Consider the following 288,358-nt stretch of genomic DNA (forward strand, 5'->3'; position numbering starts at 1 on the left):
ACCTTAAGTGTTTAAATACAGCTGTTTTACAGTAGCAGTAGCAAGATAAAAATTATATATCTACTTTATAGTAAAATAATATTATAATGTAGATTGTGTTTTTCTTTACTGATGTTCAGCACACATAATGATCAGTTGATCAGTTTTCTAAGTGTAGCCAAGCAAACAGATGGACAGACGCACAAACCAAGGTGTAACAATACATACTTTTGAATTGTCTAAAGAAAACAGAAATCTTCAGACAATACCCTCTGTTGTATACAAAGTAACTCTTACATGTCTTTCCATGGAGGGAAAAGTGATGAGTAAAATTTTAAAATGGCCACTACAACCATTTAAAGTAAATATAAAGATCGTTACGGAGCATTAGTTAGATTCTTTTAAAGGGATGTTCTGCCCTCGTTGCACATTTTCTGGCTGTACTTTTCAAGAACTCATTCTGACGACTTGTTAAACTGTTGTTAGCATCAAAATATCTCTCTTGTGGTCAGTTTGGACAGGCGTAATTGGTGGGAATACTCCCAGCCAATATAAATTTAACCATTTAAATACAGTTTATCAGGAAATCAAGAACTGAAGGTTCACTTGATCATAGATATTATGCAGTGTATTGGGTAAATACACAAGTGTATGCTGTTCACAAAAATTTCTGCTGAGGTTACAATTTTATTACTTCCTTAGGCTTATTTCTGTAGATTTATAATTTACACAGATGTTACCTTCTGTCTGGCTAATAACAATACAAACCTGTTATGATGTAACCAGGGCTGCACAAATGTTTTTAAACCGATCCAGCTAACTCTATATAGAATTAACGCAAATGAAATATCATTTGTTTATCCACGTCCGTGGTTTATCTAAATAGCAAACTGAGGGGTACAACTTCCATCAGAACATATGCAGTATCAATACAAATAAAGAATAAGGAAAATACGTTATGAAAAAACATACCTGCAGCCGACAAAATCACAAAAGACAGGAGTGCAGACAAAGGTCTGAAAAAGAAATTAAACAGATATTTCAGATCAACAAAATCACCATATCAATCATCATTTCATGTCCTTGATTATTTTGTCTGATGAACAAAAAGCAAATACATTCACATGAAATTTCCTCCAAATAATCTTTTGGATTATTTTCTTCTAGTAAGTAATGTCAAAAGAAAAACAGTTCTAAAAACACAACTGGTAGAAAACAATCTCCATTCCAGATCAATAAATTGGTACCTACAGATCATTCCCAAGTAAACCCACCCACTAAAGCTTGTGAATTTCCAAGTTTCTGAAAAATAACTAACTTATGTGACAGAAATACCATTTACCACACTTGTTGTAACCTCTATATATTGGACATATATTTATTAAGAAATAAATCCAAATGGAAATGGGACCAATTTTGGCCTAACAGATTTCAGAAAAAAATTAATTTATTGAAATTGAAAATATGATATTAACCAAGGCATTTGCTTCTGTAGCTAAATAACAAGAAACTTTGACCAATAAAACCCAATTCAGTAATAATTTTGAATGTCAAAAGAGCTGGATTCATTTATCAGTGAACAGGCAATCAAAGACCATACCACATAGTAAAATAATACCATTGACTGGGATACTTCCAAAGATCATAAACACCGTCTGAAAGTGCTGAGGCAAGACGGTTTGATCTGCTTCATTTTAACTCGAAGCAAATTATCAGAATGGTTGACAAATCAATTAACATGTTATATCCTCGTTTACATGCATTTTGTCATCGACTCATTTGCCTGATGAAAGCGACAGGTTGTAACCATCGAAACGTCACACAATCTAAATTTGAGTCATCTCATTCTGGTATCGTCAGGACACATGTACGTAAACGTCCTTCGTGTGATGTTTTATTTTGTTTAGGAAATGACACTTCACACTTCAACCTGACTGCGAGATGAGATTGGCTTTCAAGAGATGCGTGGGCCTATTGAATTCACCTGTAAACCTTATAGAGTTAATGTCAAACCTACCTGCTCATGATCGGTTACGATCGTTGGACACTGCCCAATACAAGTAAACATACATTTAGATGATTTATCATCATTATCACAGCCCCCTGAAGAGTTCCAACGTTGCGTGCTTTCCTTTATTTGGGTGAGTCGCCGTACGAAGAGTACGCTAAATGGAATCATTTTGTTCCCTGATCATTACCACATCTAAACATTCATCAATATACACTGTGATGCGTTCTTACTACAAATGCTTTACGTTATATTTTCCTCAGGAGAAAAAGCAACATTTACATTTCGATAATGCACTACCATAAAGTGTTACTAAAAACATAATCATGCGATTTCGGCTAGACATGAATGGTAATCACCGAAGTTGAATCATCTCCGGGTAAAGATTATCCACATCAATAAAGTACACGCCGTCCAAAGTGTAGATCGCTTCGTATAACAGACATTTATATAGTGTACAACAATAGAAAACAAGTTAATAAAGTCAGATGATACTTTGTTGCGCCCGTGTCCAGTTTAAATAGCTTTCCATTATATACACTCGTTCAATTAAATGCTTTTCATATGAGATTTTATTAAACGACTGCTAGGAGATTTTAATTTAATTTTTTTATATTCCATCACATAACTCTGCGTAAAACGACGGATTTTAAAGTAAAACTGTCAACGTTGGGACAAAATCAAACAATGACTGTCATTTTGTTGCACAATTTCAACTCATGACGTAACAGCTTTGTCTATGTTAGAATTCTGCAGCATATTATGAAAAACGCTTCAGAAAACACTTTAGTGCGAAGGGTTATGACCACAAGTCTGGTTTTCATTGCGGTCACATATAGTGTCTAGAGTGCAAAACATTTTTGATATCTTAATCACCGTATCTTCCATATAATAACTGCGGATGGTTTTATCTGGAAATCTGGAGATAATTCTAATCATGGAACATGGAATAAAGATGATCTTTTTCTTTCTTTTTTTATTTTCAGTTAGTTAATTTATCTTGCACAAATTTATAGAATGTTGAAAATGCAATGTACTTCCATGACATCTCATAAAATGAGTTGAAATACGAAAGAGATCATATCAGGAGAGTCAAAAAAGGAAAGTAACCAGCAAAATTGACAGTTTCTGAAATCTTTGACAAAACTAGGATTGATATCATATCCCACCAAATTACAAGTTACAGTGTTGTCTTGTGACTCAAACTTCACTTTAGTAATATTAGTAGCTCTCACCTTTTCTACAAGGATTATAAATTATTTGAATGTTTTTTAAAAATAGTCAACACTACCTTTTGTTTGTTTTATGTACATCAGAGAATAAAATTTGTAATATCAAACAGATTTGATGTACATGTGCAATGTGTGTGAATATTGTAAAACTCTACAGTGAAAGGGCTTTACATAAATTGGGAATTTTGCCAAATTCATGTGTGTTTATTTGATACAAACAGAAATATATTGAAGTCAAACCCAACAAATAGATTCTCGTTTTGTTTGTAGTTGTTTATCATTGTTGATAATCAGTGTTTACATCATATGTAAAAGAAATTGAGTATTGTTATTTTTGGCAAAGAAAATATTACATGAAAGCAAATAAAATAAATATTTTCTATCCTTGCTGACTATAAAATAACCAGTATCTGTCTATAGCTGTAATATAGCGATGTAATCTAATTTCTTAAAAACTCTTTCATGAAATTTTCACTCGTATTTCGGTCAGCATTCGAAAATCAAGACAGAAATACTTTTGCATATGTAAATCATAATAGATTTTAAAATCAAAGCCTCCAATATGCGAAAAACTAAACTCTAACAGGACGTTTTAATATAGAGTCGTCAGCACAAAAACCCACCCATAACAGAAATCTTAGTTGGTTGTTGGTTGGTATGAGAGTATTCGATGAAAGGAATAGAGATAAATATTTTCTGCCCCTGGTGAGTGTCGAATCCCTTTTAATTGTATTATATAACCTAAAATGGAGGATAATAGTGATGAAGAGCACGGATTACAGGCGGTTTTCGGTAACGAGGAGGCAAGCATTCGATCTTTTTATTCATTGAAGTTAAAAATCTCTAGAAGATGTCATCAGAATTTGTATCGAATATCAGTTTGAATGAAATATTGTTGTAGTGGTCTATCCCCCCCTCCCTCTCCGAGATACAACTCAAGGGAAGTAATCCGATTTCTGTACACACATTCCCCTTATGCACTCTTAGAATGTACTCTCTTTTCATCTCGATGTCCGGGTTCAACAAAAAAGGAACTTCTGTCGTACAAGAAAAAATCGTATATATTACAAAAGCAGTTGTGTAGATAACGTGTGTGACATCACTTCATAATCCTTTCATGATGCCACATATATACATATATGGTTACATGCACAAGTAAAATAAATTATGACGTGGGTGTATTCACCAAATACTTTATACTCCAGGATCTAATGCTAAAGATGGCATTTCTGTCTTATTTACTGTCACCCCCTCTCTCCTCTGAATCGTTATTGACGTTGAGAATCGGACTAAAGAAAGATCTCCGACAAACTAGATGTCATTTTAACATTTGAAAAATGCTGATTTTTTAAATTTTCGATCTTAATCACAAACACGTGACTCTTAAATGAGTCATATCCCACTTGGTTAAGAGCATGAATGTACTGCTAGTAAGATGGAAGAAAAAGACAGCAGACCAGTAAACAACCCTTTTTTAACATCATTTATTTTTCCACAGTTGCGAAACGAGTATTTTTTCTAAATTATATTAATATGCCAGGTGTCTTACTGTGGGAGGAAACAAGAGTACCCAGCGAAACCAACGTGTGTGTGTGTGTGTCTCTCTCTCTCTCTCTCTCTCTCTCTCTCTCTCTCTCTCTCTCTCTCTCTCTCTCTCTCTCTCTCTCTCTCTCTCTCTCTCTCTCTCTCTCTCTCTCTCTCTCTCTCTCTCTCTCTCTCTCTCTCTCTCTCTCCCTCTCTCTCTCTCTCACACACACACATAGATAAGAAAATTGTCAGTGATTAGTTAATCATCACATAATGCCGTGAAACATATCGTGACGTTCCTAAAGAGAAAAGAAAACTCATTTCGTTTTTACTGTTTCGTTCAAGGGTGTGTCACAATTGCATGTATCCCCTCCAGTTTCCAAAAATAAATTTCCGTTTTCCTCACACCCTGCGTTGATGTTCAGCACCGTTGTTGGGTCAGCAGTAAAACGAACGTTGTCACAACCTTTCCACTGATCATCTGCTAAGTATTTAAAGTCACTGAAACATGCCTTCCGTTTCTCATGAAAACTTTTCCCATCGCGCCGGAAGTCTTCAACGAATGCGACGCAATCGCAAATCAATTTTCCTTGTGTCAAAGTCTTAAGAGTGGCAATGTGGAACCACTCATTCTTCCTCTGGTCAAAGTAATGACCAGAGTACGCCGTCCATGTTCCGTCCGTCTCCGAATCCACTCTGAAGATTGTCTTTTCATTCAAGGCCCAGTCGTATGGTAATAAGCACCTCAGTCCTGTTCCTTCCCCTCCAAACCTCTGAATGTCTACACCTTGACCTTGGTAAGTCGCCTTTGCCTGTCGGTCAATCTCTGGATCGTCGTCGGTTTTATTGTCCCAGACGGAAAATATCACTACCTTTTTCCCGTCGTAGAGCTCTTGAATTCCCATGTATCCACACCGGAAGTTGATAGCGCAGAAGTATGTACCGGTTTGAGAAAGACTGACGCTTACTGTGTTCTGAGCGGAAGTGGCGTGATCAGGCACTCTGTATCTCAGGTGGACAGATCGAGCGGCATTCGGTTCCACACATCGGTCAGCCATCGTGCAAGCTGCAAACATATAATCTGGATTACAAAATTTGAAAAAAAAGCTGTATAGCATATGTATCTGTTTTGCATTTCCTCTGTAAATACTTTCAGTTACCACTGAGAATCTTAAAATGACGTTCATTTTGTTGTTGTGGTATCAGAAAGACTGAAACAATAGCCTGTTCCATGATGGAAGTTTTCAGGCTGATTAACTGAATGTTTCCATTATTTTACTATCTGTAAACTTTTGGAGACGACTAAAAAAACTGTATATATAAGGATTAACTTTTTAAATGTTGTTAACGTTATCTGGCGGGACATAACTACAATTGTCCCGGAGTAAATTGAGTAGTTTGCCAGCTATGTAAAATTTTACTGAGTTCAAATTGTAGTTATCGACCGATAAACCGAACAAAAGAGAAGATTAAGAAATGAATAGATGTATATATAGTATTGATAAAACGTTCTTTTTATATGACGTCATCGGAACAATGACGTCCGTCGGTGAGACGATGCCTGGACACAGAGGGAGTTGAAGATACGACAAACCTTTCAACTAATCAACAAAACTCTCTTTGTCAGGTGTTTAGGCGCTAGAGATAGAAAGAAGTCACTGGATCGCTGACGTGAAGGATATTTTGCCTCCAAGAAGTTCAATGTCGACTTGAGAAAACGACGGTCGTGTACATAGTCCGTCGGGGACATTGTTGTGTAAATCGATGATCAATGTACGGGATCTCAATGCATTTATCTATTGTTTTGGGACAATTAAGTAAGCTTTATGAAACACCCAATTTGTTCTGTACTAACTATAATAACTAATACCACATAATAATTTGTAAATACGAAAATATGTTAAATATTATATTAAATATAACAAAATTGGGGCAAACATCCAATTATTTTGTAAACGTTGCTGATTTTAATAGCCCTTTTAGAGACATCTTTTGTTCATTCATTAAATCTTCCTGTAATAGATTTATAGTGGTTGCTATTTTTCTATTTTACCTATTATCTGTAAGGCTACCTTACTAAACATTGCCTAGTGTCTGCTAGTGTTACTTTGCACCGTTTTTCACAGGATGTACCGAACTTTTAAGGGTATTTATTTCAGTATGCACCTAATAGAAATACACGCAGTTAATGTGTTTAGCATAACCCAAAACACCGGTACAAATGAACAAGCATGTCAATGATCAGATGTACGACAATGCGTCTAGCAAAGAGAATGCGAGTTATTCTGTTCATATCGTCATGTAACCATAGCATGCTGTGTCCACCACCAGAAATGGAGTCTTACCGGGTTGAGTTCCGTGTCAATAGTAAACAGGTGTCGAGGGAGAAAATGCCCTTATATACATAAGTACACGTCACTTCATGGAAAGTAAACAAACAATACTTGTTTATCTTAGTATCAATGACGGGCGTAAATAATGTAACAAAAGTTCTAATATAAATATAAGATAGCACAGTATTTATGATGGACTTTTAATCAATCGCCTGGAAGTGCCACGTAATGATATTAACGTCACCTGAATCGTAATAATTAACAAAATGTAAGGAATTCCAAGTTAAATTAGATGCTTTTGCTTGTTTGGTGAATTAATTGAGTCATGAACAGAAAGTGGCATTGATTCTGCCCTACTGAACAACATGCGGGAGGTCTATCGTATATTGTCCAGGACAACTGTGATTACGTGTCTTGCTAGGGACTCAACCACGACAGCAGATGTCTGATCTCCGCCTCAAAATTCAGTAGCACAAACCACCACGAGTTAGGGATCGAACCACACACCTGAAGTCCTCAGTAAGCTGCCAAGTTTTGGTTAACAGTGTCTCGTAAGCCGAATACGGCTTGGTATCATAATGTTTGGCGATATCTTAATGTTTTACACTAAAATAAAATATCATTGTATTGTATTGTGTTGTGTTGTGTTGTGTGTGTTGTGTGTGTTGTGTTGTCTTGTGTGTGTTGTGTTGTCTTGTGTTGTGTTGTGTTGTATGTTGTGTTGTATTGTATCGTGTCGTATTATGTTGTGTGTGTTGTGTTGTGTTGTGTTGTATCGTGTCGTGTCGTATCGCATTGTGTCGTGTTGTGATGTTGTGTTGTATCGTGTCGTATTGTATTGTATTGTATTGTATTGTATGGTGTTGTGTTGTGCTGTGTTGTGTTGTGTTGTGTTGTGTGTTGTGGCCAGAGTTGTGAATATGGTATTATGCTAGTCAATAGTAAATAGTAAATAGTAAATTTTTCTAGTGTCTTTTTGTTGTCCGTTTCATCAAAGTGACTACGTGGTCTTGAAGGAATATTTTGATATGCTGTATCAAAATACGCCGTCCCCTTCCCGTTTGGATAACAAAATTTTGGCCATATACAAAAACGGCGATACAGGTCCTACGTGTATGTCTTTTAATGTGAATTTGACTATGTACATATATTTCATGTCCCCCTGTATATCGGAGGTTCGCTATATATATTTATGGTTAAATGTTGTCGTTACAATTACAGCTGAGATCGTAGACAATAAATGAGATCAAGCTCATTAGCATGACAAAAGCTTATTTAATCCTGAACAAAACATGTGGAACGTTTTGAACATATTTAAAAAGAATATTTTGTCATTTATAAACGTATTATTACTTTATTTCTCAAAATGTTCATTTCATCTTCCATCTTCGTCGCTTACAACTTACTGGTCCGTGTATATACTTGTATATGTGTTATGGGTCAATGATATATAATATAATATTTAACATGTAGTTCACAATATTGTGTCATTGATGAATATGGTGTTTGGTATATGTTAAATCTAGTGGTCTGGAAGGCCAACAGGATAAAGGAATTTGAATTTAACGTAGCTAGTGAATGTATATGACAACATCTTATTTTTTTCAATTTTCAGCTGTTTTCCGAGTTATCTCCCCTTCTACACTGGATCGCGTGCTTTAATGTGGCACAGTCGGTTGTTGTGGATATTTTTTTTAATCTTAAAGGCCAGATAGTACATTTACATGTCGTTGTCAAGACGAAATGCCAATTCACTTTCAAATAAAAATGCATCTAATTTATACCAACCAAAAATAAAAGGATTGTTTAAATTAGAACATTTTGAGTATTTCATTTTATTCTTCTGCATAAACATTCTATCTGCTATCAGATTACACCACGAGTTATTCCCCCTCCGCTGTCGTTGATTTTTTTTTTCAACATTCCCCTTCAAAATTGAAATGTTTACTTTTAAGAATGTTAAATTATATGGAAGTACTTAGTACCAGGGCATATTAGCACGATTCCAAACAGATTTTTTTTAAAAAATGTGAACATAAAGACTATTTTCAAAAATAATTTCGACATATGGAAAGCGGGTTTCAATATAAGACATTTGTTCATTTGAAATTCTTATCGTGAATTTGATATTGATCAATTTGAATATTTTAATATACATGTATCTTAAAACACTGTTGATAGGGATAACTGATAGACAACAGCTTTATAAGGTTGTTTTTTGTAAATTATTACTCGATCGGATTTACAACTTCTTCCTGAATAATAACTGGATTTCTGATCGTTGACATTTCTCGCCTAGTATAAATACTCGCCGAAGGTCGCAATAAATACATTTTGTAAGTAACTCCATGGCGTTTCGGCATGAAAATGTCTTGAGAAAAACAGCAAGTTATGTGCAAAATAACAAACATTTGTCAAGAATTGGTACTTGGCAAGAAAAGGTTGTCGACAAGTACGTGATTCATTTTACATTATGCATATTATTTTTCAAACTGTCTGTGACATTAGAGGTGTAAAAAATAGTTTTAAATGACATATTTCTGTATGTGACACTGTCAGTTAAACGTGTATGGATCCCAGGAGGAGCTCTTCGTCAGATCTTACAGGAAAATCAAATAATTATGAAAGGAATTGAATCATGAAAATATGAAAAAAAATTACCTAGTTTTGTAAACAGCAAAAATGTGGGCCACTAAATTTGAAGAAAATATTTCCAGATTATTTTCATAATTCGATATCTTTATGATAATAACCTTTCTAAAAATCATTTTAGTATCTGTGCATTCGGCAAAGGCTCATTCAGAATATAATAAAGTAAAAAAAAAAAAGAAAACAAAAAAAAACAAAAAAAACAAAAAAACAAAAAAAAAAATCGAAAAGATATAAATTTGAAGATCCATAATTACCAATAGTAGAACAGTAAGCCGGTGAGTAAAACTCTATTTTTTTTCTTTATTGATCTGAAGCAATACAGCTTATGGATTCTAATACATAGATATACAACATGTATCGTATACAATAGAGAGAGAGAGAGAGAGAGAGACAGACAGACAGACAGACAGACAGACAGACAGACAGACAGACAGACAGACATTGTTTCTATAATCATTGTTACATACAAAAACTTAGTGATTTTATTACAATAGACTAGATCACGGTTTGAGAGCATGATACAAATACTTTCCCAAGTTACATAAGTCTTTTACATTAGGAGTTTTAAGTAAATCTACTAATTTGAAAACGGAGACATTACTCCTATAGTATGATTTAATATATTTACGACGCAAATTGTTATAAACAGGGCATTTAAGTACAAAATGGAATTCATCCTCAATGTCGGAATTACAAAGTTTGCAAGTGCGCTGTTCCACAGGAATATTTGTATACCTTCCTGTTTCTACATTTAAACAATGAGCAGACAAACGTATTTTGGTGATAAGTTTCTTATACTTAATAGGAATAGGCTTACACAGGTACAGTTGTAGTGAGACTTTGTCAACCAAATGTTTATACAATACATATTTGGAGGACGAATTTAAACGACTCATCATATCCTGTTGGAGTTGATCAGACATTCTTTGTTTAGTAACAGCTAAAAAAGATCTTCTATTTGTTAGTTTCATTTTCCATTTTATCTTTTTGAAATATTCTTGCCTGGATAAGCCGCTAGACAGCTGGAGGCGGTTCTGCTTACACGCACGATTACTCAATTATATCACCCGTTCTATATATTGAGGTCAGACAATGACGATGCGATAATATACATGTAAATGATTTTTTGATATCCTTCGATTTTCTGTTATTACAAAATAATTTTCTGATATTAGATAATAAGTCACCAGTCTCGAAGTTATACCATTTATTCGATATATATATATATATATAAATATTTTGATAACAAAAATGTTCTGATATCAAATAATCAATATTCTGATATAAACAATTTTAATCGTTCCTTTTTAATCAAGAAATCATGTCAATTTTCTGATGTAAAAGACATGAAAAAATCAAGAGATACAGGCCATAGTTGTCACTCTAACATGCAATTATCTTGTGAAATTTCCTACTTCGGATTTCAGGAAAACGTGTTTAATTTCTGATATCAGAAAAGGATCAGTTTTACTTTGTTGCAGTATCAATTTTTTTTATATGTATAAAACATCTGATATATAAGAAAATGAGACACATTTTCTGATACATATAGAAATTGATCTTTCGATATCAATAATTCTATTTTTCTGATATCAGAAAATGTCTATATCATATTTAGGTATCTGAATAGTGAATAATATGTAAAACGGCACCTTATACATCTCGGATGTTCAGTCTGCATGCCGGCCTTCGATACTACCACAAAATTAATGTTTCGGATTCATCGATTGTTCACGTTTAATCTTAATTAGAATTCGCAGGAAAATGTCATTTTCATTATTGTTTTTCGGATATTTTTTCAGAAAGTCGTTGAAATGTTGTTAAGAACGTTTGACATTTTAAGCACAAAAGGTGGTGGGGAGGGGTAAAGAGACACTGACCTTGATAAGCCTGCCAAGCGTATGACTCGCTTGATTGACAAATTTACCTGATGTGTTCGAACTCCTACCCTTTGTTTAGTATCATAACTGATATTAGTTATGACATATCTCGTTTGTAAATGCAATTAACGTGTTACAGGGCTGTCATTTACTGTTTACACCAAACAGGTACATAACTCGCATCTAGATAAGCACTCTAGAGAATTAATGACCCTGCATGTTGATTTTATCATGACTTACCTAGGCTCGTTACAATTTCCTAGCGATTAATGTGCTCGTTACGTACTTAAGACGGTTATCATGACAATATATATTTCTGAAATCCACGATTAAGTACTTAGTGGAAATATCTACCGGACAACGGCTAAACGCTTTGTGACAACGGACACCTGTTGGTGGACTTTGTTCGATTACTAACCTATTAGTGTCACGTGCCGATTGACCAGAAGACTCACAAACAATCACGGTCATTGCCACACAGAGATAATAAACAAACAAGTTATCTATTATATAAAATCCAGACAAAGCTTATGTAGGCTATACCCTATTTTCAGATACTCTGATGCGTCTGTGACCCTAGTTTCACAAAAATAAAACCATCACATAGGTAGTAGGTGCAGGGACATATGATACAGATATTATAAGTCCCTGGTAGTAGTGACCGATATCGGGGATTGTAACACTATGATACGTCCCTACTGACATTAAAGTCTTATAGAGAGAAAATCCTAGGTTACAATTATGTTAGCTAATGCAACTGAAAAAAAAAAAAAAACAAGAAAAAAAAATACTAGCGAAAGAAAAAAATTAAATATTTGCCAAAATAACTAGATAAAGCTACAAAACTTCCTTTTGAACACCTATGTCCACTGTCTCAGCAAAGTATTCTCCCTCCACTCTCACCGTGTTGTAATTAGTAATGAATCAATAGTAATATGTCAACATTGTGTGATGACAAGCTGGGGTATTGACACAGAAGTCACCACACGATCATGTATGTAGTTAAACCTGTTATCGATATATTTCTGAAAATTAAAAATTCGCATATGACTTGTACAAGCGAATGGTGTTAAATTCAAGTGAGGCTGCTCCACGACAGCTGTGCTGGTGACGTATCTTAAATAACCAGTAAACATCCGGAACCAGTAAAAAATATCTTTTAAATCCCCTCTGATCATACAGAGTCAATGGCCTTAGTTTACTCTGTGTCATAAGGTGTCCTGACTCGAGGAGGAACATAACAGTGTAGCTATTTGTCGTCATTTTATGAGTTTTAAAAGGACAGACATATTGGATTGTAGGTGTAGATTATACTCGTTAAATGATAATATGCGAGTTAGGTGTTTAATTTGGTTACGGTAACTTTGAGAAGTTTAATTAATTTCGACAAAAATTAAAGTACATCTGTAGGACCAAAAGTAGAGAGCCTTGTCTAACCCCAGTAAGAATCGTCAGAAAGTTTTGACAGAAAATAATTATGTTTTGAGGCAGATCTCCAACGTTTGTCGAGTTTCAGCAAGCAGATATCTAGTTTTATTTCCGATCTTTGTTGAGATTTTCGGCAAATTTCCAATTTTATTTCATATTCTTTCCTAGTTTATCTAAGCTTACTTATCTCCTATTTCTTCAATTTTTATTTGATACAAATTCTTCAGACAAAAGCCTATTTCTGTTTGTATTACAACAAGAGGAAGTGGTTTTCATATCATTCGCTACAATTTGAGTTAAAATTTAGTGCATCTAAACCACCTTACCAGGCTTCGACAACAATCTCAAAAAAGAGAAATCATTAGACACATTTACATCTTTAAAGCAGATAATACATAAGTACACACGAGTGCTTTCTGGTAAAACAAGAGAAAGTGTGTTTAAGTGAAGCCTGAGTGGTGTAAAACTTCAAGTAATATAATAGGCTTGGCATTTGCTTTTTCAAGATCTATTGCTCTTTAAAGTGCGGAAAATAGGAGACATACCATTGCGACAATGTGATCTTACTCCACTTTCATTCTCAATTTAATTTCCAGTTATTGAAAATACCATAACTAGCTTTATGGAAATGTACGCAGATTTTCTGACTATTTTATGGATTAGCTAATCCATCTTTTAAGTACATTTATGTCATAAACACGTAAACATGTATCTGAATTGAAATAGAAGCAGTCATACATCACCAGTAGGAGTGTCTTGTACCAGACACGATTAAAAAAAAAAGTGTTTTGTGTATTTATATTTGGTATATACATAATACCATTTAAAAATTACCCCGTTCTGTTTAATTTGTACACATCCCTGACGTCAATAAATTAATTTCTATTGTAAAATATCGTCACAACATAATCCGGAGTTGGCGACAGCAGTTATCTCGGTCAGACGATCACGTGATTTAACAGACGATTTAGACTGCACTAATATGTAATATGTATAAACTTGAAGAACACGTAGTTAAATCATTAGTGGTTTTATTTCTGAATCTTCGTGATGTTTAACGACAATAACTTCACCGGACAGTGTATTTTTTTCTATTAAACTTTTTTTCTCTCTAAATATATATATATACAGTAATGCATATATATATATATATATATGCATTACTATATATATATATATCATGAAATCGATGATAAAAAGACCTCGACAATATGTATTTATCAAACGTCACGCTCTTGTTACTAACAGGTGTTCGATGAGCAGATTTTGCTGCAACTCGTCAAAATATCTAGTCTCTGCCCTAACATCTGTAATACCCCGACCTTTCTCGAGCACCTCTACCTTAACACTACTTCAACAACCCTGACCATTGCCTCTATAACACCCTGACCATTACCTCTATAACACCCTGACCACTACCTCTATAACACACTGACCATTACCTCTATAACACCCTGACCACTATCTCTATAACATCCTGACCATTACCTCTATAACACCCTGACTACTACCTCAATAATACCTTGACCATTACCTCTATAACACCCTGACCACTACCTCAATAACACCTTGACCATTACCTCTATAACACCCTGACCACTACCTCAATAACACCTTGACCATTACCTCTATAACACACTGACCATCACCTCTAACATCGTGACCATAACCTCTATAACACACTGACCCTTTCCTCTATAACACACTGTCCACTACCTCTATAGCACACTGACCATTACCTCTATAACACCCTGACCACTACCTCTATAACACCCTGACCATTACCTCTATAACACCCTGACCACTATCTCTATAACATCCTGACCCTTTCCTCTATAACACACTGTCCACTACCTCTATAACACCCTAACCATAGCCTCTTTAACACCATGACCACTACCTCAATAACACCTTGACCATCACCTCTATAACACCCTGACCAATACCCCTATAAAACACTGACCATTACCTCTATTACACCCTGACCATTACCTCTATAACACCCTGACCATTACCCCTATAAAACACTGACCATTACCTCTATAACACCCTGACCATTACCTCTATAACACCCTGACCATTACCTCTATAACACCCTGACCATTACCTCTATAACACCCTGACTACTACCTCAATAACACCTTGACCATTACCTCTATTACACCCTGACCACTATCTCTATAACACCCTGACTACTACCTCAATAACACCTTGACCATTACCTCTATAACACCCTGACTACTACCTCAATAACACCTTGACCATTACCTCTATAACACCCTGACCACTACCTCAATAACACCTTGACCATTACCTCTATAACACCCTGACTACTACCTCAATAACACCTTGACCATTACCTCTATAACACCCTGACCACTATCTCTATAACACCCTGACTACTACCTCAATAACACCTTGACCATTACCTCTATAACACCCTGACCACTACCTCAATAAAACACTGACCATCACCTCTATAACACCCTGACCATTACATCTATAACACCCTGACCATTACATCTATAACACCCTGACCATTACTCTATTACACACTGACCATTACCTCTATAACACATTGACACTTAACTCTATAACACACTGTTCATTACCTCTATAACACATTGACCATTACCGCTATAACACACTGACCATTTCCTCTATAACACACTGACCATTAGCTCTATAACACACTGACCATTACCTCTATAACATACTGACCATTACCTCTATAACATACTGACCATTACCTCTATAACATATTGACCATTAGCTCTATAACACACTGACCATTACCTTTATAACACACTGACCATTACCTCTATAACACACTGACCATTACCCCTATAAAACACTGACCATTACCTCTATAACACCCTGACCATTACCTCTATAACACCCTGACCATTACCTCTATAAAATACTGACCATTACCTCTATAACACCCTGACCATCACCTCTATAACACCCTGACCATTACATCTATAACACCCTGACCATTACATCTATAACACCCTGACCATTACTCTATTACACACTGACCATTACCTCTATAACACATTGACACTTAACTCTATAACACACTGTTCATTACCTCTATAACACATTGACCATTACCTCTATAACACACTGACCCTTTCCTCTATAACACACTGACCACTACCTCTATAACACACTGACCCTTTCCTCTATAACACACTGACCATTACCTCTATAACACCCTGACCACTACCTCTATAACACACTGACCACTACCTCTATAACACACTGACCATTACCTCTATAACACACTGACCATTACCTCTATAACACACTGACCCTTTCCTCTATAACACACTGACCATTACCTCTATAACACACTGACCACTACCTCTATAACACACTGACCACTACCTCTATAACACACTGACCACTACCTCTATAACACACTGACCATTACCTCTATAACACACTGACCATTACCTCTATAACACACTGACCACTACCTCTATAACACACTGACCACTACCTCTATAACACACTGACCACTACCTCTATAACACACTGACCATTACCTCTATAACACACTGTTCATTACCTCTATAACATATTGACCATTAGCTCTATAACACACTGTTCATTACCTCTATAACACACTGACCATTACCTTTATAACACACTGACCATTACCTCTATAACACACTGACCATTACCTCTATAACACACTGACCATTACCTCTATAACACACTGACCATTACCTCTATAACACACTGACCATTACCTTTATAACACACTGACCATTACCTCTATAACACACTGACCATTACCTCTATAACACACTGTTCATTACCTCTAAAACAACAATTACCTCTATAACACACTGACCCTTTCCTCTATAACACACTGACCCTTTCCTCTATAACACACTGACCATTACCTCTATAACACCCTGACCACTACCTCTATAACACACTGACCACTACCTCTAAAACAACAATTACCTCTATAACACACTGACCCTTTCCTCTATAACACACTGACCACTACCTCTATAACACCCTGACCATTACCTCTATAACACACTGACCACTACCTCTATAACACACTGACCATTACCTCTATAACACACTGTATAACACACTGACCATTACCTCTATAACACACTGACCATTACCTTTATAACACACTGACCATTACCTCTATAACACACTGACCATTACCTCTATAACACATTGACCATTACCTCTATAACACACTGACCATTACCTCTATAACACACTGACCCTTTCCTCTATAACACACTGACCATTACCTCTATAACACACTGACCACTACCTCTATAACACACTGACCATTACCTCTATAACACACTGACCCTTTCCTCTATAACACACTGACCATTACCTCTATAACACACTGACCACTACCTCTATAACACACTGACCATTACCTCTATAACACACTGACCATTACCTTTATAACATACTGACCATTACCTCTATAACACACTGACCATTACCTCTATAACACCCTGACCATTACCTCTATAACACACTGACCATTACATCTATAACACCCTGACCATTAGCTCTATTACACACTGACCACTACCTCTATAACACCCTGACCATTACCTCTATAACACCCTGACCTCTATAACACCCTGACCTTTATAACACCCTGACCTCTATAACACCCTGACCATTACCACTATAACAAACCATGCCACTATATGTCAGCACCAGTTCTACAGATAATATCTGTCAATATATGTCAGCACCAGTTCTACAGAGACATCTTTCAATATATATCAGCACCAGTTCTACACAGAATATCTATCAATATATGTCTGCACCAGTTCTACAGAGAATATCTGTCAATATATGTGAACACCAGTTCTACAGAGAATATCTGTCAATGTATGTCAGCACCAGTTCTACAGAGAATATCTGTCAATGTATGTCAGTACCAGTTCTACAGAGAATATCTGTCAATATATGTCTGCACCAGTTCTACAGAGAACATCTATAAATATTTGTTAGCACCAGTTCTACAGAAAGATCTGTCAATGTATATCAGCACCAGTTCTATAGAAACATCTATCAATATATGTCAGCACCAGTTCTACAGAGACATCTGTCAATATATATCAGCACCAATTCTACAGAAAGATCTTTCAATATATGTCAGCACCAGTTCTATAGAAACATCTATAAATATTTGTCAGCACCAGTTCTACAGAGAATGTCTATCAATATATGTGAACACCAGTTCTACACAGGATATCTGTCAATTTATGTCAGAACCAGTTCTACAGAGAACATCTATAAATATTTGTTAGCACCAGTTCTACAGAAACATCTGTCAATATATGTCAGCACCAGTTCTAAAGAGAATATCTATCAATATATGTCTGCACCAGTTCTACAGACAACATCTATAAATATTTGTTAGCACCAGTTCTACAGAGAATATCTGTCAATATATGTTAGCTTCAGTTCTACAGAGACATCTGTCAATATATATCAGCACCAATTCTACAGAAAGATCTGTCAATGTATATCAGCACCAGTTCTACAGAAAGATCTTTCAATATATGTCAGCACCAGTTCTACAGAAACATCTGTCAATATATGTCAGAACCAGTTCTACAGAAACATCTGTCAATATATGTCAGCACCAGTTCTATAGAAACATCTGTCAATATATGTCAGCACCAGTTCTACAGAAACATCTGTCAATATATGTCAGCACCAGTTCTACAGAGGATATCTGTCAATATATATCAGCACCAGTTCTACAGAGGATATCTATCAATATATGTCTGCACCAGTTCTACAGAGGATATCTGTCAATTTATGTCAGAACCAGTTCTACAGAAACATCTGTCAATATGTGTCAGCACCAGTTCTACAGAAACATCTGTCAATATATATCAGCACCAGTTCTACAGAGGATATCTATCATTATATGTCTGCACCAGTTCTACAGAGGATATCTGTCAATTTATGTCAGAACCAGTTCTACAGAGAATATCTATCAATATATGTCAGCACCAGTTCTACAGAGACATCTGTCAATATATGTGAACACCAGTTCTGTCCATATATTACAGTACCCCGACTTTGTCAATGATCGTCCTTCGTTTCTAGACTGTTGTCCTATTTGTATCATTACTACATTTTGTAGTTCTACATTGAATCTTGCCACATTGATCGACTCAAGTGTCTATATATGTGTATCCACACCATTCTATACGCTGCGTTAATTTTTTTTGTTAATATCAGACAATTAGGTGTGTCATTACCATTATCAGAATGTCCAGCTGACGATTCAATGTTCTATATCATCAGAAATTTTCAATGGGTTTCTTATTAGGTATTATGATGTTTCAGCAAGTAATATCTAGGAGAACAATGGGTCGCGCATTTATGTAATTATCGTAACTGCCATGTGTTGCGAACACCGATACAATGCATTTTAATTCTCCCGGATGAACAGCCTTTTCAAATCATTTTTTTATTGGGACATTATCATCTTTTGACGTTTGAGGACAGAGAGGGATTTCTAAAACGGCTGATTAGGTCTGAGAATTAACATAATCTGCATGACGTAACGTCTGGTGCTATCATGCATTTCTAATTAAAGATTTTGTCTGGTTATCCATTAATGTTTTTCTACCTGATAAAAACCCTCGTTCAAGTTTGGTATCAAATATATAACAATAATATAATTGATCTGAGACAAGGTCACCAGCGAATATAAAATTTAAAAACTGCGTTATGAAATACCACGTGATGTTGATGCGATAGAAGTACGGGCCCTGATTTGGTCAGGCATGAAATAACGCTAATATCTCTTATGGAGCCGAACCCGGCCAAAACGGACTGACACTCCTGCAGGGTATGGGGCAGGTTATTTTCATCCCGTGTAAAAAGACGAAGAGTTGATCATTCCACGCAATGGCTCTCGTAATAGTCTTACTCGTTCCTGAATAGATTATTTGGTTTCACAGGAACGTTTAATATTGTTTGTGTCTATATCAGAAGACTGCTGCTTGACAATCACCGAACAAATGAAACAAAAAAGCATCTCAAAGATTTAAAACGGTTCGGGAATACAGAATTTAGCCCTAGTCAGGAGATGAATATGTGCTATTCCAAAATATACAATAAATGGCGCAGACTCCATGCCTATAAGTGTTGAAATAAAACAGAAATAAAGATTTATAATGTTTAGTTTAAAATGTTTCATTTCATAACCATGTGTTCATGAGGAATTTCATCCTAGTCTATGATATTGTCAGTAAACAATAATGAAAAATAAACCCGTTTACCTTATTTGATATGAATCGTCATTTTCCGGTCTTGTTTGCGTTGGAAGAAAATTTCGGAGTTGAAATAAAATTCATTGAAAACTGATTAAGAAGTACACTTAGCACCATATCGAACATTGATCATATTAGATAAAACAACATGTCGTTTGAGACGAACAAACAATGGTTGGATGATAAAGTTATATGGATGGATAAGCGTATCCAGCTTCGTCGAAATTAGCAATGCCACATCAAAAATCAGATTGCTGGATTTGTCGTCTCGACAGTAGCGAGGATGGTTTTGAGGCAGTGTCTTCTTGTGGAAACTGTTGGCTACCTCACCGAACAACACCGTGAGAGGAGGCCCGTCTTCTATCATACACAACAATTTAGGGTAACGTGTGTTGCTCAAGACCACAACCACGACTGCACAGACAGGTCCGTTTCTCAACTTTCTGAGAAGCAAACCGTCATGGTAGGGTTGAGAAATAAACGTTGACGACAAAACAATCAGGTAAAATTGAAATGCATGACGAAAGCAATAAAACGACAATAAGTAATTTGCATCGATAAACACAGTGACTATAAATCTGTCGAAACACTCCGTCATAAGATTTTAAAGTTGTTTCCGTCAAACTTGGACAACATCCTTTTACGGAAATCGTGATATTGGGATAAAATTCTCTCTTAAAATTCCTGATGTTAAATAATAGAATAATATATTTTTTTTCGAACAAAATTATAGTTTTGTTTTTCAAACATTATCGTATATACTGTGTTTAACTTACGGAGGTAATAAAACATACTGGATAAAATTTCATTTCTTTCGATTGTAAATTCTTGTCGGTCCTCAGTTGATAGAAAACACACCCGTTGACCTGTCGGGTGTTGAAGGTATGTCGAAAAGGAGGACGGTATGGTTGTGATAGGCTTGTCTTCCAAGTGCATGGAGTGTCAGATACTCACTTATATTACATTTCGTTCAGATCCGTGTCGCTCACGTTGAAACAAACACGGAAATAGACCCCAAGTGACAACCCCCTGCTTGTGAAAGTCTACTGGCAACAGCGTCCGCAACGGTTGACATGCCCCCAAATCACATTTAATAACAAGTTGAAATTTACATTAAATCGAAATGTTATATGTATATGTAGCTGCATGACACCGATTTATGGAATTTATCAAATCATTTTTTAAAAACTAATTGTAGATTTTTTATTTCTAAATATTTCACGATTCGTCAGTCATAGGCATTAAAGATACTCAGTAAACAACTTCTTCAATTTTATAAGCAATTTCTACAAACAAAATCGCAGGTCGTTACCGAATGGCACCTATACTATTCGATTACTGCTTATTATCGCCTTCTTTCACCATATACCCAGTTCACACCATGGATGATGAAAGTGTTCTTTAGCGCCTTGTTTTGAATACGATTATGTTTTTGTTTGATATCAGCGACATGTTGTAACACATATGTAAACGTGGCCAGAGAGTGATAAAGAATATGAATCTGAATAATTAACCAACAAATATATATATTTCCTCGTGTTTTGTTTGCTGGCGATCCCCTGTCGTACCATCACTTTGAGACATCTATAAAGACCGCTCCCTCTAAACCTTGCTTGGATGATGGCGGGCGCCATGACATCAAAAGTAACGTTGAAACAAGTTCGGTTTTGTTACAATTACTAGTGTTAAAATACGTTTGTGAAGGCATGGACTTATATCAAATACACATCTTAGTCTGATTCTCCGTAAATACTAAAAAAATAAATGTTGAAATTCAGAGAAAAAGAGAAAGTTGTAGAGACTAAAACCAAGTGTAATGTGCTTGTTTGTTACCCCTCACCTACAAGTCATGCGGTATTTGTGCAGATTCAAAAGTGTAAAAACCGTAAAAAAATAAAATTTAATCCTACCTACCGACCCAAAATTACCTGAACAGCAACAGGTAGAACGTACATGTCTTTTTTACTACAAATAATAAGAAAAACAACGCGTGCATTATTTTAGTTCAATAAACGAAAATTTTCTCGGAATATATTATACCCAATTCTATTATAATTGTGTGATGTGGAATCAAGTGCCCCTCCTCCTCTGACAGCCCCGGTTCATTTTCGAAACAGGAAAACAAATGAAATAAACATTTAATGTAAATCTGTTAAAATTACAATCGATATTGGTATATATAAGTCTTCCCAGTATTCGTTATTTCAATCTCTGAAATAATTTCGTCATATTACTTAACCAGTACATGCGCTATTGTCATTAAAATATCTTTACCTTTTCCATCTTATTCATATTCTACATCGCGTACGTGATATATTTATACTGCTACAATTAAATAAACCACTTTGATAATAGTTAATTATTTAATTACCAATTAAATGCAGCAAGTGTCCGTTTGTATAAATTCCTTCGTGTTCTGGTTTATATTTAATACACTTTTGTGTATCTCTGTATCAAAAAGTTCAAATATTGGGAAAGAAGAAAATGATAAGAAAACGAAACAGCGGGACTGTTTCGCAGTTATCACGTTGTAAGCTTGGGCAAGCACCAGTTTTTTTGACACACAGCCGGGGAATAGTGTGCAGCTGCGCAGACGGTTTACTGCGCAATTGGCCACAAAATGATGGCGGGTGCGAGATGCCCGTGTCTGGTCCACTGCAGAGCCCCCAAAACGGATTTATGATCACAAAAAGAGGACCAGGAGCTCCATGCATTATCAGTGGGGTGAAGGAGCACCTCAGAACTCCTCGAAATGCTGTTTTGTTTTGGACTTTTTGGTAAGACACTATTTTTGTGCTAGACATCCTATCTTTATTGGTTCTATTTTGCAAACTTCCGGTCTGTGTTGTGTACTTCCTGTGAATGAGTAAAAGTGTGTTAACTAGGTAATAAACTTTAAATACTATTTCATTTTGTTTCGCAGCTCTACTGTTATACAACACAGTCGTGGCAAATGGTGAGTACAAGCGTTTTATTTATCCCACCGCCCTGTTCACACGCGTGTTTAATGTGCAAGTTGAATGAGTAAAAACATCGTCTGCTTCAAGAAGAGGTCAAACGAGTAGGACCGACTTGCACAGTACACTGCCGTCTCGCCGGCCTCGTATTATTATACTCATCTACAAGTTTACGTAATAGTGGAAGGACAGGTTCATTTCTTGGCACCCATTCGGTTGTCGGCCTCTACGGAATTGTCTACACTGAAATAGTAAAATTTGTGAAAAGCAATTTACGTCAGCAGTGCTGAGAGAATTACAGTGTAGCTTTTGGTGCAGACGGTTACAGTGTGTAGACTACTGCTACAGCCCGCATGTTAGACCATCATGTGTAGTCAGAAAATTTGCTTATTTTCTAGCCAGAGAAACTTACGTCATATGCCAAATATCAGCTAAACACTCATTACACAACAGGTCTTTTTGATGACGTTTTTATACTCTCTTTAAAATTCTTACAAACCACGTTAATAATGCTTTTTAAAAAGGGGAAAAATGAGGCCGACGTCCAACCTGTTGTGTATTGTGACTGCAGACTGTATTCAATAGATATGTCTGGGTAAACATTGTGGTTACAAATATACTTTTATGTAGAGCAGGGTCATAGTAAGGCTGGGTTTACTCACTTGAACAATCATGACCAAGCTACTCAACTGAAAAGTAATTGATGAAAAACTGTAGTCTTTCATGCATAAACAGTGTGTGTAGCATATGATAATGCCTTTGGCCAGCTGTCTAGTGGTCAGACTTCTGTCATGGCCTGTCTGAGGTTAAGATCCAGCAGTACCTATACTTGATAAACAAGTGAAGTCTGTTTCATTTTAAAGTCTGGTTGATGCCAAGTTTGTCTAAATGAGATAAATGTCTGGTTTTGGCTAGTTTATGTAATTTGAGAGGTTACAAGATTTTGCTTTTTACGAAGCTCTGCACAAAAGGATGTTGATTTTGCATGCATAGATATATAATGTGTTTGATTTTAAATTTAGGTCATTATTAAGCTAGCCTCATTAACCATTGGACCAAGAAAGATGATATCTATTATTTTGTGTAAAAAAAGGAAAGAAAACAACAAACGAAAAAATTGTATCTACAGCTTTTTAATGTGTAAACATTAAGGAGGCTTTGGTTTCATGTTTTTATTTTAGTCTTTTAATCTCTGCAAGTTTGGTGTATATTATTTAGAGTCTTGCTTAGGCCATCAGATTCTGCTACACCCTTCTATATAATTAAACATTGTAAAGAGAAAGTGCTTATTTCACAGCAGCAGTGTGCATTACGAAACAATTCGTGAAGCCCAATTTGACCACCATTTCACATTCTGTAGCCAAGCTAATACATGTACCTGGTCTATGATTTTGATGGACATAATTCCAAATCTGTGCTTATTTAATTGATTAACTCTCAACATGATTGATGTTCAACATATGATTGTGCTGTCTTTAATGTCTTGCAAACAACACAGAAACAGTCTTGAGGTAATGACCACCATTTATTATAATTGTTGAGTCTGAAAATTCAAGATGACTGCCATGTCTGCCATCTTGAAAAACATATTACCAACTTCTTTTGATATTCTACATTGATATAGCCCAAATCTGTTGAGAATGTTCAGGAACTGATCTCATCAGGAACTGATCTTGGCTCTATATTTTTGGCTGGGCTGGATTGAAGTATTTTCGAGGGATGATTGCACAATCAGCTATTTCTACCAATTAAATGTATTTCAACTTGTTGTTGTTGAATTCACTTGACACTTGCCAGGAGTGGTCCTGAAATAATGATGAGAAAATGATCTTTTTGTGGATAGGCTTGATGTGTTTATGATGTCTAACAATTTCATTTAAGCTAACTTTTTGAGGAATGACAACCAAACCCTAGTGATTCTAAACAAATGTTTTTGTTTTTTTAAAAGTGTGCATGTATCCAAATTCTGAGATGACTTTTACAACTGTCATCTTGAAAAACACTCGCAAGAAAAGTTCTATATTTAAATTAGCTGTAACTTTTCTGTAAATCCAGGGATTATACTGAAACTGTGTGTTAGATGATATTATAGTTAGGTATCTATGGCAAAATATATTACAGAAACTTGTAAGTTGAAGATTTTGAAGACAGTCTTCAGAGCGTGATATCTATAGCAGAGACATATAATTATAGAAATCTGTTAGTTGAAGATATTGAAAATGGCCATCACAGTTTGATATTGATACGACATAAATGTCAACTCTGCCAGTCTATGACTACTAAATCTTCTGATTTTAAACCAGTGTCTGTGGCAATGTCTATCATAGATAACTGATATGGCCTATTTGCTTCTTGTATTTAAATCTTTTTGGGGATTAGTGATTGGAGATTGATTTAATCTATGATTATTTATCAATTAAAATCAGACAGGCTTTTTGATGTGGTTACTCTATTACAGAATCAGCTGACTGTGTGCTCAATATTCATAGAGACTGACTGCATTCTCTGTGGCAATAATGTTTTCTTTCTTGTAACTTTAATGTAAATTATCTTACTTACCTAGAATTAACATAAGGATGAATATTTTTTGCAAATGGCATCTTAATTATGAATTTTATTTTGCTGAAACACATGACAATATTAACGTGCTGATGATCGATAATGAAAAATTACAATTGATCAACTGATGAGGTTAAATGAATAGATAATCAATTATACATGTATATGATCATCTTTCTATCACTATGGGGGATTGGAAAAAAATTATCTGAAACAATGAAATGCTACATAATATTCAGATTGGTAGGCAATATTATAATGGGGAGGGGATGCATGCACTGATGTTTGTCGACAATTCCTAGGAAAAGGCAACGCCTTGTAGATGAAAAACCTTATTCCGACCAATCAAGCAATACTTAAGTGTACATATGCAAATTGAGGTTTTATCAGAATAGTGAAAAACTGCAAAAAAGGGATCATATGCATTTAATTTTAGAAGATATATGTATATATTTATTCATTTTAACAGACAAAGAATTTTTATTTACAAAGGAAAAGAAAGTTGATAAGACATTTTAATTTTGCATTTTGATTTGAGTTGTAGTCTGCATGCAATGGTCAAGAATTCACTTAAACATTTAGTATGGAATATCTTGCTTTGGTTGGCTGAAAAAATAATACCTTTAAAACATTCCATATTTTCAAACTTTATAAGTTTATATTTAGTTTCTGATTAACATTTCTTTTGCTGTTGTAACACGCAATGTTACCTATGTAAATGTAGAAACTTGTCCAAAAAATATAGTTTTATATGCAATAAGTATTTAATTTTGTCTTGATGTTTATGGTCGGTGTGTAGTAATTTTCAATCCATTTATTTATGGTTTTCTTATACAGTCAAATCAGTCATATGTGACTTTTGAAGTGAGCAATAGATAACGTCACACAGACAGGTGGTCTCTTGATACACGTTCAGTGAAATCATCAACAAAAAAGCATGCAGATTTAATTCATATATTATGGTTAAGATATTAAGATATAGTCAATCCAGAAATATAGCTTATTATATTATTTTCTCTGGTCAGAATTGATTTTGTAAGTTATATCCTCTGTGTATTGTCTCTGGTGGTTGTTTTATACCAAAAACTTCAAAGTCTGTGCCGATTCAGAAGTAGGACTCACAATATGACCCAAACGATATTAAAATGGATAGAAAAAAGTAAGAGTTCACTGGCTACTGATTTTTTATTGTCGGTCATAATTTTATGAATATTCCAATATTCCAATATATATATGTAAAAGCTTTGGTTTACTAGATGAGAGCTTTCTCCTTTCTAGCATTGATGTGTTTTAATAACCATACAACATCAGTTTTTTGCCATAAATGCATTTTGACATCTCGTGTGTTCCGTGTCCTGCTTGCAATAGCGTGATGCAGAAAACAGGTCGATATGAGAATTATTTTATTTATTTACAAATAGGCAAAACATCTTGAGTAGCACAACTTACAGGACATGTGATTGCCATGTGATCATCTTAGCATTTCATGCTGCAATTAGTTTTTCAGTGTTTTGGACACAGAAATGATGGTCACCAGTCGCTTCAGACAGGTACATGTAGGTGCTTAATTCAGGTCATTTGTATAGTAAATTACTTGGAATGTAAAAATTACTATTGCATATGACAGGAAATAGCTTAATTCAGCTGGTTGTTGAGGCAGGTTTGACTGTATATGATGAAAGTCTCACTGTATTTAGACATAGATGTAGATTTTCCTACATATCAAAAGACTGAAACATTCCAGTCAAACAGCAAATGCAATAGTAAAATACACAACACTTCATATGCTGACCTCTGCAGCAATGATTGAACTTGGCTTGAAGTCACAATTTTTCATTTTAATTTAAGTGATGATTTTAATGAACCAATTTGAAGAAATTGACTAATGGATTGACAAAAAGGGCATGATTGATAATTATCTCCCTAAACCATCAATCAGTGATCACTCATATTGATTTATAAATTAAAATTTACCGAACAGATACATATTTTTCTGATCTGCCATGATTATAACTTTGGCTTGGAACATTTAGAAATAGAACAGTTTGGAGTTACAATTGTACTTCCCTTACCAGAGACAAATGATTTGCTGATTTAAGAGATCATGATGGCATTCAGTAAACAAAAATGGGATGTAATTGAATAAAATATAGTACTGTTTGTCCAATTTTTGGGAATATTTTAAAAAGGATTTGAAAATGGGAGTAAATGTCCTAGCTGTGATTATATTGATATGGTGGTGATACAGACATTTGAACATTGATGTCATGTTGATGATGATATTGGTGTAATGACACTGACGACATGTCATTGTAATGATAATCATGTATGGTAGTGATGATGCCCAGGATGAAGAAATGATGTTTTTGATGGTAAGATGATGTTGATAGTGAAAAATGGTGATGTGTTGATATATCAAGTTAACAACTGATAGAAAACCTGGAAAGCAACCTCTAGACTTTCATTCTGTAGAAAGATATACCAATCTACCTACCGACCAGATAATTTAGCATGGTGATATTTTGTCTGGTTTGTGGGAAGTAACCTCTAGACTTTCATTCTGTACAGTGGTATACCAATCTACCTACCTACCAGATAATTTAGCATGGTGATAGTTTGTCTGGTTTGTGGGAAGTAACCTCTAGACTTTCATTCTGTACAGTGGTATACCAATCTACCTACCGACCAGATAATTTAGCATGGTGATATTTTGTCTGGTTTGTGGGAAGTAACCTCTAGACTTTCATTCTGTACAGTGGTATACCAATCTACCTACCTACCAGATAATTTAGCATGGTGATAGTTTGTCTGGTTTGTGGGAAGTAACCTCTAGACTTTCATTCTGTACAGTGGTATACCAATCTACCTACCTACCAGATAATTTAGCATGGTGATAGTTTGTCTGGTGTGTGGGAAGTATCCTCTAGACTTTCATTCTGTACAGTGGTATACCAATCTACCTACCTACCAAGTAATTTAGCATGGTGATAGTTTGTTTGGTTTGTGGGAAGTAACCTCTAGACTTTCATTTTGTACAGTGGTATACCAATCTACCTACCTACCAGATAATTTAGCATGGTGATAGTTTGTCTGGTTTGTGGGAAGTATCCTCTAGACTTTCATTCTGTACAGTGGTATACCAATCTACCTACCTACCAAGTAATTTAGCATGGTGATAGTTTGTCTGGTTTGTGGGAAGTAACCTCTAGACTGCCATTCTTTACAGAGGTCTAGATCGAATGTCTCATCTCAGGATTCAATTTAGGACTCACAAATAATAGAGATTAAGAGTTAATTCAACTTGGTAACCAGAGGAACATCCTAGGGAACTGCTAAGTAAGTTCTAAGGGATCCAAATTGGATTAGGTTTGGTGTAGTCGGGATACGGTAAGTAAACAATCACATTTAGGCTCCCACTGGAGGATGATAGCATTGCTTCTTTAGTCAATGTAGGAGGAGAGATAAAGGTATACAGGATTTAGACGGCCTTGATGCTAACTTGTTTAGCTGCACCATTCCTGATGGACACACTTTACAATATGTTTTACATTGTTGGACTTGTTTTTTTATTGGTTTTTTTTTTCAGACTCTGACTCACTGATAGTCATAGTTTCAATAAATGCATGATTGGACAGAATAGATTTTAAATCTCAGACTCCCTTTGAGCTTGAGCTGGTTATCTTATTACTGTACAACATGAAATGTTCAATGGATGGAAAAGTTTTCATGGCTATAGACAAACTGCAAAAAAAAAAAAAAAAAAATACAAGAAATAAAACTTTGAATGAATGAAGATTTTTTCAATTATGTTATATCCACAAAAAGTTTTTACCCACAAAAGGACACTGTCAGCTGAAATCATGGAAGAAGGTAGCGATAAACATATGTTATACAGGATGAAAAATGATCTGTCATAAACAAGACTCACATTTACGATAACAAGATTGAAATTTATTGAATATCTTTTTGTAATATAATACATTCATTCTGACCATATTGTCGGTATTATAGCATTACCTTTGTGTGGAAGAATCATTAGACTACGTTAGTTCTGTGAGGTGGGGTTGTCAGACAATGTCATTTTTGTGATGTGAGATTGTCAGACAATATTAGTTCTGTGTGAAGTGATTATCAGACAATATTAATTCTGTGGGAAGTGATTGTCAAACAATAGTAGTTTTGTGAGGTGAGATTGTCGGACAATATTAGTTTTGTGAGAAGTGATTGTCAGACAATATTAGTTCTGTGAGGTGAGATTGTCAGACAATATTAGTTCTGTGAGAAGTGATTGTCAGACAATATTAGTTCTGTGAGAAGTGATTGTCAGACAATATTAGTTCTGTGAGGTGTGATTGTCAGACGATATTAGTTCTGTGAGATGTGATTGTCAGACAATATTAGTTCTGTGAGAAGTGATTGTCAGACGATATTAGTTCTGTGAGAAGTGATTGTCAGACAATATTAGTTCTGTGAGGTGAGATTGTCAGACAATATTAGTTTTGTGAGAAGTGATTGTCAGACAATATTAGTTCTGTGAAATGAGATTGTCAGACAATATTAGTTCTGTGAAATGAGATTGTCAGACGATATTAGTTCTGTGAGAAGTGATTATCAGACAATATTAGTTTTGTGAAATGAGATTGTCAGACAATATTAGTTCTGTGAAATGAGATTGTCAGACAATATTAGTTTTGAGAGGTGAAATTGTCAGACAATATTAGTTTTGAGAGGTGAAATTTTCAGACAATATTAGTTTTGTGAGAAGTGATTGTCAGACAATATTAGTTCTGTGAGAAGTGATTGTCAGACAATATTAGTTCTGTGAGAAGTGATTGTCAGACAATATTAGTTTTGTGAGAAGTGATTGTCAGACAATATTAGTTCTGTGAGAAGTGATTGTCAGACAATATTAGTTCTGTGAGAAGTGATTGTCAGACAATATTAGTTTTGTGAGAAGTGATTGTCAGACAATATTAGTTCTATGAGAAGTGATTGTTAGACAATATTAGTTCTGAGAGAAGTGATTGTCAGACAATATTAGTTCTGTGAGAAGTGATTGTCAGACAATATTAGTTCTGAGAGAAGTGATTGTCAGACGATATTAGTTCTGTGAGAAGTGATTGTCAGACAATATTAGTTCTGTGAGAAGTGATTGTCAGACAATATTAGTTCTGTGAAATGAGATTGTCAGACGATATTAGTTTTGTGAGGTGAGATTGTCAGACAATATTAGTTCTGAGAGAAGTGATTGTCAGACAATATTAGTTCTGTGAGAAGTGATTGTCAGACAATATTAGTTCTGTGAGAAGTGATTGTCAGACGATATTAGTTCTGTGAGAAGTGATTGTCAGACAATATTAGTTCTGTGAGAAGTGATTATCAGACAATATTAGTTCTGTGAAATGAGATTTTCAGACGATATTAGTTCTGTGAGAAGTGATTGTCAGACGATGTTAGTTCTATGAGAAGTGATTGTTAGACAATATTAGTTCTGTGAGAAGTGATTGTCAGACAATATTAGTTCTGTGAGAAGTGATTGTCAGACAATATTAGTTCTGAGAGAAGTGATTGTCAGACAATTTAAGTTCTATACAAGGAAATTGTAAGACAATACTGGTTTTATGTGGGGAGCTTTTTAGACAAATTATATGAGGTGAAATTGTTAGACGATATTAGTTCCTGAAAAGGAGGATTGGTGACAGTGTATGGTCTGAAAGGCGTGATTGCTAAGTAGACATTAGTTACATGTCTGAGAGGCAGATTTGTCTTTATTTAGTAGACAATTTGCTGTGAGAGCTGGGGCACAAACTGGGGTTGTTTACTGTATATATTGCTATGAATGAAATATTGTGGTCTTTGTACAATTTGAAAAGTGAAATAAAACGAAACATTGGTAACTAGTTATTTATTTGATGCAGTCAGATATTTTGAATGAGAGTTAATTGGCAAGGATAAATGATAATGTATTGAATTGACCTTTGTGACCAACAACTAACATGGTTGAATTTATGGTTAATCAATATGCAGTGTCTGGAGTCTCCATGTCTATTTTTAGAATCTTATTTAACCAAGTGCATTGCTGCTTCTCGATGTTGGAAATTGGTTGCTTAAGACTTGAGAATATCTACATGCATTTCTGTTTGTTTTTTTGTAAAACATGCCCAAGGTTTTATTAATTCAATTCAAGACCATATCCTTGTTCTACCCATTATTGAAGAATAGTGTAACTTGTTGCCATCTCTCTACAAAACACAAGAAGGCTTAATTTATAAGAGTGGAGATAAAATGACTTTGTGATAGTATAAGTGTAACCAAATTGATTTATATCAAATTCTGAAAAAATCGGCAAATAAAGTCAAATATGGTATAAAATAATACTGGGAAACCTTTACAAGAAGTTTCATTGGTCCATGAGTTCAAACTAAAACTTTGCTATAACCCTATTATAACACATCACTATAGCTTTAACATCTCTTAAGCTACTGGCCAAAAGAAGATTTAAGTTTGATGTGCTTTCATGTTTTTATCACATAACATTACAGACTAGTATTGGATGGCTAACTTCTGACCTTTATCCTGTAATGTATAATGTGTGGTGACCTACTGACCTTTATCCTATAATGATGTGTATTGTGTGGTGACCTGACATTTATTCTGTAATTATGTGTATTGTATGCTGTCCTACTGACCTATATTCTGTAATGGTGTGTATTGTGTGCTGTCCTACTGACCTATATTCTCTAATGATGTGTATTGTGTGCTGTCTTACTGACCTGTATTCTGTAATGATGTATTGTGTGCTGTCCTACTGACATTTATTTTGTAGTGATGTATATTGTGCGGTGACCTACTGACATTTTTCCTATAATGATGTTATGTGTGATGACCTACTGAATTTTATTCTGTAATGTGTATTGTGTGGTGACCTACTGACATTTATTCTGTAGTGATGTGTATTGTGTGCTGTCCTACTGACCTATATTCTGTAATGTGTATTGTGTGGTGACCTACGGACATTTATTCTGTAGTGATGTGTATTGTGTGCTGTCCTACTGAAATTTATTGTATAATGATGTGTGTTGTGTGCTGTCCTACTGACATTTATTCTGTAATGATGTGTGCTGTGCGCTGTCCTACTGACATTTATCCTGTAATGTTTATTGTGTGCTGTCCTACTGACCTATATTCTGTAATGTGTATTGTGTGGTGACCTACAGACATTTATTCTATAATGATGTGTATTGTGTGCTGTCCTACTGACATTTATTCTAAAATGACATGTATTGTGTGCTGTCCTACTGACATTTATTCTATAATGACATGTATTGTGTGCTGTCCTACTGACATTTATTCTGTAATGATGTGTATTGTGGTGACCTACTGTAAATTTTGTGATGACATTTGATCCTATAATGATGTGTATTGTGCGATGACCTGGTGACATTTCTTTTAAGTGTATTTGTGTGATGACCTACTTTCGACCTTTTTGGCATGATAATTGTTTAATTATTCTGTGACATATCGGAATAAGAAATTTACATAATATAACTCACAAATGTGAGTTGAAGTGAAAAAAATTAAAATATTGTCATGGTAGTATTTTATCAAATGTACTGAATGTAGTTGAACAATGATTTTGCCGATAGTGACCTTTGTCAATATGTTTCATGTAGTAAACCATTTTTTTCTTTATCATATGATATGAAATTTTCTTCCGAACTTTGTCATATTTAGATGTATTTGTCTCTTGGAGCCTTTAGAGTATTTTACTCTAATCAAACTGATGATGAGATTTAAGTATAAAATCCCACCATTCGGATTTTTTTTTTATTAAATCTGTTTGGCTAAAAGTGAATTACAGATGTCTGAGAATTATGCACTTTACATCGAAAATATGGAATAATTACAAAGGCCTGTTTGTCTTTATCCCAGCACCCTGTCATAGTAATGTCATTGTGAAACAAAGAAAAATGCCCATGTCACTTTTCTGTGAACATTTGATTTAGAAAGAAAAGATATTTTCTTTAGAATATTGGACAAAACTGAGATTGGCCTATGAAAGTACCAGTTTCTGCTGAATGTGCATTGTGTATTAGAATTTTCTGTAAAATAGGATTGTGTGTCATGAATTTGTTGAAAAGTTATGGTAAAAGAATTGATTCTTTAGGCTATCACATTATGAAATATGACCAGCTCTGCTGACATGTGGCATTTTCCTAGTTCAACAGTAACTTGAGGAGATGAAAATGTGCCATTTTTCTTGTTACACACATGCACACTTTGACACTCTGCAGTTTTCACTCTCAGAGTCTGGCATCCCCAGCGATGGCATGACAACATGCAAGTTTTCCTAATGCAGACATTTTGCTTTAGACACACTGAATATAAATACATATGAATTCTCGAAGTGATATAATGATTTTGGCATATATTTCAACTTCACTATATGATTTGATGTATTTTGGTTCAGTCTCTAGCAAGACAGCATGAACAGGGGTAATTTTGACAAACTGCATACATTCAAACTAAATATTAGGTATTCTTATATTTCATATGCCAGGAATTTTTTTAAGCATTGAATTCTTTTATTACTTCTCACTCTTTTGACTTGAAATCTTCCTCTTCTTGAGTATTGATGGCAATTGAAAAAAAATAAATGAAAGATTGTTCTTCTTGGTCTCCCAGTTGTCCATTTATCTCTATTTTAAGAAGTGAAAATTTTAATATTACGAAAAGTTATGCTTCATCTTATATACAGTATTTTGACTGTTCTTTATGATAGTGTGAAGAATTCATGTTGTAGTGTATCTTTTATTCTGATGTCTATGATGGTTTGTATAATGGTATAGCATTGTTGAAGTGACTTGTTCAGATTGGACATATCAGCTTCCTTTTGTCTTCTGTGTTTTATCCATCAAATTGATCAAATATTGGAAAGGAAGAGTTGCCATATTGAGGTTAGGTCTTGATCCTTACTCGTGAGTTATGTCTGTTTGTTCATTTTTTATGCTAACATTCATGTCATGAAACCTTGCTGTTTCACCTACATTCACGAAGTTTGCTTTCTCTTTATATGTTTTATTGTGGTATTAAATTCATATTTTGCCCTTGTTGCATTGATTTGAGGTTGAATTAAGATTTTGTAGATATGTTCATGTTTTCAATGTGGTTATTGTGACCCATGATTTAAAAAAATATGGTCCTTTGTGAATTTTGATGAAAAGATTGTTGTCAGATGTGAAATCGCACTATGTCCTTGGTCCATGGACCCTTGGTCACCTGTCTGTAAACAATCCTTGTAATTGTGAAGTATTGGATGGATCCTTCTCAAATTTCTCATATGTAGCTATAGGCTCCCCTTGGGCCCTAATTGGAGCTAAGCAAATATGGCCACCATGTGGCCATCTTGTATGTCAAGAATGAAAGTTTGTTATCACTATTTCTTGAAGAGGACTGAATGGATCTTTTTCAAATAACATAAATAAGTTTCATGTTGTCACTGGTTGTGCCCTTTTGATGTTTGGAATGATCAGTGATGTAAAATGTCTGACAGGGGGCCATCTTGAATTTTTACAATGGAAAATCATTATTTCTGTAAATACTGCTCAGATGGCTGACCATTTTGGATTTGAGAATTAAAGTTTATTATTGCTATTGCTAAGAGGTATTTATATGCTTTAAATCCATGTCATCATGAGTGAAAACAGAGAAGATTAAAATAATGAAAAAGGGAAAGGATCAAACTTTTAAAGAACAAATAAAGATAAAACAATGGTGGAATCCTGAAAGATGCCTCCGGGTCTCTTGTTTCATTTTTTCTCATTTTTTACCAGGCCTGTATTCCAATAAGCCTTGATACTATAATTTTGATTTGTTGTAGTTAGTTTTGCCATGCTGACAGAACAGGGACTATCATTACTGTGGCAAAACCTATATCACAAAGACTGGTTACCAACTAACCATGTTAGTTTTACTTGAAGTAGACCAGAAATTAACATAAAGGACTACTGGAGTATAAAAGTATACATATCAGATTTGATCCCTAGTGTCTTTTGCTATGATAATTGCTTCGAAAAATTTACTGTATCTGTTCTATAATAAGTGCTCAGTTCCAACACTGTTCTTACTAAAACAAAAGGATGGGCTTATCACAGGTTAATAAAATAACATCAGTTCACGATTTTGCTGAATATAAGCATTTAAATTTGCACGAGTGGGCTATAACCATGCTTGAGCTTATTGTGTGAAAAATATGGTAACATATTACATTGATCCAATCTTTGAAATGGGTTGTCACTTCATTTTTTAAAATTTTTCCAATGGAAAAGAAGAACATTAGGAGCCCAGAAATATTCTCTTGAGGACCACTTATTAGTTTGTCACTGCCTATTATGCACTGTTGTATGGCAAGTTCATCTTTGTACATGATATGGTTTTCAACCCTGCTACATATTTTATCAGAACAAGGAAAGGTTAATAATGTTTTGGGTGGACCTTATCGGCATCTGATTAAAAATACAGCATGTTCTCTATATCCTCATCAATTATTGCTGATCCGTCTGCCAGATTGAGATGCATAGAGCAGCAGTGTTTGTAAAGGGCCCTGGTCTGATCCCTGCCTTTGTTGTTCGAGGGCGAACTAGTACACTTTCGCTTTTATTCCTACAGAATATATTATATACAGCATTACACTTGAGCATCAGAGAAACACTTTAAACACAGAAAAGAAATTATACAAACACAGAGAATTAATTGATAACTCATAAAGAAATACTATAGGTTGCTTGATAATGTTTTCTCATTAAGGGTTTAATAACACACCAAGCAACAACAATCAGTTGGCAGATCTATTGGTGAAACCAAAGGAAACTCAAGTATAAGTGGTAAAGTTTGCTGATGTTCTGGTGAAACCAAGGTAAAATTTTCTGTTGTACTGAATGGTAAAGTTTGCTGATGTTCTGGTGAAACCAAGGTAAAGTTTGCTTAAGTACTGAGTGGTAAAAGTTGCTGATGTTCTGGTGAAACCAAAGTAAAATTTTCTGTTGTACTGAATGGTAAAATTTGCTGATGTTCTGGTGAAACCAAGGTAAAATTTTCTGTTGCACTGAGTGGTAAAATTTGCTGATGTTCTGGTGAAACCAAGATAAATTTTGCTGAAGTACTGAGAGGTAAAATTTACTGATGTTCTGGTGAAATCATGGTAAATTTTTCTGTCATACTGTGTAGTAAAATTTATTGATATTCTGGTGAAACCATAACAATTTCTGTTGAAGTGCGGAGTGGACAAATTTGTTGATATTCTGGTGAAAAAAGGTAAAGACTGATGAGGTTCTGGTAAAGCCAAGATAAATTTGGCAGATGTTTTAGTGAGACTAAATTCTATTTATGTACTTTTGCAATTCCACTTTTAAGTGTTTTTGTGTCTTAATGATGTGAAAGATGTTATAACTTCAATGACATAATAAATATTGCTGTATTCTGATCTTAATGTGTTATAACTGGTTGCAGAAGTAGCTGGCCAAATGTTTTTGTAATGTACAATTGATAATTCAGCCATAAAAATGTTAATCTAAATGAAATATTGGAATAAGTAAGACATATTAGAATGCTTTATCATCAAAAGAATGTTCACACATGTTTGTGATGATTTAAAATTCAAATTTGTTAAAAAAAATTGTAAATGGCATGGTGATCCGGTGGCAACCACTGAATGTTAATAACCTGAATAACATCACATGATCACTGCAAAATTGTCAGTGGGTGCAAGGATGGGGAGTGTTTATCATTCACGTTACTCATTTTGCTGCCAAAAATATTAATGAATGGCACAACAATGGCAGAGCAGAAACATTTTTTTTCAATGAGTAACTGCAAACGGATAAATAAGACACAATTTGTAGACATTTAATGAAGATGGTACTACTAATTTTTTTTAGAGTACCTTACATTTGTTTTTGTATTTTATAATTCCTTGAAATTTGATTGTGGGTTTAAGTAAATTAATCACTATTAATTTAATTGAAATTGAGATTTTTAAATGGTATATATGTGTAAAGTGAATCACCTGAAAATGGAGCCTAAAAAATTGGACCAGATTTGCTATATGGACTTCATCAGTCAGTTTGAAAAGAATGAATAAATTTAATTTTAAATTCACTTAAAATCAAAATTCTATAGAAAGAGGAAGATCATATAAAGGCAATCTGAAAAAATCATAGTAAAAATGGGGCTAGTAAAAATTTGGTCTGGACTAGTGACATAAAAAATGTCAACTAGACCTTAGATTCAAAGACCCTAGCTGTTGATAGGATGTTAAACAATGTTGTTATATAAGTATTTCTGTACATTCAAAGAAAAAAAGCATTATATCCCAGTTTAAATTAAGTGGATTTTACATGTATCCACAATCTCTCTATAGCTACAGTCATACCACTTTATGCTGCTGTGTAGATTATAAAAGAAGAAATGATATGAATATTTCACATTTGCTTGTGTCTAAGTGGTATCATACTTCTCATAAAATAAACATAATATAAGTCTAAAGGTTCAAGATCAGGAAATAAATATTATATATACCTTAAGGTTTGATGATGAGTTGGTTATAAAATACATGCAGTCTTCTAATAAGGATGGTTGTCAAAGGAGATGATTTTTTTAACAACTCAGGATTTCAAAAAAAAAGCCAGCGCAATTATGTCTGATCAGGTGGTATGCCAGCTCTCTCTAGATTTCAAACTGTTACCTACCTGACAAGTTTACTGCTAATGAGCTGTCAATGACTTGATGTCATCTGGCTGTGTGACACCTAGCTACATTAGCACAGGTAGACAGACAGATATGCATCATTGTTAATGGCTTATCATGACGTACATTTTGATTTTTTTTTGTTTTTTGGATGAAATTTCAACTTCATTGTTTTTCATTTTGGTAATGAGAAACAAAATTATGATAATATCAAGCATGTCTTTTCATTGTATGAGGTGTTTGTTAAGAGTGATTTGAAATGCTATCCACCTCCCTGCCAAAACAACATAGGGAATAAATGCTTAAGAATCATGGTATCCATTTATTATCTTTTACTAACAGAAACCTGTTTGTCCAGACTACTTCCCCTGATGTGCCGTAAATATTTATATGAAGTGTGAAACTTTGTTGCTACCAGGTATATAGATGATGCTTTGCTTTGGGATGATACTATAGTTTTTTCTTCCATTGTTCTTTTGTTGAGTTATAAATGCGGTTTTTCCTGAAAAAGATTCAATTCTCCAGAAGCCTGCTTTTTATGAAGCAATCAAACTGTAAAAACTTTGGTGTAGTCATTGCATTTGAAAGCCTAATCAATGAAAATATTGCATGTGTTCAATAATTTTGTATTAGCACTGATTCAGTTTTCAGTGGTCAAGATACAACTTTTAATTTCTAATTATTTCTATTTTGATATATTTGTCATGAAAAACTAACCCTTTAATACGCGGTATGATGGTGTATGTTCTGTGTATAAATATGTGAAATGATTCTTTCCTCTTCCGATGAGTCGCCAATGGGATATAGGGATCTACCCATACATATATCTTTAAGACAGATTACATGCATCTTTTGTAGGATGCAGTGCATACATCAGACTTCAGACTCAAATTCAAAAATCTTTCTTTAGACTTCTTGGTATAAACATCAGACATAAGTCTTGAGTATGAATATCCTTTTGAGTACATACACACATTACATCAGATTGAGGACTTGAGTATAAAGGATTTCTTCAGACTTGCATCAGACTATGATCTTATGCATGAATTTGACTTGAGGTCAGAATGTATGTGCCTGATCTAAGGATTGATAGTGGGCATTTCTATGTCAATTTTTTATCTGTCCCATGGATTGGGTACATGTGCCTGTCTTATATTATATCTGTCTGATGGACTGTGTACACATGCCTGTCTTATGTTATATCTGTCTTATTGACTGGGTTCATGTGCCTGTCTTATGTTTGACTGTCTTATGGACTGGGTACATGTACCTGTCTTATGTTACTTCTGTCTTATGGACAGGGTACATGTGCTTTTCTTATGTTATATCTGTCCCATGGATTGGGTACATGTGCCTGTCTTATATTATATCTGTCTGATGGACAGGATACACATGCCTGTCTTACGTTATATCTGTCTTATTGACTGGGTACATGTGCTTTTCTTATGTTATATCTGTCCCATGGATTGGGTACATGTGCCTGTCTTATATTATATCTGTCTGATTGACAGGATACACATGCCTGTCTTATGTTATATCTGTCTGATGGACTGGGTTCATGTGCCTGTTTTATGTTACATCTGTCTGTTGGATTAGGTATATGGGCCTGTCTTATGTTACATCAGTCTTATGGACTAAGTACATGTGTCTGTCTTATGGTACATCTGTCTGATGGACTGGGTTCAGGTTCCTGTCTTATGGGATGGGTACATGTGCCTGTCTTATGTTACATCTGTTTGATGGACAGGGTACATATGCCTGTCTTATGTTACATCTGTCTGATGGACAGGGTACATGTGCCTGTCTTATGTTATATCTGTTTGATGGACAGGGTACATGTGCCTGTCTTATGTTACATCTGTCTGATTAACAGGATACATGTGCCTGTCTTATGTTACATCTGTCTGATGGACTGGGTACATGTGCCTGTCTTATGTTATATCTGTCTGATGGACTGGGTTCAAGTGCCTGTCTTATGTTACATCTGTCTGTTGGATTAGGTACATGTGTCTGCCTTATGGTACATCTGTCTGATGGACTGGGTTCAGGTTCCTGTCTTATGGGCTAGGTACATGTGCCTGTCTTATGTTAAATCTGTCTTATGGACTGGGTACATATGCATGTCTTATATTATATCTGTCTTATGGACAGGGTACATGTGCCTGTCTTATGTTATATCTGTCTGATGGACAGGGTACATGTGCCTGTCTTATATTACACCTGTCTTATGGACTGGGTACATGTGCTTGTCTTATGAAACATCTGTCTTATGGACTGGGTACATGTGCCTGTCTTATGAAACATCTGTTTGATGGACTCTAGGGTGTATACATCCATTAAGCAGTAGTTGTGTATCATTGTGTTTTGATTTTCTGTAGCTGTGTCCATTGAATACTGAGTTACTAGGTCACTGTCAATCCTGTAATTGTAAACTGCATCTGCAGAAGCTTGAGATTAAAAGTTCATGTTTTATGGGCATTGGCGAGATCTCTCTAGCAGTATAATCAGTGCTATGTAGGCCAGCTCCTGTAGAACTAGGTTTTCCTTAAGTTATTGACATCGCTCAAACTGAAGATATGTCAGCCAGCTAGCCTGCATAGAGTGCAGTCTATTTTAAAATTAAGGTTTAACTTGAATCCAGGACAGAGCGCCAAAGTTTTTTTTATCTAATTTGAGGGCCTCATTAGTAGTGATTGTGCCTCTATAGATATGGAGTAACACAACAGTTTGTTCCTCAGCCTGATTTAATTGGATGTGAAACTGTAGTGAGGGTAACAATATATACAGCAATCCAATGCTTGCTAATGTATGTAAGAAAAAATATTTCGAGGTTGATATATATTTTATTGCAAATGCAGCTGTGAAGGACTTTGTTTACTTGATTCCAGGACCCAAATCATTAACAGGAAAAGAATCTATTTTAATTTGCTGAAAAACAAGACTTATTTTTTCCTTTTCTTTTTTTTGGGGGGATTGGGAATGGGGGGATTGTGTGTTATTTCAAACTGTTAGATTCTAGAGCCCCTACTTTGCTTTGGAGAATCATTGATAATGATCAGACCTTGTCTAATCTACATCTAAGTATTGTCTAATCTGCATCTAAGTATTGTCTAATCTGCATCTAAGTATTGTCTGCATCTAAGTATTGTCTAATCTGAAATAACCAGATAATTTCTTGCAGCCTGTGTAATCCTCATCTTCTTCGGCATGTCAAAATAGATTTCTAGTTCTAGTACTCCTTATAGCTTTCCACTCTTGGTATTGTTTTCAGCTCTTTTTAAGATGAAAGTGACCTCATTTTGGAAAAGTCACAAGCAGCTAAACACTAAAATTCATTTGAAAAGTGGTAATAGTGTAAAAAGTCTGCATCTAGAGTATGGATGCTTCTGTTGGCTTGCTCTAATATCAAGATTTAAGTTGGAAACAAAGATGTGGGGAATAAAGGAGATGTTGAGAGAAGACTACGGTATTTAAAACAGAAAAAAATGAGGGAAAAAAATTTAGAAATCCAACATGAGTATTTTTATATCAGGTGACCTCTACATTATGACCTTGATAATCTTGATATCCTTATTATAGGTTCAAAATGTCATTTGTCCATATGAATTATTAGTTTATATTTGACCTGTTGGATGCCATTGGATAAATGCAATATTTTTGATGATACTGTAATTGATGGTTTTTTGGATTACATTTTAGCATGCTTTGGAAAACATACGAATAAAAGCCAAATTTGTATCATTAAAGATATTATTGGCCGTCTAACTGTCATGTAAGTCATGACATTGGCATCTTTTTAAAGGCATTTGTGTAAATTGTTTTCATAAAAACAAACTTTACTGATGTTAAACATTTACTGATATGTAGGATGACTTTATACTGCAAATAAAGAAGAAACAGCTTAGGAAACTTTTGCATGCAGAGTTCTACATATATTGAATTCAGAATGAAAATGGTTTCAGTGTTCTGCCAGATTTGTTAGTGGATGGGTATAGGGGAGATAACTTCATTAGGCAGTAGGCAAAGAGGCCATTTGACACTAGACTGAGTGATAGATTTTGAACTCTGCTGTGTACTCCGCCGTATTTGGTGTATTAGCTTTGAACCTGGATGGATTTCTATCAGAACAATATTGTAATAGAACCAGTTCTTCAAATGATTCGATATTCTTCAGTTCTAGACTATGTAGCACTTCATGAAATAGGTTAAATTTCCTGCTGTATTGTTGAGTTATGTGGATGGATAAGGTCACTGAAAGTAATTTGTTATTCAAGATTAAAATTCATAATATTGGCAATCTGATAAATTAATGTCAACCCCATTTTATGGGGAAATTAGCCCATGCTTTAGATAATTAGGCCAAGTGACATGTATTGCCGATAACATTGTTCTGTAATAAGCTCATTAAATGACTCTAGTCAGAGACTATATATCGCAAATGAGCTTTTTCTGTGGATTTACAATTTAGCACTTTAGGATTTGGCAGCAGGACAGAAATTAGCATCTTCATATATAGTATGTTGAAAAACAAATCCAAAATATATTCTGAACATTCATAAAGATGTATGTAACACAGATGTATAAGCCATCACTCCAATATATCTGTTGAGTCATTGTCTAGGTCTGTTATCTTGGTATCTGCTGATGTTGAAATTGCCATATGACAGACTAAATGTACTATCTTATATTGACAAGACAGTGATTAACTTCTATAATCCAAGCTTTACCTAGCAAGTAATTACCTGCTTATAATATTCTTAAGTCTGGAAGCCAGGGAAGATTTTGTTTTAATTTGATAGTAAGACAGAAATTGTCTAATGCTTCCTATTGTTTGCTTTCAAGATATTGTGCAGATGCTTTACAATGTTACAAATTGTACTTGTTCATTAGCTTTTGTCTTTTTTCAGTTGGATTGGAATTTAAACTTCTTTGTGCTTTGTCTAATATTCCTATTTCTATTAGGACTAGGGTGGCTGAGAGTTTGAGGCATTTAACCATATTTAAAACTAGCCGACCATTTCTGGGTTTTTCTCTGAGAACTTCAAATGACATAAAGCAGCAATAAGCTAAAACTTATTTCTGTTAGTGCCTACAGTGTAAAGCTATGTGTCTGGTACATAGCATTGTATATAGTGGTGTGTTTGGTACATAACATTGTGTATAGCTATGTATCTGGTACATAACATTGTATATAGCTATGTGTCTGGTACATAGCATTGTGTATAGCTATGTGTCTGGTACATAGCATTATGTATAGCTATATGTCTGGTACATAACATTGTGTATAGCTATGTGTCTGGTACATAACATTGTGTATAGCTATGTGTCTGGTACATAACATTGTGTATAGCTATGTGTCTGGTACATAGCATTGTATAAAGCTGTGTGTTTGGTACATAACATTATGTATAGCTATGTGTCTGGTACATAACAATATGTATAGCTATGTGTCTGGTACATAACATTGTATATAGCTGTGTTTCTGGTACATAACATTATGTATAGCTATGTGTCTGGTACATAACATAGTGTATAGCTATGTGTCTGGTACATATCATTGTATATAGCTGTGTGTCTGGTACTTAACATTATGTATAGCTATGTGTCTGGTACATAACATTATGTATAGCTATGTGTCTGGTACATAACATTGTGTATAGCTATGTGTCTGGTACATAACATTATGTATAGCTAAGTGTCTGGTATATAACATTGTCAAAGATTCATTGTATATTGCAATAAAGATGTTATTTACACAAGTTATTACCATAACCTTTTCTGCTACAAATGTTTATCTGAGTTCCTAAATGACTTACACATGCTAAGCAAGAAGTTAGTAGCACTATATGTATATATATGAATAGCTCAATAAGTGTCTGCAGGTGTTTGAATGAAAGTCATTGCATAAATGCGAATTTTCAAATTTCTGTACAAATTGACTATATCATCTTTTCTTTTATTTCTGAGCACCCTGTCCCTCCTCTGTTCATGTGTCAGCCATCTTGGATTATAATGCCGTAAGGAACTATTGTCTGTGTAGTAGATTAGTCTAGGCAATGTCACTAAATAATGACAAAGAGACAGAAATAGATCAAATTTTCTGTACAATTTGTATGATATATTTCTATTTTAAAGATATTTACAACAATGGTTTTGTCAATGTCACTAGATATATCACTCGTTGGGCATGTGTAGCACTAACTCAAAATTAACCTAAAATAGCCAAACATTGTTCTCACAAATGACAGTTTCATCTTTTTGGGCCACTCACTAATCACAATATTAAGTCACCTGAGTCCTATTTGTCTGGTCCAAATCCTGCCTCATCATCAGACTTGTCATTGCGGAATAAGATGCCAAGGGTTCATTCTGCATCTAGCTCCTCTTGAAGTTCAAGCTAAATATCCCAGACGTCCATTCCAGCATCTTCTCAAAGATGGTGGGGCACCAAGTCATCCTCACATTTTCACATCAAGTTCAATAATCCACAGGATAGGAATGCTTCAATTAGAGTAGATGGGTCCATGCTGTTCCATTCCTCACTGACCCTGCAGATGACATGTTTACAGGAAGGTCGTACCAAGTTTCCCTTCTTGTTCTTCTCTGCAGTGTAGAACCAAGTTGACCACTGTTGTCTAATCCAATGTTTTAACACCTTGTTGACATGGGTATCCATTGTTTGGATTAGTCTGTGTAACCTGGTATAAACAAAATTATGAAAAATACTATTTGATAAACTGACCCAGACCATGTATAATAAAACCTACAGTTTATATGTTTTTTTCTGTCTTACTCTCTACAATTGTTATAAAACACATTTAAAAAAAAAACTTCAATGATTTAAAATAATTATCTATAGAGCTAAATTTATGATACATGTTTGTTAACCAAGTACATACGTTAAGACTTATATAAGTTGGCAGGTAATTGCCAAGGGCTGTTTTACACAAGGTGACTGTGCAACCTGTCTTGGCTCCTCCGTTGTTGGTATGTGGTCTTTTCACCTACCATGGTGTTGGCCGAGTTGTTGTGGGGCATTGAGTCAAATGTAACCATCATCTGGTTAATGTTGGCAATGTTTAATTAGGTGTAATCATATCGTTGTAGGCAGAAATCTCCTTGTAGTCTATGGGATGTTTCTGGCAGTCATAGTAATGTTGTGTTATTTTAGCAAGGCAATCATTACCTGTGATTGCTTAACTCTTTTTGTACTGATATTGTTACTCTTTGACCAAATCCTCCATTTCATAACAGGACACTGCTTAAATCAGAAAAAAAGTCAAACATTCCGAGGTTTCAAAATTCAGTAGCGCTGATATGTAATTTTCTGACCGAATCCTCCATTTCATAGCAGCAATTGGCAGGGCACTTCTTAAATCTGAAAAGAAGACCCAACACACCGAGGTTTCAAAATGACCTAGTGCTGATATTGTTACTCTCTGACCGAATGATAGTTTCAGAAGTCACACTACAAACTTGAATATATCGTTATTTTTGTGAGAACCTTTACTACCTTTGTTGTCAGTTTCATTTGCTGTTTCTTTCTGAAATATTATTGGTTTTTTGGCAGCTACAGAAGACTTATTAATAAACTGGTTGAATTTAGTTTGTGCCATTTCCATTCAAAGTAAACCTGATCTTTCCATTGTCAATCAGTGTTCTCAAACTTTTTTCACACTTACTGTTTTATAGGGCAAATTTATGTAGAATATTTATAATGACCCTGTATGTGTAGGTACACGTGTGTGAATTTTGTATTTTTATTTATTATATTGATGCTAAATTACTGCTTCACTATTTTCTATGTGTCCGAAGTGCAAGTGTTGTTGTGAACGGAATTCTTTTGACGTCAAAATCCCCTTGTCTGGACAAGTGCTTTTCTCTACCCCTGATATGATACGTTATTTTTTGCAATATGTTTCAAGACATTGTGAGTGTGGAAAGAGGTAATGATCATTGGTTGTAATCACAATGGACACCTGTGAACACTTAATGACCAGTTCCCTACTGATTATACATGGTAATAAACGGATATACTGCTATGTTATCATTACGTCGTTTTTGGTTTTTGGTTACTTGGAAACATTGACTGACAAGATTGATTAAAAAAACATGTAACATAAGCAGAAATTTAGTTATCATTTATTCATTCTCACTTATTTTTTGTGGTGGTAGTCTTCATTTGTAAAAATAGAAAGAAAAATGGCAGATACATATTCTATTTACAGATAAAGAAAGTAGTGGGCAGGGGGCTTAATCCTGACAAATTGACAAAAGTGGTTGAAGGGGTATTTGTGTAAAATATGTTACATTCATGTTTAAATTGTGATCTCAGGGAAGTAAAACAGTTTAACTTGAATTTAAAAGAATGAAAAGAAAGACAGTTTAACAGCTGATCCGTGTTTGTACAGACGACTGTCACTCTGTTTGGTATATATATTTGTTTAAAAAGGAGCATATCGTTTTAGTGTAACTGGGTGTATTTTCAAAAAGGAAGAACATATCAAATGTTTCTGCAATGCTAGATCTTATAGACCTGTGTAGAAAACTTCCTGTGTCTGAACATGCATCATCAGACAGGGAAATATTATTAATGGAAGAAGCTAATTATAGATCTACGGTATGATGAAGTTGTTGTGTATATCAAATGTCTTGGGTATAATACCATAGACAAGGCTAATGCAGACTTCTATTAATATATGCCTATAATGTTCTCAGCCAACATACACCAACAAACACCAGCAATTTCTGTGAATATTTTGACAAATTAATTCCACCTATCTGTGGTTACTCATTTTTGGGGAATGGAGATCTAAGGGCTGGGTCTGTTGTATGTTTGAGTCTATCACTCAGAGGGAATGTGTGATGTCTACTGCTTCTACCTCATCATTATTGTCTGTTGGTATAATTACACTTTTGTAATTGTTCCAATAAAGTACTGAAAGTCACTCCAGTTTCATTGCCTCCTCAGGAATTCACAAGAAAAATCACATAAAAATGATTTATTTGTGTATAAATAATTTCACCCATCCAATTGTTTAGATAATGACAACAATAATACTAAAACTAATTTTCACAAAATTGAAGTCATTTGCTGTATGAAATTTTGTCCTAGGTACTGTTTGTATTTGTCATGCTGCATTGAACAAATTGAGATACATATATTAAGTGGACATACTGCGACAAATGGTACAGTAGACATAGCAGTATTAGTCTGGTCATATGCTTCATTGTTCTAATAACAGATGTCTTATTATAGTCTCCACTGATCAAATTCAGGACATGCTACGGTGGGCAATGGACCAATTCAGGACATGCTACCTTGAACAATTGACAGATTCAGGACATGCTACAGCGGTCATTAGACAAATTCAGGGCATGCTACATTGGACAATGGACAAATTCAGGACATGCTACAGCGGTCATTAGACAAATTCAGGACATGCTACAGTGGGCAATTTACAAATTAAGGACATGCTACAGCGTTCATTAGACAAATTCAGGACATGCTACAGCGTTCATTAGACAAATTCAGGACATGCTACAGTGGGCAATGGACAAATTCAGGACATGCTATAGCATTCATTAGACAAATTCATGACTTGCTATTTTGAACAATTGACAGATTCAAGACATGCTACAGCTGTCATTAGACAAATTCAGGACATGCTACATTGGACAATGGACAGATTCAAGACATGCTACATTGGACAATGGACAGATTCAAGACATGCTACATTGGACAATGGACAAATTCAGGACATGCTACAGCATTCATTAGACAAATTCATGACATGCTACTTTGAACAATTGATAGATTCAAGACATGCTACAGCTGTCATTAGACAAATTCAGGACATGCTACATTGGACAATGGACAGATTCAAGACATGCTACAGTGAACATTGCACAAAGTCAGGACATGCTTCAATGATCAATGAACAAATTCAGTACAACTGTGATAATTGGAATTCTACTTAAAAATAAATCTGTCATGCTATATATATATATAGCAGTGAACTAATAAGAGAATAGAGAACACTTTAGTGTGGATAGTGAAGAAAATCAGAATATCCTTCAGGTGCTAATTTCACACCAAATGCTATAGAGTAGTCAAATTTAGAGCCTGCTGCAGTAGACATTATTTGTTGTGCTGCACTGCAGAACTGTCACCTATACCATAGACATTTATATGTATGCAACTTAAGATGCATCTCAATGCAAAGAGTTGCATTGCTCCTGAAGGTTACGTTCAGTCCCCTAAGTAGAGTTCGCTGAAAAAAAGGAAATGTCGACAAGGTCCCTAGGATTGATGAGCAGGCTTGCATCGTCTGGTATTTTTCATGTTTTTTTCTCCTCTTGTCTTGCTGATTTGATTTCTACTGGTATTCTAAAAAAAAGAAAGCTTGCTGTAAAATCAATGTATATTTCTTATTTAGAGAATTTGAATTTAGATTGTGATGTCTGTATGTCATCTCGTATGTACAGTTACTGGAGAATGTCCACGTGTAGTTGAAGAACATGGCTAACTTTGCAAAAACATAATAATGTTGGTTCAAGTTTTCAAGCTTGATAATGCCACAATGTACTTGCAAACTTCTCTTTGAAACGATCAGAATATTTTTGAAGATCAGTGATTAAAAAGAAAGTTATTTGCTTCTTATAGTTACTAACATTATACATCCAAATAGACATTATGTTTCAAATGATGACAAAATTTCTTTTGGTGTGATTTCTGATTATTTTCTGAATTGAAAACATTTGAATAATATTTACACATGACTTTGTTAATAAGATAATCAGGAATCCAGTGGGCAATATTGTAAGACTTTCCAGCACATATATAAAACTGATTTGAGTTTAGAGTTACTCATTTGCACATTCAACTTTCATTATGAATGCGAGGTAAAAGTAAGATGGGTCATAGAATATAGGTAACATCAGGTGAAAACAAAAAGATGTCATTTGTTTCTCTTTGAACCAGAATGATGAAACCTGCATCAGATTTCTTTTTTGCTTAGCAAAGGGTTCACATGACAAGCAGGTCCTCTCTAGATGTGTTCACATACATAACTTTTTGTGTTACTTTGGATTTGGAAATTCTGATAATGACTTGGTCAGATTACAATAACGTATACTAAACTAATCTTATCAGTGTCATAGAAATTTGATATTCAAGTTCACAATTCATCTTAGTGCACACTTCATTTCAGATTCAATTTTTACAAAACTTCATATAAAGCTGGTAATTGCCATTGACTTTTTCACTGCAATTAGGTCACCATGATCTTCTGCTGAGTGAAATAAATTAAACTAGAATCAGATGAGATATTGCATATTGAAATGTGAAGGTTGCAGGATTTTAGGTCTTCAAGTTTTCCATCTCTTAAGCGGTAAATGAAATAAAGTTGACTTTCTCCAAATGAATGATGTCTGGGACATGGAATGTTTGACCAGTTTAGGCAGCCTTTGATTTGCAGAAATAGACAAAGATGACTGGTTCAGAACCAAACATAATTGATCAGGTTTTATTTTATATGTAACATTATCCATGTCTTACATTTACTTTAAGCATTTATACTACAGATGTCAAATTGAATGCAGAAATAATTTTTTTAGAGTATATACATTTTGATAAAGTGAAATACATGTATACCATATATGATTTCACCCAAAAAGAAATTTGTGCCTTGTCCACCCATGTCGGTACAAACACCTATAATTTCTTATTCATTTCTGATGCAAAATTGATTTGGTATTCAGAATTGGGAAAATTTTTGAGATTAAGAATGAGTGACAGAGTGGGTGTATGAACAGTTACTTCCTGTTATTTTACTGAATGATTGCACCATATTTCCTAGCAGATATTAAAAAAAAAAAGATAAGTTGCAGCTCCTTTCATACAACAGATTTCAGCAAATAAGTGTCAACATACCAGTATTATAAGTGTAGCAGCGGAAAATGTGTCTGAAATCAGAAAAATAAAATCTTCCAATGTTTTTCAACTTACAATTATATCTTCACAATCTTGATGTACATAGTCTTATCGAAACTGAGAGAAACATTTGATTGAAAATTCTTTGCTACTAAGGGATCATCAGTTTTAATATTCCTTAATAGAAACTTTTACAGCTAAAATGCAGTACATATGATGAAAATATAAAGTTGAGATTGTTGAACATCACCAACCACTAGGGTTTGATACTTGCTCCATTAGTACTTCTAAAATGTCCTCCCATTCAAAAAAGTTCTTAAGTACAATAACTACCATTCATGATGATATATACAAATTCTATTTATTAAAAATTGATAATAGATTTAAAGATATAAGATTTCTAGCATCTACGGGTGACCTATTGTGATCCCCTTTTGTCTGGTGTCATGTGTCGTTTGTCGTAAACATTTTTGACTACTTCTGGAACACTCCTGAACTGATTTCAATGAAATTTGACAAAAGCCTTCCATGGCTAAAGGTGCACCAAATTCTAAAATTATATAGTCCCCAACCTCCAGGGGCCTGAGGGATGGGGCCAAAGTAGTGAAATTGATTGAACTTCAAAAATCCCAGGAATGGTAGAATCAGGTACTATTCATGGATGTAAAGGCCTTCAGATGCTTTACCAAAAAATTTCATGACCCCACATTTCCCATTTCCCCCTGGGGAGTGGGTAAAGTTTACTATAGTTTATGTTTGAAAATTGCATTTTTGGACATTATTCATTCATTTTTTAGTGGGAATTTTGACAGTTTGATGAAATACATATATGGACCTTTACTGACCCCCAGGGGCTGATGAGTGGAGCCAAGAATGGGTCATATTGACTGAAATTTCAAAGATGTTCTACTGTATTTGGATGGAAGTTTTTTTTATATAGGAAAATTCAAATCTTGAGTGTAATGTTTTTTAAATTCAAACTTGGTTAGAAGCCCTAGCATGGAACAGCAGTTAATGTATACACAATTTACATTTGCATAATGTGTACAATACAGTTATATTACTTTTTAAAAAAAATCATTTTTATGACATGTTACGAGAAGCATTGTGACTCAGGTGACGGTTTAGGCCCTTGGGCCTCTTGTTGTTAGAGAAACAACATTGGAATTACCTCCCTTAATTGTAGTTACAAATTACGAGCTACATATTTTTCATTTGAATTGAATACTAACCAAGTTCATAATTTAGAGTTCAAAATTTTATTCTGAGTTATAAAAAGTTATGATTTAGTATAAAAAGATGTTGAAGTGTGATTTTTCCTGCTCATGCAGGTATATACATATATAGGTGTAGCACAGTGAAATAATTGAGTAATTTGAAACTAGAATATGTTTTGCTGAATTGCTGTTATTTGAAACCCTTGGAGCATTAAGTTAGATAGACTGTGTCTGCCTTCCCTATTCTTAACAAAATCAGCAGCCAAGGTAAATACATAGTGTATTATGAAGTGAATGGCAAAAGCAGTATTAAGTCTAGAGAATGATGTGTTTTGATATCTGTAATACTGTCTGAAGAAATGTACTGTAACAAATGTTTTGTTTTTTGCTGGAATTTAGAAAATGTACAAATTTCTAATTGAGATCAAGGGAAAAAGGAGTTTTCTACCTGTAAAGTTGACTGTATTATATTAGATGGTTGATGAAATTTAAATGCTGGGTACATTAGCCAGTAGGGAATACGTATAGTTAGATTCTCTCATTTACTTACATGCAAACACTTTTTAAGACCCTTGAGACCTCTTGGAGCTTTATTACTATCAGAACATCAGAAATAACTTTCCAAATAAATGTAACTTCTTTAGTTCAAGTGAAAAATACCAAACATTTTGCTGTGTGTTGTTCTGTTAGGTACTGTTTAAACCAATAATCAAAGCAGTGTATACTCTGCTTATTGAATTTTTCTAGTTATCAGCTTAACTATTTATGAAGAGTTCTTTTAATTGAAGTCATAAACTGCAGGTCCACTTAAACAAATTTGAATTAATGCTGGAATTTTATTACAGGACAGAAATACAAATATTGAAAAGATGTACGAGTATATCAGACACCATGAGATCACCTTGATAGACATTTTATGGATATTGTTTTGTTGGTTATACTGATGTTTTTTGACTGTTTGGATGTTGTATTTATCTTGTTTGCTGTTGATAATATTCTGTTTTGAAAATTATTTTCTGCTCATGTCGACTATGTGATGCTGTATTAAATTGGTGTTTTTGACAAGTAAATAGGTTTAATTTATGTTACCTTATGAAATACCTGAACCAATGGTTATATACATACCATGAAAATGTCACCACTGAATCATAAATCACAACTAGTAAACTGACACACTGTGCTCCAGTTTACTACCAATTGGTGTAGTTATCCAACCATTTCAAAGTCAAATAGTTTTGCATCGGGTGATTGGTTGACTGGTGTTTCATGTTTCTTTATATAATTTTTAGCTCTAAGGATAGTCAGTTGTCTGTTGTCTGTCAGCTTTGTCTCCAAATGAATGACTGAGGGAATTTCAACCAAATTTGGTCAGGTTCATCCTTAGGGGAAGTGGAACATATTTTGTTTTAAATTGGGCATCTTGGAACCTCCCCCTCCCCATCCTCCCACCAAAAGAGGAAGGCAGTCATGATACAAGAGTTTACACTGTGTTCTTGCTCTATCAAAGAGGTTAAATGACAGCTTTGATTCAGAAATATTTGAAATAGCCAATCTATAGACATTCATACCATTGTTGAGGTGTAATATCCAGGTGAATGATACAGGCCCTATAAACCTCTTGTTTTGACATAGTTGCAAAACCAACCCTATAACCATATAAACTCTTTCTAGGCATCAAAAGACAAAGACAGTAATGATATATGAATACACCCATTTGTCTTGCTCCATCAGAGAGGTTAAGTGACTGAACTTTAATTTGGAAATATTAGAAATACCCAACCTATCAGCATGTATACAAATGCTGGGCTTTAAGATCAAGGTGAGCAATGCAGGCCCTTTGAGCCACTTGTTATATGAAAAGGAAGGATATTGTTTCAATTTTATTGTATATTAAATTTAAATTTCCAAGAAGTAAATATTATTACTGAAGTTGATGTAGATTCCTTCCCCAACCCTGATTTAAAAATATTTTGCATTATGGTAATATTTCAGAGTTGAGTAACCTTACATATTTTTGTTTTTGTGACAAGCTTACTTTTTCCTACACAAGTTGGAAGAATTTACTAATGAAGAAATTTAAATACACTTAGAAACGAAAACCAGTAATAGAATTGGTAACCTTTTGTATGGACAGCATTACTTAGTTAAAAGACAATCAGTATGACATAGTCGATCATCTAATCATGACGGAAAACTCAAATGATTTCCTAATTAGAAGGTCCATTATTATCAGTGGACAGACACTGGACATCTAAGATTTATCCCTGGGTTCCATATAAGGGGAGGAAGGTAATGATGTTGACACCTTAGAGTAATCCTTAGGTTGGTCTTTTGATTAGTGTGGACTAAGTCCGTGATTCTGATACAGAATTATAGCGGTTTAATGTGTCAAGGTCATGTAAATGACACCCAGGAGATATTATCTACTTCTCTTACAGTTTGACCTATATTCCTTTTTTTGTCCCAATATGGCTATTATTCACCTTGAAGTTCAGAAAGCATTGATGAGTTTTTACATTAGCACGTTATACATGAGAAATTAAAGGAATTAGGTTAGTTAATTAGTACCTAACATACACTAATGAACTTGTGTTGTAAAACTTCTGCTCCTTGCTTGGAAAGATACTTTTTTTGTATGATCAATTAAATAATCTATCATTAAGGTTACTGGATGCCAGTGGGGGCGATTTCAGTTTGTAATCGTTCCACCATTACACTGTTTTCAGTCTTCTATTATGTCTTATATAATGAATAGAATCTTTAAATTCCTTGAAGATGAGATGAAGGGATCTTAATTTGATGGGAAAGATGATTAAGTTGGCTAACAGAGACTTGCCGCATGTATGCAACTGAATAATTTCCTGAGGGTTGAGATCCCCAATTTCAAAAACAAGGTGGCAAAGATTATTTGTCTCTTATTCTGCTCAACTTACTTTATTAAACCATAAATGAAAGGTAACAATATTTTATGTTGTGATTGAGTGATCAATTCTTTTATCAGTCCTTATCAATAATGTTTGAAGAAGGGGCCACCATTGCTCATTTAATTGGCCACTGTAACCTCAGGTGAAGGTTTGAGGTGTGTGGTTCCACACTTATACGCGTGGCAGTTTGTGTTTCACAGGAAGCTCTGAAACACACCTGTCTGTGTTGTCATGGTTGTATCCTCAAGGAAGACACTTTACCCTAATTACTATGGATTACATGCAGAAGACCTACCCTATGTTGTTCAGTAAGGTAGCCATGATAATAACCCGGTTTTCTGCGGGTAATGAACCCAGCAGACAAATATTGTATATAAAAAGTAATTGATCAATATTAATAAAACTGGTGTCATGGTCAATTGTTAAACTTTACATTTAGTTTGTTTTATTCGACATTAAAGGTCGAAACACCATTGATAACATGTATGACTACTATTTGCATGAAATATTGCATGAAAATTGTCAAAGAGAGGATATTTCGAAAGAGATGCTGTTCCAATCATTGTTTTAGACTTGGCCCAGCTCCTGTAAGTTTGATGGCTGATTTTAATTTTCCTTCACATGTTGTCAAAGAGCATTCAAAACATATTCATTTGGTGACTTTGCTTCACAATCAAACACCTGCATGTTAATCTGCTTCAGGTGTGTGTTTGTGCCTGATTCTTCTAGAAAATTTGGCCAATGCCTTGTCTTCTTGGGAATGGTAAGAACAAGTGATCTTAAATTTAGTCCCAATATCAAATGGGAATTAAACTGCCATATACCACCCCAAACAATTACATCTCCGCAGCCAAAATAGCAGTTTTGAAAACACTCCCCTCATTTCCTTCACTCTCTGTGCCTGTGTTGTAGACAAAATTTTGACTTGTGTGAAAACAGAATATTTTGCCATTGTTATTTTGGTGATGCAGCGCTTTCAGTTGGTAGGTTTTCAACCTGTTACATCCTATTTGGGCAGGTACATGATGCTCCAACAATGCACTTGTCATGTCTTTTGCGGTCTTGAATTGATTGCACAAGTTTGTGAACCGTACATGACTATTGGTTATATCCCGAGAGGTCAGTCGCTTTAGGGATGATTGCATGTTGAATTAGTTTAAACGCCAAATCTCAAGAAACTCAGGAACTAGTGTCTGATCTTTCCTGAAGTTCAAGCAAAGATACAAGTTACAGAAAACCTCTTGGAGCTCTTCTATTAATAGACATTTATGTTTAATTGATTTTCTTATACTGAGAATTTTTTTTTTTTTTTTCACTAATTTACAGGTTTTTGGGAAAACAGACCATGCTAGCATAACTTTCTTAGTTGTACAAATGTGCAGTTTTCCCAATTAATCTTTTGCATTGTTGACGTACATAACATAAGGAGCCCCCCCCCCCCCCCCCCCCCCCCCCACCTTCACCTCCTTCTCAACCCTAGGATAGGAAAAGGAAATCTCACATTTGTAAAAGCATAAAGCTGTCTGAATTAAGAAGGTTATTTGTCCTTTCCAGCATTTGTGGCTTGTTTACCTAATTGTTAGAAATATAATTAATTTAGAATGTCTTTTCAATTTAAAAAGATGTGACAAAATGACTTTGCCAGTGATTCTACTGATTGGACACATAGATGTTTAGATGTAGGATATTTTCCTGAGGTTGACATGAGGTCTGACTGACTGAGACATTGAATGGTATTCAATCTGTCTAAAAAATAACTTGCAGATATTGATTTAGGTTCAGAATGGTTGATGTGACATCTGATTGGCAAGAAACCTGTGGTGAATTCAAATGTGGCCTTTGATATCTTTATCCATATATGTTTTGTGAGTGATACATGAGTGTACTAACAAAATCTGATTGGCTGGTCCACATTTGTATGTAAAGTTTTATGGGGCTGATTCAATCATTATTTGTTTGAAGAATAACTGATGCAAACAAGCATTTCCCAGGGGTTACATTGCATTGTAGCTTGTTGGACTGGACTTACAGTCGACAGACTTGGTTTTAAATTTTCAAATAATTGCATCATGTTGACAGAGTCCCTTTGGCCTAGTTTTTTTATTACTTTTTTTTTTTGTTCTCTCTTGCTTTGATTTGTTTAGATGATGCATGAGTTGGTGATGAGGCTGCTGTAGTGATGACCTAAGGGTCTGATGATTATCATCCTGCAGAGTCTTACAATAAGTAGACATGCCACTAGTCTTCCACTGTGTGACGTAGGTATTCCTCCAGCCTGTTGGTATTGTGATCAAGCTTCCAGACACATTGCACCGGGGTATTGACTCAGTAGATCTGGAGAAAATGCGTCGGGAAATTAAATGAGAAAAGGAAAATACATGTTGTCCATGCAAGTGGTGAAGTTGTGTCGTTTTGAGATGTCTAGACGTAGCGTGCGTTTACCGGTCGTCTGGTCAGGCAGCAGTGCTAGCAGAGACACTGTGCAATCAATGCGACGCGCCGGCCGATCCATCAATAATTCCATGTATATATATCTGCTCCTATCTAGATGTATAGGTCTAGTAGTCTGGTGCTGGTGTCTCACGCGTGCTGGCTACTTCATCATCAACTTCGAGGTGAAACACCACCTATGTATACACTCAAGTTAATTTGAATATTCATTTTGATGTAAATGAGAATTGCTGATGAATAATTAGAATGTTTTGCAGATGTTTTTGATTGTAGAACAATGAAAATATCAAGCTTGTACAGCTGACTGATGATGGAGACTGTGAATGTCGCCACTCAAGTCAATCCATAGCTGGTCGCATTGATCTGTCTTAGCCAAACTTTTGGTGTACAAGGCATTCTGCAAGGAACAATTTGTCTTACATTGAAAGTTGTAGTGTTTTTTAAGCACTTTAATACATCAACATTTCAAGATATGGTTAAGGTAAAAAACTAGGAAATAACTCAGCATATCTTACTAATTTACAGCAACTTTTCTTGCCTCTGTGTTGCTTATACATGTAATTTTTTTTTTAGGAAAAAAAATTGGAAAATGGTAATTGGTGCAAATGCTATTTAGGATGGTGTCTTTCTAACGGAATAAGTCATTTGTCATTGGAGTAATAAAAAAAATTTAAAACAAATTCTAAGAAACATTAAATAGGAAAGAGCAACAAGGAAATAAGAATTTAAAGAATTTAGTGTAATGTGAATGGGACTTGATGTCAGATTCTGTGCTGAACTTTTCTTCAACCAAATTACAAGTTTTCAAGCCAAGTTTAGAGAAGCACTGTTGAGATCAAGATCTGTGTACTTCTTAAAATATAAGATGTTATATTAGGTAAAAATACTCCCTTACCTGTAGATCCAAAGTTTCTTGAGTTCTATTCTTCCTTTGTTATTTCAAGTATCTTCTTGAAATTCAGGACTAAGAACTTGTAGATATTAAGTAAACATTTAAGAAAAATAACGATCTGTTGTATTAAAGCTGGGCATCGTAATTAAGACTGAAGATTAGATGTTTCAGAAGTATATGTAGTTGTTTAAGGAAATTAATGCTATATGTTGTTTCTGTTTATGCATTAGCAGATTTATGGTAGTCACGTAGTGTTGATAAAGTTATGAAACACACTGGAGGATTTCGCTGTGAAAGTCGAACACTATTGTAATGTCATGATATTTCTTAATTATGTTGCTTCTCTCATGTAACTGAATTGGCATTACATGTTCTTTTTATGTGAGATATTTATTCGTTTAGATTTGCCTGTCATAAATATTTTGCATGTCTTGCGATTTGGCACTTAAGGTTTTCCAGACTATTAAATTGAAGATAAAATTCATCATTATACTGAAACAATCATATTAATGGCGATATATTTCAATACATGTTAGTTGTATCAGAACCTGAAATATCACAATAACCATGGGACATGAAATATCACAATACCTGTTGGAACCGGAAATATCACAATAACCATGGGACATGAAATATCACAATACCTGTGGGAACCTGAAATATCACAATAACCATGGGACATGAAATATCACAATACCTGTTGGAACCTGAAATATCACAATAACCATGGGACATGAAATGTCACAATAGCTGTTGAAACCTGAAATATCACAATAGCTGTTGGAACCGGAAATATCACAATAAATATGGGACATGAAATATCACAATACCTGTGGGAACCTGAAATATCACAATAACCATGGGACATGAAATATCAGAATACCTGTTGGAACCGGAAATATCACAATAACCATGGGACATGAAATATTAGAATACCTGTAGGGACCTGAAATATCACAATAACCATGGGACGTGAAATATCACAATAACCATGGGACATGAAATATTACAGTAACCATGGGACATGAAATATCAGAAAACCTGTGGGAACCTGAAATATCACAATAACCATGGGACATGAAATATCAGAATACCTGTTGGAACCGGAAATATCACAATAGCTGTTGGAACCGGAAATATCACAATAACCATGGGACATGAAATATTACAGTAACCATGGAACATGAAATATCACAATAACCATGGGACATGAAATGTGACAATAACCATGGGACATGAAATAACAGAATACCTGTGGGAACCTGAAATATCACAATAACCATGGGACATGAAATATCAAAATACCTGTTGGAACTTTCTGTTATGACTCATCGACCTCAAGGCATGAAACAATAATTCTTTCCCTCATTTACCTGTGATTTACCTGTTTTTATCGCTGAAATAAAGTGATAATAAGTGTTGCATAAATAATATATGACATGATGTGTCCATGATCAGATTTTGGATAAAATAGAATATGTAGGTAAAAAGTGGTGTTTCATTAAAATGTGATATTAACAGGAAAGTGACTTTAACCAATGTGACATTAAGCGTTTCCTACTCTAGCTCAATACCCGAACTGGTTTTGATTTCGTAACATGAAATACTGCAACACCTGCACATATCAAAAGCTTTAATGCAAAAACTGACAACTTGCCTCCACTGTTTTTTGTTGTTATTCAAGTTAATTGGTCCTAACTGCTGTATTGAGTTATTTTTTTATAAAAGTTATACAGGAAGAGATCAGACATCTTAAAATCTTTTGTGATGATCTGAAAAGCAATAGAAAAGTAACACAACACACGGGACAAGATTCATCTTCTCTGGCAATGAATTGGTCTGGAGCTTTTGATAAAAAGGGGCAATTAAATACTTGGTTGAAGGAGCAGATCCAGTTAGGATCTGTTTATTACGGAAAAACATTTAAATTGTAATCTGGAGTCACGTGTACAGATTGTCATAGTTCAACATTAAAGAGCTTATTGACATCTTGTGATTTACAGATTTTTTTTCGTTTTTTTGTTCTAAATATGCTCTATATTTTTTTCCCTGTCTTGTTGATAGTTGAAAAGGAAATTTTCATTTCAGTGATGAAGGATTCAAACTCATTCCATGTGACATTTTAAGCAGTATATATGTAATTTTTGGAAATCTAGATTGTACTTGGACTCAAGGAAGCTTTGGAGACCTTTAAACTGGACGAAGTAAGAGAAAAAATTTTATGATTTATACCATCAAAATTTTTTAGCTAGGAATCATTCAAAAATTGTGGTGTTTGTGTACATGAGTTGTTATTTTTGGTATTTGATATGTTTTGTTTACCTCTTTATTTGTACAAACAAGGGTTGGAAGTTAAGCCTCGTGGGAAACGCCAGGACCTTAAAAGATGTGAGCTATGCAAAACACATTCAAAGCAGTGCAGTTTATGAAAAGTATGGAGAAATATGGCAGAAAATTTTTTTCTTTACCTACTGACTCATCTAACTTCATGAATATATGCACATCTAAACAGCTGTAATCCAGGAGAACTTTGTCACCAGCATGTATTTTGATGCCATCTTCCTCACATGTATCTGATGATGTTCTCTCATCTTATATAGGATGTCATGTAGCTCTTTGATTTGCTTCACCCATATGTATCAAGTAACTTATACATAGAGTACTACTGTTTATTTCTGTCTGAGATGAACAGTGAGGTTCTCAGAAACAGGAATGTAGCTTCAATGCCATGTATTGAGTGACAAAGTCATACTCATGGATGTGTGAAGCTCAAATATAGATCTCAGTAGATGCAATTACTTCACACCAACTGAAAATATGAATAAACACTAGAAAATTTAAAAACATTCCTGTCTTTATATTTTTGTATCGACCCTCCCGCCCAGCCATATTATGGAGGAGACATGGTGTTACTTTTGAGTTTTTCAAATATTCCTGTCTGAGGTAGTCTTTTCATCTCTCCCATCCCATATTATGGATGGAACATACATACATAATGGCTCTTTTGACTTTCGTACTTATGCTGTATAATGTTACTTTTGACTTGTGTTACTTATATTCTGTAGCGTTACTTAGGACTTGCGTTACTTATGCTCTGTAGTGTTACTTATAACTTGCGTTATGTATCGTGTATAATGTTACTTATGACTTGCGTTACGTATGCTGTATAGTGTTACTTATGACTTGCGTTACGTATGCTGTATAATGTTACTTATGACTTGTGTTACTTATGCTGTATAATGTTACTTATGACTTGCGTTACTTATGCTGTATAATGTTACTTATGACTTGCGTTATGTATGCTGTATAGTGTTACTTATGACTTGCGTTACATATGCTGTATAATGCTACTTATGACTTGCGTTACTTATGCTCTGTAGTGTTACTTATGACATGTGTTACTTATGCTCTGTAGTGTAACTTATGACTTGTTACGCATGCTGTATAGTGTTACTTATGACATGCGTTACATATGCTGTATAGTGTTACTTATGACTTGCGTTATGTATGCTGTATAGTGTTACTTATGACTTGCGTTACGTATGCTGTATAATGCTACTTATGACTTGCGTTACTTATGCTCTGTAGTGTTGCTTATGACATGTGTTACTTATGCTCTGTAGTGTTACTTATGACTTGCGTTATGTATGCTGTATAGTGTTACTTATGACTTGCCTTACGTATGCTGTATAATGTTACTTATGACTTGCGTTACTTATGCTGTATAGTGTTACTTATGACTTGTGTTACTTATGCTGTATAGTGTTATGGTTTACATTTCTTATGCTACTGAATGTTATGACATAGATTACTTTTGCTGTGTAGTGTTAGATATCACTTATGACTAAAGTGACTTATGATATTCATTTTTACTTATAACTTGTGTTCCTTGATCATGTAATGTTGTATCTCATACCCAAATGTTGTCATCCGATTTGTAAAGTTTTCTTCATCACAGCAAAATTACATGAAATGTGTCAATAAAACATAATTTCCTGGTTCTCAATTCTTTGAAAATTGAAACTTTCAAATTAAAATGTTTTTCTGAACATGGGCAATTTCAAAGAAATTAGATCTACAAGTGTACAAAAAGTCTGTTGAAAGTTTTATGTAATTGTGTTGAGATGAGTTTCTGCCAGTGTCTTGAAATATGTCTGGAAATATAAGACTGTCTGATGTTCTTTTTACAGTTTGTTCGTCTGTAACAGACCACAGGTACCAATTCTTGTTAATTTGTTTTTGTAGCAGGCTTGAGAGTTTTATATAGGATTGTTTTCTTGGAGTCTCCATGAAAATCATAGGTCAATATGTGATGGTTCATCTTTAAATACTAACATCAAGTATTAAAATAATATGTTTCTGTTTGTGAAGGGAGAATGATCGAATACTATGGATGTGTTAAATACCAAAATATGACATTATGTACAAGCAATGAGTTTTTTACAAGCTCTACTTACTATCAGATGAGACACAGGTTTATCATTTTCTGCTGATTTATGTTATATAAAGGATCAGCATTGTGCAGTGTAGATTTCATTGTTAATTTGATCTGCTGGTATTTCATGACATTGAGATATCAGGTGAAGAAATGACAAAGGTCCTAGACGTTTCAAACAGATATTTTAGTATTGCATTGGTGAAAATTGAGCAATTTAACATTTCAGAATTAAAATAAAATGATATGTAGCTGGATGCCTGAGGGAGACTCTCAAAATGAGAAGGTACAAAAGAAGAGAAGTGACATTGGTTCCAAGTGTGTAATTGCAATCAATCCAGTAGACAAATGTTGGTTTCGTCAAGAAATGTCTTAACAGTTGACACAAGAAAATCCTAGGTGTTGTAGGGATCCCAACACTTATAGTTTCCTCTTTATAATGAAGAAAAGTTCAACAGCCCATTCTTGTACTTGTTTTGTACTTAAAAGATGTATATTATTGGAATATTTCAATTTAAGAAATGTAGCATGATTTTGGCATGGATGACAGCTGGGAGTATGTATGTGTTACTAAGGGAGGGGTACATCGGCTCTATAGTGAAGGGTCATGATCATGTCAAATTAGTAGTACTAGGGTAAAAATCCAAGCAGAGGAAATAGGAATTAGCATTGACTAGAAGCAATCATGTTTACATCTCCATTTTGCATTGAGGAATGTAAAAAATCTGGAGAGCGTTCAAATATTTGAGTTGTGGGTTGGCTGATGGAGAGGAGATGTAACAATGTTTGGGCTAGTTACTGTACCTGGTGTGCAGTTGAATGTCTATACAGTGGGCAAAAAATCTGTACTGGTTTGTCTTGCTATGTTTAATATTGTATCTTGAATTATCACATCCACTTTATGCTCATAACTGTTGTTCTGTGAGCTAGTATGATATAAAAATCCACTCTTGTGCCTGAATATGTCCTGCTTGATTCAGGGTAATACTAATTCAAATGAAGGCTTAATGCTATGTGTCCCACTTTATGATTGTATGGGGTGGTTAATGTATTAAATCCTGTTATATCAGGTTTTTAGGTACAAGGATCGGATTATAATTGCTATTTTGATTCATCCAAATGTTGGCGCTCATATATATGTTATCAGGTAACTTTAGCTATATCAAACTTCTTCAGTTTTGCTTGTTAGATAGTTTCAAAACTTACTAGAAATGATTCTGAAAGGACACAGATCAAGCTTTATGTTATTTTGATTCTTTTATACATGCAAAACTGTTGACATCATAAATTTAGTGTACTGTTTTATCATGGCCCATCAACGCTTCAAGTAATTATGAGCCACACATACTGTGGAGATGAAACATCTTTAAGTTGTAAAGTATGAGCCACAGAATAATGTATTTGTGACCTACTTGCCGTCATGTTATTAATGCCCACATAAATTGGTCAATGTATGCAAGCCGTAATGCATAGTTACATCGAGATATCTGCACATTGGATGTGATATTTACCTCTGTGCTGCCAAAAGGTGCTCACTACACATAAAAATATTTCTACGCATTTGTAAAATGTATCGTGTGTTAAACTGGTCATCAGCATGATTTGCATATATCTGTTTACTATTTTCACCGAATTATTTTACCTTTTTAATCCTATTAGATATTCTATATGTCCTGACTATGATGAGTTTGATTCATTTAAAAAAGACACAGTTCACTCTGTTTCATTTTGCTAATACTGTTCTGAATTCTGCATCCTAGAAAAAGTTTTGGGAAAAAAGCTGACAAAAAATGAAAATTATTTCAAAATATGTACATATATTTGCCATTGTATTAAAGTGTTTGCTGCAGTAACTTTCACAAAAAATTCCTACTGGAAATTCCCAGGCTTAAACTTTTTCATTGTAAAGCATGCATTGAAGAATATAAGGAAAAGGATAGTTAGCTAATTACATATTGATCACTATATTCATTTTTTGTTTAAAATGCATCATTTGAGTTGAGCATTTGATTTTTCTAATTTTGAAGGTGTGACTAGATACATTTTTGAATGAACAAAAGGAGTTTTGCTTATAACATATTTATATGTAAAATTTGCAGAAAATTACTGAAATTCCATATTAAAATAAAAAAAAAATGGCTATCTGGAGGTTCCAAAGTTGTGTTTCTTCTTCCAAAATGATATTTAAGACATATTGGTTTGCTGCAGATTGTAGGTATAAATCCAGTAAAAACATTATATTGTCCCATGTCTGCCATGTTCATCAATATCATATACATGATAGGAATCGATAGAACTTTGGAAGGCCCTACATATATATCTAAAACAGCTACTGACCTATTAACATAGATCTACAAGTATATAGACATATTGTTATCACCTCATCTTCAAAATATCATGCAATTCTAACAATATCAATACTGGTTTGATAAGAACCTTATTATATGACAATTTTATATCATACTCGGCTATCAGTCATTTTCCCATATCTTAGTCCTTCGACCCATATATCAGGCCGAGGGTTTGTGGCCCTGGGCTGACACAGGGCGTGATATGAAAATGATAATATGATGACAAGAAATATCATATATCATGAAATTCACTGTGTCAGTAATAATTTAGAAAAAAATCAGCAGTTTTACCATCTTTTTTGGGTACAGTCCATTCAACTGCATCTGTATTATGAAATCTAAACTTTGTGAAAATATGTTGATAGGGATGTCATTTCAATTAGAAATAAACTCAGTTGATAAGTAAGGTGTCATGCATTGATTAAATATCAAACACCATGATTCATAAACAATTCTTATTGCCATTTCACATTTCAAACTTCTGCGATAGAGAGATGTTGATGTATAGTTATATATAGATTGACAGTACCTTGACCGCATGGACTGTAGATCAGCAGTCTCTAGACCACAAAGATCAGCAGTCCCTAGACCACAACATAAGCAGTCCCTACACCACAAAGATAAGCAGTCCCTAGACCACAAAGATAAGCAGTCTCTAGATCAAAAAGATAAGCAGTCCCTACACCACAAAGATCAGCAGTCCCTAGACCACAACATAAGCAGTCCCTACACCACAAAGATCAGCAGTCCCTAGACCACAAGATCCCTACACCACAACATAAGCAGTCCCTAGACCCAAAGATCAGCAGTCCCTAGACCACAAAGATCAGCTGTCTTTACACCACAAAGATCAGCTGTCCCTAGACCACAAAGATCAGCAGTCCCTACTCCACAAAGATCAGCTGTCCCTACACCAAAAAGATTAGCTGTCCCTACACCACAACATAAGCAGTCCTTAGACCACAAAGATCAGCTGTCCCTATACCACAACATAGCAGTCCCTACACCACAAAGATCAGCTGTCCCTACACCACAACATAAGCAGTCCCTAGACCACAAAGATCAGCTGTCCCTACACCACAACATAAGCAGTCCCTACACCACAAAGATCAGCTGTCCCTACACCACAAAGATCAGCTATCCCTACACCACAACATAAGCAGTCCCTAGACCACAAAGATCAGCTGTCCCTACACCACATCATAAGCAGTCCCTACACCACAAAGATCAGCAGTCCCTAGACCACGAAGATCAGCAGTCTCTAGACCACAAAGATCAGTCCCAAGACCACAAAGATCAGCAGTCCCTAGACCACGAAGATCAGCAGTCTCTAGACCACAAAGATCAGTCTCTAGACCACAAAGATCAGTCCCTAGACCACAAAGATCAGCAGTCCCTAGACCACGAAGATCAGCAGTCTCTAGACCACAAAGATCAGTCCCTAGACCACGAAGATCAGCAGTCTCTAGACCACAAAGATCAGTCCCTAGACCACAAAGATCAGCAGTCCCTAGACCTCAAAGATCAGCAGTCCCTACAACACAAAGATCAGCTGTCCCTAGACCACGAAGATCAGCTGTCCCTAGACTACATAGATCAGCTATCCCTACACCACAAAAATTAGCAGTCTCTAGACCACAAAGATCAGCTATCCCTACACCACAAAGATTAGCAGTCTCTAGACCACAAAGATCAGTCCCTAGACCACAAAGATCAGCAGTCCCTAGACCACGAAGATCAGCAGTCTCTAGACCACAAAGATCAGTCCCTAGACCACAAAGATCAGCAGTCCCTAGACCTCAAAGATCAGCAGTCCCTACAACACAAAGATCAGCTGTCCCTAGACCACGAAGATCAGCTGAACTACATAGATCAGCTATCCCTACACCACAAAAATTAGCATCCCTAGAACACAGCTATCCCTACACCACAAAGATTAGCAGTCTCTAGACCACAAAGATCAGCTGTCCCTACACCACAAAGATTAGCTGTCCCTACACCACAAAGATTAGCAGTCTCTAGACCACAGAGATTTTAGATCAGTGGCCCCTAGACCACAGAATTTACAGATCAGTGACCCATAGAACCCATAGACTTTACATCAATGATCCCTAGAACACAGACCACAGGGACTGTATGTCTGGTCCTTAGAACACAAGACATTGCAGATCAGTGGTCCCTAGACCACAGAGACTACAGATTAGTGATCCTTAGAACACAAAGATTGCAGATCAGTGGCCCCTAGACCACAGAGACTACAGATCAGTGGCTTCTAGACCACAGAGACTACAGATCACTGGTCTCTAGACCACAAAGACTACAGATCACTGGTCTCTAGACCACAGAGACTGTAGGTCAGTGGTTTCTAGACCACAGAGACTACATGTCAGTGGCCTCTAAACCTTAATACTTTGTCTGCATTGGTCCATAGTCTAATTTCTAGCCTGTTAGGTCACAAATTGGAGAGCTGTCACTTTCAGGGAGGAAATTATTTGAACAGGTCAAGAATATCTGTCAGTCATTGAGTAGTGAAATATGTCAAAACGTCGGGTCAGCTGTGCATATATACAGAGAAATGTACATTATTGACATCCCCAGCATGACAACGACAGACTTTATTTATACTGTACTGAGAATGCTTTAAATACTTCGATTTATAACCAGACATAAATTATGTAATTTTAAGCTGTTAAAAAAAATCAATTTCAATATCTGCAGTGTCACGCTTGCAAGTTGGTATGTGTCCCCCGATTGCTTCATTGTGTACAAGCCCTGGCGGCTGTCTGTGCGCGTGCATTAGTCTGCAGACAGGTTGCCAAATTTAACCATAGCAAACAAACTGTTGCATGATTTATGTGAATAACGAATGTGATATATGGCAAGTAATCACTGTTAAACATACATTGTGTGAAAGTATATGTTGTATAATACCTGCAGGTACGTAGGCTAGCTAGGATGATTTGATCAACACTCAGACGGCTTGGGTACATAGAGGTCATCTATAAAAAACTGAAGGGGAATTATTGTAGCTCTATTGGTATAACATACACTTCACATTCTATACTACTTTCTGGGTTTGAAATCTTTCCCTGACATGAAACAGGTCAGAGGGTATTAAAACTATTTCCAACCCCCATCTTTTGTCAGATGGCATTGGGCTGTAAATTTATACCAGTCTAGGAACACTGCATTATACATACACATTGACATTCTTATAAATGTTTGCAGATTGATTTTGTTTTCTCACAGACTTGTTTTCAGAGGAGTTTTTATGGGGTCGTTGGCCTCTGTTGTTCTAAACTCCTTGCACATTATGAGAACTGGAATCAATAACATATTGTTTATCTACCTGCTAAATTGTTCAATAGTCAATTGAACACAGATTCCTGTACATTTATCTTGTCAAAGTTCAGCTACAACACCATCATAAATTTTTTGTCTCATCTCTGATCAAGTGACAAAGTGCCTTTGAGCTTAATGGTGCAATATCCTTAATTTATTTATTCAATTGACTTTTGTTTTCAATTGACTTTTGTTTTTTTGTTTCAATTCTCTGTAGATGAATTTATAAGTAAGAAAGAATCTGTCAACATGCCGTTGTTTCAACTTTTTTTAAACAATTAAACAAAGCTTTAACGATAGGCATTTTACGTCATATCCTTTTATGTATTTGACCTATATGGTCACTATGACCTATTTCCTTTTATGTTATTTGACCTATATGGTCACTATGACCTATTTGCAGGATTTCATTAAATACAGGAAGTAGATTCAACACCTGGCGATGGAAGTTGGAAACCAATCATTGATTTGTATAAAACAATCATCAATTAGTAATCAATCATATATCATACACTTAAGAGGAAAAAGGTTCTCAGATGTTTCACAGCATTCTACCATTGTTGGCTGCTATATATAACTATACTGAGTTACCTTTCTTTATGCATGTATCGAAATCATTTCAGGATCACTTTTTTACGTTCTGAGTAACAGACAGCGGCATTCCTGTTTCGCTTTGTCAAAACGACATCTTCGTTCGGAATATTACATTAAAAAATAATACATAGTTGCAGTCTCATGTTACTTATGAGGGGTGTACTCTACTGAATTTTTGATAAAAAAAAACATTTTTCTGTTGAAATCAGTCATACCCATTTGTGATTGATCAATTGCTTGAAAACAAAAAAAAAACTGTTTCTATAGAAATAACCAACAAATTCATTGACATGACTTTCATGAGGGAATTTAGTCAAATTTCATAATAAGATGTCTGTGTGATGTGTGTGAATAATGGAAATGTTATTGTTTCATGGTATGGAGGTCAAGGTCATCATCATTATTTATAGGAAATCATCAATCATGCATAGGAGTGGTAGCATTCATGTCATACCAACATTTCTGTTGGTCCAAAATCTACAGGTCTAATCCTTTGTAGTTAGCTCCTTTCACAAATATTCTTTTGGTTTGTATTCTTTTTATATCATTTGTAAGCGATTTAACTCATTGGTTATGGACTTAAACGTTTCACAATTTATTTTTTCTAAATCAGAAAATTTGGTGAAGAGTTTTCCTCTATTATGTTAATCATAAATTGAAGCAGCTGTATGCTGAGGGTTTTAAATTTGTCTATAAATAGAATTCATATTATAACTGGAATACTGTGTCATATCAGTCAGGTGATAGATTTAAAATCTTCTGAAGAAATTTTTTAGTGTGAATTTTGGTACATAAGACACATTTACATAATTACTGCTATCAAAGTAGCTTAAAAAAAAGGAGTTTGAAAGAAAACATTTTTTTTATCGAAAAGGTAAAGGAAATAGTTTCGATGATGGATGATTTTCATTGTATGTAGGGGCAGTTTAAAAAAAATATATAAATAAAAAATATGGTCACTTCCTTTTTGCTCTTTCGTTTGAGTGAAGGTAAGTGTCTTAGTGACATTGTCAAGTATAACACACAGGAATATATTATTTAAGTCTTTTTAACTGAATTCATAAGGAAAAAAAAAACCCAAAAACTTCTGCTTCCTTGATACTACCACCAACAATCTTGGCTTAAATATATTAAGTTACATAATAGGGTTTGGTGGTCTTCACAAGACTAGTTTATTAGAATAAATAAGGATGTGACATTTTGATGGTAGTGACTTTGTAGCCAGCTGAACCAAGTGGTGTTCATCATTTGTTGGAATACTAGGATCGTTTATCATGGTCTATCAAGGTCGTGTGGTGCATTGTTCATGTTTCTGCTGCTGTTTTAATGATGCAATCAGGGAATTTATCTTCAGTTTAATGTGGTCGTGTAGTAACTGATACTTTACACCTTTTTCCAGCCTTTTTATTAGCAAACTGAGAATGCATAACATAATGTGCAAGTGATGTAGGAGGACGATTTTAAGACCTTTTTGCTCTGAAAGTTGTCTCCCTTACCTTATGGCTCTAGTTCCTCTACACCAGATTTGCCGTCTTCAGTTTGATTTAAATCATTTGTTACCATCATCTTTTCTGTCTTTTTGGGGAAAAAAAGAAGTTTATATTTAACTCATACCATTGCTGATTCTCTATACTTAATCATTCCTTCTTGTGAGAAAATTTACCTCCCTTGTTTTCTATCATCATCAATAACAATGTCTGTCGGGCTTGATAATAAAATTTCACTTCATTTACTTTTGTGATGTTTTGAGTAACCTGAAACAAGACATATATTTCATCATCTCTTTCCATTAAGAGTAGAGGTGAGTTTAACCACTTGTTAATTTACTTTGTCATTCCAGAGTTGTATGTGCAGAGAATAAATTAAGAATGTTTGCTATCCAGCATGCATCCAGGAGCACGTTTTATATTAACAGTTATATATGTGTTAATGGGCTGCTTATATATCATGTGTAGACTTAAAAAAATAGTCACGGCCCAAATGTACACTACTTACCTGAATGGATAGAAGTCTGCAATTCATACATCGATACCTCAGGCTATATAAAAAAGAATAGGGATCTGTCTGTGGTCTTGGATTCTCTGTTTTCATTTATTTTATAATTCATCAACATTTTTTCATACTGGCATTTGTGAGTTGACTTTACATATTCTGTGTAACATTAAAATCTGCCAGGAGTGAAAAGAATAAAATGCTAATGCATACAAAATGCTGAATTTTTATATGTACTTAATGTAATGCTATATGGGGTTTGAAATGAAATCCGATTTATGTTTGGGTATATAAGATCTTATTGCCAGTTATATAGTGTTTCAAGTCATGAACAACTTCGTTCATCTAATGACCTGCATTTAAATATTTTGATACAGAAATTCAAATTTGTTTTAAAAATTTTAAGCTTTTCAGAATTTCAAATTATAAAAAAAACTAAGAAACAGATTAACATTTACGTTGATTTGACATTTTTATAAGTTACCTCACTTCAAATTTTCGAAGGCAAGCAATTATCAGAAAGAAAACAGTTGTTTAATGTCATATTGTGGTTCATATCACATTTTCATTTAGCAAATGAGAAATGATATTAAGTAGAACAGTATACTACTTGCAGACAGTTTGCTGATGTCTGTACACTTGTGCTTCAGACTACCTTTGGTTATATAATTCACAATTAAATCTATATGTGAATTCAGCATATTAAGTCTGGCTTGCTGGTGGCTTAATTGTAGAAGTGTTCCTGTAGGAGTTGTTGATCAACGAGTTAATGCATTACAATGAACAAGTGGCACATTCTACTTCTTTCTTTAACTGGAAGGACTGATTTTCAGCTTGTAAATTTTACCTTCATTCCTAATTTCAGAATTATTGATACTTCAACCAAAGTTATATGACTTTGATTTTTTCACATGTATGCCATCTTGGTATTTGACAGTAATAATTTGTTATCACTGGTTCTGAAGAAGAGTTAGATGGTTCAATCACAAATCTTATAAGTAGGGTTGTCTTAGTGCCTAGGTATACATAATTTTGGGATTAATTAGGAAATCAATGACTGACAGGTGGCTAACTAGGGTTTTGACGGTCTTTGTTTGTCATTGCTATTTCTGTAAAAGTACATTATGGAAAATTTCATATGTAGATTCTTAGTTGTTCTTGTTGTATACACTGTAAACATACCTTCTCTTGTTGTTGATTTGTTTTCACAAATTTCACAATCGATACAAAATTTTGCAAACATATTGTTGAGGATAATGTGTTCCCTGGAGTGTTTGACTGTGTTTGGTACATGAAATAGATCTGGAGAATTGGTGTGTTTGAATTCTGTAGTTAAGTGACCTTTATACAAATTGAAGCCATACAAACTTTTACATAATTGTGATCAACCTTCACATAGCTCTCAAAATGAAAACACAAGTTGAAATTATTAAGACTTTTTTATTAGCTTACCAGAAGGAATGACCTTGGCCCATTTTAAAGGTCACAGTAGTCAATTATATTACAATCTTTAAATAACTGCTTTTCAATAACCAAAAGGGTCCATGTGCTTATTTTGGGGAGCAACCAGTCAGAGTTCAAATGATTTACCATGACTCACTGTCAAGATCAAAGGTGTCAAATATGTTCTTTCGAACAATTTCTTAAAAAGCCTAGGGTATCGGTATTGGTTTTGTAGTATGCTGGGATGAAGGGCTACCAAAATTGTTCAAATAAATGAACTTGATCTACTTTCGAGGTCACAGGGGTCAAACGTGCTAAATGTTAAACATCTTCTCAACAAGGAAAAGGTCAAACTCACCCAGCTTTCTTTTAAGCTACTAGACAGGTGAAATAGTCAGGCCCATTTGGCCTCTTGTTTGTTTTGCCATCTTGAATTTTTGACAAACCAAAGTATGTTAACAATATTTTAGGAGAGATGTGGTTGAAACCCTTTCTCCCAAATTATGCTCTTTTGATTTTGAGACTAATCAGAAAAAACAAAATTGACTACAGGTGATCATCTTTGTTGTATCTATGGTATAATAATGATAAGACAAATTTATAACCAGAACTATGCACTGAAAAAAAATGTACCAATAATGAAATATCAGATATAATACAATGCATTTTATGACAATAAGGATAAGTTATTCTTGGTGCTAACTGCGCTATGATATTTATGGTGTCTGAGATGTTGGAAAGATAGTAATCACATCAGACTCCTTCAAAAAACCCTTAAAAGTATGTTGTCTGTGTTTCTGTTGATTTGACTGACCTTTCTATGGTAGAATATATGGTCATGGGATTTTTGCTATATGTATTCTGTCTGTGGGTATTCCTTTCCTTAAAAGCCATTGTCCAATAGCAAGCCTACAAAATCAAATGATATTATAATTTGTAAGATTGTCTGGTTACATAATTTGTTAGTTCAATCAGTATGACATGTCTAGCTATCTTCTGTCTGGTCAAATTTGCGTTTTAAATACACATAGATGGTCTTGTCATATGTTAAACTAAATTCTGATGAAATTTGATACTCTCAAATTGGTCTGATTTGTTTGCAAGGAAAGAGATGTATTATAAGAAGTAAATGCCTGGTTGCATGATTTGTTAGTTCACTAAGTATGATATGTTGTGTCTGTCAGTTTTGTGGTCAAATTGATTTTTCATGTTTACATAATTTACTGCTCCAGACACAGTGTTGAACAGTGACTGTCTAAACAAGAGTATAAATATGAAATTAAATGTATATAAAACTGATGTGGCAAGTGTCTGGTAGTGTATATATGCCATCGTTTCACTAAGTGGTGTTTGTGCAGTCTGTGTAAACTGTTATTTTTGTGCACACATAGTGCTAGTGTTGTTGATGCACACGTGGGCTGCTGCACAGATGCATGTATATGGCGGGTGTGGAGCGATGCAGCAGTCTGCTGTTTGTGCGATGATGCACAGCATTAAGACACACTGTTGGGGCAGCAAACACTGGTTACAGTTCTATATACGTAATTCTGATACAAATGGTACACAAACTGAATGTCATCTTTTTTCTCCACCTTCAGAATGTCTGCACTTAATATTACACCTAGTTGAAAGCTTAACATCATATTAATAAATTAGAAAATTGTATGGTGTTCTCATTTTCATATGATGTGTTCTTTGTGCTAACACTTTCATCATTTACTTGGCTATATCTGAACTATGAAGATAAAATGCAATGAGTATGACCTCAGGTGAAAGAATTGTGTATAGTTATATGATAATGATAAAAGTTTTAACAATTTAAATGACTAAGGCTTTGTACCTGTAAACATTTTTGTTGAGTCCTCTTAATCCACAAAGTAATATGTCCATGAACTGTTAAAATAAAGTCAAAGTAGATTTATTGAGTTATATCTCCACAAAGTTTAGTGAACATAGAATAGTTTATTTTTTAAAAAACCACAAAATCTAAGGAAAATATATTAAGAGGAAGAAGAAACTAAACTTCAATTTTATAGTTTATAATGTACACAAAGTTGAAATAATGTCAGTTGTCTTAGTATTGTGTGTGTCCTCCTTGAACAGCTATAACATCTCTAATTCTGTGTGACATGGAGTTCATATGGACATTGACTGTCTGTAGAGGAATGTTATTCCATTCCTAGGTGTTGGCCTATTCGTGGAAGTTATTTTATATTGTTTGCTTGATTCCGAACTCTTCAATCTAATTTTTCCTGCATGTGTTCCGATTGGGGACAAATCGGGGCTATACGAAGGCCAATCAATAGGAACCTTCAAGGCTGCAAAAAAGTCCTTACAAAATCTTCCAACGAATGGCCTAGTGTTGTCATGCTGAAAGGTCAAATAGTTCCTTTTAATGAAAGGCAAAACACAAGGCTTCAGGATCTCATCTCCATAATGTAGGGCCATCAAATTCCCATCAATGATCCTTAAGGGTGTCATCGGAAATTCCTCCCCAAACCATAACTGATCCACCCACAATTCTGGCTTCTACGGGACACTATCCTCAATATCAGTTCACAAGTTGACAGCCATCTGATTGAGATAATATGAATTGATTCATCTGCAAAGAGAATGAACCTCAGTATATACTGTATTTTCCGGGTTATAAGCTGCAGGTTTTTTTCCTCTGCTATCAGGCATGCGGCTTATACGCTTGTGTGGCTAATATGTGGACGAAAACAAATCAGCAGAATGAAATCATAAAAGAAAGCGTATGGTCTGGACATTAGTTCTGGATTGTTATGTTTTTTGGAACGGTCATTTTGTCGAAGCATATCACATGCACTATTGACCTGTGTGACATTGCACCCTGATAACTTTGGTTTCTGTAACATGTCATGCTTCCAGGAGGAATAAAAAATAGTGATTTAAACCAAGAATACCAGTACAGCAGTACGAGACGTGGGTAGCAAGTTTATGAGTACCTGTACATCACATATTTGTGACTGAGACAGATGATCTAAAACTGTATTTGCAACTGTATACAGGATGATTTTAAGATTAAAATAAAAATAACATTCTCATGGGTTTAATTAATCATATCTTTTAATATGGCTAACAATAATATCTTCTGAACTTCTGTGGTTGCTTTGGAAGCCATAGCGGAAATCAACAATAGTCTGTTGCATTGTGGGATGGATAGGTCATCGGGTCAAATTCTAGAACGGCTGCCATGCTTATTTATGATAAGAATGGCTTTCTGTAAATTACAAGAAATAATATGGGACTATAAAATTTTTTCAGCATGTATGGGTCTTCGCTTATATTTAACAGTTCAGAAACTGATGGAGATATTGTTAAGTAAAATGAAGTTGAAAATTGCTATTTTATGTTTTTGAAACATATCAATGATATATTTGTGTAGATTTCATTTTCAAACTTGTATTAAATGTTTCACTGATGATCTTGATAAATATGCTTCTGTTGTCTGTTATATCAATCAACTTTGATCAACGTAACGGTTTCCACATCATAAGAAAGGGTGCAACTTGTATTCCTGTTTGTCTTATAAGTAGATCAAACTGAAAAACTGCTAAAAACCAGCCCTCAGCTTATACTCGGATGTGGTTTATAGGCTGGACAATACAATATGATTTTATAGTAACAGAGTAGATACGTTCCATACTTAATGTTTCCTGTACACTACTTCATGTGCTGTCAGTAACCCTTGTTAAAAACCTGATGTGCATGCTGTCAGTGAACCCTGTTAAATATGCAATGAACTGAGGATGACCCCTGTTCACTCTTTGCGTAATCATGACGTGTAGAGACATCACAAAAAAGTGCTCTCGATACCGTTTTTGATGTCTTGAGACATCGCAGTAATTAGTGCCATCATTCCTTTGTGGTGTCTTATGATGTAATGAAACATGTATGTTTTACTTGCAAGTTGGGAAAAGTCATATGTAGGAATTGGCAGACGAAATGTTTACCTGACAGATAATAATATTAAACATAAAATGAAGATGATAATCTTCATGTCATTCGGGTGTATTCATTTATCAAAACTATAAAACACCTGGAAATCGGCCGGATTAAGCCATGCTGTTTACGCGTATTAAAAAATTGGCGCACATGTATTCTACTTTCGATTTCTGCGGCATTGATGATGAACAGAATCAAACAATTAAAAACTATTAAATATGTAACAGTTCATTATCTTAACAAAATGGGAATATCTATAACTTACGTATGCAACGAAAAAACGAAGTTACGAATGAGTGATAAATTACACATAAGTGACACGATGAGCCTATGTAGTCATACTTCTCGTCATTTTACTGCACTGGATCATATTGCCAAGCAAATATTCAATAAAAATGTTTCAGCTCATTTCATACCATAGATTGCAGCAAATAAATGTCAACATACTGGTATCACAAGCACCACACAGTCATAAGTAATCCTGTTATCGAAGCGAGAACTACTGCGATGTGCTCTGATATGCGTCATGCGCAAAGGACCAACATGCAAACCACTTTCGGAAGCAACTGCGAAATTTGAATTGAGTTCGAAAAAAGTTAAATACGCATTCTTCTGTCTGTAACCCCCTAACCCTGTGACTCCCTATTAAATACACAATTGTGTTATTAAACACATGACGTGCATGCTTTCATTAACTCCTGTTACAAGATGTGCTGTTAGTGACCCCTGTTTACTACATCATGTGATGTCGGTAACCCAGTTAAATATGTGATTTGCTGTCTGTGACCCCAGTTTACTACAGGATGTGTTGTCAGTGACCTAATTGCAAAGCGATGTGCTGAATGGAAATATCCAAATTGAAAGCAGTGAGAATTGAAGGTGGTACAAACAGCTTCATTCATGGAACAGGAACCTCTAAAAAACCACGAAGAAAACAATGAATGAATCCATGAATATTTCAAAGCTGAATAAAAGACCCTGTTTATACTGCCAGGGTGTTCACTCTCCCAATTACTGCTCAAAGGTTACGGATTACGACGCCAGAATTAAGATTGTGAAAGAAAAAAGATTTGTTTTAACTATTTTGGAAAACACAAAGTTAATAACTAAATATGTAATGTGCTGTCTGTGACCCCTGTTTACTATACTATGTGATGTGCTGGTTGGTTGGTTAATAGGTTATTCGTCTTCGTGACTCTTCCCGCATCCAGGCATTGTCTCAACAATGAATGTCAGTGTTCTGGCGACATGAGGGGGTGACCTGCAGCCCCCTCAGTAACATAGAAATGTCTGTAGCAGTGATCGTTTGATTATATTAGTCTTAGAAGACAGCTCCAGGGCCTAATAGTGCCTTATCCTAACTCTGTTAAATACGCCATGGGGTGTTAGTGACCTGTGTTCAATATGTTATGGGCTGTTAGTGACGTGTTCAATACGTGATGTGCTGTTAGTGACGTGTTCAATAAGTGATGTGCAGTTAGTGACCCCTGTTCAATACGTGATGTGCTGTTAATGACCAGTGTTCAATATGTGATGGGGTGTTAGTGACCCCTGTTCAATACGTGATGTGCTGTTAATGACCTGTGTTCAATATGTGATGGGCTGTTAGTGACATGTGTTCAATACATGATGTGCTGTTAGTGACCCCTGTTCAATACATGATGTGCTGTTAATGACCTGTGTTCAATATATGATGGGGTGTTAGTGACATGTGTTCAATACATGATGTGCTGTTAGTGACATGTGTTCAATACATGATGTGCTATTAGTGACATGTGTTCAATACATGATGTGCTGTTAGTGACATGTGTTCAATATGTGATGTGCTGTTAGTGACATGTGTTCAATACATGATGTGCTGTTAGTGACCCCTGTTCGATACATGATGGGCTGTTAGTGACATGTGTTCAATACATGATGTGCTGTTAGTGACCCCTGTTAGATACATGATGTGCTGTTAGTGACATGTGTTCAATACATGATGTGCTGTTAGTGACATGTGTTCAATACATAATGTGCTGTTAGTGACCCCTGTTCAATACGTGATGTGCTGTTGGTGACCTCTGTTGAATATGTGATGTGCTGTTAGTGACCTCTGTTCAATATGTGATGTGCTGTCAGTGACCCCTGTCCAATAAGTGATGTGCTGTTAGTGACCCGTGTTCAATATGTGATGTGCTGTTAGTGACCCCTGTTCAATAAGTGATGTGCTGTTGGCAACCTCTGTTTAATATGTGATGTGCTGTCAGTGACCCCTGTTTAATACACCATGGATTGTTACTGACACCTGTTGAATAGGCAGGTGGTTATCAGTGACCCGTTTACTGCACAATTTGCTGTCAATGACCCTTGTTAAATATGCAATGAACTGTTAGTATTACTATTTTATATACAATGTGATTTCTTGACAATGTCTGCTAAATACTGAAAAAGCAATCTACCAACTGAGCTTTTTTAACCCTTTTCAAATTGCCATATGTTTATAGTCCATCGTATACCCTATTTCGAATGTTAGTCCACAAACAATTCTTGTTATGCTGTTTATTGAAGTACTTGATGGTAGTGTGTTCGAACTATTAGTTGATAAGAAGAATTGATTTCTTAGATGAAAACAAAAAAAAGATTGAAAGCAAGACTTTTCACCACTTTGTAGAAGGCAGGTCTTTGATATTGTTACCTGTTTCACTGAAACATTTAAGTTGTAATTTTATCCGTATTATCAAACTTGATGGAATAAGCATGATTATATTAATTGTTGTCTTTATTTCTGATTTAGAGATAAAACCTTTTAAAGTTTAAAAAAATCTATCGTAGTTGTATTGCAGTTATTTCACTTAAGGTTTCCTTTGGTCCTGGATGTATTTTTTTTGTATTTGTACTGATCAGAAAAACAAAATTTTAATAATAAAAATTTGTTATCGCTATTTCTTTAAGTCCTACATAGATCTTTTTTTAAATTTCATATGTAGGTTGCCCTTGGCCCCTTGTACCTTTTTGATTTTGGACCTGATTTAAAACAAGATGGCTAACAGGAGGCCATCGTGGATATTGACAGTGTAAGTTTGTTATCATGGTTTCTTTGAGAAGTCCTACATAGATCTTTTTTTAAATTTCATATGTAGGTTGCCCTTGGCCCCTTGTACCTTTTTGATTTTGGACCTGATTTAAAACAAGATGGCTAACAGGAGGCCATCGTGGATATTGACAGTGGAAGTTTGTTATCACAGTTTCTTTGAGAAGCTCTAGATAAATCTTCCTCAGATTTTATATGATGTTCCTTGCCTTGATAGTAGTCTCTGTTTACTTATGATCTCCTGGTAGTGATACCTATTAACTGCATGATGTGCTTATTTAGTACTTTGGCCATTGCTTAGTACATATGTCCTGACTGTAGTTTCTCTTTTGACTTTACTCATGATGTCCTGACAGTCAGATTGAAAGCTAAAATTAACTGTGGAAATATCTCGTCATTTATATTTCTGTATTGATCTAGATCTTTAGTGAAGTATTCAGTTTTAATAGTAAAATTCTTACATACATCTGTAAGTGCACGATGGATTATATTTTGAAGTAAATCAGTCAGTGGGATAGGTTCACCAGCAGATCTGTTATTGTCTGGATAAACATTTATGTACATAGACAAAACAATGTAAACAAGTCTTCAGGTCTGTTAGTACATTGTACACTGGGAAGGGCAAGTTATGTGTAGATATGGTAGTACATTTCTGCCCTGTTATATTGCTGTTTAGTTCTTTATCTCAGGATGATAGGTGTAGGTTTTCTGTCCATACATTTCATAGACTGTCTACTTGCTGAAAATATTTGAGTATTTATTTCTTCACTTGTTTGAATATTTATCTATCATATGAATAACTGTCACCATATGAAAGTTTTTTTTATCCTTTTGAAAACAGGATTTTATTAGACTGTTACAAAATTTTCTTACAGTTTCTTGCATTGTGTCTATTCATTGGTCTATTATCTTGTTTGGACTATTTCCCCTACACTATTCACTGGAACCTCAGACTTTGTGTATGTGTTCACCTTTTTGAGATGGTGTGTCATGTATCAATAAAAGGTCACTCTGACCTACATTTGACGTTTGACCTACATCAAAGAATTTAAAAAAATATATATAATTTCACATTTGGTTAGGGACTGTAATTTGCTGAATTCTCTTGTGTTTAGAAAATCTTTTCACCACACAAACAACTTTATTCCTTTAGGGAATTAAAACAATCTTCACACATTCTTCTAAAGGAACATTGTATCCAAGATTAACTTGAGTTGCAGAGTAATACGGTCAAGGTCACCGTCTATCTTTAGAGCATCCTTGTCCATGATTTAGTCAAATTTCATGTCATCTTTTATTTCACATCAGATCAGGTTGAACCATGATGGGTTTGTATCCTTTGTGATGCCTTGTTATATTATACAGCTTTAGATGGTCATAGCCCCTAAAAAATCCTTTATATAAAACTATAAATATGATCAGTGTGATCCAAAACTAGCTTTTTTTTGCTGAAACTTTATCGCCATCAAGGTCTGCTATCCAGCTTGGGTAAAATGTCTTGCCAAAGGACAGAACCATGACAGCATTAGACAATCTGCATTCTCAGCTTCCTGAGAAATACAAACTGCCCTGCTTAGGGATCAATCTACATACTTTGGATCCACACCTTAGGTTGAAATTTTAATGTTTAATCCACTGAGCTATCGCAACCTCAAGCTCCAGTATTAGGAACAAAGCTGAATAAGTTAGTCTCTCCCTAAAACAATATTGTATATGCAGCTATAGATAAAAGAAGTCTGTATCTTAAAAAATTATCCTATATACAATAATACTTTTTTATTATATCCTCTGAGAGTTATATAGTTAATTACCTGTTTTCAGGTAAATATGATAATATATCAACCTAAGAATGGAAATAAACAATATTGTGGGAAATAGCTATTCTATAGCTATAAAATCATTCTAGCCCCTTCATATAGCTATACAGTCTGTCAGTTTAGCCTTAATATCTGTATGTATAGCTATAAAGTTTGGATAAGTCCCCATACAGTATTATACATTTAGCTATACATATAGCTATAAAGTCTGTCTAAGTCCCCATACAATATTATATATTTAGCTATACATATAGCTATAAAGTCTGCCTAAGTCCCCATACAATATTATATATTTAGCTATACATATAGCTATAAAGTCTGTCTAAGTCCCCATACAATATTATATATTTAGCTATACATATAGTCCCCATACAATATTATATATTTAGCTATACATATAGCTATAAAGTCTGTCTAAGTCCCCATACAATATTATATATTTAGCTATACATATAGCTATAAAGTCTGTCTAAGTCAGTGTTATGTATACAGTTATACATATTGCTATAGAGTCAATCTAGCCCCTATACAATAGCTGTGCATACATATATGCAGTAATATATATATATAGCCCCCTATTCAGAGGAATAGTGCTCTAAACCATACTAATATATATATAGCTATATAGAGTAGGTAAAGACAGACTACATACATATGTAAATGAATTATAGGTAAATTACCAGCATTGATGAGAATCTAGGCTAAAGTCCACTCAGCTTGGTCTCAAACAATAATCGTGTAATATGTTGACTTTGTAAACACCTTAACCACTGCTTGTAGTTAAAATTGATAAGGAAAAAATAACCTCTATGAATACATGTATGACTGGGCTGGTTTCTCTGTCATTATTTCATATTTCCTCTGTCTGGAAAGGCAGAAAAAACTTGGCCAGACAGCATGAATCATCGTCTGCTGTTCTCCCTCTACAGGAAGTGGTAGAGTCCCTGGTAGTGACCTGTCTGTGAACTCTGACCCGGGGTGTTGAGCAGAGATTGTCATATAGTGTGTGTGTGTGGCAGTGGGGAGACATGTTTAGTGTGTTAGTGGTATGAGGGAGTGCATCGGAGCCCTGGGGGATAGGCACACTTCCACACGGGACAGGGTCTACCTACTCACGGAGAACAACCCTTCTCTGACACGCCAAACACAGCCCAGACTACATACTGGTGTGTGCACAGTGCTGTGTATGTGTACCGGCTTCAATTCTCAACACATGTACATGGACTACTGCAAGCTATCATCAAGCACAAACTTTGTGTAAGTGAAGGAGCTAATCCAGAATAGTTTAATTTCTGTAGACTGACATACCCTCTGGACAGGAATGATTACAGGTTTTGTAGACTAATCCCATGAGGAGTCTCCGCCTGGCCACGGTAAAGTCCTTCACTTCTACCTCATCTACATGTATGCATATGTAAATATATGTAAATACTTCTCTGCTGTAGTACGTACTCACTGCCACCTTTTATAGTTCCAGCTACTCTGACATTAAATACAGTGCAACATGAATTTATTTCTTGCTGATGTACAATAGCTTAATAAATTTGTTCTTTATAATTGAGTGTGTATACATAGAAATGTATAAGGTATGCTATATATGATTATGTATGCATCTGCAAAAATTTATAACATTATATGATATACACACTCACATAGCTGCCATGTATAATCTGTGAAACTCAGAAACCGAGATGAGTAGCAGAAATTGATATCCATTATTTCTAACTTTATTTGGAATTTATACGGAAAAAAACTATCATTGTGCATACAAATAGATGCAGTTGGCAGTATGAAAACTGTTCTTGTTTTTTATTACGTGTTAACTCACCACTGCCTGCAACAAACTTAATTTCTCTAGTCTGTGATGTGTTTTGAAACATAGCACAGTTATTTTGGGTGTAGATGGTAGATATCAGTGATTAAATTGACATTGACAAACACTGTGACAATCCTGGACTTGTGTTTTGATCCTTGAGGTAAAACTAGTTTGTCTAAGATGGCTTACAACACTTAAAAATAACAGATTCCACAGATAACACTGAAAACATAAAAAAAAACCTTCTGGATTCTTATCGGACAGAATGTTTTGGTTCTTATCAGACAGTGATTGTGTAATGCACTGCGCACGCATGTTATATGGCTGTCGACATTCAAGGTGCAGGAGCAGTTTCTGCCTGTCATGTGATCCTAGACAGACGTGATGTGATCAGGGGTGACCCAAACGACCACTGTGACGGGGCTGACTGACCCCTACCCAAGACCCCTCCCCACTGACCTGGGCCCTGTCTATGTGGTATGTCTGGGATTACGTAATCTCACTTCATGTTTTCCTTTTGCCATAACAGGAAGTGGGGTGTCTGCGATTTTAGATACTGTTATAAGCCAGCTAAGTACAACATGTACAATCACTTGAACCTTGTACCTGCTTTTTCATCAGCAGGTTTGGTTTTCTTTTCAAGGGCAGTGTCAGTTTCCAGACCGTCAAAATTGGTCTTCATCATCAGTGTCTGAGTGCTACATCAAGGTCCACCCTTTAACCTCAATGACCCCTATTTCACTGCAAACCAGACAAAACAAGCTCTAATTTACAAGTGTTTCTCAATTTACTTCTAATTTCTCTTCTTAATATCAGGTTACTTTTCTGTCTGATCATCTTTTCTTTATTTTTTTCTTTTCCTGGAGTAATTTTGATATTGGGTAAACTACTGATTCCCATACCCAGGATATTTCTGTAAATCAGATTATCCTAATTGTTTAACACTTTGTGACAATTCAGTCACCAGTATAACACTCTCTTAAAGTTATCTTTATGACCCTTAAAAATAACAGAGAATAAAAAGTGACTTCTAAAACTGTTGTTTAAATGAATTACATGCAAAGTTTAGGTGTGTGTAGTGATGTTTCATACCTGTAACAGGTGTACAGTGATGTTACTTACCTGTAAAAGGTGTACAGTGATGTTACATACCTGTAAAAGGTGTATGTAGTGATGTTTCATACCTGTAACAGGTATACAGTGGTGTTACTTACCTGTAACATGTGTATTCAGTGATGTTACTTACCTGTAAAAGGTGTACAGTGATGTTACATACCTGTATCATGTGTATTCAGTGATGTTACTTACCTGTAAAAGGTGAACAGTAATGTTACATACCTGTAAAAGAAGTACAGTGATGTTACTTACCTGTAATAGGTGTACACTGATGTTACATACCTGTAACAAGTGTACAGTGATGTTGCTTACCTGTAACAAGTGTACAGTGATGTTGCTTACCTGCAACATGTGTGCAGTGATGTTTCTTACCTGTAAAAGGTGTACAGTGATGTTACTTACCTGTAACAAGTGTACAGTGATGTTGCTTACCTGCAACATGTGTGCAGTGATGTTTCTTACCTGTAAAAGGTGTGCAGTGATGTTACTTACCTGTAACAAGTATATACAGTGATGTTACTTACCTTTAACAAGTGTGCAGTGATGTTACTTACCTATTACAGGTGTATAAGGGGATGTTACTTACCTATAAAGTTATGCTACTTATCTGTAACCGGTGTATACAGTGATGTAGCCTGAACAGGTGTGCAGTGATATAATTTACCTATAACAGGCATGCAGTGATGTTACCTACCTATAACAGGTATGTAAGGAAAGGTTACATACTTACTTATAAAGTGATGCTACTTACCTGTAATAGGTATGCTACTGTACAGGTGTATATATGGAGTTACCTACCTGTACAGATGTACAGTGATGTTATTTATCAATACAGATGTGTAGTGTTGTAACCTACCTGCCTAGTTATCTACAGTGTTGTCATTTTCCTATACAGGTGTACACAGTGACTGTGTTGTTACCTTACTGTACAGATGTATTCTGTGATGTTATTTACCAGTAGCAGGTGTATGGATTGTTTTTAATACCAACAACAGATGTACAGAGTATTGCTACTAACCCATAACTTCAACTTGTATAGATTCAAATTAGTGATATTAGCTACCTGTAAACAGGTGTATCTATAGTGATATTACTTACCTGTAACAGGTGTATCTATAAAGATATTAATTACCTGTAAACAGATGTATCTATAGTGACATTACATACCTGTATCAGGTGTATCTATAGTGATATTACTTACCTGTAACAGGTGTATCTATAGTGATATTACTTACCTGTAACAGGTGTATCTATAGAGATATTACTTACCTGTAACAGGTGTATCAATAGTGATATTACTTACCTGTAACAAGTGTATCTATAGAGATATTAATTACCTGTAAACAGATGTATCTATAGTTATATTACTTACCTGTAGCAGGTGTATCTATTGTGATATTACTTACCTGTACCAGATGTATCTATAGTGATATTTACCTGTAACAAACGCATCTGCAGGGATGTAATTTACATAAACCAGATTGATTAGGGGATCTGTACTAATATTTTGAAAGTTTTGTTTCTTGTACTTACCAGTACTTTCTATACCATTTATTTATACAGTATCATTGCAAATGCCATTTACCTGTAATTATTTAATAAATATTCTACTTTGTAAAAGGTTTAAGATAAGTCATGTACACTTCAAAATAATAATGATTCCTATTAAAATAGTGATAAGAACACTTTAGACAGAACAATTTCCTTGGTTACATGTTCTATAAAATTTAGGATTTACGACGTCATAACTGTTACACTTTTTGAAATAATTATATATTGAACCTTGTGTCCTGATCAGCAGTATTATATCAGTGACACTTAGAGATGGATAAAGACTGGGTTGAATGTCTATGTTGAAACTGGGATTTAGTGGACCACCAGCTGTGTATGCTGTGTAAAGTCTACACCAGCCCAGACTCTAGTTATTTGTGGACAGTCTGATAGCCTCCCAGGTTAGTTGATAATGAAGTGTGTGTGCAATGTGCGTTTTAGGAGATGTAATGGCCTTGTCTGGTGGGACCTAGTGACCAGTGCTCGCCACATCTCCAGACTGTATCCGATAATGGTCAGACATGGTAATGGTCAAATGTGGCTGATCAATTGGCAGGCAGACGGCCCTTTCTGGTATCAGACATGTACATCTCTCCCTCAAAGTGACGGACTTGTCTAGCACTTGTCTCGCACTTCAGATGATGCAGTTTGTCATATCTTGTCAACTTTTTCACAGCTTATCTGAATTTGATCACAGTATTCCTTAGCAAAGAAATGTGGTTTTTATAAAAGTCTAGGAATGCAACACTTTGAGTCAGTGTTGAGGGAAAAGGTGTGATATACTGTAGAGTAAAATCATTATTCAATGGGTTTATCTCTTATTAAACTCATATTTCAGTATAAATCTAGAGGCATAAATGAAAGAATTACTAACTATCATTCTTTCAATCACTAACCTGTATCCTATCACAACATTTTCTTTTTTCTCACAGCTTCGCCCTTCATAACACTTGTAAATGAGCAATTTTGCAAAAAATCACTAAGAGTTAAAAGTCCGAGTAGAAAAACAAGATACTTGTATTGAATCTCATAGGAATGCTTTGTTGGAAAACAATTGACTTTAGCTGAGTGTATAAGTACTCTAATTCATCTGAAATGGTTTCAAGAAGGGACAACCAAAGAAAAGTATTATATAACTGCTCAAGCACTGACACCAGATTGTCCAGTGGATGGGAATTTAAATGGTGGCCAGTGTTATAACTATCCAACCTTACATGAAAGGGATCCCTCTGTGGCACACCAATCCAGAGGTTTAAGGAAAAGGATTAAGGTAAAAATACAACTTAGCTGTAGGGAGTTTTGATGGGTGTCTAAATTATATAATATTAATTGACATATAGGCCCCACCCAGTTCCTAGCCTTCTTCATTTAGACAGGGTAAGGACAACTGATATAACAGGGTGAACACCATCTACGCAGTTGACAGGATAAGCCAATATTAGGTTCAGGAACCACCTTCACAAACTACTCAACATTCGAACATCCTAACAGATGACTCCACCCAAAGAGGAGATTGCAAGTCACCCCCTCACCTTGCCAGAACACTTGATGCGAGACAACACCTAGTGATAGGAAGTGTCAAGGAGACGGAAATAAACCTGAAGCTAAGCAAGTTACACTTTAAGGCAGTGTTTTGGAAGAAGTTGTGATCCATGAATTGTTATATTGAATGGGTTGTATTTTTTCAAAAGATAAAATAAAACAATAAAACACAGATATCTTAAAAGAAGATCTATAAAGACATAAAAATACAATAATATTGCTTCAAGCTTTCAGTAAAACAGCAAACTTTGAACCAACAGGAAAATTGTCTTCACAATATTCCATTGTGTTATTCAAACATTCACAAGCTGTTTGTTGAAATATTTTTGATTCGATCTACCTGTATTAATATATAAACAATTTGCTTTACACTGAAGTGGTTATGTACAAAATTGTTCTTTTTTCCCCTTCAGCTTTTTAGAATTTGCAAAAGTATGACCTGATTATAAACTTCTTGATCAGTTTAGGATGGATACATTTTTTCAGATGAAAAATATGCAAATCCACCAGTGGTTTGGACTTTCATTGTGGCGTGCGTTGATGAAATATGTGTTTAGTAAAACCTGACCCTGAATTCCAAACTTATGTATGTTAATAGGAAAAACATTTCATTTCAAAAATAAAGTTTCAGTATACATTTCATCATTTTATTTAAGCCTATTCTTTAACCTTATTCTTCATGGTATATGAAGCTCAGTCAACTGAGACAAAAGAACATGTATTGCTTGAGTGTTATGTTTATTGTACATACATGTATTTACCTGAACCAACAAATCTTGCGTAACAAGGTTACCAAACATTACTTAAGAATGCAGGTAAAGTCTAGAGATGAATTTATAAAGAAAAATTTTTGGAGGAATGCAATTAGTGACTTTTGGAAAAATAAGATAACCGAATGTATTTGCTGTTATGGAAATGACACCCAAGACGATTGACAGGTGGCCGATGTGAAGACTCTTATATTTTAAATGTTTTCACAGTCATAATGTTTGATTTTATTTCATCCACTATAATTTGAACAGAGATAAAAACTCCTCAACCCTGTAACAGCTCTAGTTTTACACACCCATATCTCTCTTGTGGCCAAACCATTTGATTCTTTGTGATTGTATTGATACTAATTATGTTAACTCTTGTCTATGAACGTTGACCTGTCATTGGGGTGGAATCCTCAGTTTATATGCATGAACAAACCTTCTGCCTGATTATTGCTTTGATAACTTTGAAATTTATAATTCTTTATTAGAGTTGTTTTTTCATGAACAAGATGTCTGACACATTGCCCAGATTGAACATTTATTGCTGTGGAAGTACAAATCCTTGTCTATGACTTAGTTCTCATGACTGACAAGGTTTTGGAGTGGAAGCTTAAATGGCAGGTGGAAGAGCAATGATATCTTTGCAGTTTTACAAGGAAGTAACTAGTAGATTGGTCAATGCAGACTGAAGAAATCCTTTGAAGTTTTTCTGCAAAGACACCAAAGTTGTTTATATTGATTGGATGTGATGTTTCATGCTAACGAGTGTCTGGATCAGGCTTGCCCTGTCAATGGTGTGAACAGCAGGACATGTGAACAGCAGGACGGTAATAAAGTACAGAGCCAATTGTACTGAGAATAAGAACACAGAGACGATCATTGCAGATGACTTCAAAGATTGTTTGGATATGTTGTTTAAAATTGTTTGTTTCTGAAGGAAAGATTCATATAAGCAAATACATCTTTGGATGTCTTCATTATGCTTGGCGTATTTGTGCAAGATGCATATTTAGAAACATTGCTGAGTAGTTTGGTGTTGTGAAAATGTTGGGAATTGATGCATTGTTTGAATCACAAAGGGATATCATAATTTAGCTATAGTGTTGAAAATTTTGGTTTGTCTAGTATTTGTCTAAAAGGATATTTTGTAGAACTTTGCATTTGAAATGTCATGTAACAGTAGATTTTGTTGGCATGTGTCCAAAAACAGATTATCAGGGGCTGCTGTGGTGCAGGTTATTGATTATAAGGGATTATTTCATTGTTGTTTTATCCAAAATTAACAAGTTAGAATTACAACTCTTTATTGTAAGTTTGTTCTTCATTACTGCTGCACCCATAGAAACTGGAAGGCAATGTTTTATCTTTACTAGTTAGAGCTGCTGTAACTTTACCTATCGTTTAGTGTTCTAAAATATACCCTGCAACCAGAACCATATATCTCAAATTTTAACAGCATAATTCAATTATTTATGTGACGTCTTGAACAGCTTCAGCATTTTGCTATAGATTGATGCACTGTGTATCTGTATTTCTGGCAGAGCAGTGAAAGGCATCTAAGACAAAAACAGGATTTTAGGGATGGGGAAATAACTAGCATTAACTCTTTCATCTACGTTTAGGTAAACATGTTTTTCAACCTTAAGAAACTGTAATAGACCTAAGAGTTCCATTGATGCTGATCATCTTAATTACAGTGGACGAGGGAGGTAACGGAATCACAGTATTTAGGATTGGATAGAATGTGATGTCAGAACTGCACCAGTCATTCTCTGATATTGCAACTATTACTGCTGTGCAATATATATGTAATACTGTAACTTGTTTGACCTAAGGCTGAAAAGAAAACAAAACAGGTGCTTTGAAATCCACAGTTTACATAACTGTGGTGAAATTTCAATTATCTAATAATTTTCTCTTAAGTAAAGACAAAAAAATATGTTATAATAATGTTAAATTACTTTTGATATGTAATTTATAATTTTCAACTCCCCGGAAGATATTTGATTAATGCAAATGAAGTAAGTAAAATGATATCCTACATAAATAAAAATCAATGTACAAATACAAAAGATGAGACGGGAACACATCCATGTTGGAGTTGGTGTGCTTTTTTATGTCATTAGTATAATGATTAAGTTAAAAGTTATGATAACAGCTGCAGATTGATAGTATAAGTCATTAAGGTAAATTAGCCATTACAAGATCAAAATATACCATTACACCTTGATTCAGTTTGCTTCATTTTTTTTCTTTTTTTCTTTTAGATATGTCTTTATTTTTGAAAAGATCAAAATATTTCTTTATTGAAGTGAATTTCGAAACTATCGTGATGTTATAAAGTTATTTAAAGAAGGGGTAATAACTTGATTTGTTAGTTTTGGAGGCCGACTTAATAGTATGTATATATATATATATACATGTGAGTACTTTAGTTAATACCTCTTAGGAGATCTATCCAAATATAGATGACTTTTGTACCCTGAACAGCCCTGTGTCCTCACAATGCACCAGCTGATTTGTGTGCATGCTCATGTGTACACACACACATGTATACAAGTCACAAGTGACAGAGAGTCCTCACATCTTATATTGTTTGAGAGAATTTTTTTCAGGAGATAATCAGGTATCAATTAACAAAGTATTTTATTCTTATGTGACATTGATGAAAAATGAGAAAATGAATTTTTTAATACCATTTTTTAATTTAGATTATTGCTAACTGGATACATATTCTACAATTAGGCTCCTGGTATGCAAAAGTAAAGTTTTCAAAATATTACAGAGCTCATTTATTTCATTTTGTGTTGAGTTAATGATGAAGTTTTGAGAAATTTAAGGCTCTAAGACTTAAAATATTGTGAGATATTCATGTTCCTCATGGTGACAGTTTCTTATAAGATTCAGGGACAAAAGAGTCGGGGTATTATTCTACTGATTTGAGGAAGGCTTATTACATAAGAAATGGAAACATTATTGTGAGATATGTACATATTGCGCTATTTAGAGAGACTATAGTGTTTGCCGAGGATCACCTTGAATGCACTTCTGTTGCAGCATATAAGGTTTGCCTCCTCAGAATGTCGAGGCTAGACAAATATTGATCCTACATGTCACCAGACAGAGCACTGCTTGCATTTTGTATATCAAATTATCACAAAATTCCAATCAGCATTTCCTTGATAAATTATGCAAATAATTTTTTCACAATATTTTTTCATTTTGTTTTACATTTGCATTTTTATATCACATGGGACTCAGTTGAGAAAAGCTTGTTAGAGTTTAAAGGATTTTGAAAATACTATGTATTTCTGATTTAACAATGAATGAATGTTATAGCACTTAGAGAGACATGTTGAATTCTTAATTTCACATTTCCATACCAAATTGATAAAATGTCTGCTGTATATCGTCATACCGGTATTATACACTATGGTGATATCATAGCAGATCAAAGTCCATATCTAAAAGTATGATTCACATATATTTGATGCTTGCAGTGATAAAAACTACATAATATTGCAATTATCAGGTCTCAAAGTTTTAAATGTGTATGCACAGATATATAAAGTACATTGTATAATATCAGCTGATTTAGGACTAATCAGGAAAGCATTAAATCTCTGTGATGAATAAAATGAATGATTATGGTGCTTATCTTCTGTTCAGCATCATGTGTTTCACTGGGCCTGTTGTCCTGTAGTGGGAAACACTACTTATATCATTGTCTCCTAGATCTGTGACTACAGAAGTGAGGTATATGTTGGTATTTGTATGGTTCTGTCTTTTAGATATTTGCAGAGGTAAGTATATCTGGGATATTTTAGAGCTCTCTTATAATAAGGTGTTTATAAAGCTCTGTAATATACAGAAGGTATTTATACATATGCATATAGGATATTTGTTCAGTTTTATCTGCAAGCTATTTTTTTTTACAGCTTAGGATATCTTAAGATACTTTTAGAATCCTGTGTATTTCTAAGAGAATTTGTAGAGCTCTGTGTTCATAAAGGGTATTTGTAGAGCTCTGTGTTCATAAAGGGTATTTGTAGAGCTCAGATGAAGAGTTTTTGTACATGTCTTTATATTTAGGATGTTTTTACAGTTCTGTATATAGGGCATTTTTAGAGCTCTCTCTCTATATATATTCCTTATTTGCATAGTTCTATATGTAGGATTTTCATACAACACTATAGTAAGGTACAGAACTGTCTTTAAGTTTCCATAGGTAGGGAAATTCCAACCACACACCTCACATATTCACCTAACCAGCAACCTACCAACTGTGCTTTTGTCCTTTTCCGTTGTTAACTTATTAGGAATCCAAACATAACTAGATATCAATTCAGATATACACTGTTGTCTTTGCATTTTAGGTATAAAGTGAAAAAAGATCAGTTCAACTTTTTTACATTTCAATCTGAGTTGAAAATTTTAATAATATTTCTTTCATATTGAAAGATAAAAGAAATAATAACAGTCTTTGAGTAAATATATTAATCAATTTTTTTTTTCAGGTGTAAAAAATTAGCCCTTTCATTTTTGAATATTCATGATGCTTAAGTGATACATAGTTGCCAGGTGTTCTATGACGTCAATATGTACAGGAGATAAATATGCAAATAGATATTTTTAAACAATACTGTTCAGATTATTTATATACATTTACATAGGTTGTATTTATAGCTTTATAAAAGGTATGTGTGTGATTCTTTTTGATAGTTATATGCATGTGTTTGATAGAACTGACATCCATGACATTTTAAATCTATTACTGCCTGTTTTGTTCAGGTTCAGCTATTGTCATGGAGATATTTATTCTTGTAAAGTAGAGAGATATTTGACATCTAATTTATCAGAAAATCTTGATGACGAACAGCCTCCGGATTGATGTTAATAATTTAAAATATAATTACTAGACAGAGATTTCAATTTGATAAGCACTCAGTTTGTCCAGGTGGACAATAGGAGAGGAAGAGTTGGATGTAAATCCATTTATAAGCACTAGTGTATATACTAAAAGTATTGAGTGGGGAAAAAATATACAAACATTATGATTATAGGAAAAACAAAATAATTTATTTCTGGGGTTTATTTTTGTGTTGGGTGTTGTTTGAGCTATACAAGGTATATATATATGGACTGAGAGTGTCTAGACTGTAAACAGTAAGGATTAATGTCGAGACACAGAAGATACTATATTTAACCTGCACTTAAGCCCATGGCCCAATGAACTCCAAAGTTACTGTATTTATCCTTACTAAACTGAGGGCTGAATAGACACACAAAATACTATATTTATCCTACACTGAATCCTTGGCCCTCTAGACTTGGATGATACTGTTTTTTCTCTTTTACTAAGCAGAAGGCTGTATTTATCCTGCGCTGAAAGCCCATGGCCCCATAGACCCAGAAAATACCATATTTATCCTTACTAACCCAGGAGGCTCGATTTCATTTGGGGGGTAATGCTACTGCAAAATTGTAAGGTATAGCAATAATTGCTTACGTATGGTTTAGGTTACCAGAATAAATATCTTTTACATTATTACTGTGTTATGGTCCTTTGTTATATGACATATTATGCATCAGGAGATGATAATGGAATGATGTCACACACTAGATTTCCCATTGATATCACATCATGGTGACCATAGTTACAAAGTGGAGATGATCTAAAAAAAATAATAAAGATGTTTTCTGCATTATTTGAAAAAAGTAGATGATGATCTAAAAAAACAAAGATATTTCTGCATTATTTGAAAAAAAGGAAATAAAAATGGTTAGAAATAGGGAGCTGGGCTTATTACAAGACAATTATGATTTAAAAGAATTGTTGCATGGCATTGCAAGAGATCTTGATGGCCTTTTGCCAGGTTCGGATTTAGTGCTAGACAAAATAGTGTTAAATACAAATCCAAATTAAAGTGCAGGTGAATATATTTCTTCGGGTTTAGAGTTGGTAAATAGCTATAAAAAATAATAAGTTAACAGTACTATTACTGGCAAGGTCAACAGAAGGTGAGTATAACCAAGCTCTAACAAGTTAACAAAATCAGTACAGTTTGTCAGAAAGAGGTTCACACAGCACCAACCAAACCGTCTCATTGTCGGCTTTAGGACCAGATAGTCCTGTTTGGTGTAGGATTAGGGCTGTGTGAGGTACTGGACCAATCTGACAGGTATAGTGTAGAGTTATGGAACACTGGTAGTTCTGTGTGGTTTAGGATCAGAGCATTGTTTTGTATAGGACAAGACTGATTAGACATAGTGTCTGGCTTTGGAAGAGGTAGTCCCAGTCTTATCTAAGAAAGTCTCTACCAGATCTAAGACCTGATAGATTTCCTTGACTTTGAAATTTTGTCTGTTAAACCTAAGACAGATATTCAACTTGCTGTATATATTCATTATCAGTTGACATTTTTCTTACAAATGGTCAGCTGTGATATGTGGTCAGTCTAAATGGCCACAAGTATCAGTACAGCCTTGACAAGGTTGTATTTTATGGACATTATGTGGTATCTGACCTATCAAGTTACTTGACCTTCAAGCAGGCATTTGTGACCATTGCATGGCCATCCAGCCATGTCATGATGGTCCAGACACACTAGCCCTAGGGGGACTATGGTCACATGAATAATCAGGTTGACCAGTGCCTATTACACATTTAACCTAGACAAACTGACCACTGATATTTGCTTTATGTAGTTGTTGACACAGCCATCTGATAATGAAATGACTGACTTGTACTGATAGTAACTGTATGTATTCAACAGACATCTGGAAAAGAACTGTTCTCAGCTGTTGTCAAAGACAACACCATACACTGTATCTCAACTCAAATTTACAGATATGTTTGAAGTATTATCTTCATTAAAAAAATGAATGATGATATTTCAAGTCAAAGTTTCAAACAGTATGTGGAGATAATTTAGATAATGTTTATTTAATCCATTAAGGCATTTATGGAAAATAATCATCACCTTGTATACCTGAGGTTCAGTGAGGAACTTCTGGATTATCTTGTGTATTGGTAAGTAATAGCTAGCATTACATTTGTACATATATATATCATATCCAAAGTAAAACCCACATTTTAAGGTAAAGATGTATATTGTAGATTTAAGTATCTTTACCTCATTTTTTTCATGAATTTTATTACAGTCTTTTAAGTCTGAAATACTGTCGCTGTTTAAAATGTTTGTCAAAATAAAAAAAAAATCATTCTACCTGCTACGAGATTCTTGATTGACAGCTTCTCTTCAGTTTGGAATTTGAAAACAAGCTTTTATTGTTAAAGCTGGAAATGTATATTTATAATCATTCTTCACTCACTGTACACATGCTGGTAAAGATGCAAAAAAGTGTTCCCATTTATATGTATAAAGATCTATCAACATTATTTGCAACAGCACAGAACTGAAATTCAAATCAGTATAAAGTGTAGAAACTGGTAGACTTTATTTACATATTTATTAAAAAAGGGAGAGTATAAATGGAGATATATATCCACCTAGATACAGACAAAATCACTGATGCTTTAAGTCAGTTTCAGTGTTTTAATCTTTAGTCTAAGGTAAGTTTGTCGAATGTTTTAGTTTTGTGAAATGTGTTCTGGAAAATCCTGCTTTTCCTTGTGTACATTTCACTCATGTTTAAACCTTTTTGTAGGTTTTAAATTGCAATGATATATGTTATAACGCAGGTTTATAAATAATGAATTTCCCACAGGGCATAACAGACACAATGTACTTGTACCATAGAGACTAATTATTCATAAACTGTGCATAATCTAAGCAGGTGTGTAGTGACTGTAGAGTCAGTTTAACACAGGCATACTCCAATTTCAGAAAGGGATGGTAGTCATCGTTCAAATCTCAAGATATATTTTATTCATATTCTATCTAGCTGTTAAGAAAGTTAGGGAATAATGCACATGTCATCATGTCTGTCTGAAACTTCTGTAGTCACTAACATGTATAAATACCAGGTTGACTTTATCTGAAATTTGAAGACGGACACAGTGTCCACATTCATGTAAAAATCCATTGTTTTGGGATTCAAAAGTCAATTTCATTATGAATTTGTTGATTTAATAAGTATTTTTTTTATGAATTTTCGTTTTATTGTGCACATAACTCCGTATAGCTAACATCATATGTATTGAGACTATTTGTTCAAGCTCTGTGACAGACTATCACAGATTATGGTGTTGTTTCATTGCAAGATGGTAATGTACTGTAGGGTAGTCAGTTGTAGGAAATACGAATCATTATACTGCCTGTAGTATCAGATATGTTAGTAGACATTTCCATCGATAATAACTCGCATCTTATATCAACTAGGGAACTTCTTTTCATTTTGAGAGCAATCTAAGTGTTAAGAGAACATTAAGCTCTTTCAATAATTGACTATTAATTGGACAGCTTGATCTCTAAAGACGAAATAAATACAAGACAGCAAAAAAACAAACAAATGGCATTTCAGACTGTTTGATCAAATGTTTTTGTCAACATGAAATATTGAGGTAGCCAGTTAACTTTTATTTGATGTAAATCTTTATATTGAAATTGGATGCTCCTATTTCTGAATCTGACATCAAATAAGTATAGATAAATTATTTTCAAGTCTTGTCATGTTTTTATATAGACAGACAGTTATTTTGTGATAAATCACTATTAAATTTGCAGAGGAGGCACATTTTGTGTAATCTGAGTGAGCAGGAAGAAAAAATAGTGTAAATTATAAAACTTAGAATATGGTCAACTTAAGATACGTTTAGAAATGGGAGGTCTTCCAAGAGCATTGCAGACAGTAGAAAGGTAGCTTAAGTTCACTCTTAAAGAGAGCTATATATAATCAGGGTGAAAGGTTGTGGACCAAGAATATTGTTTTCTGCTATCCCTTTCTATGTATATATTGCATGCAACTTGGAACCAAGTGAACTATTGGGTTTAAAACATCAGCCAAGATAAGTAGACAGTGTGTTCTCTTGCAAATTAGGGCATCTGTCTGGGCTTTCTCTGATGAGGATATTTAAAGCTGGAATCATAGCAGAGATCAATGGGCATGTCTGTCTCCTGGATCTATAATCCAATGAATGGTCTATTGCTGACTGTTAGGTTTATGATGTCACAGACAGGCGTGGGGGAGGCACCAGTTGGGTAGAATAAGGGCTAAAACATCAAGCAGGAGGCACAAAGGGCAAGGGTATTTCTGAGAGGAAGGTAATAGAAATGAAAAAGCACAAAGAGATTGGAGTGGGGTAATATGGGAGATGTGGAGAAGAAAGAGGACAAGGAGATAGGAAAAGTGGGGTAATAGTGGAGATGTGGAGGAGAAAGAGGACAAAGTGTGGTTGGGTGGTGCAGTGGTAACGTACTTGCCTTTCAGATAGCTGTCCAGGGTTCGATTTCTGGAGCAGATGTAAATAATTTGAGGTCACCTGCCCGACCACGTGGGGTTTCCCTGGGTGCTCCAGTTTCCTTCCACTTTAAGACCTCCAGGGCACTTCCATCCTGGCCAACAAGAGTGATTGATATAAGCTGATGGCTTGTTTTGCAAATGTTTTAAATAAATAAAGTTTATATGAAAAGACGATCAAAAGATAGGAGAAGTGGGGGTGATAGTGGAAATGTGGAGGATTGAAGAAGGTGCAGGACTTGAAAAGGGATAAAAAAGGACGGGAACACAAACTGGTTGGAGAGGAAGGAAAAGAAAACATACAACGAAATGGAAAGAGATAATAGGAAAGGGAGATGATAGTAAGAGAGGATAAGAGAAGCAAAATGTCTAGCCAAACTTATACAATCAAGGTGAGATTGAAAACCAAGGGGAGGAGAGATACAGATGGAGAATGAAATATCACGAGTGATGATACTGCCTAGGTTAGAGTAGGAGTAACAACATAAAAGACCAGGTGTGTTAATTTTCTTGGGACTTCTTCTGAAATCATTATGGTGTTGGTGATGTGACCTGAAAGGATCCAGAGGGAAGACTTAAATTTAATGGCATAAAATAGGTTTTCAAGGACCATGCACAGTATTGACCCCTGGGAATTCTTCTTATAGATAAAACCACTAAAGTAATGGTCTACAGCCATCCTAATTTGGAGGTTCAGACTTTGCTGTCAACACGTATATACTTTATATAGACCCTTTAGGGTGCAGGTCTGATTTAGAAGGTGGGGTTTGAGAAGAGCCAATCCATCGTCTATTGTTAGAGGAAGGGCCAGACTCATGTCTGAAATAGCAGACTTGGTCTGGGAAGGTGTAGACTATGTATCTGTACTAGGTGTAGAAAACTTTTCATTACTAGACTAGGTTTCAGAGACTGGAGACTTAGCAGGCTTACATCAGAAAATCCTGATCTCAAGAGACTTTAAGCCATAGAAATGAACAGATCCATTTCAATATTCCAGGTCATGGTTATTCTGCCTTAGGACATTAGGAAGTGTATCAGTAACATAGAGTATTGGAGACAGGCAAATCGAGGAAATCCTCCAGGGCCCCAGACGAAAACGTATTGGTAACAGTTCATGCGCACTACTTACTGAATGTGGATTATTGTGAAGGGGGTATCAATAACGCAACTCTTCGTCAACACACAGGCAAAAATAGACCTCTGGGATTCGGCTTAGACAAAATAAATGCATATGAAATTGTATTCTAGGTCATGAATGTGAACTGCATTTCATGAAATTAGACTTGCATTTTTAATATTGTTAGTCAATCAAATTTTGTATTTGGATACATTAATAACTGTTGAGTTATTCATATATGACAGACATTGGCGTTTGCACCCCTTCTTCCCCTGGGTTTGTCATGCTACATGATACACCTATATAAATGTCCCAGTCAGCTGATCCTCTCTAACTGTGAATGAAGTTCCAAAACCTCACACACCTGATTTATGAACAATGTTAAATTCTCCATTTTGGATGCACACACTTATTTATAGGTCAAAAAAGATGGCATAAAACTTGACAGCCGTGATTCTCAAATTACAGTCATTAATAGGATAATTCTAGGTGTCGGTTTTTGTGGTTGTTGTGAAGTTTAGAGATAAAAATATTATCCAGGATTTTATGGTACACAGTCATTTACAGTTTCCAAATTTTGCATCAGATTATAAATTTGGTATTGTACAGAGGTCACAAAATAAAATCATGTGTTTTCTATCTGTACTTGTTTCCTGATTATTGCAAAGGCTGATATAGGAGTGTTGTATACTTAGTCTTATGGATAATGCCCATGATATATACAGACATATTCATTTGTTGATAATTTTATGAAAGCCAGAAGTTGGAGCTGTGGATTGCTTGCAATATTCCATGGTCTATTGTTGATGTATTATACATATTAGAATACCCTATTATCAAATCTAAAGCCCTCATCATTAAGTCTGATTTAAAAGTTGTTTATATGGACATATTGAGAAACTTTTCTTAATATGTAAAGTAAAATATTAGTTTAAGTAAAAGATGCGAAAAAATATCATTCATATTATAACTTTATTTCAGCATGACAATAATAGCAGATAATGTATATTTTCAATGGCCCCTGAACCTTTTTAGCTCTTATTTTCCTTTTCTATAATGGAGAGAGGGTGGGATGGGGTGGAGGGATGGGGTCTATTAAATGACCTTTGCATCTTCTTCACCTGCTGCAGATAAAAGGATCACTTCCCTATGATAACATTATAGCATTCATTTAGGAATAGTTGTGCTAATTGGTATTTGTACTTTGCTTTTCATGTAGTTTCTAGTCTTAGTCTCATTTGAGGAATGAAAGACATAACTGTGCTGACTGCCTATGCCAACCTCAAAAAACCCACAAAATTTTTCCTTCAGATGCTGACTTCAATCCAGTTTATGGAAGCCTGGTTTTTTATGCAGTGAACCACTGTAGATGATTCAAATTTGATATACTGTATAGCTGGTCATTTTTATGTGTCAGTATTTTCACTATTTTGATTCAAAACAAGATAATGAAATTTTTAACAAGTTAAAATTTTGTAACCTGGATATAAAAGGATACTTTATGTCAACTTAAAAAGACATCATTGATGATTGATTAAATGCCAATATGATTTGTAATATCAATGATTATTAAATGCTTTTGAAGACAAATACTATGTACTGTGTCCGTAATAATCTTTTATCACATACCAATTAATGTGATCCAAACAATTATAATTGCTGAAATATCCTTGGATAATTGGAGACAGCCGGATAGTGACAGTTCCAGTATAACAATATTTTATTTCATAGATTGATATTTACACGTGTCTCGTAATTTCATGGATCAGGTGTTTTATATGTGAAAAAGAGAAAATGCCATCCCCCGAAAAATAACTGGATATATGATGGCAGTACTGAGGAGATATATGAGTTTAATACACAGTTACACAAATATGGTTTGAGATCTTGTACCAACTTTTCTTATGAGTACCTGTCCATCATGTGTTTGTGACTGAAACAGATCGCCTAGAACCGTCATTTGCAACTGTGTACAGGATGAATTTTGTCGTACATGGGCCTTTGCTTATATTTAACAGTACAGACCCCGATGGAGATATTGTTAAGTAAACCGTACATATTGTAAGTCCCTATATCTGTGCATAGACAGTCTTTGAAGGCTCCCAAGCAAAATAAGTTCGATAATTGCTATTTACGTTTTTCAAACACAAGAACATAATAAAGGACTATCTGTGTATAATTCATTTGCAAACTTACATTAAATGTTTCACTGACGATCTTGATAAATTTCCTTCTGTTGTCTGTTATATTAATGAACTTTGGTCATTATAACTGTTACCACATCGTAAGAAAGGATGCAGCTTATATTCTGATGCGCTTTATATGTGGATCCAGCCTTGCAGCTTATAATTGGTAGTGGTTTATAGCCCGGAAAATATGGCATATATCACAAGAAAATACTGAACTTTTGTGTCGGTGTGCTTTGTGCATCACCATGAAATTGAAATTAAACTTTTCAGTATTTCCTTCAGTATTTTGTATTTTCTTTATCTGTTCAAATACAAATACAGTTCATACTAACAAAGAACATTATTTGTAATAATGCACATTTTACTTTTAAATTTCTTACATATCAACATGATCATTGTTAAAATGTGTTTATTATATAGATGCCATGCATTTCTGGTGCAAGACAAGCTGAACTACATTCCACATACGTAAACCTCCGCCCCGTGTGCAATTAGAATATAACGAATTAAAGAGCAGATGAAGTTTTAGGTGACAGTTATTTGTTGTTATATAAGATTTGTCATGTCCAAAGTGTGGATTTCTGCACGTGTAAGACAGAAGAAACTTTAAAATGCTGTAACACCTTTAGGGAAGTGACATGGAGATAAATTACCTTGGAAGATTAAGATATATAATGTTAAACCAAATTTTATTTCAAATTGAAATTTAAAAATGAATATACTCATGTTTTTATCACTTTCAAATATTTTTTTTTTCATTTTGCATCCAGAGCCAGAGTTTCCAAATCAAGTAATTGGAGTTATTTTTACCTGTGATTGATTTTGATGATTGGATTATACAGTTTTTTAACATATAAATAACTTTTATCGTCCCCCTCCCCCCATTCTCTTCCTTATACAACAGCCTACATTGGGAGATATTCTAGTTTTTTTTTCATTCTGGCAAATGACAAAATGTTTTAGACTTGAAAACAGTTTTATGGTAGAACATACCAAAATTATCTTAGTTTGATACAAAAAGGACAGGGAATAGTTTAATACAAAAAGGACCGGAACTACAGTTTTTTTCCCCCATACCTGCGAGATATCAACAGATTTTTTTTATGAATTTTGGTATTGTTGTCACACATAGAACTATGTTTCTGCTACAGTGCTATAATTAGATGAAGAAGGTGTGTCAGAGGAAGTGGTTACTAACTCGAAGGATACTTTTGTCTCGAGTTTTACTGTGGCAGGTTCCATTTACTGTAGAAGAACGGAACTGAGGGCGGGATTTGATGGAGATAGGAGATATTGGTGTAATGATATGTAGGATGACCAGGACAAACTGACGGTGCAGACAGCTTGCATCGCATTAGAAATCCCTGGTTCTGTTTACACACCAAATGGAATGAGTTGTATAATATGTTGTTTAAAACTGAGCTAACAGTTTGGATTACAAGTAGCATGTTTGTGTATGTGTGTCTGCCTGGAAGGAGCTTACTGACCTGGGGTCAGAACTGAGATCTACAGACTGTATAGTCATATTGTGCGCATGTCTCATGCGAATTGCATCACCGAGCATAAAAAAAGACAAGATTGCTGTTGGATGCTTGCAAGCTGTCCTGAGACAAATTATGCTGTAAGGTTTGGTAATTTATTCATAGATGTTGTTTACATAGGTGGTCAGTTTGATATGTCTATGATGTTCAGACTGTGTTGATTACATAACAAGAGCGTGCAAGGTTACAAAGGCAAAGGCGTGTGGAAGAAACAAAATGTAATTCTGCAATTACATAATATGTCCTATTTATAATATTTGAAGATTTGCTTCCTTCAGTACGTGCATACATGTTTGAAAATTGAAAAAAAAAACATTAAACTTTTAAATGAGAAAGAAATTGTGGCAAATTTGATTTCTTTTTGAAAGTAGAGAACACAAAGTACGAAGTGTGTTCTATCAAGTTGGTCAAACAGGCAATTTTCATGAATGTTGCAACTGCGCATTACTTTAATTCACAGGTTTGTTTTGGTGCATTCCAGGTTTAAAATTGAATGACAGCTAAAAGACTTGTTGAAATTTATGTATTCATAAGGAAACTTAGAACCTTGAAACCTTCTCTGTAAGAATACATTTTCAAAGTATGTGACCTTCCTTTAGACAATTTGAAAAATATATCATTTCACCTTTTCCTGTTAAAACATTGATGTTAAAAACTTGAGTTATGAACTTTGAACCTGAGTTATGAAAATATACCAGTGACCTTTGAACCTATTGCCATGAACTTTTTGCCTGGTGACTTTAAAAGGTTGCATCAGTGAACTTTAAACCTTGGCTGTAAAATGGCTAAACCAACCTCCTTTTAGCCTTATCTGTAAACTGTTGCTGGCACTGCTGGGTACATGGAGGGCCATGTGACAGCCCTTTAATCATGGGGCAACAACACTGGGCCAGTATGTGAGGTTTGATGGATGACTGTTGTGATACTGCTCCATGTGTTCTTCAAATTAATGTATATGTGATGTGGTTTACTTTCTAAATGAGGCAGTGAAATTACCACCTTGATTTAAACTCAGCATAATCCCGTGTATAGGCCTGTCAAAATTTGGCAGTGTGAGCTGCATTTCTCTCCATTTTGGCAGTACTACACAGAAATAGGGAAGAAATTGTTGAATTCTGTGTGATTAAAAATGCTACACTTTATTTAATTAGAAAGTTTGAAATGAAACACAGACTAGAAACACCAAGGTAAGGTTATCATATTGCAACCTTTTCTCCAAAAGTACATGCAAAAAAGTAATTTTGTACTGGTGAACACTGTGCCTAATTTATTTGATGCAATCTGTCCAGTGGGTAATATATAAGAATGTGTACAAAAAATGAAAATATACAATTACTACTCAGAGTAAACTTGAATCAAAGTCTCTCTATTTGATTTAGGTATGAAAAGTTTTCAAAAGTTTGAAATATTTGAGTGCTTATAGCATGACTAATACTGTGTTTTGTTGTGGGTCGTGGCAGAAAGTTCAAAATATATCTTTCCTGTTTTGTTTATAAACTCGTATCTCAAAGTGCAGTCATGATTATACTACCTGTGTGCATGTAGATTTATAAACTCATTTTATGATAATCATTTCACTCTTCTGTTCATATCCTGTTTGTCTGCATACATCCATCTCAGTTATTTACACAATATTTAATGGGCATTTTGTTAATTTGATAAATATGACAATGTGATTTGTGATGTGTGTAATTGATTTCTCTTCTTTTCGCTTGATGGAATATCACAAACAGTGTTTTTCAGGGCACAATGTACATGATTTTCACTACATATTTATTATAGATGAGATGGCAATTCAATTCTTTTAAGCTTGTGTTTTGCACAACATAAATTTTTCTAACAATCATTGTAAACAGGAAGTACCGATAGTGTTTTTTTCTCGCCAGTGTCAAAAACAAGCAATATGAAAATAACACTGATTTCAGAACAGGAAGTCTGCAGGTAGATATTGTAATAAGTGACTACATCAAACTTCGACTGTCATTGTTATCATTGGTATTGATTAATCAGCACACTGTAGCATTCGGAATATTGGTATTACAGATACCTTTTATAATTGTTGATAATAGGTGTTATCCAGAAATCCTTTTTCTTGAAATCATCCCTGACATCATTCTTTATTGTCAGACATCAGGACATTTTCCACTGAAATAAAGTTGGAAACCAATGGGACATTCCCTATAAATAGCATGTTGAAATTCCCACATTAATGTGACAATTAGAAAGGTATTGTCATTTGTCGTTGGACTGGTAGATTAGTCACTGAATATTTATGTCCATAGTCTTCCTGATGTTAAGAAAGCAATGTCTTGATAAGTTTGAAAATGCTTTCTGTTAGTTTCCCTATTCAAAAGCAGACAGTGATATGTCTCAGTCTTTCAATACTTTTGCAAGTTGATCTAGTCTTGTTTTCAAACCAAGAATTGTTTATAATAAAAGATGTTCTTTGCAAATCTCACCTGTTCTAAATCTTAGACTGGTGTCGGTTATATCATAAAATACAAGCCCAAGCAGTCATCACGTTACTCTAGATTCAAAGTCTGAAAGGGGTGGGCTTATTCAAAGCAATATGAAACCGCATTCGTTGTTGTTTTGACTTTAACTGCAGTAGAAGGATGGCTTACTGGTAATAAAGGCTAACATTGGGGAGATCTCAAATGCAAGTAATAATCATTGTTGATTGAGACACTAGAAATATTGCTTTAAGCATAATTTGACTTCTCACATAGATTTCGGAAAATATACACAGCCTAATTGACATTTTAAATGAGCTTTATGGAGCTTTCAGTAATTTCCCTCCTTGGAAATAATGGTAAACACTCTTGATTTTGACATGGTAATAATATATAGTGGTGTCCATAAAAATTTTAATTGCACTTGTGAAAAGGTTGAGTCATTCAATTTCTGAGTTCTGCAGTCTTCATCAGCCTTTAAATTTTTGCTTATGATTTCATAGGTTTTAGGTTTATCAGTTAAGAATTTTAGAAGTACTTACATATATCTTTGATATTGTGAAAACAGTTTTAGCTCTGAATACTGAATTTAGATTTCTTTGATATTGTGAGAACAGCTCAAGAACAGTTTTACCTTCAAATAATGTGCAGATAGCTTTGATATTGTGAGATCAGTTTTAGCTCAGAATAATGAATATAGATTTGTGTGATATTGTTAGGACAGTTTTAGCTCAGATTGATAAGTAAATATTTCTTAGATATTGTGAGGACAGTTTTAGGTCAGGGTTGCTAGGATGGAGCCAGGCAAAAATTGCAAGAAGAATCGACCTTGACCCATAATCAAGGTCTCAGGGGGCAAATTTCTTAACCAAAAGGCACAGAAGCATGCTATTTGGCTGATAGGTTCTTTGGATGAAACCTGACAAAGAGCTTGTGAAAAAAAATGACCTTTGCTAAAAGGATAAATAAAATTCTAAGATTCCTTTGATAAATTTCAAATGAATGGAAACTCAGGGGAAGATTCATAGTTTATTTTCTACTTAAATTTGATGTCCTCCATTTTGACATACCACACAAGGTACAAGGTTTTTAAACACTGGCCACCTTCCATGTCTTTTGTGGCTTCAAAGGCACTGAAAAATCTAGAGGGAAAGGAAAATGAAATGCACATACATGCACCTCATGTATGTTAAAACTAAGAACACCAAAGTTGTTATCCTGTGGATTTCTATGATGCAAAGTAGTGAAATTCTCCTACTTTTAAAACATGAAGATATTTCCTCGTAGATTAAGCTTCATCTTGCTGATCAGAATTAATTGCAAAAGTGCTTAGCTGCTGCAGTACCACCATGTGTGAAATTCAACAGTCATCTTTTGTGATATATGGGAAATGAGCTGAAAGACTTGATAATAGAAATCACATGTATTGAGGTATTTTGAAACCTGTAATTCCTGTAAACATCCTTGAGAAGAATCCTGGAATACCAGTGGTTTGGTTTGAAATATTTTAGTAAGAACCATCTGTGAAGATGGAGATGATATTGTGTTATAATTACTGGAGTGAGGGAGCTGCCAACCCTGCTTTACATTGGTGAGACAGTCGGTGCTATTGATGTTGGCTAGTTCATTTTGAAAAGTAGAGTGAAGGATTCCAGACAGACATTCTCTAGATACAGTACAAATGCCAAAAAAGCTTAGCATCAGAATGCAATTAAGTAAACCCCTAAAACCTTTCTGACATTCCTTCTCAGCAAACCTGTATATAACAGTTTATATACCTATATGTAATTGCCTGTCTATAACACACCTGTATGTAGTCTGTAACACACCTGTATGTAGTCTGTAACACACCTGTATGTAGTCTGTAACACGCCAGTATGTAGTCTGTAACACACCTGTATGTAGCCTATAACACACCTGTATGTAGTCTATAACACACCTGTATGTAAAAAGCTGTTTCTAATGACATGTTGGTAAGACATCTATATATAAAATAACTTACCCTGTTACTTGCCTACAAGACACCTGTATGTGAAATGCCTGACTCAAAATACCTGTTTTTAAGGGACCTGTACAAACAAATTCTAACTCCAGTTATCTGTCTATAAGAAACCTGACTCCTAATACATATCTGTAAAACACTTATATGGAAAGTTCACCTATTGACTGTCAATAAGACATATGTACACAAAATACCTGACTCTAATTACCTGTCCACAGCATGTACACCTGTGTATACTGACTTTACAGTCTTAACTTGCCCAACACACCTGTAGGTAACTAATACAAATCCATTTACCTGTTTATAATACATCTGTATTAATTTACCTGCCACAGATTACTCAACACCCCTGTATACCTGTTGTCTCTAATTAATTTTCTATGTGTTATATTCTCCTATTTTGGTTCCTGGTCATTACACTGAATTTCACCTATCTAATTTTAAAGTGTATATGTATGGAAATACCTTGACATTGTAGATACAGTCAGGCATGAATGAATACACCTGAACCTTGACAGTTACCTTTTTATGGTTTTCAAACACCACTCTTGTTTTATAGATAAAAACTTAGATCTGTATGCTGTTATTACAGAAATTCTTTTCAAAGTCAGTAATACCTTGTTGTGTTTAAGTAATGCATAAATCTGATCACCATGGTTGTGACTTGGGAAAGTCACTTGATAAATATGTTTGGGTGTGGAGGGACTTCCATTTAGACTTGTTCAGTGTAAGGATTGGGTGGTGTAGAAATCATGTTCAGTATTCTGTCCACAGACAGAACTTTTTTAACATTGGCAAGTATTACGTAACCACATCCACGAAATTGCATTTTTAGGGGAAAATATATTTTGAATTGAAATATTGACACAAAGCCAATTTGCATTGAAATACAGGAAATGTTATTTAGTCACCTAAGGTCCCGGATCTAATCCCAGTGTCAAATACATTGGAAATATTGACACTTTTACTATATTGTGCACATGTATGACAGGTGGGGTGTGAAAAGTATATTCTAGATACATGTAGCGTGATGTAAACAAATAATTCTTTGCTTTAGCAAGCTAATACAGCACTTTCAATATATTGCCATGTTTCTTTGTTGAAATATTTTGCAGACTCTGAATGCTAAGTTATACATGCACACTGAATTGTTGTCCTGTAATTATATATATGGGAATGGCACCAATAAAGTATTTTTTCTTTTTCCTGTGTTAAGCTAACATTCTCACCTCTACTGGTACACCTGTCCTTATCATTGGATCCAGAAACATTGACAGTGTCTTATTTCCTGATTACTGCCTGTTTGCGGTTTAATTCTGTTTAGATAATTTAATACATTTAAATGAGCTTTTCCTGGTGACTATTAAATTTCTGTCATGTGGACTGATTTATTGATTGATTGGTGAAATATACCTGCAAAAGCAGGTAAAGAGATCAAATGTGTGCTTTTTTGGACATCTATACTCCTGACATCAACACCAAGATGTGTTCCAATTACTAGAACAGCTGCAGAGAACAATAAAACTCCCTAGTCATTTAGGAAATATCCCTTTAAAATGTTGTTTTATGTTAGCCATATGTTAAAAATCAGATAGTTTTTCTCAGTCTGTCAATCAGCTAGGCCAATCATACATATCTACTCTATGTATATAAACAGCGATTTACTGTCAAGTCAGGTTGATGATTGATGTCATCAAGAGGCATGTATATCTTTCTCTGTCATTATTAATATCTCCTCTCTCATTCTTTGTTGCTTTCCTTTTATTTCTTTCTCTTTGGTATTTCATTCAAACAATACAAAACAAAATTGATACATCAGTGATATGATAAAGTTTGTTTAATGTAAACGTGATACAGTCTTTGAAGCTATAACAAATAATGATCTAATGTCTAATGGACATTATCATAGCTGGTGATGACAATGTGACATGGATATGTCTAATGGACATTATCATAGCTGGTGACGACAATTTGACATGGATGTGTCTACTAGACATTATCATAGCTGGTGACGACAATGTGACATGGATATGTCTACTAGATATTATCATAGCTGGTGACGACAATGTGACATGGATATGTCTACTAGATATTATCATAGCTGGTGACGACAATGTGACATGGATATGTCTACCAGACATTTTCATAGCTGGTGACGACTGTGTGACATGGATATGTCTAATGGACATTATCATAGCTGGTGATGACAATGTGACATGGATATGTCTAATGGACATTATCATAGCTAGTGACGACAATTTGACATGGATGTGTCTACTAGACATTATCATAGCTGGTGATGACAATGTGACATGGATATGTCTACCAAACATTATCATAACTGGTGACAACAATGTGACATGGACATGTCTACAAGACATTATCATAGCTGTTGACGACAATGTGACATGGATATGTCTACCAGACATTATCATAGCTGGTGACGACAATTTGACATGGATGTGTCTACTAGACATTATCATAGCTGGTGATGACAATGTGACATGGATATGTCTACCAAACATTATCATAACTGGTGACAACAATGTGACATGGATATGTCTACTAGATGTTATCATAGCTGGTGATGACAATGTGACATGGATATGTCTACTAGATGTTATCATAGCTGGTGACGACAATGTGACATGGATATGTCTACCAGACATTTTCATAGCTGGTGACGACAGTGTGACATGGATATGTCTACCAAACATTATCATAGCTGGTGACAACAATGTGACATGGATGTGTCTACTAGACATGGGCCTTTTGCTGGATGTTCAGTTGGGGAATTCAACTTCAGAATGTCATGGCCCATTAAGCTATTTCCTCATTCATGACTTCTTGAGACATCACAAAAATATGAATATTAAACATAGAATAATGATGATAATCTTCACATGCTTCAAATATATTAAAAATACTCCGAAATCAGCAGGTTTATATGAGGTTGTTTACACTGACGAGAATTTTGAATTCTACTTTTGACTTTATAGGCATTAATGATGAGAAAAACAGACTAAAACCTTTAAATGTATATAAATGAAAGATGTCAAAAGAAAATGGGGAATATGTAAAACTTGTGCATTAGACGAAAAATTCATGTTACGAGTGAATGATAACTTACTCAGATGACACAATGAGCACATGAACTTTTGTACAGAATTATTACACTGTATTTCCATGTAGAATTCAATTTCGTGGATAAGACCATGAAATTTGATGAAATTTTAACTGGGTACAGAAAGAGTTTTTTAGTTAAAAGTGGCTGTATTTAGTTACTTGTCTGTGGTTTACCAGGACCTGGACATTTCAAAAACTGCTAGTCACTGCAACTTCATTGGAGTTTACCTTGGTGAGGTGGTGCGAAGATAGGGGACTGTAATTCACCAAATTGTCAGTTTTGAAGAAAATTGGATATTATTCAAATAACTTATTAAATTTTTTGATTTGTAACGCAAGCTTTGGTATCTCACAAGCTGCTACCTACCTGGTTATCTCTATCAATCTATTACTAACATGATACTTGCAGTGTTAAACAGCTACTAACTTGGTTATCCGACAAAGTGAAGCCACTACTGACCTTATAATTGCCCTACCATATTCAGTCACTATTAAGCTGGTTATGGCCCTACTATCAAGAATTTATTTACCTAGTTGCCCCACTACCTAATTAAGCTTTTACTTATCTGGTTATCCCAATATCAAGTCACTTTTATTTACATTATTTTACTATAAAGCCACTGTTTACCTGGCTATCAAGCCAGTTAACATGGTTATCCCACTATCAGGCCACTGTTAACATGATTATCCCACTATTAGGCCAATGTTAACATGGTTATCCCACTATCAAGTCCTGTTTGACTATGTTATACCATTGTCAGGCCACTGCTAACATGGTTATCCCACTATCAGGCCACTGTTAACATGGTTATCCCACTATCAGGCCACTGTTTGACTATGTTATACCATTGTCAGGCCACTGCTAACATGGTTATCCCACTATCAGGCCACTGTTAACATGGTTATCCCACTATCAGGCCACTGTTTGACTATGTTATACCATTGTCAGGCCACTGCTAACATGGTTATCCCACTATCAGGCCACTGTTAACATGGTTATCCCACTATTAGGCCAATGTTAACATGGTTATCCCACTATCAGGCCACTGTTAACATGGTTATCCCACTATCAGGCCACTGTTTGACTATGTTATACCATTGTCAGGCCACTGCTAACATGGTTATCACACTATCAGGCCACTGTTTGACTATGTTATACCATTGTCAGGCCACTGTTAACATGGTTATCCCACTATCAGGCCACTGTAAACATGGTTATCCCAATATCAGGCCACTGTTAACATGGTTATCCCACTATCAGGCCACTATTAACATGGTTATCCCACTATCAGGCCACTGTTAACATGGTTATCCCACTATCAGGCCACTGTTTGACTATGTTATACCATTGTCAGGCCACTGCTAACATGGTTTAGTCCCCTTTAGCTGTATCATCTCACTGTTTATCAGATTATCCCACTGTCAGTTCATTGCTATCTTTATTATCTCACTATCAAAGGACTTGTTGTCCAACTAGACAGTGCTGATTCAGCATGTATCTAGTTAAGTGTTTAGCCATTTATTATTACTTTGGTTATGTCTGTATACTTCAGTTTTAATATAGTTGCATCAACTTATATCCAGTTAATTATTAAATTAACTATAATTAAGATTAATAAATATCAAATCGTCACATATACCAGCAGCTTACATTGAGGCTCAGTTTTAAGTCATGATATAAATTTCTAAAATAGACTTCAGAAATTGCAAAATCAATATGTTTGATGTTACAATGGCCATACTTATGACTTGTTTCTTCTTTTGCAGCAGTGTGTAGTTTCACCTATTCCAGGAAGGACCGGATACAAGCGCTGTCATTGGAGTATCAGCACAAAGGATATGCCAAGTGTATATACACCATACAAGCCCCTGTCAACACATACATAGAACTCAATTTCACCGATCTCATTGGCTTCCAGCCTCATTTTGGTCCTGCAAGCTCAACGGACCCTAATTTTCATTTACCCAATTCCCAGTCATCAGCATCAACGTTGTTGTCGTCCTCGTCACCACTGTTATCGTCTTCATCATCATTACCTGAATCTGCTAAAGCAGAACATTGCTTGCCTCCTGAGCTTGTTATAAGCCTGTCTATAGGTCATAAGAGCCATACTAAAACTTTCAGATTTTGTAAAACAAACAATTTCAAAACGCCTCGAGTCTTTCATTTCAATGCCAACTCCCTGCAGATAGTATATATATGGGAGGAGAATGCACACAGTGGATTTTCCCTGGATATAGATTTTCATCAACGCAACAGTAAGTACCTCTATGTTTATTTATTTGCTTGTGTTACAGTGAGATTAAAAAATAATGTATTTTGTACATTACTAGATTTCGTTATGTGCAGTACATGCTCTTGGCTTATTTATAGTATGGTGTAGTAAACACACATAGTTGTGTGTTGTTTAATACACACTCCCAGGCAGTGACATATACATCTTGCTCCGAGACTATGTTGTATTGTGTAGTACATGCTCCCATACTGTGATATGTGGTGAAGTGATGTTATACACAGACTGTGTTGTAAGGTACAGAGCTGTAAACTCCATGGCTGTGTTGTGTGGTGTTAATACACATGAAGACTATGAGTTTGTGTAGAATAGTACACACTCCCAGACTGTGTGTTGTAAGGTACAGTGGTGTAAACTCCACGACTGTGTTGTGTAGTGTAAATACACTCCAAGGCTGTGTGGTGTGGTGTAAGTACACTCCAAGGCTGTGTTGTGTAGTGTAAATACACTCCAAGGCTGTGTGGTGTGGTGTAAGTACACTCCACGACTGTGTTGTGTAGTGTAAATACACTCCAAGGCTGTGTGGTGTGGTGTAAATACACTCCAAGGCTGTGTTGTGTGGTGTGGTGTAAGTGCACTACAAGGCTGTGTTGTGTAGTGTAAGTACACTCCAAGGCTGTGTTGTGTAGTGTAAGTACACTCCAAGGCTGTGTTGTGTAGTGTAAGTACACTCCAAGGCTGTGTTGTGTGGTGTAAGTACACTCCACCACTGTGTTGTGTAGTGTAAGTACACTCCAAGGCTGTGTGGTGTGGTGTGGTGTAAGTACACTCCACGACTGTGTTGTGTAGTGTAAGTACACTCCAAGGCTGTGTAGTGTGGTGTAGTATATTGTCCCAGACAGTGTCTTGTGGTGTTAGATACTCTTCCAGACATTGTTAAGTGTGGTTTAATGTAGTAAACAACTCCAGACAACTTACTGTTTTGTGTAGCATAATTTGTACTTCCATACTGTGTGTTGTGTTATAGTACACACTTTTAGAGGGTATGATGTGTAGTTTAGTGCCATGCACTCTCTAGTGTGTGGCTGTGTGTTTATTGTGTGACCATTGTAGTACATACTCCCAAACTTAGTTGTAATGTGTAGTACATATTCCACAACCAGGCTGTTTTTTAGATGTTGTAGCACACACTAGACTACATGCTTTGTGGTGTAGTGTACACTCCCAGGCTGTGTGTTGTGTGTGGTAGTACACACTTGCAAGCTGTGCACAGCTAAGTCTGTGCTTTGTAGTTTAGTATACACTCCTAGGCTGTGCCCAGCCAAGACTGTGCTTAGTGGTGTAGTAGTACAGACTCCTAGTCTGTGCACAGCCAAGACTTTCAGGTTGTGTATTGTGTGGGGGTATTACACACTCAAAAACTGTGCACAGCCAAGACTTTGTGCTATATAGTGTAGTATACACTTCCAGGTTGTGTTGTGAGGGGGTATTACACACTCCCAGGCTGTGCACAGACAAGACTGTGTGCTATGTAGTGTAGTATACACTCCCAGGCTGTGTTGTGAGGGGGTATTACACACTGCCAGGCTGTGCACAGCCAAGACTTTGTGCAATATAGTGTAGTATACACTTCCAGGTTGTGTTGTGAGGGGGTATCACACACTCCCAGGCTGTGCACAGACAAGACTGTGTGCTATGTAGTGTAGTATACACTCCCAGGCTGTGTTGTGAGGGGGTATTACTCACTCCCAGGCTGTGCACAGACAAGACTGTGTGCTATGTAGTGTAGTATACACTCCCAGGCTGTGTTGTGAGGGGGTATTACACACTCCCAGGCTGTGCACAGCGAAGACTTTGTGCTATATAGTGTAGTATACACTTCCAGGTTGTGTGTTGTGTGGGGTATTACACACTCCCAGGCTGTGCACAGACAAGACTGTGTGCTATGTAGTGTAGTATACACTCCCAGGCTGTGTTGTGAGGGGGTATTACACACTGCCAGGCTGTGCACAGCCAAGACTTTGTGCAATATAGTGTAGTATACACTTCCAGGTTGTGTTGTGAGGGGGTATTACACACTCCCAGGCTGTGCACAGACAAGACTGTGTGCTATGTAGTGTAGTATACACTCCCATGCTGTGTTGTGAGGGGGTATTACTCACTCCCAGGCTGTGCACAGACAAGACTGTGTGCTATGTAGTGTAGTATACACTCCCAGGCTGTGTTGTGAGGGGGTATTACACACTCCCAGGCTGTGCACAGCCAAGACTTTGTGCTATATAGTGTAGTATACACTTCCAGGTTGTGTGTTGTGTGGGGTATTACACACTCCCAGGCTGTGCACAGACAAGACTGTGTGCTATGTAGTGTAGTATACACTCCCATGCTGTGTTGTGAGGGGGTATTACACACTCCCAGGCTGTGCACAGACAAGACTGTGTGCTATGTAGTGTAGTATACACTCCCAGGCTGTGTTGTGAGGGGGTATTACACACTCCCAGGCTGTGCACAGCCAAGACTTTGTGCTATATAGTGTAGTATACACTTCCAGGTTGTGTGTTGTGTGGGGTATTACACACTCCCAGGCTGTGCACAGACAAGACTGTGTGCTATGTAGTGTAGTATACACTCCCAGGCTGTGTTGTGAGGGGGTATTACACACTCCCGGGCTGTGCACAGACGAGACTGTGCTATGTAGTGTAGTATACACTCCCAGACTGTGGGTAGTGTGGGGGTATTACACACTCCCAGGCTGTGCACAGACAAGACTGTGCTATGTAGTGTAGTATACACTCCCAGACTGTGGGTAGTGTGGGGGTATTACACACTCTCAGGCTGTGCACAGACAAGACTGTGCTATGTAGTGTAGTATACACTCCCAGACTGTGGGTAGTGTGGGGGTATTTCACACTCAAAGGCTGTACACAACCATTCACTGTAAAGCTTTCTGTTGTATGAGGTAGTACACACTCCCAGGCTGTGAATTCTGTCTGAACCCCATTGTGACCCATAGCCTCTCTCACTGTAGACTGTACCTTGCACACGAAAGTATGCACACTGCTCTGCTTTAGCTACCAAGGATTGTCTAGACATAGTAATTCCTTTAAAAACACTACAGGATCAATGCTGCCTTTGTAGAGAGAATTCTGTGAAGTTGAACAGATACAAACTGTATTCTCCTTGAGACTTGGTGATCTTACAAATTACATAATATCAGGGACTTTTCTTCTGTGTAAATATTTTATTTCTATTCCAAAAATGTATTTGAGTTGTTATGAAATATGAAAATTTATTGGGAAATATCTCTGTGTGTTTAACAGGAAAATGAACTAAATCTAGGAGTTTTCTAACTTGAAATATTCTCTGACAACAGGACATGTCCTGGATAGATCTGCATGCAGAAGATCATATAATTTTTCATAAATATTTTAATATGCAGTAGGTCCCTTCTTTCTTTTATAGTTTTTAATCATTAATGAAGAATAAGATTTTATAAAAGATTTGCTAAGAATATATATTTTACAAATGAAGTACATGAAATTGAAATTAGATGTTTTACTAAGAGTCAGGTTACTGTTTTACCTGTATTATACAAACACAAGGGTTAGATGTTTTACACATATTACACAAACACAGGGGTTTGAAGTCTTACCTGTATTATACAAACACAAGGGTTTGATGTTTAACATGTTTTATATAAACACAACAGTTTTATATCTTACCTTTGTGATACAAACAAAAGGGTTTGATGTTTTACCTGTATAATACAAACACAAGGATTTGATGTTTTACCTGTGTGATACAAACACAAGGGATGGATGTAGTTAGTTATTTTACCTGTGTGATACAAACACAAGGATGTGATATTTTACCTGTATTACACAAACACAAGGGTGTGATATTTTACCTGTATTACACAAACACAAGGATGTGATATTTTACCTGTATTACACAAACACAAGGGTGTGATATTTTACCTGTATTACACAAACACAAGGGTGTGATATTTTACCTGTATGATACAAACACAAGGGTGTGATATTTTACCTGTATTACTAAAACACAAGGGTGTGATATTTTACCTGTATTATACAAACTGTGATATTTTACCTGTATTATACAAACACAAGGGTGTGATATTTTACCTGTATCATACAAACACAAGGGTGTGATATTTTACCTGTATTACACAAACACTAGGGTGTGATATTTTACCTATATGATACAAACACAAGGGTGTGATATTTTACCTGTATTACACAAACACAAGATGAGATATTTTACCAGTATTACACAAACACAAGGGTGTGATATTTTACCTGTATCATAAAAACACAAGGGTGTGATATTTTACCTGTATTACACAAACACCAGGGTGTGATATTTTACCTGTATTAAACAAACACAAGGGTGTGATATTTTACCTGTATGATACAAACACAAGGGTGTGATGATATACCTGTATTACACAAACACAAGGGTGTGATATTTTACCTGTATTATACAAACACAAGGGTGTGATATTTTACCTGTATCATACAAACACAAGGGTGTGATATTTTACCTGTATTACACAAACACAAGGTGAGATATTTTACCAGTATTACACAAACACAAGGTTGTGATATTTTACCTGTATCATACAAACACAAGGGTGTGATATTTTACCTGTATTACACAAATACAAGGGTGTGATATTTTACCTCTATTACACAAACATAATGGTGTGATATTTTACCTGTATTACACAAACACAAGGGTGTGATATTTTACCTGTATTACACAAATACAATGGTGTGATATTTTACCTCTATAATACAAACACAAGGGTGTGGTATTTTACCTGTATTACACAAATACAATGGTGTGATATTTTACCTCTATAATACAAACACAAGGGTGTGGTATTTTACCACTATAATACAAACACAAGGGTGTGGTATTTTACCTGTTAGATACAAACAAGGCTTTGATGTAGTTATTTTTCCTGTGTTATACTAACACAATTTTTTGATGTTTTACTGTATTATACCAATACCAGGGTTTGATTTTTTAACTGTATCCTACAGATGACAAGGTGTGACATTAAATTTCTGGATGGTATAGGTACAAATCTGGTGGCTCTGTTACGGATTTCAGCAGTGGTTCAGTCAATGAGTATGACATCTCTAGTACATGAAGGCTACAGTATTACATAAATCTGGTGGCTCTGTTACGGATTTCAGCAGTGGTTCAGTCAATGAGTATGACATCTCTAGTACATGAAGGCTACGGTATTACATGAAGCATGTCCGTATATGTTTCAGGATAATGGTGTATATCATAAATATTAAGTGAATTTTAGATTTCTTGATCTACTTCTGGATTAACCTAGAAAGAAGCTACGTTATATATCCTAATTCTCATGCATTCATTTGCACTCTTGATTCAACTTTATTTCTTTATGGTGGAGACCCTTTATGCCTATATTTGATTCTTACTGTTTATAGGGTTAAAGACTGAGTAAACATTAACAAAAAACCTCAAATTTGTTCATCACAAACAACTCAAATAAAGGGGAAAAACGGAACATTACTAATCTTGCAATGGTTGTTGTTTTCAAAAAGAAAAAAAAGGAGAAACTTGGAGGCATTGCTTTTAGGGAATAGTAAATAAAATTCATTTTACACTTTCCTAATCTTGAATAATGAAAGAAAAAAAAATTATCAAGAAATGTGCTTAGATATCATTTCATTGGGTTTTATTGACAATAGATAAGATCTCAAAATATGTAAATATAAGTCATAGACTTAGTTATTTTTCGAAATATTTTTAAATGTCTGTCGAAAGACTGGGTGTATTATGTTACTATGAACGGGCAGGCAGGCAGGCAGGCAGGCAGGCAGGCTGAAACCTGCAGTGTCCACTCCATAATTTGAGTAGTTTTCAATGAATCGACTTCAAGCTTCACAGGGAGGTTCATTACCATGATTGCTTGGACATGTTTGATCACCATAATTTTCTAATTATAATCCATAGAGATATGGCCTCTGATTTAATTACCGAAACAGTACCCGCTCGATATCGCAAGTGCAGCTGAAACTTGTTGTCTTGAAAATCATTTAAGTTGAAATAATATCCCAGTTCAATTATTTTCCTTCTTCATCTTTGTAGTTTGTAGTTCGGATGACTTGAATTTCATTGAGTCAAAATTTGATTGAATCAAAGTGATTTTTCTGTCCCTTTAATTGCAAAGCAAGAGAAAAAGTCATTCATTATCTCGAAATTAATTATTGTCAAAACATTGTCATGTCTTCTGAAGAAATTGGTAAATACATATGGAATCGAATGTCACCTGTGCGTAACACACGGCTAATTACAGCATATTGGTCTATGTTAACACAATATTTGGTCTCTGATTACCAGTTTAAGTATTCAATTAAATGTTCTTCTTAATTATTGTCACCAACCTTTGGCAGTGACTTACCTGTATGTTGAAAGAATGGAGTTTTTACACAGAACATGAAAACATTTAGCTTGGTTGCATGCATCTTAAGGAACGATAAGACGAAACCATGTAACCAGTATCAACTTTTCGACAAAATCTGATCCCCGCAATTCCGAAATTAATTTTTGTTCATGTTTACTAAAGGACTTTCAATGAGTTCTTTGCTAGATTTAGTGCATGGACAATGCCGTACTGAAAGTATCTTTAATTGATAAGAGTCTATATCTGTGCTTGATTAACAAGTGCTTGTATAATGTTTTCTATAACAGTTTCCAATGCCACCTTTTCATTGTGTTTGTTCATTCATAGTGAAGTCATACTAATATGATCTGAAGTTTCATATATTGTTCTAGTATGGTATCAAAAATAAATCTTAGTTTTTGTTTTATTGACATTCCATAAATATATGATGTATATGTGCTTTAAGAGTAAGGAAGTGCTCACATGTATGGGACGGAAAAAAGAAATTACAAATATAGTAGTTTGTTATTTGGATAAATAAACGATAAAATAAGAAAGTAGAAATCTGTTTTTTTCTGTTTATTTACTGCCATTTCAAATAACAGATTAAATTATGCTGATCGTACCATGGAGTACTATGCAATGATAGCAGTGTACTGTACTGATGTAATCAACTTCAGAAAACTGATATCGTCAACCTTATTTTGACACTTTGTTGAAGTCAAAATTTAAATGAGTCAAAATATTTTCCATGGTTTCTTTGAATTTCAAGATAACAAGTTATGACAATAGTTTTTAACAGATTAACTTCTAACTGCATAGCTCAGACAAGTTTGATCACCGTAATATTTTTGGACAGTGATTCATGGAGTTTCGGCCCCTACTTCTACGACTAAAATGGTGTCCATTCGATATCGCAAGTAGTTATCAATAGATGAACTTCAAACTTCATAGGAAGGTTCATTGCCAAGATAGCTTGGACAAGTTTGATGACTGCAATTTTGGACCAAAATTTAAAGAGTTATGGCCCTTTATTTAATTACAGAAACAGTTTCTGTTTGTTATCAAGAGAAGGTTTTAATGGATCAACTTCAAATTTCATAGGAAGGTTTATTACCATGATAGTTAAGACAAGTTCAACCACGTTATTTTTAGTCATTAAGTCACAGAGTTATGGCCCCCTTCTGAAAGTGTCCACTCAATATCACCAGTATTTTTCTATGGATCAACTTCAAACTTCATATGAAGGCTCATTGCATTTGTGGGATAGCACAACGTAACACTATGTGCGTTGTGCTCATGATGTCTGCACAACGTATATATGATGTGTACACATGAGGAAAACTGGCGAAATAATCTGATCACACACCTGTTTGCAAGTTGTGCAGTTCTATAACACAAATGTGTGATTCTGTTGTGGTCTAAAATCTCATAATGTCGAAAAGGAAACTTAATTTCCATGTCTTCAGTGTTACTCTCATTTTTCCATCATTTTGTAAACAAAAAAATATAAATCTTAAATGTTGTGTATGTTACATGGAGGAACGAAGCGTTATAATAAGGATATGGACCAGTCAAGTATATATTGGAATATAGGTAATTTTTGTTACCCCAGGCACACCACTCGCCATTTTTTGAGGTGTAAAACTGTATATTAGAAAGACGAATTATTGCAGGATGCAGTGTTATTTCGAAAACTGTTAAATTCAAAATGATCATAATAGATTCACACATTTGTGCACTAGAAGATACTGTACAGTGTGTGTGGACGATATGTTATCACGATGTGCAGATGATTTATGCAAGTTTTTGATGCATTGTGCGTTACCACAGCTGTTCGATGATAGCTCAGAAAAGTTTCATGACTGCAATTTTCTAATCAAAATTTATGGAGTTATGGCCCTTTAATCACCAATTTCTCTGAAACTTGGTGGACTTGATAATCATATGAAATTGTGGTTTTTTTTGGTGGCATTATGATTTTACAAATTTGCGAAGAGTTATTTCCCTGGGTTTTTAAATAGTTTTAATACTTGTTCAGATGTCTCCACCTTCAGTTTGAAATAAATTTCTTTGAAACTTGGTGGTCTGAAAACCAGAACTTGAGATTGTATTCTCTTGTTTAGCATCTTAATTCAACAATATTTTAAAACATTTGTTTATCTTTGTTTTTTTTTCAACATATTTATCTTGTCCACTAGACTTTTTTTTTTACAGTTTTCAGTTTGACTGAAAATTATTTAATTTATCAGTAAAACACATAGTACTGTTTACCCTCTAGACATTTTGACTCATAATAATCATTTCCATATATTTCTTTGGCATTGGAAAGGTGTATACTGTTCTGCCCTGCTGTACTTGTTCTTAGGTATTTTACTGCCTGGAATAATTGTTTGGCATGCAGGACACTATAAAAATTATATGCAGAAAGAAAGTTATGATTTGATATCTTTAGAGATTCATTTACATGATGTATCTAACTTAAATTCCTGTAACCATCTTACTATATTTACATGATGTATCTAACTGTTAAATTCCTGTAACCATCTTACTATATTGACATGATGTATCTAACTGTTAAATTCCTGTAACCATCTTATTATATTTACATGATGTATCTGTTAAATTCCTGTAACCATCTTACTATATTTACATGATGTATCTAACTGTTAAATTCCTGTAACCATCTTACTATATTTACATGATGTATCTAACTTAAATTCCTGTAACCATCTTACTATATTTACATGATGTATCTAACTGTTAAATTCCTGTAACCATCTTACTATATTTACATGATGTATCTAACTTAAATTCCTGTAACCATCTTACTATATTTACATGTTGTATCTAACTGTTAAATTCCTGTAACCATCTTACTATATTTACATGATGTATCTAACTTAAATTCCTGTAACCATCTTACTATATTTACATGATGTATCTAACTTAAATTCCTGTAACCATCTTACTATATTTACATGATGTATCTAACTTAAATTCCTGTAACCATCTTACTATATTTACATGATGTATCTAACTTAAATTCCTGTAACCATCTTACTATATTGACATGATGTATCTAACTTAAATTCCTGTAACCATCTTACTATATTTACATGATGTATCTAACAAAATTCCTGTAACCATCTTACTATATTTACATGATGTATCTAACTGTTAAATTCCTGTAACCATTTTACTATATTTACATGATGTATCTAACTTAAATTCCTGTAACCATCTTACTATATTTACATGATGTATCTAACAAAATTCCTGTAACCATCTTACTATATTTACATGATGTATCTAACTTAAATTCCTGTAACCATCTTACTATATTTACATGATGTATCTAACTGTTAAATTCCTGTAACCATCTTACTATATTTACATGATGTATCTAACTGTTAAATTCCTGTAACCATCTTACTATATTTACATGATGTATCTAACTGTTAAATTCCTGTAACCATCTTACTATATTTACATGATGTATCTAACTTAAATTCCTGTAACCATCTTATTATATTTACATGATGTATCTAACTGTTAAATTCCTGTAACCATCTTACTATATTTACATGATGTATCTAACTGTTAAATTCCTGTAACCATCTTACTATATTTACATGATGTATCTAACTGTTAAATTCTAGTATCCTTCTTGCTATATTTCGATACAATACTGAACAAATTGTACAGAAAAGCTTAATTTCTAAATAAATTATACATACACCTTAAATCTATGGAGTCTGTATTGATTGGAATATGTCTGAAAACCTCAGGCAAGTCTAAAACTAGACAAGGAGAGCTAGATTACAGTCTGCACATGCCTGCACCAGTGTATAGATACAGGCCCGACAGGCCACTGTAGCTCACAATTATGTAAGAGAAAACAAAAGGCAAAAAAGCAATGTTCAAAAGGTTAAGAAAATTAACTAGGCCAAAATGATGGATTATTTCAATGGCAGATACTACAGAATGTGCAAAAACCTTGGTCAGTATTTTGTCATTATGGTTCTGTTATTTCATCATCATACTACACCTGCCAGTATCTGCTAGTCAAGGTTAAGAGAATGTGCACACCATATGTTTTACACTGGTAGGGTCGTAAATACACTGATGTAAACCAGGTATAAAATTTATGTGTTTTCATATATAGAAGTTTTACACTGACAGTGAGATTTCCACTAGGGGACTCAAAGTACTTTAATGACTTCATGTACAGTAATGTTGCTAGTATAAATCCCTTGTTAGTTCCACACTGGGTACAGCAGGACTATAGTTTTGCGTTGTGTTCATCCTTCTTTCCTTTTGTCTTTTCTTCCTTACGTCTTGCCATTTTCCCATCCTTTCTGATGCCCTTCTGCTATCTTGTCTAAGCTCTATCTCCTAACTAACTTGTCACTGGGACTTCATAATTGGGGTATGGCTTCATTCTGGTGAGGCTGTATGTCATTATCAAAAATTGGTTGCTCTGACCTACATTTTGACCTACATCAAAGAAAAAGATTTAATGGGGTCTATCTCCTACACTATGAGTCAATAGAATATTTGGTGTGTAGGTTCATCTTGATGAGGCAGTGTGTCTGTATCAAAAGTAGGTCACTCTGACCTATGTTTTGACCTTTGACCTAAATCTCTTACACTTGTGGTTACTAAAACGTCTTACCAAGGACCTGTGTTCATTTGCAGTGCATGTTGGCATATCATTTTCAAACTCACGAAATTGTCTTTTTTTTGTATATATGCGGACCTGAGATGTGTTTAACCTGGCAATATTTGTATCATGAAAATAATTTTCCATTTTAATTGATGATTGAATTTGGTGTTTTTATTAACGAATATTTTGAGGCTGGGGAATAAAAATTGCTGTTTTTTCTGTAATGAAAATCAAGGTGAACTATCTTTGAAAGATAGTAGCTGGAAATATTGAGTGATAAAAATGTCATCACAGCTGCCAGTTTGGATAAGCTAATCAGACTGGACTCACTTTCTCAAGAATTCAGAATTTATAAAAAAAGAAGCAATGAAACAGAAAATTTTAACCTTCTGCAGGGTAATCATTTCCCCGAGATATCTGGTCAAATACGTAGCAAAATTTTATTTTAAGCACAAATTATGCATGTCATGTGACTGGTGACCCTCAGTGTATGAGTCCTATAATGTCCAATTTAGTGAATCAGTAACACATTTATCGACTAGGCCCTAATATTTTTGTTGACGCTAATTGATAGCAGTATCCAAACATATAAATTCATGGGGTCATTCAACTGTGACATTGCTTACATGAAGGCAGGCGTGAGGCACAGGTGATCAGAACACAAGTTACAACAATCTACCTATGTACCTTGCTTGCACTGCATTTTTCAGCGATAAAATGTCGATGTAATTGAAGTATTTGAAAAAGTAAGACATAAGTAAGGTTATATCAACAAGTTTGTTATTACTGGCTTTCAGTTTTCCTGAGACAAATGTTGAAAAGCTTTAATGGTAGCCATTGAATAACCTGAATAATCCTCTCATTATCAGTGCAGCAGATGGGAAGTGTGTTTATCATTCATGTTACTGATTTTGCTGCCATAACTATAAAAGCACTTTCATTTCCAAACCATTTATGCTATCAGTAGCAGAGTCGAAACCATTTCTCAAAGAAAGTCATACATGATCTTTTTAAATGAATAACTTCAAACTGATAAATAAAATTGATCACTACATCACCATTAGATAAGAGAGACAATTTCTTTACATGTAATCAGTTTATAAAAATGTTACCATTAAGTTTTCGCGCAATCAAATACTTCATAATTTTAAAAAAATGATTTTCTCTTTAATGTATTATAATTTGATCATTGGTTTAGCCCAATTTAATTGAAATTAAGATTTTCAAATTGCCTAAATATATATATATAGGGTAGAAATATTGATGAAATACAACATTTGTAGTGTTGACTGCATTTATTTATATTATATAGATAAATTTGAAATGAAGAAAAGTGAAATTCTCAAAATGTTATCTTAATTTGATTTATTTTACAACTGATTTGTATTAAATGAAATTAACTAATACAATTTTAACAGATAAAATATTTGACCTTCAAGTTTTGATATTTTGACTAAACAGATATTTAGATTTGACTCTGAATTATTCCAGAGATGATAGTGTCATTGACTCTTGAGATTTTTATCCAGCTCTTGGATCCTAGTTTGAAAATTTTTAAGTAAAAGGGGAGCTATCTATGTGAGTAGATCAGTGCATGTTAAGAGTTAAGAGTAACAAACATGATATTTACCAGAACATTTCATAATCAATCCACTCAAAGTATACACACAAACTTCGATGGTTCTTTGCAAAATACTATTGACGTATACAGTTGAATCCATTTACAACTTATTAAGGTCAAAATATAGGTTGCAGTGACATAATTCTGTTATATGTTATACACCATATTCTCAAGATGAATCCTCTTACAAATTTTGATGGCTTTTTACAACATCACATTGCATGTCACAGTACTGTCAGTATATTCAATGTTTTACATGTGTTATACAATATCATCATTGTATAAACAATGTTTTGGAATAAGACTTACAAACCTGTTTTTCTATCTTCCAAGCTAATTTTTTAACTGTTAGGGATGTAAATATGAAAAGTGTAAAGCTATACTTACCAATGTAAAGTGAATGTCCAGTGTGTTGTCAGGCTAACAAGACATGTTAGTGTTAAGTGTATGTTCAATGCTTGGTCAAGCTAACAAGACATGTTAGTGTTAAGTTCATGTTCAATGATTGGTCAAGCTAACAAGACATGTTAGTGTTAAGTATATGTTGAGTGTTTTGGTCAAGCTAACAAGACATGTTAGTGTTAAGTATATGTTGAGTGTTTTGGTCAAGCTAACAAGACACATCAATGTGAAGTGCATGTCCACTGTCCAGTGAGTGGTCACATCATTATGCTAACAGGTGTATGGTCAGTGTGTTTTGTTGACCTATGCAGACACATCAGTATAAGAGTGTGTCCTTTGTCTGCGGTCAAGACACATCAGTAAATGGAGAAAGATGTTTGTCTGAAATGACCTTTCAATTACCTGAGGGATGAAATGTAAGGAGATAACAAGGATGATTTTTGTCTGTCAAAGGGGGACAACATTGTCTGAGTTACATCCTTGGAAGGTTTGTGTGTGATGATTTGTGAGAGGCTGCTGATGTAATTAATTTATATGGAGAAACTATCAGTGTGGCGTGATGTGTCTGTCTGCAGTCGGCTGTCAATAATGTTTGCAGCTAGTGATCCATGTGATCCGATGGTCACTGATTCCTCCTTTCCAACAGTAATTGTGTAACAGTCCATCTATTTCTGTGTCAGAAGGTGTATATCAATTAGTCTGCTTAATTTGTACAAAATTACATAATAAGCCATTCATGTAGAACCAGTGATGAAAGGTTAGTTACAACACTGATAATAAAATGGAACGAATGTGACACGTTTACAGGTAATGGTGTATTTCCTGGTGGATATTTAGTAGTTAATAATCTGTTACAGGGTTCTGTTTACTGGTGAAGTTTTGGGGCTGATAATGGACCCCTTGTGTAATATTTTATTGTAATTTGCGAGATTTGCAATTTCTGCAATTCATTCCTGAAAGTTTGCATTTCTAATGGTTAAAATTGGTGGCAAAAACCTATGGCCACTTGCTAACAGAAGAGGTTTCTTTGTATTTTGAGATTCCATTTCAGGTCAGAATGACAACGGTCTGTCTTTATGTTACTGTAAAACATGCTTAATTTTGCTCAATATTATTTTAGATGCTTGTCAAAATTTCTTAACATGCCATATTTTGGTATTGCAGTGTCTATTTGTCCATTGTAAACTTTTATTTGTCTGCAGATCTTCTCACAGTTTTCAACTGATCTTTTTTAAAGGCTTAATCACCATGACTTCAAGTTGTGTTTTCCTGAATGCAAGATTGATTCAACTGTATTTGGAAGTGTTACTGCCTTTGTTTTCATAATATTAATCTTGTCTGGATATTTTCTCTTTTTCAATTCTCAATCTTTTTTTTATCAAATTTGGTAGACTTAATCATCATTTTCATTTCCTGAAGGGCAGTATGATTTGAGTATATTTGTAAGAGTTACTGCCCTTTGTTGTTTTCGTAGTTTTAATTTTCTCTTCATAATGTTAATATTGTCCAGAGATTGTCCAACTAGAGCCATCATCTTTCAGTGTTAAATAGTACTAAAATATGACAATTGCTATTGTAATGCAGTGGACATTGAAAATGAGATTGCTTATTAGGTTAAAAAGTCAATGGTCAAGAACATTTTGTTACTTTAAATAGAAATTTGGTGTTTATCTTGTACACAAATTGGAGTTTCCTTAAGCTTATTAAAGTTCAATTTCATGCAGAACTTGATTGAACTTTCTTACTGGAAGTGCTTGTTTGAGATAGCTTTTCAAGCCAGAAAGTCAATGATTAAGGTGACTTTTAAGTAGAAAATGTTTTTTTCATTTGATAGACTAAGCTCCCTAAAGCAAAACTGCATCTATGTAATTTGTGCAGACTATTTCCATATCATAAATGCCTGTTAGGGATTGTTTTTCAGGTTTGAAACTCAACATCAAGGGCACTTTCAGTGAATAAAATTGAAATTTCATTGTTTCAGATAATCTTTAACATTAGTGATACATTCTCTTTGGAATTCTTGTTCATATAAATTCAGCATTCCTAAATACAGATTTGCAGAAAAAAGTAAATTCCAGAGATTACAAAAAAGTTGAAATAAATTCATAAGCAAAGCATCAATTTCTATTAATAAAAAAAAATCCTAATGAATCAGTATTCTTTTATTCCTGAATACATTATGAACATGCAACATTTGTGTTGAATCAATTCAATATGACATTGTTTTGAGCTTGCAGGGTTTATGAGCAAGATTGAAATGTAGAAATGTCATCACCATGGTGATACTCTTAAGTTAGAGCTGATTATATACTTGGACTAGAAATATGGTAGATCATGGCAATGATGACACCTTTCTTGAAGGATTTTACTGGTTCAGATGTTAAAATTCTTTCTATTTTACAATGGCTTTGCGAAAGGAAACTGATGTATGTGTTGTGTAATACATAATTTAGTTATATTCACCAAAAACAAAATTCTGGATGTGTCTGTTGTGAAATTGAATTTTTTGATAATTATGACCGACCAAAATTTTAACATAAGTTGTAAATATCCAATAATTTATCTGACAGGTAAAAACAACAACCTGTGCATTCTGTGTATTTCTTAACTTCCGTCATTTTAAATATATTAGGAATGTGATTATACTGCAGCCTTCATGATTTACGTTCATCTCTGTAGTTCATGGAGGCGATATAGAAAACTTTTGACTATAAAGGAAAATTTTGCATTCATAACAGTAGAAAGGTCATTGTAGACATTCAGTATATTTATATAGGTTACTGGGACAGACTGGTTAAATTTCAGGTTTAGATCCAGGTTCTATTTCTTTTAAAGCAGGGGTATATATAGATGTTCTCAAAGTATTTTCTATTGTAGAGCCTCTTCATCTTTTAATAATATTTACATTGAGAATTTTGAGGGAGAGGTGGGGGGGGGGGGGGAATCTGACTCTAAATATCTTTGAGGTTGGGTATACAAATTTTGTGTACTTTAATGGTACAGATTTCTGATGTTTGATATTTATTAGTTAATTGATGTACTGATTAAATCTTGCTTCTATTGCAGATAAATGTGTTTTTTACTGTGCTGATTTGACATGTTTGACGTCGGAGAAACTCCTTTGTGACAAAGTCTTCAACTGTGCAGACCAGTCCGATGAATCCAACTGTCCAAGCCTACCCCTTCAATCTGACGGTGCTTATCAATGTAAGTCCCCACCAAACAAATCAGGTGCCTGATACTTCTTTTGCTTGACGGTACTTCTTTTAGTAAATGTGAGCACTTGAACCATCAAAAAAGAAATCTTACAGTAGTGTAAAATACAAATTTTCCTTGTCCTATAGCAAGAATTAACTCTACCTGTCTCTGTCCTGTAGTGTAAACTTCCACCCTTGTCTGTTCCATAGTGTCATTAACTTCCATTCTTGTCTGTCCGGTAGTGTAAACTTCCCCCCTTGTCTGTCCGGTAGTGTAAACTTCCACCCTTGTCTGTCCGGTAGTGTAAATTTCCACCCTTGTCTGTACTGGAGTGTAAACTTCCACCCTTGTCTGTCTGGTAGTGTAAACTTCCACCCTTGTCTGTCTGGTGGTGTAAACTTCTACCCTTGTGTGTCTGGTAGTGTAAACTTCCACCCTTGTCTGTCTGGTGGTGTAAACTTCCACCCTTGTCTGTCTGGTAGTGTAAACTTCCACCCTTGTCTGTCTGGTAGTGTAAACTTCCACCCTTGTCTGTATGGTAGTGTAAACTTCCATCCTTGTCTGTCTGGTGGTGTAAACTTCCACCCTTGTCTGTATGGTAGTGTAAACTTCCATCCTTGTCTGTCATCTAGTGTTGACTTCTACCCTTGCCTTTCCAGTAGTATAAACTTCTGTGTGCAATCGTATCTTGTGAACTCTCTCAACAGATTTTGTTCATATCTATATGGTAGTATCCTAACATAGTGTTACTCTGGGTCAGGTGCTGGTGTGCATAACATTGGGGACATTTTAGACAATTCTTATTGCTGCTATTTCTTGAGGACTTCCTGGATCTTTCCCAAATTTCATACAGATATTTCCCTTGGTGTTTAGTTGTGCCACAAATGATTTTTCAGACTGCTGATGGAACAAGCAAAATGACCGATAAATGGCCATCTTAGATTTAAACAAGGAAATATTGATATTGATATTTCTTGAAAAAATGTTGGATGGATCATTCTAAAATTTTATTGGTGGATTCCAGTTGTTCCCTAGTTGTGTCCTTGTGATTTTGGGATTGCTCAACAAAGCAAATTGGCTGAAAGATGGCCATCTTGGATTTTAACAATGAAAGTTTGTTATTGCTGTTTCTTTAGAAAATACTAGATGGTCTCTTGTTGTGCCAATCAATTTGGGGAGTGATCAAATATAAGAATAGCCGATTGGTGGCCATCTTGGATTCTACTGTTAAATATTATTTTTGCAATTCTTAAGAAGAATTGTCAAACTTCCTATAATAAGACCATATAAGAAAAAATAGAAGAGAATAGAAGGGAAACTTTTGTTTTAAAGAACAAATTAATATCAAGCAATGGTGGGCATCTAGGTCTCTATGAGTTCTCTTGCTTTAATTCTTAATGTGAAGTCAAAATAGAGAGGTGGTTTAGATATATATTGAGGTAAAGGTTACGTGAGTCAACAGTTAAGAACTTACTTAAGGTTTTCTGCTGCCACAAAAGGTTACAACAGTGATCATGATATTGGTCATCAATGACATATCATTTCTCCATATATTTAGTTCCATGGGGATAACTTGAATTTCACTTTTCTTGTTGAAACTCAAACTGAAGATTTCTTTTCTAAAAAGTATGGGATTGATTATCAGGTCTGTGAATCAGACATCACTGTTACTTCAGACATCAGTGTCTACTCAATAAGACAAGTTCTCATGAGTTGATCAAACACAAACTTCATGCAGTTCTTCTTTACTTGAATAGCTTGTGTGAGATTGCTTTTCAAGTGTTAAAGTAAAATAACAAGGTTTTTAATATTTCTTAAATGCAAAAGTGTGAATTCTTTCATTCTGCAGTGACCTTGAGAGGTATCACATCCTTCAGTTACTTCTTTGGAAACTGGATTTCCTTTATTGTGTTATCATATCTATAAGACAGCAAGTCAATACCTGGTTGTAATCCGACCCATATTTATTGCTGTTCATCAGAATTACAAGCATGTAATTTCATTGTCTTGTAATAAGTCCACAACTCTTGACTTTAAAAACAAGAATATTTATAACACGTGAATGCAATCATAATCCAAACTTGTTCAATAAAAATAGGGCAAAATATGAGCAAAAGAAAGATTTACACAGAGACGCATGAAAAAGTACAAAGAAATTTAAGACCATGTAAGCGTCTTCGGCTTCATCAACAACAGCAGTCAGGATAAAATTAAAACAAAGAAAAAGTCTTTGTATTCCTGCACAGCTGATCGTGTATAAAGTGACTTGAAGTCAATGTCTTCATCATTGTCTTTTGATAAGCTGGTCATTTAAATCATTCTGTCAAACTGTCCCTTTCTACTGCTAGACTCTGTGAACAATTCTTCAGCGACAGAAATATGAAATAATCATTTCCTAATAGTTATATCCAAGACAATATGAGAATGTTTCTTCAGACTTATCATATGTATAAACAACCGGAATGTTTGAGTTTTATAGTTGTATGGTTGAGGCCATGATGGGTGAAACTAATTCTAGAGAATCCTTGTCAGTGTTTTCAAGCACATTGATTCATTTCGTAAGAGATTTTGATCAAATATCCCACACTTTAAAAGGACCAGACAAGTTGAAGTTTCAGGGTTGTAAGGTCAGACTAATTTTTAGGCCATCATTACTGATTAAAGGAAATCTTTATCAGCTCTATAGTGACTTTATTCCTTGAAAGATTTTGATCAAGCTTTACTTTAACGAAGGACCATGATGTTGGGGACAATGCTTTAGTGGACATTGTTTGAGTTACAGGGTCATAGGGTCAAGGTGATTATTACTTTTTTAAAGAAAGTCGTTGTTGGCGGCTTCATTTCTTGAGAGATTTTGATCAAACTTCAGGCAATGCTTTCTTTTTTTCCGTCTTAAGTCAAGATGGATCTTGGAGGGGATTTGTGTCATTTGCAATGCCTTGTTACTGGAGGGTAGAGACTGATTAGGAACACTCTTTGTTAACACCAAAAACTGATATGGGTTGTATTCAGGTGTTATGAATCTGATGAAGAAAAGAGAACCATGCAGTCTTTTTTGTCAAAAATCAATCATTTGGACAAGGTGTATGGAAGGGTCTATGGGAAAAAAAAGAAAGAAAGAAATGTAAGACAGGTGAACAGGAATTTTGAAGATAAGTGTAAAATATCAATGGCTGCAGACCATCTGATGTCAAGGGGTTTTGAGCACAGATAATAAGTAACACTGGAAGAATGATAAAAAGAGGCTTGGAATATTGATAACAAGGAGCATGAAGAGTGATAGTAGAGTACCACTATATCTTAAACGTTAATTGGTCTGAACATTGTAATCTGGCCAAAAGCTTTTAAGATGTGAAGTTGTAGAAAGCAAGATTTTTTTTCCATGTCAAAGAAGTGCTCGGTCTGACAAGTGAATAATCAGCAGGATCGAGGGAAATATTTTCTAGTTGTATGCCTCGTAGACAACACAGTAACACAGGATTTCAACGTGCACTTTACCATTTAATTCTAATGTGGAACCTACATATATAGCTATTTTCTAGATATACAGAAATCATTTCTAACACAGAAAACGATATACTTTATTTACCTTTAGAAGTTATTAGATTGTTTTGTATGTTAGATGACACTCAGTGCTGCGTTAATTATGTAAGTATTTGTGTTTTATGAATGTAAGCTATACATAAACCTTGTAACTGTTATTGTGAGATTTCAATTATTTTCACTATTCCAATGTTGCATCTGAATCAATGTCATTTAGATGTCGCGAAAGGTAAGAAAAGTTGACCTTTTTCGTTATTTGACATAATACTGGATAATGATGGAAAAAGTGTTTTATTAAGTTTAAATTTGTCTTTTAGAAGAAGCAAATCATCAAGGAGTTGTCCAGTTTTAATTTCTGAAATATGACTCCATCAGTTTTCAATAAGATTCTCATACAATAAGGGTAAATTTTGAACTTAGTTCTTTCTTCATTACATCTTTCTTATACCTGTTTGACATTTCTTCATCACATCTTTATAACATCTGTTTGACATTTCTTCATCACATCTTTATAACACCTGCTAGACATTTTTTCATCACATCTTTATAACACCTGTTTGACATTTCTTCATCACATCTTTATAACACCTGCTAGACATTTTTTCATCACATCTTTATAACACCTGTTTGACATTTCTTCATCACATCTTTATAACACCTGTTTGACATTTCTTCATCACATCTTTATAACACCTGTTTGACATTTCTTCATTACATCTTTATAACACCTGTTTGACATTTCTTCATCACATCTTTATAACACCTGTTTGACATTTCTTCATTACATCTTTATAACACCTGTTTGACATTTCTTCATCACACCTTTTATTGTTTGACATTTCTTCATCACAACTTTATTACACCTGTTTGACAATAGTCTGCTTTGACTGCAGTTAACTTGGTTCATTCTCCAAGGAAGTACAAACATACCGTTAATGTCATTGCATTTTTTTGATCCCAATGCCTCACTCTCTTCCTAAATAAATATTACCATTCTCTTATGTTAAGAACCAGCAGTGCTGTGCTTTTTTTCTCCAAATTCAGATATTTCACTCTGCGAGGTTGGCAGCACTGCTAATAAAGTATATAAATATATTTACGGTGTTTAATAAAACTAGTAATAGCCACAAAAGATTTTGTTTTCAATTATCAAGATCATAGAATTATTTTTTAATCAGTTAAAATCATTTCTCTGTGATATACACCCAGAAGTTTTTAGGACCAAACTAAAATGATTGCAGTATGATATAATTCATTATAAAATTCCAAAAAAGCATGTGTGGTCATTGAACTGCCTAGAAAAGTAGAGTGGCATTTGACCTAGAAGAGTATGTTATTTTTTATCTGTCTGAACAGTTTGAATGTGCGAAGATCTTAGTTGCTGATGTGTCACTAATACGTCTTATGACAACCTGGGGAAATCAGTACAGCTCATGTGTTTTTATTGTCTAGAACATTGTAGATAAGTTATATATAAAGCAGTACTGTGATTTCTGGGGGGAATTTGTAACCACCGACAAATCTAATGCAATCAGTGACGAAATTTCATTTAACAGACGCAGAAACTATATTGTCTTGTTTTTGTCTCAGCTTCTCAAGTGAAGACGCAGCTCTAAATGAGGCAAAAGCAGACACTCTAAGGAGAGGTAGATAGAGATCCAGCGATGGTGATTAAAATTAATGGACATGAATTCACATTGTCTGGACAAGGATCCATAAACTATTATTTCTGATAGACCAATCAAATCATATCTTAGCTCATATTTCATACATGCAGTGGAAGTGAAATTGAGCATTCAGATATATAAATAAAATTGCATAAATAAATTTCATATTGTTAAATCATAAACATTTAGAACTTGTAGAGAATAAAGCTTATGTGTGTAGTCAACAAGATACAATTGTTGATGTATAGCTGGTTTTTTAGGCAGGGATGATATTTTCCCTATTTTGCAGTACTTTAGCATGATTTCAAAAATTCATTCCGGGAAATAGTGAGACACGTGTATTAGGTGTCCTTTAACATATAGGTCATGAAATTTGGATTTGTTAATATGTGATTCGATATTTTTGGAAGAAAGTTGTGAACATTTTGACCTTTGAAAATTGCTAGCTATTCGATATATCATTTAGTAATCGGCTATTCAAACAGAAGATGGTAACTGAAATTTCAGATAGAGTAACTAAATATTCATCAATGAAAAACAACACAGTATATCTAGGGATTTAGACTTTGAGTAGAATCAGGTTGCTGAACTTTTGGATAGTCTTAACAAAGTACTGGGACATTGAAAGAGAACATAAAATGTAATTTAGTGTTACAAGTGAAGGATTTAAGATGTTAAAGTTGAATTAATAGACTAATTGTCAGGCTGCTAAGTGAAGCCTTCAGGTAATCATAAACAATTAACATTGATACTAGCCTAGCTTGTTCAGACATGAATCAAGATGCTGAACTCTTTTATTGTCTTTGGTGAATTTTCAGACAATGACAGGAGACCTGAATGGACGTGCATGACTGATATACATATAGCCAACATTCTTGACAAATCAATATTCCAAGCAGCAGAACTAAATGATAGTTGGAAAAAATGTCAATCGTCATCCCAGAATTACTTCTTTGTTTATAAAGGTTATACCTGTTTTTCTTTATTTCAAATAAATAATTGTAAAACATATATATATAGTTGTATATACACATCTTCAATATGTACTTTGTTAGCTATAGAAAAAGTAGGTGGCAATTTGTGTGAAATATGAAAAATATTTAATTTATTCAATAATCTAGAGTAGCAAACAAATTTATGGCATTCTACTTTACGATGATGTGAGTATTCTCTTATCCCCTAAGTTAATTCCATTAGAGAATGGCTTAAACTCTGAAATTGATTTCCCTTTAAGACTAGCAAATAATCTGACTCAGGCTTTTCATTTTCACTACAGAGACTACATAACATTGTTTACTTACGATATCACAAAGATTTAATATATTTAATACAATTTTACTTTATGTTAGCATATTACATTACAGAACAGGCTAGTTTAAAACATGTGAAATACACAGGAAAAAATACCCAAGGTTTAAAGCATGCAAGCTTCTGTGAAAATGATCCGAACTTAAAGCAAACACACTCTACATTATTGACAAATGGGAATTTGAAACTAAAAATGTTTCTTTGGACAGTGAAACTGTAAGTTGTGCAAACAGAATTATGACATAATGTTGACAAATGGGAATATGACAAACACAAGACAAAAACAAGTCATGCAGACATGGAGAACCAAACACATTGCGAGATGTGCATCAGTAAAATCCATGGAGAAAAGTCATATGTTTTATTTCCTCAGCACAAACTCTCAGAAGTTTTAGATGATAAGGCCAGTAAAGAAATTTAATTTGCAGGAAAATAAAATTGGTCGGGATCAATGAATGTGTCATCACTTCAGCTGAGAAATCAATGATGGAGTCCTAACTGTGGTACACTCTATAATTTGAAAATCCATATAAGTATCAGGTTGTGTCTAGCCTGCAGGGTGCAGTCAATGCAGATGTACGTCATGGGCATCATGATGATGTGCAAGATGCAGGGAACAAAAATATGCAACAAAATATCCTGGAGTAAATCAAAATTCTGCAGTAAATAAAAATGTGCATCATAATATTTTGCAGTACAAAACGTTGCAGTGAACAGAAATATGCATTGTAGCAAATGTAGCAATATTGTTCAATAAACACAAATGTGCATCACGTTATTGTTCAATGAACACAAATGTGCATCACAATATTGTTCAATAAACACAGATGTGCATCACATTATTGTTCAATGAACACAAATGTGCATCACAATATTGTTCAATAAACACAGATGTGCATCACATTATTGTTCAATGAACACAAATGTGCATCACATTATTGTTCAATAAACACAGATGTGCATCACATTATTGTTCAATGAACACAAATGTGCATCACAATGTTGTTCAATGAACACAAATGTGCATCACAATATTGTTCAATGAACACAAATGTGCATCACAATATTGTTCAATGCACACAAATGTGCATCACATTATTGTTTAATGAACACAAATGTGCATCACAATGTTGTTCAATGAACACAAATGTGCATCACAATATTGTTCAATGAACACAAATGTGCATCACATTATTGTTCAATAAACACAGATGTGCATCACATTATTGTTCAATGAACACAAATGTGCATCACAATGTTGTTCAATGAACACAAATGTGCATCACAATATTGTTCAATAAACACAAATGTGCATCACATTATTGTTCAATGAACACAAATGTGCATCACATTATTGTTCAATGAACACAAATGTGCATCACATTATTGTTCAATAAACACAAATGTGCATCACATTATTGTTCAATGAACACAGATGTGCATCACAGTATTGTTCAATAAACACAAATGTGCATCACAATGTTGTTCAATAAACTCAAATGTGCATCACAATATTGTTCAATGAACACAAATGTGCATCACAATATTGTGCAGTCAACACAAATGTACATCATGCTATTGTGCAGTTAACACAGATGTGCATCACAATATTATGCTATCAACACAAATATGTATCACAATGTTGAGCAGTCACCACAAATAAGCATAAAACAAAAATGTGCAGTATGGCCTCAGAACACAAATATGCATCAAAATATTACACAGAGAACAGTAAATATCCTTGTATCCTTGGCTTGGATTCCTACTGGTATGCAAGGTGATTGGAGTACAGGGACAGACTAAGGATTACAGAGCAATCGCAACAAGGCTCGGATACATATTTCTTCTTATTTATTGGTATGTCGACTGGTTCACCTGTCATTAGGACAACAAAATTGGAAAAATCTAGACCTACCTTACTAAAACTTGGGGCACCTACTAGTTGTTGACAGAAATGTTATAAAATAAGGTCACTTGATCGGAGATTAGGCATGTGGTGATTGCTCTTTATTTCCTGTTGGATTAAATATAACTTCAGTTTCTATATACTGTAAACCAAGAAACATTTTGCCCACTGAATAAGATCTTACCTTTTTGTCCAGTGCTGAATTTGTCTAAGAAAACAATGTCGATAATTTATGTTGTATATTATTAACATTTTGCAATCTTTTTGATTTTGCCACCTTTTTTACGGGGTAAAGTAGTAAAATGTCTTAAGGTTGTAAATGTTTCCGAAGTTTTTGTGACTTATTTTTCGCTTATTTACGTATCTAGGTTAGAATGTTGGATAACGTAGCTGAGGTAGGTGTTTGTGTGGGCTCTAGAATGGTTGTTGATGATGCAGTTATTCTAATCTGAGGATGTTTGTAGCACTGCTTTCTGTTCACTGATGGCCTCTTACATTGTACGTTTTGGGAGTGGTCGTAAAAGATCTTCATCATCTTTCAAAATGGTTTACATTTCTTCTTTCAGGGATTTCTGATTTCCTGAAGTACACCAACTGCTATTAATGCAATCGTATCTAAAGGGACAATCCCCTTTACAATGACTAAAAACACATTTATCTTAATTTGGATTGATTATTCATAAAGATTTTTTTTCTGCCTTTTTTCTGTTCATTGATTAGCTGGCAAGTTCAAATGATATTCAGGAATACATTTCAAAAGCCTCACACCCATTTATTTTCATAGATGGGCTCTAATCAGCTCTATAGAACATTTGTTTAGATTCAAAAAGTTGGGAGGTCATTTCTGTTCAGTTGTTTGGCTGCTAATCAAATAGATGAAGGACCATAGTAATGAGCTGAAACAGACCTTCCTCTCTATCAATTGTAACATAGTACATTTCCTCTGTTCTTATTTGGCATCTATTTTTTGTTTGGTTATTGAGCTCTGCCATCTTTTTCTGAGCAATACTACTCTTGAGTAGCGGAACAGCTTTTGACCAGATTTCGTGTTGACAATCACTAATTGTCTGGAATAACACTGCATTTTTTTTTTTTTTTTGTCTAGGAAAAAGAATTGTCCTTGAAGTATTGGATTATTTTGTTTTATTGTATATAGCAGTGTTAAATAGTTTCTAGTGACACGTTTTATACTCTTGATACCTGACAAAACTACACTGATAGTGCTGTCTTATTCTACTGAGCATGTTTAAACAAAAATATTTATATCTCTGGAAATGTTGATTCGACATCAGTTTGATTGGAAGCAAATATGATATACTAAGGAGAATTTCGGAGTTTTTTTTTAAAAAATAAAAACAAATAGATAAAATCTTTTTTATGAGTTGTATGTTGAAGTAGTTGACTTGATATTTTGAAATGATGTTGTCCTGATATATGTGACTGACCTGGATACTAATTGAGGACACAAGTGTCCTTGGATTTATTAAGGACCTGTCAGAAGCATCAGCTTGTCCAGCATTATTATAAGGTGTGATTGGCATGCCTTTTACTGCCCACTGTCAGGGGGTTGTAATCATGTTTCAGAACCTTTCTTGTTTGGTATTTTTGTGTGTGTAAATTTTGACCCCCGGTGTCTTGTTTATCATGTAAACCTCAGTGACCGCATTGTTAAATGAATAAATTGGGTCATTATCTTGGACAGGTGTGTGGACTTTGACCTCATAAGGTTGTTCCTTGTATGTTTGGTCTTGAATTTCTTTCCCCACAATTCATTTTTAAATCCATTATTTATAACCAATGTAAGATTCTCAGAATTTTTCTTTCTTTTTCTGTCTATAGATAATTGTTGGATAATTGCACACCCTGCATGGTTACAATCTTCATTAAATTTCCTGTCAGACATGCGACTAACCCTTCAAATCCCCTGTGCTGTGTCCCTTCCCTTGCACAACATATATACACCTACTCTATCCCCTGTTTGTCCCTTGTATAACATGTGTACCCCCTCCCTATCGCCTATTTGTCCCCTGTATAACATGTGTACCCCCTCCCTATCCATTGTTTGTCCCTTGTATAACATGTGTTCCCTCTCCCTATCCCCTGTTTGTCCCTTGTATAACATGTGTACCCCCTCCCTAACCCCTGTTTGTCCCTTGTATAACATGTGTACCCCCTCCCTATCGCCTATTTGTCCCCTGTATAACATGTGTACCCCCTCCCTATCCCTTGTTTGTCCCTTGTATAACATGTGTACCCTCTCCCTATCCTTGTGTCTCCCTTGTATAACATGTGTACCCCTCCCTATCCCCTGTTTGTCCCTTGTATAACATGTGTACCCCCTCCCTATCCCTTGTTTGTCCCTTGTATAACATGTGTACCCTCTCCCTATCCCTGTGTGTCCCTTGTATAACATGTGTACCCCTCCCTATCCCCTGTTTGTCCCTTGTATAACATGTGTATCCTCTCCCTATCCCCTGTTTGTCCCTTGTATAACATGTGTATCCTCTCCCTATCCCCTGTTTGTCCCTTGTATAACATGTGTACCCCCTCCCTATCCCTTGTTTGTCCCTTGTATAACATGTGTACCCTCTCCCTATCCCTGTGTGTCCCTTGTATAACATGTGTACCCCTCCCTATCCCCTGTTTGTCCCTTGTATAACATGTGTACCCTCTCCAATACCCCTGTTTGTCCCCTGTACAACATTCTTACACCCTTCTCTATCCCCTATTTGTCCCTTGTATAACATGTGTATCCTCTCCCTATCCCCTATTTGTCCCCGGTATAACATGTGTAAACCCTCCCTGTCCCCTGTCTTGTTGTTGATCCTCCCAATCCTGTTATAGCCAGACTACAATCATTACAGGCCATTGATTTGGTGGTGCCTGTGAGGTCAGGGGAGTCAAGCCCACAGGTTCATGGTTAGGTCAGTAGCACAGAGCTGGTTTATGTAAAAAGCTGAATGTAGATGAAGGTGTGGGGATATACTGGGGCCTGTAGAGAGTAAGTAGTTGTAGATAGTAATGTGTACACAGACACTAAATACACACAGACAGTACACACACTGCTAAATATACACACACTGTTTAATCTATTTACTATCACAAGTAGTCTGTGGTTTCAGTTTGTCAGGTCACCGATAGGTAATGTTTATTGTAAGAAATGCTGGAGTCACTAAATAGGCCACACAAATTTATTGTTCCTATTTAATATTGTAGGACTATATTTAATGATTTCCAGCTCACTAGAGGTCGGCAGACAGTGTGCAAAATGCATTTTGGTAGATCATTCAAGCAGACAATGCTCTTGTAGAATGCTGTATGGATATTTCATAGTAGTTTAAGGTTCTTGGTACATGCAGTTCCAGACAAGCTATACTAATATAACACACATATGGAACTAAGATATATAACATTATTAAATGGTGTTTTGTTCAGTGGATTTCTGAAGGTATATTCCATAATAAATAGAAACTGCATATTACATTTAAAAAAGAAAATTACTGTTAAAAATTTAAGTGCTTGTGAACTAAAAAGTAAAACAGAAATTTCAAAATATGCTAATCGACAAGCGTGCTTAAAAATTGAAGTGTTGTCTATTCAGGTGTTGTTAAAGGGAAGTATCACATATCTAGAAACGTTTGGATGAGTTTAAGTTAGCTTTTGTATGAGATTGAAGAACTCGTAATGAAAACCAACAGGACTCTTCTTTGTAACTGATAATGTCTGCTGTGATATGTACCTTTATGGGGAGGAGGGGGGGGGGTGGGGGGCTGCAGACTACACAGGGTGTACAGACGACACAGAGACAATAGATGAGATGGGAACTACAGGCTACAGACAGGTTTCAGATGACAAACAAACAGACTACAGGCTACAGACGGGCTAGAGATGACAATAGAGACTACAGGCTAGAGACGGCCAACAGATGACACAGGGACTATAGACTACAGATGGGCTAGAGATGACACAGGGACTACATGCTACAGACGGGCTAGAGATGACACAGACTACAGGTGGGCTACAGATGACACAGACTACAGGCTACAGATGGGCTAGAGATGACACAGGGACTACAGGCTACAGTTGGGCTAGAGATGACACAGAGACTACAGGCTAAAGAGGGGCTACAGATGACACAGGGACTACAGGCAACAGACATGCAACAGATGGCACAGAGACAATAGACAAAACTATTGACAACACAGTGACTACAAATGATATAGGAACTCACTCATGAGATAATACTGAGCTAAGAGAAAACACAAGGACTATAGACAGCATGGGAACTTCAGATAACACCTGTGACTGCAGGTGACACCGCGACTTCAGATGAGAGAATATTATCCTAGCTACATTCACAAGACCTGTTACCTATAGCTAATAAGTACACCCTACTAGATACTCTTGAGATCTGTTACTTGTAACTAGCTAACAAGTACACCCCACTAAATACTCCCTAGACATGTTACCTCTAGCTAACAGTTAAACCCCACTAAATACTCCCTAGACTTTTTACCTCTAGCTAACAAGTACACCCCACTAAATACTCCCTAGACTTGTTACCTCTAGCTAACAAGTACACCCCACTAAATACTCCCTACACTTGTTACCTCTAGCTAACAAGTACACCCCACTAAATACTCCCTACACTTGTTACCTCTAGCTAACAAGTACACCCCACTAAATACTCCCTAGACTTGTTACCTCTAGCTAACAAGTACACCCCACTAAATACTCCCTAGACTTGTTACCTCTACCTAACAAGTACACCCCACTAAATACTCCCTAGACTTGTTACCTCTAGCTAACAAGTACACCCCACTAAATACTCCCTACACTTGTTACCTCTAGCTAACAGTTACACCCCACTAAATACTCCCTACACTTGTTACCTCTAGCTAACAAGTACACCCCACTAAATACTCCCTAGACTTGTTACCTCTAGCTAACAAGTACACCCCACTAAATACTCCTTAGACTTTTTACCTCTAGCTAACAAGTACACCCCACTAAATACTCCTTAGACTTTTTACCTCTAGCTAACAAGTACATCCCACTAAATACTCCCTAGACATGTTACCTCTAGCTAACAGTTAAACCCCACTAAATACTCCCTAGACTTTTTACCTCTAGCTAACAAGTACACCCCACTAAATACTCCCTAGACTTGTTACCTCTAGCTAACAAGTACACCCCACTAAATACTCCCTACACTTGTTACCTCTAGCTAACAAGTACACCCCACTAAATACTCCCTAGACTTGTTACCTCTAGCTAACAAGTACACCCCACTAAATACTCCCTAGACTTGTTACCTCTAGCTAACAGTTACACCCCACTAAATACTCCCTACACTTGTTACCTCTAGCTAACAAGTACACCCCACTAAATACTCCCTAGACTTGTTACCTCTAGCTAACAGTTACACCCCACTAAATACTCCCTAGACTTGTTACCTCTAGCTAACAAGTACACCCCACTAAATACTCCCTAGACTTGTTACCTCTAGCTAACAAGTACACCCCACTAAATACTCCCTAGACTTGTTACCTCTAGCTAACAGTTACACCCCACTAAATACTCCCTACACTTGTTACCTCTAGCTAACAAGTACACCCCACTAAATACTCCCTAGACTTGTTACCTCTAGCTAACAGTTACACCCCACTAAATACTCCCTAGACTTGTTACCTCTAGCTAACAAGTACACCCCACTAAATACTCCCTAGACTTGTTACCTCTAGCTAACAAGTACACCCCACTAAATACTCCCTAGACTTGTTACCTCTAGCTAACAAGTACACCCCACTAAATACTCCTTAGACTTTTTACCTCTAGCTAACAAGTACACCCCACTAAATACTCCCTAGACTTGTTACCTCTAGCTAACAAGTACATCCCACTAAATACTCCTTAGACTTGTTACCTTTAGCTAACAAGTACACCCACACTAGATACTCCCTAGACTTGTTACCTGATTTTGACACACTTCATACTTCATTGGCAGAGCCGTGTCAAAAATTATGTGTAACTAGTAAAAGATGGATAACATATATAGCTATATACCAAATAAAAATGTCTGTACTTTGACAAATCAGAGTTTAATTGTGATAAGTTTTGAGACACTTTGTCGTTAACTTTCATGTTAACAAAATGCTGTCCTATCTCTGCTTTTTTGCCTTTTTATTGGGAATGATTTTCAAAATGCTGTTACCTTCTGCCATGTTGTTATCATGTTGTTCCATAATCAAAATGGGTCATTTCAAAGATGTCTAAAACATGGACCCCAGAGTTAGAGAAGTCCCCACCTCCCTTACTAGATTTGATAAGATCATATAGGAAACAATATGACACTTATTTAAGATATATACTCTCATCGATGTAAAAATTTGTTTTTGAAATTCTATTTCCATTCTAAGTAGGTGATTGCACCATTCTTTACTTAGCACTACCCTGATCAGGATCTCAAAGACGCTTTCATTAATAGACAAAGACTAGCTAGCAGTCATTTGGCAATAACTCTGTGAAAAGTCTTGCTTTCTAGTAGCAGTTTTGTCTAGTTAAAAGAACCTATTGTTAACAATCGATAATTGAACAAACTATGGCGATATTTATCGATTTGAAATATCCTATCGACCTATTGCTATCGAGAACAAAGCTATCGCAATACATTAATAAGTCGACCTATCATTATACCACTAGTGATACCTGTAGCTAACAAGTACACCCTGTTTGAGACTCCCTAGAGGACTCACTCAGACTGGGTATGCTGTCTATCTCCCATATAAAGCAGTATACCTATTGAACCTGGATGTCTCTCAAGGCACTGAGCCTCGTCAGACTCAGGTGTGTATATATGGGTTTATACAGGTGTAATTGTTTAAACTGGGACAGCTCTGTCTGTACTACTTGGGGTTGAAATACTGATTAAAACATGATTTATCTTGTGTGATAAAGATAATGGAAACTCATCAATTGAATATTAATCTGGTATTCTTTAAGGATATGTTTTTGTCAAGTAGATTTATATAATCATAACAATAATATACATAAAAGTTGGAAGTTTTTATTATGAGTTCATTTAAGTTTTTTAATTATACAACACCAACCATATCTGTTTCTTAACCATGAGTCAAGCTTTGTAGACACAACGAAGGGTAATAGATAACATTTGTACTTAAGGAGAATAGTTTAAACAATTGTCAAGTGTTCATATAAAAAAACCTCTGTTGTATAATTAGAAGCAGAAGTCATGCTGCCTTTTGTTATGTATTATTAAAAAGACATACATATTTGCACTGGGAATATCAGGCAAAAATATCCGACAAATTAAAAAACCGTAAAGAATACCTAGTGTAGTTTATGTAGTGTAGACATAGACAGTTTAAATTGGTCAGACGTCGCCACTGAAGGTCTTCTTTCTGTTGACTATATTATTCAGATGTAATGGTATATAAGTAATTAGCATATTGCGTAACCAGTGTAGGATCAATAGAGGCGTGGAGAGACTTCTTCGCAGGATGGAATTTTGACCATTTTCTAGGTATGTCTTCATTCTGTCCTCCTCAGCGCTGGTTGCTTGCACTGAATATACCAGCTATCAAGGTCACATTTAGGTCAATTTTCAAATTTACATATGGTGCAATCCCTGTTTATTTATAGAACAGGGGCTGAATGTCGAGTTTGTTTTTTTCTGAAGTCAGTAGCTTTGTAAATCTTTTTTTTTTTAATCTTTTTTTAGTTTGTGTCCTAAGCATCAAATTTTGTTTTGAATTTTGCAATTTATATATGAACAGCGTTATGTAAGTCATTCATAATTTTGTGGTTTTCTTTCAACTATTGATTTATAAATATGGATTTCACTTGCTTATATATCATTATATAGTCAGTAGCTTTATTTCTTTGAACTTAATTTGTTAAAATCAGTACTTTATATATGTTGAGGTTTATCTATGTAAATATTTTAAAATGTGCAGACTCATTTCTAGAAATTATTCATATAGAAATGTTTAGTTTTACCTCTGTGCACCCTTGTCTGGTTTTATAACTTAACCACACAATATGTCAGTATACACATTCAGGCCCCTATACCTGTAAGGCTAAGGTCGAGCATCTAGGTCAAAGGTCATCTCAGTGAACTAGGTGGGGTATGGTATGATGTTTTCTGAGAAGTTTGGTGCATTACATGACCCTGACTGGATATCTGCATATTGACTTGCACATAAAGTCATCATTTGTTGGTTCAGAAACCAACCTTTTTGATGTCGAAGGTAGGTACAAGATTGTGAATATTCATGACCCCTTTACTTTTGATAAAATTCCATACATGTTGGATCAGTCTAGAATTAAAGAAAAACTTTTATAACAAGTTGATGGCTAAACATCAAATCTTATTTCATGATTTCAATCATTTTTAAATGAGCAGTGAGGTCTAGTAGTCGGAAGTGGATATTTTCACACATGTAGTTCTTAAGTCTTGGCTCAGGTCAATGTTGCATTGACAGAAAGTTGACAACAATTCAGTTTTATTAATATAGAAACTGAAATGTGATTTGAATTAGGTTAAGGTCAACATTTCAAGTTTGATTTTTTGGATTGTCAGAATTGTCAACCTGAATTCTATTTATCTGTGTGCTTTACATAGGTATGGGATATTTGATCAGGCTCAGCTGCAGCATTGGAGAGCAACTGTACGCCAAATTGAAAATATAGCCATCATGTCCTACTTTGATTTTTACCAATAAAACTTTTAATTTACGACATCTGTACATGAAATACAATGATTTATTTCATTTTTTATTCTGATGCGGCAAGGTGTCTGTCCTTGGTTTTAAAAAAAAGGTTAAAAGAGAATGAATCACATGAGCATTGCAGGCTCGGTGATTCACAGGATACTGGCCATCGCCAGAAGTACTATTGTCTAGACCACAAGCATGTACTCGAATAAAGAGTGCAATCTGCTGTCTGGCCAGGCGCATGTATCATGTACTTAACTCTCCTTCTATATCCTCTGCACCATCACCCATACATGATAAAACCCTCACCATAATCATGATAGGTCAGGAAGTGTTTTTATGAAAAATAATTTTCTCCGCTGTCTGTGTGAAAATTCTTACAAAATCCAAGATGGTTAGTATAAAATCTCAGATTTTGTGCTTTTATATATATGAATGTTGTGTCTGATACCATTAATGAAAGACTCCTTTTTATAAGCCCACCGTCATCAGATGGTAATGTGGGTAGAAATCACTCTTCATATGTGGTTAGTGTATGTCCATCTGTCCTTTAACATTTCTTGTTATCTCTATTTCTTGACAAGTACTGTGTGGATCTTTATCAGTTTTCTGGAGGATGTTTCTCATAGTTCCTAGTTGTGCATTGTCCAATATTGGCGCTGATCCGAAAGTTTGAAAGTCATAATTTCTTATCATTGTTTCTGAAGAAATACTAAATAGATCATTCTCAGATATATGTGGGTTTCCTTTGGTCCTTTGTTGTGTCGTTTTGATTTTGAGACTTATCATTAATAGAGACAAAATGACTGAAAGGTGGCCATCTTGGATTTCATGTTGGAAAATTTTTCATTGCTATATCTTGAGAAGTACAGGATGGCTTTTCTAAGATTTGATATGAATATTTCCCTCGGTCAATATTTGTGCCCTTTTGACTTTGAGACTGATCAGAAAAAAAAAATGCAGAAAGGATTTTCCTTTGGTAGGAAGTACTGGATGAATCTTTCTCAGTTTTCTATATGATCCCCTTGTTCCCTTGTTGTGACTTGATTTTGAGTAGGAAAGATTGTTGTTGTTAAGTCTTGAGAAACACTGGATGAATCTCTCAAAGTTCACATGATGAAGAGCAAACACAAGGAAGAGAAGATAAAAGATTCAAGTTTTATTTATTGACCAAATAAAGATCTAACTATACTGGGTTCTTATTAAAGATTGCTATTGGATCACTTGTTTCAATCAGTGCACAGAAAATGTGCCATTTGTATGCTGATGTTCAGACTGTATTCTGTTTTAAAATGAAAATGTTAGGATATTATTTGAGATTTTTAGTGTTGATCTTGTTAGTCAGGTCTTACAGCTATTACACTTAACTACCAAGACTAGTTCACATGTATCGCTTGCCTGATGCTTTCATTTCCTTGTGGTTTTATAAGACACATTAGTAGCAAGATTGTATGTCACATCTAGCTCAGGGATTCTCAATCATTTAGAGAAAAATTACCTGAAGGGAAAAAGATGACTCTCATACAGGCAGAATTGACAGATTAAATTCAAACATACAGGTGTCTTGTTCCTTGAGAACATAGCGTTTCGGTCCTTTTAATTAATCTTGTAAATAACATTCATTTATTGGGTTGCTCCCCTTGACTTCAGAGTTACTTCAAATGTTGAGTTATTTCCCTTGTCAGAGTATTATTGTTATACATTTTATTGGAGGAAGGGGACGTTAAGTATTACTTATGTTCATTTGTCATGTCTTTTTCCAAATCAACGTAATATCTTGAGAACCTCTCTACAATTCATGTTACCCATATGTATGATACAAAGAATCTCATCATCATAACAAGTCCAACACCTGATCAGATTCTGGTTAGCATAGGCTTCAGATTATAATTTAAGTATTTCACAATTCCTTTGCATCAATGCATTTTCACTTTTCTAGGTAATTTGTATAATCTGTCTGTTTAAAAGATAAAAAAAAATTAAATGAATAAATAAAAAGCAGTAACTGTAAACGTCTTGAAGATCACGCAAATAGAATGGTTGATAAATATACCCATGTGTTCTATCATATTGTTTGTGGTATAGTAAAAATATGGTCTTAATGCTTCTCAAAGTACCATAGCAATTACCTCATAATGGAATCCTTCATGTATCAATTCATTACAAACACCTTATAGTAATTGATATACATGTGAACGGGTACCATACTTCACTTTGGTCCATAAGGGTAAAATGATTGTGGCCATTGTGCTTTGTCACTATCGAATTATGATATCATGTTAGAATGTTGTTTTGTCTGAAAAAGTGTGTGGTCTGTATCTGATCATGTCATGTGGCATAAATTAAATTGTTTTTGTTTTGTCTAGACTTACAGTACAGTCAGGTTATGATGCTGATGTCAGAGAGACAGGACATACAGGTTATAAATGATGTGTGTCCTAACTGTGGAATTCTCATTATTATAACGTCCAGACATTTCATTGTAATCTTGGAATAGAATAGATAGACTGTATAATTTTCATTTATATTCACTTTGATATTCTATCTGACTTTTGCCAGTTTTTGTGTGATTTGTAAAACAATATCACAAAATATAAACTTCATTGCATAATATAGCCATGGAAATATGTTTTATTCAGAGTAAGTTGGGATCAATTTCTAAAATTTGTAATATAAAATTCTGTCAAACCATCAGAACCATCACTCTTTCTTTCATCAGAGCTTGGAAAGTTTGCCCATTTTGAAGCTGTTGCAAGAGAAACAAAAGGAAGGAAGGGCGTTTACATTAACTAACTCTATCGAACCAATTTGGTCCAATATGTCCTTTTATTCTTCTGTACTTTAGAAATTCAGTATGTGAATCAGATTAGATTTTGACCACTTAGGAAAAAATATTTTTAAAATGTTATTTAGAGAGTTTCCCATAATGTAGAAAAAGGGAGGTAAATGCAAGGATTTAATTGGTAAACATTTCCCCAAATAATGAAGAAGTGATTAAATGTGAGAGTTGAATTGCTAAGTTATTTCCCAAGACATGGTATTGGTTCATTCATTAAAAACACATTTTTTGTATTATTTATTAATTGGTGACTATAATAGAACCTTATATTTGTTGAGCCCCTAGAGAAATAGGTGGCATTGTAATAAGGTCAATTAGGTTTGGTTTCAATCTCGATCAGAATGAATTAAAAACACTGAAATTAAGAAGTCTTGCAATAGAGTGTATGTAACATGTTCCAAATCTGTTTTTATTGCCTTTAGAAAATTGCAATGAACAATTTTGTAGATGTATCGATGTGACATTATAATTGCTTGAAGTAGAAGGTCAGAGTGTTTCCAGTGAAAAAGAATCAATTGAATATTATGATGACTGCTTATTTATAAAGCTGTATAGTTTAATGGTCATGTGATATTTCAGAGAGATATGCCATCTGTTCATCAAAGATAGAGTAAATACTTAGCAAACATTAATAGATATATCTGTATATAGAATTCTATAAAGCAGAAACGTTGAGCTATCAGTCTGATATCCACTGACTTTTTTTTCAATTTTTTCTTAACAGGGATTTTCAACCTATACTCTGTCAATAGAATTTTTCATTTCTCTCAGAGTGCATTGCAGTACCCTACAAGGATGATTCTGATAGATTGATCATACTATTAGGTGTTTACAGAAACAATTTAAAAGGATTAATTGTACTCAGTTATTGTGCAGTCAGACAAGGGAAATCACTAAATGATCCTGTACAACAAACTGTTAATCAAAAACAATTTATGGTATTTTCTTGTTTTTACCAGAATACAATATCTGAGACATCCTCTACACCTTATATCCTCTTAATTTGGATCAATCCATTGGGGGTAGTGTGAAGTCAGTCTTTGTAGTAACAAGTAGAAAGTCAAGCAGTACAGGGTGAAAGGTCAAGTTGGTAGTATTACAGGTGTGTGGGAGTGATAATCCCAGACATCGACTGAGCCTGTTATGACTGACGAATCTAATTGATACACTGTATACATAAGCACGTCTAGCTGACGTAAATTGGCTGAATGAGAAAAGCTTGACAGGTCATTTGTCACAGTCTCAAATTTTAATGTTTGTCTGCTGCACATCTCTTACCTGGTTCAGTTTGTTAGTTAAACATTTATGATGATATTTTGTTAAAAAAAAAAAAAAAATCTTCCTCAGGGTGAAAAAATTCAAGGATATATATATGAATTGTAACATGACCACCTATCTTTGATAGTTTAACTTTTCGATTTTAGTCTTCAGTTCATGAGAAAACCATATTGAAACTCAAGGTTATAGGTCAGAGATCAAGGTCATTGATAGAGGTTTTTAATTTCCATTTGATACTAGGCGTGACAGTGCAACAGTTGTATAATAATGCCAACTAATTCAAATTTTCATAAAGTTTAAGGTAAAAGAAGACTTGGTCATCAGTCTAGCAACATATCTCTTATTGAATGTCACCAGCATAGTCATTTTAAGGGGAAAACAATTATTGCCACCTACTGAAAGGGATGACAGTGATCACAAAATCCTATGATGCTTTGTGGTATTGAATGAACATGCTGGAATGTTCATGGAATTATGATTCTGAACTTCTCCCTGGTTATAAGGTATAATGATGGTCCCAGGGCGATATCAAAATGGCTCTTCTGGCATTAACACAATCAATGCCATTTCACAAAAAAAAGTTGATAATGGCAATTTGATTTTGAATTTGTCTGCCCTGTAGATTTAGATACTAAGCCAGACTCTTTCAGTGTCATTATCACTCGGTGTGTTATTGTGATAGTAAGAGTCATGTTTTTACTGTAGTGATATGGAGTTAAGTATTCAACATCTTCCTGTGTAATCTCAACCTTAAAACATTTGGAACTTAATGTACCTTTTAGAATGTTAAGTGTTTTTTTTTTTTTTTCTTTATTGAGTTTTTTGGAATATGTCCTTTGTTGGTAATATGCTAAACATTCCTTGCATTGCACAAGCCCTTATTTCCATTAGGATAGGATCGATTTTTATACTAAAGTCTACAATACAATCATCAAAATATAATGTAGTTAATAATCCAATCGGTTTTCAGAAGTGATTTCTTTATAGTTGATACAGGGAGAAGCTTTATTTTTGGTTTACATCTTATTAACAGTCAGGGTCAGATGTAATTTTATCTCAATTCTTGTGTGAAGTAGACCATAATAATTTGATGCATATTTTTAGCCTGGTTTTGGAAATATTTTTACATTAGTGATTGAGTTGATGGCTGTCAGAATCTGCACAGGATCGTACTTTAAGGCCTATGTGTATGTCTGCCTTGCCAGAAACTGGCAAAAAATGCAAATTGTATGCTGCAGAATTTGTAGATAAAGGTGTCAGATGGTACATAGTGGGACTGTAATCTCGTTAAGTTGGTACAGTAACTATATGGCACGTGGGTCAGATAAATGCATGCACACACACGTGCATTCATGTACACACAGCTACATAAATGTACACATCTATACATGTACATGGCACATACATGCAGTACAATGGCTATTTAAACTGTTTAATCAAAGGGTAGGAAAAGAAATATACAACAAAAAGTCATTTTACATTTCATTTGACTTTTTATTTGACCTCTCTTGGAAGACTTAAGGTAGTGACATTGATCTAGTGAGACTAATTACAGTGAACCTGCATTGAGAGACCAATAATAGAGAACTGATGTTGGAAGACCAATGATAGTAAAAATTTTCTGACTAATAGTAGAGCACCTGTTTTGAGTGACCAAAGATAATAAACCTGTCTAGAGAGACCAATGAAAGTGAAACTGTTTTGATAGACTGGTGATAATGAACCTGTCTTGAGAGACTGATGAATTTGAATACGTCCAGAGAGGCCAACAGTAGAGAACCTGTCTAGAGAGACCAATGAAAGTGAAACTGTTTTGATAGACAGGTGATAATGAACCTATCTTGTGAGATCATTGATAGTGAACCTGTCTTTAGATACCTTTGAAATTGAATCTGTCTTGAGAGACTGACGATAGTAAACCTGTCCTGAAAGATCAGTAATTGAGATACTGTCTTGGGAGACCAACTGTAGTGAAACTGTATAGAGAGATCATTAATAATGAAACTGTCTTGAGAGACTTATGAAATTGAACATGTCCAGAGAGGCCAACAGCAGAGAACCTGTCTAGAGAGACCAATGAAAGTGAAACTGTTTTGATAGACTGGTGATAATGAACCTGTCTTGAGAGACCTATGAAATTGAATATGTCCAGAGAGGCCAACAGTAGAGTTTTGATAGACTGGTGATAATGAACCTGTCTTGAGAGACTGATGAATTTGAGTACGTCCAGAGAGGCCAACAGTAGAGAACCTGTCTAGAGAGACCAATGAAAGTGAAACTGTTTTGATAGACTGGTGATAATGAACCTGTCTTGAGAGACCTATGAAACTGAATATGTCCAGAGAGGCCAACAGTAGAGAACCTGTCTAGAGAGACCAATGAAAGTGAAACTGTTTTGATAGACAGGTGATAATGAACCTATCTTGTGAGATCATTGATAGTGAACCTGTCTTTAGATACCTTTGAAATTGAATCTGTCTTGAGAGACTGATGATAGTAAACCTGTCCTGAAAGATCAGTAATTGAGATACTGTCTTGGGAGACCAACTGTAGTGAAACTGTATAGAGAGATCATTAATAATGAAACTGTCTTGAGAGACTTAAGAGATCCTGTCTTGAGAGACCAATGATAGTGAATGGAACCTGTCACAGGAGATCAGTGAAAGTGAGCCTGTTGTAAGAGACAAATGGTAATGAATCTATCTTGAGAGACCATTAATAATGAACCAGTCGTGAGTGAAAAGACCAATAAAACAAATTTGCCTTGAAAAATCAAAAGCCAATATTATTAACCTGTCTAAGAGGATCATCAAACCAGCCTTGAGGGAACAACAGTAGGGAACCTGTCTTGAAATACTAGTTGTAGTGAACCTGTCTTGAGGAAACCATCTTGATAGATTGGGAATAACTTGAAACCTGTCTTCACCAAAACATTTTATAAATGATCAAGAGCCAGCATTGAGAACCTAAAAATCTCTTGTCTTAAGGGAGCTGGTTAATGTACTGATGAAGGACTGTCTGTCACTATCGACTCTGCAACACACTTTTCACCTCAGAGGAAAATTCATCCTTGAATTGCTCAAAGCTCTCAAACATGAACGATGACTATTTTGAAATACCAAAGCTTTTCAACACATAATTAAAACATGTAGACATTTATGGGGCATAGTTATGCATACACCTAACCAGTCTATTCTGGCTCCTGTCAGTACATTGTAATGAAATCTTATTAGAGCCTATTCATCACAAAAGTATCCTGAAAAATTGCTCTAAAATAAAGATAATTGGCAATCACTTTGTAGCATGTCTAAGTAAAAACAAAGCAAGTGATTGCTCTTAATGACTTTAATCCACACAACAAATATCTTTAGGAGATGATGATTTGAGAATTTCAGTGCCGCAGAGTGTAACATTATTTATGTTGTGATAATAAAAGTTAATGAACAAGTTTTTAGCCTACTGAATTTATTAAGATGTTTGCCAATAGCTTTGGTTATGGTGGAAAACCCTGTATTAGGTTACCTGTATATTGAGAACGAGATATGTCATAGAAACCATTAAAGTTTCCTTTGATATCCTTGGTTTCTCTTTGTAAGCACGTATATTATAGAGTTCTGACGACCATATGCATTAGGATATTGTTTTGTTTGCTGGGTTTATCACCAAGTGAACTGCCAGTGTCGTTTTGAGGCAGTATCTTTTTGTGGTAGCTGTTTGCTACCTCACATAATAACATACATGAGGCCCTTCGCATGACACCCAGAGCAATAAGAATACTGTGTCTTTCCAATAGTGTCAAGGACACAAGCATGACAGCACAGACAGATCCATTTTTCAGATTCTTGAGAAACATAGACCTCCATTGTTAGGATGCACTGAACACCATATGCATCAGGATAACCATTTTCAACAACTATGGTATAATGAAGCATTTCTTTCTTGTTCTTCCACCAACTTTGATGTATCATGGTGACGTTGTATGGTTCCTTCTAACAACCTTGGAATATTATGGTGACGTTGTATGGTTCCTTCTGACAACCTTGGAATATTATGGTGACGTTGTATGGTTCCTTCTGACAACCTTGGAATATTATGGTGACGTTGTATAGTTTCTTCTGACAACCTTGGAATATCATGGTGATGTTGTATAGTTTCTTCTGACAACCTTGGAATATCATGGTGACATTGTATAGTTTCTTCTGACAACCTTGGAATATCATGGTGACGTTGTATGGTTCCTTCTAACAACCTTGGAATATCATGGTGACGTTGTATGGTTCCTTCTAACAACCTTGGAATATCATGGTGACGTTGTATGGTTCCTTCTAACAACCTTGGAATATCATGGTGACGTTGTATGGTTCCTTCTGACAACCTTGGCATATCATGGTGACCTTGTAAAGTTCTCTAAGACAATTTTGATGTATGCTGGTAAACATGTATTCAAAAACATTGATGATGAGTGCCATGTCAGCCTTAAGAGAGAAAATAACACTTTAGATACTATTATTTAAAATGAAATCCAATTTTTAAGGATGGTTAAAGACCTAGTATAATTGCATTCATTGTTGCTGCAAGTCTTTGTAAGTGATGATGTAAGACTTCATCAGGAAAAGGAAATCCAGTTTAAGAAAGGACTGTTTTGTTGAGATATTTATAGTCTGGTATTGGTAAAAAGTTACGCCTACTTTAAGTTTAATTTACCATTTGATGCTTGCTTATTTTTGGCCTGAGGTGTTTGCTAGTATCTCTATTTACTTACTTCAACTTTGTTTACATCCTAAAACAGTATAGCTATTTTTGTCTTTGTTGTTTTGCCATCTGAATTAAAGTTAAGGTAGTCCCATTAGAGCTATTTATCACATATCGATGTTGTATTTTTCCATGTCATTATTAAGTGTGTCAAAATTACATTATTTATGTCTTTGGTGTTGATGAAATGTTAAACATTCTTTCCTTGTCATTTCAGCTGTGACCACAGTAGTTGTAATTGTGCTGTTTGTCGTGTTGATGCCGGTGCTGGCCGTGTTTATATGCGTTGTGAGCCCTTGCAGATCTACGTCTCGTATGTGGCGTCGCTGGAGGACCCGAGACCGAGGTGTGGACCATCGTCAGTTACGGCCAGACTCTCAAGGATCAGAGGTATAAAACATCTGTAACCACACTAGTGTTTGCATTGACTCATGATAATATATTCTTATGATGTGTTTTTGAACATATTAGAATTGTCCCGATAAATGTCTTCAAGTACTGGTAACGCCCCTAATTAATGAGGTCCTCACTAAATTTGCGATTCAGTGGTCATGTCTACGGTCACAAACTTATACTTCACCTCTTGTGAGAGTTGGAAGTTCAAATGTTATGGTTTAAATTTTCAAATTTTCGATGTCACCCAACAGACATTGTCTTTTACTGTCACGCCAATTCACCTACATCATGACATACAACACTCATGTATGAGTTTGCATTGTTAAAATTGTTCAAGTATAGGTTAAAGGTCACAGTCAAGGTGACTTGGTGAAAAATTGTGGTATCAGCAGAACGGTCTTGTCACAGGGAACACGCATGCCAAATATGAAAACCCTACCTCTTCTGGTGCAATAGTCATGGCTAAAGTTAAAATATTTCATATGTAGGTTAAAGATCATGGTCAAGGTCACATGTGGGAAATTTTTGATATCACTGAAATGGTCTTGTCTCAAAGTAACACACGTGCCAAATATGAAGGCCTTACCTCTTATGGTGCAATAGTTATGGGCACTGTTAAAGTTGACAACAGACAAACAGACAGCACAAGAACAATAGGCCCCATATCTTCCAATCCAGGGGCATAAAAATACTTAGGACTATAGCATTTATGAATGTTTCATTCCTATGGTTATGTATGCAGCTAAATTTTCATGAAAAATATACAATTATAGTGTCATTACTGAGGTAAAGAGTCTTTTAATGTAGTTAGTAAAAAGTATAGGTGAAGGGAACTAACACTGATGAAGCTGATTTATTTGCAAATATTGTATTACCTGGCTCTTTAATTAATAATGTATTTTACAAAGCAAATTTATGTCTCCTGTGATCGCAACCAATAAATTGTATTTCTGTCATTTCTATTTAGCTTATGTCAGAATATGGGTAAAGGGAAGTAACTCTGATGGCACTGAGATATATATACATATATAATAAATTAAACATTTTTTAAGTAAAATGATGTTTTATGTGATCGTATGATGGATTTCAAACATGTAATGGTTATTGTTTGCTTGGAGGTAGCTATTGATCTATTGTATCTTCATATCCAGCCTCATTACCATGAAGGTTGCTTGCTTTGATGGCAGCTTAGGTTGAAATGGATATGCTAAGGTAGTGTCTCTTAATTTTAACATGGTTTTAAACATATTCATGGTCAATGCATTGAATTGTAATAATAAAAGACAATAGGAAGTAAAATACAATGAATAATTTAATGACAGCTATTTTCTTTGTTTGATGGATGAGCATATGATTCAGGCCTATTAGGCCTTTTGTATCATGGTTTTATATTGCACAATGATATTGATGAATGTATTAATCACAAAAAGATAACGCATGGCGTATTTTGTCCCAGCACACTGACAATTATTTCTTTTGTATTATATAATCAGCTGATTTAACAATGTAGGTGCGCTAATTATTTGATAGATCACAAAAACACATACATGTGTGATTGTAAAATGATTGATAGCCACATAAAGCCTTTCTTTGGTGAATGTATGACAGTTATTTGCCGAACCATAAGGTTTTTACATGGAGGCTTCAGATATTAGGACACATGTACTTTTGACAAAGGCCTGCGAGAATTGGATTTCTTTGTGAGCTTCCTGACATGTCATAGAGGAAATAGATCAATTTCTCTGTCTTTTGAGGCCTCATAATCATGTCCTTCTAGCCTTTTTAAGTCCCCCACTGTTGGCAAAATAGATTAAATTCCAGACAAAATTTTCAAATTGCTGCAAGATTGTAATGCAGAGAGCCTCACTACAGTCATCAAAACAACTAGAGAATATGATGAAAACATTAAATGAACATTCCATGACCTCCTCTTTGATCTCAAACAAATGCAGTCTTCCTACACGTTGGAAAGGCATCAAGAATTCCAAATTAATTTACAGACTTAAAAAAATCATTTTTCCTTTTAAGTTTTCCTTTTTTTTTTGTTTTGTTCTCATATAATGCATAAAACAAAAATTGTTCAAATCTTTTTTGTTTACTTTGTTGTTGTTTGTTTTTGCCCCAGTTGCCTGTTACTAAACATTTTATGGAATAGTTAAGTTATGAAAAATGATTTCTATTATGTAATGCATTGGTACTTCTATATTGATGCGTTATAAGTATACTTGAATAAACTATTCCTTGAAAAACGATTTGAATAGTATGTATTTAGATGCCATATGCAATATGCTAATTTTGATTCTACTGCAACATACAAAATATGGTAAGTTCTTTTGTGGATGTTACCTAGATTTTCTTTTCAGATATTTTGTGCTTTGTATTTGTGGTTAGTGTTATGTTTACTTAACTAAAATGTTTTGATAAGGAATTCAATAAAATGATTCAACATTATACAGGTATATGGGAATACTAGAATCATTTACCTCTGTACATACATATCAACCCATGGATAATACTTTTAAAAGTAAATAGCATGAAGCATTGTATAGTGCTGAGCTTTGGAAATAGTATCCCAGAGGTTGATAACTCTGTCCTCATCACATAAAGGTGATCAGTTATTTTTTTCCTTCCCTTTTCACACTTTGTTAAAAAATTTTCCTTCTCCCTTTTATGCCCCCAAACTTTTCAGAGTTATTACCCTTTGTTGAAATTTTGTGTCCAGAGCACATCTTTAAATTGCTTGCATTTAAACTGGGATAATGAAACTTGGTGTATAGATTTATCAAAGACAATGAGCTGTGAAAGAAGTTCATTGCCCCTCAATCATGGAGTTATTTGCATAACTGCTTGAATTAAAGGAAGTGTAATGAAATGTAGAGCACATATTGATCATACTAAGAGGATATGCAGTATACCAAATTCAGGGCCTGCATCCCCCTAACTACAGAGTTAAAGCCCTTTGTTAATTCTTTTGTGCCCAGAGCAGAACTTTACTTTCATTTAAACTAAGATAATGAACATTGGTGTATATATCAGTCATACTAAGAGGATGTGTAATACATCAAATTCATGGCCTGCAACCCCTTAATTACAGAGTTATTGCTCTTTGTGAAAATTGTGTATCCAGAGCACAACTTTAAATTGCTTGTATTTAAACTAGGGTAATGGAACTAATAATACATCAGTCATACATTAACCATGTTCAATGTAGCAAAGTCAGTGTCAAATACCCCTAAGTTACAGAGTATTTGCCCGTTGTTGAAATTTTATGTTTTATGTCATTCCTAGTAACTTTGCTTCCATTTAAACTAGGATAATAAAACTTGATCAATGTGTCTGTCATATTAAGAGGATGTACATTATACCAAAGTGTCTGAATCCCCTTAATAACAGAATTTTTGCACTTTGTTAAAATTTTATGTCCAATGAAGTCATTTTTGGGGAGCATTTTATCAATTTCACTGATACTCTTGTCAATTTTAAAATATGTACCATCATTATTTTTCTGTATTGTGTGTAAAAATTGATCACATTTTCCAATAGTTATAGCCTTATGGTTATGCTCCTGAAATGCACCTCAAAGGTTAAAGAGATATGAATACTCCACTAGAGGGAATAGGATGTATATTAGAGCAGAGTCTTTCCAAATATTACATCCTTGGGTAGAATATACATTTCCCATGTATCTCACTGTCAAAATTGATGGGGCGGACAAAGAAAGGCTGAAAATTGTTTGTCAATATGTTTGATTGAAAATTTAGGAAAATGTTTTCATTTTTGAAGGTGGTACTTCCCTTTTGAATTGCTTGTTTATGTTTTATTCTAGCAAGTTTGTCTTTGCATGGTGGCTCTAATTGATCCTTTCTTGTTGTTAGGTTGTATTCATCCCGCCTACCACATCATCCCCCAGTTCTACCACCACGCCAGCCCACCTGGAGCAACAGATTGCCCTGATGAGGGAGCGCCACACACTACTACAATCAGCGCGCACAGGCATGGAGATAGGCCTGCCCACCTCGGTGCACATCTCCCAGGATGGCGAGGAGGGGTATGCAGAAAGCCAGAAACAACTGGCTCATCACTCCAAACAGGAGATCTACCAACCCTGCTTTAGACCTCCGCCTAACAAGACAGTGTACGACAAGGATAGTCCCCCGCCGTACTATGCTGTAAAGGGCCTTGGCCCATCCCCACAAACAGTGTCCCCTGGGACACTGGTGCAAGACTCAAATGGCTGCTCCATGATGGTGCAGTGCTTCAATCTGTCAAATAACAATGAACACCACAGTGATGGCTGCCTGCGTCAGCCAAATCAGTGTAGGACTAGTGTCCGTGGAAGTGTGACTCCCAATGTAGGCACTTCTCCACGTGTACATGTTACACATGATAGTGCAACAGACCTTGGACGGCATAATGCGTCTGGGCTTGACCGACCACCCGACTATAGTGCGGTGCTAGCATCTGGGACAAGTGTATGTAGTAACAATAACAAATCCCCTGCGGGCGGACATGTCTGATAGTGACCATGCTGGCGACATCTAGAGGAGAGAGGCGCGGTCAAGGTTATGGATGTAGGTCAAAGGTCATATGGAAAAAGCCAGCTGTGATACAGATTTTGGGGACGTGAATTACAACATCATCTAATTAATGCTTTTACTTTGTATTGTGAGATAAAAAAAAGTGACAAAAATACAAAAAAAAATGAATAAAACCAAAAAGTGATTGATTCCTGTGTGAGAGCTACACAATATTAAGGCCACTGATTTATATTGTAAAGAAATTGTGTTCCTCATTTTATGAGGGAAAACATTTGTGCAGACTACGTTTTAATTCCCCCACCCCCCACATTTATGGAGAATGTCTTTGTGCTCAAGGTACAACAGTTGTTATAGTAAATCATCTGATGGGTAGGCACCCTAGGTGCTGCATATTTCCATTTTCTGTTGTACAACCTGATCGTCCGGCTACACACACAGCGAGCGTCATGGTGTGACGTTTAGGTACAGTCGCGCTAGTGATCCTAAATAGGTACACCCAGTCTGTCAAACAGCCTTACTTCTATATAAACATCAGTGTATGTCTGTCTGCCTGTCCATTAGTGGAGGACCATGTCTCCCACGCTCAAGCGGCCCAGCGATAAAGGTCACTCCGGGTGGACTATGTGCTTGTATCTGGAGTATCTTGGAGTTCAGCACTCGTGTAAAGTGTATGTACTCAATCCAGAGTCTAAGCTGGCTAAATATCACCCTCATGCTTGTGTTGTTTTTAAGAAGAAGCTTTTTTTGTCCAATTTTACAGATGTGATGGTGAACTTGTTGACTTAAGTAGTGTGAAGGAAAAGATTGTTGATCACTTCAGTGCTGCTCTCACTGGTTGTGTATGCAGTATATATATAATATTATATACTATGTTTTCGATTTTGGAAAAGTTTTTTTATTCATGAAACATGAATCTCTTTTTTCTGCCTTCCTCCTCGCTGTCTGTTTATCTTTCTGTCTGTCCATCAAAATACCTTCTTCATTATTTAATAGAGATTTTACCAATGGTAACAATTCATTAATTTAGAACTTTCAGGCTTAGAAATGTCTGTAATTGTCTAATATTTATGATGATGATAATGCAATTTGTTTTGTGTTCCTGAAATTATTACTTAAATGTGAAAATATGCATTCTGGTAGTTGATGGCTTTTAATTATTGAGGCATATCAAGGTGATTTTTGCATGAAACAACCTTAAAGCATGGAGTACACTCAAATCATCTACCAGTTAAGGTGAAATTACTATGTACATTTTTATCAAACTTCTTTAATGCCTTATATAGACTTAAGTCATTGATAGGATTCTTCATATTTTTATTTGTCTGCAGTTTTGAAAAGAAATATCAAAAACTCTATGGCCCTGTCACGCATTGACAATTTGCAGAAGTTATGTGTATGATAAATGAAACATTGTTTTTGAAATGCTGGCATACACTAAACTACAGATGCCATTTCTCCTAATTTTGGGCTTATACATAACCTATTCATAACAAGTAAAACATACATATAACATATTATTTATCCAGAACAAATCAATGATTAAAGATACGTATCTATGTATTTGACATGTCCCAGATGACAACAGAACTTACTGAACATGTTTCTAGCCTACAGCAACCATTTAATAGTATATTGGCAGTGTTCAAGGGAATTGGTATATAAAATAGAGTTCACATGAGGAACCTGTCAGTAGTCCATGTTATCCAAGAAATAGAGGATCTAGCAAGAAGAGATTGAGATCATGACTTTCAGCGAAACTCTGTCGCACATTAAGCATTTGCTCCTTAGTGGTTAGAAATGGGTTTTGGGAACAATAGATGTTATCTTGACGTATTTCAACTGATGTATAACTTACAAGTAACAGTAATGTGAGCATGTGTACACTATTCATAACTTCTTTACAACTTATGCCTGCATATGTGGAAGGTATGAGCCATATGCTAGCTTACATTAACTTCACAAATTACGACCTATGTTAGTGTAAACCAGCGTGCTGTTAACTATACAAAACTTGCTCATAGCTTATCTGACATAAATTTTTCAGATGTATGCCAGCATATCAACCAAACTTTTCATACATTAATGTAAGCTGGCTAAATTGTCAATATGTGACTGGCCTGTTACCAACTGTGATGTCTTTTAAATTTGATAATTAAATGGCAAGAATAATTCTTGTTCACAGTAATATTAAAAAGAACTTTTGTTACTTAATTGGTACATTGAATTACTCATCGAATAAGTGCCAATATTGGATGATTTTTGAAAATTTTTGAAAATCACAGAAATATGATTCTATATCTACATTTTCTGCAACTATTACTATTACTGAAAATATGTCAAATTATACATCTTGTAACTTTCTAAAACAATGGAAATTAACCAATATTTCTATTTTTGCCTAAGTTTTTGTTTGCATTTCATTTACTGTAATAGCCTATGTAAGTTCAAATAGAAATATGGCAATATGTGATAAATTATCAAAACTGGCTGTTTATGAAATAATATGCATGAAAAACAACAAACATCTATGGAAAAAATAATCAAAATCACATTTACTACAATAGTTTAGAGTATGGCATGTTAGAAACTGAATTACTTAGAGGGGTAAATGGCAGGAGACTGAATTACTTAGAGGGGTAAATGTCAAAGACTGAATTACTTAGAGGGGTAAATGTCAAGAGACTGAATTACTTAGAGGGGTAAATGTCAAAGACTGAATTACTTAGAGGGGTAAATGTCAAAGACTGAATTACTTAGAGGGGTAAATGTCAAAGACTGAATTACTTAGAGGGGTAAATGTCAAAGACTGAATTACTTAGAGGGGTAAATGTCAAAGACTGAATTACTTAGAGGGGTAAATGTCAAGAGACTGAATTACTTTGAGGGGTAAATGTCAACAGACTGAATTACTTAGAGGGGTAAATGTCAAAGACTGAATTACTTAGAGGGGTAAATGTCAACAGACTGAATTACTTAGAGGGGTAAATGTCAAAGACTGAATTACTTAGAGGGGTAAGCAGATTGAGTTTGTGGACTTACGTTCTGGTGAGTATTACTGAATATATGGAACTTTATCATTGGGGCATAATCACTGTACATACTTAAAACCACAACAATTTACATTCCTGACACAGAAGTACACAGAGCTTTGAGAAATGGCTGATAGCTCTATTATAGTTCAATCTATTTCTAGTCTTGTCAAACACACTGGATAATGTTCGAAGTGAAATTTATTGGATTGATGACACTTATTTACATTTCAAAATTTTTAAATTATGAAAAATATGAAATTTAACAAATACTGGTTTATAAAATCTCCATATTGTTGAAAAGTGGATGAAGTGTGTAGTCCATGTCTATGTAAAGATAAGGTGTACTGTAAGGTGATAGAGCTTAGGTGATGTTCCTGTCGAGGAATGAAAGGTTATACATCCAGTGTAGTATAGTAGCTTTATTTGCAATTGACATTAAATCCTATACTTGGTGATGTCAGGCAGATACGGAGTATCATCTGAGAGTTTCAGATATATCAGTTATAGTATGGCATAAGTTGAAAATTAAAAACACATGCATAGCAGAAATAGAAGTTTACAGGGATAACATGAATAATTGCATGAAATGTAGAAATAAAGATTTTTTTTCTCTATAATTCCAAATGTCATTAGGCAAAATTACAAATCTCTCACTGTTATGCCTATATGAAGGAAGTTTTAATTTAAAAGCAAGCTACCAATATCATGCTATAGTTAGTGTCTGTTATCAACTTTTCCTTTTAAGGATTACTGTTCTAGAATAGCTGAAAGCGTTTTGACAGAGTTTGATACCTGGTAATTACTCTGGGGATGTTAAAATTGTTATATAAGTGATGGGCATGATCCACATGTTACCTGAAGCCGACATATTTCACTTATGAAAATCTCTATTTGGCTACATGCACACATGAAGTTACTTTGCTGGTCATTTAGAATTTGAAGATAGCTGTTTGTTCCCAATATCAGATTGACCAAGGATATTGATTTCTGTTTTAATCATAAAAAAAAATTATCAAAACTTGAAGAAAAATAACGTTATCACGGTCGTAAACATTTACTTTCAATGTTGTAGACTATTTGTATAGTCTCTCACTTCTCTGATTGGCCGATGCATTTTTGAGATTTGATTTTATTGGATCAATTTTAACAATAAATCATAGAAGTATTCCTTAGCATTATCCTTGAATTCTAATTATTCAAGGTTCATGCAGAATCTTAAGATCATGGCCACCATATCAGCAATCAGTTGAAATTCTTGCCAGGTAAATCTTGGTTGTCGTTCATGTATAATCACCCGACATCATCACACCAGGTTACAGGACAAGCTTAATGTATTCTTGTATTTTTGTTAAACATGATAAAACATTTATATTGTTGAAACTATAGAAGTTTAGAGTTTTAAAAAACATTCTACTATCAAACACTGGAAGTCTGCCTTATGGTCACCATTTTCCAAAGTCTTGGTGAATGGAGCATTTGAGTTGTGGGATTGGTCACTTACCTGTAGCAGTGGAGGGTTCCGTAGCGAATGAAGCATGAACATGTATGAAAGGGTGGATTATAGAGGGAATGAGATGAAAACAAGGCTGTGAAAAAATACACTTTTACAAGAGATGTTGTAGGGATAGATTTGCCACTGCAGTTTTGGAAAATGAAAAAATCCTCGCGCGCAAAAAAAAAAAAGGATTAAAAGCTTGATTGAATTTTCCTCCTTTTGTATTCACTAGTCCGGAAATGATGATTTTTTGTTGTAGAGCTTCCTTTGCTTAATCAGATCAAATGCAGTAATAGAGATGCTCCACTGTCCCTTATTTTAATGTAACAATTGAAATGCAAAAAAGCCAATATACCTGTGAAAAAAATGATGTTAATGATAGAGATTTCACAAAATAATTTTCTGCCATGTTACATTGCCTTTCAACCTTTGAAAAGTGTTGGATATTCCTTTTTTCCCTATGGTAATTGAATGACATGGATATTTCTGCTGGATTTCTCATTGTCTTCTTTTATAATACTACAAAAGACATTTATTAGTATTAGCAAAAATGCGTGAAATGCATGTACAATGTTGCAGTGTTGTGTATTATGGCACAAAATTATTTTATGAAAAATATCCAAACTCAAATGATGGTGTTCATGTTATTGTAAAACTAATAGTTGATTTATGGACAGCCATTCAGTATGAATTTTTACAGGTTGCTTAAATTAACTTCTTTATGTTGGAACTGTTTGTTAGAAATTGTAATTAAGTATTTGTATGAAGAAAACTGTATCTTCAGTTTAAATGAAGGAATATTTGTTTTACTGTACAATTTATAAATATATATGGAAAAGGGAGACAATTCCCATATTTTCTGATAAAAAAATACATTTAATTTATTTCTCTGTTGTAATTTCTTTTCTTTTTTTTTGACATTGAAAAAGTTTTTTTCCTTTTTTTTTTTTGTTTTTTTTTTCTTTGCATTTTCATTTCAAAGTATTCATCAAGATGTTTTAATATTAAAACATAACATGATCTTGTTGATAGTAACTGGCTGTTTTTAGCATAAAGTTGTCTGAATAGGATGGATGGTTGATAACAGTTCTCAATGCACAGCCCAGATGTGTTTTATGAGTTTGTAAAAAAGCTTGTTAAATTTGTTACAGGTATTGTTATTTCAATCTGATGCCCCTTCATGTTATAACTGTAGTGTTTTGTTTATGTCAAAGCTAGGTTTCTAAATTGACACTCTTTCATTAGATATTATCTTCATTTATGTGTGACCTCCTATTCCTCAAGTCTTTCTCTTGTTGGTACTATTAGTGAATAGATGGCAGTGTTTATTGATAAAAGGTTTCTTTATTATGCACTGGTTATAAAAGGGTGAAATGGCCAGAGGAAAGAGAGACTTTGGACAAAAAAATGTAGCTGTGTAATAAGACGATGCTGGTCAGGTTTTTATCAAGTTCCAGCCAAAATATTTCTCCAAGGTTGTAGTAGTTATACTAAAAGAAAATTCCAAGAAACTTCCAGTTTCTGAGCTAGATAGGAATATTGAGCTGAAATTTGGTATGTATTTGTGTTGTTTGCACAAAGTCTGTTATTAAGTAATTTTGGTTGTAGTCAGCCTTGGTCAACTAATGCCAGTCTGAAAAGTAGTAGATGATAATTCTCCAAAACACCTCTTTATTTTCATTGGATGATGGTGGGGCATAATAGCCGCTCTAACATGTCTTTTATATACTAGTTTATATTAACGATAAAGGAAGGTTCATCATAGTTTCAAAATAAGTGAAAACCAAGTAAAGTAGAAGCATATTTTGAAAAACAATGTTAAGAATTATTTGCCATGCATTTCATTTCTCTCAAAGTATGGGAATGTGCTGACCTCAAGCTTATGTCTTACACTTGAGTGCAGATACTCTTGTTTGCAGAACAGATGTAAGATTCTATTGATCACAAAGGGTATAATTCTAGAACTTCATCCTTGCAGTTTTACTCTAAAAGGTAATATGCAGTTAGCAGCTATTATTTCGGTAGTTCTTAATAAAGCATTGCTATTTCTGTCCTTGCTAATAGACATGAATTATTTCTCAATCAAAGTGGTCATATTTAGATTACAATCAGTATTTTTTCCCCAGAGAACAAACTTTTTTTTTTATTAACAAAAAAAGAGTATTTCTTTTTAATAATCAACATCAGTGAATAAATGAGATTAACTTTGTATCTCTGACCACATAAGGTCTCAGAAATGAAGGTAGTATCTAGTGATGAGTGTGTTGTTGATATTTTTACAAAGTAAAAATTACCAATCTCTGATTATCGATTAGCCATTGTGATTCTTCACCGATAATGAGTGACTTTTATCAAGGTCATTTGTTAGTAATGGGTCAGCAACTAAATCTGTTATGTGCCATACAATATAGTTTTGACTGGTTTGTTCTAAGATGGTGGACACATGATTACAATACTTGCTCATTTACTAAACATTGCTACTTCTCAAAAATGTCTGCCTTTGCAAAAAAGTTGTTAGAAAAAACACAAAATGCCTAGAATGCTGATGAAAAAATTCAAATTGTGTAACAATTAGATATATTGTTTCTGTCCTAACAATGTGATTTACATGAAGGCAATCTCGGCCTCTCCCATGATTTTAAAGGAAGAAATCTCTGGTCTAGAGGAGCTTGTGCATGGTTTTATTTTCACCTGTTCCATACATTTTGTCATGTTAACCTGATGGTAAATCTGAGATGAAGCCTAAATATTTTGTACATACATGTAACATGCCACCAGTCTTGTTCAGACCAGTCACATTCTGACTTTCCATCTTGCTTATGAACACTTTGGGTGCATATCATTTTTCTCACTGCATGCTTAGTGTGTGGGAGAGAGCGGTCACTGTGACTTGTTTACTACACTCGCTCGGTCAGTAGACAGATTGTGTGTGTGAGAGCAGTCAATGTGACTTGTATACTACACTCGGTCAGCCAGTGGACATCTTGTGTGTGTGGGAGAGAGTGGTCAGCGACTGGTATACTATACTTGGCCAGTCAGTAGACAGCTTGTGTGTGTGGGAGAGAGTGGTCAGTGACTGGTATTCTATACTTGGTCAGTCAGTAGACAGCTTGTGTGTGTGGAAGAGAGTGGTCAGTAACTTGTATACTAGTCACATGGTCGGTCCTTAAAAAACGTGTGAAAGAGAGGGAGAGAGCGGTCAGTGACTTGTATACTACACTTGGTCAGTCAGCAGACAGCTTGTGTGTGTGTGAGATTGGTTAGTGACTTGAAAACTACACTTGGTCAGTCAGAAGACACCTTGTGTGTGAAAGAGATAGCAGTCACTACAATTGCTCAGCTTGAAGACAGCTCTTGTGTATTACATTCAGTCTGTCACTGTCAGTCAGTGATTTGTACACTATACTGGGTCTTTCAGAAGACAGAATGCGTTTTAGGGAGAGCAGTCAATGTGACTTGTATATTACTTGCTTGCTTGGTCAGTAGGCAGACTGTGTGGGATAGAGAGAGCAGTCACTATGACTGGTGTATTATTACTCTCACTTGGTCAGTAGACAGACTGTGTTGGATAGAGAGAGCAGTCACTATGACTGGTGTATTATTACTCTCACTTGGTCAGTAGGCAGACTGTGTTGGATAGAGAGTGCAGTCACTATGACTGGTGTATTACTCTCACTTGGTCAGTAGGCAAACTATGTCTTTTGGAGAAAGAGAGAGCAGTCACTATGACTGGTGTCTGTAGACAGCTTGTGCGTAAGGGAGAGAGAGAGCGGTCAGTGACTTGTATGCTACACTTGATCGTTCAGTAGACAGGTAGTGTATGGAGGTGAGAGTGCAATTACTGACCAGTATATAACGCTGTGTCACTACAAACATAATGTATGTAGAAAAATGTCACTTTGACCTGTATTTTACACATGCTCAGAGCAGAATCTATGGGAGAGCGCAGTAACTATGACCTATATTACACAAAACTTGCTTGTTCACTTCAGACAGCTTGTTGGAAGAGTGATGGTCAGTGTGTAACACTCGCCTAGTCACTGCAGAACAGTTGTATAGAAGTCAAGGGTCACTGACCTGTACATAACACTTGCTTGGTCACAGAAGACAGCTTGTGTGTGTATGTGCTGTAAGAGGGAGAGAGAATAATTCAAATCTGATTTTAAAAAAATATTGTGTTAGTTGAGTGTTTAGTAAGTGGGATGTTGTTTGATAATTTGAACAGCCTGGGCAAGTGACATTGTGTCCAGTACTTGTAACAGCCTGGGAACAAGGGATGGTGAAAAGCTTGGATGTGAGGGAAATTGTCTAGTAGCTGAAACTGCAATTGGGTTTGAGGGAGCTGTAACATCCTGTACGTGAGGGTATCCAGCAGCTTCAACAGTCTGGGTGAGGGAATGAGTCAAGTACATTTAACAGCCTGGATATAAGGGAATCTGTTCAGTAGCTGTAACAACATTAACCTTGGTGAGGGAATGTGTCAAGTAATTGTAACAGCCAGGATGTAAGAATTATGTCCAGTGGATGTAACGGCCAGAATTTGAGGGAATGGGTTTGTGAGCTGTAAAAGTAGCTGTAACAATCTGGATGTGAGGAAATGTGTCCAGTAGATGTAACAGCTTGGGTGTGAGGGAATGTGTCCAATACCTGTAACAGCCTAGATGTGAGCCAATGTGCCCAGTAGCAACAAGAGCTGGCCCAGCTGTATGAGAATGAGTGTCATCACATGATGAATGGTCTCTCCTTGTGTATCTACATATAAACTATTTTTATTTATAATTAATGGCAAGCAGAGACAGAGCCCTCTGCTGAAGATTAAAATATAAGTAACTTATTGCAAGATGTTCATCTTTTTTACAACCCCCTCTACACCGTTTGTAAATTTTCTTCTACTCCTTCCAAATAGCTGCTTAGAATTCAACCGAAATTTTTGCAGGAGGAAATCGATGATCCAGTGTTCAGTAGATGAAATGTGTTGCTTGCTTATCCTACTCCTGCAGTAGGACTGCATGTACAAATTGTTATTAATATCACAGTGGGCAAGAATTAAGCTGATCAATTTGTTATTCAAGTAACCATCTTGGATTTGACAGTTAAAGATCAAGAATTTTCAAATTTTATAAAATAAAGAGGAAAACCAAAGGAAAGAAAAAGGCCAAATAAACATCAAACAGAGATGGCCACAAAAATCCGTCTGGAATCTTACATTTTTTTTCCAGTTATAAAATCAGAAATGACGAGGGACCAAGGGGAACCTACATGCAAATTTGGGAATGATCAATCCAGTTCTCTTGCAGTAGAAGTAACAATACTTCATGATCAGAATCCAAGATGGTTGCCTGACTGTTTTTTTTTTTTTTTTGTTTGGATCAGTCACAAAATCTAAATAGTTCATTTTTTGGATCAGTCAAAAAATCAAAAAGGTACAACTTAAGGGTAAGGGAAACCTTAATATGAAGTTTGAAAGAGAACTTTCCAAAACTTCTTAGATGACAGCTTCATTTGTCAAAATCAAAGATAGCAGCTTGTGGTTGGTACCAGTATCCATATCCAGACAAGTTGGTGCTATCTGTATCCATATCGGAATAAATGCTGCAATCTGTATCAACAGTCAAGTTGGTTCTACCTGCAACAGCAGCCAGACTAAATGATAGTACCTGTATCCCTTACCAGACTGGATGGTGCTATCTGTGTCTTTAGCAAAACTAGCTAGATGGTGCTACATGTACCCATTTCCACAGCCAGACTCGATGTTATACATGTATCCATTTCCACAGCCAGACTAGATGGCAGTACATGTATCTGTTTCCACAGCCAGACTCGATGTTATACATGTATCCATTTCCACAGCCAGACTAGATGGCAGTACATGTATCTGTTTCCACAGCCAGACTAGATGTTATACATGTATCCATTTCCACAGCCAGACTAGATGGCAGTACATGTATCTGTTTCCACAGCCAGACTAGATGTTATACATGTATCTGTTTCCACAGCCAGACTAGATGGTAGTACAAGTATCTGTTTCCACAGCCAGACTAGATGGTAGTACAAGTATCTGTTTCCACAGCCAGACTAGATGTTAGTACATGTATCTGTTTCCACAGCCAGACTAGATGGTAGTACCAGTTACCACAACCAGACTAGATGGTAGTACCCATTACCACAACCAGACTAGATGATAGTACCCGTTACCACAACCAGACTAGATGGTAGTACCCGTTACCACAACCAGACTAGATGATAGTACCCATTTCCTCAACCAGACTAGATGATAGTACCCGTTTCCACAACCAGACTAGATGGTAGTACCTGTTTCCAAGCCAGACTAGATGGTAGTACCCCTTTCCACAAGCAGACTAGATGATAGTACCCATTTCCACAACCAGACTAGATGATAGTAACCGTTACAACAACCAGACTAGATGGTAGTACCCGTTACCACAACCAGATGATATGATAGTACTATAGTTCTATAGCCTGACAATGTTATGTTACCTGTATCAATAACAATAAACTAGATGGCAGTACCTATGTCAACGGCCACACAAGATGGTGCTACCTGCATCAACAGCCACACACGGTGGTGCTACCTGTATCAACATCCAGACAAAATGGTGCTACCTGCATCAACAGCCACACAAGATGGTGCTACCTGTATCAACAGCCAGAATATATGGTGCTACCAATATCAACAGCCACACCAAATGGTGCTACCTGTATCAACAGCCAGAATATATGGTGCTACCAATATCAACAGCCACACCAAATGGTGCTACCTGTATCAACAGCCACACACGGTGGTGCTACCTGTATCAACATCATCCAGACAAAAATGGTGCTACCTGCGTCAACAGCCATACATGACGGTGCTACCTGTATTCAGTCAGACTGGATAGTTCCCTACTGTATATAATCCATGTAATGACAAAAGAACAAAGCATCATCTATAAATTCAAATTTTATTTTTTGCTATGATTGCTGAAGAGACATGTTGCAGATAATTCCTTAACTGTCCAGAAAATATGTAGTTTGTCCCAGCTTTACATAGCTAAAGGTACAGTGTATCATATTGTACACAAGTTTATGGTGGAAATCATATAACAAAGGACCAAAAAAACACTTCTTTAAAATTCTGTAACTTGAATGCGTAAACATAAAATCTAAAGAAAAAGAAGTTAAGTTCAATTGTGATGCTCAAGATTTCTCAAAATGTATTCTGTCATCAGATAGCAATGTTAAAAAATCTTGCAAATGACCTTCATAAGTAATTTCTAAAGAGAAATTACTGCATGGTAAGATGACAAGTACACATGTATGATAAAAGTCCTGATCAGCACTGTAACAGTAGCTGAATTTCATGTTCCAAATTTTTTCACTTTGAGAGTAGATGGCAGGTTGTCATTGATTGCAGCAGGTGGTCGTTCCACAGTAATGAGCCAGTCATCACTGAGGGCATCCATGTGTAAGATAAACTGAAAGAGTAGCAAAAAAAATATTTAAGTCATATGCCCATGTGATATGAAGCTTATGCCTGGTAATATGGCCGCCCACATCTAACACAGTAGAAATGCCAGCAGATGCTATATCAATGATCTATCATAATCCCTGCTTTGGGATAAAGATTATATGTTGGCCCTCCTGAGTCAATACATAATTAATATAGCTAGATTATCATATACAGGATTATTAATCAGTATCATTGAAAGTGACAATATGTCCAGTCTATTCATCCTATGGTGTCTATCTGTCCAAGACTTACCCAGTCACCTACTATTTCCTATCAAAAAGCCCATTAGCACCTACTTCCACTTAGGAAAATTACCAAGAAATGCTATTTTATTACCCCAGTAATATGACAGCTTTACAACTATCTTTCAACTCTACCATATAATAATACATGTACTACTCTAAAAACTTGAAAACAAGCTGACCTCAAAAAATAAGCCCATCCTGAAAATAAACCTATAGATTCTTTTTAAATAAACCTGAATTTGCTTAATATTAATGAAAATAAGATGTGTCTTATTCTAAAGTTTTTGGGATATCTTGTTTAACACTACAGTCAAACTTTTCCTGGGAACCACTCAAATGGACAGAAAAAAATGGCCTTTATGGTAGGTAAACTTTATTACTAACAAATTCATTACACAGGGATATATATAAGTAGCCTTTTTATACAGGTGGCTTAAACACAAGTTTGACTATTATAGCTAAAATTGATATAGGTATGCCATCATTCAACAACACACACTCACAAAATCTGTTCATAGTTCTTTTGTTTCCAATTGGCCAGTGGAGTTGCATCATGATAGATTCTGTGAAAGACCACAGAAAATTCTGTGTTTTGTGTTTATTTAAGGAATACTCTATATTTTTAGGTTAAGAGATCATTGAACTTAAAATACTAGTAAAAGTCCTACCTTGTATTTTTTACATATACTGAGTGGATGGCTGCTCTCATCAGTGTCCTCTCTATCCACTGCCTTTTTGTCACTGTCCTGTTTTCCTGACCCTTTCTTCCACATTTTGGACTCTTCAATGGGAAATGGCTGCAGTAAGAAAAGATTAGAAAAATTAAATGTATATTCTTCTAACACTTCGATTTATAACAAAGAATGTTGTGGCAATTAGGACTTTCAAGCACAAAAATGATTAAATATGGCACCATCAAATTATTTCATAAGTTCCATACCCAGTGTTATGCATTAAAAGTACCCCCTGCAATAATTATCAGGATACTTTTTATGCAGGAAGTAAATTTATGTATTACATCACTAACAGTGGACCACAATAAATAGAACAGCTTAACAAAGAGCTCTTTCATTAAATTCTGTTACGTTCTTTTCAGGAAAATAAATATGAATGTTCATGATAGAATAGAGTTATAGTCAAAGTATAAAAAAATTTCTGCCTACCTTGGTTTTGTCTAGGACATACAGTGTCTGCTCATCATGGAGGAAGATTTTGTGTGGATATTGAGATTGAAAAAATATATGATTGATTTTACTGTGTCGCTTCTTCCAATGGTAAGGAAACTTGGTGGAGTTAGTTTTGCTCCATTCAGAATATTCTCGCTCTGCTACGTCAAATTCATACACCTGTAAAAAATGTAATTGTGTAATCAGGTGATCATATTGGAATTTTTTTATCTGCACCGAATTCATGAACACTTCTGAGGGATGTCATGATGATCATTAGTATCAGTGTTTAAAGTTCAAGAACATCAGACTACAAATAAACAAGTTATCTGTGAAAATGTAATAAAATGGTAAGTTTTTATCATCTAAAGTCCAATAACTTTGTAATAATATTGGCAAATTTTATTGGTAATCGGGGCACTAAAATATTTTTTTGGGGTTACAGTTCCAAAAGAATAACAAATGACAATTACAATATCATGATGCAATTTCCATCAACATCTGGATTTGAAATTAATTACATTTCAAATACTCAGACAGTATGATTGAAATAGTTCAGGATTTCAAAACATTCATAGATGTGTACCGCTTGATTTTCCAAAATTAAAATGGGGTAGGGAAAAGTCAAGAAGTGCTGAAGTTTTAAGTATTACGTAGAATTTTATGCGGAAAATCAGAAACTCGAGTAAAATTTTAGAGTTTTGAAATGTATGTATGTAACTATTCCTTGGGTTAGCACTAAACATATTTTGAGATCATCATGAGGCTGTACAAGGTAAATATTTATTTGTAAATGTGGATGTGAGATATGTACCATTTGGTCAGCATACACAGTCAACAGCTCCTGACCAGATAAGGTGAAGGCCATGGCCGTTACTTGGCAACTGTATTGTGGCAGCTGGCACAAAACCTATAAAAACAAACCAAACCATCCACACATATAAACCATTTTCAGTTATTTTTGTGAAGTAATTTTATAAAGTAATTAAGTTTGAAATATGAATGTATAGTTAAAAATGTGCACGTAAACTGTTCCTAGGTTGCGATAAGGTAGGCAATCAGATGTTGGTTTACACATGGTCAGCAGTCTTTATTGATCTATAGCTAATGTTACTTGTAGTTAATTATCCAAATACTAGTGCACAGGTCAGCATAGATAGGGCTATGTGAATTGTGTGTGGTCGGTGTGGCGGTGCTCATCTGTGTGGTGGTGCCTTATGCAACATAATGTAACACTTGTTTGTTCCATCATATTTAAAATCTAGCTAAATATGGTCTACCCTACTGACCTTCATCTGTCACTAAGTATAAAAGAAAGCCCTACCATGGGCATAATTGTCACTCCTCATACATACTCCTGTATGTATACACTTATCAAACTACACTGATACATGGAAACGGAACAGGACTTTGATACTACAAAACTACACAGAAGCATTACCCTTCACATATCCTACAAAATTCAACATTCCATTCTGATTCTGCAGAGATATTTGTGTATTAATATTTACAATGCTGAGAATATTAGCCCTGGTAAATCTTCTTCTTCAGTCATATAAAGCTCATATGTAAACAGAAAGCCGATCTATGATATTTACATACAAACAGAAAGTTGATCTACCTTATTTCACATGTACAAATAAAAGACTGATTGTTATGATCACAATTTGACTGCCTACATGTGTAAATATATTTTTTCATTCATTGCATGCCTATTTATTAAACGGTTTTGCATAAAAGTGATCTTTTACTCATATAATCCACACCTTTACATCAGTCACATGACAATATATTTTGTTTAAATGCTAAAAATTACTTTAATGACGTGTTACTCCAGTCAAGACAGACACATAATTATTCATAAATCACTTTGTTAATACACGGAAATGTAAACTTGATGTCATAATTTTTTAACAATGTACTAACCTGTTTTTCAATGATATCATAAATTGTAACATTTCTCCCACTATCACCAACAGCAACCAGGTGATCAGCTGGACATAGACACATCATGGTGATGCTGTCAACTTGGTCTGAAACAGATTTCAATTGATCAAATGATTAAATTAAACCATACTTATCTGGTGTTGAGTCTGCCATATATATTTTTGATAAAGCACTCTGGTAAAATTGTCTAGAAACAGCATTATCTCCCTTGGTTTTGTTGGCGGGCCACCATATCTGGTACTTATAAAGCACTCTGGTATAAAAAGAGTCAGTGTTTACCTTTGGATTTGTGGAAGGTGTGATCGGTTTTGACAAGACCGTTTTCCACACAGAGTATCTGGACATTCCCACAGACTGTAGCTGTGACAATGGTACCTCCATCGGTGGACACCACCATATGATGGGCAGGAAGCGGTATTTGGGAATCATCCGATGCCCACATCTTGAGCTTCTGTATTGACACACTAGGATTAATCAGTTCTTTATTTTCCTGGGAAAAAAAGAATGAAATTTCATCTGAACATGCGTATGACCATTCCTTCATTATCTGAAAAGTTTATCATTTTCCTTTATTTTCTTATATTTCTTTTATGGTTAAATCTTTAGCAGTTTTACCAAAAGTCTGAGGTAAACACTATAAACTTTGTAAACATGTCACGTGACAGACCATACTTTTTTGCATTAATCTTATTTTCAGATCTCTATTTTTGGCAGTTTTATTCCATCTTTAAGAATAACAAAATAAAAAAAACCCAACAAAATAACAAATTTAACAGTACTTTTACTCTGCTTAAGTCTCCTATTTATCCAGTAATAAGCACTCAGGCCAATACGTTACTTTTCACATAAAGCTAGGTTTTCTCAGGACAATGAAATTGGTAGATAAATTTAAATTTAAGATAACCTACATAATCTTCAGTTTAACGCCTAATTTCTAGTTGAAAATTCAATCCCATGATTTAAAACTGCATGTACAATTCATAATCTCAGATGTTATATCAAAAAGAAATCAAGAATGTAAGCAGCACTTTTTTTTCCAAGAACTCTTTTTTACATTTTTAAATTTTATTTCATTGACTCATCTAACATAAATGTAAATAACTTGCGATAAGAGAAATAAGAAAACAGGTCCAGAGCATTCCCTAACTCCCGAACACATTTACAGCTAGGGAATAGAAAGACATCCTAATTCAGGTTTTTCACCAGCCAAGTTTGTATATGTCTGTTCTTAAAGATTGATAACTATCATATAAGTCCAGTTAATTAGAAATCCTTACTATGACCAGTCTGTAGGCTCGTATGGAATCCTGATCTGAGAAAGCTATCAAGTTGCCATGGGAACTGATAGCAAAACAGACAATAGCCTCACTAGATTTGTTCTTTAACTGAACTAGCTTCAATGGGTTGGACTGTAGCGGTAAAACTTCACCATCTATTTCTGAAAAACACAAGAAAAAATTAAGTTTTTTTTTACTTTGTCTTCTCTGTTGTTCTACAGCCATTACAACGTACAATGGAAGAAATATAGGTAGTCTATGAAGAGAGATCACCAAACACAAAACTTTCTTTAACAACATTTATAATAAATCTGCAGTAAGCTCTATATTTTCCAATGAAAGGAACCCAAAAATCCTTATGTGACGCTTGGATAAAAAAACCAACGGAAATAGCTGGATTCAAGAAGAATCATATCATACACAGATAACTTTAGCTTGTAATGCTAATACCTAGTTTCGACATAAATTCATATGGTGTTTCTGGCCAGATCTAGTTACCAGATCATATCATCAGCATACATACGTGATGTTTTGTTTGTATGTCCAAGTCTCCAAACCTCAAGATAGTCATTGTACTTAAGGACAATCATCTCTGCTTCTTTGGCCACTTGTACCATGGACTTCTGGAAAATCATATTTTTTATCATTTTACAATTTGCTTTCACTCTATTAATTTTATTTTGCAGAATGAATTAATTGAGAATACATACCTAATTATATTAATTAAATAAGATGAATATCTGCTTGGTTTATAGGCAATGTATTGGTATTAAGTTTACCCACATATCATATTCAGTAAAATCCCAACACAATGCTATATTTGTATTTCACAGCTCTTTGATAGGATCCCCTCACTCCACTCCACTTTGAATAAGAATCAATCTGTTGACTACCTGGGCTTGTAATTCAGGATAAATATGGTGACATTATAAGGACATAAAACAGTTACTTGATAACATTATTTCCTTTTCCATACTTATAAATAGGACTGAAGGTGCTTTTCAGCTACATTTTATGTGAGATAAATCAGTGAGACTGTCTGTACCACAACTCCAAGTCTCAAACTCAGAGATACAAGATGAGACACAGTACTGAACAAACCAAACATAATTATACAAATTCATACAACACATTATTCAAATTATTTCATAATTATAAATGTGATTTAAAACTAGAAACAATCTGATATTAACTTGTGAAATGTAAATTTCTACTGAAATTTACAGTAATACCTTCTAATGGTACTGTTATATATGCTATCAATAACCTTAACCAGGCTTTGATGGTCTACAAACACGGCAGAAAGCAGAGCTATAAAAACCTGTGTGTTCACTGACACGCTACAGAGACTAACAAAGGATCTCGCAGTCCAATCAGGCAGAGGCCGATCGTATTGGTATTTACAAGACAAGTTGCCACAACAAAACTGCAGAATAATGCAAGGGGCATACTGCGGGGGTACACTGCAAGGAACGCCCATTTCACTGCGGTATCATACTTCAATGTACTCACGTGTGGGATGGCATTCAGTTTGCGCCAGATTTTTTTCTTTCCGAAGTGTAATCTGTACACTATGAGGTTGGTATCCACACCTGTAAACAAACACTGAATTTATTTTCCTGTAAACAAACGCTTAAGTTATTTACATGTAAACAAACACTTAACCTATTTACATGTTAACATACTTAAAATATATATGCCTGTGGTATTTAATGTGCATCAATACATTCACCTTCAAGCTAAAACACTGCTTGGAAATTTTGCTTGAACTTGGTTGAGCAAGGAACAGGTAAACTTGGAGTCAAGCATTTGATCCTCCTGTGGAAGCACAATATATCTCCATTTTACATATGTAAACACTCAACAAGAAGAGAGCTATCCACAATTGTGGAGCATAATGTTATGATACTAAGGGGTAAATATGAACCAAATCTATCTAGCTTTGTACTGGTGAAGTGAGTTGTCAGTTTAACATTTTTATTTTGTTCTCTTTACAGAAATAGAGAACTGACATATGACATTAATCCTGAATGGGATGTGATGCTAAATGGCAGGAAACAGTGTGAAAGGTGTGACATCAAATCTAAAGAGTATAAAAAAGCAAAGAAAACAGAATCAAATCTGAACGATGCTTACCTCCTGATACAATGTGATTGTTGGCGAGGGCAAGACTACGCACATCATGGGTATGTCTGAAGTGTGCTGAGGACTTGACCCACAACTTCCAGTCACTGTCCTTCTGTGTGGTGGTGTACTCAAACTGGACAACAGTTGAGTCCACTCCGGACGATAGTACCGATGTCTCTGACTGATAACAGAAAATATTCACAGCTTAAACTATTATACATCACAACACCAGTTAAAGTAGCACTTCATAGAAAAACAAAAAAATTGGAGATAAACATAGGTACGGTATCTTAAACACAAGACTTATTAAATATATTGTCAATTCTGTTACATCAACAACTGTTGAATACCTAAATATGTTAACACTAGAGACATCATTTGCATATCATCATATTTATAACAATCAACCTGTTAAAAATGTGTAAGTAAAATGGGATACAACAGACAGATTTGTGATATTCACAGCCAGCTGACCACTAACACCCAGGAGCAATATAGTCCATCAAAGCCACCCACTGTCACATGAAATCATTCAGTTTACATTTCCAAGAAAGGATTCCTATAGACAAGATAGATTCTATTCCATCATTACTAATTTCATCTCTTTACACTACAGATTTATGCTATAGTGAGACAACGGTGCCAAAAATGCATTTTTTAAAAATAATTTCAACAGCAACAGATACTGATGGGCTTATTACCAGAAATTGTCTTATAGATTAATGAATACATAAAATCAGAATATAGGAGATACACTGATGTAGATATTGAATGTTTGCTGTCTGGAAACAGAAAAATTTCGGGATGTCCTTGATGTGCATAAACATACTACAGACAGCATATTTATAAAATATTGGGGAATGATGCATATTCTTGAAATCAGCAAATCAGCATCAATTTCAATCAATGAGACATCAAATCTATTCCTAATCAGAGGAGTAACAGTTTCATAAGGATTGTATAATCAGCAACAAAGTATTATTATTCTGATACTGAATTATATACTAATAATCGATCATTAGAAAATAATTTAAAATATATAATAAACATTAACAATTCAATTTCAACATTATATTACCATATTTATCCAGCAATGTGCCCACCCATGTATCAATATATATATAACTGCTCAGTAATATGAAAACACAGTGTTTTTATTTTGTTCTACAGTAAGACCACCCAGTAACTGAAGTAAAGTGTGGCTGACCCCCTGGGATTCTTTCAGGATAAATTCTGTATGAGATATGCATTTTTCAGGAAACTTAAAAAGGAAGCTTACGTTGTCTACACACAGACAGAACACATCAGCCTTGTGACTGAGGAAGGCCTGAAATCAAAAAAAAAAAAAAAAAACAGAAATATCACATATATTCTTACTTATTCAGTAGCAGATTTAGATAGGTAAAAAACATACATACAAGTTCTTACTTATTCAGTTGCAGAGTAATATAGGTAAAAAACATACATACATGAACATTATAGAATAACATGGAATACAGCATCATACCAACATATAGTATAAATAAATCACTTTGTCGGTAAAAAGTTAAATACTGTGTAGATAATATGATAATGATGGAAGTCTTTAACTCCTTTATCTATAAATGCCAATATAATCTTTATTTGATTTTAGTTAAGTGTAACAAAATAAAATGAATATCACATATCATTCATTTTAACAGGAACATGCCGACATAACAAGAAAATCTTTATTCATGATTTCAAAATTCATGAACCAAAGGCAAAATATAAGCAACAAACAGATCACCAGTGACCTTAGAAAAAGTACAAGGAGAATAATACCAAGAGTTCTCAAGGTAAAGAGTCTTAGATCTGCTTCACCAACGACACATTTCAAATAAATCTTCGTCAGACTAAGTAGTTAAGTTATGCCATATTCTCAAATGAGACTTCTTATCCAAATTTTTTATCACCATATTGCTGTAAATGTTTGCAGGATCTAAACTTCTTTTTTTTATTTATCAAAAATACAACATGAACCTACATAAGAAGGCAATGTGGATTACATTAAAACCACACATCCTCTACAGGCACACATGTTGTGTAACATGTATACAGGTACCTGATGATGTAAAGATTTGGTATGTTTTCTTACTTTTATCAGGGTGCCCTGTTCCCCATTCCAGAAAGAGGTTTTCCCTCGGGAATCTCCACTCACAATCGTCATATCGCTAAAATAAAATAAAGAGCAATTTTTGTAAGTTTCACGGAAATTAGAAAGATCTACAGTTATACAATCTGTTTCATACATCAAAATTTTATTCCTACATAATCCAAGAGTCAATTAATTAATATGTGTGACCGGTGATTTATTTTATAGCATTTATTTGTTACTTGTCAAACCTGTCTTAAAGGCCACCTTTATACAAAGGCCACTTGTCTATAAAGGTTACTTTTTTGGGGTTTCCTATGTAAAAATACAATTCCCGAAAACAATTCCATACCTAGTGATAGCCAGGCACCAAACAATGGTTTCTTTGTTTTTCTCCTGTCGTCCCAGAGTGAGACGCTGGTAGGCGTGGCCTGACCGCACACTCCATAACCGAATATTATCAATGCCCCCTGTTACTATGGTTTCTCCAGCAGAGTGCCAGGCTATACAAAGTATGCGACCTAAAATGAAAAAGGTAAATGAAAAAAATCAAAGTGTGAAAAAAACTGCTACATCATTTACCTTAATGTTTCAAATGTACTCATTTAAGTTTTCAACATTTTGCCTAATCTTGTTTACAATTCTGTATATACATCATGATTGAAGGTGATAAATTCTAAAACATGTTTGAAGGGCAAGCTCATCAGGAGGGAGCATGAAGCACGCAGTGTATTCTACATATCACATTGTTGTCCATAAGTCATTCGTGATGTCTTGTTCGTTTCACAGAATTCAAATAATGAAGTAGACATATTGTCATTTCAACAGAAAAACAATAAATTAGGAATGCCATTCAATCTCATAACAATCTCAAGAGGGGAATGACTGTCTTAGTATTTGCTTGATATATCCTCCTATGAGTGGACATGGTCATTTCGAGGGTCTTCTTGTAGCAGCTGGTGGTTACTTTACTGAAAACCTTGTGAGAGGCCCACCACATCCTGTACACACTAAACAGGATAAAGTGTCTTGCCCAAGGATATTAGCATCGCAGCAAAGAACAATCTTTGATCTCATAACATCTTTTTAACATACATCCTTATGTTTCTGTGTCACAATAACATAGCATACCTCTTCATGTTCCTGTGTCACAATAACGTAGCATACCTCCTGAAGTTTCTGTGTCACAATAACATAACATACATCCTTAAGTTCCTGTGTCACAATCAGGTAACATGCATCCTTATGTTTCTTTGTCACAATAAGGTAACATGATTCTATGTTTCAATAAGGTAACATACATCCTTAAGTTTCTGTGTCACAATGAGGTTACATACATCCTCATGTTTCTATGTCACAATAAGGTAACATACATCCTTAAGTTTCTGTGTCACAATGAGGTAACATACATCCTTATGTTTCTATGTCACAATAAGGTAACATATATCCTTAAGGTTCTGTATCACAAAAAAGTAACTTACACCCTTAAGTCTTCATGTCACACTCAGCTAAATTACATCCTGAAGTCTCCATATCACAATAAGGTTACATGCCTCCATAAGTGACAGAATACTTACTCTCTTGTTTATCAAAAGATCGCTTGAATTCCAGTGAGTTATTTTCTGTATCAAAGATGACCACACAACCATCTTCTGTCCCTGCCTGAAAATTAAACAACTCAAACATGAATATCTGTTATTTCAGTACAACCTTTACCAATTTGTACTTAATAAATACAACTTTGCTTTGATACATTATTTCTAATACAATGCACCAATGTTTTTTCCATATAGTCAAACTTGGAACTCTGTTATATCAAAGATACTGTTACAGCTATGAGTTTCAAATTATGAAGTACTTTTGAAACTAATCTTTTTAAGAAATCAAGCAATGGTGACTAATAGAACAGGCTGATTTAGTGTATGCTTCCAGCATTCAAATTTTGTTAACATTTCCCAATTTCTCAGACTATTTCTTTATATTTAAAAAAATCAGTATTGATGGCATAGTTTTGACTAAATAGAAGAATACAAAAAATACCACTGTATGGACGATGAATAGATAAAGAATAGTTTTTCTACCAGTTCATTATCATGAGCCAAATGGGTGTTTACAAGGGTGACCTCCCTTTCATTGTTTTGATGTTATTTCTGAATTTCCTTTGGAAATTTGAGAGTTTTGAACTCAACTAAATATATTTGTAATACTTACTGCCAGTAGTTTTCCAGTAGGATCTGAAGTAAGGCACCAGATGGGACCAGCATTAGAAGTAGCAATGGCCTGAAAAAGAAACTCTCAGGTATAGGATTGTTTTAATTCTGTTAAATCTTATTTGATAACAAGGCATCACAAAGGTCAAGGAAACAAATCCCATTGCTATTTAACCTTGATTGATGTGCAACAAAAGATGGCTAAGTGAGTGAAGTTTGATCAGAACCCCCTAGGAATGAAGACACCAGAGCACAGACTAGGATTTCCTGAAAAATTCACTGGTGATCTTTATCTTGACACTTTAATGCTAAAACTTGAACTCTTCTGGGAAAACATAGTCATTTTTAGATGTGTGCAGTTCTACTGAAACAAGGAATAAAGTGACAGAGTGGTGACAAGAATTTCTTAAAAATAGAAATGGTGACACATATCCTACAACAAAAACACTCGAATTCATCCAGAATGTTATGATCCCTACATAAATGTGTGAAGTTTGATCAAAATCCTGCAAGAAGTGATGCATCTAAAGTTCAGACACTAGGGCATTACATAAATAAAATACAGTCATAGTTCAACTTTTAATTGTTTACCATTCTTGGTAAACAAGCCAACAAAAATTTATTAATAGCTTCAGATGACAAAGTTCCAACAAATGCTAAAATACAACAACGCCCAGTGGTAAGCCTGCCTCCCTACTTTGAGTCAAAGTATGAAGTTTTTTTTATATGTTTGGTGAGTCTGAATTATTCTGACTGTCTATCATCTTTTTTGTATTGCTCTGGAGTCAATGAATATCAGAATTCCGGCCCTATAAAAAGTGAGTAAAATTAGTGACCCATGCCTTGGTCGACATTCAAATGATAATTGTGGGAAAAAAAATGTCTTTCCATAATCATTGTTTGCATGCTGACCCTGGTGTGAATCACTTTTTTAATTTCACTCACTTTTTGTTGGGCCATAGTTCTGTCTTTCATTGACTCTAGTTTGATACTTCAGTATAATTTGGACTACACCTCGGCTTACTACAGCCAGAAAAAAAGTTAGTACTACTATGTCTTGCTTTTCCCCCAGGAAATTAAACAGCCTTATAATCTGTTCCCCGCAGAAATTACTATAAAATGAACTGGTTGTATATTTTATATCTACCTTAGGTTGAAGTCTTAGTAGGTCAAACTCTGTGATGTATCCATCCAGTCCAGCTGTAAAAAGACGCTCACCCTGCCAGCAGAGTGCTTCTACAGACTTTCCTTCTACCCCTGGTATCACCTAAAACCAAAAATAAAGTATATTGCAAACACCCTGAAACATGTATATTGATAAAATATACAAGCACATGATTAGAGATCAGACATTCCACAGCTTCAATATAATGAACTAGAAAATATCTATAACAATCCAATCAGCTGTATGGTATGATACCATTATGTAAATTTGAACAAAACGTTTTAAGAGTTTCTCAAGATATGACACTGATTCAGGAGGGTATACAGTGTGACTGGGCGTATGAACATGGGTAACATATAATATATGCCTCCAACCTCTCTCTCCTAACATCTTCATTCTTTCCCACAATTATAATGACATGGAACATTAAAAGTTTAATTAAAACACTGGTAAGAAAGTATGATATCCACAAACTGTGTATTGCATAGTATATGATAAGTAATATATTGGATATTTCACACTTTTTATTATTCTACATGTGAAATGACCACTTTGTATCAGGCCATGAAATGTTTTTGTAACTTAACAAAAATTTAAAGAAGATTTGAAGTTGAATATACCCAAAAAGAAGCATATTGGAAACTTGTAAGTCTGTATGAAAATCCATTTCTTCATGAAAGCACACAATGGTACATGTGTATATATGAAGTTTTATCAACCACTTGCTAGTTTTGAAATCTCACAATTAAAGATAAAAACATTACAAACATTAGCAAAACAGATCAACAAAAATGCTTCCTTTGTAAAACATGTTGTACATGTATATATAGATTTAGCTTGCAGATAGCAATCAACTCTATGAATCATTCCCTTTACATATGAACAATATATATTGAAAAGATATTTGTCAAATTTGATGACTATCATTTCAAACGCCATCGATATACCAGGTCATCATACCTTCTCCTGAAACCAGTGATCTCTAGAACTCCACAGCTCTAGTGTACCATCAGACCTGTGCAAAGAATAATACTGATATTACATTCCTGGTACTGTGCTTTGTAATTCAGTACTTAACAATGGATTGGCCAAGCAATAGGAACTTGACAAACATTATGGAAAGCATATAGCAGATACAACTACCCACATCAAATTTGATCCTTTTTGACTATATACATACACAATTTTAATAATGATTTTTTCAAACAAGCATACAAACATTATATAATTTACTTTATAAAGATGTAAATGTAACACTTAAATCAAATGTATTACTTTTTCAATTACTTCTTTGATTAATTCTGAAATAAAGTAAATATCATGAGAACAATTGTTTTGTTCTTTTAAAGGATTGTATTCACATGCACTGACCTAGATACTGCAAGCTTCTCTGCATCCTTGTTATAGGAAATACAATGGATTGCCTTTGGTTGGTACTCAAAAAATCGGACATGATGAACTCGGAATTCCCCCATTATTCACTCATTGATGTTGACGCATGCTGTTCCTGTTATTGTATTAAACATTTAGTAAGCATATTGTTCTCATAAAGCTCCCACTCTAGGAGTGGTCAACAGCACAATGATATAATATGAAAGAGTGACAAAAACACCCTTCCCCTACAGGCCTTAAACTAGCGACTTTTCGGTCTCCAGCTGGACACGTGCACGCTACTGTTTAGCTAAAGGAAGGCTCTGTTTCTGTACATACATGTACACAATATATGCACTGTGCATTTTATGGAATGTTTTCGTTTTCTTTAAATGGAAGGAAATTTTTTATGTGATTCAACTTTCTTAATTTTTTTTCTTTTGAATGAGCAAAATGGAACTGTTATACCGATATTTCATATTTAAGACATTCGGAAACATAAAAGTATGTTAATGATTACGAACTTAGGTTTCCTTACGTGCCATATATCTGGCTACTTACATGTTAAAGGGAAATTGTTGTCAAAAATGTTATAAATCTCGAAACAGCAAAATGTTTTAAAAGCACGTTGTTTTCTTTTTCCACATGGAAGTCGCCATATTGTAGCTCCGCACATATAAAATCTAATACGTGAATCGTAACCGGGGAAGGATAAAACCGGATTTCTCACAGCCATATCTATCTAATCATAAAACTGAAACTAAATAAGTATTTTGTTTTATTCAAGTATTTGACAACGATTTAACGACTGATACAACATTTTATTAATCATTGTTTTTTCATGTTTGATTATCATAACTGGTGCATTGAAATATAATATATATGTATGTGGTAACACATAATTTGATTTTCATATATTATAAGACTTTTATTTGTAAAGTACCACCACCTCACCCGTTTGAGCAAAATTGATTTCCTTCCCCCAGGGATGTTTCTGAAAATTATTCATTTATCGAGATAAGAAGCCTACACTCTATTTAAAACCACTTTAAGCTTTCACTCAGTAAATATTTTCCTTATGCAAATATATATCCATGGCGCATTAGTTTCGGACCCCTTCATTATAAGAATATCTTTTTCGCCAAATATGCTATGTCGATGAACTGTCATAGCAAAACTCTATAAATTACTTGAGATGTGTTCACATTGTAACATTAATTTAAAAACTGACCGGTAAAAGACCGGTATTTTTCTTTTAAAAAAATATGATACGACCTCAAATTCGCTCACATGAAATGATCGACATGTGTATCGGGTATGTGACTGCACTTCCGTTACAGATGACATCATTTAATCATAGAGACATAGAGTTGACTTAGATTGACCCAGAAATATACGTTTTACACAAATTCATCATTTGAACGGGAATAATGTTTTGGTGCCAAAATGTCCCAATGATCCGCTGTTTGGTTGTAATACATGAGTCTTTATATTGTCTAATTGTAGAAAAATAGCAAATACTGATCTCAAGCAGTTCCTTAAAAGTATAGCTTAGCTAGGTACTTAAAGTACAGACGGATAGAAAAATATTACATAAATAATTTAATTGTTTTAGGTTCTATGGATGTGCCAAAGCGACAATTCATAGCTTAGATATATATAATCAGCTAATGAACTTTGGTTGAACATCATGCGTTTAAAAAATTCGTAGCTTGGCTAGATATTTACTTCAGGGAACTAGGTTTGAGCATTTTGTGTTGACACCTGTCATAGCCTGGCTAGATATTTACTTCAGGGAACTAGGTTTGAGCATTTTGTGTTGACACCTGTCATAGCCTGGCTAGATATTTACTTCAGGGAACTAGGTTTGAGCATTTTGTGTTGACACCTGTCATAGCCTGGCTAGATATTTACTTCAGGGAACTAGGTTTGAGCATTTTGTGTTGACACCTGTCATAGCCTGGCTAGATATTTACTTCAGGGAACTAGGTTTGAGCATTTTGTGTTGACACCTGTCATAGCCTGGCTAGATATTTACTTCAGGGAACTAGGTTTGAGCATTTTGTGTTGACACCTGTCATAGCTTGGCTCAGTATTTCCTCTAGGAACTTCGGTTTGAGCACAATGTGTCGATACCAGTTACAACTTATCATATTATATGTCAATCTGCTAATTAGATACAGGAAGCTACATACCTTGATCAGGGACACACACACACACATATATATATAAATATAATATATCCGTGTTTTTATACAAAAATCTTTCGTTGGATGTTTGAGATAGATGTTTTAGGGACATATTTAGTTTTGAAATAGTACGAGGAGAGTTAGGGGGTAGATAGTCAGGAGAGACTGAGCCAGCGAGCTTGAGAGTCAAGACCGAGTTTAGAATACTTAGTATATCAAATATAATATGTATCACGAGGATGTTATACACACAACGAAGAGAAAGATATGAAATCTCGACTTTTTATTTCATCTACCCAGATCCAGATAGCAGTGAGAGCTAATTATATTATCCCTCCCCCACCCCCTCCCAAGCAATGTCCGTATTTCCTGTACAAAGCTGACAATGATATTTCGTATTTTAGATAGAGTATATTTTTTGTTATTTCCCTTTTATGGTAGTGTAGACATCAGACATTAAATAATGTTATAACACAGATCACAAGACAATGGACAGATATTTGAAACAAATACTTATTTATGTGAACAATGAAGGGACTACTGTACGATCACATTACAAGATTTGATGCTTAAAGTTCGACACCGTTTGACGAATAATTAACGTACAACTGATCAAGTTTTAAACAAAAATCCCGATGCAATGGCTGAGAAAGTAACGGATCCAGTCACACAAAGTAAATGGTTACTTAAGTGAACTAATCAGTGTTTATATACAATGATGATCTTAAAATATCAATCGTTTATGTTTTTTTTCTCAAGTTTGTCACTAATTGCATACAACACTTGAACCGTAGATATGAACAGACATGTGGACGATCAGGTTTATACCGTTGACTCGGAATTAAGAGTTTTAGCGAGGCGTTTATTTCCTTTCCGAATGCGTTTCAGTAACTTTTCCCAGAACAATTTCCTTGCTGTATTGAGTCTTGTGCCATCGGTATTGTGAAGGTCCGGCCAATGTAAAGGACGTATTTTGTCCCAGTTTTCTCGAATCATCTTTGGAAACTCGCTTTGTTTTATATCATCTAACAGAATTATGATATTCATGTACTCTCTTCCTTCCCGAAATGAGTACCTACTGGCTACTTTCATAGCAAAGGTTTGCCATTCGTACTCCAGAAATTTACAGCTTACCACAAATACAGTTTGATAAGAATCGTCTATAGCACCCATAATATTATCACATATGTCAAGTCCAGTATCAAACGTTTTGTCCTCGGCACCATAACTCATATCCTGTTGTTCTAGCCAGGGAACTAACGTTTTCCGTATCCATCCACAATCATCCCTGCTGTAGGAAATAAAGATGTCATATGGAAACGTGTCGTGTTCTACAAGATTTCGACACCAAAACCTTAATTTTAAGCTGTATCTCCAGACTACTCGGAACAGAATACCTAGTATTAGGCAGATTACTGTGATAGTAATGGAAACGATCAACCAGAACTGTGACACACAATCAACTCTAAAATCGTGAAAGGTTTCTAGTAACTTGACAATCTTCATGTTGCTATCAACACATACGAGCTCGTTTTTGTCGTATATAACTTCAGTGGTGTCTAACCAAGATAGAAAAGCCAGGTTATCACAATCACACACTAAAGGATTTCCACCAAGTTTCACCGTGAATTTCTCTGACTGCGATCGATAATTATCAAGAATGTTGATTTCGGATAAGGTTAAAGATACTATTAGATTATTACTGATATCAAGCATTTCTAATACCGTCAGTTGTTGTAATATTTCAATAGGAAGGTGAACCAATGAATTGTCGACAAGGAGTAATGTTTTTAGGGAACCCGACTGGTCTGTAAATGTATTCGAGTTAAGTTGTGTTAGAGTGTTTGACGATAGATCGACATGAGAAAGTAGATTTAATCCTTTAAACAGGGTATTCGTATAAAACAGGTCGCTATTTGCTAGTTGACACTCTCTGGCTGTCAGTGTTGACAACATCAACATGTCACTGAACATTTCAGGGTATGGTGATGAACAATCTATTCCGGATATATTAAAGCCTGTAAGATGACTTAAACCGTACATCTTACGTCCACACGTGAATGAAGGAAGTTGGTAACTAATGTCCAGAACTTCGAGATTGTTTTTTTCGACGAAACTTAATCGACCGTAGTCATATGTAAATGGAAAATGTGTAAGATTCAAATGAATAAGCGTTTTGGGTAGATATACACTATGTCGAAAAAGTCCTTTACGTTTTCGTGTGAACGTTGACTTCTTGTAGGAGCAATCAATGTACTTTACTGATGGAAACAGCTTTAAGATAAAAAACACTTGTGGTGACTGAAAGGAATTTTTTGATATATCTAAATACTCAATACAGCCTCTACTTGCCCATGTCTTAAATGCCACAGTATTGATACTACCGATTGCATTGTCAGACATAAATAGTTTTTTCGTGCAAACTTTGCTGAGGAACCATACGTCTGAAGTTCCCAATTGAACGGTTCCGCCATTACGCACATAGTTGGAACTTAATCTAATCGAATCCATCTTGCTTTCCCGTAGTCCGTAAAGAAGGGACAGGACTTCAGTAATGTCTCTGTATCGGCGTGAATCCAACACTAACGACGATAAGCTTTGAAATGGATACAAGGCATCACTTTCTAACTTTCCTGTTTTAAAGAAAAGACTCAATTCCATGATGTTCATTTCTCCCAATGCTTGAAATGTCGTGTTTTTAATAGATAGTTCACCGTTTTGGTAGAAGTGCAAATTTTTCAATTTTTTGAAATTCAAAAATCCTTTCCCAAAGTGCATACCATCAAATATATCAATATAAAGAGTGTCTATATTGGAAAGAGACAAAAACGTTGCTTCTGGAAAGACTTTTCGCAAATTGAAATTGTTACTATGAATAATCAGCGTCCGCAGATTTTTCAAAGACTGGAAAGTGGTTTCCTTGAAAGAGGAGTCATCCAGCGCATTGTGTGATAGATCTAGACGCTGCAAATATCCAAGGTGATCGAAAGCGCCAGTTGTAATCACAGATAAGTTGTTATAAGATAGTGAAAGGTGCACTAAATACGGAATAGTTATAAACGCCCCTTTCTGTAAGATCATCAAACGGTTATAACTTAGATCAAGAAGGGTTGTGTTTTCGTCCATACTACGAGGAATAGCTTGCAATCGACACCCTTGACACGTGACCTGTGATGTTTCTCCTGATCTATAAACATCGCAGCAATCCTTGTCCGTTAGTCGTTCTGAAATAAAGGGGAAATAACTCAGATTAATACAAGTTGAACGTTACAGTAGTTGTGTGACCAACCATTTAGTGTTCTTACAAAGACGACTTCGATTTATTTTGTACTGACAATAATAGTTGGTAGTCTGTTTCTATGGAATCTTTAATTCAATAACCATAGCGACCTGTTTGGATATTTTCACCATATTTTCCTTCCCTGGGGGATATAATCATATAATACGTGTTTTGGATATCTTTCGAGAAGTTGGTTGGCAAAATGGTACTATTGTTTATGTAATAGTATTTATCATGTATACTGGAATTAGTTACAAAGGTCTTCTATCAATATTCAGCTTGTGACATTTTCTTGAAAAGAAAATTATTATTCTTATATTAATACCAATAACGTGATTTAGTTTCCTGTCAATATTTAGATTTTGGTGCATGTTTGTGGTATTTTTGGACATTTTTATGTGATATTTTGCTTTTGTTATTATACCTGAAAATAAGTCGAACGAACGGTTTAGAGGTATGCTCACCAGTGCCTGATAACTTGGAAAAGATTCACACATCCTATAACGTTATTTATTATATTCAAAGATTTGGCACTATTCTTCAAAAGAGAACATTATTTGATTATTTGGTATATAGATATACATCATCTTGAGATATGTTTAGATGTTGTGTATCGGTTTTAGGAGAGTGTTTGATATAAGTTGGAAAACTTTTGCCCGATCCTCATTGTATTTTATTTAATACAATCAAAACATGTTGAAATAAAACCCGAGAACAATCGTTAACATCTCATTTAACAGTCCCGATGACATTATTTCATAATGATTTGGGAGCATTATTTTTCTATATATTTTCATTTCTTTTTTGAAAAAAGGAGGAAAATGCATGTGTTGTGTTTGTTCATGTGTTGTGTCTCTACATGTGTTGTGTCTCTACATGTGTTGTGTTTGTTCATGTGTTGTGTCTGTTCATGTGTTGTGTCTCTACATGTGTTGTGTTTGTTCATGTGTTGTGTCTCTACATGTGTTGTGTTTGTTCATGTGTTGTGTCTCTACATGTGTTGTGTCTGTTCATGTGTTGTGTCTGTTCATGTGTTGTGTTTCTACATGTGTTATGTCTTTTCAAGGCTATGTCTCTACATGTGTTGTGTCTGTTCATGTGTTGTGTCTGTTCATGTGTTGTGTCTCTCCATGTGTTGTGTCTCTACATGTGTTGTGTTTGTTCATGTGTTGTGTCTGTTCATGTGTTGTGTTTGTTCATGTGTTATGTCTCTATATGTGTTGTGTCTGTTCATGTGTTGTGTCTGTTCATGTGTTGTGTCTCTACATGTGTTGTGTCTGTTCATGTGTTGTGTCTCTACATGTGTTGTGTCTGTTCATACGTTGTGTTTGTTCATGTGTTTTGTCTGTTCATGTGTTGTGTCTCTACATGTGTTATGTCTTTTCATGTGCTATGTCTCTACATGTGTTGTGTCTGTTCATGTGTTGTTTCTGTTCATGTGTTGTGTCTCTACATGTGTTGTGTCTCTCCATGTGTTGTGTCTCTACATGTGTTGTGTCTGTTCATGTGTTGTGTCTCTACATGTGTTGTGTCTGTTCATGTGTTGTGTCTCTCCATGTGTTGTGTCTGTTCATGTGTTGTGTCTCTCCATGTGTTGTGTCTGTTCATGTGTTGTGTCTCTCCATGTGTTGTGTCTGTTCATGTGTTGTGTCTCTACATGTGTTGTGTCTGTTCATGTGTTGTGTCTCTACATGTGTTGTGTCTGTTCCTGTGTTGTGTCTCTCCATGTGTTGTGTCTGTTCATGTGTTGTGTCTCTACATGTGTTGTGTCTGTTCATGTGTTGTGTCTCTACATGTGTTGTGTCTGTTCCTGTGTTGTGTCTCTCCATGTGTTGTGTCTGTTCATGTGTTGTGTCTCTACATGTGTTGTGTCTGTTCCTGTGTTGTGTCTCTCCATGTGTTGTGTCTGTTCATGTGTTGTGTCTCTACATGTGTTGTGTCTCTCCATGTGTTGTGTCTCTACATGTGTTGTGTCTGTTCCTGTGTTGTGTCTCTCCATGTGTTGTGTCTGTTCCTGTGTTGTGTCTGTACATGTGTTGTGTCTGTTCATGTGTTGTGTCTCTACATGTGTTGTGTCTCTCCATGTGTTGTGTCTCTACATGTGTTGTGTCTGTTCCTGTGTTGTGTCTCTCCATGTGTTGTGTCTGTTCCTGTGTTGTGTCTGTACATGTGTTGTGTCTGTTCATGTGTTGTGTCTCTACATGTGTTGTGTCTCTCCATGTGTTGTGTCTCTACATGTGTTGTGTCTGTTTCTGTGTTGTGTCTCTACATGTGTTGTGTCTGTTCCTGTGTTGTGTCTCTACATGTGTTGTGTCTGTTCATGTGTTGTGTCTCTACATGTGTTGTGTCTGTTCCTGTGTTGTGTCTCTACATGTGTTGTGTCTGTTCATGTGTTGTGTCTCTACATGTGTTGTGTCTGTTCCTGTGTTGTGTCTCTACATGTGTTGTGTCTGTTCATGTGTTGTGTCTCTCCATGTGTTGTGTCTGTTCATGTGTTGTGTCTCTCCATGTGTTGTGTCTCTACATGTGTTGTGTCTGTTCCTGTGTTGTGTCTCTACATGTGTTGTGTCTGTTCATGTGTTGTGTCTCTACATGTGTTGTGTCTCTCCATGTGTTGTGTCTCTACATGTGTTGTGTCTGTTCATGTGTTGTGTCTCTCCATGTGTTGTGTCTGTTCATGTGTTGTGTCTCTCCATGTGTTGTGTCTCTCCATGTGTTGTGTCTCTACATGTGTTGTGTCTGTTCATGTGTTGTGTCTCTACATGTGTTGTGTCTGTTCATGTGTTGTATCTCTACATGTGTTGTGTCTACATGTGTTGTGTCTGTTCATGTGTTGTATCTCTACATGTGTTGTGTCTCTACATGTGTTGTGTCTGTTCATGTGTTGTGTCTCTACATGTGTTGTGTCTCTCCATGTGTTGTGTCTCTACATGTGTTGTGTCTGTTCATGTGTTGTGTCTCTACATGTGTTGTGTATGTTCATGTGTTGTATCTCTACATGTGTTGTGTCTCTACATGTGTTGTGTCTCTACATGTGTTGTATCTCTACATGTGTTGTGTCTGTTCCTGTGTTGTGTCTCTACATGTGTTGTGTCTGTTCCTGTGTTGTGTCTCTACATGTGTTGTGTCTGTTCCTGTGTTGTGTCTCTCCATGTGTTGTGTCTCTCCATGTGTTGTGTCTCTCCATGTGTTGTGTCTCTACATGTGTTGTGTCTGTTCCTGTGTTGTGTCTCTCCATGTGTTGTGTCTCTCCATGTGTTGTGTCTCTACATGTGTTGTGTCTCTCCATGTGTTGTGTCTCTACATGTGTTGTGTCTCTACATGTGTTGTGTCTGTTCATGTGTTGTGTCTCTACATGTGTTGTGTCTCTCCATGTGTTGTGTCTCTACATGTGTTGTGTCTGTTCCTGTGTTGTGTCTCTACATGTGTTGTGTCTGTTCCTGTGTTGTGTCTCTACATGTGTTGTGTCTGTTCCTGTGTTGTGTCTCTACATGTGTTGTGTCTCTACATGTGTTGTGTCTGTTCCTGTGTTGTGTCTCTACATGTGTTGTGTCTGTTCCTGTGTTGTGTCTCTACATGTGTTGTGTCTGTTCCTGTGTTGTGTCTCTACATGTGTTGTGTCTGTTCCTGTGTTGTGTCTCTACATGTGTTGTGTCTGTTCCTGTGTTGTGTCTTACTCTGTAGATGTTCATGAGTTGAGAATACAAAATCAACCTAACTACCTTATTTGATGGTTCTCTTATTTTATATTTTAAAAAGGAATTTTGTCGATAGGAAATACTTAGTTTTATCCTGCAACTGGCGCTAACATTGTCGGAACTAACCCGCAAATCGACATTTTTATTGTAATTTTTAGCACTAATACAGTTTATATTTTAAGCCACTGACCATGTATCCTCTCTCTATATTGTGCTTTCCGTACTGTAGAAGACTTCAAAATACTTCGTAAATCATTGGGTATTTTAATTATAATTTGGATGAGAACAGAGACAAAAAATTGATCTCGTTGTATTTCGTCACTAGACAATATGTTCACGCATTCTGTGTGGTAAACAGACGATTAAATCCAGACAGTCTATAGTATTGTTACATAAAAAATACATATGGTTTTGGTAAAAAACGACGGGAGGTCAGGTAGCGCAGTGATTACTACGCCTTTCAGTTGAACAGGAACAGGAATGTTGAGACACCATCTCAAATCACAATTAAAATAAAAATATGTATTTACCTGAATAGGAAACACTCCACTGAAAGTAGATTACCAGAACAAGGAAGAGGTTTTCCATACCGTCGCTCGGATGGTTATCCAGGAAGTAAATAAGTGATAGAAAATCGTTATGTGACGTCATCATTATGTTGTGTTCACATGTTCTATTATAAAAAAGACGTGTTAGCTTTATGAGACTACTTTTAAGTCGCTTCCGAATGATCTGGCGAAAATGTTGGACACAAAGTCCAACATCGTTGGATATTATTCACGTTTTTTTTTACAAACAGTCACACATTTCATTACCGCTGTACGACTTTAAATACGTATGTCTGTTTAGTAACAGTCCCCACTACACCAAACTTTGTTATCTATTTGGATAACTGTAAATGGGTTTTCCCCAGTAATACATTTACACTGGATTTACTTGAATGGTTACACTTCGTTGAACACGAAAACTACTTATGACTAGTTAAAACCCTGCCTTTTGGTATGAAGCTGCAGTAGTTACTTTTATATTTACTCCAATGTATAAACAGATAGTAGAAAAGAAATTACTTGGCATTAACAATTTGAATAATTTTCTATACTGAATAGGGAATTATTTGTCAGTACGAACAACTTCGTTTCTAAATACTACTATCTTAGTACAATGTTTACTGTGATATTTTATTTTCAATAAATTTTATTAATATAAATATCAAACTGATAAGAGAGTAGCTTTATAACATCTGTTTAGTCTTATTAATCCATGCATACATACATTAGTCTTACCTATCTATCCATCCATCCTCAGAATTTATATTCAATGAATCATAGGACTAGTGTACCTTATCTCGATTTTGGCATTATGTTTCGATCAATTTCGGTTCCCCTCATTCGCCTCCTAAGTTTCAAAGTTTAGAACCTTAGCATCACTGACGAATCCTAGAAGGACGAAACAGTTGCTTGGTGCAGTTAATTAATTATCTCGTAATTCAATTAATTTATTTCCCTGTTATTTCCAATAGAACATCAATTACTTGTATGTATTTTGAACTGTGCCACTTAATTGGTTGACGTTGATAAAGAAATGATAACGACTGCTTCCGGTCATCCTATTGACACTGAATTTAAAAATAAGTTTAAAAAATAAACTTAATTGCCAAGTTCAATCAACAGAACTCCCATCTCCAAAACATCAAAAGGATATCTGTGTGCAAATTTCCGCGTAAAACCGAATACACGATCAAATTCATTGATGTCAATAGAAGTCTCGGTCACAGTTACCTGATAACACGAATACATATAGGCGATCGTTTCACTGAAACGTTAACATATACTGAGAGGAAAAAGAAACGCAATTAGCAGAAAGTTAATATTGTAAATTAAATCCTTGACGTACACCCTTGACACTTGACAAATGTGTGCATTTGAGTTAGGTCCCTATGGTACCGTATTAAAATCACTGATGCATAACTAAACTGCGCACTCCGCTTGTACAAAAGAATAAGAGACAAAAGCACGATATCTCGAACCCAGTATAAAGGATTGGTTCAAAGTCTGTGTGTGCGAATCTTTAGACATATCACTCTTGATTTCCCACATTTTAAACATAAACAGTTCACCGTAAAAAATGCCACGACTGTCCGAAGTTGACAGGGGTCGAGCCATTGCACTTCTTATGCCAGGTACCCCGCAAAATCAGGTCGCTAATCAATTTGGAGTCCATCCATCGAACATTTGCCGTCTCATCAAAAGACTACATGCCACCGGAAGGGTTGCAGATCGTCCCCGAAGCGGTCGCCCTCGTGTGACGACGCGTCGGCAGGATAGGGCAATGCGACTTTCGCACCTACGCCATCGCTTTCTGACGGCCACGGAAACAGCAAGGAACACAATTGGGCGTCATCATGTTCCAATTGATCCAAAGACAGTGCGTACTCGACTGCGTGCCTTTGGTCTAAGACCGCGGCGGCCATATGTTGGACCACAGCTTAATGCGCGGCGACGTGCCAGACGAATGCAATGGCTGAACGCACATTCCGTCAGACGCTTCCCAATGTAACGTTGGAGAAGGGTCCTGTTCTCAGATGAGTCCAGGTTTTCGCTTTACCGGGCAGACGGCCGACGTCATGTCTATAGACGTACCCACGAGCGCTATGCAGATGCTTGTGTGATAGAGAATGACCGCTTTGAAGGAGGATCGGTCATGGTATGGGGAGGGATTGCGCATGGTATCAAGAATCCTCTGGTCGTTATTCAGGGAAATCTCAAGGTCGTCCGCTATAGAGATCAAGTCCTAGCACCGCATGTTGTTCTTCTAGTACAGCAGCGTCAACTGACGTTTCAGCAGGACAACTCCCGGCCGCATGTAGCGAGGGTTTGCCGTGGGTATCTCGCAGCAAACAATGTCCCCACCCTAGACTGGCCCCCTTACAGCCCTGACCTCTCCCCAATAGAAAACCTATCGGACGTGTTGGACAGAAGGATAAGACGTAGGCCGAATCCTCCAATCAACGTCGCTCAGTTGGCGTTGACGCTGGATGAGGAATGGAATCGTATACCAATGAGGAGGGTTAATACCCCGATCAGTTCAATGCACAAAAGATTTCATGCAGTTACTGCAGCTCGCGGGGGGCACACACGATATTGATGGGTCCAGAACGCACTTTATTTTGAGTGGGGTACTCTTGAATCAACGTCAAATTCGAAAGGTTTACTGAACGTACACGAATGAAATTCTCGTAGATGACAGAGTGGTCAACTATCTTCCAGTTACACCATAATTACATTCTAAAACCCTTTTTCTATTTCCCGTCGTTGACCTAGAAATTTCTAATTGCGTTTCTTTTTCCTCTAAGTACACAATTACGTAATACGGATACACACAACAATTACTTCCTTGTTGTGAGATCGGTCGACGGTATGGAGAAACTTTTGTGGATAATCTGGTTACCTCTGATCATCAGTAATTCAGGTAAATGTTTTGGTAAAGATTCTTGTATTTTCAAATTATGTGCTGAAAAATATCATTTCGTTTTAAATACTGTTACACATTCGAATATTTTTATGACATGAAAATGCTACCAATATTACCAAAGTGCGTTTTGATTTCGTAATGGCAACTATTTCCAAACATATATTGCACACACTGGTTTATAGTGTGTGATGGTATAACAGCGTTATCACTCACAGTTGGTTTTACTGTACACTAAAACTACGGGTTTGGTTAAAAGAATACAGTGTTTGATGTATTTAAGTATTTCCATTTATTTGCCCTTTTGTGTCCCGTTTTTCAGTCAGTAAGGTCAGACCCGCCGTTTACACAAACATGAGTTTCCTTTACCCCAGGGTGCTTCAATCCAATATTAGTCTCAGATGAAGAATCCGCTGTATGTTTTTTGGTCCCCGCTCTCCATGCCTCGGCGGCTCAGCTGTACCATTTGTACAAAATTAGTTCACACAAGAATCATCTGACTAACCTTGGTGGAAATGTAATGAGGGAAAAGTTATTCTTAACTTCTGTTAAATGGGATTGTTTATAGAATGGTGGTTTTTATAAATGAAATACTTTCATTTTGGTTTTCAATCGGTGTTCCATATCAAAATGATAGATATTCCAGTCTGCGAAATAAAATGCACGTTAGCCAATTGATTGGTATATTTAAGTATGACGTATGTTTAATGGTTATAACAGTTCTTGTTATAAATCACGGAATTTTACACAAGCTGAGTGATCCTTATGGTACCTTGCATTTCTTTATAATGGTAGAATTTAATATCAAGCAAAAACCACTAAACTATTTTAAAATGTTGCTCAACTTTGTAATTAAATATGATACCCTCATAACTGTACCTCGAAAACAAAGTTGGTCATAAAAATTTGGTAAGATCAAACCGGCGATTATTGCATTCTGTGGAATTTTAAATTATAACTTGTACTCTACAGCAACTATTCTATGAAAATTTAAATGTATGATTTGTACCCTACAGCAAGTATTCTGTGGAATTTTAAATGTATAACTTTGAACTCTACAGCAACTATTCTGTAGAAATTTAAATCTATGACTTGGAACATGGACAGAGATAATCACATTTTACTTCAGAAAAGCTATGCAAAATCAGTATCTATATGTAACGAAAAACCATTCAAACCCATGAAAAAGACTTCGATGAAGAATTCACTTTCACCGTTATCATTAATACAGTGGTAGACTAAAATCCTATCTATTGATCTTACATATTTAACACAAGTGCATCTCCAAACAATCCCAGGACTCGATACAGTATAAAGTGTATAATGAATGCACCAATCATATCACAGTCTCTTATCTGAGTATTCGTTTCTGTTATTTCAGATGTACTAACTGACTGCTGCAATGTACGCAAAATAGGACATGCGTTACAACTCTCGTGTACAGTATGTCATCTACAAGACAGTCCGCAAGTTATACCACTGAATACAACATTACTTAACCTAAGGCACAACAATGTTAGCATCTTACATAAAGGATCGTTCTCCAACGTACCATTTTTAGAATGGCTTGCACTATCATTTAACAATTTGGCAGCAATACCGCCAAGAACATTTGATCACTTAGAAGCGCTGCAGTATCTCGATCTGTCAGACAATCCATTGGATATGACTTCATTCCACCCATCTACTTTTCAACCACTGAAAAATCTCCGCACTCTGATCCTTTATATAATAACGACTTTCACCTGAGGAAGATCTTCCCTGAAACTCTTTTATTGTTTACGCCAAGACTTGACACTATTTTTGGATATATTTGATGTCCTGAATGTCAGTAAAGGATTTTCTAAACCAAATTTGAAAGAATTGAATTTCAATCAGAAAGGAAGTTCATATTTAAAAAAAAAACACTACATTTCAAGGACTGGAGGGAATGAACATTTCCAAAATTAATCTTTTCATTAATCCAGACAAGATAGAAAGCAACGTTTTGTATCCATTTCAAATGCTGTCAAATTTGTATTTGAATTCACTATGTAACAAAGACATTCATACGATGTTGCCTTTGCTCTACGCATTACGGGGAAGAACGATGGAGTCAATCAGGCTTAGTTACAATTATATTCGTAGTTACAGGGAAGTTAACATGGAAAAACCCGATGTTCTGTTTCTCAGTACAATATGCGTCAGGGATCTCATTCTTTCTAACAATGCAATTGAAAGTATAAGCATATCGGCTTTGACTTCTTGGACTAGAAGAGGTTGTATAAAGTACTGAGATCTGGCAGAAAACTCTTTTCACACACCAAATATATTTTTCATTCTGAATTTATTTCCATCGAAATAACATTTTTATTGTACTTCTAGCAAATCAACTTTCTTGCGAAAACGTAGATCAACTCAGTATAGGAGATGGTATCTTCCAAAAAGTCTTCTATATCTGAATTTACCAGATTTTCCATTTACAAGCGGGTACGGTTTCATAAGCTTTCAAGAGTAAAACAACCTCGAAGTTCTGGACATTAGTTTTCAACTTCCTTCATTCACGTGTGGACGTAAGATGTACGGTTTAAGTCATCTTACAGACTTTAATATATCCGGAATAGATTGTTCATCACCACACCCTGAAATGTTCAGTGACATGTTGATGTTGTCAACACTGACAGCCAGAGAGTGTCAACTAGCTAATAGCGACCTGTTTTATACGAATACCCTGTTTAAAGGATTAAATCTACTTTCTCATGTCGATCTATCGTCAAACACTCTAACACAACTTAACTCGAATACATTTACAGACCAGTCGGGTTCCCTAAAAACATTACCCCTTGTCGACAATTCATTGGTTCACCTTCCTATTGAAATATTACAACAACTGGCGGTATTAGAAATGCTTGATATTAGTAATAATCTAATAGTATCTTTAACCTTATCCGAAATCAACATTCTTGATATTTATCGATCGCAGTCAGAGAAATTCACGGTGAAACTTGGTGGAAATCTTTTAGTGTGTGATTGTGATAACCTGGCTTTTCTATCTTGGTTAGACACCACTGAAGTTATATACGACAAAAACGAGCTCGTATGTGTTGATAGCAACATGAAGATTGTCAAGTTACTTGAAACCTTTCACGATTTTAGAGTTGATTGTGTGTCACAGTTCTGGTTGATCGTTTCCATTACTATCACGGTAATCTGCCTGATACTAGGTATTCTGTTCCGAGTAGTCTGGAGATACAGCTTAAAATTAAGGTTTTGGTGTCGAAATCCTGTAGAACACGACACGTTTCCATATGACATCTTTATTTCCTACAGCAGGGATGATTGTGGATGGATACGGAAAACGTTAGTTCCCTGGCTAGAACAACACGGTATGAGTTATGGTGCCGAGGACAAAACGTTTGATACTGGACATATGTGATAATATTATGGGTGCTATAGACGATTCTTATCAAACTGTATTTGTGGTAAGCTGCAAATTTCTGGAGTACGAATGGCAGACCTTTGCTATGAAAGTAGGCAGTAGGTACTCATTTCGGGAAGGAAGAGAGTACATGAATACCATTATTCTGTTAGTAGATATAAAACAAAGCGACTTTCCAAAGTTGATTCGAGAAAACTGGGACAAAATACGTCCTTTACATTGGCCGGACCTTCACAATACCGATGGCACAAGACTCAATACAGCAAGGAAAAAGTTACTGAAACGCATTCGGAAAGGAAATAAACGCCTCGCCAAAACTCTTAATTCCGAGTCCACGGTATAAACCCGATCGCCCACATGTCTGTCCGTATCTACAACTCAGGTGTTGTATGCAAGATGAAATTAGTGACAAACGGTTATCAAATAGGACAAATCTTAGAACAATCTTCAAATTGTTGGAATAATTTAGTAAATTGAATTTGAATCGAATACTCGTACGAGCTGTCCACAAAACGTAAATGTAACAAAATGCAATGCCCCATTTTCAATATCAGGCATCGAGTAACGCTTTCTGTACAGGAGTTACTTCCCATTGAACTCTACGGATCCAGCTAAAGCTACAGCTCATTAACGATTGTCAAATCAATTACAGAACCTTATTTACTTGTCAAGTGCTTTCCAGTGTCCAAACGAAGTCTGCGAGCATAGATACATCCATTCAGGAGGCTTGTTGTAAAGTGTATACTCCTTTCCAAGAATGGTTTGAAGCAGGATTCCGGGATAACCATCTTTCGTTTTTATAAATATATTCGTCCATATTGATAAGACAGTTTTGGGGTATTGTATGAATCTGAAAACGCCCAAATATTACTAACAAGCAAATTAGTAACGATTATTGCTATGTATAGATAGCCAATCTGGATATGATATCAACTAATACTTTTACGTAAAGAGTATGAGACGATTTGGCATAATCCACGTGCATTTCATTGCCTTTATAAACACAACGGGTAACTGTACACTTGTAAGGCGGCTTGAATATACACTGGATACTAGCAAACAATGAGCCCCACATTCATATGATATCATAAATGAGAGTGATTATTGAAATTTTACGATGTTTCTAACACAAATTACGAAAGCGTACCGAAGAAAAGGTCGCTGCCCTTTCTCTCTGATTTCGTGTGTTTTCGGGAGTATGTGATATATTCGTAAAAGCTTGTGATAGTGTTAAAATGATTCCGGCTTTAAAATGTTACCCCACTGAAGTATACTGCTGAAGTCACTCAGCAGGACCCCTTCTCTGGTCATGTAACCTGACTACGGTGAACCAGTCGTTATGGTGTCATAATGCAGAGGGTTTAACTGCAAATTTTGTTTTAAAAGACTCTGGTACGTCTCTGTCAGGGGACAGAATCCAGAGCATTCATTGCAGAGGCACATACTCGACTAAATATAAAAAAACACGTTATTTTTTCAAAGTGCATTGCGGAGTCAACATGCAGTTGAATAATGGCTCTGCTATCTAGGTCTGGATCCCCTTTTCCCATTACAGGTCACATTTAGCTCTGGTTGTTATGTTTTCTTAAAATAATGTGAAGGGATAATATTCCTTCATACATAAGTAGAAGTTATGATAAACGTGAAAATATATCTTAGATTATTTTAGAAGGACATGATTCTTATATTATTTTTAAAGTGCTTAAAATATATATACTAACACGAAAAGAAACGCCGGGTACACTAAATATACGTCAAATAATTTATTGCTTGGCCTAGAATAATGATACTCGGTCAGGTTGATGTGTTGTTCGTGGTCACTAGGTACACATGTTTAAAATCACACAATACCTGACCTCCGCGCTCCGTGCGAGGCACGTGCTAAAATACAAGAATCCCGTGCAGGGGAAGGTCATTGAGTTCGCCAATGGAAATTTTCAGTCTATTTGATACTGTTCAAGTATTCGGATTGATTTTTCAAAGTTTGATTCGAATTAAGCAATTTACATCCATGCCACGATTGACGGTAGTCCAGCGGGGACAGGCTATAGGAATGCTTTTGCAGGGTCAGGGCCAACTTCAGGTTGCCGCACATTTTGGTGTGCATATTCGGACAATTCAACGTCTTGTCCAACGTGTGCGAGTGACGGGGAGGGTCATCGACCGACCGCGAAGTGGACGTCCGCGCGTCACGACGCTACATCAGGATCGGTTTATAAGACTTTTCTTACTTACGTAATCGCCATCTCACTGCTACCGAAACTGCAAATAACACTATAGGCAGTCATAACCGCCATATTCATCCTAATATGGTTCGAAACCGATTACGCGTCAATGGCCTAAGAGCCCGACGTCCCTATGTTGGTCTGCCCCTAACTCTTGCGCGTCGCCAACGCCGATTGGCTTGGTTACAAGCACACTCGCCCAGAATTTTTCCTATGAGGCAATGGAGACGGGTATTCTTCACTGACGAATCCCGGTTCACTCTCTACCGTTCGGACGGGCGACGTCGTGTATATCGACGTCGTCGAGGGGAACGTTACACCGACGCGTGCGTCGCTGAGCGGGATAGGTTTGGCGGTGGTTCAGTATGTGTTTGGGGTGGTATCTCCTATGGGTTTAAATCACCCCTGATCGTGATTGACGGTAATTTAACCGGCGTAAGGTATAGAGCCGAAATCCTTCGCCCAGTTGCCGTGCCATGTGTGCAAGCACGGAACCGGATATTTCAGCAAGACAATTCCCGGCCCCATGTCGCTAGAGTTTGTCAGCAATTTCTTGCCAACAATAACGTAATTCCAATCGATTGGCCAGCATTCAGTCCAGATTTGTCTCCAATTGAGCATTTGTGGGACGAATTGGAAAGGAGAGTTAGGAGACGTTCAAATGCCCCCACTAATCTGGTCCAGCTCACACGTGCCTTGCATGAAGAATGGAATAACATCCCCATTGAAAGGGTTAACACCCTGATGAATTCCATGCATAGAATAATCAGGGCTGCGACACCTGCGCATGGAGGACACACAAGATACTGAAATGTCCGGCCGTGTTGCGCAATACAAGTAGGGTCATCGCTAAAAGGGGGATATTTTTGGCATAATTAGCAATGATAATCGATAGAACCTTCAACAAATGGTTCCAAACATATGAAATTGTATACAAAAATGAATGAAATAATGTAACATTAAATTATATCATTTAAAAGAATCTTTTTAGGTTACACCGCGTTTCTTTTTCGTTTTAGTATATTAAAGATAGTGGAAATCTTGAATTCTTTTGAAAGATGGAGGCTTTCTCGGATTCAGAAATACCCGCAAAATAATTTCACAAGTTTTTGACCTTCCTAGACTCAAGAAAATTTCAATTACTGATTAAAATTGTACCAACTAAACTTTAGAAAAAGTTGAAAATAATAGTAAAAAGTTACTCATCTCTAAATTCAAAATGGATACAGTCTTATTTATTCAAGGGTGGTTTAAAGACATAAAGACATATTGAATGAACATTTGACTTATGATAACGACAGTAGCCAAACTAAACTATACCTGAAGGTTTACTCTATACAAAGCAAACACTTTTAAGTTTGAAAATGCTTCCTTATTTCCTGTACTGTGTGTGATGTTGCACGTTTCATTGTTATACGATATATTAATCATGAATGCAAGTATTAGAGATGTATTTGATATATGACTGTACGTCTAGGTTTAGATAAACTGTTCTGTATAAGAATTATAGAGGCCTGTTTATCCACATTGGCTTACCTAACAGGGTCCTATATGCTACAAGCCAGGGTAGAGGACCCGCATCCGGCTACCAACCAGTCCACGACCGTTGTACCCCGTAACCTATACTGAACGTAGGGCCTTTAGGTGTCGAGTTTGTTAGTGTATTCTGTGTGTTGTTGTATTTAGGCGTACAGTTTTAGCAGCGAGTATAACTCCTGGGGTACACAAATGCCTTCGTGTACGTGTACGTTACTATTTGTCCTCGACGTACATAATTAGATATAACACCACTCGCTGGTACATGAAAAATAGCACAATATTACGTACGACAGATAGAATTCCCATGATATCTATGGAGACTGTACCAGAGAGGATTACTTGTGATCCTCCCATTCATTGGTGCATACGAACAGTGGCGTAGCCAGGATCTAAAGTAGGGGAGGGGGGGGTGAATCTGGCAACGCCGGCGAAGCCTGGCGTCGCGAGCGCCAAAGGCGCGAAGCTTTGGCGAGGGGTCTGGGGGCCCTTCCCCCGAAAATTTTGAAAATTTTGGCCCCATTTCCTACATTTTGAATTTTGAGCGTATTTTGAAGGAAAATAACGACACAATAATACTGGGATAAGTCGATATAATGTAGCTGAGTGTAGTTAGTGTGGTGTTAGTTTCGACAGAATGCAAGTATAATCGATAAAATCAGTGAAATATAGAGATGCAGAAACTGTATACCCCCTTGCCCCCCTTGCCCCCCCCCCTTGCCCCCCTTGCCTACGCCAGTGCATACGAACATCTCATGAGGTGTCATTGTCTGTGCCCCATCTCCCGCATTCACACTTGTTGATATAATCTACACATACAGTGAAGGCAGTTGTGTCCTCCGGGGGTTTCCGAAAGGAAAGCTCGTTTCCGAAACTGGACACGTGATCCCCTCCTTCGTCTTCACTCATTGGTCAGCGGATTGCGGCTGTAGACGGGCTTAAAAGATGAAAGATCGTTTTAAAATTAACACATCCCTCAAAGTATTCAAAGCATCGTGTAATTCACAACAGGTTCTGAACATATGGCAGGACACAGATGCACTGCATTGAAGTATTTTCTGAAAATGTTTAAAACACATGATTCCTCAACATTTTTAGACTTGCATACTACTAAAACATGTTCTTTTCAGATGTTTTAAAAGTCATGTACTTCTAATTTTCATAAAATATTTTAAGAAACATATTCTTCTAAAGGGTTTCAAGAAACAGCAACTTCTAAAATATCTAAGGGTTATGTACTATTAAAGCAGTTTTATAATCATATATTTATAAAATGGTTTTAAAAATATGTTCTACTAAAATAATTAAGAATGGAATATTTGAAAAATATTTTAAGAATTAACTAGTCTTAAATATAAAAAACATATTTTCTAAAATATGTGAAGAAACATGTAATTCTCAAAATGGTTTTTGTCTTATGTACTATAGTAAAGTATTATGATAATCTCAATTGTCCAAAAAATATTTAAAGAAACATGATCTTCTAAAATAATTTAAGAATCGTATACTTTCTAAAATATCACGTAATCTAAAATATTTGAAGTAACATGTTCTTCTAAAATGTTTTAAGAATCGTGTACTTTTAATTTGAACTATTGCATATTCTGAGCTATTTTAGAAACATGTTTTTCTGAAAAAAAAATGAAAAAAAAGTACGAAATTTTTATATGCTTCAAATTATGTAAAATTTCATATATTTACGAAATATTTTAGGAAGCTTTACATTCTAAAACATTTTTAAAGACACACCTCACACCGCCTTGTAAAACCTTTGATGGAAAACGTAGATCGCAAAGCAAGCATTCAACTGTAAGTTGACTCCATAACGCACTTTGAAAATAAAAAAAATTCTCAACGGAAAAGATAAAGGAAACCTTCGTGAAAAGAATGGTTTGAAAAGAAGGATGACAAGGTCACTCTTACTAACCATTCAACGGGAACAGTGAGTACATGTCATACTCCCTTACCTGTAGGTCAAACTTGAAAACAAATAGGCAGAAGTGAGGTAGAGTTCAGAAAAAACAAAAGAAGTAAAACATCTTTAAGATTGAAAGCAAACAAACGATCTTAAGCTGAGAGCGACAGACATTTCCTAACAGTTTCTGAATACAAAAGATAAGGCTATATAAAGACATTTCAGTATTTCTTGATTAAACTTCGAGAAATGTGTTTTTTTAACCTTTGCTACAATTATGGTATCTGTATTGATAAGTTTATAAAAGACCGTTTCGTAAAAAAAAAATCAATAAAAAAAATCGGTCAAGTCTTAAATGCACTGCAGAACACAGGCAAGTCAGTCGTTGTCGTTATGTTTATATCCTGTGTGTTTAAGTACAGCTTATATTTTAAGACACTGACCATGTATTCTATAGAAAGCTTTGCCGCTAACCCGACACTTTGTATACTTACTAAAGCTTACTGACGGACATGAAGATATATAATAGTTTGGTGATTGAAGTAGAACAATATCTATATTTGTGTATATTTTATAAATTATTGACTTTGAAATAAAATATGTTTCTAAAGTCTAATAAATTTTTATATCATTCCATGAAAATGACCACGACAATATTAATTACTAACGTTTATATTGACCTTAATCCCATTGTCCATCCTCTTTCCGTATTTATCTGTTGTAGCGATAGCAAATTGAATATGGTGATACTCTAAGTGATTCCTTTATATAAGGAAGGTGTGTCTATTAAGATTGTGAAAATAAAACCTATCTAGACTCGATGTTTGAATCGATATTACACATACATATGTAGTAGTAGTAGCATTTGGTACTGTTAACACGTGCGGACACACATGGATGTACGTGCACATAAACACCTACGCTTTCCTGGACAGGTGACGAACTAAGGAGATATTTCAGTAGTACATTGGCACCTGTTCGCTCTCACGGAAAAGTCTATTTCTGGAGACAGTTCGGTGCATTTGGAATGATAGCTGTACAGACCTGTTATCGCTATAGCCGGTAATGTCCCTGACCACTATGCTCAACGAATGACAAGTCCATGTTACCTAGTGCCCCACAAAGCTCTCTCGAGACCCATTACATTATACGATATACTTAAGGTAAACGAGCCCTACAGAGAACCCAATATAGCACTAAGTAATTGCCCTACCCTATCATCGCCAGACTTTTGTTGGCGATCCCAATAGCCACCAATTACACTTGCCCTATCACTGCCAGACCTATGTTGCCACCTATCACACGTACCCTATCACCGCCAGACTTATGTTGCCACCTATCACACTGACCCTATCACCGGCAGACCTATGTTGCCACCTATCACACTTACCCTATCACCGTCAGACTTATGTTGCCACCTATCACACTTACCCTATCACCGCCAGACCTATGTTGCCACCTATCACACTTACCCTATTACCGCCAGACCTATGTTGCCACCGATCACACGTACCCTATCACCGTCAGACCTATGTTGCCACCTATCACACTTACCCTATCGCCGTCAGACTTATGTTGCCACCTATCACACTTACACTATCACCGGCAGACTTATGTTGCCACCTATCACACTTACCCTATCACCGTCAGACCTATGTTGCCACCGATCACACTTACCCTATCATCGTCAGACCTATGTTGCCACCTATCACACTTACCACCAGACTTATGTTGCCACCTATCACACTTACCCTATCGCCGTCAGACTTATGTTGCCACCTATCACACTTACCCTTTCATCGCCAGACCTATGTTGACACCTATCACACTCTGCGAATATGTTGACGAAAACGTGCTTCTAGTTACATTGTTTTGTCAGTCCGTTTTCGGCCATCGTATGTACTAACTTATGTTCTGTAAGAAAGCAACAATGAAAGTACCGACATTCTAAGGGATCCGAATTCAGACGCACATTCAACAAAATTAAGGGCAAAATATGAACAAATGAAATTTAAATGGAGGCTCCTGAAAAATGCCTTAGAAACTTAGAAAAAACCCTATGGTGACAGGGACGACAGTTGATTTGAGGACTCGTCAGTGATGCTATATCATACAGCTGCTTCGTCCTTCGAGGACTCGTCAGTGATGCTATATCATACAGCTGCTTCGTCCTTCGAGGACTCGTCAGTGATGCTAAGGGATTAAATGATCATTGCTTGCCGCTCCTTATGTAAATTGGCGATGATTTATTTTACGATTCAGTATCGATCGCGAATTAAATAGCTCACGAAATCAAAATGATATGTGGTAAGTTATCCCATTAGTCAATTCATAGACTTTTTGGCGACATATGAGATTGTGATGAAAAGAAATCAGACATTTCTAACGATGTTTTAAATGACTTTTTATCAGACGAGTTTTCGCTTTTAAGACGAAGACATTCATTATAATGAATTACCTATAAAATAGCAGTTTTTAACAGGTGTAAAACCAGATCTCGCAAAATAAAAGTTTGGCGTTATCACCGAGTTGGCGCATCTGCATGTATATACACTGAAGCAGAGGACGCTTTAAAGCAAAGAACTTCGATTTTATTTAATCATGAAAATTTGTATGCATGATGTTATAGTCGACTGCCTATGCCTAACTGGTTCTGAAACTTCTATTGCAGTATTGAGTTAAATACATACATCGATATGACAGAGGACGATATAATTTCCTATAAAATGATACATTATGATAAATATGAAATTGCAATATTCTTTATAATTTTTTTAAGTTGAAATAATTTTCATAAGTCAAGTATATTTTCTGGAGTTTTAAAATCTATTGTTATCTATAACAGAAAACAATACGAATCTATTATAAACTATTTAAACACCGGAAAGATTAAAAATAAACCTGACGTAGAGATGGGATATTAATCAGCTTGCAAATGTGTTCGACTGACCTGAAACACGTAATCCATTACGGTTTATCAAATGAACAGCTGAGTGGCCTTATCAGAATTTGATTAAGGTACTAAACGGCAAACATATACAATTCAAATTTTGTATTTCTAAATGCAAATAGCATATAAGAACCAATATGCATACAGATAAATGTTTCATTCAGTGCCCATAAGATGGTGGGTAACATATTAATATAATCAACATGCCAAAGAAGATATATGATAATTGTCAGTAAGACATATACACAACTAATTAGATATTTTAGATAGACTTTCTTTCAGACGCAGTTTGTCTTAAATACTTACTAAGGCGTTAAGTTAAGTTGGTTACCAGTCATCAAAGCCTTTTACATCAAAATGGCAGCATCTGAATTCTTCTTTGCGAACAGTCACCCAGAAAAGAAACTCGTTTCAGAAAAAAAGAAAGAAAAGGTTTATTAACAAGCAGTCTGAATCATTAAAAAAAATATGAAATTTGAGTAAAATTATTAACAACGAGGTGGTTTTGACAAATAGACGAGAAATGTATATGTAGTGTAATTGATCTCTAAAAACATAATGACAATTGTTATTAGAAAAATAACGAAGTTGTAATTGATGTTGCTATATTTTTTTCATTTTCAAACTAACATAGTAAGCTTGTCACCCTTTTTGGTACCCCGATGCAATTAAAAGCCTTGTTTGCTTTAAAATTGGAGAAACCTTTTCCGTTTAGTTGTCGATCACAGCGACCTGCTTATGTGAACACGCAATAAAACTGATATTACTTTTGGCTCCACATTTTGTCGTTTGAAAAAAAAACAGCGTAACTCCCACTGACAAAACATCACGACTCTATAACCAAACCTTCGTCTTTGTAATATCGGCAACATTTCACCGAGGTTTCCTTAAGACACTCTATTTGCCTGTTTGAATAAATATTAAGAACTTAAACCAAATTAAAAGAAAAACTTTAATTGAAAGAGATGAACTTTACATTTTATCTAAAATAAAGTTTACAGGATAGTGTATGTATTCCATATTAAGCTTGCAAAGCTTTCGAGGTCAAACAGTTTACGTCACTGATCCGGTGGTGTATCTATTTGTGTCGTGTTTGACGGGTAGCGCGGTTGTTTACCCCTTTTCCAATCGTGAGGACATACCGACAATGTTGTATCTGTTCACGCCACCATAGTTAAGATTGTAGGACCGTTTGAGTACGTCACAACATGGCCTGTTATCAGAGCAAGGCCAATGATAAAAGCGTCGCTTCGTTGTTCTTGCCCTCAGCAGTCTTAGAGACTCCGATCGGTCACCATGAAAGTCCTGGTCCTCCTAGCGATTTGTTTGGTGTGCGTAAATGCCTTAGAAGGCAAGCGCCGTACTAGGGTAATTCGTCAAACAGCCTCCGGTGAGTGGACTATTCTAACACACGATTCTGCTTGATTATTTAATTGTTTCTTCATTAATGGATTCAGGGACATATATATATTACCAGCCATGCTAACTTGGACTACACTTAACCATACACAAGTGATATATTTATGGAAAGTTCAGAACTGTTTAGATACCGGAAAATACTATTGCGCTTTAAATGTTTGATATATTGATATAATGTTGCATTCAGAAAAAAAACTTTGTAGACAACGCTTTTGCGCGACTAGCTGACATATATATTTCACGACTTAAAAAAAAGAAAATACGTTGGATTTTCGGAAGTATAGTTTCCAGACAAATAATATCGCACAGAGCAAAGAAACAAATTACGCTGTAACTTCATACATTTCTTTATTTCACAAATTCCATTTCTATGAAATTATTCAGAAAAAAATTGGAGTTATTTCTATAATATACATTATTGTGAGTCAAAGGAATTGCATTGGATATGGTATTTAGCTAATTCTGCTAAAGAATCATGATTTAGTTGTTTACTGTGTTCTTGAATACTTGTGTGATCGTGTGAATGTTTCGGTGCTGTGGAAGATTTTAAGTACAATTCTAGAAAATAGATAAATTTTCCATCGATTCCTAAAGCAATTCTAATGAGAATAAATATGCTACCACGTGAATAATTATAATCGAAGATACATCTTAATGCCATCTTTTGAGTAAATCTAAATACCTTATATTGCCTTAATGTAAACCTGTAAAGTCACGGAATTTAATTTCAATCTTACCGCACTGAAATGCATATCATTAAAATGTTCGAAAGTGATTCCGGAACATAAATGACAGAAAACAATACAAAGTAATCTGTACAGGTTGAAACATATATGAGGCGACTTAAATAAATAAGATTTGAAATTGAGTCTACCGTGCACGCATAATAAATTCCCAATATACTTACATCCGGTTTATTTAAATTATTATAAATGTGAAAGTAAAGGGAAAAGAGAAAACTGAAATAAATATCACTGTTTGTTTAGTGTTAACACATTTGACTGACTTTCACTTTCCCTATGAATGTTTCTGATCATCACATTTCAACCAATACGACAATTCTTGCTATGGCCTTTCAAACCAAAATTTCGGTTTGCGAAAAACACAGATAACAATAGATAACATACATTATTCTGAAACCATTCAAGGAAAAATAAAGACAATAAATTCAATCTGATTAAATGCAGGTTCCAAATCTCGTTCCGTTATTCTGATAATCCTATGTGGAAGGTAACTGGGCGAGAATGAGGATCTGCATTTTAATGTGAAATAGAACGAGACATGCATTGCAACTTTGTCTGATACTTCGTCAATTACAGACAGTAATGATTCAGGGATCTGTTTTAATATTTCCTTTATTGATTATTACTCTAATTCTTAAATTGTTTTTGACTTGAATTGACAAATTACGACAACACATATTTTCAGCTTACTTACAGAATCAAAAACACATCATACATATGTCAAACATTTTACAAATGAGGCAGTCCTGGAATTAATGAAAATTATGCGAACATTTTGTGAAATGTCTTCACATTCTCCTTTATATGATTTTTAAAGTTCTTTTTATTGGAACTTTTCTCGTGTGTTTTTTTCCGTTGAATTAGTACATAAATTTCAGGACGGATTTTTTTCTTGAAATTTGTATATTTCGTTCCAGCTTTTATTATATCATTTCAAATTTTACACGATGTTTATGATGTTCAATCATGACAATATGAACTATCAGTTGAAAAACTGCAAGCTGCAATGACTCATTGGTTTACAATGAAACCTCACTATAAAGATAACCTTGTGGGCTGGACGAAAGCGATATCTTAATAGCAGTGTTTGTCTAAACATTGAGTATGACCAAACCGACTTTTTTCTTGGTATTCACATTAGTATGTAGGTTTTATACTATAAAACATAGTTATTATACTGAAGTATTTAGATTGGCATATATATATATATGATCCAATGCAATACGCGCCATAACACCTTGTAATTTCTGTCAGTAGATTAGCTAATGAGGTGAAATTCAGTGCAATGGTGATATTTGAGACCTTTTAAAACTGGTTTGAAATGCAAAGTGGTCTTAATGATGAGATGTTCGTCATAGGGAGATGTACAATACCAAGACAGATTTTTTTCGGGACGGAAATAAAATGACCTGAATATTGAGGTGATGTTAATTTTGAGGTGGTCTTAGGTGTGGTTGCATAAAAAACTTTACATAAAATTAAATGGAAGAATTTCTGAAGACACGTACTTTGTATCTGACAGGTTGTAACAATCTATTTGGAATATTACCTTACAGAAAAAAAAGTTGACTATTTATTGTAAACCGATAAGGATATAGCATGTCACGGAAACTAACACTGGCAGCATTCAATGTCAGGCTTTTCTAAACAGGTCAGTAGATAGCACGTGAAACGAACCGGATGTCTGACACTACCTGTCTTATCCAATCCCAACTTGCACGAACTTGTATGTGTCAGCAATTGATTTCATATATATCACGTGACCTACATGCACGTGTTTAATAAAGCATGACTTAATGAGAAATAAGATGTTGTTGAGATAAAGGACGTACTCTTTTCCTGTTCCTAGATATGAGTTTCTTGTTTGTTTTAAAGAGCATTGTTTAATGTGGTGACTGATTTGCAGTTCATGGTTCCATCTTCCAATATGAAGAGACCTATTAAGTTGAGATTTACACAGAAAAAATAACATTATATATATTTCTATGAGTCTTCGGACTCTGTTCTTATTGAAGTGTCAAATTGGACTAAATGATAATTGATAGAAAGGCATTTTGAGACGGTTTTAATAACTTATACCGAGATTCCGTCATCAAAAACAACAAAGAAAATACCGAAATATAGGATAATATTTTAGATCGAGATTCATGTAAAAGTACAAGGAGTATAAGAATAGGTGTTCCGGAAGAGTAAGCGTCTTCTGGTTTATCGATGACTCCCGTCATGTAAATCTTGGTCAATCTAAGTCAGTAATGTCAAGTTCCCAACTGATAACAAGGTTAACAACGGCAACACAAATTTCGTTAAAAAAATACCCCACAATCTTCATCTGTCTGCATTTGTGTCTCGTGCTTTTCTGTCAGCTGCCGACATCTTGCACGATAATTACGATACCGGAACAAGCACTTGAAGTTAGGGATGCAGTTTTTTTCACAATTTATCCAGAAATTAATACAATCACGATAGAGAAATTAATATAATCAGTCTTGGTTTAAAGCTGTCTCTGTTGTTTTCGTCCCAGAAAAAAAATCATGATAAGCGACTAATGACGTGTGTGACCGGTTTTGATAATCTCTTCTATAAATTCGGCATCGTATGGAAACAGAAACCAAGAAAAGATAACCAAGATTGGTCAAAGTAAGTTCCCATAGGTATGCCAAACTTGTAATGTAGGTGTGGATTGACCAATGGATGTTTTAAGCATAGCGTGTACTACAGAAATTGTTGTTGACACATTACAGTGCCTGATAAGTCAATCTTTGCCTGGTCAGTGATTTTATTAGAGAAGTGAAATTCAGTTCTTAACTATCTCGTTTGCAAGGTAGTATCAGCGGTGAGATGTAATGTTGAGGTAGTCTTTATGCGAGGTTTCACCGAAGTCTATTTTGCATATCTGTATCCTTACAGGACTGTTTGTACATTTAGTATTTGATGACTTATTCCTGTTGGAAATAACAATTTTTAAAGATATTTATTTTGAACGTTTGCCGTTAAATCTATACCTTGAATTTTCGAGAGTGGTATTTTCGGATAAGTACATAATTGCAAACAAATGTGTCGTGTTATTTTACAAAATCAGAGGTTGAGGATTGAGAAATCAGTAAACCTTCTCTGACTTCTTGTGTGAGGCGAATAATGTGGAGATCATATGGATAATTGGGAATCGCATTTCATGACATCTTTTGGAACTCTAAAAACAACAAAATCAATCTGTTGCAGCACTTTCCCCAATGGAAATACCGTACCATTCGATTTTAATGCTTAATGCTTGTCCTAAGCAGGGAAAATACTTATTTCTGCCCACTAACTCGATGACAAAGACAAAACGAAAATTCGACACCGTCTGCTTGACTTACAACTCTATATTTATCATTGTCTAGATATGGTTTATCCAATAGTCTGTTAAATGTGACTCGTTAAGAAAGTGACAATGAGCTGCCCCCATCATCCAAAGGCGTCGTCTTCATACTGTTTTAGAATGCTTTAGAACTTCAGATTTTAGAACTCCAAATAAATTATTTTCTTTTAAATGGAATAACATCTATCCAGGATCTAAAGAAAATGTGTTTAACAGACGAATCCAATGTTGAGAACCAACACACTGCCATACATTTCAAATTCGGCTTATGTTTGACAAAATGAAGCTTCAACATATCTTCCAAAGATCAACATTTACTTTTGTGTATAAATCGGCGATTTATGTGTTTGTTTATGCAATTTATGATTACATAATTAATTAATCAGACATTTGTTGTTTATTTATTTGCATCGGTAAAGCGTTTCAACCGACAGTTATGGTAAATATTTATATGTAGTATAGACGTCGGGTCATCAGAAAATTAACATTAGGATCCCGTCTGAATACTTGAAAAAAGGTTTGATACCAGACTATTCCATCCAAGTGCAAAATAACATGATGTTTTCAGGCGGAGGATGTTTATACGATGGAAAGGTCTACCAGCAGGGACAGACTTGGACTGTACCATGCAAGTACGACTGTACATGTCAGGATGGCACTGCCGGCAAGTACCAGTGCACAGAAGTGTAAGTAAACACGTTATTAAAAGTGTTTTAAGGGAAAACCATTATTTCTTAGATTTATTGCTGGTCGCAGTGTTCCCCTATGCGTCATGGTGGAAGATATATGATATATATATACATAAGAATTCAGCATTCTATCCTAATTTTCTTCAAATAAGAATAAATTGAACATTGATCTTCATAATGCTACAGATGAATGGGGCTTTCAAAATCATCTAACCGATGTTATAATCTATATCGCAGATGTCCACACTATGACAACCTGCCTCAGGGCTGTTATATGGTTCAGGAACAAAATTCTTGTTGTTCCAAACCACAGTGCAACTTCCAGACTACTGGCGATGGTGCTCATGGCCAAATGCAGACGGGTAGGTACAGGAACGAAATAGCTGTGAAACTTTATAAGGAATATGAGCTAAACTACATTAACATGTTTTGAATATTTGCTCTAATCTCTTTTTGGAGTCTTAGTATGCACTATCTAGCTGATTAATGGAAGTAACATATGTTAGTGGTAAAGAAGATGCTTGAAAGGTTTCGTCTTAAATGTTAACAAGAATCTAATTAATGTCTGCACGAGAGGTTATCATCGCAAATTTAAAACGTGGATTAAATTAGTAACAGTTAACTTTCAAGATGGCTATCATCACAAATTAATAAGCTAAAGGTGTCATATCCTCTCGATTTGAGGTTTCGAGGAATGCCATTCTTTTCCGGTTGACAGGCCCTCATATTAACCTAAACAATGTCAACAAAGGTAAATCGTAACAGGATATGAGATACATATACACGGATATAAGTATATCCCTATATCTATATGCATACAGATGATTACTTAGCTCTATGAAATACTTCCTTTTTATATGGTCTTCATGTTCTGAGTAATTACCTCGTATATCTGGCGATAAGACCAGGTACTACCTCGGGGTTCATGTTGGCTATTGTCTGTTGAAAAGCATACTGAACAGCAATGAATATTGATGGGTGTGTTGCAAGGCTTGGACGTATGATCGCTTAGATACGATACATAAAGTTTGTTGTTAAAGACATTGGTGCTCCCTTTAAATTATATAATTGAATTATCGTAATAGCCCTTGACAAATTTTGATATGACACACATCGCAAATCCGAAGTAGTACCTATTTGGAAACATCATCTGTGTTTTAAACGTGTTAAGTTATAAGGATGACTCGATCAATGAGTCATGTTTAACTCTGATTAAGAACTTACATAAAGATATGTTTTAATAACTATCACAGACATGTACGTAAACGCAGGGTAAAGGATATAATTATATTTCAATTTTATAGTCAGTACATGTTTCTCTTCTGTAGGTGATGGATCTGTTGTGGTTCAACAAGGTGGCGGTGTTGGAAATCTACAAACAGGTTAGTATTAACACTTCTCCCGAATTCCATAAATTACATTTTGTAGAGTCATGTAATTATATTTTTAATTAGTACGGAAGGTATGCGGACACTTTCTGCTTACAGAGCGTGGGGAAACTGATAATCTCGGTGGATGTCTTTTCTTGTGTTAAAAGAAATAGATCTGTTCGCTTTATTTCATCTGTTATTTTTTAACGAAAAAACAGATGTCATTGTCAGTCATAATTCACGAAAACAACACTTTTGAACTGTAAATGATGTTATTTGGTGATAAGAATGTTATTTATAATTAACAAGAAAAAACAAAATCCCAAAAATGAAGAAAAATATCACTTTATATTGTACAAATGACAAACAAGTGAATATACCACAATTGGACATAAATTAAAAATTAAATACAGTATAGTTGAAAATTATCAAACTGCATCATGCAGTAGTTTAGCCTTTCTAGGAAACGTCAATGATGTTACAAGCATAAATTGTAGAAACCTAGAAGACAATCAAATTTGGCTGAAAACGTTATATGTAAGCAGTCTGATGCATCATTATTCTTTCATTCTCTTTATATATAAAATACTTTGAGTTGACAATATAATTACGTATATTGATATTTTAAATGTGAATGTAGGAAAACTATGATTAAATGAAAATGATAATAGTTGCATCTAAATGCATAATGACGTTCCGAGATGTATTTTTCAAGTGCGATTTGGAAATAAATTAATTTTATGACAGTCTATACAGGTATGTAAATGCAAATATGTAGACACCAATCTTGTTACAAATTTGTCACTGATTTCTACAGTGTGATATGTGTCACATTTCACACTGTATATATATGGTTATGTGGAGAAATGATCAGAGAAAGAAAAATACAATAAGTTTGAACAAAAGACAGACAAGTTAATAGCACCCATAAATTCAAAAGTTAGACCTACGTACATTAGGGCCAAACAATGAGATATTACACTTTCATTATTTCAAATCATCGACTGTAGTCGCATGTCAGGATACACTGTCCAATTGTGGTGATTATGATACATCCACGTGCAGCAACCCGGAATACGCAACATGGGCCAAAGACAACTGTGCCAAAACGTGCAACCTTTGTGAGTTTTACTATGGATTAATAGTGGCAATTGCAATATTTCAATGTGTTAATACCATAAGAATGCTCTTGAAACTGCAACCAATCAATCAATCAATCAATCAATCAATCAATCAATCTTATGAACGTACAAACGCTTTATACATTGTGATATACTCTTCTGACTTATCTTTCAGGCGGAATGACAGGTAAATAACAGTTTTGAAATTCCTGACGTATCATGCTTACAAACGAATCTACAAGCAGTACAGTACTATGTATTTATAACGGCAATTGTAATACTCCAATACGTTGACACTATAAAAGTGCCCTTTGAAACTGTAACCAATATTAATCAATCAATCAATCAATCAATCAATCAATCAATCAATCAATCAATCAATCAATCAATCAATCAATCTTATGAACGTATGAACGCTTTATACATTGTGATATACTCTGACTTATCTTTCAGGCGGAATGACAGGTAAATGATCGTTTTGTAATTCCTGACGTATCTTGCTCACAAACGAATCTACAAGCAGTACAGTACAATGTGTCAATAATGGCAATTGTGATATTTCAATGTGACGACGCTATAAAAGTGCCCTTGAAACTGCAACCAATATCAATCAATCAATCAATCAATCAATCAATTAATCAATCTTATGAACGTACAAACGCTTTATACATTGTGATATACTCTCCTGACTTATCTTTCAGGCGGAAACACAGGTAAATAACAGTTTTGTAATTCCTGACGTATCATGCTCACAAACGAATCTACAAGCAGTACAGTACTATGTATTTATAACGGCAATTGTAATACTCCGATATGTTGACACTATAAAAGTGCCCTTTGAACCTGGAACCAATATCAATCAATCAATCAATCAATCAATCAATCAATCAATCAATCAATCAATCAATCAATCAATCAATCAATCAATCTTATGAACGTACAAACGCTTTATACATTGTGATATACTCTCCTGACTTATCTTTCAGGCGGAAACACAGGTAAATGTTGCTTTAGTTAACAATTATTGTCTTGTTGTTGCTTAGTTTACAGCTATTGTCTTGTTGTATCTTTCAGGCGGAAACACAGGTAAATGTTGCTTTAGTTAACAATTATTGTCTTGTTGTTGCTTAGTTTACAACTGTTGTCTTGTTGTATCTTGAGATAACAATTATTGTCTTGTTGTTGTTTTAGTTTACAACTGTTGTCTTGTTGTTATAAAAGTTAATAAGGGTAAGAATTTAAAAGTCGTTAAACCAATTTTTTAGGGGTTTCAGTTGATGTATATTTGTACTGAAGACAAACAAGTAGATAACACATTTAAATACATACTTGGATAAGAACTGCATGATACAGATTTCATACTTCTAGGACTTTACGGTGATGCTAAGAGGCTCAATATTAAAGCCTAGTAGGCGACGGAGGAAAAAGTTATCGAAAAAATAAATAAATAAATGAAATAAAATAGATAAATAAAAATAGACATAAAAATCTAAAATCTGAGTAAGTGCATAATTAAGCACTTTTTGTAAATTTCATGTATCTTTCGCTATGCAATATTGATTTTGAATAAGCAAATTCCGTTAATGACATTGTACAAGTATTAAGATAGGTGTTATTAATACTGTCATAATCTCTTTGATTTATTGATATCATTATCCGAACACCTTTTTGTGAACACCTAATACCGATGGTATCCATAATGGTATTTTAATGATTTCACCGATGAAACACCATTCAATGCAGTTTTAAATTGGGCAGTGTCTTAATAAGTATTAAAATTTACTTTCATTGCTTATCTAGGTGACGGCCAGTTCCATTTGTTCATTAACCGTAAGTATACGACTACTATTCATAATTCATTACAAATAAATATGGGGTAGCGTTGTATTTTTTTCTAATAATTACTAGATGAAAAAATGTAATTGTATGTTCTTTAACATGTTCGAAAATACATAGAAAATAACTACAAATCAAGGTAATTTATAGGTACGTTAAGTGTAAGTTATCAACACGACATCCCATTTCCGTTGATAATGAAGAAATAGAACCGAAGATTACCAAATCAACAGAGTTTTTTTATTCGTTGCTTTCGGCTTAACTTCAAATTGTCAGAAACAAAGTTTTAATTCGATCTGTTAAAGGTATTTCTAGATGTATCCTCTCTTAATTGGCTACTTTTATCAGTCAAAGAGAAACATGTCTGTGATATATTTCAGTTGTCATTGACCTCATCTCGGAACATATTTGAAGGTTATCATGTATTTATACAAATGTTTGTCATAATTACATTTAACGTAATTCTTCAAATTAATTTCATTGAGAATCCCTATTCATATATCCTGCAAGTGATCATTTAAAAACATTTCAGAAATACCTAATAATAATGGTTTGTGTGCTTATAATAAATGTAAATTTCAAACAATTTATTTTTGTATCTTATTTTAGCGGGTTCTGGAGGATCTTGTGAGTACCATATTTTTTTTACACATCATACAGGATATCTCAACTAATATTACGCTAATATAACTTAGTTCCGAATAATTGCAAAATATATTCATTCCATTCTTTAAAAAAAATATTTGAAAGCTCTAAGAGATGGAAATGAGGCAAACAATTAAACTCTTCGATTTTAAGGAATTATGACTAGATATACTAACTACGTGTTAAGCATGGTATTTTTAACGTAATTTATCAAATTAATTTCAGTGAGAATCCTTTATTTTTTTATCGATATATCCTGTAAGTGATCATTTAAAAACATATTTCAGAAATACGTTTTTAAGTGATCAAGAAAGTGCTTATAATAAATGTAAATTTCAAACAATTGATATTTGTATCTTATTTCAGCGGGTTCTGGAGGATCTTGTGAGTATCATATTCTTTCATAAAACATACATGATATCTTAACTAACATTACGCTAATATAACTTAGTTCCGAATAATTGCAAAATATATGCATTCCATTCTTTAAAATTTTTTTTAAAACTCTAAGACATGGAAATGTGGCAAACAATTTAAGTCTTCGTTTTAAGGAATTATGACTAGATATACTAACTAGGTATTAAGTATAGTATTGTGAATGGAGTTTATTTGTTTTTTTAGCGTCCTGTTCTGATAAAATAAGTAACTGTGCGGCTTATACCCAGTCTGTATGTAATGACCAGCAATACAACCAGTGGGTCCTCCAAAACTGTCCTGCTTTCTGCAACAAGTGTGGTGAGTAAATTGAAACAATACTTTATGGATGCAAATAGAGACAGGCTCTTAAAGTGTTTCTTTCTCATATTTGATTTAGAAAACGAGCCTAAGAATTTTAAACTTTCATGAAATTCTAACGAGTTAATATTAAAAAAACCAGCCAATTATGATGATCGATTCTGATTCATCTCGTTTTGAGTAGAAATTCAAGCTTTTTTTTCAAATGAGTAATTATTTTTAATCATATTTTAGAACCCGTTATCTGTCATGTCAGACAGGACGTTTATAGTCATCCTTTTTGTGATTTTATCATGAAGTCAACTTGATATAAAATATGAAATGGGTTTATTCACAACAATTAAATACTGTATTTGCTGTGTATTTACCCTTGTATCTTGGTCTATAATTACAAATAAGTGGGAAGGAAAGTCACGCAAAAGCAATTTTAATGTTAGGTAAAATGAAAGAATTATAAAATGAACATACAGCTTGTTCCCCTTTTAAGACGTATAATTGATAGTACGTGCCTTAAGTGTATATAATGAATGCCGAGTACATTTTGGTAAAATGTGCTTGTGTATCGACTCCATAGACATGTTGGGTAGTAGCATAGGAAGTATGACAGGACATGGAACTGGGAGTGGAACCGGAACCGGAACCGGAACCGGAATGTCTGGAGGAGCAATTCTTATACCCTCCATAGGCATGTGTATCTAAAATAATTATTTAGCTTTAAGTGTCGTTTTTGTTTCCAGCAACGCACGCCTAAGCTTACAACAAAACATGCGTGCTTCAAGCTTCTCACTCTCTAAGCAGTAATCTAGCATACAGATCTAAAACAATGTGTTATCTCTGATATTTAGATTGGATCACGACGCCGATGAATTTATATCAAATAGGTTCATGATGATATAAGTAATATCGTAGAAATATGCAATGTAAGCATAGCAATAAATAAGCTTACGAGATAGTTAAAAGATACTATTCAAATTTGTTTCCATTATGTCAAACAAATATATAATGATCAGTAAAAAAATCGTGAAGGTTCCAATTTTTATTACTTGTTATCATTAATGGAACGCATTTTAATGTCGGTCCTTTGAAAGTTGTATTATGTCACAAGTACCTAATAATCTACTTTGGACAAACATAGCATATTGGTATAAACATCAGCCAATGTCCCTGCTCGTATTGTTTTTCTCTATTGGATGGAGTCAGCTTTTGCTTCCATTAATTATATAAGAATTGCCTCAGCTTCGAGCATTTGAAAGTTACACAAACCAGTCTGTGTTACTTATATAATGCCTCCGACCACAGCGTATGGTGCTTGGCGATAATTTACAATCACAAACCAGGTGATGTGGTAAAGGACCATTGTTTGTAATATTTCATCGTTTTTTTATCACCGTATATTGCTTGTGTCATTGCATTATTGGTTATAACTATGCTTCGCTTTGTGTTAAAACGTGACAGAAAGCAGGAGATTATAGTTAAGGTAAAGTAGTTAAAGTTGAAAATATCATATCCGTTGTATGGTTGGTATTTCATTTTCCATGAAGCTTTTTCCCAAGTGTTTTTAGTCACTGTTTCGCCATTTAAATTTTTGTATGTATTTCTAATTGTTCAAAATTGATCATTTTGGATTACAGTCCCTATCCAATTGCGATGTACCATTTGTGTTTTGTATTTCAAATATGAGATTTTAATGAACACAGGTGGCGGATCTGGTTCAGGAACTTACAACCCCAACACCGGAACTGGTTCAGGAACTTACAACCCCAACACCGGAACTGGTTCAGGAACTTACAACCCAAACCCCGGAACTGGTACTGGAACTTACAACCCCAACACCGGAACTGGTACTGAAACTTACAACCCCAACACCGGAACTTACAACCCCAACACCGGAACTGGTACTGGAACTTACAACCCCAACACCGGAACTGGTACTGGAACTTACAACCCCAACACCGGAACTGGTTCAGGAACTTACAACCCCAACCCCGGAACTGGTACTGGAACTTACAACCCCAACACCGGAACTGGTACTGGAACTTACAACCCCAACACCGGAACTGGTACTGGAACTTACAACCCCAACACCGGAACTGGTACTGGAACTTACAACCCCAACACCGGAACTGGTACTGGAACTTACAACCCAAACACCGGAACTGGTACTGGAACTTACAACCCCAACACCGGAACTGGTACCGGAACTTACAACCCCAACACCGGAACTGGTACTGGAACTTACAACCCAAACACCGGAACTGGTACTGGAACTTACAACCCAAACACCGGAACTGGTATTTCAATTTTATTTTCCTTATCCGTTTTATCTTATTCTTATCCTACTCTAGAATTCGAGGAAATCCTTTTTTCAAAATCTATTTGAGCAGCTGGCGTTTTAATATGAGTATGACATATGCAGAACTTTAATAAAGAACAATTTATACGAAACCAAAATAATAATTTAAGACGACTAATTCCAAATGTCCTGATTGTTTGATCAGTTCTACATAGATATATGTCTGTTTTGCTAATTTTTTCTGTGTTATCAATGTCCTTGCTAAAAGCCACACATTCACACACACACATATATATATATACACCTATTTATACGTATGCTTCATTACGTTTCATTTGTGTGCGTATGATGAAATCAGCAATTCCTTTTACAATGCTTTGTAAAATTAGCAAATTTGTCGAAACTTTGGCTTGTCCGACCAATGAAAAACGCTTCAGTTCGTATTACCTCGCTCTTAAGCTTAGGTATGTTTATGCCAAAAATGTACAGTGTTAACAAGTCGCATATGATGTCATAACATACTTGGTTTGCGGACTGCAACATACAACAACTATGATCATGAGAATGTTACTGTCATGACATCGATTTCAACTAACTGTCATTACTTTTGTCAAACAACTTTTTGTCGTCTCCTCGGTGTTGTTTGGTATTGATTTGAAAAAAGGATAAAGGATGCTGGGGAACCGTGATAAACCATTTTCTATAATACAGTCTACGATGGCGAGTTTCAAAGACAGCAGTTTTTCATCGTCATGTATCAGGACAACATCTTCAACTTGGAGGCGCATACAAGATTTTCATCGATGCAGTTAACTTCACAAAGTAATGAGAAAAAATTAATTTTTCACGATGCTAGAAAACTTCCAAACGACCATTCAGTTTAGCATGGCCATCGCTGCAAATGTCGAAATTTACAACCTCAATGAGAGGATAAGGTAAAGACCCGACGACCCAATGTGGTAACCGATTTTGATCGTTCGAATGACAAATTAATGATATATAGTGTGTCGTTTCGGTGACTACACAGTCACCTTCATCAGAAAAATGATGAGAATGGACAGTGTACGAGATGGTATCTATTTTCGGCTGCACTATAATCCTGTGTACACTAAAATCGGAAATAGTGTGACGAGATGGTAAACAGATCACAGACAAAAATACACAAAACGGTAACCCTGTAGTAAAATTGACTACGCTTTGATTAACACTTCGTCATACATGAGCGATAGTCTGTGGCCCCCATCGTCCCTGTTTGGTACTGGCTCACTATGGCGTATCCAGACAGCTTTCCTAACTGGCCTTCTGAAAACGTTGTTTTTCTTGTCAACTATTTTGATTTCTTTTAACAGTATATTTTTCTGTGTGTGGACCGATCTGTAAGCGTCGAAGTCTTACCTGGAACTGATGATGTTTTAATTGCCTTCCTTGGATTTTGCCTCTTTCTGGTGTTCATTTAGTCGGACCCGAATATTCTGCCTGATTCTAGGATATATGATAAATCGCAGTCCTTGCATAAAGTCTAATTTTGTATACGCATTCTCCGATGTTCTCTTTTTTTAAAGTTTTATTCTTAGGTTGAACAAGGAAAATTCAAAGAGACATGAGAGGTTATAAGGCTGTTGCAATACCATGTAAACGGTAAATCCTCTGAATGATTTCTGATAGGCCTTGAATAGAAGGGATGGCTACTTGTTTTTTTGTTTTTGGTGGTGGGGGGTGGGGGCTTGGTGTTTCGTCTCTAAGTCATTTTCGTTTTATCCAATAAGTTACTAACTTGCTGGGTTGTGAAATCAGGATAATGATATGATTTCATGGCGTTATGGAAATTATTTTGTTTTTGGTCCGTGTGCGTCTATTTTCTACAAATCAATATTTGGATAGAAGCGTCATCTTTCTTTTCTATGAGGTTGTAAAGGGATGACAGTGCCATTTATTTCTTCCTTACGGTTGAATTTAATGTTGCTGGTGGTATCTACGGTATTGTATGTTCAGTCAACTCTTTCTGTAATTTTTTCCGGCTATTTCTAATATATCATCATCGTACCGCTTACACAGTCAGGTCTTGTGTTCTACAGGAGCTATGGCTATAGCCTCTTTCTCAAAGCGCTCCGTGAATAATTTGGTCACATTCGGGGCCAATGAGTTGCCCATGTCGGTGCTATACAGTTGCTGATACTAGGAAGATGGTATCTCGGAAGGCATAGTATGTTGTTTTAAACACAAGTTCTAGTAAATCCATGAGGTCTTGGATAAGGAGATTGGTGTTCTTTCGCCATGGCCGTCTTGTTCAAGGCGGCCCCGAAATATACTAGGCTCTTTGTCAGTGGATGTGTTGTTGAAAGGAGACACAAAATTGTGTCAAAATGAAACAGTGATCGTTTTGGATAAGTACTGTGTATATTTTCTTGTCATATCCGGATTTTACACTCTGCTTACCATGAATAATGTTAAAGATGGACTGATCTGTTGTATCACATTTATAAAATTTATTATCTAATTTCTAAGTCTGTTTTCTTTTGGTTATCATTTTCACCATTCTGTAAAACACTATCAAGAACTAATGCTGGGCGCAATGTCGACAATGGATATCAGCTCCCAGATCTAAGGCGTGTCGTCCAAGAACTGATCTGCATGCACACTTTGAATAAAACGATCGGTAGGATTATTGTTTATATTTGGATGATATCGGCACTGACGTGTACATGCTAATCTGGATAGTCTGACACGTACGTCATAACCGACGTAGATGTTGGCACTGCTCCTATCCTACCTGGCAAGTCTGCTCTTTGTCATAACTAGTATGATATGAGTGTTGACATGCCCTTATTCCCTTAGTTGTATCAGTCAACACATGTGCAAGTAAAGATTCCGATGTTGAGCGTAAAGTGTTTCGGAATTTCTGAAATTACAGCAGTGATTTTCCATCTACACGGCGAATGCCAACGATGAAGCAGAAAACGCTTACCCTTCCGAAACACGAGGTTTAATTTTTTGTGTGAGATTTCAGGAGTCTCAGTATAAATGTTGGTTGGTTTCATAAATACTTTAGCGTTGACAGGTGACTCAGCATATTTTCTGTCGATTTAGCCGCCATTGGCAAGCACTCCTAAAGATGAGTGTTTACAATTTGATTTACAAATGTCAAGAATTTGCTCTTAAAACAGAGATGAGGTAAATGTGATCAATGTTTCCTACACTTGCTGCTAAACATTTCAATTTACGTATCAGCTTACATTTTGTAATGGATGTGTTAACATACGGCATTTGATTAATTCTAATACAGTGTGACATATCGTAGTTGAAGAATTGATGCATTTTGAAATTTACGCTTTCCAATATTACAAAGTCGTCAAAGACCTTCTGATCAACTCCGTATACGGTTTGCATCATTTAGTGGAAATGAAAAGAAGGAAGCAGCACAAATTTGAATCATATGTAATAAAGCCATGTAAAATGGTATGCAGTAATTTTTCACTGTGTTAATATCAATGATAGAAACACTAAATGAGCGCATAGAAATTTATCAAGACATGTTGGTTGAGCGTTATATGTGCTTTGGACTCTCGATATCATGCTTGCTTTATTGCGTTTACACAGCATCATTGTGCGTTAGAGAAATGAAACGAATTGAATTTTCCAAGATTCTCTCTCATAATCTCCTCATAAAATATATGAAATATTAGAGGAAAATTTCGCCATTTTCGATATAGTATTTAAAATCTGTATACGACAAGGGATTCAGAAGATAAACCACGAAAAAAGAGATACAAGTCACACAAGCTTCTACACACGTGGAAATCCTAATAGCTTGAACGCATATTTCCTTACCATTCAACGCTAGCTTTTCATCGGCAGAAAATATCATACTACAAAGGCTTTAAGCTTCAGAGATTATGGCGAGATTGTCAACAACTGTCTTTGGAAGGTGACGGCTTTAATGGTGCATTCGAGCATAGAAGTTGTATACTTCATACCGGCTTACAACAGTTGGGACAGGGCAACTTGCTACCACCCTTTTACGGTCCATTCGAGGATGCCTATTGCTTTTCTATAAAATAAGAGAAAAACTATCTACGGAATATATTTTGTAACCAATGAGAATTTTATCATAAGGTTCTACTGGAACGGGTACTGGAACCTATCCAAGCGGGTCTGGAGGAACCGGAACGTACCCAAGCGGGTCAAGTGGAACTGGAACTTATCCAAGTGGGTCTGGTGGAACCGGAACTTACCCAAGCGGGTCTAGTGGAACTGGAACTTATCCAAGCGGGTCTGGTGGAACCGGAACCTACCCCGCAGGATCTAGTGGAACCGGACCTTACCCAGGTGGATCTAGTGGAACCGGAACTTACCCCGGAGGATCAAGTGGAACCGGAACCTACCCCGGAGGATCTAGTGGAACCGGAACTTATCCAAGCGGGTCCAGTGGAACTGGAACTTACTCCGGAGGATCTAGTGGAACTGGACCTTACCTAGGTGGATCTAGTGGAACCGGAACTTACCCCGGAGGATCAAGTGGAACCGGAACTTACCCAGGAGGACCAAGTGGAACCGGAACTTACACAGGAGGATCTAGTGGATCCGGATCTTACCCAGGAGGGTCTAGTGGATCCGGAACTGGAACAGGAGGTAGTATTATATCAAGTGGATCTGGTAGGTAGATCATGTTTAAAGTGTGATCTCGCTTAAAAATCGTGCAAGCCATTTTTGGAAATTGATTCATTGCAACGGACCTGCAAATATTACTTTCGGTACAAGATAACCTGTTATTATACACGCAATGCATATAAAAAATGACCTTTTGCGCTGAAAACGGCCACAGTATCAACATGAAACACTTTATGAAGATACAATATGGCGTTTTCATGTGTATACCAAGTTTATTTGCACAAACGAATTACCAAATCTGTCGGACGGTATGTCGTAACGAATCATATCTGGAAACCTGGATAAAATATATCATAGATATGAAATTTGGCGTTTCTACTATCATGATTTATCAATATGCTAAATATAGATAAAAAGAAAGATGTTTATCTGCCTTTTATCCTTCAGTGAATTTCATTAGAATGACCAAGGGGATTCATATTAACAAAATATTATAAACTTCGCTTTTTCCCCTTGATATATGTGCAATTCAGTTTTAAAATAGATGTTAGTGTCTTGCTGTCTTACATAAATTACATCGGGGGAAAATTCTGACTGTAATATATTATCGTCTTTTATCAGTCCGGTTGTACCCATATTTCTGATTCAAACATGCTTCCCACAATGTTTTAAATATCTATCTATATATAGATATAAAAAAAAATCGACACTGACTGCTAATAAAACAAATGTTATATGAATATTATTTTAGGCTCCTGTGGCGACCGAATCAACAACTGCGCTGCCTACGGCCAGAGTGTATGTTCAGACCCTACCTATCAGGGATGGGTGAAAGACAACTGCGCTCAGACATGTAACAAATGCAGTAGTAAGTAAGATAATATCTTTGAGGGGTTCTCGTGGATTTTCAAAAAACAATAAATTTTTGGGAACATGATTTTGTTATTTATGAATACTACTTAATTATCTGATTTCAGTTTCATTGATTGGTGGACTAATTTGTGGACAAATGAATTCGTGAAATCAAAGTGCTCACGAAATTTATGCTTTTTGCAGTATGAAACCAATGCGAATCTGATGTACCATTGTGGCATTCTCAACATATTTTTCCCGACATGAACTAAATTCATAATTGTTGTTCAAACATTAATGTCATAGATATAATTACCAATAGCATTTTGATTTTTTGTGATATGTGGTTAAGTAAATATTTACTATAGGATAAATATCTGTAATAACGTTTACAAAGAGTACTGTAGAAGAATGGATGTGTGTACACCTTGCCTAATTTTGTGACAGACGTATTTCATAACAATGCTTAAACTGATATCTGATTTTGGTATGTTAAAACTGTTATTTCTTTGGTTTTAGACCACAGTAATATCGATTCATCCTTTCAGTATCATTTATTATCATTATTACTTTATCATCTTGCACAATGGCACATAGTTAGTATTACAGGCCTATGCTGAGTTGGGGTGTGTATGTTGACTTACAGGTAGATATGATTTCAAATAGAACCCGTTAAAGAATAGATGTAGGATGTTATATACTATTTGTAGCACCGATAAAAAAATGCTTATATCAAAAGGAATTCTCATAGTCACTTATATCTCTACATGAACTCATTGCTTCACAAAGAGTACCCTTCGGACTTGTCTTGTGTTCCTCAAACTTTTTAGCGCGTATGTCCTAGTTTAATCTTCTTCTAGTTTAAGATTCTATTTATTTTTGTAAGTGTGTATCTTTTGTATAATTCTGTACGTATACACTTCGATTTTCCGAGCGTGGTAATAAGATTGTTGTCCAACGAAAACTGTTTCTCACAATATTGATAATTCTTTTTGATACTTCTCTGTATGCTCTTTCGTGAAGGATATATTTCTACCGTTAGATGATTTTCGTCACATGTCGTTTGTCTTAAAGTTTGTTTTCGTAACGCAAGGTGAAAATATATACTCTGAATCAATTTTCTTTTTCTTTTTTTTTTTTTGTAACTTTTCGAACAAATGATTTCTTAGATAGGTTAAGTCGAGATGTGAAAACTGTCAAAAGTTAACAGTATAAAACTAGTTTATGAACTATTTAAAGCATTTAAAAAAGTAGGTCCTAGATGAAGAGGAAGTTGTTCGGATATTTACATTTCGTTGTGTTTCAAAGGTGGTACCATGACAATGGGAACTAACACCGGAAGTGGATACTACGGACCAGGAGGCACTGGCATGGGCAGCTCGTCAACAGGAACCGGCTCATCTGGTGTGGTAACCGGACACTCGAACGGTTAGTGCTATTCGCATTTCTTTCTGCACACGACACAAAAACATATTTTTTCTGCATCAAATCAAAATTAAGATCTTAGTATACTTTTTAATATCTTTAAGAATGCTTAACTGTGAGAAAACTTAATTATGTGGATTTTAAAACAATTACAATTTTACGGACACCTTTTTAAGACTGCTTTTAGTAGTAATACATTTGAATAGAAATATATTGATAAAATTAATTGACGTTAATTACTTCGTCAACGCTTTGAAGCTGTATTAGACATTCATTTGAATGTGAACATAATGAAATTCATGTTGGGATATGTAGCCGTACAGTTAACTGTGTACCACATTTTAATGACATACTTCGGGACTTATCAGTCTGCTATCACCAAAAGTGATAATGAATGGTACGTTGTCTTCAGGCTGTGCCTACAAAGGCCAGGTGTATCAGCAAAATCAATCATGGAAGGATGGATGTGACTACAGGTGCACGTGCACAGATGGAACTCAGGGAAGATATACTTGCAAACAGCTGTAAGTACATTGTATATTTGCATTGGTTTGGTTAAAGACGGCATTGCTTCGAACAGTCATCAGACACCTGCTTTCTGTTTCACATGTAATTCTTTTAATAATTTGACAATTCAGTTATTAGACATTTAACAAATATTTTGCTCTTCATAACACTCGTACTTGATGATTAATGCCTACTTGTCATTATAAGATGTTAAGTTTCTGTTGCCTGAGAGTTTTTGCCAAATAAATTGAAATTCCTTGCAATGTTTGACACTGAAAATGCTTTATCAGAAGTTTTATTTAGTTTCAAAACTAGAATAAGGTATTAAAGACATGTCATATTTTTGCCACTGAAGAGCAGGAACTCAATTTGTAATATACCCATTTCAGTTAATAAATCATAGTTGCATATTCGCAATACATCCTTATGGCGAAAATTAGACCCATTGATAAGTAAATTTATGCATACTTAGGTTCAAAAGGATATTTCTCATTGGGTTGCTACATTGCCAATAAACGCATTGCTTGATGCTTAACAAACGCTTTGCTTTATTTCATTAACGTTTAGTAGTCTTGTACTGTTTTAAGAAGCTTGTCAGTTTTACAGGGCAATATTTGACACAATATTGTATTGATAGTCTTGCTGTGATTTCTAAGTAAAAATCATTGCTGACTGATCAGTCATGAGTCAATAAGCCGAGTACAACTTCGTTCATATACCATCCTTGCTAGCATTTCATAAACATAACGGGTCATGCATTTGTGCATTGCTTATTTCTTTAATTGCGAAACACACTGAAAGTTCCTCCCGCCTTTGTGATGGTAACAACCCTTTGTCGCTAAGCAAAGCTTTGATTTTCTTTAAGATGTGTGCAATGGGATCATCTCCCGAACGTTTGCCAGATGATGCCCCCACCCGCGGGAAAGTGTTGCAGGACTCCTAATTGTCCCAGCTACGTCCAACTGCATTACCCAGATAACTACGTCCCTGAATAAATGAAACATGGTGACGCTGAAGTCGGTGTTCTTTTGTGCATGCTTTCTGCCTTATTTCGGAAAGTTTGGTTTATAACACGTATCGTGTTGAACGAATCTCAATCAATAGACACGTGTACTATAAATAGACTTTGATATGATAAAATATACCATTCCATGGACGAAAAATCAAGCCGATGCTTACAGTGTTACAAATTGGTTTGCACAACGCATGTTTTGATCAACATATTAATTAAAACTTAAAAAGTTCAACAAAAATAAACTGTTACGTTTTATGACTTTATGTGTCAAATTTGTTTTTGGAAGTATGTAGTTCTCCCTTCGTAAAACACGAAATCATTAGCATCGATTTAATATCAAGGTGAAAGCTAGTACATATCAATATAAGTAAGTCAACACTTGCAGATATTTAAGTTTACAACATGTATACTTCGTTCTGGTTTCTTCTATATATATTATTCAGGTTCCTTTTCATGTAAGTGAATTTATTAAAATTTAATTCAGATTATCAACGACTAATACAATGAAAAGCGAATTTGATAAAAGAACATCAAAGCGAAATCGAGTCTTCTTTCACATAATCAATAAAAATCTTAACAAAAGCCGAATTGATTACAGGGCATTGTAACCATCTTGTGAAATTTTTTTGTTTGTTTAAATGTTTCCCATCTCGTCGAACTATTTTCGACCTTTATGTACAGCCGACAAGGTTGGTTGATTCCTCACCATCTCGTACACTACGTACATCATTTATCAGATGAAGGTGGCCGTGTAGACATCGTCACACTCTAATCTTCTACTGGCTGTGTTGTAAGATGAATGTTAATTTGTAGTTGTAACTTCTAGTCTATTGATATTACGTACCCGAAGAAAATGTTCTAAAACATACCTGATTGTTAATTATTTATTCGAAAGTTTATATTCACGTGTGCAGAGTATTAGGTTTAAATTGTATTAAAAAAATCTGAAACCATCGTGTCATCACAGACTTTTTAATAATTCTACTATATCTAAACATACATTGTATTAAAAAGGTGCTATTATTTGTATGTCACTTGCTCAATTCTTCAAATCTGCTACCATATAGATTATGTAATGGTTTTTTTTTTTTGATTTCTTCCTTCCTTTTTATTTGACTTCTGTTTGAAGAAAACAACGGTCATTTCCAAATAGTTAAGATTTCCATGCTATCCAGATATAATTCACACAAGATAACTAATACTTGAGCGTTAAAAGATAATATCACTGAATTATCCTTTCCAGCATTTAAACTGAATATTAACTTTTATTATACTCTAATATTTTGAATCAACGGAGATCACATCTATAAATACTGGTTATTATTGGAAGGTGTGTGACATGGAACCTACCTTCTGACTGTCACCTGAACCCCGCTCCAGCAGGAAAGTGTTGCCGTACTCCATCCTGTCCCGGAACGGTCAATCTCCATTACCCACCAAACTATGTAGCAGAGTAATGCTCCTTCCAGTTAATATTATTGCTCTAATAATACATTGTATATGGCATTAAATAAATAATTTATTATATAATTGTCTGATTTATTGTTATTTTGATAATTAAAAATTCACAATACATTACAATGCTGTATTCAGATAAATAAAACAGTTGGAGGTACTTAAGAATGTAAGTTTTGCACTCGCATCATTTTAGCAAATTAGTAACTTCACCAACCATCGGTGACTTTCTAGACTAGATCATTTCCATCCTAATAATGTGTTTAGGGGTTTGCTATTAAAAGTATTCTTTGAAAAAAAGCAAATCAGTTGGATTCTTGTTGGTTGAACGCCTCACTTCAATATCTGCTCTAGAAAATGTAGTCCGTGTAAAAATATTGTCCCGTTAAAAAAGAGATTTTGTTAAATCTTATTTATTTCCAGAGGAGCGCTTTTCAATAGTTCCCACGAATTTGACATCTGTACATAAAGGTAAAATTGGTTATAGACTGTATAAGCCCAGTTTATCTTTCATACTCAATACTTTATCTATATACCACTATAAGAATAATGGTACTATGTGATATTGTAAAATGAGAGAAGCATAATTGTAGGACAAAATTAATCATATTATGGTTATAGATAAATCAATTAGTCAAATGGTTTCTTTAGATTCTCAATAAACATATCAACACTAAAGCTATATCGCTATTGTAAACAGATTATCCTATGTAGCGTATGTAATATATATGTTTTTTATGTTTACTAGTTTGGTAAGTTGGGAAGTGATTCTATTAATTAATTCTATATTAAAACGAACGTGACAACCATAATGGTTCCCACAGAAAATACTTACAATTATAACCACAATATGTTTTATAATGAGTAGTGTTACTAGTAAAGAATTCAATAGCCAGCTAGTGTGATCATACGAAGGGAGATAACTCTTGAGCGTATCGTTACTTATATGAAGTTAGTATCCAGATTCGACTTTGATACATAATTTAGATAAAAAAAAGATTAATTTGTTTATGTTATTGGAGAATGAAAAAAGATTATATGGGTTTAATTATAATATTTAATGTTTATCTTTCATTAACAAGGAGTAACACACTGATCAATTTCAAAGTTTCAAAACACGAAAACGAGGATTTGCCTACCTAAAAACCATCGTTGTGGGTACCATGCTACTGAGTAACCAACTATTTCATCTATTTAAGTATAATAAGTAAACAATACAAACGTTAATTTTACTCACGAAAGAATGATTTTTATTTTCATCAAGATATTACAAACTGACGTTATTTCGCGAAGATATTTTAAACACGCGCGAAATTAAAAGGCATCGTTCGATGAGAAAACGTTACATAGGAGTCATTCAGTCGATAACTCATACTGATACAAGAGTGAGACAAGTAGTATTGATGTATAGTGCCAATAGGCAAGACAAAGACTATAAACCATTTAAAACAATAACGGTAGATTCTCTGAAGACTATACAACATTGTTTTTTTAGACTCAAGGAATCTGATATATACATATGTTTTATATATGTATATATGTTTGTGTGTGTGTTTGTGTGTGTGTGTGTGTTATATATATACGCAGTATACTGATGTAATAGGAGCGGGTCGGTGTGAAATGTATATAGTATTAAACACAGTCTCTGTCGCTCAGCTGACGAGTCGTTGTGGTTTGTATATAGTGTTAAACAAAGTCTCTGTCGCTCAGCTGAGGTGTTGGTGTGAAGTGTATATGGTATTAAACACAGTCTCTGTCGCTCAGCTGACGAGTCGTTGTGGTTTGTATATAGTGTTAAACAAAGCCTCTGTCGCTCAGCTGACGGGTCGTTGTGGTTTGTATATAGTGTTAAACAAAGTCTCTGTCGCTCAGCTGACGGGTCGTTGTGGTTTGTATATAGTGTTAAACAAAGGTGTGAAGTGTTTATTGTGTTGAACACAGTCTCTGTCGCTCAGCTGACAGAGCATGCTTATTTGGTTCAGTTGGTAGAGCCGGTCCATGATCATGCTGGCGACGCTTTTCGATTCCTTTCGGAGCACTCGACATTAAAGTTTGGTTCTCCAGTTTTTGTTCACACCAACAACAGATATCTCAATTCTTTACACTCCATGTTGTGGAGGTCGCAAGCTAAATCAACCACTCTTGAAGGTACAAACACATTCATACAGACCTTGTGTAGTTTTACTGAGGACAATCGGGTCTTAAGTCCACTGTCTAATGCTTCAAATCTGTTCTATAATTGAACACATATACATGTTTTGTGTGAAATATCATGCCACACATTACAAATAATCTAACCGAGATAACACATACGTCTTTAATGTTTAAGATATTGATTCAATAAAGGAAAATGACTAGAGTATGTTGGTACGACGATATGTAATTATCTGAATGAAAAATAGACTAGAAATGTATGGAAAATAGAAATAAGCGATAAAATCATGCTTGTGATGTCGGCAAGTGATCGGCCTCAAATGCCGTCTTTTATAGTAAGATCACTTCTCAGTGTCTATATCAGCGTTCTTCATATCATGATCGACACACGTTTATATAGTGACTGTGGCCTAAAAAGCCGTTCCGATAGTCAATATTATAGTGATAACGAATGATACATTATCCAATTCCTTCGAATGTGACGTCATCGTCAGTCGAATTACAAATATTTTCGCTGATTTATGCAAATTGACCCATCTAAGTCAAATTAAGTGTGTATTACTAAATAATGACCCCATATGACTATGCCGATCAAAATGTACTTTTTAAATAGTTTCTGTAAAACCCTGCATCAAATCAACGTATTTAATGCTTGTTTGCTTTCTTGTTGGTTATGCTGTGGTACACAGTGTTCCTTTTGAGAACGTGACATTACTTCCTTGGATTGATCAAGATATACATGACGGTTGCCTTCGATGAAGCAGAAGACGCGTACTCTTAAAGATCACCAGGTCCTATTCTCCTTGTACCTTGATAGGAATCTTCGTGTTGAATTTTGCTTTGTTTCTATTTTGCCAATGTTGGTATTTTCATGTTGTTTTAGAATCAATGCAATGTGACAAATCTGCGGATTCTAATAATTTGTGGAACGGAATAATTTCTTACAGGGCCCAGACAAACATAATTGTTAAACATGAACCAGTAAAGGTCTTCAGTGTGAGACTGGATTATCATCAGAATTTGTCTGGATATCTGGACACAGACCATTTCTAAGGCTGTATTATGAATTTATGTAAGGGATATAACATTAACATATTAGTCTTGAAATGAATTCGATTTATATATCAAAAATATGAAGTAATAGTCTCATAGATCTGTTACGACTATGTTTGGTTGTATGCAACAGTCAAATGTATTATAAGGACCACAAGAATCATACACGTAATGTTTGAGAAACTTCCTTCAAGAACTTGCGATAACAAATTTTAATCGCCGAAAATACCAACATATCAACATAATCATAATCCAAGCTCAAATTCCATAAAAACTCGGCAAAAAAGCCAACAAAATAGAATCATCCCAAATCAGCAAAAATAGATGTGATGGACGATACACAATCATCATATTTTAATTAATCAATATAATTATTTTATAATTATTGGATGATCAGTAAATGTTCAGTCCCGATTTTGGATAAATCCATTTATATACGTAAGAGACACGTGTCTTCAGCACCTGCTAAAATATGACTCTATGGTTTACGAAACACTTATCTATATACCTGAATGAATAAAAAAAAACCCAGTTAATATTGGTGTATTGGTTTTGGTAAACAATATCTGAAAATGAATATTAGCTATCTGGCCTATAATTTTATAAAGAAAGTCACAGAGTTATCATTGGGTGTCAAAAGTTCAATAACATTTTTTGAACCTTAAAGAAAACCTAGCTATTATACGCTTATTGAATGTCCATAACATCATACGCCAGGACATCACCACAGATGAGCGTATTCTAGATATATCTTATGGCAATCGGATCGATGAGATTGCTATTACTACAGCAGACTGCGGTTCTTACCGTAATTACTACGGAATATCATCGAAGGCAATATCACGCCTTGGTCAATTATGTATTGGTCAACATAATTGATGTGTAATTGATCGTGTATCGAATAAATAACACCAATGGCAGTGGGGCTATTTTTGTAAATATAGATTTATAACAAGACCGGTCAGACGATGAATAAAGATTACTGCTGAAAACAAAAAATGTTAAAGCACGGGCCTGACAAAACTTAATACTGCTTCAAGAAACGATGCCAAAACGTAGTCATACTGCTTGTTTAAGGCTGACAGGAATGTTTGAAGACTTATGATATGTTGTCATCGACCTCCGAGGCTTACTCATGCTGTACCCCTTGGAATATTCAGTTTATTCTATCAAAATATGCGCAGTTACTCTAATAGACATATAACAAAAGGTATATAGAGCTTTGCTTTCAATCTGTTGTAAGGTAGAAAAAGACTGCATCTATGAACATTCTTTTTTTTTTGTAATTTTTTATTTTTCAAAAATGTTTTAAACGTATACAAATCAACCACCATACACACATTCACACATGTGGAATCATCATCATCATCGTCATCATCATCATCATCATCATCATCATCATCCAAATTAAAAAAACAACATCAACCACAAAAAACACACATCATCATCATCATCATCATCATCATCATTCATACATGTACATACATCATCATCATCATCATCATCATCATCATCATCATCATAATCATCATCATCCATACATGCACATACATCATCACCGTCATCTATGAACATTCTGCTGCACAGACGAAAAGGACGAAGCTTAAATAGGAGATGCTTAGGGTCCATTTTATGTAGACCATAAGGGAAAAAACCCACGCTGTTCTGAGTAACATAATGATGGAAATGCAGCTCCTGTTATGGTACTTTGGTTACTCATTAGTAGGTCCCCCCCCCCACTATTTACATATTTAAAAATTCACTTCATGGATGTATTACCTTGGCGAACTGGACCATAGATGGTATGCATTGTGCATGTGTGTAGGCTTGAATATAATTAAGAATTCAATCATGCAAATAGTTTTGTATTGTTTAACCTCTTGTCAACAGCCAGTGTCATATAAAGTGGGCCCCCCGATGTAAGCAAGAATAGTGCATATGTTATGTGTGCGAGGTTTTTTTTTTGAGACCGACATTTCTCAAACCTAAGACAGGGATATCACACGTAATACCCCATTTTTTACGCGTCGGTGTATTCATCCGCGTGTAGGCATAGGTGACATCTACACCCGTGTATTTCAACAAAAACGTAGGTTATGTCATTGTTAAAATATCAGCGATATCCTAATTCATTAATCATATTTAAAATAAAATAGAAAATCATCATTGTAAAATATATTTTGTAAGTTCGGCCTACATTGCTTACACAGCACTATCCAAAAGTTGTTTAAAAGTGAAGAGGCTGTGTGGGTAGTTTGAGGCTCCCACAGGTTACTCCAAGCTCTGATGAAATATTGAATAATTTTCATAGTAGTAGGTGCAAGAAAAAAATAATTTGCCTGTAACTTAGCGAGATCTAGGTATATTCAGGCTCGGGCTTAGATCCTTTATCAGGTTTCATTAATCACAAGCTACTCATGGAACACCAATAAATAAGACACTATCCTTTTAAACGGAAATCTTACCTAGCTGAAAGGGATCAAATGATCAGCTGATTCCAGTTCTTTCTAATAGTTGCAGCTGCTCCACAAATGATATGAAATATTTATAGAACCTTTATTGCCTTCATATACGCCATAGATGAATTAAAATAAAACAAAACCTTTTTTTGGTTTGAGGATATGACCAAATATACCTCAATAAGTTACTCAAATTACAGCGCAACGACTATAAAATCTTTCGACAAAGAATGGTTCGTCGGTATTTAATTTTAGTAAACGAACCAATATAATATACATGATATTTTAAAGGATAATATGCGCTTACGCATCGCCATTTCAGGCTTTTCAAATGTTTCTGAATATTTATATTGTTATTGTTTCCTACATAATTCCGATATAAGCAGTCGATAACTAGAAAAGAAACGATGCGTAGGATGTGATAGACGACACAGCGTATCAATTCCTTTTACAACCTGAAGCGGATCTTAAGGACATGCAACACAATGGTAGGCTACCACAAGTAAATTACCTACAGGAAGATATTACTTCAAATACAATACGCTACATTTAATAACTTTTCGTTTTCTGTGAATGAAAAACAAGACTTTTGATTTCCTCGATATAGTTATGTCTGAACGCTACAACCAAGGTCAAATAAGACTGGTATCCAGTGCGAACGCCGTCGACCATCCTCCCCCAGATACGGTGTTACATGTCCTTGTGGACGTTAGAAAATTATGACCACTCGAAACTTTAAAGAAGGAAAAGCACGCAAGAGATATTCTTTATAATATATGTATGAAGTGGTTCTTTGGTATAGAATTGTTGTGTCGTCTAGTTGTGCTTTGATTACAAGCAAAAACAATATCGCCGCTTTTTATTACCCAAAGTAAATTAGTTTTAATATCATTTTCTTTTGGACTAGACACCCATTTGCATTAATTTTTCCTTGATATTGTTACCGTATCTGTGGCTTAATCACAAGACAACAGCCTATTAGTCTTAACCCCAATTAAATGTGGTCTACAGCGTAACATTAACTGCAGATAGCATTTGCTTAAACATCAACAGATAACATTAACTTAAAATAGCAAAGGTGAATGGTCTTTCTCGACACCTCTTAAGCACTAGGTAAATTTGTGTTTGATAATGAGACCTTCGTTAGATATTATAGCACTAAACTAAATAGTAAGCGGATGCCGATGCTTTAGGGCTTCTGCAACACACAAATATCTTTTCGCTTTTCATATCAAATTAAGCACTACGCTAATTAGCTGCTAGGGTCGAAGTCACGTACGAGTAATTCGAATAATCGTAGTTCGTTGCTATACGGCATTGAACCTTTTATCAGAATAATTGGTAAATATCTTTAAATCACGTGTGATTTACTTTCCGTCGAAACAAAGTCGTAACAGCGAGTAGAGATAGTGGCCTTGACATTGTTATGATGCTGCAATCATTTGTAGCTTGTAGCCACGAAAGCCTGGATTATACCGTGATATTCTACTAAATCAAACAATAAACAAAACACATACCAGTTAAAAGGATCTTTAATAGATGTTAAGAATCAGATGAAGTAGACCCAAAAGTGCCTTCCACATCATACAACCGTAAATCCTTCTAGGACTCGTTAGCAAGGATAAGGGTGTATATGTTGAACCTAGGAGGCCAGTGAGAAAAATCCGAAATGATTGAATTAAAAAAGCTATGTATGATTTACCCTTTATTACCTTTACTTTTTCACCATTATTCTTATGACATAGATTCTACAGTACTTTCTCAACCCATAGAGTATCATAAAATTGCTATTTATAAATGAATTTGAGAATATTGGCAAAGTTCCTAATTCAGTAATGCTCTGGAGCTAATATCTAATAGTTTAGGATACAACATGGAAATAGCTCAAGATTTGTCGTATTAACATCGACTTTCCCTTTGATTAAAAAAGCAATGTCGTAAATTCATTAAAAAAGCAATTAACATTACCACAATACTGCAGGTTTTCAATTGATCCAATGGAGATTTCTAAGACTGCACAGAAAACAAATTCAAAGTAATACAGAAACGCCGTGACACCACCAAATGATATAGCTTCCGTTTGTAAACTGCATATAAGATTGAAATAAATAATGCAGTTCCTTCGAGTAAGTAACAGTTACGTGGCTTACATATAACTTGATATTTTTACCTTCACTTTTCAGAGAATGTTTTCCTTTCATCCATTTGTGTGTTATTTTCATAGAAACAATATCAAGGCAGACAAATTTTCTCATCTTTCTTTTCTGAAGCAAGTGAATCCATCCCTAACAAAGCGATGTAAAAGTGTATCAACGTGTGAATTAATCCAGTCAACTTCTATCTTTAAATCGCTGAATAGATGCTTGTTTTGAACGAACGATGTTTACATATATATAACCAAAAAGAAGTGTTTTATTGGGAATGAGACGTCGATGCCAATCCCGATTCGGCTTGTTGTTTATTGATGTGTTATGTCCTAGTACCATGTAGGCAATGATCCTGCGACCCTGGGTGGAAGGCCAGTGATAAAGACCTTCAGACACGTTAACCATTCTTCCTCCGTGGCCTGTAGTATATTTGTATGAGTGTAATGTTGCTATATCGAGTTTTGCTGATTTATATCAAAATGCTATCATTCAACCATATCTAAATATAAGTTCTCTTTACTAAAATAGGATAAACATTTTTCTTGTTATTATTGTTGATGAGTATTATATTTACTTGTATGATATCAAGGGAGCGTGTTTGGCGCTCCTTAGTACGCTTTGCTGTTAGTGAACCTTGTTCTTTGATTGACCAGGATATTGAAATGCCTGTTGTTGTTCCCTATTCTGTATGATGCTGTTGATAAACAAATATTTTTTTGTTAAGTAACAATATTGAAATCCACATAAAACTATCAAATAATGTTGCATTCAGCTTACCTATAAACACCATACCTATTAATACATGGTGTGTTGCCCTGCAAAACTGTACATTAATTAATGACAGTTTGAGTCTTTTCATTTCTAATGATTTTAACAAAAGTATTGGTATATTTACGATCGGGCAAGACGCAAATAACAATTTCTCAATAAAGATATATAGTATTGCGTTAATTATTTACGAGTTATATACATATATAAAAAAACCCTTTGCAGTGAATTTAACAGGCGTGAATTTAACAGATCTGACTCCTAAATATCAACACATTTGGAGGTATACATCCCCTTCATATATTGTAAATGCTGTATAACAACACAAAATTCTTTCTGTATATAAAATAGTATGACTAGTACCACTTACACTTGTTTTAATTTGCGATGCTTCAAGTTAGCTATGCTAACATATTCGTGGATGGAGTAAGAGTAAATGTAGTTTACCTTTGTGTAATCTCAGGGGTTTTCTGTAGGTATTCTTTTCTGTTACATATATGAATGTACAGTTATCATTAAAAGATTTAGCTTTAGATGTGTTGTATTTTTAAGCTCATTTTTAATAAAAGAAAGGAGTTATCAGCTACACTTTCATTTTTTGCAAGACTCATAAATAATTATGCAGCACGCCATCATTCCCTGGTGATATTGATTAATCTATTAGAAATGTTTGAAATCTATATACTTTGTTCTTTATTTATTTGGCAGATTAAAGAAATCACACGATAAAAAATTATTCAAAGAGGCAGAGAAACTACTAAATTCGACTCTTAAATACTGACGATCTATCCTCATTTACCATCAAAATTTATTCCTAGTTCTATATATTTCTCATTTGAGAACGTGACATTACTAACTTGGGTTCACCAAGGTTTACACGACGGAAGTCGTCGCTGAAGCAGAAGACGCTTAGTCGTCCGGAACACCTGGTCGTATTTCCTTTGTACTTTTTCAGGACTCTCCTTGTAAATCGTGTTTTTGTTCCTATTTTGCAATCGTTTTACTGAATCTGAGTTTGGATCATGATTATGTTGTTATGTTTGTGTTTTCTTGCTGTTTTTTTTAATAGTTACTTTTTAAGTGGCACAGATAGATTCTTTCAGAATGTTATTCATTTCATCAATATGACATTGGTGTTCGCAAGTCTTTGATATAATGTACTCCTTAACTCCTGTCGACTTAAGTGTCATTATAGTATGATTTTTCATTTAAGAAGTTTCGTATATTTTGAAATTCAGGTCAGGACATGGATCACTACAGAAAAGAGAGTGCACTTGAAATTATCTACCATTATTGTTCAATGAAAACAATTCTAAAGTGACTAAGCATGCCTGAGAGTAAGGCATCGTATAAACGAAGCGTAACAATTGTATTGCGATCGACAAACATTGCTGTGGGTTGTTTACAGTATGCTGGTACCATTTCAGTGTCATTTAATATTCAGGAGAGATTAAGTTAACAGTTTTTTTTTAAATGTATGATGTTATCGTACAATCACAAGTCTCAGTTTGACACGTGTCATTTCGATTCAAACCACGTTAAGCGTTTAAGTATGCATTGATCATATCTTTTGATATAGTATAACGTGGAGGATGCCTACAGCCGCCCACATTGTTCCTTAAAAACGAATATCTCATATGGCATTACGTAGCATTAGCGGCAACCTGGTTCCTTGTTTGTGCTAGCTAGTGAGTTTGATCCCGATTCCTTTTTCTCTACAATGTTGTTTATTTCATTATCGTTAGAAGGCCATTTGAATGCTCTCTCAATGAAAAAACCGAAATTGCCAGAATGAAAATAAAATTGCTGATGGAACATGATGGTCTGGAATGAACTTTTCAAATGTGTTTTTCAGTAAACATTTTTAAAATAATATGTTGGCGTCTCTATAGTATCAAATCACAGGAACTCATTTTAAGATAAGCCGAAAAAATGGCATGAAGAAGCCTCAATTAAATTGAATTAAACAGAAAAATAACACGATATCGGGTTAACCCAAAGTCATGATGGACAATTCCCAGACTGATTTCTTGTGAATCAGGACAATTTCCTATTGGCGGTAGAATAGCACAGTCGAACACCTCAAATGTCAAATACAAAGGCATTTTAAGGTAGATATACATATATTTATACGTTCCCTTTTTAGAGAAGCACTTATCTGGCTTACTAAATCCCGAGGCATTTAAAGGCTGAATCTTAATCAAAGTGTATTCTTGACACAAACTCGATTCATATACGACATACATGTAACCTACATGTCTGGTGCAAATGCCACTGTACAAAAACTTTTATCTTCTGTAGCAGCTAGTAATTTAATTTCTCCACGAACCTCCATAAATTATTTAAAAAGTAATTAGAAAGGACACTTAAAGTAAGAGTGAACCCATTTTGATCCAGTTTCAATTGTTTGATGCAGTCTAATTTATTGTTTGGCCCAACTGTATCGCATCTAAATTCACATCAAAAGGTGCTCTTTAGTTTGGTGTCTTCTATACTGTATTCTACATTTACTCCCTCGTTTCACTGAGACGTCCCCGACCTACGAAACAGCTGCCAACTTAATTCAGAATAACGGCCTTTCTGTATCTTAATTTTGAGTTTGTACTGAAAAGTTTTAGTCAATTATGTATAATTTGTAAAAAAAGCTTTCACGAATAAAAATCGAAAATTCCACCAGACTTTGAAAGCAATAAATTATTGATAACCCATCTCGTATCATGTATCGTTTAAAGGGACATCACTCTGTAGTCTTTTGTCCTTTTCCTATTTTCTGCATGAAACAATGTGGTACAGGTCTATGTGGCAGATGTGGTCAAAATTTCATGAGAAGCGAATGAAAGAAATAAAGATTAAAATGTTAATATGGAAATCCCTATGTGTAAACCAATGAATTAGGACTTCCCAGTACCATCTGAAGTTATGAGTTATAAGAACTAATTTTAAATAGTGGAAGAAATGGCGTAGGAATAAGGTTTATGTTATTAATTGAGTCCCAAATGGAGAAATTGTGATCGAGAAATAACATGTTTTAAGTAATTATTCTGATTAAAGAGTTCTAAGGGCGTAACATCATATCATTTGATCAATATGTATATGGCGGGTGGCGTGGATGACGCAGAAGATAATTTCTCTTCCAGACCTCCGTTTCTTTTTCTCCTTGGCCCTAATTGAATTTGAGTTGAGATAATAGTTCTGATCGCATGTTGGTTCTTTCCTGTTTTGATTTCTATTCGAATTTGAGTTTAAATCAAGATTCTGCTGTCGGTGTTTTTTTTTTTGTCCATGCGTTTCAGAGATATGGCGCCTATGTGTCTTACTAACAATGGAGTATTATGGGCGATGATCTTCTGATTTGTCGTTGTGTTATATGATAATCTGACGTCGTTTTATTGAGTCTTCAGTACTGCCAAAGGTCGAAGTGTTCAGAGAACTAATATGTTTATTATCTGCAGTTTCAAATAAATCATGTGTATAGAACATTGGATAAAATACAAGATGTTTTGCACTGAATTCAATCGTTGTAGGCTTACTAAGGATTCATGCAGAACTAGGGAAATTCATCAGTGCCATACCCGTCGATATTAAACAGAAATTATTTGATTTGTTGCACTATTTTCAACAGTTTGGAGTTTGTTTTACCTTTCATTCTATCTAACCCGCGTTAACCCTCATTTGTTTCACATATCCCGGTTTCGAGAACAGTAATGTTGACCCAAGATATTGAGGCATATTTCTGAGGACGATTTGTCAAATGACAGTTATATACTCAAGGGATACAGACTTTGAATATGGTTCTGGGGAAGACTTCGAGTATAATCTTACAATAAGAATGAAGATCGATTCATACAGAACAAACTGCAATATCAACGATTTGTATCTGGTAAGTGATTGAGGAGTAATTGAAGGAATTGAAGGAGAACTCATAATATAATAGTAATATGAAATCGAAATGGACTGATTGTGGGAGCTGGCTAGTCAATACCGGGTATGTCCCCCATTCGCTCTCTCCACAGCCCTGATTCTCCAATGGCAAGGAGTTCATGAGTGAGTTTATCCTCCTCATTGGGATGTTGGTCAATTCTTCCGCGCGGGCTGCTCTCAGTAGGGCCAGAGTAACAGGGGAGGCTTACGTCGTCGAACCTGTTTATCCAGCTGGTCCCACAAGTGATCAATAGGGGATAGGACGGGGCTGTATGGTGCCCGGTCCAATGAATGGATATTGTTGTTAGTGAGAACGTCGCTACAGATCCTCGGTACACGGCGCCGAATTTATCCTGCTGGAATTTGAGGTTGTTTTGCTGCAATGATGGGACAACATAGGTCGAAGGATCTCATCTCTATAATTAGCGACATTTATTTAACCAGTGAGATTCCTCCCAACACCATAACCGATCTACACCCAAATCTATCCGCCTCCACTACGCAGCAGTCGGCAAAACGCTCTGCACAACGTCGGTATACAGGATGTCGAATGTCTGCTCGAAACGGGGTGAGAAGGTGTTCATCAGTAAACAAGACCCGCTTCCACTTTCTCAATGGGAAAATTCTAGGGGCATGTGCCGCTACCGAAGCAATACGACAATGGCGAGCAGCGGTAATGGACAGACCTTCAAACGGGTGACGTGCACGCAGACAATCTTCCCGCAATCGTTTCCTTAAAGTTTTTGCATGGATAGGACAGTTATGAGTACCTATGGTATGAAGGGCAGATTCAGTGGCAGTAAGGTGCCGAATGCGAAAAAGTGCGAGACGAATAAACTCGTCCTGACGTTGTGACGTCACGCGGGAACGCTCACATCTAAGTCTGTCAGCAAACAGCCAAGTTTCCCTTTGACGTCTAACAAGACATTCTATATTGCAAATATGAACAGTGAAATGTCTGGCAACATGTATTTTCTGTGACCTTGCATGATCATCGCAATGACCTGGTTCCTCTGAATTTCCTTCAGCCGTGCCTTTGTTTAATGATATCATTAGTTAATCAAAATATCGGAAAATGATGTGTCTCTATGAAGACAATGCTACAACACTACTGTGCACGAGATTTCCCCGCTTCCCGCAAGACTTTGCCATGCACCACAATGATGCAACATTCGATACTGGACCACGTGCACTGTAACCTAGCGAGTTGCCTGACCGATTTTCATTGTTTTTGAACAACGCGTTCGCAAGATAATACATCATATCATCCTGCGTTTCTTTATCCCTTGAGAATATATAAGGGCATTAACACTTGGGAAGATATCAAAATAAGTTATGAATATGTCGTTATATTGTCGGTTTAGCCGAGAAAAGATTCATGCTATTAGGTTTATCGTGTAAATTCCTGCTTGCGTCATCTATATGGAAATCTCTTACGCAAACTTGTATAGGGATAGTTAACCAGTACTTTACCATTATATATCTATACATAAATTGATTAATTATACTAACAGTATTTATGTTATAAAATCGACGAGTGCTACTTAAAATAACCAGAGAATCATCATGCAATGAACGTAAGTCTACTATAAACTATACCTTCTCAAATTATGGGACCATTCTTTAAAAAAATGCTGGCACCCGGAACTCTCAAACTGATGGCAGGAATGTAGCAGCATGACGCATAACCAGTGTTCCGGAATATTAATTATTTTGCGTAACCCTTTTTTGTTTATCATTTTGAGCTAGAATTCCAGTTATAATTACAAATTGGTATTCCCAGACGATGTGACTTCCTTTAAGATAAATTTATGCGGAAAATCATGTATTTCCTGAGCTCGATTTTTGTTTTGTTTTTGTTTCCATTGAATCACTATTTCCTGTGCACTGTCACGGGTAAATATTAAATATGATTTATCAACTAAAATATCAACAGAAGTCGGTTGATTCATGGATGAGTGAATTTGTGGATTAAGTGTATCCACGACATCAACAAAGTAAATTCCCCACAACAATCAATCTTTATACACTATACAACACTTTATACTCAAGATTACAAACACTGTAAAATGACATACATATGTACATTGGTTTTTATTTATTTCAAACATGACTGACACTAAACAATGATGTACAAAAACGTTGTCTTGGAAACAGACTTTCCGATACAATAGAATACGGCCCGAACACATTGCATGCTATTCCTCCCAGGTACTGATGCTTTCAAACCGTACTTTTCGTTCATCCTTACCGTTAATATGAATGACCATCTATCAACAGCGGCATATATTGAATACGTTGAAAATCTTTAAATGCTATTGAAAAGAATGCTTTTCAATTGTCTTCTTGGTATTATGCAACAAAACATTTATTTGAATAGTTTGTTTGTCAATATATCTGAATATTAAAGTTGACATTGGTAACTGATCACGTGGTACCTAATATCAAGACTCACAATGTGATAAATGCATTAATACAACCGCGGACACAAATATCTAATTTGACAATATCAAATTGTAACTAGAATCCCGGATGTTGATATTGCGAGCTGCAATGTAACATGTTGCTTCAAACGCGGATGTTGGGGTTAAATGGGACAGTGAAAGTGTGTTAGTTCAACAGCAGATGTGGTTTAGACTGAGTAAGCGAGTTACCTGAAACACAATTTTTTCTTTTCACTGAAGTCGTAAATGTTAACATTTACACGGAAATATCGCACGTAACTATTACGCATATTATGTATACTGAAATTGTAACCACCTTACATTAGGTAATAAGATTATTGTCAACATCAGTTATTACAACCGGATGTGAAAAGGTAATACGTTAAGTATTAAATGAATTATGGAAGTAATCCTGAGAGGTTACACACGTTGTTAACATGAGCTGATTGTCTATACGTTAAATAGTCAATTTCTCGGTGGATTCGCGGCTGTTATTGACGGATTCTGTGGATCTGGAGAGGGCTTTGTGCGGCAACATGAGATATGTGTTTTCTTGGTGAATGTTTCTGTTCAAACCCATAGATGTCCGCTCATAGCACATTCCATCGCTGTACACTTCCGTTTGTTGTTTCATGGTGTGTATCCCTACAAGGAGAGAACATGAATAATGTTGGTACGACTTCAAAGAAGTTATTGTAATATCTAAGATCTAACTGTCCATTCCGGTTAACAAGCAGATGAATGCATACAATAAAAGAGGCAACACTATATTGAATGCTTGCTTTTATGTGACCTCCATTACTAATAAAGTGTATTGACATCAAAGTGGATAGTATGCAAGAAAATTAATAAGTCAATTTGGATGCACTCAAATAATATTGAGATATCATGAAATAAGAATTGTTATGCTTCCACACTTAATTTGTCAGTATTTGGTTCTCATATTGAACAACAGTTCGCCATGAAAAGGGTACACATTTCTACGGGTCACTGATTGGTGAAGATAACCCATTAAATGCAATTATACCGAAGAAGTCATCGATATGTCAGATATTCTTCTTTCATTGATTGTGCAACATATTTAATTTAATTGAATGTATATTTCTAAATTTAAACGGTTTTGAATTAGACACGTGAATTATAAAAGTACAAGATGTATAGAATTTATCAAAACAAAGATAATACAACTCACACTCACATGAATAGCGCATTTTTTAACTTTAAAATCAGAGCCAAATAATTAATCATACAGTCGCTGTGTCCTTCTTGGGCCCGGCAATGACGTTAATGGTCTAAATTTAGAAACATAGGAGTGATAGGAAGAAATGCAACAAACTAGATAACAAGATATAACTATCTTGCAATAATTTGTATACCGAAATTATAAATCAGAAAGATTTTTTTTCTTCAAATTTTCTGATGGCATAGCTTAACATTTCAAACTAATGATAAAAATACACGAAGGGTACGACCTGTAATAAAATCAGAATGTCCACTGAATTTTGATTTCAAATATCAGTAAATCGACAATACAACTGAAACGTTATGTTTTAAGAGCAAAATCAACAATGCTAAGATGTTATCATCTTTCACAAACTTCACAGACGATTATGCATTAAGTGTATTAACATATATGGCCATACGTTATAACACATGTAGTTGTCACAAATGAGAGTAAATCGTTGAGGACAAGATCTTAAAACAAAAACAAAAAATTCACAACTTACCGCAACAGAGCACTTTCTGAAAAGCTCGCCGGAACTTGACGGACATGGCGTTGTAAAGGATGGGATTAATTGCACTGTTGATGTAGATCATAACACGGCAGAACAGCAGAAACCACGTATCAAGGTATTTGTGTTTAGAGAAAGAGTTGTAGACTACCATAGCTCGGTATGGTAGCCACAGTGTAGCGAAGACTCCTACAATCACGATCAGCATCCGAACTACCTAGGAAAGAGAATAAATACACAAGTCATAAAACTGTCCGAATAATTTAGAGGAGTGTACAAAAGTTGAAAGACAAAACAAATAAGAGACAATTTACTTTCCATTCAAATTTAGAATTGGATACAGCACAGCCATATAACGAAAAATCTGCATCATAGAGACGTGTAATCAATATAAGACACGGCAATGATGCTATGGGACTAGAGTGAGGAAATACAGGATGCGAGCAAGGAAAACCAATATTGGATGAAATAGAATAGAGAAGGGAAATGCACTTGTCATATTATTCATGATGGTTTATTTAATTTGCATATTTTGAATTTCGAAATAAAATCATACAGAAATGTATATCATGAGCAGTGTAAGTAAAACAGCATAATTTCAAACATCATTTTCTACATCACAGCGAGACATTTTATTAAATATAACACACCATCCGCATCTGATATTAGTGACCTTTATCGACTTTTTATGATATAGCGGCGCAATTTACGCTCATTTGATATTCCTACGTATTCTGATATATTTGCGTATTTGGAAAACAAAAATAAAACTGTAGATGACGAATAAACACGGTACTGAACATTAATCAAAATTTGATTTCTTGATTATTTCAAATCCAAATTTTCAATACCAAAATACATACACATAAACACACTTATTGGTACAAATAAGTGCTTATAGCCGAAATGAACGTAAAAAAATATCAGACTGAGTGAAATATGATTTTACCTTATTTAAACTTCTGTATGTGTCAGACAGAAGTCTGTAAAAAGTTAAAAAAAATCTTTCCTCTTTCAAACTGTCATTTCTAAAACATTATTTTACACGTGTCATTAATCTGACCGAAAAACAAGTTCGCAGTCATGAAAAACCTACAATAAAGTTGTTTTCGGGGAGCATTCGTCAGTTCCATTGATATGGTTGTTTAATGGTTCTGATATATCTCGGCCAAAGCTCAAAGCCTTCCTCACACGGACGAACGTTCAGCTAAGGAACAACAGCGAGGCAGAGCCAAGGGAGTCATTAGGAAGAAGGAATGTATTTCGAAAAGTTTGGTTTGTTTAATATTACTTTATATTTTATAAACATTAAGGGTGAAAGAAAAAGAAAAAAAATCAAAGTTGTCGCCAATCACGGTCAACAGGTATGACGCCAAATCTGCAGAACAGTATGTGGTATGAGATGTTATAATTCATTAGAGTGAAAACTGTGGTTGGCCTGTCGGTATTCTCTGTGATAGTTTTACGATCTGAAGTCAAGTGAAAAAAAAATGCGATTTTATAGTCATATTTCCTTTGTTGTAGTGAATTGGCCCTTGGTTTTCGCAAAAACCACAAAATCACTATTGTATGTTGCACTAATATTATTTTTGCCCTATCTCATCCTACGATCATAGTCAACTATAAATGATTGACTGAACTACGTCTTTATAATTAGCATTGTTGAACTATTAATATTTTCCTTTCGTTTGTTAAGACAATACATATTTTGAATAAACATGACATTTGACACGAAATATTGACCGCTACACTGCTCTCTGTAGTTTTGTAATAGGCCTATATTGCAGGTTTATAATCCAAGATTAGTCATTAAGAGACCAATGATGTTGTAGAAGTTCTTGACATGAGGGAGGCTCTAAATGTTTTATAAGGTCGGTGCACTGTAAACTGTATACAAGTAATTAATAACTCCTACGTGTCGTTCTTTATCTTATAGAAACCATATATCTTTTCTACGGAACATTTGAGGACCTATCTTCACGGGTTTTATGTCCGTCCTCGTCAGTGTTGGCCATACAAAGACTGTGCTTATAGATGACGTGGGCAGGCGAAGGCCAATCGTGACACCTAATGGCGTATAAAGCAAACATAGCAATATGGCATGTCGCATTACAATACCGTAGAAATTACCAGGAGGTGCTTATAAAGATGGTGCCAAGATCAGAAAACTCGTTTAAGATCCTACTTATATCTATACTCTAAACCAACGTTTCAATTACAGAGGCCTGGTGTTAATTAAAAGTCGAACTCATCGATGTTTTACGAGACACACTGATATAAACTTCATTCAGCATGGGAATATATAGGTAGATCTGATGTTTTTGATGAAAAAGAGTAGAGAAATATAGGCAAGGATGGATAGTTTTGGAATAAATAGAAAACAACAACTTAATCCCACGACGATTAAGCCTTCGAAGTGTAGAAGTGTTGAAAATTAAGATATAATGATGTAAACACTCTAGTTCATGAAAAAAGGGCAAATGTTGTTCCATTATGTGTAACGAAGGTCTGTTGGAAGAAACTGCCAACAAAGATGTTGTCAACCAGAAATTATATCATTTTATATAGTTATCTTCTTTATTGTGTATTTGTACCGTCGTTTTTCTGGCATAACATGATAAAGAAGGGGTTCTGTCACGTTTGAATATGGTATGGTAGAGTATAGAGTGGAAATAAAAGAAAACGTTTTAAAGAATTCGCTTTGGAGAAAAGTCAGAAAAGACCACAAGCCAATTAAACATTACGATTCGAATATTGTCATTTGAGATGAGCATTTTACAACTGCATGCAGTTAGACTCTTGTTCTGATTCTGTTTATGGCAAAACAAATTCTTTACATATAATGAGTTTATGAAATTCAAAAACCATTTGAGGCCATAGGATGTTCGATCCATCTGCTTAAACGGTTGGAAAGAATATAAACAACACGGCCTTGCGTTAGAACACAAGTTATATGGGGACTGCTAATGCATAAAATGTCTTTTAAATATTCAATGATGAATGAATCGCATTTTTCTAATACCATCTGCTTTCAGAAGCCTGATGTCAAAAGGATTATCGTTTCTGTTTTATTCAATTTTGGTAACTTATATACATAAACTCTACGTTTGTTTCTATTGAAGAGCCAAACAATGATTTATATCGTAACAAGATGTATCAATGAAACAAGCATATTCTATTTGGTCAACTGACTTTCATTGTGGAAATGTTTTTCTATAATGCAGTGTTATAGATTATGTCTTATATCGTCGCTTGCCGTAAATTAGCAATCGTTTGTACCGTCTGATAATCATTCCGTCTGTTTATTCCCTTCATCACTGCGGAAGACAAGGTACATCCGTGCCGATACTCGAGTGATCCTTTAGAGACAAATTAATCATCGTCTTCTCGTGGTGATGATGTTTCGGTTTAAGGAAACATAATGAATGAGTATGAAGTTGGGTTTCCGGTAGCCTCCGTACCAGAAATAGAATGGTGTTACTTCAAATACGATAAATCTGTTCCATGAGTAATGTTTCTTTATTCTTTGGATTAGAACAAAATGTTATCTCCTAGTTTAATTATATTTTACGACGTTAATCTATGTCGAATTACGATAAACATGCGATGACCTCAAAAAAAGGACTTAAAGTAGGATGAAGGCGTGTTAAAAATGGTAATTAAGAACGAATCAATGATTCTACTAAATCCCACACTTACGTCCCTCTAGTAATTTTGAATATTGTACGAACGAAATTACATCATCTTGCATTTTCATCCCTCACGCACACGAATCCACATCAACCATTACATTTTTCTAGTGTATTATCAAACTGCAATCATTTATACCAACTAAGAACAGTTTCCAGGTACTGATGGGTGATATCCAGGGGTGATGCTAATTCTCAAGTTGAATTAGAGTGAAAGACATTCGATATATTTTAAAACTTCAAAACCCTTTGACCCATGATAACAATGTGAAGTCAATTTCAAGGAAAACACGTTTTTAAATTGCCTGGCTATTTGTAATATAAATGCAAAGAACAATTGCAAGCACTATAATTGTCGCATCAGAATCTGACGAAAACTTCCATTTTTGTTTTATCGGCAAGAATACTGACAAGAACAGTTTGTTATCTTAAATAATCTTGTCCATGTTCATTAATGTTAATTACATCAGTGTGAACAAGACTTAATCTTATATCTTTAGATATCCACTCCCAACGTAATAGTAACGTAAATCATATGAAATTTGCACTTATAGAAAGAATAATTAAGATTATATGAGGAAGAAATGCTATTACCGAACTCGTCTACTTAACTTAACTTGGAAGACATTGTCAATCAACGTTGGAAGATAGGGTCACGTCTTGTGTCACTACGGCCCAGACGAACACGATCGAAGAGAATTGTATCCTCAAGTATTTTTTTTATTGTTGAAGATTTTATGCTTTGGACGGGTCGTTTGTATAGGCTGTTACTGCTCCCACGCATAACAGGAACAGGATATTGTATTGTCTGGTGCCTGTATCTGCGATGGCAGTATAGAATGTTTGGAGGAGTGTTGTTTATTGATGACAAAAATGTAATGCTTTGCCATCATTGTGATAACCTGGACATGGTAGCACGGTCGCCCGTCCGCCCGATCAGAGTGCATTCAGAGCTGAACGAAGAGCATGAACTTCTAATTCTATAGACTGTTTGTCTCCGAAGTGGCAATATCATATAAATCTCCCTTGTCTGGACTTACGGTTTACATTTTTGCCAAAGAAGAGGCACCGCGAAGCGAGGTTCACGGAAAAATTAATTGTTTTTGAAAGGGTTGGATGTACAAAAGTTTCAAACATAGTCGCCTTATGAAATGAAGCAATAGGATAATAGTAAGCTCCATTCCTGCGCTCTTCATGCGATCCTGCGAGAGTTTGGTGATTGTGACTGTTAATGGTTCAGAGTAATTTTGTTTTTCAATATGTTTTTGCTCAGTGTAAGGAATAATACATGTGTGTCATGGATGTGCTAAAAAACGCTAACCATTCCGGAACAATGGATCTTATTCTCCTTATACCTTCTTTAAGGAGTATCGTATCAATTTTTCTTTTGTTCTAATACCTGGTGAACGATTTGGCTTGCTCGACATGTAAAATTGGAAGGGATGTGTTCAAGGTCATTCACTCTAAAGACATTGGGATTGTTTAAGATTATGACACGAAAAATTACGAGCATTATGTTATTTCACCCTGTATGTCATTGTTGTGTATTTGTAATGTTTTCTTATTTACCACCATCTTGAGTGGCGAGATGACAAAGTGTTAGCGCATTCGTCTTTCAAATGGATGACAAGTTTTTGATTTCCAAATTGGGACGTGAAAAGTTTAATGAAAAGCTGACATCAAATTTGTATTTTCTGTTATGTTGACAAAAAGCGTAGGCTCGATTTTGTAACTTCCAGCGTGGTAACCAGGTAATACGAGTAATATATAATATATCCCGATCATGATGATATAGTGATTTCCAGAATTCTTGCACTTTTTAAGGTTTCTGATTTTTCAATATATGTTTGGGTACAATCGACTAAGTAGTACCCGAATGTAACCATGTTCGTCACGAAGTCAAATAATTTACCAGAAAAATCTAACATGTAATACGATAGCATTGATTAGGAAAATCATATTTCTTTCTTTTAATAAATTATGGAAAATGTAGAGAAGATAAACCCATTTTGTCTAGCTGTTTTCATTAGTCGTGGTAATGTGTTTAGGAACAGACGCACTTTTGCCAAATGCACTTTGTCAGCGTTAGGCAGCTAAGAGCGGTGATTCAGACCACTGTAATGCCGTATTATATACCATCTTTTAAGTCCAGGAATATGTATTCTGTAATTAGAGGGGGCTATAGCGTGATGTGCTCAACTCAAATTGATATCTTGTCAATTAAGTTAGTTCAGGACATCGTGATAGAATTCCCGTTCGCTTCCACAACGCACGATCGAACGATGATTCAACAAAAGACAAACAAGTGATAAGCACCTTTTCATTAATTAGAGTGAGATATAGTAGAGCCAAACAATGAATTAAACTGCATCCTGTCGTTGTGTCCTCCTTCTATGACTCATCAGTGATGCTAAGAGGCTAAAGTTTGAAGCCTAGGAGGCGACTAAGTAAATTAGAAAGTAATCAAAAGAAAAGACAAATTCTAGACGGGGAGGCGCAGCAGTCCCATGATTTTCGTAATGATCATACATCAAATAATCTTAGAATAGCGTTAAGTACATAGGTATTCGTTGCACCATGCCACTAATTGAGAGGAATTAAATCGTGGAAAGCAGAAATAACATACAAAATAGAATAAAAAAATTAAAAAAGCAACTTGTAGCATAAATCAAACTGAATATGAATTTATCTTGATAACAAACAGATCATTAGGGTAAGTGTTTCTTAGCAAACATCCAAACAGAATACATTCCGAAAAAAGATATCAAACAAAACGAGAGCTTGATGGCTTCATCGTATCAACACAAAGAATTATATCAGTGAATACAACTTAAGAGCTAAATTCAGCACAGTCAAATAATTAAGCAAACTGCATCATCAAATTGATTCTGCTACACTTGAAATGTTTTCGCAACCGGCAAATGATTTCAATAAATATATTGTTAACTGCCAAATTGCACGCCGAGATGATTGTATTGCATATTGTATATATCCCTCTGGCAGTTTGTCGAGAGAAGCTAGTGTTATTGTCATTAATGATACAGAAACGACGCGCTTTGCAAACAGACTTTAGCGTAGATTTCGTTTTGTTTGTGAATATACAAATGTACTTCTAAAAATAATCAGGATTTTGAAAACTACATTTATTAAATTATAGGGTTATTGTATCTCCCCATTTAGATTTGCACATTTTTTCGATCACTTTTGATTTTTCTCAGTTGCGTCATAGGCTTCCAAATTTAGGTCTTAATATCACCGACGAGTCCTAGAAGGATGAAACAGCTGTATAATTATGATAATGTCTAATGTACCTCTACTGTATCTAATTCTAAATCTATATAATTTACTTGTTTGTCTTTTGCACAATCTTGGATCGTTTCTCTGTTTGTCATAAAAGGCCTTGTCAATTTTGTTTGTCATTTACTAACTAAACATCTTACAGCGATTCATTGCCCAAACACTAATCAATAAATAACATCAAGACAAATCGTGTAATGCTAATAAATAATCTCAGATAGTTTAGATCGGTAGTTTTTAAAGGATTTTAAAGATGTCATGATGACGAAACATGATTTAAGATCCTTTCGTGCATTGTTTATTTAAATGGTGGTTGCGTGTGCTTGGTATATCTTTGATCATATATCGTTGGCTCCTGCTAGCTTCTCTTCACTAATTACTATCAGTGAATCATTATTTTGTCAATACAATGATATATTACTGTTTATTGATTTGTCTCAATTTTGTATTCAGACACAACGATAGCAATAATTTAAAATCTTTTGTAAATCATTTGTAAAATGGTGAATTGTGTTTAGAGAACAAGAAAATATGCGTGCAACACCATAATTCAAAATCAAAATCTCTGCGCCAAGGACAGAATATAGACAACAGAGAGACTATTGCAAGGAGAATAGACCATGTGCTCCAATAGAGTAAGTCTCCAATGCTTCATCGAAAACACTCGCCGTGGAAAACCTAGTTATTTCAAACAACTGAAGCCGCATTCTAAAAAATTATCAGGTTTTGAATTGGTTTCTATACTACTCCATTACGTTACTTGCCCTTAAACTTAAAACAATGTCTCAATTACATGAATTACAATGTAATTTATCGCAAAACAATAGAATAACAACATGAGTGACTAAATGGCGGTATGATTTAGGGGCAGCAAAGATGTTTCAATGAGTAACAACTGATCAGCGGGAAATTTATTAGTACCAAGATTTCAATAATGTCAAAACTATGTGCCCTTATCTTAAAGGGACATTCCTTCGTTCGAATGGCAAACATATGCTACATTATTTGTTTTTCAAATTCATACATTAAAGAGGTCACAATGCCTATCAGTGAAGATATAAACATTGGGATATTCTAAAAATACAAGTATCATATATATTAACTGTTTATATACGTGAGCAAATCTTTATTATTCGGGCAAAATTAAGAAATTTGGGTTATTTTGAGACTTGACTGCTGTATTTATGTAAAATTATTGACTTTAAATATTCTAGAAAAAAAGATGCGTTTTGCATTTATTTATATTTCCATGTACTTAAATAGTTTCAACGAAAGAATTTACCCCTATTTTTTAAAGGGTTTTAGCCGGAATCGTATTCTGTTTCACTAAACTGTCACTGAGAGCAAACCGTATGATAGCATTGTTTGTACAAATGTATAATAGATACTGTACGTACAGCAGATAAAAGAGCAACATTTAACGCATATAAATATGTTGTACGTGTTACAGATATCTTAAGTACCATGTGGAAAAGTACTTAAGGTAGGGATAACGACTTTCTCGAATGGACACTTGATTTATTAATAAAGAAACCAACAGACGACGACCTTCGCTCAAATTTACCTCCATATCAAAAAAGACAAAAAAGGAATATTTTTCAATGTGATATTGTATTGAGTGGCCTTTAACACATCTACCTAGCTTATGCGTTATCGTTGCAGTTAAAGGGATATCATAGTATTGTTTTACGGTCCTTCATATTTTAAACCAGAGCCTGCTTAATGCTAAAATACAGTATCGAGTTGAAAAGTTATTGAGAACGGTTCAAATAAGCAATTCCGATTTGAAGCATACACCGCTGTTTAGAAATCTGATATTACGCATTATAAAGAAAACATAACTAAAAACGCATTTATTTAGGAAACAACAAACAGATTTTTACGGTCGGTGGATTAACAAAGAACATTCCACACTGTCGAATGATTGTTAATTCAAACTCGAATTCAAAGAAACTACGGTAAAATATGAACAGAAGAAAGATTTCCATAGGGATCCATGCAATATACAAGGTAATAAAACAGTATGTCCCTAACGTTCACTATCTTCAGCTTCCTGAAGCTGGAAAGGTTATATCGTATGTGCTATCATCCATGGGTCTGAGATATTAAACTGTTTAAAATTTTCAACATGGTAATGAAAATTCACGGATAACATCCAATATTAAAAAAATATATATATGTATAGAGGCATTTGTTATTTTTAACAATTGCGATTCTCTCAAGACTATTTCCTCAATCATGTTTTCTAAAGTTAGATTATCTTATTTTAATGTTTGTATTTTCACATTCAGAGACGTTCTAGCCAATCCAGGCGAAGCATAGCTGATGTAATTATTACAGCGATGCTCGGAAAACACGTCCGCTCTAATGCATTTATTGGGGCATGCCCAGTAGTGCGTTATAAAATACAACTAGTAACACAAGTGGCTGTGATTATGGTGTTGGAATCTAATCTAACCACGCATCAAATGCAGAAGGCTTTGTGTAGTTCCCCAAAGGTAATATTGATGACGTAAACTAGTTGAAAAGGTGATGTCAGCAATGTTTGGGAATAGTGTCTTTCTTTAATGGAAGTCTATTTCATTGCACTGTCTATATAATTGAAACCTATTATCTTCGTAAATACAAAAGAGAAATAATTTTAGATAAAGAGGACAGTTACCCTTGTTCAAGAAAATAAGACCTTTTCCCGTCAAATCTATGGTTAACATGTCATCGATGCATGCTCTGTAATCAGTTCCTGAAAGAAAACTAAAAATTCGCCAAGGTACAATTGATGAAGATAGCAAATTCAAGATGGATACTGCTTTCTACTTGCGAGAAAATGAACGTAAATGCATCGGCAAAGATCTAATTATCTAATTATCTTCTTCCTCCAGATGGATTGGTTTCATTGCGCTTGATATCAGATAACTATTACTATTAGTGGCTACCTGAGGAAGTCAATGGACGCTGATCAATTAATAAGTAATATAAATAATTAGATATTTTCACTACATCCGAGCAATATAAGAAAACATGATATTTGCATTGCCTATGGAATATGATATATCGGGATGTCTAGAATTTTGATGTCTTATCCGATTTCAAATAATACACATGGACTTAAACACGCGATTCTATTGATAACTGGGTATAACGTAGCATTTCAATGCTATTGTATTCTGCTCCCATTGTGAAAACAAAGCGAACGTTATCAGATTCTCAATAGACACTGATTTCTCACGTGAGTTAACAAGAGTTCAGAGACAAAACAATATAGCAAGGTGCATTGGAAGCATACATTCATGTAAAAGTGTAATATGATGCTCCTTTATGAAGGCTCACGTGAGGTAAAACTTAATTGCTGACCCTAGCATGCATGTTTTAGACGGCGCGGGATTTGCAGGTAGGAGATAAAATAATACAAAGTTAACGAAACGGTTTGCATTCATTGCTGAGTCAACGATGTCATTTCAAATATTTCTGTTCAATATGATGTTGTAAAGAGACAACTGAGAATAGATCACCTTAACGTAACACACACTAGTACATCTCGTTAAATGATTAGTGAAGCAAATACTTTTGAAATATTTAAGTTTTGGGTATAATATAACACACCCACAAACAAGAACGATACTTTCAAGATCACTTCATGCACATGTCTCAAGTGTATTTTCTCCTTCCTTGTTTGTTGCTTTGCCAGTCATCCTAAAATTTTGCTATCTAATGGACAAGATAAATGAACGTTCACTAATGTAACATCGAATTTGATGTTGTCCGTCTGCTTCTTTCTGGTAAAGTTGTGTGGTGTCATTATGAATGATTCTTAATAACAAATAATTTCGATTTTTATCTTCTCAAACAGCCTGTTAGATCAATGAACAAACTGAGCAAAATTGCTTTGGTCAAATTATGAGCATCAATATTTGTATGAGAACTGAAATACTATGAGAATCGTTGGGAGAGACACTCGAGTGCAGTCACCAGTACAGTTATATAACATGCATAGCTATTTCATTCCTGAGATTGTAATTGAACCGTGTGGCCAAGAGCTAAATATCAAATACAAAGATGTAATTTTCTAGGATAGTCATTATTTGGTCGCACTGACAGTGATAAATGGATTCCTGGAAATTTCGATAAGACTAGAATGTGTTATGGACATCGTAAATCTATCTGCTAAGTCTGCCACAGGACAGAGTTGACCGATAATTTCAACAGTGTAACAACCGTAATCTTAGGGTGTATTATTTCGACGTAGAGGTTTGAGGTGAAAGACCATTTCTCTAATTATCAATCAATGCGTATTTTAGGACATCTTTCATACGAAAAAACGCTTTCAATATTTTCATCATGTTGCCTTTTCAACACATGTCAACACATGATACCTCTAGCACCACTGACACATATGAGAACAACCAAACATCTTCTGTAATGCAGTAAAATTCATATTTTTTCATTCATCTGTACAAGCCTTCTGATACAACTTAAATCTGACTGTGTCTACGATAAAAATACCCATTAGCATTATCAAAATATATAAATTTTTAATTATTTTGTACACCTGGTATTACTCTCCTCGTACTTTTTCAGCAGCTCCCTTCTAAATTTTCCTTTTGTACATATTATGTCCGAACATTTATGCCCTAATAATAGTTATTGCGTTTGAGTTTGGATTATGATTATGTTGACATATTGGTATTTTCTTGTTCTTTTTAATTACAGACTTTCTTGAAGACATTATTGCTGAACGGGCAATGATTTTCCATCTCGAACCTTTAACTGTGTACATTATTTGTACACAGTCGATATTTATGTAAATTTCTCGATATATACCGAATATTTTTAATGTTGTGTTAAACTCGTCAAAAATATCACTTAAGAAGGTAAGGGGTACGAGTCGTACCTGGAGTCTCATTCCATTATTCGTAAGAGGAAACTAAATGTAGATCTGACCTTATCTTTCGAAACAATTTTCACAAACGTCTCCCTTAAGAGATTGCTTTAATACTTGGCCTTTAGTTGAGTGTGAGGAAAACTTTGTGTTGTATATCCTGGTAGAAAGATTCCAGTCTTTAAATATAGTAATTACTACTCCCTGATTAATGTTCAGCAATAAAGTTGTACTACAACTGGATTTCTTCTTTAGCGTTATGATAAAAAGGAATATATCGCAGGCACTCAGAACACCCAATACATGAATATGATATCAGTTGGACATGATTCAATGTAAAACCAACCTTAACATTGAGTTAATTAAGAGTGATTTGGAGTGCAAGAGGAAATTGTTAAACATCATACATGCATTTGACTGTAAATAGGACGATGGCGCACTGAGTTGAAAGGCAATGTCATGATGAGTGCTACATGTCTATTCACTTATTACACAAAAGAAGACACGGTGAACAGGGGCATCATGTTAATAGTAATTACAAATCATCCGAAAAACTATAAAAACTCATTTTCATTAATTTTTTGAGGTACAATTTTGAATATTCATTTATCAATGTTCATAGACATCTATTGTTTTCTTCCCTCTTCAATGCCTATATGAAGAGGCATTTGTAGCACCATTGAAGGCAAGAAAACAAAACAATCTCATCATTTGAACTGAGAGACGTTGGTGGACCGTTATAGTGGGAGTTAATTAGAAATGTTATGAAATTTGTATCTACTCTAAGAAAAGTCATAATATGTCCAGAAAACAGAAGTATTCATAGATAGCAATTACTGTTTGAATATTCGTCTGGTTCAGCATTCGAATATTGATTTTTTATGTATTTTTTATAAGGTATGCAACATTCAGGAATCAAACATTACACCGTATTGAACTCGTAACGTTTAACCAATACGAAACAGAACGGTACCTAAAGTGGCTTAGTGTAATAAACGTTACTGACAAGTCAGTTGTAAGAAATATATTAGTTTCTGTACCTATTTTTTTCTGTTTATGAACTTTACAAAAATGCGGAATCTTATTTGAATAGTAAGGATTGAAGGCACGGGTATATTCCTTTCGATTATCAAAACTCGGGGAAAAAATGTTAAAAGTATAAACAATTTTTTCAATATGATAATCGTCATTGTATTTCCTTACATCTATTGTTTCACTATTCAGGTAAAAACGGAAATGACGTTAAATTAACATCCGGTATGATACATGCCTGTGCTACATGTATAAGGCCCAGAACAACGTGAATTAGAACTAAATGCGAATGAAAACTAATATTGAAATAAGTGATCATGCGACACTTATTTTGATTGATTTCGATTTTCATTAGCTCCACAAAGTACTCCTCGCCTACGTATCAATGGCAATGTTTGCAGGGACTAATCGAATAAGCGATCGGATATGTCTTGTGGTATACTATCAATACTGAACTCACAAAGGAATTACAAGCGCAAACCTTAAATGTCGGACGGTTTTTATCGTTCTTGTTTTAAGCGCATGGGGTGCGAAATTTACCTGAACTTCAATCCCTTCATCTATAGGCTTATTAGTGTCATGATGAAATGTACAGGTGTACAACTTTGAACACTTATAATACCTAGATTATTTAGGTGACAAAAGTATATTTAGGATGAAAATCGGACACTTCGTCGACAGAGAATACATTAATTTTAGCGATCTTCCAAAAGTTGATATTTAACAATAGAAACAAAAGACCGGATATCACTTTCCTATTCGAATACCGAATTTTTACATGAGGTAAATGCAATCATATATTACTTCTTGGATTATTACCTCCACATAATTATATACAGCTCAAATTGGCGCACATGAAACATTGATATAACAAAACAAAAGGAAAAGTGAGAAGTGTTAATGCTATTTATAGAAACCAGTGGTAATCATCAGAATAATTTAATAAATGTTGCGATGTAAAGACTGATTAAGAATTTAACGTTATTGAACATCAATTAAAAATTGAATTAAGATATCAGTGTACTTTCACAAAATGCTAATTTGATTGGTTACAAATTATATTTCCAGCTTCAGTCGTAAAGCATCGCTTAAGTCATATTGCTACCTTGGAATAATGTTCCTTTTATAGAACGTAGCATTTCCTTAACTTAATTAGTAATGCGAGACACATTTACTGTTGAAAAACAACAGTTTTGTTTGTTTTGGTTTTGTTTGCTTGTTTGGGTTTTTTTTTGATAAACTGATGTTGACCTAATGAAAACCCCTGAGTAGGGAAAATTTCTGTTTTTTGACACATTACAATCGAAAATGATGTGATTTTGGTTCATGTTTAAACTATTCGTATGAATTCAATTTGGAGATAATGACAAATATTTTCATATCATGAAGTTGAAAGCCTCTTGCTATCTACAGTACAGTGTACCTTATTCTTAAATAGACATTCAACATTTGTAAAGAAAATAGCGAAACAATACCGACATTTAAAGAAAATTTCAATTCAAACTAAAAAAGGACAAAGTTTGTACAAAAGGAAAAATACACAGAAACCCTTTAAAGGGACTAAAATGTTAGATTTAGTTATATTTTACCACACGTTTGATGTCGGTCAATCATTGTTATACTACTGTTACACTCCATGTTGTGTCTACCATCCATCACTGTTTTGATCAGAGATAGACGTGACCTTTCGGAGCCTCGTTTTAACCCGCCGTTTTGATATAATTTCTTACCATGTATAATTATGTAATTCGCAAAAAACCTAATTTGCCATCCATATTTTAATTCTTACTTTGTAAAATGACCTCTTGTTTCACGCTATACTCGAAAACATGATATTACAGTTTAAAATCTGGATACCCTTTGTGACACTTGCTGCTAACTTGCCATATTTCAATTGTTCACTGCTTGCTCTCTACTGATTGGATTACATTTATCAGTAAGCAGTACACAGTAATCAGTGAACTCAGTAGACTGCATGTCGTATATGAGATCCCATACCTGTGATTATGACAATAGCACCATTTATTCACTCACCAAACATCACGAATGCTAGACAGTACTGAAACTCGACCTTCTTAAATAGCAAACATCGTGAATTCTGGACAATACTGAGACTCTACCATCCCTTTGAAGGTAGAGTGAGAAACAGCACATTGCTATTTCTATTAAATTGCTTTGACCTCTTGACCTCTTGCCCTCCTGTCATTTGCATTTACAAACATTGCCAATCAGCTAGATTGCCTTACTTTGGAAAAATTGTATTTGCTTCTTGTTCATACCACTCTCGTGAGCTCCAAGTGTTACTTCTGAAACAGGGTAATTAAAAACCCAGTGTTTTCCGAAAGTAATTAGTACAAGGAAATTAACATAAGCTGATGTTGACTTTGTTAATGGACAAACGTTTAATCTTAATTTGATATTTTTAGAAAGGAATGAACTAGAATAGGATGCCAATCTGTTAGTTCCTACATTAACCGGTAATATTCACAAATTAACTTGATGGTAATACGAATAATTCAATCGCAAAAAAGATAGAATGCATCGTTGAAAGACATCACATTACATGTGTTACCTCAGTAACATTCAGTGTAGAAATGAAAAGAAAATAATAAAAAAACCCTCCAAACAAAAACATAATACATCAATGCTACAAACGCTCCAAGCTTCTTATCATAGCCCTGCTTAGACGATACTCTCACAAAATTCGATTTGACTACATTCATGTTAAATTGGTGTATGTTTTGCGGAGCAGCAAATCTGATCATTTTCTGGCAAACATTTCTTCTATGTCACTATATTGTATTTATTTTCTGTGGGTTTGGTTGTTATCTGCAAATCCAACAATCTCATGAAACCTATAATCAGCTTCATTTTGGACTAGGAAGTCATTATGTTTTTATCATGATCAAATATTGTCGGATTAGCGATGAAGTATGCTGGGCGAGCGAACAACCCTAATTTGATATGATACCACCTTATCAGGCCGATGCACATTGCTCGCTTGTATGGCGTTCACTGAATACTAGATCGGGATTAAACCCGTATTATCTTCCCTAATGAGATAAAAGACCGAGGTAGTGTCCATTCTCATTTCCTTCAAGACAGAGACCTCGCTGTTAAAACACTTCCATATATATTATCAAAAGTTTCTATAAATAACATTCAAGTTCCACAAAAAATGGATACAGATGCACTACAAAATAGTTTCATCCCTCCAGGACATACAAGTTAATATCACCTTTCAATACCAATCAACCAAATGTAGAATTAAATACAGTATAGTGATAAGATCAAATTTACACCTGTATGACTTGTATAAGTGATGCTAGGGGACGAAATTATGAATCTGAGGAAGCGACTGAGAAAAATCAAGCTTTACCAAAAGAAATGTCAAAATCTGTATAGGCATGTGCATTCAATAAAGAGCTATGGCGTGTAACCGCATTATTTAAATCGAAATGTGGCTAACAATGAAATGGGAAAAGAGAAAGTTTTCTACTTCGGCAAATTTGGATAGATAGTACAATGAGTTATATCAAACTACTAATAATCAGAAAATGTGTTTCCGCAGATCGTCCATTTTCTTACATTAGCAAAATATGAACGATAATATGAACATTTCCCTGGCTTTCATTGCTGTTTTGACACATGTTTTAGGTTACAGAAACTTTGCTAGTGTGTTGAATCTGAAATCCAATCTTTAAAAAAGATGGTACAAGCATGCACTTAAAAATTGACAAAACTAAAATTATGTTCTTTTCATTTTAGAACATGATTTAATTTACATCGATTGATCAAGGTTTCCATGGCGGGTGTCATCGATGAGGAAGAAAAAGTTTTCTCTTCCAGAACAATGTCCTTTTCTCATTGTACTTTTTCAGGAGTCTCCGTGTAAATCTTTCTTTTATAGTTTGCCTTAGTTTTATTCAATTAGAGTTTTGACATGTTGATATTTTCTTGTTGTTTTTTTCGTTAATTCATAATTGAAAATATATTAAGGTATAGAACAAGTCGTTAATATGCTGTTGGCAACAGCCGTAATGTAATATCAGATTATATCAGAATAAAAGAATCACTGTTTCTACAGATTTACCAATGAACACTATGGTGAGCTTGCATTATGATTATGTTGCAATAAAATTTGATGGAATCATTATTGGAATGTAGGTATGTCGCCGGTCGTTTGATGTAAGGTGTCAAAGATAGCGAAATCCTTTAAGTTTACATAGTTTTATCATATCCACGCTTAAAATGAGGCTGACATATATGAAAAAGGCTGCGCTTTGTTTATGTTAAGTCTTTCTTTGAATCTACGACCAAAGAAGAAAGGAAGAACACTACATAAGAATACTTTGCAAACTCGAACTCATATTATATGTTTTTAAGGTCAGAGTTACAGTCATCATTGTAAAGAATATATATAGGATTTCTAATAGTTTCCTCAGTAATAACAAATATATTTCACTCGTGTGGCTAATATTTTGGAATCTTTCACGAGTGCGAAGCACAATATATTTGTTATTACTGAAGACACTATTAAATATTCTGTTTACATTTTCATCGCAAAAATAAACCAAAACAATGGCAAACTTACGATAACTATAAAATGGGTAAGTTGACCATACTTTTTACAGACATTACTCACTCATTATACAACGATGTTGTGCGCGGCAGAAAATAGTCCATTTTATTAAAAATCAGTAAAAATATACAGACTCAAAAATAAATCATATTGAATGTTTATTTGTGTTTGGACATGGATTCATGTAATTTATTGATGTCACTTATACACAATAAAATGGTTTAAATGTTAACTGAAAAAATAAAAAAAAACAATGTTTGATAAATTCTTCCGCGCATGAAAAAATAGTGCGCCATCCTAGTCGCTGTCACTATTAATGATACGGATTCTTTTAAAATGCTTTGGTCCACACTCAAGACTCTCAGAACGGGGATGGGTTTGACCACTGATAACATAGCTAGAGTTACTGGCTTGCATCGTCTGCTGACTGCCATGAAAATGGAAATTTACAGTGGAGTTGAAGGTTGTGTTCCCAGTGAACAAACCCCCGACAGATTTGTATCGGGCTCTCTTATAGGTTAATCCTCAAAGTGAAAATATCAAAAAAGTGATATTTTTCACTAGTGAAAAATATCACTTTTATCAGTTTGAGATATCTCTATAGTTCACTGCTAAAAATGTAATACATCGTCGTTATTACTGTACTTGTTATGCATGGGTACAGAAACCTGTGAGGTGAACGAGTATGAGTTGATAACCTCACATGCATCACACGCGATCTATGTATTCAAAAGCACACACTCACATATATACTTGAATGACGGCAACTGAGATAACAAACATAACGTATATAATTTCAATATCATTGTTACACAGTCGTTGTTAAAGCATCACTGATGTTATCTGGAGGTCTCACGTTCGATAGCAGCATCAGCACCATTATACTTACTGAAACACCTTTTTATAAAATCATCCTAGTAACGATAGTTGATTGATACAATTATTCAAATGTGCCGAAGCTATTACTGGCTAAAATCCATCTATTATCCCAGGTCCGATTCGGTTTATATTGTTTAAAGTCCTTTCAACGGCAAGGGTCACTTATAGTCGACATCCCGATGTATGTAATATGAATGAATACTTTCGTGCGTTTGTTTTTAGGGAGCTGTGATATGTTTGTAAAAGCTTCCCAGTGATAAAGTTTAAATGAAGCGGCCTTTATAGTTTTGCCTTACTGAAGTCAACTGTTCAAGGCCTCAAGAACCAGGACGACCAACCCTGTCACATTAAAATGACAACGAATGCAAACGAGTCGTTACTTCAAATGCTGAATGGTTTACAAGGCGTAGAAACTAAAATTTTAAAGACTCTGGGCTCTACCTTCTACAATATTTGTCACTGGAAGTTCATACCTGGTGGCAAGGATTTACCTTGATTAGGCAGTGTGCCAAGTATCAATGCATAATTTTTCAGTCATATCAGCAGGAATGGTGATACAAAATATACCCCCCAGTAATTTCAGTGCCTCTAACCCCGCGCAACAGGATGTGCTGTATACCGTCAGTAGTGTATTATTGATAACTTAATTAATATATATTTCATAACATTGCGCTAACACATAAAGAAGCACTACGCTGTACGTCTTTTTCCTGAAAAGGTAGGCATAATCTACATTTTGGTGTTGAAATTGCATTTGTGAAAATCACTTAAATATTAATATCGAGTTTCAACTATCTTTCTAATGATTGCTATGCTTATTTTCCTATCTTTGGATCATGCATAGATGTAAGTCAGCTAGTAAACCGTCAGTTATTACCAGCACTCTTGGAGTGAAGTACATATGCATGTCTCCAGGTCGACACCTTCATCTTTAATTTATCTATATCTTTAAGGGCGTCAACATGGATAGACTAAACATTTGAATACTTCACAGCCTGAATTAACATCATCAAAGAACTTTGCTAATTAATTGTTAATGCGTTTCCGATAAACGACACTATTACTGAGATGAAACCATTACAGTTTTCCAATAGATAATTTGAGTGCTAGTGGTAGTTGGTAGGTCGAGCATCAGGCATTTGTCACAACAAATGAAAATCCAAGGTGTTTAGTCTGAGTCCTCTCCGGGAAGGTTTGTATTTCTCTAGAAAATATCTGTTGCTAAAAATAGCCTATTATGCGATGGGTTTCTCGCATGTTGTTCATAAAGTGACCAACTGCATGGAGATTCCGCTCAAGAATTACTATATGTCAAGATATTGTTCAACTACAATATATGTTTCCATCAATATTGCCATGTAAGAACCTAAAAGAATACCACACGATATGGGTTCAATACACAACACTGCCAAAGAGGATATAAATACACTCTAGAATAGGACCCTGATAAATATTTTGGAAACGTATACCAGATCTACACAGAAATAGACCTCTGATTAATGCTTTGACTAAGACAATGTTTTTACACATATACCGTAAATACTGTAAATATAATAATGCCTTGCCTGACTTATATGAACTAATTGACACTTGCCTCCCCCAACGCCAAGGTAACACAAGACTGAATCAATAGTGCCTCAACGTCATAGAGAAAGCTAACGAACCCTCTTAGCGCCATAAGGCTCGCTTACCCTTACAAGGCCTCATTACTTGAATAATTCGTACATAAAAACCAAACACTGACATTGGTGTGTAATTATCGTCATACAGACAGCTAAACCTTAGATCCTTCGACAATGCTGGTTAATAAGCATGATGATTTCAATTTTCCTGTTATAAATTTTCCATTTTCGGAGAGCAACATTCCTGCATTCCTAACCTATATTATATACATTTCGCAGTTGATTCGTTACACGAAGGCTTTGTTCCTTATATCACGATTTTTTGCAAGGTGCAGTCTGACAGACAAATTCCCAACACGGCTTTCAAGAGATGCAGGTTGATGAAAAGCATGTGCAAATGTTAAGGTCGTCTTTGATCTCATACATAAACATTCTATTTCTTCTTGCAATATAAAGCTGAACGTATTCGAAAATCTTTGTATGCATTTTGGTCCCATTTGTATATCTTGTTCTACTTTGAGAATTTGAATTACTTATTTGAATCTACCAAGATTTATATGATGGATGTCTCTTTTTAGTTTTTCATGAGTCCCCGTGTAAACATTTATTTTGTTCTTATTTTACCCGTTGGCTTTTCGTGTTGTTTAAGCGATCGCTCAACGATAACACCATACAGACAAATGCACCCTGTCCGACAGCATAATAAATACAAGATAACTTTGCAGGTCACAGGTCATCTTACGACAACAACATGAAGACAAATGAACTCTAACCTCTGTAAGGCCTCGATCAACAACAAAACAATCTATCTGACACAAGACCTCACACAACGATAACGTCACACAGACAAATGAACCTTTCCGAAAAAAATGGCTGTACTCAGCAGTAATAAATAAAACGCAAACAGCAAGATAATTATTGTTTGTAATGTTACCTCCCCTTTGTTATTACCAACAATCATTTCATTACATGATTGTTTATGAATATCATTAAAAGGGATGTAATGTCTGTGAAGAGACAGTCACATATCTCATGTAGCCTCATACTATTTACAGACATGCATTTTACTGCGCATTATCTTCCTATACACATTGTAGAAAAGGATGGGCCAATTTCTGGATAAAACATGTGTTTGATTATTACATCAATTGCTATGGTAACGTTATCAAAAGTTTTTAAAAGTGTTTTTAAAAGTAATTCAAACCTCTATAGGACAAAATAATCAAATAAGAATTGATTTTTTTGTTAGGTTTACGTCTTAAACTTAGAAATAATTTTATACTAATGTGTGCATAGTTAGAACAGAATAAATTATTTACAGTCTCGATAGACACACAAACCACATGTATATTGATCTGGTTTTCGTAGAAAACCTTATGTACTTTGTGAGTAGAAGATACTGTATTTTCTCTATTTTCTTTTATATTTCACTCCATAAACCTTATTTGGTACCCCATTGGAAATTATTACATATTCCCTTGTGCGAAAATAAGAAAACTGAATTATTTTAATATACAGCAACCTATTTATTATTATTATCATTGCACTGAAAAGGTCAACACTTCAAACATTGTTTGCGATCGTATGATGACACATGGCCACAAAAAGTACATGCAAGTACTGGAAACTAATATATTTTCATTTTTGTAGGGAACATTTTCAGTATCCATGAATGCACATAATGCTAGAAAACATAATTCATTTAAGAGGTTTCTATTATTTCTTGACTGACGTAAACAGATCGTAGGTAACAATACGAAAGAATCATACGAAATAATACAAAGACGGAAGATGTTATTGTATCTTTAAGAGATGGAAAAAGACAACTTTGTATTCTACTGTCTATATAGAAGACAGGTTTCGGTATTTTTAACAGTGAACAAAACTACCTTTCTGATTGATCAGTAATATAGTAATATTTACACCTACAACATAAGCTGTTTGTGAAAGTCGTCACAAAAAGTCAATTTGCATTTAAATAACATTAAACATTTTGGCATTTCGTATTATGATAAATCTCTGGATTTATTCATTAATAAAAATTGAAAATATATTTGTTGATTTGAAAAATGATATTTTGGAATCATTTTCTAATCAAACTTCTGTAAAATTATCTACTTACTTGTTTCCTGGAACTGGTGTTTTTCTTAACACGGTATTGACCGTTTTCTTTATATTTTCCACCGGGCGTTTTAGAAATGTTGGTGCTGAACAGTATCCGTGCTATTAAACCATACAAACATGCTGCAATGATGAGGGGCAACACGTAAAATGCGATGAGATCCGTCATGTAATAAAACAAATACTGATTCCTTTTAAGGCGGTATGTACACTGTTCCTTCCCAGAGTTTGGGTCCTTTCTTGTCATTGTTAAACCAAGCCAAGGTGCAGTATACAGAAGAGTGAATATCCAAATAGCAGCAGTAATCTTCATTGCCCTTTTCACAGTGCACATTCTCTGCGCCTTCATGGGATGACATATTGCAATATACCTTTCTACGGTGAAAGCAGTCATGGACAGAGCTGAAGCATCAACTCCAAGATATTGTAAAAAGACAAGTATAGAACACATAGCATGGCCCCAGGGCCACTCATTTACTTGGTAAAATGGTTCTGGTACTGCTGGAAGTGTGGCTGAAAGAAGAACTATACAGTCGGCCACTGATAAACTAAGTAGATAACAGTTGGTAGGGGTGTGCATGCTCTTCGTCCGACATACTACAAGAACAACCAAAATATTTCCAAGAAATCCTACAATGAATATGACGATAGCTATAGTAACAGATACGGCTTTGAAAAGAAGAGTATAATTTGTGGTATTTGGTTGTTGGGATATACTACTCACGTTAGCTATCCCGAACAAGATCGATGTATTTTCCATAGTTATGAAGGTGTCAACACTTCCAGATTCCAGGGAGGCACATGTGGAATAATTATCATTAAGAACCGAGTCGTTTAATTCGGAATTTGGCATGCCAACTTAAATTCTTGTTTTGTCGAACTTTCTGTGAGTACCCTATTTTGTAATTAATTAGAGACGTCTTGATAAATGATGATTTAAAAACAGATGACGGTGAAACACATGTTTTCAAACCGAAAACTGGTTTATCTCACAGTTAAATAAATTACTATCAACCACCAGGATGTTCCGTCAAAGTAATTTTTTTCAATTAAAATCCTATTGGAAAAGAAATCCTGCCGATTAAACAAAACCCTTACTTAATCAGATTGCTGTTCCAATCAAATTCATTCAAACGACCTGGTGTTGAAACAGAATCAATCGGGTGCTGCTATCACTAACCACGAACGTCTGATCCTCTGTAAACTCTGTCACACTAATGCCAGGAGTGCGAGGAAGGTCCGTGATCACGCTACGCCTGTCATGCTCATACAACAGGCTTGGTTGTCATGCGAATCATGAATGACGCCACTTCAATAGAAGGAACGACAATCATGATATATACGTGCTTCACTACATCAAACTATTGCTAGTTTATATTCTCAATGAATCGGATTCCTTTTCATGAGAACATCGAAACCTTGATTTGTGTTACATGTCATAAATATCGAGGATTAAGCTACAAAAGGGGAAAAAGACCACTCAATATTTATACTCCCGCTCCTTTGCTCTTACTACAATACACCACTGCCAATGGCGATTGTTCCATGATTTATGACTAGAACCGTACAACAAAAAGTAAGCATTATACATGATCATGTTTTATATCTTCATCTTGAACCATAGATGAACCATCTATATATCACTACATGAATAATTGCTTAATGGAACCATTTCTGATTGGTATGTGGTCGGAGCGAAATTCTGTCATAGTGTGCGCTGATATTTTAACAGGGACATGTTATATGGACTCGTTTTCATGCTAATCCCTAACATTATACCTTGATTTACAGTAATGATAATAGAACACATACATCATTTCAATAACAAATGTTTCGTCCTTTTTGTGCTTTCTCATAACCAAGAAAATGTAGCATAGGCATTCAAGCTTTCACAACATACAACTTTTATGAAATACAGTTATTAAATACCATTCATTAGTTAACTAATTTACACACATAAACATATCCTTTGTAATACGATAAATATATAGCTGTATAACATCTGTTACAATATTCTAATTTTGTATGTTTCCGTCTTCCTTATTAGCTTTTAAACATTGTCTGCACTCGAATACTTGGATGTTGCTACCTTTTAATATGTAAAGTTTACATACATGTGTTTTTCGGTGTAAAATCGATGTTTTTTTTTTAACATCAGGACTTATCTGCGTAATATTTCCCTATCAAGCCTACAATAATTTTCACTCCAGAAACAAACAAAACAAAGAATACAAATAAAACCATTTTATTTTATTTTTATATTTTCTGCCGATTACTCCATATTCGTTTTCATGTTTTCTTTTCTCGAAAGTCCATAATTATATGGTTCGGGTCGATATTCTCAAAGATGGTTCTGTAAAGGAAGTCGATTTTCTGTGACAGGTTAGGATTATTTTGCATGTGATGCAAAATAAAGTAAAAATAGAAAAGGAAAATGTTTACGTGGTATGCCGTGATTAATGCCTTTAGCTATCACAGACTGCAAGATATGCAAACAAAACATATCCCAAGCGAAAAATTAATTTCAACAGAAGAAGCCCTCGTGGACCCTGAGACAAGCTAAACAGAATGTAAGCTAGTAAGACCATAGATATGCTGGTAGATACTGATGCTACCGATGAACAAACGACTTAAGACTATATGTGATATTTCTGGGGAGCCGCTGCTTTTACTCAACAAAATGTATTTTGGATATTGCGAGTCGGATATAACATGGTATTTTATAGCTCGTGTCGCGTAGTAAGACCATTACGAAAATTGCCCACAAGCGAAGAGCTCGTTTCAGGTTAGTAATTCTAAGTGAAGTTGGGTCCTTGGGTCTGTGAGCAATTCGTATGAGGTTCATGAGTCTATGAGCTGTTCGTGTGATATTCATAAGCGGTTCCAACGCATGAGGTCTGTGAATCGTTCGTGTGAAATCCCTGTGTTGTTTGAAATTGGGAATTTTTATCCCCCATGAAACGCGTTTGCAGAGGATATTAATTTGGGATCCGTGCGTGCGGACGTGCGTGCGTCCATACGAGGGTTTTCCGTGCTATAACTTCAAAATCGTTCAACACAGCTTCAGGTGACTTGCTGTATATATTAAGTCAATATCCCAGTTGTGCATTTTGCTATTGACGGCAATTTATTTATATCTTTTTTTGTTACGACGGAAACATATTTTAGAAAAACCCACAAAATTAATTTTAACTTTCCTTTCCGAGCTACAATTTCGATATAATTTCTCTCAAATCCACAAAACTTTCTGTGTATATTAGGTAAGTGTCCTATTTGTGTCTTTTATGGAGGACATTTTATTATTTATCTTTTTTCTGTTCCCGTCGATTTTTTTTATTTATTGTGACTTCTTGTATTACTGGAGAGCTTTTAGAGTGTTGCATAAATTTGTTCATTGACAATACCAAGTTCTATTAAAATATCAACAATCAAACACACAGGATCTACATCAAGATATCAACTCTTACTAAATGATTGATATATAAAATATGTATATGATTAAGGAAGTAAGAACGACAGTACAGACAAGTGCATTGTCAAGTTTTCAAAGCGATATGCCCCTATATCAAGACACACATATTACAAAAATTACATCAGATACATATATCATAAACAAAGTTATAAATCTAAATCGAAAACGGTAGTGTAAATTAAGGTGTCGTAATAATCCCTTCGACAGATGAACGTCTATCTGAATGTATATGTAGTTACAATAGACAGTGTTTTGATCAAAATCACCAGTTAAATGCACAAATATTTATATAAAAATACTATTTTGAACATAGTGAAATAGGCCCCGAGTTAATCAGCTCGCCCACAGAAAACTAACCCCACAGATCTTTTATATATTATGTTGAAGTTGAGGAGATGCAAGGAACTTTAATTGATAATTGACAAAAGAAGACGTTACATTTTGCACTAGTGCTTTCACTGTACTAGATCTTCAGATGATAGTAGCGGTATATCATTGAGTGACGTCACATGATGCTATACTGGTATGTATACATCATATTTGGGTTTGACACCAACAGCAGGGTGCGGGGGATAATGACACACTTTGCGACTCCTTGTCATCGTTACAGAACCGTTTTAGTTCTGTAATGAATGATTTTGGCTCGTGTTGTTATGTATCAAAGCTTCATAGCAACAAGTCGTTAATGCTGTGTCAAAGATTTCATTGACGCTCTCTCTGGTCATTGATTGTACAAAACTGGTATATGGAAATATCGTCAATGGGCTTTATGTCTTAGGTAGATGGTAAGCGAAGTGGTCACGCAATCATCTGGACGTCAAGGGTAGGATTCAACCTGCCCGACCACATGGGTATTCCCCGGGTGTTCAAGTTTCCTCCCACATTCAGACCCCATGTTTGCTTCAATCTGAACCATCAGTAGTAATTGAAAAATGTAATTAAAATGAAAATAAAAGTTCATTTTCGCATATAATAGGAATATAATATTTCAATAAATTATTTAGTTTATTAAATGATCTGCAGGTAGCAGTATTTTTGCCTGCAGATACATATGGTGTTAGAATATATAAAGAATATGTATTCCCTTCTGAAAAAAAAATTCACTGGTCGATCACTTGAGATTTCAATTTTCTGCCAAAGAATTATTTTCACTGGTAGGTTGATGACGACCTTGTACAGTAAATCGTCTATATTTAAGCACCATAAAACGACAAAGAGCTAGAGTTTGTCGTAAGACAATACCAGTTTGAACCTCAAGGTAGCTATAACATACCAAATCCAGCGATGATGAATCCAAGCAAAATTAATACAGAAACAATAAACTGAAAATAGAAGTCAGTATCAACTCTTTAGAAAAATATTTTATTCATGAAAAAATGTATAAAACTATTTACAAAGTGGGTTATATTTTTATTGTGAAGGATATATTTGAATATTTACACTTAAATTACTCACAATACATATAATGTAGCTGTAAAAACCAAACGTTAGGATATACAGGATCGGACAGAATCGGGTTATGTGCAGAGTTCGGGCACTTGATTGTTATCAAGGTAGTTATTTTGTTTTTTAAAGTGCTAAATTAGATTACAATTGTTTCATAGTAACCAATGACAGAAAAAATATGTATTTTTTAACATAACACGTAATGTGTCGCACAAGATCGAAAGACGATTTACAGGATAGGACAGAATCGGACGACAATTTACAGAATCGTGCGAGTCAGGTGCAGAATCGGGACATTATATCAATGTTGCTAAGATACAATGTAATTTCTCTAAAGGGACCTTATTATTAGAGGTTGGCTGCAGGATCGAGCGCCGAGTGACAAGATCGGAATTTTGTTTTCATCGTATTTTAGGCTTGATATTAAAATACATTCTGCATATCGCGTTAGTTATAAAAAAAATTACAGTTTGATAGCCATCAGCTACAATGATAAATTGGTGTTGTTCAAATAGCAATATATCACCGCATTGCCAAGGTATTTTTTGATAATTCATTTTTCCTTAAAACTGTTCAAAATATTTAACATATGATGACGGAATATACATGCAAAAGAATGTGGTAACAACATTTAAACGGCCCTTTTTTTACTCCGATTCAGAGTTCTCTTTTGCGCAACACTAAATTTACACTCCATTTCAAAACGTATGGTAGACAAAAAGAAAGAAATTCGCTTTTGAATTTTCACTAGTTGAAATATTCCCTTGAACAACCGCGGACTTGGATATTACACAGTGTTATTTCTGCTGAAATAACATCGGTTAAAAAACTTTCATATTATAAGAGCCCCCCACAAAATTTGAATACGACCTGAAAAGACCAAAGCCAGAATCCACGTGCAGACGTACACACTTGGCTATAACTGCATCGACCCATGAATATCGATGTCCGGTACTAGCCAGTTAATATCCATTTCAAAATATAATGACCTGTGAAATATCGTTGCCTGTGACATCTAAAGCTTGTTTGAGAAATGTTGTAAAATAAATAAAGTTTTATTATAACGCGTTCTTTTGGGAACTGAACAAGCTATCATAAAGTGCTTGATATGACAGCTCTCTCCCCGGCGAAAGAAGTTATTTTAGTCATATGTGTTATTGCCAACCATGTTACTAGCCAATATTGAACATTCGCTGGTGATACTACTCATATGTGCTGGTTATGTATTAGTAGATTGCTGAAACTCATGACTTCTTTTGCAAAAAAACATAGGAGGTAAATGCAATATATAACTCACATGAACTGTGTTGAAAGTGAATTCCTGGATATCTTCAGTCAAGTAACTGGCACGACATCAACAATACGACAAAGGCCTAGAAATAGCGATGCTGACTGGCAGTATCTTTTGAGCATATCTTCAAGGTTTTTTTTGTTTTGTTATGTTTTTTCATATCTATCTTTACTTTAAAAATAAATAATTTTCATGTATTCGTACACTTTAATATTGGTTATTATGAATGTAAGTATGAATTCAGTTTGGTGTTTTGTCTTTGCAACAGCTATTGTCATATGAGGATTGATGAATGGGGAAAATCCAGTAGACGAAAAACTACAGAAAAATGGAGGTCAAAGAAAAAAAAATTTAAGCTCGTAAGTGGTGAAATTACAGCTACACATCAATATATCTTCCATACTCCCTTAAAAGAAAGAACAAATCCACCTTATTCGAAAGGGGGCTTTACAATAGGATGTCTTTTTTCTTTTGTGTTAAGTGTTTATTCCCTAGCAACTATCTTACCTCACCAGAACTGTGTAAGTGTGATAATAATGCTACTGGAACAGATGAGTATAATACTGACAATCAATTATTAAAGGTAAATTGCATGATATGACGACCTTAACACGAGACACGGGCGTCAATAAGACCGTTCTCAAAGCCAATTAACCTCTGTGCGCTTCCTCGTAATATTAATTAAGAATCTCGCTGTTCTGTCTACTGCCACACATGGTATTGATAACGGGCATATGATCCCTACAAACCCATCATTTTTAATAACATGGTTTATATGATATGTTGATTTGTCTAATTCGTCTCATTATACACTGCCAAGGATGGTTTCCATATATCAAAGAGAAAAAAACCCATAAATTTGAATGACTAGAATCGGAGGCAAAATAGATAGATATTGGAAATATTTAAAGAAGAGAGGGTGATTAGGTGATTTAACGTTTTAAGAAATGTACAAAGTCAGGTTTAATCATAAAAGAAATTTAATGTCACTTACAGATTTTTCTTAATTTTGAATTCCAATTACAATCATTCTAAACATGTCAAAAGTATATTGAAATGGACACTCAGCAATGGTGATTAAGGATGGTCTTGTGATGCACTATTGTCTATGTACATTCTCAGAAACCATACTCGGCTGTAAAATGGAAAACCATTAAGGGTCTGTCATAATGTGTGTAAGCTTGGTTTCCAGTACAATGTGTTTATTGGTTTGGTGAAACTTCGTCATGTTCCGGCACTTGAAGTTCATCAATGATCATAATAGGAAATGATTGGAAATGATATTGTAAATAGGACAAAAAAGGTCGATACATGAATCGAAAATAAGGTTCAGGCAAAAGACGTTATATACATTGTCCTAGGTTTTCATGAACTAGACAGGATGCTAGCTTTTTGTAGATAATACTGGTCTTGATATTCTATTTAAAGACAGACATTTGGTTTAAGGCTTCAATCATTTTATACTTATATATTCTATTTCTGCAGTGTTCGATGCCAGACTATAACAGTTAACGGGAAGTAAGTGTAAGATATACATTTTCAAATGAGTTGTAGTCTGATGGTACAATATTTTCATCATAAGTCTTCTTAAATCTTTCAGTCAATTCGTTTTTGATAATTATATGTAGAATATGGATAACTTTCAATATTCTAAATATTTTCAAACGTAAACAAAATACCATATATAATATCAAAATCTATCAATATAGTTAAAGCCAAGTAGGTTTCAAAATTAAGGCAGATAACATGATTGACAAGTCCTAGAAGGACGAAATAGCTTTTGCATTCATTGTTCTACTGTATCCACCGTTCTATTCATTTGTAACTTTTATTTTTCCCCCACGAAAAATAATATACACATTCACTTGACGTTCTTCTTAAATTATCAGACAAATGGAAATTATAAAATGTATTATATAATGAGGCTAGTGACCCTCCCTCTCTTGATTTTGAATTCTCTTTGGATCATTTTGGGCTTTCCTTTATCTCCCCAGTTTAACCAAATTAAGCCCTTAGCATCACTGACGAAAGAGCTGTATGATGTTAAATATATCATCTCACACTACTGTATCTAACTCTTAATTTGTATTAACAGGTGGTGTACAATCATTATCTCACTAAATACTGAGCAGTGATTGGTTATTTATTTAACGAATATGTAACACATATACATGAAGTAGCATTATGGAAGTTAACAAGGACTTGAAACGAACAGAAAGTAATTAAAACTAGAAACTGATTAAATAATAGTAAAAAAATAAGTGGATGTTTGTGCTTCCAAACATGAATATTTAATATATATGTGATATAGTCTCTTTTATACTTGTAATCTTCCCAGATAGAATTCTAAATAGTAGGCAATCATTTGTCAAGCGATACATCATTATCATTAATACGTTTCGGTTTTTTTGGTAAGCGTTAAATGTCCTTTTTGATGTCAGACGGAGAAATTATTGGAATCCTTTAACAAGATATGGCCGTTGTCATTTCAATTTCAAATATTAATTCGTATGCTTCATCAGAATTAAGACATAAATATACTGACTATCTAAATTGCAATTAAATATAATCGAACACAGTACTAATGGAAGTTAAACGATTTTCAAACGACTTAATTTCTCAGGGTAATTTTGTTTTTGCCTACATATTGATGCCGATAGTCAAGGTATAACATAACAATTCGAAGTCTCCAATAGTGATCCGTTTCATGGAATAGAAAGTAACTGGCTGTCAGTTCTTCGTTCTGAACGTTCTGAATGTAAACAGTGCATTGGCACCTACATATTACATGCCCCATTTTAAATCATTAAAGTTATGTCGTGATGATAGACACAGTCACATAACGTTCTGATAATGCCATGGATTACTAAGGAATATGAAGGATATCTATGCAACTCTCTATCTAGAATTTTACTTGTAATTGTGACTGTTGTATACCGCGAGTTTCGCCAATGGGGTTTTTCGTCGTTGTACGATAATATACCAATTCACCTTATGTTCATTTCTATCTCTGAAGATCATATAAACTATTAGTATAAATGTAACAAATTTTCACACCCATCTTTAATTCATCCTTCGTGTTCATGGATGAAAAGGACAAAAAAGACGGGCCTGAAAATGTCCCGTTATTAGTCATTTCACTTTAATGTGTCGTGTCTGATGGAAAACCAAAACGTGTATTGGAAACACTTAATAAGACAAAGAGAGTTTTTATCACCTCATCATCACAGTTTTATCATTCTCCTGGTGTTACATCAACCCTTACATCTTGTAAAAGATTCTTCAGTGTGTTAAAGAGAATAAAAAACCTAAGTTAACGCGCAGTCTCCTTGTCATCATTGGCAATAAGCTAAGGCATTTATATCGACATCAATAGGGTCATTTATAGCAGCAGCCAAATCCTTAATGTTCACATGACTTGTGGAAATAAGGTAAGTCTCGAGAAATACGGCTTATTTCAATAATTGAGATTTTCGATTTAAATCAACAACCGATTGATAAATGCACAATTGCTATAAGACATAATATCAAGCCTTCGGTCAAAATGTAAGTTATACAAAGCATATCAAGGGAAAACAACTAATTAATCACTTATGAGCATGTTTTAATTCATAAATTCGATTCCAGAATTGACTAGAATCCACCTTATGTATTGAAAAATCGAGGCTATCCCAGGATGTCCCAGTTCACCCCCTCGCCGCTTCGGAAATGTGAATGTAATTCTGTTCATGCTATGGCCATGCAGTCACTTCCAGGATATTAACAGGTCTTTTGATTCCTAGAATGACGAAATAACTTTACGATTGAGTTTGATTATTTGACTCTACAGTATCAAATTGTAAAAGTGTATTGAAAAGTATAAATCACTTGTTTGTCTTTTGTTAAATGATCTAAAATCAAAGCAAACAGTGAAAATGATAAACTGCTACTGTGGCTCGAAATAAGCTTTATTTCCTTTTTAAACAGAAGACTTAGTGAATATGGCATTTACTACTGATCTAATAGTTCATTTGGGAGTCGTGACTGAGAGTAAATCAGTGTGATATTGATGACGTAACGCATAAAATGTTTCGTTTACAGTACAAAACGATTACATGATAAACGACTTCATTCCATTATATCAGAAGAAAGGACGACAAACAGTGTTACTTCTTTACCATTTCCAAAGCAACGTTGTCCATTGACAGTAATTCATTACGTAGAGATTTGGTTTTATTACCAATGTATTTTATAGTTATAGGACGCTCGAGTCCAACCAACACTTAAGCTTACTGCAATAAATCAGAAAATGTGTATAGCGCTTACTCCTTACAGCTAACTCATCGGAACAATATATTTTGTTGCCCTTTCAGTCTGTTAAGAAAATAAACCATAAAATTGGAAGATTCTCGTGTCAGACGATTGAATATCAATGGACATATATGGTTTCCTAAGAACAATTGATATTGTAAATATTTTTCTTATGTTGCACGGTTCAAAATATGCGCATTTACTTCATCTTGTAATACCATTAGATATATGATTTTAACATTTCTAACGATCACATTGGATTTTCTTCAATCCTCTCCTAGGTTTGACATTCAGGTCTTAAGCACCGCTATCGAGTACTAGAAGGCCCAACAGCTATACGAGATGACTCTATAGTTTGGCTCTTCATTGGAATAAATAGGTGTTATTCACGTGTGTGTATTTTGTCATTAGATGATTAGGTCTGTATAACATTAGTTAAGATGTCTTTTTCATTAACATATATGCTGTTCTGTATTAAATTAGTGTTTGTATTAAAATGTGCTATTCACTTGAGTGTCTTTTGAATCAGTTGCCAATCCTTGAGCTTTTACAATATTGACAAATTTGCATACTCAATATACCTTGTGGATTTAATAAGCACCTCCTAAATCAATTTCACGTTTTCCCACTTAAAGCAACTGAAAATAGAAGCGTGACAGGGATATATTTGGATAGAAACTGATGGGGAATTATTCTTTAAACGGATTCATAACCACGTAGTTGTCAAGAGAAGTTTTCTTATATATTGAAAGATCCAAATTGACTGAACATTCAGGATTTTCTAAAAGGGTTCTGAAAAAATGAAAGCTCTTGAATGATCTCTTTTTGACTGACGCATTAGCCATACTCTAAATGAAGGAAGGCCAATTAAATTCTCAGAAAATATGTGTTCTAGTATTTCGATGGGAAACTTTATCTTTTCCACAATCGATCATGTCAGTAAACTAATCGATACCAACAAGAACAGAACAAACACTTTTATGCATTTACTTTACTTTAGATGGTTCTCATAAATGGTATGCTATTATATCAGTTGTCCTTTTGTGTTTATGTTCGATCATTACGGATTATCAAAAGGTCATAACTCTATATATTATCAATAGCACTGCAGTAATAGACAGCTATTATATTCTAAGATGCATATGCAAGAAGAAGAAAATCAGACCAGGCAAAACATGGTGTCTATTCAGCATGAACACGGCTATAACAACACATTCCGAAATAAATGGACAATTGAAAACTTTAAATAAAAGAACACGAATTGTGGTATTAAAGGGTATCTTAGTATCGATCAGTGATATGATCAGATGTTGATTTTGAAATATTTATTCAATTACATAAACACAGCGAAGATTGAAGCATTGACCAAATGGACGAACCTGTTTGTATATTCCCCGCAACTTGTTGGGACAAGAATATCTATAAAATATGTTTACATCCGGCTACTGTGATTTGCTCGTTATTGATTATTGATTTAAAGTACTTTATTCAGTTCAACTATTGCACTTTAAATTTTCTTGTTTCTTTGTAAATTTCTACATCTGACAACTGCGAAGATTGTTTGAAGGCATTGTACTTGGATGATGAGACCATTTAAGTGCGATCATGAAGCAAGCTTATCCCCATATTTCCATCACCTTGGAAAGGTAGCATGGCTTTACATCCGGACACAGTAAACTAAAAATTATCTAAGAACGTACCAGTAATTTAAGTCTAAGCGTCCAGCAGCAAGAAAACGCCAAAACGGAACTTGTTTCCAATTTTGATTTGTCAAAATACATATTACATTCCTGACTTTTGTGCACGCTCCATGTAGGTTTAAGATACTGGCAATCAATGCGTTCAGAAGAAAACATTTTGAAATCAAATACATGCATGTAAAATGCGTTAGTTTTTTAGGAACAACTTTTACAAGTCTTACGTTTATATCATGTGACACCTTTCTGTTTTATTTCGTTTTAAATGCAGTGTATAAGGGATAAATTAACCGTATTTTGAAATCAGCGTCACCATGAAGATTTTAGGTTTAAACAAGCAAAAAATACGATGATTGAACTTTTTGTTTTTGTTTTTATAACTTCCGAAATCAGGGTTATGTTCCTTAGGATTCATGACCCCAATTTATCATTACATTCTTAACGACCTTAATGTTTATTGAAATCACCAAATGATAGACAATAACGTTCAATATAAAGACATCAAATGAACGAAAAAAAATAGAAGCCCTCACATATGCAGTTGAAAAAGAATCCCAGAACGCCATGGTTTATACAAAAACATATTCAGCAAAAGACACATAAAGTTTCAAGGTCTCTTTATCACATTAAACTGTTTACTGTCCTTGAATTACAAACTTTTTGTTGATTCCGAAAGGACTATAAACGACTGTATAATTAATGTACAGACTGGGATTCATCGTATGTAGCAGTGCAAACTAACACGGTAGACAGTTTTATTTGTCGATTCTTCCTGTCGTCGTATGTTTTATGTTCGTAAATATGTTTTTTATCGCGGAACACTTTATGTCGAAATTCTAGGCTTTAACTGTTTTGTCTATATACACTGATCAGAAATTCTCAAACAAGAGGCCCGTGGGCGTTAGCGGTCAATCACTTGAGTCCTGGAACTTTCTATGCCTGAAGAGGTTTTGAATCTACAGTATGCTTATCCAGATAAAAATTTTCGAAAATATAAGGTATTTTCTCCCTTTGTGCGTCAGTGTTCAAGCTCCAAGGGTGTTATTCGCATGGCGTTTTATACCATCAAATTGCTAGCTGATGAGTGTAATTTTACAGTAATTACTTGTCACTGAAAATAAACAAAATCCGAGTAAAATGCACGCCCTTTCCAAAAGGTAACGGGGGCCCAATAGGTAATGCACCATCGGATGAAACTTATGAAAGTTACATTTTTAGTTTGCCATTGCAATGGACTCCTCTGCAAACACAGACAGAGGCATTACAATAAAGCTAACGGACCTATCGCCACGTTTGAAAATATAATGGATACTTTACAGAAACCATTAGGTGTTCATCATGACCATACTATTAGCTTCGTCTCCCCGTACTACGAAAACTTCAAGTGGATTTAGCTGATACTGGTAATGTGTTGAAAACTAGCTTGGAGACATCATAAAGTTATGGATAATGTGACACAAATCAGGCTTTTAAAACGTGTTCATACAGATAGCGTCAATATCCCTACAAATCGTCAATGTATGAAAGTTGAGCAAGCAAGGAAGTGGATGCTATGAACATCAGCAATATTTTACACCAGATGTCTGTTCAAGTAAACATTCAACCATGTTTTCACAGCAGACATACCACTGCAATTTCATATAGTTATTCCAAGTCCACTGCACCTGATCTTTTCAACCACAAATACTGTTACAACTAAATGTAGATGATCTAAATACTATTCATTCGTCAACTTGTTCTTGTTCTATCTCTACTTTTAAGTATGGTCCAAATGGTAACTGGCGATTTACATTAAAATCTTAAGTTACGAAACCTTTTTATGAATGTTGAACTGGAATATATGTATCAAGATACTTATGGATTCCATTGAAAACTATGCAAGAGAATGGGTAAAACGAGAACATGCTGCGATGGATTGACTTTCTGAGTGGGTTAAATCGATCAATCTTTCTTTAAAGTATTTGCAGCCTTAATGAAAAGTGAAAACAAACCAAAGGTAAGCTTTCCTCGATCCTGATGTTAAATCAACACTTTAAGATTTACATGGCAGGTTTATTATTGTGGCTGCAGATAAGACGTTCAATAACTTGATCCTTGCCTGCAAACATGATTACATTTCCTGTATACAGAAAGATCTGGGCTTGTTTGATAACAAAGGAAACCCTACCTACGCATAATGCAATGTTTTCAAAGAAGAAATATAGGCTAATGATGCTTCAGTATTAGATTGGTTGTTAATGATAAGGATACGGAATTCCCCATTTATATTGGATTATTAAACTAGATTGAAGTTTTACAAGAACCTATATAACCATAGTTTTATAGCTGCCTTGTCAAAGCTTTGTCAAAAGTACTTACTCCTATTCTTGACACTATGATATGTGACTAACTGTCTGTTGTGATATTGTTTACTCAAGAAATGGAGCTAAAACACATTTCTCCTATACGAATATTTGCTTTTTTTCCCCCAATCTGTACCCCATTCTAAACTGAATGAAACCCCATCGTTCTCTTGTTATGAGAGCTTTCTTTTTCAGGAAAGGTGAACGGCGGTACAAACATTTGGTTGTGACCTAAACTGAACCGTATTTCGAGAAAATTACACCCAAATCAATGAAAAAATATATGGAGAACGAATAATTGAGTTCCTGGAAGACAATATCTTCGTCGAGTTTGGTGGCAAGATCTTCCAACAAAATATTGGCACACCCATGGGGACTAACTGTGCGCCTGTGTTTGCTGACTTTTTAAAGTTTATCAAAATAGGTCACAAAGACCTTGCGAAGACGTTTAATTTCATATCTTATATTGATGACGTCTTGTTATTAATCAACATGAAATTTATTAACCGCATTCATCGTATATACCAACCAGAATTGGAAATTAAGGACATGATGGGCTCTTCTATTTAAGCCGCTTACCCCCATCGTTACCTTCAACGAAATCAACATCGTCAGCTTTCCTCGCATTGTATGAAAATGCGATGATTTAAATTTCCTTATCGTGCATTTTCCATTTCTTGAAAACAACATTCTTGCATCATTTACCTTTGGTGTTTTCATGTTGCAGTTGATTTAATATCAAATGACCGTTTTCCGTTATCACGATTTTCGTTGCGGAAATTGCCAAGGGACGGACAAACCCGTACAGGGTTTTCAAAGATGCAGATTAATACAAATTATGGTAAAGTGATCTTACTGAGAGATATTATATTTCTTTGTGTGGTATAAAGCTGGTCGTTTTTGATGATCGTTAGCTTGCTTGTTGGTTCCGTTGTCGTATTCTTTGTTCTCATTTGAGAACGTCAATTGATCAAGATTTACATTGTGGGTGTTGTCTATGACGAAGAAGATGCTTGCTCTTCCGGAACACTTGGTCGTATACTATTTAAGAGTCTCCGTGTAGATCTTTCTTGTGTTCAGATTTTGCCTTAGTTTTATTGAATTTTGGAGTTTCGAAAATATCATCTTGAATTTTGTTTGTTTTTTTTGTTTTTTGTTTTTTTGTTTTGTTTTTGTTTTGTTTTTTTTTTCATTGATTTTTTTTTCATTTTCATGGAGACGGAACCAAAAAAGCCACTGCTTTACCATTTGAGCTAAAAAGTAATCTTTCAAGTAACATGTTCTTAATTATTATTTTTAGGCAATACCTTTTAACTTTTAAAGATATTGACATCTTTAGATCAAGTACTGTCGTTTAATTACCCGGTATATGCCGTCGTGCGCAGAATACTCACATCTCAGCTGATAGTGTTGACATGTTTTGTTGATT

The 288,358-nt window shown here is 35.0% G+C and overlaps 7 protein-coding genes and 1 pseudogene across 7 annotated transcripts in view; 3 read left to right on the top strand and 5 right to left on the bottom strand.

Annotated features, from left to right (window-relative positions):
* LOC132555048 (uncharacterized) overlaps positions 1 to 2,069 on the bottom strand; it is a 12,512-nt gene extending 10,443 nt beyond the window's left edge. The window contains exons 1-2 of the mRNA XM_060219389.1: positions 1,997 to 2,069; positions 952 to 995 (exon numbers count right to left, since the gene is read on the bottom strand). Coding sequence (XP_060075372.1) covers positions 952 to 995; positions 1,997 to 2,004 — 52 coding nt within the window. The 5' untranslated portion in view covers positions 2,005 to 2,069. The remainder of the gene's footprint in view (positions 1 to 951; positions 996 to 1,996) is intronic.
* A 2,994-nt stretch (positions 2,070 to 5,063) lies between these two features.
* Positions 5,064 to 5,804, bottom strand: LOC132555049 (uncharacterized). The gene has a single exon (XM_060219390.1). It carries the CDS (start codon positions 5,802 to 5,804, stop codon positions 5,064 to 5,066), a length of 741 nt encoding a protein of 246 aa, XP_060075373.1.
* Positions 5,805 to 22,969: 17,165 nt separating this feature from the next.
* On the top strand, positions 22,970 to 168,567 carry LOC132555047 (uncharacterized). The gene is made up of 6 exons (XM_060219387.1): positions 22,970 to 23,123; positions 23,270 to 23,302; positions 111,440 to 111,931; positions 128,113 to 128,253; positions 154,490 to 154,662; positions 158,544 to 168,567. Exons 1-6 carry the CDS (start codon positions 23,099 to 23,101, stop codon positions 159,183 to 159,185), a joined length of 1,506 nt encoding a protein of 501 aa, XP_060075370.1. The 5' UTR covers positions 22,970 to 23,098; the 3' UTR covers positions 159,186 to 168,567.
* Positions 168,568 to 170,681: 2,114 nt separating this feature from the next.
* On the bottom strand, positions 170,682 to 185,508 carry LOC132555046 (U3 small nucleolar RNA-associated protein 4 homolog). The gene is made up of 19 exons (XM_060219386.1): positions 185,426 to 185,508; positions 184,865 to 185,000; positions 184,454 to 184,508; positions 183,476 to 183,595; positions 182,330 to 182,398; positions 181,696 to 181,780; positions 180,471 to 180,639; positions 180,122 to 180,197; positions 179,285 to 179,332; positions 178,015 to 178,186; positions 177,391 to 177,470; positions 176,402 to 176,501; positions 175,879 to 176,039; positions 174,881 to 175,091; positions 174,581 to 174,687; positions 173,469 to 173,564; positions 172,652 to 172,834; positions 172,157 to 172,285; positions 170,682 to 171,208 (listed from the first exon to the last, which is right to left on the bottom strand). The coding sequence occupies exons 2-19, from the start codon at positions 184,966 to 184,968 to the stop codon at positions 171,092 to 171,094; spliced, it is 2,082 nt and encodes a 693-aa protein (XP_060075369.1). The 5' UTR covers positions 184,969 to 185,000; positions 185,426 to 185,508; the 3' UTR covers positions 170,682 to 171,091.
* A 2,367-nt stretch (positions 185,509 to 187,875) lies between these two features.
* On the bottom strand, positions 187,876 to 190,725 carry LOC132554960 (toll-like receptor 6). The gene is made up of 2 exons (XM_060219288.1): positions 190,659 to 190,725; positions 187,876 to 190,277 (listed from the first exon to the last, which is right to left on the bottom strand). Exons 1-2 carry the CDS (start codon positions 190,723 to 190,725, stop codon positions 187,876 to 187,878), a joined length of 2,469 nt encoding a protein of 822 aa, XP_060075271.1.
* A 6,722-nt stretch (positions 190,726 to 197,447) lies between these two features.
* LOC132554961 (toll-like receptor 1) lies at positions 197,448 to 201,260 on the top strand (annotated as a pseudogene).
* Positions 201,261 to 203,226: 1,966 nt separating this feature from the next.
* Positions 203,227 to 232,139, top strand: LOC132554962 (putative per-hexamer repeat protein 5). The gene is made up of 12 exons (XM_060219289.1): positions 203,227 to 203,679; positions 215,632 to 215,753; positions 215,990 to 216,114; positions 217,081 to 217,134; positions 218,133 to 218,247; positions 222,083 to 222,125; positions 223,378 to 223,750; positions 227,866 to 228,412; positions 229,107 to 229,228; positions 230,521 to 230,640; positions 231,050 to 231,161; positions 232,010 to 232,139. The coding sequence occupies exons 1-12, from the start codon at positions 203,227 to 203,229 to the stop codon at positions 232,137 to 232,139; spliced, it is 2,316 nt and encodes a 771-aa protein (XP_060075272.1).
* A 16,878-nt stretch (positions 232,140 to 249,017) lies between these two features.
* On the bottom strand, positions 249,018 to 273,061 carry LOC132554963 (thyrotropin-releasing hormone receptor-like). The gene is made up of 3 exons (XM_060219291.1): positions 272,393 to 273,061; positions 250,288 to 250,510; positions 249,018 to 249,205 (listed from the first exon to the last, which is right to left on the bottom strand). Exons 1-3 carry the CDS (start codon positions 272,969 to 272,971, stop codon positions 249,018 to 249,020), a joined length of 990 nt encoding a protein of 329 aa, XP_060075274.1. The 5' UTR covers positions 272,972 to 273,061.
* Between the last annotated feature and the right edge of the window lie 15,297 nt (positions 273,062 to 288,358).

Source organism: Ylistrum balloti, unplaced genomic scaffold (assembly GCF_031769215.1).
Source record: "Ylistrum balloti isolate Yb309-2 unplaced genomic scaffold, AGI_CSIRO_Ybal_v1 Utg370450, whole genome shotgun sequence".
NCBI lineage: Eukaryota > Metazoa > Mollusca > Bivalvia > Pectinida > Pectinidae > Ylistrum > Ylistrum balloti.

Coding starts and splice junctions, on each gene's coding strand:
- LOC132555046 (XM_060219386.1), bottom strand. CDS start 184,968: ATGGGGGAATTCCGAGTTCATCATGTCCGATTTTTTGAGTACCAACCA. Junction 174,688..174,880: donor CACCTTCCACAAATCCAAAG/GTAAACACTGAC, acceptor AATCTGTTTCAG/ACCAAGTTGACAGCATCACC. Junction 172,286..172,651: donor ATGTCCTAGACAAAACCAAG/GTAGGCAGAAAT, acceptor TTCTTACTGCAG/CCATTTCCCATTGAAGAGTC.
- LOC132555049 (XM_060219390.1), bottom strand. CDS start 5,804: ATGGCTGACCGATGTGTGGAACCGAATGCCGCTCGATCTGTCCACCTG.
- LOC132555047 (XM_060219387.1), top strand. CDS start 23,099: ATGCTGTTTTGTTTTGGACTTTTTG. Junction 128,254..154,489: donor ATCTGACGGTGCTTATCAAT/GTAAGTCCCCAC, acceptor TTGTCATTTCAG/CTGTGACCACAGTAGTTGTA. Junction 154,663..158,543: donor CAGACTCTCAAGGATCAGAG/GTATAAAACATC, acceptor TCTTGTTGTTAG/GTTGTATTCATCCCGCCTAC.
- LOC132554960 (XM_060219288.1), bottom strand. CDS start 190,725: ATGTCCAAAAATACCACAAACATGCACCAAAATCTAAATATTGACAGG. Junction 190,278..190,658: donor GAAACTAAATCACGTTATTG/GTATTAATATAA, acceptor CCTTTATTTCAG/AACGACTAACGGACAAGGAT.
- LOC132554963 (XM_060219291.1), bottom strand. CDS start 272,971: ATGCACACCCCTACCAACTGTTATCTACTTAGTTTATCAGTGGCCGAC. Junction 250,511..272,392: donor ACACCAGTTCCAGGAAACAA/GTAAGTAGATAA, acceptor TCTCTTTCCTAG/GTAGTTCGGATGCTGATCGT. Junction 249,206..250,287: donor TCAGAAAGTGCTCTGTTGCG/GTAAGTTGTGAA, acceptor CTCTCCTTGTAG/GGATACACACCATGAAACAA.
- LOC132554962 (XM_060219289.1), top strand. CDS start 203,227: ATGGTTCGAAACCGATTACGCGTCAATGGCCTAAGAGCCCGACGTCCC. Junction 218,248..222,082: donor AAAACGTGCAACCTTTGTGA/GTTTTACTATGG, acceptor TGGAACTGGGAG/TGGAACCGGAACCGGAACCG. Junction 228,413..229,106: donor TCAAGTGGATCTGGTAGGTA/GATCATGTTTAA, acceptor TATGAATATTAT/TTTAGGCTCCTGTGGCGACC.